At 39.5% G+C, this 288358-nt stretch overlaps 2 protein-coding genes across 2 annotated transcripts; both read right to left on the bottom strand.

The window, feature by feature from the left end:
- Nucleotides 1–12106: 12106 nt before the first annotated feature.
- GUCA1C (guanylate cyclase activator 1C) lies at nt 12107–57862 on the bottom strand. Its single transcript, XM_070357794.1, is given in 9 exon segments — nt 12107–12275; nt 21549–21596; nt 21598–21626; nt 26323–26436; nt 51216–51297; nt 51299–51356; nt 51359–51390; nt 51636–51657; nt 57748–57862. Coding segments are annotated over 9 exon segments (669 nt in total).
- Nucleotides 57863–58159: 297 nt separating this feature from the next.
- Nucleotides 58160–216810, bottom strand: MORC1 (MORC family CW-type zinc finger 1). Its single transcript, XM_070357835.1, is given in 28 exon segments — nt 58160–58231; nt 58233–58319; nt 60942–61136; nt 69955–70008; nt 71496–71583; nt 79789–79950; nt 82270–82336; nt 84415–84510; nt 105214–105262; nt 105456–105701; nt 106772–106837; nt 121465–121603; nt 126936–127041; nt 130244–130372; nt 150323–150477; nt 152698–152841; nt 156141–156205; nt 158351–158424; nt 161022–161101; nt 173538–173663; nt 192757–192862; nt 194628–194787; nt 201209–201317; nt 201966–202056; nt 205283–205351; nt 212490–212524; nt 216073–216126; nt 216767–216810. Coding segments are annotated over 28 exon segments (2868 nt in total).
- Between the last annotated feature and the right edge of the window lie 71548 nt (nt 216811–288358).

Raw genomic sequence — 288358 nt, forward strand, 5'->3', positions numbered from 1 at the left:
TGGGTTTCTTGAGGGTGAAGGAGGAGAGTGAAAGAGCCGGCTTAAAACTAAATATTAAAAAAACTTAGATCATCACATCCTGCCCCATTACTTCATGGCAAATAAAGGGGGAAAGGTGGAAGTAGTGGCAGGTTTCCTTTTCTTGGGCTCTAAAATCTCTGCGAATGGTGACTACAGCCATGAATCAGAAGACATTTGCTTCTTGGCAGGAAAGCTGTGATAAACCTAGACAGTGTGTTGAAAAGCAGATATATTACTCTGCCGATAAAGGTCTGTTATAGCCAAGGCTATGATTATCCCAGTGGTCACTAACAGTTGTGAGAGTTGGACTGTAAAGACGGTGGAGTGCTGAAAAATTGATTTCTTTGAAATGTGTTGCTGGAGAAGACTCCGGAGAGTTCTTTGACAGCAAGATCATCAAACAGTCAATCTTCAGGGAAATCAACCCTGAATACTCATTGCAAGGACTGATGCTGAAGCTGAAACTCCAGTATTTTGGTCATCTGATGTGAACAGCTGACTCACTGGAAAAAGTCCCTGATGCTGGGAAAGATTGAGGGTAGAAGGAGAAGAGGGCATCAGAGGATGCAATGGCTGGATGGCATCACTGATGCAATGGATATGAACTTGGGCAAACTTCGGGAGATGGTGAGGGTCAGAGAGGCCTGACCTGCTACAGTCCATGGGGTCACAAAGAGTTGGAGACAACTGGGCAACTGAAAAACAACAATAGAAAGGCCACTGTTGCAGGTTAGACTGTCTGGAAAGCAGACTCTGAGATGGGATAGTGTGCAGAATATTTATTATGGAGCACCTGTGAACAACACCAGTGGAAAGCGAAGGAAAAGTCAGCTGTGATGCAGGCTGAACAGCCTCATCTGACCCCACTGAGTCACTCTGGAGCAGAAGTGATCCTACAGTGCTTATTCTTGGTCTGAAATGGCTAAGGCTTTCTCCCCTGCCCTTTATCAGTTATTCTGTGTGGGCCATGCCCTCCTACCACCAAGGGTATGACCCTGAATGAGGCCACTCTCTACAGCTGGCACAATTTCAGAAGGAGCTGACAGCTGGAGGTTGTCTAATGATAATATGCTCAGTGACTGGATCAGTAAGTCTTTCCTTGAGGAGGAACCTGGGCAACATCATCATGTCCACCACACCCTGAATTTTAAATAAAACTAGAGACTCCCACTCCCTACACCCCCATAAGTATTGATTCTTTGGAATTTTGTCTTGGTGGCAAAGCATTGAGATCTGTGTCCACCTCTTTTACGGCTCTTTGATAGTCATGAAATTCTTGTTAAAGGCAAGATACCTCCAAGTACATCCATGCATACAAGGTGTTTCAACATTAGCATTTGGAGTTTAGGAAACCTTCAGGGCTTCCCAGGTGGCACTAGTGGTAAAGAACTCGCCTACCAATGCAAGAGATGTAAGAGATGCGGGTTCAATCCTTGGGTTGGGAAGATCCCCTGGAGGAAGGCATGGCAACCCACTCCAGTATTCTTGCCTGAAGAATCCCATGGACAGAGGAGCCTTGCAGGCCCCAGTTCATAGAGTTGCAAAGAGTCCAACATGACTGAAGTGACTTAGCACACACACATGAACATGTGCATTGATATATCTCTGTATATATGGAACCTAGCATATGTCTCAGAGAAGGCAATGGCACCCCACTCCAGTACTCTTGCCTGGAAAATCCCATGGACGGAGGAGCCTGGTAGGCTGTAGTCCAGGGGGTTGCAAAGAGTCGGACACGACTGAGAGACTTCCCTTTCACTTTTCACTTTCATGCCTTGGAGAAGGAAATGGCAACCCACTCCAGTGTTCTTGCCTGGAGAATCCCAGGGACGGGGGAGCCTGGTGGGCTGCCGTCTATGGCATTGCACAGAGTCGGACATGACTGAAGCGACTTAACAGCAGCAGCAGCATATCTCTATGACCTATAAAACACACCTTGTTACTGTGAGGCCTTTATTCCAGTGGGGAACCCAACTCTAGTGCGTTAGATTGTCTTATGTAAATAATTCCTTTTGCCCATGTTATATAGGGAGGACTTAGCATCTAGAAGCGGCCCTGAACTTAAATGCCCAGAAAGACAAAGCAGATCATTTTAACTTGTGAAGCTTTCTTTGGAATGGAGAGTTGTAAAAATAATTCAGGTTAGGTTCATTTGTGGCCTGAGGGGAGAATGAGGCCAAGTACAGAGACAATTGGACATGAGATCTAGAGAACTGATACATTCTTCGAGCCTTGTATTTAGCTGTCTGAATGTTTGTTGTGTGAGTAGATTCCCTTTTCTATTAAACACTTGAGCTATTTTGAGCTAGGTTTCTGCTGTTGACTACTGCTTTGGAATTAATCGGCATCCTCTACTCCTAAGGTGGTATAAGTAGGGTCATCTATTTACTCTAAACCATGATACACATATCTGCTAAAACAGGACTTAATTTAGAAAACAGAAAGAATATGCTTTATTTTCTATACCAGATTAAAATTTTATCAGAAGGGAATAATCCAAGTGGAAAAATATACCCATCAGACCAGCCAGTAAATCTGGAGAGATCTAAGCTCTGATCAGGCTTCCCCAGTGGCTCAGTGGTAAAGAATCTGCCAGCAATGCAGGAGATCTGGGTTCCATCTCTGGGTTGGGAAGATCCCCTGGAGGGGAAAATGGCAACCCACTCCAGTATTCTTACCTGGAGAGTAACATGGACTGAGGAGCCTGGCAGGGTATAGCCTGAAGGGTCACAAAGAGCTGGACATGACTGAAGCAACTGAGCAATGGATGCAAGCTCTGATCAGATTCAGTTTTATTCCACATGCAGGACCTGGGAGAGGAGCTCAAGGAGCATTGATAGAGGAAGACATACACATCTCCTATCTGTCAGTTCATTCTCCCCAAATTGACCTGTAAGTTCAATGCAATTCTAGTGGAAAATCCCAACAGTGATTTTACACTGACCAGCTGATTTGGCACCGTATATGGGAAAGGGTGAAGAATACTGAGACAACTGCAAAGAAGAAAGCAGATACCACATAAAGACTTATTACAACAGTGTAGTAACTGAGAGTAAATCATTGAAGGGATAGAGACAGAACAGAGCCATCTATTCTCTTTATAAACTTTGGGCTAATTTTAGATTTACAGTAAAGTTGTAAAATAGTACAAAAGGAATTATCTTATATCTAGTAGCCCACATCCCCAAATATTACCATTTCATGGTTGAATTTTAAAATAAACTTTAAGTTTGACATGTTAAATTGTTTTGTTCAAATCTGTGGTGTTTTTCCTATTATCTGTGACCTTAAAAGCTTTTCTTTGTGTTTGTTAATCAGTAATCAGTTGTATTTTCTCCTTTGCAGATTTTTTCTTGATAACTTTCAATCTTCAGAGTTTGTGTTTTACCTATAAATGTCTGAATTTTAATATTTTAAATACATTGTCACACTGGTACAAATATTTTAACTGTTTAACTTTTAATTTTTGATCTAATAGTTTACATTTTTAACTGTTTAAAAATCTGATCACATTTTGAGAGCCATTTTGCTCACAATGGTGACATATTCTACTCTTTGAGAATATATTTTTAATTCTAAAAAGAGCCAGAAACCATTCATAGCTAATTCAGGTAACCAGAGTATAGATACACAAATATCATTTTGGTAAGAAAATGAACAAATTGAAAAACAAAAGCATTAGCCACCTGTGATAATATGGTAACATTATGATTTTCTTGTGTGATCAAGAAACTGCTTAAAAGCCTACTTCAAAAGCATTTTTTAAATGGCAGCATCAGTTGGATTATATGAGCTCATATGGAAGTTAATTTGAAGGATGAAGGAAGAAGTTATTACCCATTTTGGCTTCCGTGACATAACGAAAGGGCACATGGAGTGGAAGAAAGGCTCTGCAGAGAGATTCCGAGGAGCTCTGTTAGCACCAGTCACCATTAACAGGCATAATCATTGGCAAGTTTCATATTCCTCTACTCATTCAACAAATACTTGTTGAGTGGTTACTATGTGTTGAGCTATGTCTTAAGTGCTGGAGATATGTTAATAAACCAAACAACTGACAATCTCTGGCTTGCAGAATTTGTTTTAATGGGGAGAGGGCAAGAAACGAAATAACCAATGAGATAGTGGGTTAGAAGATAAATTTATTCCATGTACTAGTTAAGTACAGAAGGGGTCTCGGGAGTGTGGGAGTGGAGAGAAAAGATATTTGCAATTTTAGGTAGGTGGTCAGAGAAGGCAATGGCACCCCACTCCAGTACTCTTGCCTGGAAAATCCCATGGGCGGAAGAGCCTGGTAGGCTGCAGTCCATGGGGTCTCGAAGAGTCGGACACGACTGAGCGACTTCACTTTCACTTTTCACTTTCATGCATTGGAGAAGGAAATGGCAACCCACTCCAGTGTTCTTGCCTGGAGAATCCCAGGGACGGGGGAGCCTGGTGGGCTGCCGTCTATGGGGTCGCACAGAGTCGGACACGACTGAAGCAACTTAGCAGCAGCAGCAGCAGTAGCAGCAGTAAGTAGGTGGTCAGGGAAGACCTTATGGAGAAGGTGACAGTCGAGCCTAAAGTTTGAAGCAGGTGACAGAAAAAGCCTGGTTGCTATCTGGAGAAAAGCATACCAGTCAGAGAGAAGAAGAATGTCCCTGGGGAGGGCTGGTGCCTGAGATGTGTTAGGAAGAGAAAGTGGCTACTGTGGCCGAGCAGAGGATGAAAGAGAGAAGAGCAGCAGCTGAGAAGCTGAGAAAGGTGACAGGAAAGAGGAGGGCAGATTACATAAAGGCCTGAAGGCCACTCTGAGAAGAGAATTTTGACTTTCATTTTAAGAGAAAGTAAAGAATCTGCCTGCAATGCAGGAGTCACAGGTTAGATCCCTGGGTCAGGAAAAGATCCCCTGGAGGAGGGCATAGCAACCTACTCCAGTATTCTTACCTGGAGAATCCCATGGACAGAGGAGGACATAAAATAAATTCTTAAATTGCTATTTATATTTCTTAAAATGTTCATAAAAGTATAGTGTTATAGAAATCTAAAGTGCATGATCAGAAGGAATGAACATATGTGCTGGAACAGGGACCAAGGGTACAGTCTAACTGTTAGACTCTTGTCTGAAAATGTATACGAAGGTTCACTGTTATCTGAAGAGCTTGGACAAAATATTAAAGGTTTGCAGCTGACAGATAGCCCATTCCATGTGGGTGTGTTAAAGGTTTTGCCTACCCAAATATTGAATAGTTCATAGACAATGATTTTCTCAAACTTCATTAGAAGGCCAATTAAATATAGCTAGAGAGAAAGCTTTCCTCATAGCTCAGTCAGTAAAGAATCCACCTGCAATGCAGGAGATGTGGGTTCGATTCCTGGGTCAGGAAGATCCCCTGGAGAAGGAAATGGCAACCCACTCCAGTATTGTTGCTTGGAAAATCCCATGGACAAAGGAGCCTGGTGGGCTGTCAGCTGCATACCTTTAATAACTAGAGAACCAAGGGATTAAAATGCCTGGGAAAAGCATATAGTGTCCCTTTAGGCCAGAATGGAATCTATTACCTAAAAAGTAGCCTGAACTCTATATATCTAAGGCCTTAAATATTCTAGAAGTTAGAGGAACAAGCACATACTAAGCATATAGTAGGCCAGGCACTTTGCTAGGTGCTTACATATGGCCTCTCATGTCATCTTCATAACTCAATGGAGTGTTTTTAACCTCATTTCATGTGTGTGTAAACAGACTCGCTGAGGGAAACTCACTGAGGGAAGCACCCTGTACTGACAAGGGTAAAATAATTAGTGATGGAGGCAGTAGGTTTAAATTAGTCTGCATGCATGCATACAAGACTGATCTTTTTTGCTATATGTATCATATAAATGAATTATGCAGGACTCCATGGCTCCAAAGGACTTAAAGGTCAATGCTGGGAGACAGTGTGGATGGATGACCCTGGGGGTGGATCTCTCAGATGTGAGCAGTTGTGGTGTCCATACCTGGTCATGCATTAGAATCACCAGGGATATCTGTTCAGTATAGTTGCTCAGTCGTGTCCGACTCTTTGCAACTCCATGAATCACAGCACGCCAGGCCTCCCTGTCCATCACCAAATCCCAGAGTCCACCCAAACCCATGTCCATTGAGTCAGTGATGCCATCCAACCATCTCATCCTCTGTCGTTCCCTTCTCCTCCTGCCCTCAATATTTCCCAGCGTCAGGGTCTTTCCCAATGAGTCAGCTCTTCACATGAGGTGGCCAAAGTATTGGAGTGTCAGCTTCAACATCAGTCCTTCCAATGAACACCCAGGACTGATCTCCTTTAGGATGGACTGGCTGGATCTCCTTGCAGTCCAAGGGACTCTCAAGAGTCTTCTCCAACACCACACTTCAAAAGCATCAATTCTTCTGCACACAGCTTTCTTTATAGTCCAACTCTCACATTCCATACATGACCACTGGAAAAATTATAGCCTTGACCAGATGTACCTTTGTTGGCCAAGTAATATCTCTGCTTTTTAACATGCTATCTAGTTTGGTCATAACTTTCCTTCCAAGAAGTACGTGTCTTTTAATTTCATGGCTGCAATCACCATCTGCAGTGATTTTGGAGCCCAGAAAAATAAAATCAGCCACTGTGTCCACTGTTTCCCCATCTATTTCCCATGAAGTGATGGGACCAGATGCCATGATCTTCGTTTTCTGAATGTTGAGCTTTAAGCCAACTTTTTCACTCTCCTCTTTCACTTTCATCAAGAGGCTCTTCAGTTCTTCTTCACTTTCTACCATAAGGGTGGTGTCATCTGCATATTTGAGGCAACTGATATTTCTCCTGGCAATCTTGATTCCGCTTGTGCTTCCTCCAACCCAGAGTTTCTCATGATGTACTCTGCATGTAAATTAAATAAGGAGGGTGACAATATACAGCCTTGACGTACTCCTTTTCCTATTTGGAACCAGTCTGTTGTTCCATGTCCAGTTCTAACTGTTGCTTCCTGACCTGCATATAAGTTTCTCAAGAGGCAGGTCAGGTGGTCTGGTAGTCCCATTTCTTTCAGAATTTTCCACAGTTTATTGTGATCCACACAGTCAAAGTCTTTGGCATAGTCAATAAAGCAGAAATAGATGTGTTTGTGGAGCGCAGGCGGCTGTGACAGCGCACCAGGAATATAAAAACATTTATTTTGGAAAAGGCATGCAGGTGACTTCTATGTAGGCAGCCTGTCACTGGCCCTCCCTTCCATTCATGGAGAGGATCTCAGAATGAGAGATAGGACAAAGCGTAATAACTGGAAATAGAGCCCAGGGGTAGCAACCTGAAACTCATTGGCCATTGAGCCTAAAATGATCTGGGCTTCCTGAGATTTGTGTCAAACAAGTCTTAAATTGTGTCTGTAAACAACTAATCATTTTGAAGGACTGAGGTGTGATTCCATGCATTATGAAAGTTTCATGGAATCATAGAAAACTAGAGGTGGGACTTCAGAGGTTTTCCCCCCACCCACACCCCTTTGTGAGCAGAGGGGACTGAGATGCTGAGGGATAAATGACTCGTCCAACGTCATGAGAAACCATGTCTGAGTCTGTCCAGCACTCTTCCTGCCAAGCAATTCAGCCTCCCAAAATATTTTTCTCCATGTTGTCAGTCATCCTACTGATAAACTTAGCATTCTCTGGGTTTCATATGAATGTCCAAGTTTTGCCTACCTACGACTGTCCTCACAGACTCTCAATATTGAGAAAGATATTCCCTGGCCACACTGTTTTAATGATTTAGGTTTTTGAAAGCATTAAGACCCTAGCTTGGTTTAAATGTCAGGACTTTCCTGTATTTCATTTTCATTTTTAAAGGTTATTTTAATATGAATTTGTTGGCGGGTGGGGAAGGGTGGGGGGCAGGAAGGGAGTAAAGAAAGCAGGCTCTTTCCTATTGGTTTCTTTAATGCAGCAAACCTTCCTCTAGGCCTCTTCATTTGCCTCTCAGACATAAATTTTAAACAAACCATATTTTCTCATTTACTCCCCCATTACATTTATTCCAAAACATTTTGGAAAGAAAAATGAAGGGAATATTTGCCGCACCTAAAGGAGCCTGGTGGGCTACAGTCTAAGGGGTCACCAAGGAGTTGGACACGATTTAGCAACTAAACAACAACCCATTCTCCTGAGCCCTCCACAGCCTACTCTTGTGCTTTACACCTCAGTTCCAGGTCGGTAGCTGCTCCTCTATGGAGAATATCCTCTCTCTACCAGAAATAACCAAAACAAGGAACAGTAGACACAAGCCACTGACAAGGAGAAAGTAATTGCACTAGAGCCTGTCGTCAGCCTGGACCAGCTGCCACTCAAATCTGTTTTCCCTTTTCACTTCCTTTCTTTGTTGATATTGAGCCAAAGAATTAGGCCATCTTCCTTCTGGTGAGTCTTCAACTATGTAGACAGATGTGAGTTATAGGATTTCAGCCTTCTTTAAGGGGAGGGCTCCTTTTAATAAGGTAAAAATTAGATCTTTTAATGCCTTTCATCTATCTTAAAATAGTGTTCCTCTCCTTCAAAATGCCAAGGAATTATTTTTTTAAGAGGAAAATATATTGGAATATCTAGGCTAGGATCTCGTTGTTGCTGCTGCTAAGTCGCTTCAGTCGTGTCCAACTCTGTGTGACCCCATAGACGGCAGCCCACCAGGCTCCCCCGACCCTGGGATTCTACAGGCATGATTACTGGAGTGGGTTGCCATTTCCTCCTCCAATGCATGAAAGTGAAAAGTGAAAGTGAAGTCGCTCAGTCGTATCCGACTCCTAGCGACCCCACAGACTGCAGCCCACCAGGCTCCTCTGTCCATGAATTTTCCAGGCAAGAGTACTGGAGTGGGGGTGCCATTGCCTTCTCCTCATTAGATGGCTGTAATTCTGGTTGGGCTACTGCCCTTTGACTATTTCTGAGGCTGTCACTCCCATTTAATTAAAAGTTATTGAGGCCCTACTTGTCATGGGATTCTTTGCTTGAAATTTTACTGTAAAAACCCCTGGGTGGGTGGGGAGCAGGAACTGAGGAATTCTGATAAATACAATAAAAATTCAAAATTTAAAAAAATCATTAGGCAGAAGTCTCTGATTAAAGCTTATCTAAAGGGTGAATTTAAATTTAATGAATGAGATATTTTAAAGTAAAGTAATATGACTTCATATTTCAGTTAGGACTATTTCCTTGGACTCAGCATCACAATGCTAAGTTGCAGAAGAAATGATGGAGCCTAGGACTTTGGAGGAATGTGGTATTAAGAGACAGAGTTCCAAAGGAAATAATATGGTTCTGTTTTTCCAGCCTCTTTTTCTACCTCAGCTGTACATGATTTAATCTAAATCCTTGTGTACCTAGATTTCATCTCATCTCCTTAGGACCACCCTCAGCAAACTTATGAAGTAGACCTTACTTTATGATGTGTTCTCTTACGACAAGCAACTAGCATTTTCACATCCTTCAACTGCACCCACAAACCCATTTTCCTAAGAATCTGACAAGCGTGTGCTCTGTCTGCTATTCTCACATATGAGCAAAGCTATACTTTGGAAAGAGAACAGAGTACTGCTCTCATCTTCTCCATAAACTGTGGGTCAACTTGAGAAGAGGTTGACCCAGAGTGAGTGTTGGGTATAGTGATGGAACAGAGCTTAGAAACCTACCAGGCAGCATCCAAGGAAAAAAACCAAAAGCAAGCCTGGTAAACGAGACAAAGCAGTCATGATTCCGAAGAGGGTGATGGGTGGAAGAGCGCCATCCAGGCAGGAGGCAACAGTGGAGCTGGAGCCTGGGAAGCCGCCTGAGAAATATAGGTTTCAAAACAAAGTGGGAGATGGGACCTGGGATAAAGCAGAGCGCAGATGTTCTTAGGGTCTCTATGGGTAGGGATGTGTCCTTAAGTGTCTACTTGGCTCGCCCTATCTATTACTTCTGTGTTGATAATTAAGCTATAAACCCTCAGCTCCAAAACCCGTCTTTCCATGTTTTACTCTGTGATGCCGGGCTGGGGTCCTACTGACTACATTGCTCTGTCGCCAGTTGTTTCCCTGTTATGCTCAGCCTGGATCATATGATTCTACCAGGCAGCTATCTGGGAAAATGATACCACTTCTTTGAGTCTCAGCTACCAGGCATAAAGCAGGGATAACAGCCACATCACGGGGCCATCACTATTAAATGAGCCCACTCAGCCAATTCCATAGTAAGGACTTAGTAATAGAGAGAAAAGGGCTTCCCAGGTGTCACAGTGATGAATCCACCTGGCAATGCAGGAGATGAAAGTTCGATTCCCTGGGTTGGGAAGATACCCTGGAGGAGGAAATGGCAACCCACTCCAGTATTCTTGCCTGGGAAATCCCATGGACAGAGGAGCCTGGCAAGCTGCAGTCCATGAGGTCACAAAGAGTTGGACATGACTGAGCATGCATACACACACACAAAATATTTTAAATCCCTGTTTAATACAAAGAATTGGTTAAGAGGACATTGGAGGACTGGAAAAGTCAAGCAAGACACTGAAGTAACACAGAAATGGCAAGGAGCAGCTCCCATCCTAGGCAAGGGAAATAAAAGGAAGAGGCTGAGGTTATTAGAACATAGAAGCTTGGAAGCAGGGAACTGGGACCCAGTTTTATGTGGAAAGGACATTGGGTGCCCCAGAGAAATGTGGTGCAAAAAATGAAATCAACTGCCACTGCTGGGATGGGGCTGCTGCTGGGTAAGAGTGAAATGATGTTTTCCTTTTCACTTCTACTGCTAGGAAGCTCAGTTTTTCTTTTTCTTTTGAAGATCCTAGAAAACCCACTCCAGTATTCTTGCCTAGAGAATTCCATGGACAGAGGAGCCTGATGGGCTACAGTCCCTGTGGTCACAAAGAGTCAGATACAACTGAGCAACTATCACTCACTTAGAATATTTCTACCTGCATCTATATGACCTTCAACTGCATCTTCATCAATTTGTTTACCTAAGTCTTCCTACCTCCATTTATACTTCATTTCTATTGCCGTGTGCGCCTCATCTATCCCTCTCTATACTTGATCCACATCTGTAACTACAGGGAGACAGGGACAGTTCACTCTTTGTGTGTTTTTAACCCAAATTTGAATATGAAAGAGTAATTAGGAAGTTTTTAATGTAAAGACAGCTCACATCTGCTCTTCAACCTCCACTGTTTGCATAGCCTGGCATTGACAGAGGTACTAATAGGCCTGTGATATAGAACCAAAACTTTAAAAGTTCTAACCCATCAAGAAATCTCATTCATCATTTCATTTTTGGGGAAAGGATATAAAAAATGAAATGTCAGAGCTATAATGTCAGGACCATTTAAAATGTCAAGTGCTTGTTGTTGCATAGCCTGGCTGTCTGCTGTTCTGATCAAGCCTCCAACTGGCATAATAATTACAGATGATGCATCAAATTTTCATGCACAACTGGACCCAGATTTATAACAAATCAGATGGAAACATTCTCATTGCCCAGTTGGAAATTTTCTCCTTTCACTACATAGTTTAAGACTTTTCCTTTGGAGCAGAACATTATTACTGATTCAAGACAGTGTTCAGGGTAAGGAAGAAGAAAGAAGGGCAGAAAAAAAAGTTTTTCAACAGACCAGAACTCAGTCATTTATAATATACGGATGAAACAAGAGCCAAGAGGCAGCAAATACATATGTCAAATGCGTGTTTAATCTAAGAATGTTAAATTGTTGAGACACTGTCTGAATAATCCAGTTCTATAAGATGCAGACTACTTTAGGTGGGCAAGAAAACATACATGCAAGCTCCAGTTTGCACTGATAGCCATGGAGGCAATCCTTCAGTTTAACCATGTTCTAACATGTGGACCGAGGACTGATGCATAAACAGAAGCAGCAGTGCTTCTTTTTAGAATCTTTATGAGAGTTCTCTGTGGAACTTAAGTGGGGTATTCATAAGTGGTTACCAATGATAATAAAAACATGTAATCAATAGCAGGTACATGCAGAAAATCACATTTCTTCTCCACTGAGAGTTTTCAATCCACCGAAAGCTGAGTGCTTTGCTTTGCATCCATTCCACAGCTTCTCAACTTTCGCTGTCCCTACACCATTCTTGTCAATTGGTTTAGAAGAAGCCTTTCTCCAGTGTCTGGCTATTTCCCACCACAGATTACTTTCAGTACATTGGAAAAGTCAAAGCTCTTGGAAACAATTTCCAGAAGGCCCTGATCTTTTTCCATGCCATTGATAAATCCTTCCAAAGTCATTTCTCTCAGAAAATAAGAACAATTAGCAAAATGCTTTGTCTACACCACTCACTAACATACAATATATTCACTGGCATTTTTATTGGTATTCTTAGATCCTTTCATCTCAGACTCTTAATTCCTTGAATACCCTTCCATAGAAAGCATTCAGTGCTAGGGTTGTTAGGTGAAAATACAGGTGACAATCTCTTTTCAAGTTGAGAACATCAGGTAGTATATAATACCTGTGTTCACACATACATTTTTAACATCTCTATACAGTATTGATTATTTGACCTTCAATCCGGAAGAATGGCAATGCCAAAGAATGTTCAAACTACTGCACTACCACACAATTGCACTCTCCTCACATGCTAGCAAAGTAATGCTCAAAATTCTCCAAGCCAGGCTTCAGCAATACACGAACCACGAACACCCAGATGTTCAAGCTGGTTTTAGAAAAGGCAGAGGAACCAGAGATTAAATTGCCAACGTCCGCTGGATCATCAAAAAAGCAAGAGAATTCCAGAAAAACATCTCTTTCTGCCTTATTGACTATGCCAAAGCCTTTGATTGTGTGGATCACAATAAACTGTGGAAAATTCTGAAAGAGATGGGAATATTAGACCATCTGACCTGCCTCTTGAGAAATCTGTATGCAGGTCAGGAAGCAACAGTTAGAACTGGACATGGAACAACAGACTGGTTCCAAATAGGAAAAGGAGTACATCAAGGCTGTATATTGTCACCCTGCTTATTTAACTTCTATGCAGAGTACATCACGAGAAATGCTGGGCTGGAAGAAGCACAAGCTGGAATCAAGATTGCCGGGAGAAATATCAATAACCTCAGATATGCAGATGACACCACCCTTATGGCAGACAGTGAAGAAGAACTGAAGAGCCTCTTGATGAAAGTGAGAGAGGAGAGTGAAAAAGTTGGCTTAAAGCTCAACATTCAGAAAACGAAGATCATGGCAATCCGGTCCCATCACTTCATGGCAAATAGATGGGGAAACAGTGGACACAGTGCCAGACTTTATTTTTGGGGCTCCAAAATCACTGCAGATGGTGACTGCATCCATGAAATTAAAAAACGCTTACTCCTTGGAAGGAAAGTTATGACCAACCTAAATAGCATGTTAAAAAGCAGAGACTTTACTTGGCCAACAAAGGTCCATCTAGTCAAGGCTATGGTTTTTCCAGTGGTCATGTATGGATATGAGAGTTTGACTGTAAAGAAAGCTGAGCACCAAAGAATTGATGCTTTTGAAGTGTGGTGTTGGAGAAGACTCTTGAGAGTCCCTTGGACTGCAAGGAGATACAATCAATCCATCCCAAAGGAGATCAGTCCTGGGTGTTCATTGGAAGGACTGATGTTGAGGCTGAGACTCCAATACTTTGGCCACCTGATGTGAAGGGTCATTGGAAAAGGCCCTGATGCTGGGAAAGATTGAGGGCAGGAGGAGAAGGGGACGACAGAAGATGAGATGGTTGGATGGTATCACCGACTCAATGGACATGAGTTTGGGTGGACTCCCGGAGTTGGTGATGGACAGGCAGGTCTGGCATGCTGCAGTCCATGGGGTCACAAAGAGTCAGACACGACTGAGCGACTAACGTGAACTGAACTGAATCTTGAACATATGGCCAAGTCATAGTGGCATGAAAACTGCTGATTTCTAAGATCAGAAGGAAATGACTGTTCGCAAGGCTGTTTTTAACATTCTTCTCCCTGAGGAAATGACTTCAAGGACTATCCAAAGCTGTACAGAAGGGTAAACATTTATTCATTCACCAGTTTTGTAGTTCTCTCCTTTTCTGATTTTATATTTCTCATTGTGTCACCTTGACTTAAGCCTTAGGTCTACACTGACCAGCTTTTCCAGTTAGCTACAAAACTATTGATTTATACCCATGTGTACCAGCTGCTGTGTTTTCCACCACCTTCAGCCCACAAGACAAACTTTTCAACGTTGGACGGTGGGGGATGGAGGAGGGGTTCTCTGTCGACTTAAGTCATTTGGATTATACTAATGGGTATATTCAGGTTGAAAAGCACAGATAAATTTCCAAATCTCAAGGAGATTGTACTTTAGAGTGTGTGTCTTGGTGGGAGGTCAGTCAAAGTTAAGTGAAGTTACATTGAGTAGCTTACTAGGGAATATGCACCTGAGGCAGAAAGTCAGCAGGAATCGAAAGCACGTGTTTAACTGTTCAGTTCAGTTGCTCAGTTGTGTCCGACTCTGTGCGACCCCATGGACCGCAGCATGCCAGGCCTCTCTGTCCATCACCAACTGTACCTGTCCTTTAATGGACGAAGACAAATATCTAATGACCACAATTGTGGCTCAAATACAAACAAGTATAAATCACATTTTTATAATATCCTTTCCTTTTGGTTTCCATGGCAAAATAAGATTTCTTTAAAGAGAGAAATCTAATCTTTGTTCCTTTATGTTTTCTTATGCCAAAGAAGTCTGTGCAAAATCCCAGTAACAGCAGGTAGGATCAGAATTCCCTATGTATCCCAGGAAAGTGCAACTGTGGAACAAAACCAAAGAAAAGGAAGGAAATCTGAAACTCCAAAGGAGAAGTAAGTGTGCAGTGGGGAAGTCACATGCTGTAGTGGTCGTAGGGCAGGGGGCCATAAATAAGAATGTCTCCTTTGCAAAGGGAAAACACAGCTGCTAGGTTTACAACCCAAAAGGCTTTTCAGATTTCTAGGGGCTCAGTATGACCACAAGAGAGGTGGGAGTGGAGATTGGGAGCTGAAATCTGTTTTGACCACTCAGCTGTAACAACACTTCTCCATTATCATGGTAGGCCATAGAAGAAGCCATGAAGTCACAAAGTCGAACAAGACTGAGCAACTAAACACAGGATATAGTAGCATATGTTCAAAAGCCATGCAAGTTGTGGAAATGAGAAAAAAGATGAAATACTTATGGAATTTTAAAAATTTGCAATGTAACTGACATATTACCTTAAGGGGTGCAATATAACTTGATGTAACAAAGTAAGTTTAGTCAATATCTATCACCTTACATAGTTACAATTTTTCTTGTCACAACTTATAAGATTTACTCTTAAGATGGAATTTTTCACTGCTGTTATGCTTTTCAAAATACCTATGAATTCTGCATATTTGCTTTTTTCATGTTATCTAACCCACTTACCAAAAACATTCTCCCTTCCAAATTAAGCCAACCTCTACCAAAAGAAACTTAAATAATATTTACTATTTCTAACATACTTATTTTGAAGTTTTCCTCACTCTTTTCCTCCTAAGACTGAGCATTCAAACATTCACCAAGCCTTACTACAGTTGCCATTTCCTCCACGGCATGGCTTCACCAGCATGGCCAACCAGGGCTGCAAAGATGGGAGGTGCTCAGAAAACCTCAGCTGATGAATTGCTTTCCTTTAATCTGATATTCTTAAACATTACTTCCTGGTCCTCTTTGATTTGTCTGTGGATTTATGCCCAAACAAAGTAAAAAGATGGATCTGTGTCTCCCTGGAAAGGATTGCCTGTGCAGGTCCAGAAATTTCCTATCAAAAGATCAACCAGTCATGAGTCTAAGTTGATGAGAAATGACCAAGCCAGAGCTCATGGGACCCAGGACCTAAATTAAAGCTTTGAGATTTTATTTTTTGTTTTCTATTTAGAAACACATTAATCTTTGTGGCATATGATTCAGAAATTGCACAATTTTATATATTGAAATATACATAATACACAGAATGTATAGCCACATTATATAGGGCTGTTTGGGACCCTGAAGGTGAGTTTTATGGGTGCTTTTCCATCATCACTCATGACCAGGTTCAGTGGTTTTATTGGCGATAGGACAGTGACCCATGAATATTTAATCTTGTTTCTGGAATCCCGTTGTTTTGCTGGTATTTCTGGATCATGTCTTTCTTCCCATTAATATCTTAAGTGTCTATAAGCCCAAAACTGCATCTTCCTTCCAAAATATCAAAATGTACTGAGTATGCCCCCATTAGCATTTTTTTTTTCCTCTAAAGAAGTCAGGTTGGTTAGAAAAGAAACCAACCAGTGTCAAGGAATTGCTTTTCAACTCTTTCTAATAAGAACATGAAATTTTGTGCTGGGGCTGGGAAATTAGCAAAGATGGAATTGCAGTCTCAGGAGGTGAGAAAAAGTGACACAAGTTCTGTATTCGTTAGCAAGGTGGCACTAGAAGCTTTTAGTAGTATTTTATAGCCGAGTGTTATAAAAAAGCTGCAATTTTTTGTCTCATATAAAGAAACTTGATTTCCCTATTATTTCCTGGTAGTTCCCAGTTTCCCAGTTTGCTTCCAGTGTTCCAGTCTAGAAACTGGTCTTTCTGGTTAGTCACTCAATAAAAGGTCTTCATGTCCCTGTTTTTGTTTACCCCAAATTACCTCCTTACTAACCACCCTCTCATTTTCTCTTTGGCTTCATTCTGTTTCTTTTCACTTTCACAGTTTATTATTAGCCACTTAAGTCTCCTTTATCCCTGGGCTATTTGGTACTTTGTTGTCTGGACAGTTTCTGCACTTGTGGTTGTGAACAAGTGTCTATAAATCTTCCTAAATCATGTCAAGAATGAGTCCTAAGAGGCACATGGTAACATGCCGATTGCTATTCTTCCCGAAGTAAGGGCTGCAGAATTCCATGCTTGATCATTTATCCTGGGACATCTTGCTGTCCCTTCTGTTTTCATTCTTCAGTGATATTGAATATTGAGCTTCGATTTTCCGTCTTTGTGATTCTCTTCAAAATCTCCTTTCCTAGATGCTTTTGTTCATAATATAAGAATAAGCTAACTTGTTGAGTAATAGCAATGATACATACTCATGGTAAAAAACAACAACAGCACTACAGAGAAGTGTAATGAAAGAAAGAATCCACCGTTAACCTCTCTCTGTGCCTCACATCTATTAATACTTTCCATTGGCAATTAAGTTCTAATAGATCTGTATTTGTATCTTATGACATTTGTAATGCATATTTGGGCTTCCCAGGTGGCTCAACTATAAAGAATCCGCCTGCCATGCAGGAGACTCTGGTTCAATCCCTGGGTTGGGAAGATCCCCTGGAGAAGAAAATGGCAACCCATTCCAATATTCTTGCCTAGAGAATTCCATGGACAGAGGAGCCTGACGGGCTACAGTTCATGGGTTGCAAAAGAGTTGGGTACAACTTAGTGACTAAACAAACCCATTTTCATATATGTTCATTTCCAAACTAGTCTCTTAGATGCCTTTCTTCCTACAGATAGCAATGCATACTGTGCTTACTTGTTCTTTATTTCTTCCTTTGTTTTCCATGACATCTTATCAGATTCTCATTATACAACTGTTTATGGAGAACCTATTATGTGCCAGAAAGTGTGAGAGCACAAGAAACACCAAAGTACATAAAAAACCAGAAATACTTCTTGCCCTCATGGAGCTGATAGCTCTTTGTTTCTTTATTTTCTTAGCACTAAACCTATACCTCTCTTTTGATATAACTTTGATTTGCTAACTACCATGATAATTATGTCTGGAATTAAAAGTATCTATTCTGCATTTTTCTGTTCCAGCAGAATTGATGTTGGTCATCCTTTTGCAATTTTCAGTCAAATTGGGATTTTTCATATAAATCCCTGAAGTTTTCTTTTTCTTTTTTTTTGGTTGCATCTGAGTGTGCTGGAGTCTTCTTATCTTTGGCCTCAATATACATTGGATCAGATACAAATTCTGTGTTTGTTGCTTTTTATTTTGAGAAATCAGAAAATGATATGTTGGGACATGGTTAACACTATTCTGCTACATTTAAACATCTCCATTTATATCAACACCAATGTTTTTATAACAATGATAACAATAAAAGTTTTATTTGAGGTATATATAACTTATAAAAATGTGAATAGATATTTTCATCTGTGACACTCATTTCCCCTTTAGGTCTGAGTGAAGCCCTGTATCCTCCTCTGTCAAATTCTGGCAAAATCCTTTTATACTTCAACAAATATCAACCATATATGTCTTCATTACTTTCTCTTCCTTGTCCTTTGGTGCACTGGGCTGTCGTTGTACAACAATTTTAACACTTTTATCTTGATGCATGGAATGGCCCAGCTCTCCCTTGAGATGATAAAACCACCTCCAATAATTTCCAAATAAAAGCAAATTCTATCAATTTTAATTCTGTATATGCATTTGCCAAGAAAGAGTGGTTCATTGTTATTATACAGTGTGACTAGTTTGGTATCTTCATTTTATAAAAGCCAATGATATTTAAGATATGAGTTTTTATATCAGAGTACATGATGTTATTAATTCTGTAAGCTGTTCCAGAAACCATAAAGTATCCCCTTTTTTCTGAGTTATTCAGTTCAGTTCAGTTTAGTCTCTCAGTCGTATCTGACTCTTTGCGACACCATGAATCGCAGCACGCCAGGCCTCCCTGTCCATCACCAACTCCCGGAGTTCACTGAGACTCACGTCCATTGAGTCAGTGATGCCATCCAGCCATCTCATCCTCTGTCGTCCCCTTCTCCTCCTGCCCTCAATCCCTCCCAGCATCAGAGTCTTTTCCAATGAGTCAACTCTTAGTGTCAGGTGGCCAATGTATTGGATTTTCAGCTTCAGCATCATTCCTTCCAATGAACACCCAGGACTGATCTCCTTTAGAATGGACTGGTTGGATCTCCTTGCAGTCCAAGGGACTCTCAAGAGTCTTCTCCAACACCGCAATTCAAAAGCATCAATTCTTCGGTGCTCAGCCTTCTTCACAGTCCAACTCTCACATCCATACATGACCACTGGAAAAACCATAGCCTTGACTAGATGGACCTTTGTTGGCAAAGTAATGTCTCTGCTTTTGAATATGCTCTCTAGGTTGGTCATAACTTTCCTTCCAAGGAGTAAGCGTCCTTTAATTTCATGGCTGCAGTCACCATCTGCAGTGATATTGGAGCCCCAAAAAATAAAGTCTGACTCTGTTTCCACTGTTTCCCCATCTATTTCCCATGAAGTGATCTGAGTTATCACTACAGGTCAAAAATCCCAGTTCCCTAATTGCAGGTGAACTCAGTTATTCCTGAGCCCAACATCTTCTCTCGTCTAGATTTACATTGTTTTTCAACTCAACTCTATTTCTAGGCCCTTTCCAACCACACTTCCCATTTTACCGTTTCTTTGTTCTTTAGGAGATTACATAAATGTAAATGACTCCTGCATAATTTTCTGTTTTCTGGAACATGTTATCTGTCTCTTCAAACGGAGCCTCTTCATAAGGATACCACCATCCTCTCGTACTTCTCTATGGGAAGTCACTTTTTCCTAGACCCCTTCCACCCCTCACCAGCACTACAAGCAGGAGTTGTGGATATTTTCAAACGTTCTTGATCTGTCCTTTTGAAATTTACTTATGATGCTAAGTCTTAAGTATTCATGATGGTCCATCTACTTTCAGAACACTCACCCTTTGATCAATGATTTTGACCCTGAGTTGAATGGTTTATCCTTCTCTACTCCAGTCCCTGCCACCCTGCAGCACCTCTCGGATTAAAGTCTAAAACAAAAAACAATCTCCAGCATTTCTCTTGCTTGATGATTACCATTTCAGGTACATATTTCAAATCAAGTTTTGCACTGGCCTCATCAGGTCCTCCACTTTCCATTTTTCTGGTTCTTTTCTAACTTCACTTAGCCTCCTCAGCAACTCTGGGCAATCTGAAATTGTTCCTTGCAGCTTTCACATGTACTGACTTACTTTATTCTCCATCTATGTAGACTTATATAAAGTGATGACACCAAGTGGCTTTGATCTTAGTAAACCAGTAAGTCAGCATACTCACTTGAGACTAAGAGGTAGATGCGGGACTGGGTCCTTAAGAGGAAGCTCTTTGCTCTTGATATATTTTCAAGTTGTTTTTCTGAGAATTATACTCTTGCCCAAATGTTTGGATTGCTCATGGCAGTGCTTTCATTTGAACTCTCTCCCAGCTTCCTCCTCATGTCCTGCAGAGTAGTAAGCAGCCACGTTTGACTAAGCAAACTGCTACGTTCAACATGAGCCTCTACTGCCCTCCAGTGTTCACTACAAGTGATCCGTGATGGGTAGGTTGATTCTGTGGAATGATGCCAAACATGGTTTTCAATCCCTTGTATCTGTTCCCTCCCTTGATCCCCTTTTAACATCTCTTACTAATTTTCCACAATTCCAAACTTACTTTTTCAAGATCATCCCTTGATTGAATCCATTTGGTGTAATCCCCCTCCCTTCTCTTGGAATGTCTGTGTTGTGTCTTCTTGTTCCTGCCTCTGAAGAAATGCAACATTTCTGAGATAAAGAGGAAACCAGGTTTTAGGGCAGAACGAACAGACGAACAAGTGAGCAGACAGTACAAATACGGAGAGAGCAGAAATGGAGGCAACTGTGGACAACTCTTTCCAGAAGTGTATCGTCAAGGAGAAGGAAAAATCTGATAGAAGATGGCATAATTGAAGTTAAGAGGGAAAACTTAAGTTTATTCATAATTTGATGAGAAGCTTCCAGTAAAAAAGAAATTCAGCCTTAAAACATACCCACAAACAAACAGCAGAGAGTCCTTCATCCCCTACTCTCCCACTTTTCCCCCTTTTTATTTCCCTTCACCCTTTATATATACAAAGTGTCAGTCACTGTGCATTGAATATAAGTATGGTCAATATGAGCCTCCTTGGTAGCTCAGATGGTAAAGAATCTTCCTGCAAAGTGGGAGACCTAGGTTCAATCCTTGGGTTGGGAAGATTCCCTGGAGAGGAGCATGGCAACTCACTCCAGTATTCTCGCCTGGAGAATCCCATGGACAGAGGAACCTGGCGAGCTACAGTCCATGGGGTCAGTATATATTCAGTCAAATTGTATCAGCTGCAGAACATTGCACTGGTCAAATTGTGAAACCCAAGTGTTGAAGCTGAAACTCCAATACTTTGGCCACCTGATGTGAAGAGCTGACTCATTTGAAAAGACCCAGATGCTGGGAAAGATTGAGGGCAGGAAAAGGGGATGGCAGAGGATGAGATGTTTGGATGGCATCACCGACTCCATGGACATGGGTTTGAGTAGACTCTGGCAGTTGGTGATGGACAGGGAGGCCTGGCGTGCTGTGGTTCATGAGGTTGCAAAGAGTCGGACACAACTGAGTGACTGAACTGAACTGAAGTGATATCACAAGTACATTTTCTTGAAAGGTTCATGGTTTTGTCTAAATCATCTATCTCCTACACAATAAGGAAAGTGAGCCTGAGGTGAAGGGCTATTTTATCACTGTTTACATCTCTTACAAAACACCAATGTGTTAAACTCTTCAGGACTCAGTTTGCTGGTGGTTGAAGGCTTGCACCTTCTGCAAACTAAATCTAAGCTCAACTTTTTTGGAAGCAAATTCATTTTGCAACATTTCTTACCTCAGTGTGACAGAATTGAGGGAATTGTTTATTTCAGGTTTGCTATCCAACCTGTTTTCAGTTCAAAAACAAATAAAAAGATTGTATGTCAGTTCTGGGTAATGAGACTTGGAACTTAAATGAACTGAGTTTAGTCTAAGGTATTATTTTACACAGAACAAAGGGATCCATTCAACATATTAAGTAACAAAAGATACTAACAGCCCACTGGAGAAAATATCACAGTGGTTTTGGACCCAGAAAAGACAGTTTTCTCAAGCTTTAGACTTATCTTTGATCTTATGATGAACATAAAAGGGTGTTCTATAAGCATCTAATGCTTTCTCTCTGGCTTCTGCCACTGGTGTGTTTGTTTTTTTGTGCCCTTTTGCAGAGCTATCAACTGGGAAGACAGACATACATGCCTTGGAAGGATCCTGAATTTCTCTCAGTCTGCCAGCAACTTTTCATCATAAAAGCTGTCAGGGGACATAAGGAAAAAGACATTTCCAGATTTCCTAGAGGGATGGTTTAACCACTCTCCCCGCCCCCACTCTTGCCCCAAGTGACTAAATTAAATGACCCATATTGGATGTAGAAATTAAGAAAATGAGAGAATGGATCAGTCATGTGGGAATTCGAACGTAACTATCTTGATTGAACAGGAGAATCTTTAGAAAAACTGTTGGCAACATTTCAGTTTGTCACATAGGACTCTCTCTTGTTGCTTCCCAAACATTACCAATCTTAAATCCTAGGAATAATCACAGTTAACGGTGGCAAAGCACCACTCTTGGCCTTAGCAAGCCGAAATCTCAGTTAAATAATACTTAGTGCAATGATTAAGATGCATGTAGTTAGTCTCCTATTAGATGAAAATTTAGGATTTCTCAGTTGTCTTGACAGAGACCCCAGAAGCCTCAAAACTTTGGCGAGACATCCAGTATTCCCACATCCTGAAGTGATATTCGACTGCATGTGTAAGTCACAGTGAGAGATGATGAGATTTTTAGAATTTGTCTATCACCCAACTCCAGGCAACATAAGTGGGGATGAAGGATTGACTGGAAGATTAAGGCCTAAGGGGATAATAATTTGGAGGGAGTTGTCGGGTGCCTCGTGTTTTCCCTCTTCTTTGAGGAGAAGCATGGCGGGGCGGGGAGGCAAAGAGGCATGGTTTGTTTTCTTTCCTTCCTCCTTTAGTACATCTGTTTCTCCCCCACCTTGCTAAGCCCTTTCTCTGACCTCTCCGAGTGTGAGCAGGAGGGAGGAGGAGATAAAGGGAGAGTAAGAGAGCCTTGATTTGGCAGATACCATCATGATCACGGTTGCAGAGCTCTCTGGATAGCAGACGTTTAAAGCCCATTCCTTCTCTGAAGCCTCCCACCCCCTGTTCATTACTGAGATTCTCCTGCAACTTCCTAGACGTGAAATCATGCACTTTGATTACAGCCTTTGAGGCTGTTTCTTTAGAAACCCAATTCTAAACATCTGCATCACTGACATTTTGGACTCGACAATTCTTTCTTGTCCTGTGCCATCCTATGCGTGGTAGAATGTCTAACAGCATCCCTGGGCTCTAACAATAGACAGCAGTTGCACCACACCCTCCCCCATTCTCCAGTTGAGAATCAATTGTCTCGACTTTGCCAGCTGTCCCCTGAGGGAGGAGAGTAAAATCGCTCCTGGCTGAGAACCACTCTCCACCTCTCTTCTCCTGAGGATTCCTCACTTCTCCAAGTGACTCAGCTGGACAAGATCCAAGAAAGCTCTCTACCAGCTTCCTCTCTCAGTGGCCCATATCTGATCCAAGGAAACACTCAAGCATTTTTGGTCCCAGCAGATTCCAGGAATGCAGACATATCCTGAACTTTACCCCAAGACTCTGTTGCCATGGTCTGCTTCTTTAGATTTCTCAGGTATGACTGGAACAATGTGTTCCCTAAACTCCAGGGCACATCCACACCTTAACTGGTGTCCTTAGAACCTCATGCAATTGACATGAGGGCTCTTACATGAGAAATCCTCTTCAGTAATCCTTCTCCCAAGCCCTCGTCTTGACCATTTTATACCCTTGAATTGTGATTAAGATGTAACTACTTCCTTTGTAACTGCTTCCTTAACTACTAGTAAATTCTGTCTATACTAGTACTTCCTTCAAATCTTAATGATACCTGGGCTGAATTTCATTTTAACATCTTACTATGTATTGACAAAAATTACACAGTATGTATTACTCCTTACCTTTGTGTTTTTCTTCACTTGTAATTATGTAGAATGTTTGTTTATAGACCACTGATTTTTTATAATTATATATTTCATTGCATTAAAAGTTTTCCTCCTTTAGATTTTTTTAATGTGTATTTGAACTGTAGTGTTGGAGAAGACTCTTGAGAGTCCCTTGGACTGCAAGGAGATCCAACCAGTCCATTCTGAAGGAGATCAGCCCCGGGATTTCTTTGGAAGGAATGATGCTAAAGCTGAAACTCCAGTACTTTGGCCACCTCATGTGAAGAGTTGACTCATTGAAAAAGACCCTGATGCTGGGAGGGATTGAGGGCAGGAGGAGAAGGGGCGACAGAGGATGAGATGGCTGGATGGCATCACTGACTCGATGGATGTGAGTCTGAGTGAACTCCGGGAGTTTGTGATGGACAGGGAGGCCTGGCGTGCTGCGATTCATGGGGTCGCAAAGAGTCGGACACGACTGAGTGACTGATCTGATCTGATCTGATCTGATTTTAAATGATTCTGTGATGTAAATCAGAACTTTTATCTTTGGCAAAATTGTTTTTCCTGACAAAAAGTAACTGACTCTAAAACTGAAGAAAAAAAAAAAAACTGAAGAGACATTTCAGTCTGTTATGCAGACCACATTTCCAGGAATGTTCTATCAATTTATGGTCCCTCCGCTGTGCCTTTACCAGAATTACATCTTACTGTTTTTAACACTGTATTAATCAGAGACAAATAGCATCTAATTATTAATTTCTACTCTGTGCTAATTATTTCAGTTTGCCTGTTTTCATTTTGTTCTTTCTAAACATTTTAGGGAAAAACTCAAATTAGCTATTTTTCTTTCCTTGGCTCACTAACTTAAGTTATACATTTCAACTAATGAAAATCTATGTAAACTTTCCTGTAAGATTTAGAACAACAACAAAAAGAGTTAATCCTTTAGCTCTTCCTAGTTCTTTTGCAAACCTGACCCCATACCTCCCCTGGGAAAAAAAGTGGATCATGTGCAAAATTTTGCACTTGATTCTAAGAGGGGCCAAGGATTCCTGAAGGCAATAGATCCATAGACCCCAGGGTACAAACCTCATGATTGGAGCACTGCTTTCAGGCACCCTAGTATTTGTATGCCGTATTATATACTTAGTGTTTTTTAAAATAGGTATATATTAAGATGTTATTTAAAAATTTATACTGGATTGGGCACTCTGTAGAACATTTTAGATTCCCAGTTTTGTATTGCAACATGTAATAAGTATGCAGAATTTCTGAATTTTAACATTACAAAGTTCAGTTACAAAACATCTTGGTACTCTTTTTGATGAGATTCAAGTAGAAGCAATATTAGTATTACCATACTCTTGAATTCTTCCCATGTGTTAATATTTACTAAATAGTGTAACAGCTTTGTTGAAATAGTCATTATAGTTCTACCCAATGATTTTTCCTCACAAGTTTCTCTTATACCACACATTATGTGACTCAGCTTCATCTATAAATGAGAGAATTTGGACCATATCATCTCTGTGACATCTGATCCTAGTTCTGACATTCACAAATTCAGCGTATAATATTCATAATGTTTATTTTGTTTCATATCTTTATTCAGGCACAGTGCCCCACTTAGTCACTTTTACTTGGGATACATTTCATCTCATACCATTATAATCACTATCCTCACTCCATTAGCAGAGAGTTGGGGGTTAAGACTTATAAAGGGAGTCCTCGAATTTCAGAGATGGAAAGGATCTGAGCTCCCTGAGCAATCTGTTAGAAAACACTTTAGTCAAGTTCCCAGAAAGATTCATTCCTTAGGACCTTTATTCTTCATCCATGTCTCTTGCTATATAAACCATCTTATATTTCAGCTGCTCCCCACGAGACTTTCTGCACCGAGGCAGAGAAAAAGATAAGTTGTTGTCATTCAGTCACTAAATTGTGTCTGACTCTCTGTGACCTCATGTACTGCAACACCCCAGGCTCCCTTGTCCTTCATTATCTCCCGGAGTTTGCTCAAATTCATGTTCATTGAGTCAGTGATACCATCTAACCATTTTATCCCTCTGCTGCCCCCTTCTATTGCCTTCAATCTTTCCCAGTGTCATTTCCCAATGACAAGTTGGCCCTTTGCATCAGGTGGCCAACCTATGTTTATTTTTCATTCTCAATACCGTTCTAAATGTGTAAACTTCAGAGTGGACTGCACCTAGAAGAAAATGCTGATATGCAGTCGCACATTCAGTAACCAACAGGATAGAGACTGACATTGCTTCAGCCATTCCAAATACACGTCCCAAGAATAGCCAACCACATAGGGAATTGTCACTGCCTCCACAGGAGGAAGATGGAGTTAAATATAGAATGTCCTGCAAAGGATGCCTCACTACTTCACTTACCACAAAGATGTTCCCTTTAGTCAACAGAACCATTTCCGATGACATCATATTGCTCAAAATACCACTTTAATTTTTGCTTCATTTTTCTTGTACTACTGGATTTACAGCAGCAATAAACTCTTAAGTCAATAAATCCATCCTATGGAAAGCAAGGTAGAAAGGGAAATAAATATTTAAGAAGGCCAATTATTTTTTATTTGTGAAGTCATCATTCATGAGCAGGACCTTCAGTACAATATAATACAACTCATGAGATTTTGGCATGAAACTATTCTCTGGAACTTTATTAAAAAGAACTGGTGTAAGGTGTATAGAGACAAATAATTATAAATAAGTGAGAACATTTTCAGAGAAAAGGTACACTTTTTCTTTTCTTTGGCCAAGTGCAGCACATGGGATCTTAGTTCCCTAACCAGAGATTGAATCTGTACCCCGCTGCAGTGGAAGTGTGGAGTCTTAACCACCTGAAACCAGGAAAGTTCTGAAAATGTTTACTTCCTATGACAAAAAAGAGTCTGAAATGCCATGATTGGAAGGCTGAGTTCTCACAGAGAACACCCTACAGTGGTTTCTTCTGAATACCTTCAGGTTTTTGCCTCCACTCAGGGAGAAGGCCAGGTGCCAATTTTCAATTACAGGGAAACATCCAGTATGTAGCTAAATTCCCTACTGTTTTAGAGAAACCGGTTGAAGTTTTTGGGCTGCTAATCTGCAGGATTCCTTTTAATCCCATCATTTTCAGTATGAATCAAAATTAATTTTTTAAAAAGATTTTGTTGTGTTAAATCTTAGAAAAGATTAAGGGGTGCAAGTTTAGGTAGTTCCCCTCATCCTGTTTTAAATTGGTAAAACATTCCCAGTTGAAAAGCATCCTGTGCCATTCTTAGAATCATATACTTCAAACCTTGCTCAGCCAAATGCTCGACTATTTTAAGAAAGGTGGCCAGCTCTAGGGGAGGTGTCAGGCCATTCTGTTTTTCCATGTGCTTTCAGCTGCTAATGGGCAGCATCTTCAGCCCAGGAAAAGATGCTATCAGCTGATTCTTTTTGGAATATTTGGGATGTCAAATTATATTTACAAAAACAGGATGTGACAAAGTATCCTTTTTCCTTGGAAATAAAGGACTTTAGGCTTACTGGTCTATAAAGTGATGTGCTTAAGTCTTTAAGACTTGAGACTTAATTCTACCAAGTCTAAGAAAAGTGAGAATCCACCAGTGTTTATGGATGTAAAGCAAAGCCTGTTTGGCTGGTTAATGGCTTTTTTGAGATTCCCACATTTTAAAATGTTTTCAAGTTAATTCAGTCATTTTTATTATTGATTTTACAATGTTGTTTTAGTTTCTGTTGTACAACAACTTGAATCAACCATCAGTTCAGTTCAGTCGCACAGTTGTGTCTGACTCTTTGCGACCCCATGAATTGCAGCATGCCAGGCCTCCCTGTCCATCACCAACTCCCAGAGTTCACTCAAACTCAGGTCCATCGAGTCAGTGATGCCATCCAGCCATCTCATCCTCTGTCATCCCCTTCTCCTCCTGCCCCCAATCCCTCCCAGGATCAGAGCCTTTTCCAATGAGTCAACTCTTCGATGAGGTGGCCAAGGTACTAGAGTTTCAGCTTTAGCATCATTCCTTTCAAAGAACACCCAGGACTGATCTCTTTAGAATGGACTGGTTGGATCTCCTTGCAGTCCAAGGGACTCTCAAGAGTCTTCTCCAACACCACAGTTCAAAAGCATCAATTCTTTGGTGCTCAGCTTTCTTTACAGTCTGACTCTCACATCCATACATGACTACTGGAAAAACCATAGCCTTGTCTAGACGAACCTTTGTTGGCAAAGTAATATCTCTGCTTTTGAATATGCTATCTAGGTTGGTCATAACTTTCCTTCCAAGGAGTAAGTGTTTTTTAATTTCATGGCTGCAATCACCATCTGCAGTGATTTTGGAGCCCAGAAAAATAAAGTCTGGCACTGTGTCCACTGTTTCCCCATCTATTTCCCATGAAGTGATGGGACCAGATGCCATGATCTTTGTTTTCTAAATGTTGAGCTTTAAGCCAACTTTTTTACTCTCCTCTTTCACTTTCATCAAGAGGCTTTTTACTTCCTCTTCACTTTCAGCCATAAGGGTGGTGTCATCTGCATATCTGAGGTTATTGATATTTCTCCCGGCAATCTTGATTCCAGCTTAAGCTTCTTCCAGCCCAGTGTTTCTCATGATGTACCCTGCATATAAGTTAAATAGGCAGGGTGACAATATACAGCCTTGACGTACTCCTTTTCCTATTTGGAACCAGTCTGTTGTTCCATGTCCAGTTCTAACTGTTTCTTCCTGACCTGCATATAGGTTTCTCAAGAGCAGAAGTGTCCTAAAAGAAGTCAGCTCAAATGTGCCCAAAACATTACATGGTTTTACCTTTCTTCCACCTGCTTTTCCTACTGCTCACTTCCACTTCACTTGTTAATCCCTAGCAGAGCTGTGGCTGGGACAAGGGAAGTTATTAGAGAGTTGAAATGTAAGGTGACATCAAGATATCATCTCCAGATTTGGTGGGACACAACCATTATTTTTCAGAAACAGGGCTGGCAGGTGTGGAGAATAGAAGGTGGGTAATACGGTGTCTAACCACAGGTGCATCTGCTTCTGGGTCTTGTTCCTGTGTCTCCAGGGTTGACCAATCAATACAGTCATTTCCTGGGTAGTTATTGTGTATATTTACCAAAAGGTCACAGAAGCATCTTCCCTGTGAAGACTGAGCTGGTTTGTTATAAGGTGGACACTCCAGTATTTCCATAAAACTTTATATTTTATGATATTTTGTGATGATTCATTTTACGAGTCTTGCTTCAGTGATCACAATTTTCAGTGTCACCTGGGCATGATGGATGACAACAAGGTAGATTGAACAATGTTGTCTTTAGAACATTTGGTATTTTATGATAAGGCACAGTGGGTGGGTGGTCCTAACACATTTTCTTATCCAGGCTTCTAAAGCTCTAGGCAACCTCTACCAGGAGACAAGCAAAAGTATTTTCATTGTGTGGTTTTAAAATGGGCAATTTGGCTCATCTACAGTCAAAGTCGATGGTTATGGGTGAGGAGACCTTTTTACTTAAACAAGTGCGGCCTCTTTCAAAGGCTCCTGCAAGCAAAACATTTCCTGTTTTCATTGGAGCATTCTGTTATGTGGTCTGGCAAATTAATCCTCACAATCTGCAGTCAGATATCCCTTTCCAATTTTCATCCCATTAAGATTTTGTATAAATTTGCATTGGTGAGACAATTCTGGTGAATGTAATTTAATAGTTTGTGTTAATCTTGGAGAGGGCGTTAACTAAAATGCTTCTTCTGTAAAAAAGAACAAATCTTGTCTTCATTTGATCTATAGATTTAGGATGGGTGAGAGGGGAAAAAGGAACTACAGAAAAGGCAAGATATTTCTCCAAATGTGACTAGGAGGCATGCAATAGGGAATGTCCAAACCAGCTTTTCTCTGGGGCAACCAAAAGGAAAACTTGTATTTCTGTGGTTGAACTATGGGAGCCCCCATGGCACATAGAACTGTATGAAGAAGTCTGACATTGGCCTTGAGCCAGAATGGGGTTCATAAATTCTATGTCAGAATCAAGTGTGGACATCAAAATACAGATTCCTAGACATAAACCTGAACAAGAACATCAAAACTACTTGGGATGGAGTCCAAGAAGCTGCAGTTTAAGATGTTCCTCAGGTAATGTCTTATATATCCTAAGATTTGGGAATCACGGACCTACGCTGTTTTTCTTATCCATGTCTATCATTGTAGACAATGTTAACATCTAACAACTTTCCAAGTGGCTCTGTAATTGTGGCTTACTCTCACATGAATTTATAAACCTTTATTCAAACTAATTAGAAAAATTATGACCCACAAGGTTCAGCCTCAGAATGAGTCATGAGTACAGTCTAGCCAAAAATTAATTTCAAAATAACAGCAAGTCTTTCGTTTCTGGAACGTGACTTGCAAGACATTTATAGGTTTCTGCACAACACCCCCTCCCTCTCCCATCTGCTCCTCCACATGAATCCTGATGTTCCATCTTCAGCAGTCTCCACTGCCCCATTCTTTCACATGCCTGCCCTACCATGAGAACATTTCGTTCTTTTATTCCAATTTCTCATAATTCTGAATCACAAAACTCTAAAAAGTGGGTTTGGTAAGGGAAGGATCTTCTTTTGAGGTTGAAGGGTGGGGTGGAAATTGGATGAAGACAAAGCCATCTGGTGAGCCTCAGGAGAGTTTGAGAGCCTATTCACAGTTTTACTCCCAAAACATTTATAGATTTATACATCATGTTCTTAGGATAGAGTAGATTACAGGGAAGAGTTAAATGGGGGTCAAGATATGGAAGCATAAATTTCTGTTTCCTAAGGGAGTTTGGTTCCATTACTGTGTTGTTTTGTAGAGGGTGTTCAAGTGAGGGGAAGAGAAATACGTGGAAACGAGCTTTCTCATGGTCTCTGTAAAATGTGTGTGCCTCAGAAACTAAGGCACACTTTTTACATCTATAAAGAAAGTTTAAGAAAAAGATTTTCCCCCAGGAGGTGAAATTCTAGAAGTATACGATAAAAACAAGGGAAACAAAGTCATGCAGTACAACTTCTGCTCAACAGAAAATATTCAGGTGGAATATGATCTCCAGGTGATATTCACGACCTGCCATAAATCAGTTGTTTTAAAAGTAGGATCAATTTGAAATGAAGGTAGAAAGTTAAAGCTGATATGCACATGAAAATAACTGATTTATTATTAAGTGAAAGAACAACCGTTAGTATATTTTAGGAAGCTGTATGGGGGAGGCCCACATCCCAAGCCCCGTGCTGGTCGCTCTCCATGCATTCTCTCTCATTCTAACAACAGCCTTACAGGTAGCATTATTCTTATTTTACATAAAAGAAAACTGATTTTCAGAGTTTAAATAAACCATCTAAAGCAGCAAAACTGGGATGTGGGTAGATCCAAGATTTAAGATCTAGTCAGCCTTACTTGGGTTTCCCCAGTGGCTCAGTGGTAAAGAATCCACCACAATGTAGGAAATGCAGGAGATCTGGGTTTGATCCCTGCCTTGGGAAGATCCCCTGGAGAAGGAAGTGGCAACCCACTCCAGTATTCTTGCCTGGAGAATGCCATGGACAGAGGAGCCTGGTGGGCTAGAGCTGTGGACTCACAGAGTCAGACACGACTGAAGCAACTGAGCACAAGCTTACTCTAAGACTTTCCTTCATATCATGCAATATTGCCCTCAATTTATTAAAACTGAATTCTCTTTCTGGAATAGATGGGACAGGTTCAATGCAGTGGGTGGTTGTGGACTTCTATGTGTGAACAACTTGGTAGTGCAAGTGTGTAAGGTAAGGTAACTCAGTGTCTGAAGATGCTGTGTTTCCTTCAGACCTGGTACTGCCCAAGGTAAAGCTGGCCATGTCCTCTAAGCCATTTAACCTCAGGGAGACTTGAGCCTCTATTGTTGGCTCTCCCTCACTCTGCCACTATAGCCACCTGGCTAAGCAGGACAGGAGGTGTTCATCCTCCAGCCCCTTCCTGCATCCAGATTTGATGAACACTTCTGTCCATTCTGGAATTCTTGGCCCCTCCCTCCTGGCCCACAGTTTAGCCTCCAGCACCCTACAGATAACAGGGCCTTCCCAGGTGGCTCAGTGTAAAGAATCTGCCTGCCAATGCAGGAGACACAGGTTCAATCCCTGGGTCAGGAAGATCCCTGGAGAAAAAAATGGCAACTCACTCCAGTATTCTTGCCTGGAGAATTCCATGGACAGAAGAGCCTGGCAGACTACAATCTATGGTGTCACAGAGAATCACACATGACTGAGTGAGCACGCACACTTTTGTACCCCTATAGACAACAGCCTCTCACTGCTTATGGCTTCCCCCAGGAATATTCTCCCTCCGGGAGGGCCAATGAGATGAATCAGTACATGCACCAGTTCTCTTCCAGCTGACCCTGTTTAGTCCTCACCCATGATCTTGGCTAGGAAACTAGAGCCTTCCTTTATGACTGTGGAGTTGGTCCTTGCTTTGGCTCATCATTTCCCCCTCTTTGGGGCCTCCCACCTGCATTAAAACTCTCACTCCTCCATTCTCCCCACCTTCTAAAGTGAAAGTGAAAGTAAAGTCACTCAGTTGTGTATGACTGTTTGTGACCCCGTGGACTGTAGCCTGCACCAGGCTTCTCCATCCATGGGGTTTTCCAGGCAAGAGTACCGGAGTGGATTGCCATTTCCTTCTCCAGGGTGTCTTCCTGACCCAGGGATCGAACCCAGGTCTTCCGCCTTGCAGGCGGATGCTTTACCCTCTAAGCCAGCAGGGAAACTTCTAAAGCTTTTGAGTAAAATCTCACTGTCGATATCATCTGAGAGGTTCAGTATGGTCCCGTCACTCTCTTTGCTTCAGTGATTTTGAGATACAGATATTGAAATTTATCTTAGTGTATTTCAGAGACATTCTCTTCAGGGTTTTGTCCCAATGACAGAACCATGAATTTATGAGCTGGATAATATTACAAAAATTTGGCTTCATTTCATTGATTCAAAATCATGAAATTTCAGCTCTGGAAACAGTCCTTCATTTCAGATGATAAATGAGCTGGACTAGTAATAATAACCATGACAGCAGTGACAGTTGTTGGTGTGATGTAACCCTTGTTATACATTTAGGACTAGGATTGTGCTTTACATGTATGGGCTCATTTAACCCTAACAAGGCCCTAACAGTATTAACCAAGAAGCACAGCATCTCAGTTCTAGTAACATTATCATGGAAATAGAAATGACTTATTATAACTAGCTATAAAGCCACATTTGTTCGTGCTGAGTGGGCTTCCCATGTGGCACCAGTGGTAAAGAACCTGTTTACCAAAGCACAAGATGCAAGAGATTCAGATTCAATCCCTGGGTCAGGAAGTTCTCCTGGAGAAGGGCATGGCAACCCACTCCAGTATTCTTGCCTGGAGAATCCCATGTAGCCTAGTGGGCTCCAGTCCATGGGGTTGCAAAGAGTCAGACCCAACTGAAGCAACTCAGCATACGCACACACACCCTCGTAGTCAGGAAAATAATCCAAATCCAGCAAAAATCCAAACTTTTAGCCCAGATTAAGACTTATTTCCTCCCACAGCTTGGACTTTCTATTATTTTTCACAGAATCACTATCTGAGAAATTCGTAAATCATCACGGTCTCTAACCTGGAGACGGTGAGATGCTTTCATTCTTTTACGTGTGACACTTCAGTGACATTTTGCCAGCTGTGGCAGGCCAGTAGCAACATATGAATTGAAATTTCTGCCTGAAAATGGTTCCTCAGATGGTCAGAAGAAAACCCAGAGAGCAAGTGATAAGCACATTATAAAGTGAATCAACAACTGCCAGTGATACTTAATTGGCATTTTAGGAACTGAAAAGAAAGTAGGTAATAAGCGCTATCTCTGTCACATCAAGTACCTGTGAATGCTTTAAAAAATACTTTTGTGAATTTTTTAAATCTGTAAAGGAAACTTGTTGTTCAGCATTTATGACCTAGCTCATTTTCACCTACTGACTTCTAACAGCAAACAAAACCTCTTTCAGCCAAGGAATTGCTGGAACATCCTGAGGAGGCTCGCTTCTCTAAAATGAAAATATGCTGGCCTGGGAAATGGATTCTATAATGTGATTGTTATGCAGATCAGACTCAATTGTTCTTGACTTGGTCACCACTGTACAAGATTTGAGGATTCTGGGACAAAGGTCTTCTCAAACTAGCTCCTGGTGTTTATAGGCTTCCTGGATATCCAGGAGCTGACCATCTGCCCCTAGAAAGCCGCCAGCTCAGCGTGCCCTACCCCATAACTTGAAAGCCGGTCTCATATGCACTTCACGGAAGGCAAGACCATTGTCCAGGTTTGATCACTTCTGGAGCTAAGTATGGAAGACTCATGCCAGATTATAATAGCTGCCTTTTGCAAGGAACTTCAAGTAGCTAATGTGGGTTTCTTATCAGCATCAGTCTCCTTAAACCAATATTACAATAGATAAAATCTAGGCTCACCCTCGGAGAAGGCAATGGCAACCCACTCCAGTACTGTTGCCTGGAAAATCCCATGGATGGAGGAGCATGGTAGGCTGTAGTCCCTGGGGTCACGAAGAGTCAGACACTTACTGAGTGACTTCACTTTCACTTTTCACTTTCATGCATTGGAGAAGGAAATGGCAACCCACTCCAGTGTTCTTGCCTGGAGAATCCCAGGGATGGCAGAGCCTGGTGGGCTGCTGTCTGTGGGATCGCAGAGTTGGACACAACTGAAGCAACTTAGCAGCAGGCTCACCCTAATTCAGTCAGCCTGTCTCTCAAGACTGCATTATTTCTCCTGGAAGAGTTGGATGCTTGCTCTTTAATGACTGCTAAGTGACATTGTACAGGAGACAGGGATCAAGACCATCCCCAAGAAAAAGAAATGCAAAAAAGCAAAATGGCTATCTGAGGAGGCCTTACAAATAGCTGTGAAAAGAAGAGAAGCAAAAAAGCAAAGGAGAAAAGGAAAGATATAAGCATCTGAATGCAGATTTCCAAAGAATAGCAAGGAGAGATAAGAAAGCCTTCCTCAGTGATCAATACAAAGTAATAGAGGAAAAAAACAGAATGGGAAAGACCAGAGAGCTCTTTAAGAAAATTAGAGATACCAAGGGAACATTATATGCAAAGATGGGCTCGATAAAGGGCAGAAATGGTATGGACCTAACAGAAACAGAAGATATTAAGAAGAGGTGGCAAGAATACACAGAAGAACTGTATAAAAAAGATCTTCACGACCCCGATAATCATGATCATGTGAGCACTCTCCTAGAGCCAGACATCCTGGAATGTGAAGTCAAGTGGGCCTTAGAAAACATCACTATGAACAAAGCTAGTGGAGGTGATAGAATCCCAGTTGAGCTATTTTAAATCCTAAAAGATGATGCTGTGAAAGTGCTGCACTCAATATGCCAGCAAATTTGGAAAACTCAGCAGTGGCCACAGGACTGGAAAAGATCAGTTTTCATTCTAATCCCAAAGAAAGGCAATGCCAAAGAATGCTCAAACTACTTCACAATTGCACTCATCTCACACGCTAGTAAAGTAATGCTCAAAATTCTCCAAGCCAGGCTTCAACAATATGTGAACCATGAACTTCCAGATGCTCAAGCTGGTTTTAGAAAAGGCAGAGGAACCAGAGATCAAATTGCCAACATTTGCTGGATCATGGAAAAAGCAAGAGAGTTCCAGAAAAAACATCTATTTCTGCTTTATTGACTATGCTAAAGCCTTTGACTGTGTGGATCACAATAAACTGTGGGAAATTCTGAAAGAGATGGGAATACCAGACCACCTGACCTGCCTCTTGAGAAACCTATATTCAGGTCAAGAAGAAACAGTTAGAACTGGACATAGAACAACAGACTGGTTCCAAATAGGAAAAGGAGTTTGTCACGGCTGTGTATTGTCACCCTGCCTATTTAACTTATATGCAGGGTACATCATGAGAAACACTGGGCTGGAAGAAGCTTAAGCTGGAATCAAGATTGCCGGGAAACATATCAATAACCTCAGATATGCAGATGACACCACCCTTATGGCAGAAAGTGAAGAGGAATTAAAAAGCCTCTTGATGAAAGTGAAAGAGGAGAGTGAAAAAGTTGGCTTAAAGTTCAACATTCAGAAAAGTAAAATCATGGCATCCGGTCCCATCACTTCATGGGAATTAGATGGGGAAACAGTGGAAACAGTGGCTGATTTTATTTCTGGGGGGCTCCAAAATCACTGCAGATGGTGATTGCAGCCATGAAATTAAAAGACGCTTACTCCTTGGAAGGAAAGTTATGACCAACCTAGATAGCATATTCAAAAGCAGAGACATTACTTTGCCAACAAAGTTCCGTCTAGTCAAGGCTATGGTTTTTCCAGTGGTCATGTATGGATGTGAGAGTTGGACTGTGAAGAAAGCTGAGTGTGAAAGAATTGATGCTTTTGAAGTGTTGTTTTGGAGAAGACTTTTGAGAGTCCCTTGGACTGCAAGGAGATCCAACCAGTCCATTCTAAAGGAGATCAGTCCTGGGTGTTCATTGTAAGGATTGACGCTAAAGCTGAAATTCCAATACTGTGGCCACCTCATTGAAGAGTTGAATCATTGGAAAAGACCCTGATGCTTGGAGGGATTGGGGGCAGGAGGAGAAGGGGATGACAGAGGATGAGATGGCTGGATGGCATCACTGATTCGATGGATGTGAGTCTGAGTGAACTCCGGGAGTTGGTGATGGACAGGGAGGCCTGGCGTGCTGTGATTCATGGGGTCACAAAGATTCAGACATGACTGTGCGACTGAACTGAAGTCACTTCAGTCGTGTCTGACTCTGTGCAACCCCACAGATGGCAGCCCACCAAGCTCCCCTGTCCCTGGGATCCTCCAAACAAGAATACTGGAGTGGGCTGCCATTTCCTTCTCCAATGCATGAAAGTGAAAAGTGAAAGTGAAGTCGCCCAGTCATGTCTGACTCTTAGCGACCCCATGGACTGCAGCCCACCAGGCTCCTCCATCCATGGGATTTTCCAGGCAAGAGTACTGGAGTGGGGTGCCATCGCCTTCTCCTCTTTAATGACTAGGAGAGGTAATAGGGGATGTGGACAATGGCAGACTAGATGGTGGAAAGTATGTAGTATATTCTGGACATTTTTTATTCTTACTATAATTGTAACTAAAAGGTCAGAGGACTTGCTTCTGAATTATTAGTTTGGTACCCAGAATCCCCCTTTTATATGTATCCATGGTACACAGTTCTTTGTTGGGGGCAGAAATTGGCCGAGAAACCAGTTTTCTGTCATTTTGTGGTTTTTCTGGTATAACAGTGCTGGCTACACATTTGAATCATCTGACAGCATAAACAATTTTGACTTAGTTGGGCTGAGGTGGAGACTCAGTCCCTGGTATTAATATACCCAGGTGCTTCTGTTCCGAATCAAACTTGTGTCTACTCACCTGTATACAGTAGAGCTGATCTACTGATGCCGGATTGTGGTGAAGGAAAGTGCAGCATTTGTTTGCAAGGCTGATCAGGGAGTATTAGCCTCTAATGCTCAAAAGACCCCCAACTCCCCAGTGGTTTCAGGGAAAGGTTTATTAAAGACAGGGTGAGCGAGAGGTTTGCAGGGTGAGTGATCAGCTCAAGGACAGTCTAATTAGCCGGGAGTTAACATCAACCTCCTGGTTCCAACCAATTTGGGATCTAAGTGCTTGTGGTCAGCATGCAGTTTAACTTCTTCCACCTGGTGAGGGTTTCAGTATCTGCAAACAGCTCAAGGGTATGGGGATAAGGCAATGGCACCCCACTTCAGTACTCTTGCCTGGAAAATCCCATGGATGGAGGAGCCTGGTAGGCTGCAGTCCGTGGGGTCGTTCAGAGTCGGACAGGACTGAGCGACTTCACTTTCACTTTTCACCTTCATGCATTGGAGAAGGAAATGGCAACCCACTCCAGTATTCTTGCCTGGAGAATCCCAGGGACAGGGGAGCCTAGTGGGCTGCCGTCTCTGGGGTCGCACAGAGTTGGACACGACTGAAGCGACTTAGCAGCAGCAGCAGCAAGGGTATGGAGACTCAGGAAGAACTAAAGGTCCTTGATTGTGTTTAATGGCTAAGTTATTGTTACTCTCTTGTTTGGTTGTTTTCCTTTGTTTCTGCATTTTCTCACTTTTCTGATTAAATTTGCTCTTCGGAACTTGGGGAAGGCCTCAGAAGCTAAGTTTTCTATAAGCAGAGGCCATAAGGTGGTCTTTCCTGGGAAGGCCCCATAGGGTCCTACTGAGTTGTACTTTAGTTATTTAGCCAGAATTGAGATCCAGCAGGTTTTGTTAAAATATGAGTTACAACAGCTTAAATCTACATTAGCAGGTATAGTTTAATGGGTGAAAGTCTGAGAGCCTCAGCCAAAATGTTGACAATTGGTGGTATATATGAAAATGCTTTGTAAATTATGAAGTGCTAAACAAGTGAGATTTTTTATTAATCTCCAGCAAATGCTTCCTAAGAATACCTGTGCTTGTAGTTCTGAAGTTAGTAGCCTTGGTCTTTTCACCCTTAAGAGATTGTGGCCTAATTGTTTACAATCTAATAAATGGTCATGTTTCAAGTAAGTATGTCTAATGAATAGTGGCAGTAATTGCGGTCACCTTATTATAGGCCAGACAACCAGATACAGTGTTATCGTCTGCAGGGCAGCCAGGGGAGTAATGATCAGCAGCAATTATGACACCAGTTAAAAGCAGGTTGCTTGCTGCAATTTTTAAGAGCTCTCACATGAAGAGAGACTAAGAACTCAGACAGCCAAAGGTCACTTCTGAATTTCAAGTAGAGCTAGGGCTTCCTTTCAGGTATCCTGGGTTAGACAAGACAGTAAAACCTCAGATGATTCCCATGTAATTAATTGCATTCTGTGACTGGCAATCATTGCATGGAGCCAGTATTGCCCCAAACAGCACAAATGAATGTCTGATGCACTCAGATCAATAAAAGACAAGAAATTGTAGGAAAGCAACCGCTGTACTTCTAGACATGTCTCATTTGGAAATATAATTTGAGCTCTATAACAAGGAGAGAATCTCTGTGGAGGCTGAGGTCAGTGTTAACTGCATTTTACAGGCTTCCCAGGTGGTGCTACTGGTAAAGAACCCACCTGCCAATGCAAGAGATGTAGGATACTCAGGTTTGATCCCTGGGTCAAGAAGATTCCCTGGAAGGGGACACGGTAACCCACACCAGTATTCTTGCCTGGAAAATCCCATGGACAGAGGAGCCTGGCAGACTACAGTCCATGGGGTCGCAAAGAGTAAGACATGACTGAAGTGACTTAGCATGCACACCTGCATTTTACAGATAAGCATACCCTCCTTTGTGGGCTGTATTACACATTTTTTCAAAGTTTTCTCCCACATTATCACATAAGCGCAGTGATAATATAGGCAGGATAGGTTTTGTCTGTTTGGGAATTTAATACTAACACAGGTCATGAGCCTAGTCCAAGATTCACACAGCAGTAAGGGTCAGAGTGGGGTCAGAGTCTGGCAATCCCACCCCCTCCCAGGTGCTGGCCCCACTGTTCCCATGGTGACCAGCTGGTGATGGAAGAGATTCACAGAAGGGCTCATTGAGAATAGTCAGGACATTTGATATTAAAGCAAAGATTTGAATTGTATACATATTATTGGTAAACTCTCACATTGTGCACAGCTTGCCCTTTTTCCTCAGTTTTCTTCCTGTAGACAGGTTAATCAGCCATGTTTCTCAGAATTCCTCACTATTCCCTCACTCTTGAGTCCCAGGATCTGTTTGAGGTTGCATAATCTGAGAACTTGTGTTGGCTGTTTTATCCTAGTGTTCTGACTATCTTTGCTGATGACTGTTTATCTGGCTCAAACCACCACTCTATAGTTTTGGAACAGAGACAAAACAGAATACACACCACATTGAAATGGTTTCCCTCATTCTTTAGCTTATGGATTTGACTACTTTAGCCCTGCATGTCAGGAGTTAGGCATTAGAGAAAAGATGTTTTCCTATGCCCAAATAGCTCATTAAATTCCCTTAAGAAAGTTCCCATCCCATGATCCTTACTTGTAAGATAGATTCACTGCTAGCCTAGAAAGCTTTCATGTAAACAGAGATGAGACGTAAAGTAAAAGTAACTGCTAACAACTTGAATTTTTGCTGGAGCTCTGTGATCCAGCTCTTCTGGGTAAGAGGAAGAAGGTGATGCTTTCCTTCGAGGAGGGAGTGGTGCTCCAAGAGGTCTGCAATCCCCTTCCTCCCTTTACTGGAAGCCCTTCCCACTCCCCCTTTTTCCTTAGAAGAGAAGCCTGAATTAGGATAGTTCTTTAGGATATTAGCCCACCCTTTTCTTCATCTGTTGGCTTTTTGAAAACTCACCATTCCTTGCCTCAACATCTTATCTCCTAACTTCTTGCAGTGGGAAAGGCCTACGAACTTTGACTTGGTAACAGTTTGAATTCCAAATTCAAAGAAACTCTTCTACCTCCCTTGTAAGACCTTGGTCTTACAGGAGACAAAGCTTCTAACAAGTCTTTTAGGCCCATTTCCCACTCCCCCATATTCCTTCTGTACCAGCAGTCAGGCTTCTGTTAGCTCACTTCCATTACCCTATTAGATAACAGCTCCATCACTGCCCTCAAGAAGGTATCTGACAAAAGATCACTTTCAGAGAAACTTAGACTCAGTTTGAGAGCTGAAAATGGCACTCTGCTTGGAAGGCACCACTATGGTTTATTTTGCCCTAAGCACAGCAAGCCAAGATGCCTAGATGTGAGGCAAACAGAATTATTTGCAGCAAGAGAGCAGAACAAAGAGACAGAAAAACAGAGCTCAAATCTTTCTTTCGAAGGCCAGAGGTGGGGGTATTTATGGGATGAGGACTAGAGAAGCACATCATCGGTCTGGGATGTGAGGAGCTTGGGGAAGTAGGGACAGGTGAGTGGGAAAAAGTGTGTCATCATCGTTCTGCACAGGCGTAATTAGGCTATGGGCCTCTACATCTTCAAAAGGTCACTGAGCAGATACTTACACATGCCTAGTTGGAGGGTCAGTGGTCCTAGCTAGTCTTAATGGGCTCAGCTTGAACCAGGCACATCTGACTCCAAGAACCTGGACAACAACTCAGGCAAACATCTTATTGTTGAAGCTACATGCACCTTGGAGAACATGCAAGTTTTAAAATGTTCTTGATTAGAGAAGGCAGGTGAAGTGGATTTGGCCCAAGGTTTCATACCCAGATGCCTAGGTGTGGCCCTGAGGGCTATGCATTGCCCTTCACAGTGTTACAGCAGCAGCAAGAATGTGGACCAGGAGCCACAGGGATTCAGGGCTGGCTTTCTGCTTTGAGATTTTCCAGGCAAATCACTCCTGGCATTTAGGTGCTTTGAGGGCCTCATTTCTCAGCCATGATTTTAGAATCAATGTAGTCCCAGAAATTGACTGGCTGTCTGCATGGAGCATAAGGTGGAGGTGAGGCGCCTGGAGGGTGTGCTCCCCAGTCATGCTCCTGCAGTAACCTTCTACTTTAGTGAGGACCTCATTGACCGGTCTCTCTTCTACCCCACACTTTAAGTTGAACTGTTTTCTTTGTTGACATACTCAACTATTTTGCAAAAGGTGGGAAATACCAGAGTAATTTAGAGTGCAACCTTTGGTGTCAGACTGTCAGCGTTCCAATTCTGCTATGTAGTTTTAGGCAAGTTACTTAGCCTCTCTGTGCTTCAGGGTCCTGATCTGTAAAATGGAAATGATAAAAATAGTACCTACTCTTGTGTTACTGTTGTGAGAATTCTATAAAATAATAAAGTGTTTTAAGACAGTAACTGGTACGGAAATGTTCATTAAGCGTTAGCTTTTATTAGCATAATTCAACCTCTTCATTTCTTTGAAGATCTCAAAATGCCTCCACAAAATCTTTCCTAACTAACTGTACGACTTGGTTTTCAATGCATTTTCTGATCTCAGTAAATGTACCTTGAATAGCACAGCCCTGCTATAGTTTGCTGTATTACATTGACTTATTTTCATCTTAAGGCATTTCATTTTGACATGACTTTTATCCACTAGATTATCAACTCTTTCAGGGCACAGAAACCATGTCTTCTACCTACTTACTCACCCCCACCTCCACAACCCTCCAAAACTTGAGTGTGATTTTTCTCCTGTTACCTGAACTGCTGAGATGGAATTGAAGAGCTCTCTGGCCCTCCCAGTCAGGTTGCCTAAGAATAGGCTGGACAGGTTTTAAAAGCAGCCCTATAGTCCCAAGACCCATCATGAACCATGAAGCTAGAGAGTAAGTATTATGCTTTTCTTTCAATCTTTGATTCTTTATTCACTTTTATTTTTATGAGGATGCATTTGTCATCTGGCTAGATTGTAAATGCCTTTGAGGACAGGGACCAATTACCATTCATCTTTGTGCCTACCTTCCTTACATCATGCCTCCCAGGAGCTCGATAAAATATTTGCAAATAGAGTGAGTTAATAATATGGTGTATTAAGGATGTGACTTTGCTCCGGGTAATCCCTTCCATCATTCAGCCCTCCCACGTTCAGTAAAGACATTCACTGCCTGAGAGATAAGACAGTGCAGCAGAAAAGCAGAAATCAAGAGGTCATTCTTAGCTCTTGAGTTTCAACTGTTTAAGCCATTTGGGATTCAAAGCATAAAATGTATGCCATAAACAAAAGATTTGGAAGAACACATAATTAGAGTGAGTTTCTCTAGTTTCTCCTGGCTACTCTCAAGTTAAATAAGCATTCCATAGGCGGGGGAAGTGACAAATAGGGAAGGAAAGGAGAAGTTGCAAGACAGTGGAAGAAAGGCACTGCTCTGTGAGGGTCCAAACTAGTTGGAAGGGTAGAGGAGAGACATATCAGGTGCAGTTGGCAGAGGTAAGGGTAGAAGCAATAGGAATAAAGGAACAAAGGAGGTGATTAAATGTTGGTGATTAAATAGTTAATCCCATTAGGGAATTGTAAATAGAAAATGTATGAGTTGCTGTTGTTCGGTCGCTAAGCTGTATCCAACTCTTTGCAATGCCATGGGCTGCAGCACGCCAGGCTTCCCTGTTCACTGTCTGAGTTTGCTCAAACTCATGTCTATTGAGTCAGTGATGCCATCTAACCATCTCATCCTCTGTCACTGCCTTCTCCTCTTGCCCTCAATATTCCTAGCATCAGTGTCTTTTCCAATGAGTTGGCTCTTTGCATCAGGGTGGCCAAAGCATTGGAGTTTCAGCTCTATCCCCAGTCTTTCCAATATCCAGTAATCAATATTCAGGTTGATTTCTTTTAGGACTGACTAGTTTGATCTCCTTGCTCTCCCAGGGACTCTCAAGAGTCTTCCCCAGCACCACAGTTAGAAAGCACCAATTCTTTGGTGCTTAGCCTTTTTTATGGTCCAACTCTCACATCCATAACTACTGGAAGGACCTTTGTTGGCAAAGTGATGTCTCTGTTTTTTAATACCTGTAAGTTAATGACCATTCAAGAAAGAAAGTTTGCTTAACCACAAAACCAAGCAGGCTTGCTCAGCAACAGAACCATGTAACCAAACTAAGAGACATGCCCCCAAGCAATAAAACAATTGTAGCATGAGCCCCACATCCTGCCCAGTGAGCTCAGTAAATCAGGACATACTCTCAGCATACATAAAAAACAATTTGTGAACCTAGCTTGACCATATAGGGACAAGAAAACTCCCCTGCTCAGGAGGAGAAGCTGACGATGAAAGCATAATGTCCACTCAAGAATGATGAAGAAGGTCTTCTCCCCTCCCCACTTTCTTTGATTACAAACATGTAAGTCACGAAGTACTCAAGACAGCACCCTCTCACTTTATTCTAATACATCACTTGTCCGTGACTTTTCTTCCAGCTAAATTCTTTCTGTGCTGAGACACAAATGACCAGAGCTATTCAGAGCCCTGAAATGCTACCTAATACTTTCAGAAGCACCTGTGATTTACTGGGTAGAACATATTGAGCTTGGGAGGAAAGGCTGTGAGGAGTGTTTGGCCAGACAATCCTGAGCCAGGCTAACAGGCCTCTGTGGCTAAGAGTAGAGACAAGCCAAGGGAGAGAATCCGACACAGCAGGCCTAGCCATGTGGAGACAGGGACCTTCTACGTGAAGTAGCGGATAAGGAGAGATTCTGTCTCAGCAAACACAAGGGTGGGACAGAGGCTCCTCTGCCCTCTGTTAATTCCTTGAGTTTTAGAGCCACCCCTTTGGGTTCATAGGCAACCCTGAAAAGTTGAGGGAGAAATCTAGGTAAAATGGGGACTGAAAATAGAACTTAATTATGGAAAACTAAATCAACATGTTTTAAATGCCTGAGTGTGTGAGCTGAAATTCTTACCAGCTGCACAAATAAAAAATACATTTAAAATTTGTGAGATAATTGAGATAATCACTCTAGTTGATCACTAGTTTAAAATTTGGAAGACACAGTATCCCTCCTTGCTGTAAATATGGGGAAAAGAGGGGAAGGTGAAGGAGAGAGAGAGGAATGGAAAGAGGTCCATGTATTAAAGGCTACTAGAGTTGTCACTTCCCTTGTTATTTTATTCAATGACTCAGTAAATGTTTGTTCAACATCCACTTTATGCCACTGGGCTTGGTGCCTCATCTTGGGAAATATCCCCTTAAAGGGGATGATTAATTTTTCATTTTTATTCTTCATATTTCTGCACTTCTGTTTCATTAGGATGAATACATGCATCACTTGCATTTAAAAAGAGAACAGTGAAATGAAGTAGAGCAAACTGAGCGTGTAGCATGAAGAAAGCAGTGCAGCTGGAATGAAAGGAGTACGGGATAATAGCAGCGCAAGCTCTCCTGCACTGCCAGCCTCTGACTGGACCTCAGCAGAGCAGAAGTATTAAGAAGTTCAGTATCACCCACGCTGGATGCTTAGATCCCAGGGTGCAGGTTCATGTCTAGTTTAGGAAGAAGTTTCCAGGGAACTGGGTGTTTTGCATTCATCTCCAGGTGAAGCATGTGGATACTCAGGTAAGAACAGTGCAGCTGTGTCCACTTTCACAGCCTCTTAGGAACTGATAGCCAGCAATAACATTTTTCATAATGTTTTTGGAATACTGGTGCTGGCCCAGACCCAGTTCAAATGCTCATCATCTTTCCATCATCTTTTGCTTTGGCAGGGAGTTGTTAGATAAAGACTCATTCTCCCTAGCAAATCAATGGTGTACATGTGGGGAAGAAGGTGGCCCTGGTCAGTCCTTGGAGCCCACTTATCTTCAAGTCCTGCTGTCTCACCCTATGTGGGTTTATTACATGATGTTACTGTGTTGTATGTTTTAATGGAGACTTCATGTTTTGATGAAGTTACTCACTACCAAGTTTGGGTCAGGCTGAAGCTAAAGCTCTGGTAGTTTGACCACCTGATGAGAAGAGCCAACTCATTGGAAAAGACCCTGATGCTGGAGAAAATTGAAGGCGAAAGGAGAAGGGGGTGGCAGAGGATAGATGGCTTGATAGTATCACTGACTCAAAGGACATCAATTTGAGCAAACTCCAGGAAATGGTGAAGGATAGAGGAGCCTGGTGTGCTGCAGTCCATGGGGTTGCAAACAGTCTGACATGACTTAGCAACTGAGCAACACAACCCTCAGCTTCAAATCCATAGGATTTCCATAATGGAAGGGACAATTCCTAGTGGTAGAAATGAAGACATCTACGTTGTGCCTTCCACAGAAACAGACCTTAGTTTGGAGGAGAGCAATTTCCATCACTGACCTCACCTACAAAGATTGGCTAATATAATAATACCTTTACTCCATTTGTTTTTGTTACAAAATTTTAAAAATCCATTTTTATTTTTATCATGTATATCATACCTGTACATATCTAAAATTAAAAGACTTATACTTTAAAACTTTGAACTTTTTGTTTTTTTTTCTAGCCTTTTATTTACATGTTTACAATTGAGATGCTTATTCTGCTTATGTCTTGATTTATCAATTTTAGACTTTATTTACTTCCTGTTATAGCAAATGACAAGGATTTAACTCTATGACTCCCATCCCATTGGTGTGCTGGAGTTTATTCTACCTGCTGGTAAGGGCTGACAGTTAAATTTTCAGAAAATTTGCAAGCCAAGTATTAAATGACTGTTGGCTTGAAATTGGCCAGGGTGGGCATATTTATACTATGGAAACCAGCAAGTGTTACCAGGGCTACTTCCCCTCAGAACACTAGTTGTTAACATTTCCTAGTATACCACTAGTCTTCCTCCTTATTCTCACAATTGTAGATTAATATAAAAGTCAGAAGTTTCATTTTAGTGACTCTGGTAAATTTTGTTCTCTGCATAGCCCATTGGTTTACTAAAATTCAATCCCTGGGTCGGGAAAATCCCCTGGAGGAGGAAATGGCAACCCACTCCAGTATTCTTGCTGGGAAATCCCATGGACAGAGAAGCCTGGAGGGCTACAGTTCATGGGCCTGCAGAGTCAGACATGACCTAGCGACTGAACAACAAAATGTTTACTGAGTGTCAAATATCAACCTACAAGGGAGTGTGATTAGCCAAAGGAATAAACTTGATACTCTATATTTTGGAATCTATTTACTCTAAGCACTATTCTTATAGGCTTGAGTACAAGCCAAAGCCAGTCAGAAATGGCAAGGGAGAAAAAGATTGGAAGCTTTTTGGTGTAACAATCAGAAAGCTGGGTATGGTATGTTTGACAGCAGGAAAAGGGACAGAAAAGCAAACACAACAAAAGCATGTACTTTCAGGATTTCTGACATTATGAAACTTAGCCACAGCAACTTCAGTAGGCATACGTACTTCTTGGTATTTCATAAGTGTAACAATCAATGTTCATAATAATGGCTAATATCAAGAAAATGTTTACCAGCACTTTGAGGAAATAGGAAAGTCTTCTAGAATGATTTCCATCCAGAATAGTAAAACTGCAGAGGAGCTCCATTGAAAGAGTAAATCCTCTGGGTTTCTGGACAGCTGATAGTTTTATTGATCTAATTAAATATATGGCTTTTTTTTTTTTGTTTTCCTGTGCATAACTGCATATCATTTCTTGCTATCACCTGATAATGAGCAATTCTTACTCTTCTCATTTTATGACTTGATTTTATGTTGAGATCCCCCACAACTTTTGTGGCATTAATCATCACTGTGTGGGTTTACTTGCTTCCTAAGCAAAATGGTATCTTATGATAAATCATAAAAAGAGACAGAAATCATAAATACCTTTATGATAAATCAATAAAGGACAGAAATGGTATGTATCTAACAGAAGTAGAAGATATTAAGAAGAGGTGGCAAGAATACACAGAAGAACTATACAAAAAAGATCTTCACGACCCAGATAATCACGATGGTGTGATCACTCATCTAGAGCCAAACATCCTGGAGTGTGAAGTCAAGTGAGCCTTAGGAAGCATCACTACAAACAAAGCTAGTGGAGGTGATGGAATCCCAGTTGAGCTATTTCAAATCCTAAAAGATGATGCTGTGAAAGTGCTGCACTGAATATGCCAGCAAATTTGGAAAACTCAGCAGTGGCCATAGGACTGGAAAAGATCAGTTTTCATTCCAATCCCAAAGAAAGGCAATGCCAAAGAATGCTCAAACTACTTCACAATTGCACTCATCTCACACACTAGTAAAGTAATGCTCAATATTTTCCAAGCCAGGCTTCAGCAGTACATGAACTGTGAACTTCTAGATGTACAAGCTGGTTTTAGAAAAGGCAGAGGAACCAGAGATCAAATTGCCATCATCCACTGGATCAAAGAAAGAGAAAGAGAGTTCCAGAATAACATCTATTTCTGCTTTATTGACTACACCAAAGCCTTTGGCTGTGTGGATCAAAACAAACTATGGGAAATTCTTCAAGAGATGGGAATACCAGACCACCTGACCTGCCTCCTGAGAAATCTGTATACAGGTCAAGAAGCCACAGTTAGAACCGGACATGGAACAACATGGTTCCAAATTGGGAAATGAGTACGTCAAGGCTTATTTAACTTGTCACCCTGCTTATTTAACTTATACACAAAGTACAACATGTGAAATGCCAGGCTGGATGAAGCACAAGCTGGAATCAAGATTGCCGGGAGAAATATCAATAACTTCAGATATGCAGATGGCACTATCCTTATGGCAGAAAGTGAAGAAGAACTAAAGAGCCTCTTGATGAAAGTGAAAGAGGAGAGTGAAAAAGTTGGCTTCAAACTCAAAATTCAGCAAACTAAGATCATGGCATCTGGTCCCATCACTTCATGGCAAATAGACGGGGAAACAATGGAAAGAGTAACAGATTTTATTTTCTTGGGCTCCAAAATCACTGCAGATGGTGACGGCAGCCACGAAATTAAAAGACACTTTCTCCTTGGAAGAAAAGCTATGACCAACCTAGACAGCATATTGAAAAGCAGAGACATTGCTTTGTCGACAGAGGTCCGTCTAGCCAAAGCTATGGTTTTCCAGTAGTCACGTATGAATGTGAGAGTTGGACTATAAAGAAAGCTGAGCACCAAAGAGTTGATGCTTTTGAACTGTGGTGTTGGAGAAGACTCTTGAGAGTCCCTTGGACTGCAGGGGTATTGAACCAGTCCATCCTAAAGGAAATCAGTTCTGAATATTCATCGGAAGAACTGATGCTGAAGCTGAAGCTCCAATACTTTGGCCACCTGATGTGAATAACTGACTCATTGGAAGAGATCCTGATGCTTGGAAAGACTGAAGTCAGGAGGAGAAGGGGATGGACAGAGGATGGAATGGTTGGATGGCATCACTGATTCGATAAACATGAGTTTGAGCAGGCTCTGGGAGTTGGTGATGGACAGGGAAGCCTGGCATGCTGCCATCCGTGGGGTCACAAAGAACTGGACACGACTGAGCAACTGAACTGAACTGATGATAAATCATGAAGAGCAGAACTTCCCAGCCATTTCAGTTGAGTTCTGATATGGCTGTCCCACACCTGTCACCGACAGGATTCTCAATCCAGTGGCACACACATCCCAGACACTCTGGCCACTGTCTGCCTCTGCTTCCTTGACGCCATGTGCCTGTTCTTGCATAGAAGCCTCTGATATGCAAAATTGCTGGCCTGGGACATAACATCAACACCTTTGAAAAATACCTAAAGTACTTGATACTTGATAGCTTATTTTCTAAACTCTCAGGAATACCATCGTCAGAGTCTGAAAAGCTAGTCTGTAGCAGCAGACTTCCATTGGGAAGCTCACAGCAGGCACAGGGAGTAGGTCAGCAACAGCCACACGAGTTAGACACAGAGAATGCTGGGGGGTGGGCGCGTGAAGAAGCAAGCAGAGAAAGGCACAGCACAGGCAGAGGCAAAGACACACAACAGGACAGTGAGCACAACAGGCTGTTACAACAAAAATACCAAAGACAGAAAGGTCTAAACAAAAATGTGTTCCTCACAGTTCTTAGGCTGGGAAGTCCAAGATCAAAGGGACAGGCAGATTCAGTGTCTGGTGAGGGCCCATTTCCTGATTCGTAGCCAACTGTCTTCTCACCATGTCCACCTATGGAGAAACGGGCTGAGAGCTCTCTGGGGCCTCTATATAAGGGATCCCACGCATGAAGCCTCAGCCCTCATGAAATAATCACCCCCAAGATCCCTCACCTCCAAATACCATCATATTGGGGTCTGGGGTTTCAATATAGGATTTGAGAAGGGATCATAAACATTCAGTCTATAGCATATCAAAATCCTTTTTCATAGTTAAGAACAAAAGCAGAATCTGCCTCATTTTCCTACTGACTTGTAAGCTCCTTGGGGGTAGAGCTGGGTTTGCTTGCATCTACACTAAGTTAAATTAATGAGGAAGAAAACACTGTCATGATAAGCACGCAGTCCTTAATGCATATTTGAAAACAAAGAACAAAGGACAATAATGTCCTAAAAAAAAACTCTGTTTCTGTCATTGCCACAAGGATTAAAATAGCTGTTAATTTTACTCAGGTTTAAAATTCCCAAATTCCTGGCTATTACATCTAAGTCATCTGTTTTTTGTGTTTTTTTTTTTTTTGGCTTAAAAGCTCTAAAAGCTGTATTTGATAACATACATCCTAATGGACAGACAGTAGCTTTAACTGTACTGAGTTAATTATCTCTTCTTTATCTTCTATTATCATGCACAGTCTTCTAAAGTCATCTATTTTTCTATGAGTAGTATTTTCCCTTGCCTTTTGTTCTAGATGGAATCAGTACATTTTGAAATATACAAATCTACAGACAAAACAACTGAAATGTACAAGGAAAAGCAGATAGGAAGAATTTAGCCCAGTATTTCAGATTGTTACTTTTTTATCTTATTTTTCCTATCCTATGCTTTTCTTTTGGAGAAGGCGATGGCACCCCACTCCAGTACTCTTGCCTGGAAAATCCCATGGACGGAAGAGCCTGGTAGGTGGCAGTGCATGGGGTCGCACAGAGTCGGACACGACTGAACAACTTCACTTTCACTCTTCACTTTCATGCATTGGAGAAGGAAATGGCAACCCACTCCAGTGTTATTGCCTGGAGAATCCCAGGGGCAGGGGAGCCTGGTGGGATTTCTTATGCCTCGCACAGAGTCGGACACAAATGAAGCGACTTAGCAGCATGCTTTTCTTTTCTCATTTTTCTATTTTTAAGACATATAATTAAATCTGCAGTATCTCTTCAGGAATGAGTAAATTTGAGACAATAGTTGAGTAACAATCTTTAGAAACTAACATTTATCTGAATTTAAAACTGTACTTTTTTTTTTTTTCTGGCTTTCCCCAAACTAAATTGGTCAGACATGAAAAAAAGGAAAGGATTTTGAAGCATTCTAACTTTTGATTTGAGTACGAACAACATGTTGGCTAATCTGTATTGATTTTATCTGCCAATCCAGATGCAATCACACTTTTAAAAGTAGGTTCCTGTAATTTGCTTTTCTATAAAATGTCACCAATGCATTAAATACTTTGAAAACAGTCTTTGTAAATCAATCTGCACTTATTAGATTTGTTTAAACGATAGCATTAGAATTCCATGCCGAGATTTAATTTGGTTTTAAAATAACTCCCTACATGCAGAACATTTCCAAGGGCGGAGAGGCTAGTTCCCAATTATTTTCATGCCGGCAGTGCTAAATGTGTTTAATGACTCACTTACCTACAAGCTGCGGGTTCTCTGAAGACCTCACAATTCGGTGGAACACACACATTTACCTCAAGCTATTTTATTTATTGAAAAAAGGAGGAAATGCAGAACCATACCCAAATGATAAGTAAAAGTTCTTACCTTGTTCTTGACCATGTTATTACAGACTTGATCAACATGTCGACTGACTTTTTGATTCAGACCTTGCAGACCCAAGCATGTCAAACTCAGGCAGTGTTTGCAGACTGGATGGGTATTCCATTGTAAGTTTTCTGTACCACAGGTCTCATTAGCAGGAACTGCTGTCTCACACCCACTACAGATTTGTCAGTCCCCATCCTGATTCACAGTCTATAGCTTTTTCTCTATTTTCATGTAAGGTCTTTCTGAATTTAGTCTCTCACGCTTCACTAAAACTTGAGGTTAACATATGCTCTTAGAAAACTCCTCTAAACCTCTTACAGCTATAGGCTAAATAAGAATAGAAAGCCAGTGAGATGAATATCTGTACAATTTTAAGACCAAGGTCATCGGTTAGTATCTGATGGGATTGTTGCTTACTACCATTCAGATAAATACTTTTCTGTAAAGGACAGAGACAATATTTTAGAGGGTAATCCTTGCCATATTGTTAGCCATAAATTACACCTATATTTGGAGAAAGAAATGGCAACCTACTCCAGTATTCTTGCATGGAAAATTCCATGGACAGAGGAACCTAGAGGGCACAGTCCATGGGGTCACAAAGAGTCAGACACGATTGAGCATGAACACACACACACACACACACACACACACACACACACCCCTACATTATTGAGTAGTACAGTGGGGCTTAATGGAAGGAATTTACAATCAGGAGGTGTGGGTTCTAGACTTTATTCACCACTTATTAACTACATAGAAATATTACTTCGGTAAGACTCAAGTTTCTCATCAGTAAAATAGTATCAAGAGTATTTTCCTTCTCAACTGTGAGAGAGCCTGCTGAGGGCCCGCCGAGGCCTGGCTCAGGCTGGGAAGTCACTTTCAGTTTCCCCGTGCTCAGGTGGCACTAGTGGTAAAAGAGCCCACCTGCCCACGCAGGAGATGTAAGAAACTTGGGTTTGATCCCTGGGTCCGGAAGATCCCTTGGAGGAGAAAATAGCATCTCACTCCAGTATTCTTGTCTGGAGAATCTCATGGACAGAGGAACCTGGTGGGTTACAGTTCACGGGGTGACAAAGAGTTGGACACAACTGAGCGACTTGGCACACAGCACGTTTTCCTTCTCACATCTGAATATTGTGAAGATAAATTTAGATGAAGAATGTGTTTTAAGCCATGGAAAAATGAAACATTCTGAGTGTTGTTAAAATGAAAGAAATTCTATGTTCAGGAGAGGGAAATAAGTAAATAATGAGTAGTAAGAAGAGTTGTAGATGTGATAGCGGTAAAGTGTGGTCTGCAGAAAAAGGAAGGTATTGAGCTGTGTCTTCCGGCATTGTACTTGCCACGGACCCTACCCGCTTTTCTGTTCTTGTCTCTTTTGTCTCTCAAACCTGCATCTACCATACTCTCTGCTGCTAGGTTTATCCCACTCTGGTCCCTGGGATTATCTGGTCCCTGAGCTTATCTGGTCCCAGCCAAGCCCAAATTGCCAGTGGACTTCAAAGCTGAGCCATTGGGCCTAAAAACTGTGCCCAGGGTCTAATAATGGAAATGAATTGTCTCTGTGGTCCCCAAGCCATCTTGCTACAATCCATATTTAAGAGTAACAGAATTACATTATTTCCTCCTAGAGTCATCTGGTACCAAGATGAATCTCCTCCCCTAAACTTACTCCACTTTATTTCCCCAATTCCCATGCTGACTCAGTTCATAAGTCTAGTCACTGCTTTAGTCCCTATTCTTCACTATAAAACCCCTCTGGAGCCTAAATGAACTGCCTTGACAGGAAGAGGGATGTTATGATTAATTTTCTTTCAAACACATCGATGTAGACTTTCAACAGAAAATTTCTAGTTTATAATTAGAGTTAGATAATAGGTGTTCAATAAAGTCATAGAAATTTAGGACTTATTTATTTGGAAGTATTACTTGAAACCATTAGGGTAGGTGAGATTTCTTATGCTGAGTAAAAAGAGAAGTTGAGATACTGAGGACTCGGCCCTGAGGATTATTCAGTTAGGAAATATGAGGAATACTCTGTTAAAATTTTCAAAAACAATTCTCTAAGAAAGTCCCACTTCAGACTCTTTCTAAATGTCTGCCAAAAAAATGCTCAGAGGCACTGACTTCTCACCATTAACATTTGTTAATCACCAGTTCTTAGATTAAGGGAAGAATGGACACTGATGATGGCAGAGGAAGATAATGAAAGTTTTTAAGGGGCCAAGAATATCCCTTATGGAAGGAAAACTTTGGATAGATCAAGAATGCAAGGACCTGAGATCCAGAAACTGTACTTAGTCATACCAATTATGCTTTAAAAAAATCTGTATAATGATTACTTGAGATAAAAAGAATTCTTACACTGGATATAACATTTATATCCAAAAATCAGAAATCTTGCTATATAAAACATTAACCAGTCAAAAGATAAAGGGGAAGAAACATTTCATTTATAATAGGCCATATAATAAATCTAATTAATTACAATAAATATAACTATAATATGCTAGATGTAGTTGAAGAAAAATGTTAAATTCTAATATAGGTTACTAGTGAAGAAGACTTGAATGTAACAGAAAAGCCTATTTGGTCTTGAGTAGAAATATATATATACACACACATATATATAAGCAATTCTCCCTGTATTAACCTATAATATTACTACAAACCCAACAAAATACCAATAAAATTTGAGGGGTAAGCAGTGAATGAAAACCTAATTCTCATTCTAAGTTTGAATGAGAATTGCACATGCAAGGATACAAAGAAATATTTCAAAAAATAAAATTATTAACTAGTCCTAGCAAAACAACATGGATCCAACAAGAAAATAAAAGATGAAATGATCAATAGAGAAAATAGAAAATTTTTGTTTTTTAGAACTCAGCACAAATACAAATAGAAAATTAACATGCAATAATATGGTATTGCAGATCACTGGGATTGATTATTCATTTGTTAATTCTGGTTCATTAATATGGCTATCTTGAAACATACACAACAAAGTCAGATTTCTAACTTACCCCTTACATCAAAATAAACTCTAGATTAATCAAAGATTTAGCAATATGATTATCAAAATTATTAGAGAAAGCAAGGTAAACTTTCCTATAATTTTAGCATTAAAAAGTACTCTCTAAATATGACTAAAAACCCAGAAGCCATAAATGAAATTAAACCAAAAATTTCACATGACTCACAACACCATAAAAAATGAAAATGAAAAACTGTGAGAAAATATTTGTGATACACATCATATAAAAAGATATAGAAATATAAAATGTTTAAATATAAAATATTTAATACAAATATAAAAATAGTTCCTATAAATTAGCAGGGAAATATAGCCAACTTGAAAAATGAACAAAGGCCAAATTCTAAAATTCAAATGAATTCTAACCATGAAAAAGCACTCAGTTTTACTTATAAGAAATGTGCATTAAAACTACAAGTATATATCATTTTCAGCTATTTGATTAACAACATAAGAGACTTTGATAATTCATGATTTTGGTGAAGGTGGGAGGAAATAGGCATTCATATATTGTTGTGGGTGTTTATTAATACAATTTTTATGAAATGCTATTAGGCAATATATAAAATGTACATACACTCTGACCAAACAATTCATCTTCTGAAATTTTATTTAACAAGTACAATTGCACACATGTGAAATGAACATATTTATAAGAATGTTCACTGTTGTGTACACATAAATCCAAAAGGATGAGAAAATATAAATGTGGAAAAAAGAATGAATAGTAACAATGAGATATCAGAAAGGGAATATAAAAAAAATCCCTTTTAAAATTGCATCAAAAATATTTAGGAATAAACTTGATCAAGGAGGTGAAAGATTTATATGCTAAGAATTCTAAAATATTAATAAGGGAAACTAAAGATGATTCAAAGAAATGGAAAGATATTCCATGCACTTGGATTGGAAGAATTAACATTGTTAAAATGGCCATACTACCCAAAGCAATCGGAGAAGGCGATGACACCCAACTCCAGTACTCTTGCCTGGAAAATCCCATGGACAGAGGAGCTTGGTGGGCTGTAGTCCATGGGGTCGCTAAGAGTCGGACACGACTGAGCGACTTCACTTTCACTTTCATGCATTGGAGAAGGCAATGGCAACCCACTCCAGTGTTCTTGCCTGGAGAATCCCAGGGATGGGGGAGCCTGGTGGGCTGCCATCTATGGGGTCGCACAGAGTCGGACATGATTGAAGTGACTTAGCAGCAGCAACCCAAAGCAATCCACAGATTTAACACAATCCCTATCAAATTACCCATTACATTTTTCACAGAACTAGAATAATCCTAAAAGTTATATGGAACCATAAAAGACCCAGAATTGGCAAAGCAATCCTAAAGAAAAAGAAGAAAGTAGGAGGCATAACCTCACAGATTTAGATAATACTACAAAGCTACAGTAATCAAAACAGTGTGGGACTGGCACAAAAACAGACATATGGATTAATGGAACAGAATAGATAGCCCAGAAATAAGCCCAAACATTTATAGTCAATTAACCTTTGACTAGTAAAGTAATGCTCAAAATTCTCCAAGCCAGGCTTCAGCAATACCTGAACCGTGAACTTCCAGATGTTCAAGTTGGTTTTAGAAAAGGCAGAGGAACCAGAGATCAAATTGCCAACATCTGCTGGATCAGTGAAAAAGCAAGAGAGTTCCAGAAAAAACATCTATTTCTGCTTTATTGACTATGCCAAAGCCTTTGTGTGGATCATAATAAACTGTGGAAAATTCTTCAAGAGATGGGAATACCAGACCACCTGACCGGCCTCTTGATAAACCTATATGGAGGTCAGGAAGCAATAGTTAGAACTGGACATGGAACAACAGACTGGTTGCAAATAGGAGAAGGAGTACGTCAAGGCTGTATATTGTCACCCTGCTTACTTAACTTCTATGCAGAATACATCATGAGAAACGCTGGGCTGGAAGAAGTACAAGCTGGAATCAAGATTGCGGGGAGAAATATCAATAACCTCAAATATGCAGATGACATCACCCTTATGTCAGAAAGTGAAGAGGAATTAAAAAGCCTCTTGATGAAAGTGAAAGAGGAGAGTGAAAAAGTTGGCTTAAAGCTCAACATTCAGAAAACTAAGATCATGGCATCTGGTCCCATCACTTCATGCGAAATAGATGGGGGAACAGTGGAAACAGTGTCAGACTTTGTTTTTTGGGGCTCGAAAATCACTGCAGATGGTGACTGCAGCCATGAAATTAAAAGACACTTACTCCTTGGAAGGAAAGCTATGACCAACCTAGATAGCATATTCAAAAGCAGAGACTACTTTGCCAAAAAAGGCCCATCTAGTCAAGGCCATGGTTTTTCCAATAGTCATGGATGGATGTGAGAGTTGGACTGTGAAGGCTGAGCACCGAAGAATTGATGCTTTTGAACTGTAGTGTTGGAGAAGACTCTTGAGAGTCTCTTGGACTGCAAGGAGATCCAACCAGTCCATTCTGAAGGAGATCAGCCCTGGGATTTCTTTGGAAGGAATGATGTTAAAGCTGAAACTCCAGGACTTTGGCCACCTCATGTGAAGAGCTGACTCATTGGAAAAGACTCTGATGCTGGGAGGGATTGAGGGCAGGAGGAGAAGGGGATGACAGAGGATGGATGGCATCACTGACTCGATGGACGTGAGTTTGCGTGAACTCCGGGAGTTGTTGATGGACAGGGAGGCCTGGCGTGCTGCGATTCATGGGGTCACAAAAAGTTGGACATGACTGAGCGACTCAACTGAACTGAACTGATAGAATGGAATAATAAGGAGGAGTTTAAAGATGAGATAGTCCTACATGTACTGATTCTGATATGGAATGATCTTGAAGATAAATTAAGTGGGAAAAAAACAACAGCATTTTTGGATGCCATTACATCCGTATTTATATCCATATAATAATTTATAAAGTTGTATATACATTGATTTTGGATGAATTCATAAGTAACTGTTAAAAGCATGCCTCTTAAGAAGAGTAATTAAGTAGCTAAAGACAAGAATGTGGTAAAAACTTTCACCATATTCCATTTCTCCTGTTTTCAGTTTTGTACTACATGGGCTTCCCTGGTGGCTCAGATGGTAAAGCGTCTGTCTGCAATGCAGGGGACCCAGGTTCGATCCCTGGGTTGGGAAGGTCTGCTGGAGAAGGAAATGGCAGCCCACTCCAGTATTCTTGCCTGGAAAATCCCATGGATGGTGGAGCCTGGTAGGCTACCGTCTGTGAGGTCGCAAAGAGTCGGACACGACTGAGTGATTGTACTACATACATGTACGTAAAAATAAAATTATACAATTACATGAACTATTAAATGTTTTATTGCTTTTATCCAAAGTTGCAAACATTTCTAAACAAAAGTTATCAAGGAAAATGTACAATTCTTACATGTGTAATATAATACAATTCTTATATGTGTAATATATATGTAATATATGTAAGATATATCAAATATATCTCAAAGTTGTTTTGGGAATGTATATTACCTGCTTTACTGAATGCTGGCTGTAGTGGAGAAGGGGTATAATGTCTTCCTTTTTCAACTGAAGTTTCATAAGGAGGTGATTCTGTAGTCCTTTGCGTATTGCTCTTAAGAACCATTTTTACAATCTTTTTAGTGAAAACAAAATATAAGCCTAAGCAACATTTCTTTCTTAGTAGCTCACATGAGAATTAGAGAACTCTGGAAATGGTTTCTGAAAGAACAGGAAGAGTTACAGAACAGAACTGGGAAATATGCAAATTATAACTCAGTCTCCATTTTTAAAATACAAAATTTTTGTACCATTAAACAAGATGAACTTTACAATAACAAGAACAGAAGAGATTTCTCTTTTAAAGAATCTACCTTTTTTTTTCTTATTAGCATTTTAAAAAAGGGAATGCCTTTTCTGACTTCTAATTTTGAGAAATACTTTCCTTTTTTTCTAAGAGGAGGCAATGCCCTGTATCTGTAGTCACTTTATTTACAAAAAGCCTTCTGAAAAAGAAGATTATCTTCTTTCAGCAAAGCTTCTAAGTAAGCATCAATCTGCTCCAGGTCTCCGGCTGGACCACCCTGGAAAAGAGAAGCAGCAGTCATAATTGGGGAAGAAGCTACGGGGTTGAGCCCGGTTGTCTGGGTGACCTTGGACCAGTCTTCCCCATAAATCATGTAGCAACAAAACCCAGTTTGCATCTGAATAATGCTTTTAACCTTTTGAAATGATTTTGCATTTAATCTCATTTTATGTTCACAAGTGGTTAGGACCTTGGATCTTTTTCTTTTTCCTCTTCTTCTGTAGTGGAGGTTGTTTAACTGTGGTCTTTTTTTTCCCCTTTGATTTAATTACTTGCCATATTCCTAAAGCCCCCACTCATCTCATTTTTATCTGTGTGTGTGTATTACAGGTTCTTCTCTTCCATCTTAAAATTCATGAATTTTGAGCCTTAGAGGCAAAACAGATGGGTAGGCAAATTCTGACTTCTCTGTTTCTCCTTATTTCTCTGCAGCATCTTTCCCCATAGCCTTGGGCTTGCTGCCCTGATTTGTCCCCCTTTCCCTTTCTCTGTCTCTTTCTCTCAGTAGTCTATTGGGATAATCTCAAGCTCTCCTTTCCTGAGTTTCTTGATCCATGAACAGTTGGACAAATGCTCCCTCTTTCCCTAAATCTCAGTCCCCCAGGCCCGACCACGGGATCAACTTGCTCTCCAACTGAGCTCATGGATAGGAGAATTTTTAGCGAGGACCTATCAGGAATAATCCCGATGTTATCACTGTTTCCAAGTATCTGGCACTACCACAGTTTCTCCATCCCTCATCTGGTTCCATTAAATGTGTTGTCTGCTTTGTTCCATTTGCCCTAGATTTGTTCAGTCCTCTAACAAGTCTGCACTATACCACATCCCAGCTTTGTAAATAGGACCCTGTTTCTGCAGATGGGTTTCCATGATGCTGATATTCATTAGGATTTCAAAATATTCACAGACCCTGAGGCAAGCCCTGTGTGACCCTTTCTGACACTAACAGCTTTCAACCTGTTCCGTCTGGTCTAATTCCCTGGCTCCTGCTTTCTACCCAGCAGGCCAGACTTCCTCCTAGGACTCCAGGTTGGTTCTTGTCCTCAGCTTCTTCACGATTTGCCCCAAAAGACTGCTCCAGGTCCATTTAACCTCTCGTCTCTGCTCTATTCCACGGTACTTGCTCAGGCAGAGGCAGGGAAAATGGCAATTTCAAGTAGGGAAAGCAGGAGCCCTTTGAGCACCTCTCCAATGACACTGGATAAAGCATTTCACATTATGCGGCTAAAGCCCTTCACCTCTTTACTAAACTTTGTGAATAAAACAAATTAAGTTAGTGCTGATATAATTACTTTGGTTACTTTGAGGAAACCTAGGGTCTGACACAGAAAGAAGAGTAAACTAGTATTCTTTCATTTATTTTTTCCTAGCTGAACAGATTTGCTATTATGAGACCCAATAGTTTTTATGAATTTTCTTGATAGAGAGAGGTATTCTATTACTGTGATGAAGACCTTTGGTCTCTATAGTTTTTCTTGTTAGTGAAACAACAGACATCACTGAAACCCTACTGTGTGTGGACCCAGTTCACCAGCAAGGCCATGCTCCAGGCTGAACTCTCTGTGGGAGACAGCTCCTGCCTTCTCACCCTGCATGGCCCAGGAAGGACCCGTCTCCTGTCCCAGACTCAGGGCCGATGTCTGAATTTTCTGTGCGGCCCAAGACAATTTTCTCCCCCTTCAGGCCCTGTTCCGTATATTTTTAAAGCAGGTTCTATGATATCTAAGGATCTTCCAGGTTACCATGACAATGAACTGAGCCAAAGGCTGGCTGTGAAGCAGCCCCGAGAGCGTGCCGGTGTCCACCCACAGTGCTGGGGAAGCAATGGAATGTGTGGTGCTGAGTGTACGATGCCAAGTTGCTCCAGACACAGACCTGCCCCGAGGGCCTCCACAAAGCTCTCTGAACCCCTCTTAGGGATCTTTCCTAGGGGTCCCACTCAACAACCTTTATTTATACCCCAAGAAAAGCTGAGCAACACAGACATAGTTCCTGGGCTCACTGCTGATTTCTCAATTTATTTTTTAGCATCTACAGAGAGACCTTTTCAACATTGGCTATATATATTTGAATTTTTGATATATTCTCCCCAGCATTTCTGTATACTGTAATCAAAGACAGACTGTTCCTTACTGACCCAATCTATCACAGAAGCCCAATTCTTCATGTATTTAAATATATAAAAAACAAACAAGAGGAACAGTAATTCATACTTACATGATATTTCCTGATTTCTCTAACCTCACTTCTAAGATTAGAAAAGTCTGTTTTTTAACCTATATGTTAGGATAAAAATTAAAACGTTTTGTTGTCTGAAAAATTTTTTTTTAAATTCCTACTAGAAATAAGCTATTGAGAAGGCAGAATAATTGAAATATATCAACAGCCCAAAGCTTCTAATTTTTTTTAAGGGAAAAAATAATAGGTCTTTTAACAATGTTCTAATTTATACTTTTAAAGCTCATTTATCTGTGATTTCCAGGTCTTAGGGAGAGTGAAGGCTACAATAAGTGACCTCAGTCCACTCAGTAAGTGGACAACGATGTCAGGAGAGGAAGCCACCCCACGGCTCTCTCCACAGCATGTGTTCCTACTACTCAAACAACACTTAACTACTTACCAGCTGAAGCTTCTGCAATAATACTGCCAGTTTTACACGAAGCTTATTCAGTTTATCTTCAGTAAGTTTTCTCTTTTTTTCACATTGTCCCAGAGATACTTCATTAACTACTGCTCTTTTGTTTGCGTCGCAGATAACAGACTGAATCCTTCTCTTTAGTTTTTTTTCATATTGGACCATGTAAACATCACAGATCTGGGAATGTTTTTAAAACAGTTTTAGCATATTTTAAAAATATTACTTTCCCCTTCATATCACAATTCTACACATCTGTCCCTATATGTATGTACTCTGGGTAGTCTACGTTTAAGATACACTGATCCCTTAAGGAACTGAAAATCTGATGGAAGAGGAAGAGGAAGAGAAAGGAGGAAAAATGTACAACAGTCTAGTAACTATGATATGAGCAGGCACACCAGGGTTGGCTCAGAAACCCTTGCTTTGAAATGAAGAAGAAACTGAATAATGGTTGGATTTGTTCTCCCAACAGGGCTACATATTCTTCAGGGCACAAAGGGACAGGCGCCTGTGCCCCCTCTCCATAGCACAAAGCCAGCAACTTGGGGTTTCTAGACAGATTAGGTATTGTCTATGACTCAAATCTGTAGCATCTGAAAAACACAGAAGCTACAATAAGAGGAATTCCTAGTTTGTCACTCTCCTTGGGTTGTTTAGTGTGATGTAAAGACTATGGTTATCTACTAACATGTATGACCTTTGCTGATTCAAGAGCCTTGGTTATTTTCCAGGAGCTCGTATTTATTATGCCTGAGGCACTTACAGAGCAGAGAGAAGGCATGGAGCAGCAAACGCTTCAATTTCAAAATGACATTAACTGCCTGTATCAACATTTTGAGGAGGCCAGGGGGTATTCTGAGAAAAGAGATATAGGGCAAATTCTGTTTTGACAAACATTTGAATGTTTCTGCAATAAGGAGGTTTCTGTGTTCTAACATGCTGGGTTGCCAGGAAAATTGTAAGGTAGCCGTGTCTGTTTTCCACCACACTCACTGCACACACAGGCTCTTGCCCAGCGCTGTCCATGTTATCTCCTTTCAGTACTCCTTGACCTCACACACAATTCTCCTTTTTCTATAAAATTCTTTAAACAAACAAGCATCCCTAAGCACACTGAATTCTGTTTAATAGTCACTGACTACTTCCTAAATTCAAGGCACTGAATTTTATAATAGGTGATGAAGAGATATACAAGGTTCAGTCTTTGCCCTCGACAACCTTCTAGTCTACAGAATAAGAGAATACAAGTATGTGAATATTGTATCTTACAGGAGAAAATGTACTGTGCCTCAAGTAAGGCACAGATATTACTAGAGTTGAGAGGAGGGTGCGGAGTCTCCATTAAACTGAAGAGCATTAAAGTCCTGACTTAAGGTACTTGAGTTAGGTTGACATCAGTAATTTACCCCCAAAGGTAAACTTCCATGTGCTATTAACTGAGGGAATATTTGGGAGTGGGGACCCAAATACCACTCCAAAGTGGCAAACATTGGCCATACATACACCTGTTTACACACATACATACACTCACATATATCATATGCGGTATTAAAGGCGAGACTTCATTGTGAGATCTATAGATTGCCATGTAAGGAAATCTTAGATGTTTTAGAGACTTACATTGCCTGGATGTTTGTATGAGGGCACGAGGAATTAGACTCTGAAATCCTAGACCTGGCTTTCCCTCTTCTTACCTTACTTCCTAAATTCTAGCCCTCGATCTTCCTGGTATACACCAAGCTCTCTCTTGTCACAGGCCCTCCTGCACTTGCTGCTTTCTTTGTTCAGTAAATTCAGCTCCAGGTCTGCACAAGGCTCCTTCCTGGCCTCAACCAGTATTAAAACACGGCTCAGATATTCCTTGCTCTCTGTATCTGAAATAGCCTCCCCTTCCCCAACACACCAAGACTGTCTATCCCCTGGGCTTACACAATTATTTTATAGCACATCACACTGTATATTTATTTATGTCTTAGTTAAGTGTGTATTATCTCTCTTTCCCTCTGGAATGTAACCTCAGTGTAAAAAAACCAAAAACTGGTTTCATGCACCTTTATTTCCAATGCCATAGGACACTAAACAGTAAAGAGCTGGGACAGCAGATGTTCAGCATTCACCAGCAAGGGGTTTTCACGCATGCGGGCCAATCCTGCCTTGAAAAACAGGCTACGTTTTGAGATCTTGGAGGGGAAGCCATTTTTGAAAATCCTTCCTTCAACCTACAAGAAGCTGATGGCTTACAACTAAGGCCACCACCACCTCCTCCAGGAAGCATCAGAGACACTTCCGGTGGAGGCTTCTGTCAAATCTAGGAAGTGAGATCTCCCACGGCCTGAAGGGAGAGCAGGGTAAGTAATTCAACACAGTGGGAATAATGACGGCAGAGTTATAGACAGTTCAGAAGTCAGCAGCCAACCACAGTTCTTAGTTTTCAGAACTTTAGAATTTACAGCTTTTGCTATCCTGAACAATAGCCAGGAAACACTTTCTTATAAAAGGCAACAACAATAATAAAACAAACTAAAATAGATAAAATTAAAAAGAAATACAGAATACGAAAAACAATTATTACTTAGAAACATAATAGTATTGCTCATCAGCAATAAAAAGAAATACGCAACTGTTATACTTAACGGATTTGAAGGGAATTTCATTGATGAATAAAGCCACTTGTAAAATGACACCTACTCTATGATTCCGTTTCACTAACATTCCTCAAATGACAAAACTATAGAGATGGATAACAGATTGGTGGTTGCCTGGGGTGAGGGGTGTTTGTGTGTGTGGCATGTGACTATAGCCGGCTAACACAGGGAGATCTTTGTGGTAATGGGAGTTTGTATCCTGACAGTGGTGCTGGTTACACAAATCCACACACATGACAAAATGAGACACACATTCTACCAATTTCAATTTCCTGGTTTTGATATTGCATTATAATTATATAATTATGAAAAATAAGCATTGGGAAAAATTGGATGAAGGGTACCTGGGACCTCTCTACTAGTCTATAATTTGCTGTGTATCTATAATTAATTTTAAGTTCAAAAGACAGCACTATTAATGCAGTATAGCTTTAAGAATGTTTATACAGCACACTATATTCAAAATCATATTCAGTCTCTCAAAGTTCACTATTTTGTAACCAGTGAACTATATTTCCTTCAAAGGCTACTGGCCAACTTAGCCAGTTTCTTGATTTATGCTTCTTTCTTTCTCAGGCTAACATCTCCACGAGGTTTCTATAAAAGGTGACAATTTTGACAACTTTTAAAGCTCAATGTAAAAGGACTTCTGGCTGTTTTAACATTTTAATTAAGGTGGGTATAGAATTGTAACAGGATGAGAGGCTTAGTTCTGCTGGTTAAACTCACTCTTGTAGAGGTATTTGTGGTGGATCAAAAATGGAATTCTTCCAAACCCTATTAATTTAGGATGGACTTAGGATTTGAAAGAAAGGATATTCAACTGAGATTTAATTTTCTGTCTTGAATTTAAAAAGTCAGAGCTCTGGCAGCTCTGGAGCTCCAGAATCCTAACAAGTTTGCACAAAGTAAGGCAGGCCTACAAGATCTATAGATTTTTGTCCTCTGTTTATAAGAATATGCATGTGTTTGTGCAGGCAGACATTGCAGCAGAAATAATCAACTTCGATTCAATGCATGTTAGTAAGGTCCAGATGCATCAAAGGTTCTTATTGATGCCTCTAGAATATGAGAGGATTGCTAATTTCAAGGATTCTATAATCTAATTGGGGATAAAATAAAATACAAGAAACTACTGTTATATAAGGCAGAAAATTTAATTAATGCTAAAATAGAGTTTTAAGGTTCTCTCAGAACACAGAAGTCAAGATTAGTTAGTTTAATATGGAGAGACTAAGGTAGGCTTGAGATAGAAGGCAGCATTGGCTAAGCGCTAGAGACACCTGTGGACTGGGGAAATGGGAAAGAGTATTTGGGGGGGATAGCATGGGCAAAGGCTCAGAGGCTTCCCAGTGTAGTAGGTTGGGGAAATTCCATTTTGGATGGAGCAGATGGCTTGCAAAACGAAAGAATGAAAGATGGTAGTTCAGGTTGGGTTACGCAGGACCACCAATGCTGTTATGAATCAGCTGCTGTTCTAGTAGTTATGGAAATTGCTGATGCAGTCAGGGCAAGGTGACCAAAGAAGTTTGTAACTACCAGGGGTCCTCTCTTCATTAAACATACATACCTTAGAGCAAGGTGCATAGTTATCCCCTAACAGATTTCAACAAATGATTTTAATATTAATAGTTTTTATAACCATGTACTTAAGGCTACCAGACATTAACAAATTCCCTAAGATCAGTTTCATGGGAGGAAAGTCATGATTTCAATTGTTCTGTATTTTGCTTGTGATCTCAGTTTCAAAAGGAACTCATGGTCTCCTGACCCTTTATTTGCTTTGCTTCTTTGAATCCCACTTGCCCTGAACATTAAGAGGATTCTGCTGCTGTTGCTGCTAATTCACTTCAGTCGTGTCTGACTCTGTGCGACCACATAGACGGCAGCCCACCAGGCTCCCCTGTCCCTGGGATTCTCCAAGCAAGAGCACTGGAGTGGGTTGCCATTTCCTTCTCCAATTCATGAAATTGAAAAGTGAAAGTGAAGTCACTCAGTCGTGTGTGACTCTTAGCAACCCCATGGACTGCAGCCCACCAGGCTCCTCTGTCCATGGGATTTTCCAGGCAAGAGTACTGGAGTGGGGTGCCATTGCCTATTCATCCTCTATTAATATCTTGAATAAACAGTTATTCAGTCTGGCCTCCAAGACCCAACAACTTGGCTCCACTATCAAGTGTAGACACTGAAAAAATATCATTTAGAACAGATATGAAGGACATGTATATACCTGGATATGCTGAGATGTATGACAAACTAATTCATAGAAAATTTCTAAGTTTTACAGTGTAAATATTTAAAACAGAGTTCCCTAACCAACAGATAAAGATCCGTTGAGAGATCCAGGAGCCTTACTGGCAATTTGTTAAGCTGGCTACCACAGACTTGGGACAATTCCTGGTGGGACACTGAGCAACCTGCCTACCACATGCCCTCCCCACACCATATCTTACTGTCAGTATCTCCCCATATAGTCGTCCTGTAATGTCAAGGTGGCTAGTAAGTAAACAAGAATCTTTTATACCAATAAGCTGAGAAGCTGTAGTATACCTGTTGTTGTTGCTGTTCAGTCATTAAGTCATGTCCAACTCTTTGGAACCACATGGACTGTATAGCCCACCAGGCTCCTCTGTCCATGGGATTTCCCAGGCAAGAATACTGGAGTGGGTTACCATTGCCTTCTCCAGGGGATCTTCCAGACTAGAGGTTGAACCCATGTCTCCTACATAGCAGGAGGGTTCTTAACCACTGAGTCACCTGAGAAGCCTGTAATATACCTACTACAAGTAATACTTGAAAATTCTCTAAGGATGAACTGTTACAGTCTGGATAAGAATGAGATGGAAGAAAGTGGGGTCGTGAAAAGAGCTCTGCAGTGGGACAAATCTGGGTTCCAACCCTGAATCTACTACTTACTTGCGTCATGACATTGGGATGTTATCTTTCTGATTCTCCATTTCCCTATTACTAACATGGAGACAGTGGCACCTACCTTCCAGGTGTTGTGAGAGTTAAATGAGGCAACATAAGTAAAAGCCTAGTTTAGTGCCTGGCACTAGTGACTCTTAGTCAATCACAGGGTTAGATTCACTGATGAAAATATTAGTACTGTGCTAGAATAAGATAAAAAATATGTTGGATAAAAAGGCTGTCTTTTATTTTAATTAGGAAACGCTGACAGCTAAGTCTTCATGCTGAAAGTGTTCAATTGCAGCTTTCTCAAAAAAACATTATCTAGAAAATAAATTCATTTTTCAGTTGAACAATGATGAGAAAATAAGAGTTACAATATTCCTTCATTTCCAGTTGCTTATCACAGGCCAGCAGACGCTCAGGGAGAGACATCAGAGGCAAATATATCAACAGGGGTATTACGTTTAGACACACCCTAAAATCCAAACACTTTGTGACATAGCCTTTTTAGAAGAAATCTAGATTAGGTTCGAATTTTCATTTCAAGTCTGCCTAGTTACATGCTTCGGGGAACTTACTTCCCAATTCTATTTCATTTATAAAACATGAATATTCAAATGTACTCCATTCCCTACAAAAGGGGTAAGGAGATGCCTCTGCTTATAGTTATACTGAACACAACTTCAGGGAGCATGATTCACCTCCCAATCTTTATAGATTTTCATGTTATTATGAGAGCTTTCCAGAAGACGGCTGTAAACATAAGCACTTGGAAGAAGATGCTAGTATGTGTGCTAGTGATGGAGCTGGGACACCTGTCGGAGCAAACACAGGTGAAGTGTCAGTGGGGTCCAAACATCTCAACGTTGATCCTGGTGCCATGGAAAGTTCTAGACTGTTGTGGCCTCCATGAAGTATCTGGGAACTTCCACGGTGGCACTGGCTCCAATGCTAATCCCTTGTATTGGCTGGGCCAAGTTCACACCTTGCAATCTCAGTTCCCTTGAGTGTGAATTAAGGAAGTTGAGGGCATATGATTTTGAGGTATTTCTCCAGTACAGCCAAAGGACTCTATGGACTCTCTTCCCCTCCCCCACCAAGGGAATCTTTAAGAACTAGATACAGAGTATTCTAAGAAAACTGTAAAAAAAAAAAAAAAAAAAAAAAGCATCTGCTGAGAGAAAGATGATAATGAAATACACCAAAAAATACCAGTGATCTCTGAATGGTTGGGACTAAGGATGAATTTCTTAAAATTCCTTTTAATTTCTTTTATTGCCATTAACTATTGAGCTACTTCAAATCCTAAAAGATGATGCTGTAAAAGTGCTGCACTCAATACGTCAGCAAATTTGGAAAACTCAGCAGTGGCCACAGGACTGGAAAAGGTCAGTTTTCATTCCAATCCCAAAGAAACGCAATGCCAAAGAGTGCTCAAACTACTGCACAATTGCACTCATCTCATATGCTAGGACGGAGAAGGCAATGGCACCCCACTCCAGTACTCTTTCTTGGAAAATCCCATGGACAGAGGACCCTGGTGGGCTGCAGTCCATGGGGTCGCGAAGAGTCGGACACGACTGAGTGACTTCACTTTCACGTTTCACTTTTATGCACTGGAGAAGGAAATGGCAACCTACTCCAGTGTTCTTGCCTGGAGAATCCCAGGGACGGAGGAGCCTGGTGGGCTGCCGTCTATGGGGTCGCACAGAGACTGAAGCGACTTAGCAGCAACAGCAGCAGCAGCATATGCTAGGAAAGTAATGCTCAAAATTCTCGAAGCCAGGCTTCAGCAATACGTGAACTGTGAACTTCCAGATGTTCAAGCTCATTTTAGAAGAGGCAGAGGAGCCAGAGATAAAATTGCCAACATCTGTTGGATCATCAAAAAAGCAAGAGAGTTCCAGAAAAAAACATCTATTTCTTCTTTATTGACTGTGCCAAAGCCTTTGACTGTGTGGATCACCACAAACTGTGGAAAATTCTGAAAGAGACTGGAATACCAAACCACCTGACCTGCCTCTTGAGAAACCTGTATGCAGGTCAGGAAGCAACAGTTAGAACTGGACATGGAACAACAGACTGGTTCCAAATAGGCAAAGGAGTACGTCAAGGCTGTATATTGTCACCCTGCTTATTTAACTTCTATGCAGAGTACATCATGAGAAACGCTGGGCTGGAGGAAGCACAAGCTGGAATCAAGATTGCCGGGAGAAATATCAATAACTTCAGATATGCAGATGGCACTATCCTTATGGCAGAAAGTGAAGAGGAACTAAAGAGCCTCTTGATGAAAGTGAAAGAGGAGAGTGAAAAAGTTGGCTTCAAGCTCAACATTCAGCAAACTAAGATCATGGCATCTGGTCTCATCACTTTATGGCAAATAGATGGGGAAACAGTGGAAATAGTGGCTGACTTTATTTTTGGGGGCTCCAAAATCACTGCAGATGGTGACTGCAGCCATGAAATTAGAAGACGCTTACTCCTTGGAAGGAAAGTTATGACCATCCTAGATAGCATATTAAAAAGCAGAGATATTACTTTGTCAACAAAGGTTCATCTAGTCAAGGCTATGGTTTTTCCAGTAGTCATGTATGGATGTGACAGTTGGACTATTAAAAAAGCTGAGCACTGAAGAATTGATGCTTTTAAACTGTGGTGTTGGAGAAGATTCTTGAGAGTCCCTTGGACTGCAAGGAGATCCAACCAGTCCATCCTAAAGGAGATCAGTCCTGGTTGTTCATTGGAAGGACTGATGTTGAAGCTGAAACTCCAATACTTTGGCCACCTGATGAGAAGGGCTGACTCATTTGAAAAGACCCTGATGCTGGGAAATATTGAGGGCAGGAGGAGAAGTGGACGACAGAGGATGAGATGGTTGGATGGCATCACCGACTCAATGGACATGAGTTTGGGTAAACTCCAGGAGCTGGTGACGGACAGGGAGGCCTGGCTTGCTGTGGTTCATGGGGTCGCAAAGAGTCAGACACAACTGAGCGACTGATCTGAAATGAACTAATAGCCACTTTTAAAATAGAAAGATCATAAACCCAAAAAAACTTGATAGAATTTTAAAAACCCAGAGAGATATCATATTGTCCAAAATAAGGACGTTAACACACAAATGATTTCTGATTTAACATAGTGTATCAAAGATTCAATGACTCTATTTCTTAAAGACTCCGAATGTCATATTTCCTGTTCAAAATATAGTCCAATTCCAAGTGTTTCATAAGCGGTTTGGAAACATTTACATCTTTAAAATTCAAAAAGATGTTGCTTTGTGACATCTGATATGCTACACATTAATCTAAGTCTTGATAAATGAACGCAAATTTGATTTTCTTTCAAATGTAACATTTGGAAATGTGTATTATTTCTCCTTTGGAATACAGGATCATTTAGAATATAAATGACTACACTGAAAGGAAGCTTACCTGGTTGAAACACATTTTCAGCTTTTTGTTTGTCTGTTCTGGGCACTGCTCCAGCTGTTTTCATAAATGATAACAGAACAGGATATTAACTTTTAGAGAATGAGCTGTCTACAGCTGAGTTACAGCGTGTAAGTATCTAGTAGTATAAACAAAGCATCAAAGCCTAGAACTTGCCAATATTGGTACTATGGGTTTTTTAAGTCCAAGTCGAATTAAATTAATTACCTACAGTAGACCTCACTTCATTCTAAAAATTATTAAGATAGCTTACATTATATAATATGGTTTAAAAAATTTGCAGGTGAAAAGAAAATCAAGGAGAGGGAAAAGTAAATGATTAACAATAAATAAAGAAGTTGGAGTTAGGATATCATGGATGGGGACACAACAGAAATAATCTGGGGAGAGACACTGACACATGGGTCAGTATTTAAAGTTAGAGACTAGTTGAGGTTAGAAACATTTAGTAGAATAAAGTGGTACAGGAACAAGCCCTCAGACATGCCAATGCCTAGCAAACAAATAGAGAAGAAGTTGCCAGCACAGAGGATGGGAGGGAGGGAAGCAGGAAAACGAAAATTTTGTGCTGTCATGGAAGTTACACAAAGAAAGTGCTCCAAGAAAGAAAGAGTGGTCAACTGCACTGATGTCTCCAAGAGGTCAGGTAAGAGAAGTGACTACTGCATTGGTCAGGAGAGTGGTCACTGGTAGCCTGACAAGACAGTCCCAGTGAAGTCGTGGAGTCAAGCTCCACGGGAGAGAATGAGGTGAGAGTAGATGGTGAAGAAGCAGAAACGATGATGCAGGACTTCATCCAGGATCAGATGAAGGCATGTGGCACCTCTGCAGATTATCATGTGGTGCTCTTTTCACGGATACGTTTTCACGTCCATCTATCTTTTCCACAAGCAACACCAGGCATGAGATTGGAGACGGAGCCCCCTAACCCCGTGTACCCAGTGGGCCTCCTCCAGCCCCGTGAGCAGCTCTGGTGGCCTCGGGCCCGCACCCCTCACTCAACTTCAGCTCAGCCTGCTGGGACTCAGCAGCTCGGGGACTGCCCCCTGTGAGCCAGTGCCATGCTCATCCTGTGTGCCCCAGGGAGCTGCTGGTCAAAGTTTTCCTTCTCATCATATATAGTATTACCACTGAGAGGAGACTGTGTAAATATGGATACAATGTTCCTCATCCTTCCCTGTGACTCTTACTGATTCTAACCCAATCTTCTACTTGGCTAAAAGGTGGCTGAGGGACAGTATCTAAGGAACAGGGACTATTTCTGGTGTAGGGAAGGAAGTCAAGGACTATGTCCTGTCTCTTTCAATCTCAGTGACCAACTACTCTCAGTCTGTACAATCTTCCCAGAGTTTAATTAAACTTTGGCCACATTAGTTTCCAATGCAGCTTTAATTCTCAGCCACCCACTTGGTATAAAGTTCCTAATTCACTAAATCTATTCTAGGTAACCCTTTACCTCTTCACTGAAGATTCAATTCAGGGTATTATGTTATCTCCTCAAAGTTTAAGAAAAGCCAGCTTACCTCAGAACATGCTGTAAGTTCCTCCAGAGATGCCTGGCCAAACTCTGATGGTAGCTGATACTCAGGAAAAAAATACAGAAGAATCTCCCTAGGAACATAAGCACAGTAGAGATGGGAATACACCAAGAAAAGAGACGCAGCACCCATCTGTCGGAAATAGATCTGTCTCCTGGGTTCTGTGAAATTATCTTGGCAAAGATAAACATTCATAACTGGCAAATAGTTTTTATCACTGGCGTCAAAGTGTTCTACAAAAGGCACTGACTTTTGTAGTGGGGACAGGGAAGTGGCTGTGCTGTAAAAGGGCAGCACGAGGAATCCTCTTAGGGATGGAAGTGTGTATCTTGGCTGTGTCAATGCCAAATATCCTAATTGTTATATTGTTCTATAGCTTTGCAAGATGTTACAAAACCAGATAAAAGGTACAGGGGACACCTCTGTATTATTTCTTACAACAGCACGTGAATCTGCATTTATCTTCAGATGTTGATTAAAGCAAGCGAGTATGAGCTCACAATACCCATCCCTAACCAAGCAGTCCAGAAGACCCTTGCACCTACTTGAATGTTCTCCCTGGCAGAGGTCCAAGCCAACACTGCAAATCTCCTGGAGGAAAAGAGGCTGACAATAGGCTGACTGATTTTTTTCCTAAAAAAATTCAAGGAATTTAACTCTCTGGAGTAATTTTTTCATCCAGGACTATTTCAAGAACTCATACATGGACCCAGCTTTTTCTAGACAGCAATGGTCATTGTTCTGACAGGTGTTTCATTTTGTCAAAAGGCAGCAGCACTCTGTCCTTCTAGTGTTATGACTTTTCTAGGATTAATCACATAAATGATACATATTTCATTCCTGGGAGAACAGGACATCTAGAAATTTACAGCTACATCTTAAAAGTGAATAATGTTTTATGTTGAAGTGTTCCAAGAACTTCCAAGGGATTTACAAATTTTTTTCAATTATAAAATAACTTGGCACACAAAGAAAAACATCTCTTATATAATTTACACTCCCAGTATTTTAAGTATATTATTGGTGGCAATATTCATTTGTAATTTTAAGGAGATTTAATCTAAAAAGTTAAAACTCCTCAGGAGTTTTACACACATACAACACCTCAGAATTATTTGCCTGGCTAGTAAGAAGCTGAGTGGATAGGAGGCAAGATGAAATGGAGTTTCTGGGTATTTGAGCTGAGCAGAAATCAGATGGCATAGAAATAAAAGCTTCAACTAGACTCCCTGGGAAAGGGGGCCTGTGGTCAAGTTTATGGTGGGTTTGGTGAAGCAGAAGTGGTGAAAGGTTTTTAAATACAAACCACCCCTTTCCTTCCCTAAATCTAGTCTCCTCCCCTCCAATACGAACACAGGGTTGAAACCTCATCTATGCACTGGTCCTTTTCATGGTGGGTATAAATTCTTTTGGCTTTAGATTTAGAGCTAATCAGTAATCTTCCAAGGAAGTATTTCTAGAAAAACAAATATGTGGAGGTGGTGGCATGTGGTGGGTAGTGGGAGAGGGTAAAGGGGCAGGTTGGGGAGAGACAAAGTTCTGAATCAGTTCTGGATTATTCTCAATCTGTAAAATCTCTGCATCAAAATTTACATGAAACCATTATAGTCTGAATAATGTCTCACACATGTGTACTGAAGACAGAGAGGTAAAGAGACAGACACACACACACAGAGGAAGATTATTTTAAAGTAAAACACTTTATATAAAGGTTTATGGAATCACTTGTTACAAATAGCTCTTGTCATGGTTGTATTTTCTCAGTATCCTCAAGCTCATTCATTCCACAGACATTTCCCAAACCTCTACTAAAACCCAGCCTGTATCTAGTGGCACTTTCCAGAGACTGGCATCATGCCCCCATGCTAGGAACCCAATACAATCTTATCACACTGAATTCAGCCTAGTAGAGAATGCAGACATTCTCTATGGAAGCAAACTATCCAATACAGTGTCACAGAGGCTAAAATGAGAATGCAGCCTCCTGGTTACCTAAAGGAGGGGCCCAACCTTGTGCTTGGGAAGCCCCAAGGAAGGAAGAGCTGGAATTAGCCAGCTGGAGGGGCAGGGGGTTCAGCCTGTGAAAAAAGAATTGCAGGAAAAGAAATGCTGGAGAACTGAGTATTTTTTGATGGCATTGAGAGCCCTGGTCAGATTCAACCACTCTTTCTAAAGTGCTAAAAATGTGTTTAATGTTGCTATAGGCTTTATATACAAAACTTCAGATAATACTTATGGAAGCTCTTTGATTGAGGATTTATTCCTACTTCAATCTCTCTGGTTCTCTAATTGTTAAGGACCCTCATCCCTACCCTGGGACTTCCCAGAGAGATCAGTGGTAAAGCATCTGTCTACCAACACAGGAGATGCAGGTGACATGGGTTCGATCCCCAGGTAGGGATGATCCCCTGGAAGCAGAAATGGAAACCCACTGCAGTATTCTTGCCAGGACAATCCCACGGACAGAGGAGCTTGGTGGGCTACAGTCCATGGGACCACTAAGAGTCAGACACAGCTGAGAAACTGAGCACATCCCCACCCCGACCTCCAGTCTCCTTCTCTGCCCCTCTCCCTCTGGGACCTCAGAATCTAGCTTTGTACCCTCTTATCCGCATGGCTTCTGCTAAATAGTTCTTCCCTTGGGGATTCTGTCCCATGAGACTGACAAAGAAAACAAATTATTAATATGCTGCTCCTGCGGTTTGCAAGTACAAACACACAGACCTTCACATTTTCCTTTTACTGAAAAATTAATTCAGGAAAACTGTTAGACACTACTGAACAGAGAGTAAGCTACCAACAATCACAAATGTAGGGTCTGAATGTAGATGCTTAAGAGCTCTTTAAAAATTCCTTTATTTATTGTCCTGAGTCCCTTTCTTCAATGATAATCTTCAATGACACCTTCTTTTGTTCCTGAGGATATATTTCATCAAACCTCTCTCCACCCTCAAACTTTAGGTTCCCTTTAAGACAGAGATAGTGATCCTCTAATCCACAGAAGGTCCCACAAGGAGGTGCTCAACATAAAACAACAGGAATAAAGTGGTGTCTGGAGTATCCAGGTGGATGCTGTGTATTTTGAGTGGGCTCATGAACTAAGTGGGCTTCCCTAGTAGTTCAGACAGTAAAGCATCCGCCTGCAATGCAGGAGACTCGGGTTCGATCCCTGGGTCGGGAAGATCCCCTGGAGAAAGAAATGGCAACCCACTCCAGTATCCCTGTCTGGAAATCCCATGGACAGAGGAGCCTGGCAGGCTAGAGTCCATGGGGTCACAAAGAGTTGGACACAACTGAGTGACTAACATACACACATATGAACCAAGTGCTGCCATTCTCAGGGAGTCTTTGCACCAGGAACACCCCTTCTTCCCTTGGAGCATTTACTCATAGTTCTACCCTGAAACTTGATAATAAAATCAGAATTTGTCTTTAATAACATTATCTCTCTTCTTGGAAGCTCAAGAAATAAGTATCCTAAAGATCCTTCAGAGCTTCTCATCTGTAAAATAGGGATAATGAAAGTATCTATTTATAGGGAGGTTGTAAAGTTTAAGTGAGTTAACATATGCAGAGCCCTTAGGACAGTGCCTGGCACATAGTAAGTGGGTAAAAAATATTACTGTTGTCGTTGAAAGTGATCTGAGATTTGATACTGCTTCAATATTTAGGATCTGACAAAATTCAGCAATCTGGATCTCAGTTTACCTTATTTACCTCTTACTAACTAACACAACTCAGGTGCACCCCATTATTTGAAAATACTTTAACATCCAGAAATATTATTCACTGCTTTTTACGTTAATCCCCTTCAATTTAATTAAAAGTGTTCTTTGAAAATCTACTAATATATGTTAGACACGATGTGAAAGACTCAATCTGTTTTCAAAGGAGTTACTATATTTGCAGATTAAACAAATTAATACACATAAAACAAAAAATAATGCAAGATAGGAAAATGCTAAACTGAGCATAATCAGGTGATAAAATGGACAATAAGAACTACCATTTTTAATGGACGAGGCCCATTTAGTAGTGTTGAAAGGGATAAAAAAGATGTCATATTCAAAGTGACCCAAGTGGAGGGAACACTCCACACCTTGCAAAGGAACTGACTGCTCTCTCATCTGTGACAAGCAAGACAAGTCTGGTGGACAATCATGATTATAAAGAATATGGTGCCCTCCACACTGTAGACTGGCCACCAAAACCTTCATGTCTGGAAGAATTTAAAGTCTAGTTAACACAAAGACTAACATATGGACCAAACAATAGAACAGTGCAGTATAAGGAGGAAAAAAAGAAACATAACACAGAAGACAAGAAATTTTTCTTCACTGGTGAAATTTAAGAAAACACACTACATCTTGCTAAAGGCAAAAGAGAAAATCGGTAAGTGAGGAGCTCCTTTTATTCCAGTTAAAACCTTGTGTTGTGTACAATTCTTTCCCCAGTGAATATTTTTATAAAATAATCACCCCCCAAAAAATTCAAGCCAGGATAGAAAGGAGCTTATTTATTAATTCATTTGGCTTTCAGAGAATTCAGTTGATAATAGTATGATGATTTTAAGTACTAAAGATTCTGCATGTTCATTAGGGAGATGGTTTCTGGAAAATTTTAATTTTCTACTGATGCCTAATTATAGAACTGGATGCACCTTACACTCTTAATACTCTCAATCAGATCATCTCCTTTTTGATCATATGTAACTCATTAAAATGAACAGTAGTGATACACTTAGATGCAGAACAAAAATTAGACAAGTAAAAAAATAAAGAAAATGATAATGTATAGTTGTACATCCAAACTCTGCTACAATACAACCAGGGAAGTCTCTCCAGGCTTACAGTGTAGAGATAGCAAAGCACGTGTGGTATCTGTATGTGTGTATGTATTACAAAAAGTGTGTGTGTATATGTGTAAGTCTGTACATCTGTATGTATGTGTGTGTGTATATATATGTGTGTGTGTGTGTGTGTGTATACACTGTGATTAAGAGGATGAAATTCCAAATCAGGGAGCCTGGACTCAAACACAGCCCTGTCCTTGGTAGCTGTGTAATTATATCTGTGACTTCAAGCATTACTTCGTTTCTATCTCCCTTTTTTTTTTTTTTTTTGCTATACCATGTAGCATGTGGGGCCTTGGCTGGATTGAGACCAGGCCCCCCTGTACTGGAAGCTCAGTGTCTTAACTACTGAACCACTAGAGAACTCCCTAGTTTCTCTTTTTCAGTTTAACTTTAAAAAAAAAAATAGTTAAAAATAATATCAGCTTTGTTAAGTTTGTGTAAGGAGCTAATGTATACAAAACACTTGAGTGAATGAATAAAATAAAATAATAATGATTTTTAAATGGTAGCTATTATTATCAAGAAGGCCTGGTTCACTTGAAGCAATGTTCCAGTTATTGGACATGTCATATACATTGTCCATACATTTTAAAATAATATGCACATATTTATTCAGATGTACACAGGCATATTCATATATAATTTATTGTATACTATACCATGTCTTAGGGACCAATTGACATGCCTGAATCTTATAACTAGTAAGAATCCAGGATTCAAATTTATGGCTACCCAACATCAAAGATGAAGGTCTTACATAAAACTTCTGATCAAGTACTGACAGAAGGCAAGAAAATGGTTGGAGAATCCCATTCTTTAGGGACTATACTGTAGGCCATGGCAATATGACACTGACATCCACCATATCATTGGGTGATACTGGTACTGTCCTGAGGTGTGGTTTCCTTCTGTTCTATTCCCATGCTAGTACAAGCTTGCCAACCCAGGCAACATGCAGAGTTGGTGGTCATGACTTAGTGTTCGGGGATGCAGCACTCTGACTTCATTCCTTGGTCAACACCTTGTCACTGGGTTCCTACTGTCATTAGTGAAAATGTGTCCTGATAGAAAGTCCAAAGTGGATCCACCTACAAATAACAAGAGCTTCCCTCTTTCACCTGGGGCAGGATAGGCATTAGATGTATGTTCCTGAAGGACAGCAGGTGGGCCTTAATGCTCATGTAGTATAGCCCCATGGCCCTGGATGCTGCCACAGAGACTTCCCTAAAGCCCAGGGCAACTACAGAATGGCATCCATGTCTTCCAGTGGTTTGCAGTCTACTTTCACACACAGGACCCTAGACCCTGTCCTGGGCCTGAGTAGGGGCCCTGGCTCCCTATATATATGTCCTACCTCACCTTTCTCTTCCTACCTGTTTGCATTCTTTGCCAACTCTCTTCTTCAGGAAGACTGTGTCAGTCTGTGATAAGAAAGTCAAAGTGTCCTAAGGGAAAATACTATTCCAGCTAGAGCACAGTATAGGTTTCCTTCTGCTAAAAATCTCTTACCTTATCCAGGCTGCTCACAGTCTGTGAAGCCCAACCAAACCAATTGGCTGTACTAACTTAGTGGTGGTTCTGCTCCTGACCCCCACCCTCTCATATGACACCTATCTGAGGGCATTCTTCTGTATAGTAACTTCTTTGGCTTGATTGTGAAGCCCCTTATCTTTGGTCCCTACTTGGAAAATCTCTGAACTTGAACTTTACGCTCATGTCTCCATCCTTGCCAGTAGTACAGATGTGAGACTTGGGCCATAAAGAAGGCTGAGCATCAAAAAATTGATGCTTTCATGGTGTAGAGCTGGAGACAACTCCTGAGAGTCCTTTGGATAGCATGGACATCAAACCAGTCAATGCTAAAGGAGATCAACCCTGAATATTCATTGGAAGGACTGATGCTTAAGCTGAAGTTCCAATTTTTGGCCACTGGATGTGAAGTGCTGACTGATTGGAAAAGACCCTGATGCTTAGAAAGACTGAGGGCAGGAGGAGAAGGGGGCAACAGAGGGTGAGATGATTGGATGGCATTACCAGCTCAATGGGCATGAATCTGAACAAACTCCAGGAGGAGGCCATGGCAACTCATTTCAGTATTCTTGCCTGGAGAATCCCACAGACAGAGAAGTCTGGTAGGCTACAGTCCATAGGGTCTCAAAGAGTTGGACACAACACAGTGACTGAACAACAACTCCATCCTTTGAGAACTGAGATCCAGACATTTAAATCCCTCATTAACCATGCCCACGAATAATAAGATTCTACACTGAAGCAAAAAGTAAAACTTAATTTCTTTCAATAAGTTCAGTATCTAAAGCTACAAAAAAGACTTCTTAGAAGGCCATAATGTCATTAGGGTCTTCAGTTCAGTTGTGTCCGACTCTTTGCGACCCCATGAATCGCAGCACACCAGGCCTCCATGTCCATCACCATCTCCCGGAGTTCACTCAGATTCATGTCTATCAAGTCAGTGATGCCATCCAGCCATCTCATCCTCTGTCATCCCCTTTTCCTTCTGCCCCCAGCCCTCCCAGCATCAGAGTCTTTTCCAATGAGGTAGCCAAAGTACTGGAGTTTCAGCTTTAGCATCATTCCTTCCTAAGAACACCCAGGGCTGATCTCCTTTAGAATGGACTGGTTGGATCTCCTTGCAGTCCAAGGGACTCTCAAGAGTCTTCTCCAACACCACAGTTCAAAAGCGTCAATTCTTCAGTGCTCAGCTTTCTTCACAGTCCAACTCTCATGTCCATACATGACCACAGGAAAAACCATAGCCTTGACTAGATGGACCTTTGTTGGCAAAGTAATGTCTCTGCTTTTGAATATGCTATCTAGGTTGGTCATAACTTTCCTTCCAAGGAGTAAGCGTCTTTTAATTTCATAACTGCAATAACCATCTGCAGTGATTTTGGAGCCCCCCAAAATAAAGTCTGACACTGTCTCCACTGTTTCCCTATCTATTTCCCATGAGGGTCTTAGTGAGGCAGAATAAAAAAAGAAGAAGAAGGGAAACAAGGGAGGGAGGGAGAGAAGGAGGGAAGGAGGGAGAGGGGAAGGAAGAAGGAAGGAGAAATTCAGTAAGAATTTTCTTTTTCCCCTTCATGATAAATGTCCCTCATTCCTTTGTTTTTAATAGCCCTTTCTGTCCTATCTTCTATCCTTACAAATTCTGATTTTTTATTACATTGGAGAGAAAACTAACATCCACTATATTGCTGTACCATGTAACAATAGGACAGTTAGTGACAATAATTTGATCTCAAAAGACATGTAACCCACACTATATCTAAATCAGTGCAGTTAGGAGACAAGTCATAAAGTCATTCTATTGAATTTTCTCAATAATATTACCACTCAATAGAGAAAGAAAATCAGGAGTTGTCACTGCTTAGAAAATTCAACAACACAGGTAAATATCTTTACCTTAAATTAGATGTCAGTTTTCTTACTGTTTCCTTGACAGACGTGCTTTGAGAAGATTCTGTCAGTGAAGAAGCAACTTTACAATCACCACTCACAGAAACTCTGGCTTTATATCCAGAACTTGGATTTAAATCTTCCACTGGCATACTGGGCAAAAACAAGCTGAGGTTTAGAATTTCCAAGTGGAAACCATACACAACAAATGAGGTGTTAATATACAACAAATCAATGCATGGACATAAATGTAATGCTGAAAACTGTCATTTACACAGCTATATAAAAGCAATTCTCAATTATATGAATACTGTTTATTCCTAAAAAATCTTGTTTCAAGGTTTTTGGGCAACCACAATTAAACAGAATTGGCAGTAATTTATTTTTAACAACAGCAGTCATCTACCACTTGCCTCTTATTTGTTGAAAGAAGTTTTTAAACCCAAGTTCTACTTTAGCCTGTGGGAGAGTGAAAATGTTAGTTGCTTCAGTCATGTCAGACTCTGTGCAGCCCCATGGACTTCAGCCTGCCAGGCTCCTCTGTCCATAGAATTCTCCAGGCAAGAATACTGGAGTGGGTTGCCATTTCCTTCTCCAGGGGATCTTCCTGATCCAGGGATCAAACCCGGGTCTCCTGCATTGCAGGCAGATTCTTTACAGTCTGAGCCACCAGCTTGTGGGAGGGTAGGTACTAAAGGTAGGTCCAGAAATAAGGCAAAGTCAGTTGAAAGAAGTATTTAGTCAAGACCTGATGGAGGAAGAGTGTTTCAGGTGAAGGGTAATGATACTAGGGTAGAAACAAAGTAGGGTCTTTGCGAGATACTTGAGAAGGCCAGGGCTGCAGGGGTGGGGCACACAGGAAGATGCAGAGAGCAGACCCGAGAGGTACTGGCTATGGCGTGGGGGCTGGGGCTTATTTTAAGCAGAGCAGGTGCTCCCACTCGAGGGTTTCTTACATGGAGGGAGGTAATCTGATTGACACATGTTTTAAAAGGATAACTGGCTGCAGCATGGAGGTTAACTAACAATGATGATTCATGAAGTAGCACATAGTGTGTTAATGAGGCCTACGGGTTTCAGTGTTATGAGAATAAAAATGCTTAAGAGGGCTAGGGGATACACAATATGGGAGGCAAACCCGGGTAGGCAGGTTGGGGCCAGATGATGCAGAGTCTTGTCCAGCAAGTGAAAAGGAGATTTTTGTAATCCTTTCGTGCTAACATCCATGAATTAAGACCACAGCTCTGGAGAGTTTCCTGTATTCACACTATCTGGGTCTTTTAAAAAAACTGGATAATAGCTTATAGCAAATGGAAAGTGCTTCTACTGTCAACAGTTCTTTGGCATTAATTATACTGTCTAACTTCAGCTGATACTTTATTTAAGATTAAGAACATTATAACTAATGCTTAATTGTCCATTAAAGAACATTCACACAGTGTCTGGCACTTATTAATTATAACCTCCTTTATGCTGAAATTTTATTAGAGAAGTCCTTAAAGTTGTTTTTTTTTTTTTTTTTTTACCATTTTGGGGATGCTGGAAACTCAGGCTGCTGTTGGCATGGAGGGTAAAATGCACTACACCAGAAGACACACATTCCTCCCTGAACCTTTGTTTCTTCTCCTGCCACATAATAACAGAGCCTACTTCACAGAGCTGTGCCAAAGATTATACAAGATATACACAGAATTTATGCCTCTGTTATTAAGTCCTCAGTAGATGGTACCTAGTTATCATTGTCATTATAATCATCTTTATTATTACTACCACTACTAAATGAATTTGATGATTCTTCCATTAAGATTTTCTTAATTGGATCATAGTTCTAACATGAACTGTGTAGTTATGATTCAAAGATTATTTGAAGAAAATCAAAAGTTCATAAAAACGTAAAAGTAATATATGAAATAATACACAAACACACATATACAACATGTGTATACACATACACACATACAGACACATTCGGAGCAGAGTGAGGTAAGAATTTGCTTCCTTGAAAACATTTTTTCCCTCTATTGGATAGCCAAAATATTTAGCTGATTACATTTAAATGTGACAAAAGGCTCATGTCAAGAATATCCTAGCATACAATGATTATTACACTTACATATATGTATGGAAATAAGATTATAAGCCATACAAAAAAAACTAGGTCATAATTTCATAGTCATACCTTACATATACATGACATTTTCATTCTTTGACTGTATTAGAATAATTTGAATTAGTTGCTTGCTACGGGTAGGAAGTTAAGCCTATTCCATTCCTGAATCCTCACAAAAGAAAATAAAAGGTTTGGGAAAAGAGTAAGAAATCTAGGGTATTCTATTCTTTCCTATCTCCTTTAAAATTCTGTTCCACTTTTAATTGCCTTTGCTTGTTGCTATTATTTTCTTTCTCCTTGTATTTAAACACTGGTAATTACTTTTCAACAGTATAATTGTACTCCCTTGGAATTTTGTATAATTGCAGTACACTCACCTTTCCCAGTTAGGTGATGAAGAATTTCTGTTTATTTCTGGAGTATCACTGCACAGCTCCTGTTTTTCTTCTAAAGAACATAGACAAAAATGAAGATAACCACATTTTGGCAATCACACGTAAGAGTGAACTAAAGGAAGTGTTAGCAGCTCATTAACAACTTGCATGTAATTTGGCTTTGTATTCAAACACTCTTGTAAAACTGCACCAATATCTTTTCAAGACAATTTACAATAACCTCTTAATAAAGTGTACACAGTGTACAAGAATCTGAGAGCCTCTGTAGCTTGTTTTTTTGTAATTTCTTTCTAATGATGCTTATTTTCTGTTATTGGTGTGCACAGGATGACTCACTGGACCTGTTTAGTGTCCCTTCTCTCAGCAGCCTCTGCACCCAGACAAGGACTTGTCTTTCCCTAGTGTCTTACTCTCTTCCTTTGGGTTCAGGTTCAAAGACATCCTGAAAGACCCCAATCAGAAATGTGCCCCTAGAAGAGAGTTGGATTTTAATGCAGTAAGAGACCTACAATCATTGAGTTCGTCTTCTCACTCAGGGAACCTCAGAATCAAGAGGTTCAGAGAGGTGAGTGCTTTGTTAACAGTCCATAGAAAAGCAGAAATGCTTTGATCCCCTTGGACTGGTTTCAAGAGGATCTTGGGGAGAGTCTAAGAAATAAGTCAAAGTGTTCTTCTTCCATCTAACTCTAGAATCCTTTGTGATAACTGTGATATTGTTCCACCAAGTAAACCCTTGCTACAAAGTCCAAGGCCATTGAAGGCCAAGTGGAACAGGAAAGCAACAAGAAATGTTTTAGATGGTTAGGACCTGCCCGACTACTCTAAGGAGACATAGAAGAGAATAGACAGAGAGGTTTTCCAAGCACACTGCAGGCACTGTTGGTTTTACTCATGATCTGCATACAAAGTGAAATTTCTTAACCTAATAGCCAACTAATTCATAATTACAGTCATTTGAAAATATTTCACAATTTGTTCCTTCCAAATCCAGGATGAGTATTTGAAATTAAATGTTAATTTTAGGATCAAAATTATACTAACAATTTTTCTATTACAATTTGGAAATCCAACTGGCACATACTTGAAGGCATGTTAATAGCTTGAAACTTCTATAAAAGACTGGCTTTAAAATTAAGAGATTCTTACAATAGAAATCTTGATTGTGTAATGGCAAATTATCCCAATTATGATGAAAAAGAAAAAGTGTGATTTCTTATGGCCTGCACTAATGGGTTCAAATATAAAGATGTGAATGAATGACTGATTAGGTTACCTAAGCAACAGAGTATAAAGGAAAGGAGTGCTTACATCTAAGAGTGAACACGAAATGATGGCATGGATCAATACAAAAATGACTGGGAGTGACTGAGTCAAAATGAACAGAGACCTATTTAGGAGACTAAGAAAGCCTTTAAAACTTATTTCAGATTAAGAAGATGACAATGAAAAAACAGTGGTTCTGCTGTTTAGGCCAATAGCATAATATTACAATAAAGGAGACAATGGTATAATAATATGAACATAATGAATTCTGGTAATAATAACGAATGAACACTAAAGAAAATAAAATTTTCTGAGTCTAGTTTGTTTCCAGCTCTCTGTCCTGGGAAATTGTCTTTAGATTGAAAACTATAACATGGGAACTTTATGTTTAAAAAAAGGTCAAATCTCTCATCTGAGACAAATTACACCCCATGGATAATAAATGTGCTTGTTGAACTACTCTTAGTGATCTCAGAGGAGTCATGCAAAATAGGGAAAGAACTAAATGACTGAAAACAGAGGAAGGTCATCATCATTTTCAAAAATAGTTTCTGAAAATGACAGACCTGATATCAATCCTCAGCAGATTTCTAAATAAAATTCAAGGAGGAGGGTGACATCTGTGCACTCTTGGGAATTCTAGGCAGTGAGGTCATGCAGGGGGCATTATTCTCAGGCAGGGAGTGCCCCTTCAAAACGTGTGAGGCTGGCAGCTCAGTCTCTATCACCTCTCCTCCCACTGCAGGAACAACAGATTTAACTTTTCAAAATCCAAACTGCTACCGTAAGATATGTCACATAAGTCAAACTGAAAACAACTCAAGACATTAAACTAATATAGGTAAACTGAATTCTTTTTTTTACCTTTTTTCATAAGAGAAACTTCCTTTTTTTCTTGTTTCAATGGAACATCAGTGTCACTTTCATCTAAAATCTGAAAAACAAGCTCTTTATTTAAAGCTGCACCAAAACAAAGGGTATATTGTAAGGTGAAAAAATGACCTTGAACATCAATGCCCATATCAGAGACCATAAAGTATACTTTAGGGACATGTTATGCAGGGACACAAACATACATGTTGTCAGAAATTATACTGGCACGCAGCTCAAGTATGGTTGCATTGTAAATGTCATATTTACATCTATCATTTCTTCAAAGGAATATTTACATTCCTACCAATACTGCGATAGATTTTTTTTTAAATCCAAATCTTAGGTGGATGTCATGTTGACTGTAACACATGGGCCAAGTATTTGATCACCAGGAGCAACCATGGAGCCTCTGTTGTTTGGGAAGGGCAGTCCCAGCTCTAGTTGCTACAGAGTAGACCCAGAGAATGAACTCGACATCAGTGCAATGAGAAGTCTGGGGAGGCTCAGGCCTCGGGCCCAAGAGTGTGCTGGGGAAGAACATGCGGCCCAGACTGGGGAGCACACCTGGGAAGGTGAGAGAAGGGACACCTGGTCTTCTGACAAAAGAGGAAGTCTGCTTAAAGTGGGATGCAGAGCCTTAATGTGTTGAATGCAGGAGACAGGAGGGTTGGCGGCACTGAGAGTGAGGGGAGGGGTGTGTGTGTGTGTGTGTGTGGTGGTGGGGATGGGGGCTAAGTGGAGTTGGGAGAATAAATTCATGTGCCAGGAAGTAAATAAAATGCATATACTTTCAAAAGTTCATCTTGCAAAATGACTTTAAAATGGGTATCTTATTTATTTCTGATGTAACAGAAAATTTAAAGTTATCTTCTGATGTGTTGACGTGTAAGGAAGATCTACATACTTTAAGTGTCTCTCCTTTGAATTGAATCTTTTTTGACTAGTTTATAAGCAGCATGGGCTTACCTGGTGGCTCAGATGGTAAAGAATTTACCCACAATGTGGGAGACCTGGGTTCCATCTTCAGTCAGGAAGATCCCCTGGAGGAGGGCATGGGTACCCACTCCAGTATTCTTGCCTGGAGAATTCCATGGACAGAGGAGCCTGGCAGGCTACAGTCCACGGGGTTGCAAAGAGTTGGACAGGACTGAGTGACTCACACTTTCACTTAAGCTTAGCACACACTATTTCCCATCACAGTTAACAGCAATCACAAGGGAAGCTCAGGAGAGGAATGAACTACTTAACGCCTTTAGCAATAACCACTTTATAATAATCTATGATGATCCTGCTCAGATGTGTTCATTTTCTTTGGTAACCTCTCCTTATGATGGAAATCAGACAAGATAAAAGAATCCAAGCTTAACAAAAATGGCAGGACTCTCAGCAAGAACTCTTGGGGGTGGTATTATTAACTCAGTCTCCTGAAATTACTTTTGCATTTTATTATTTAGCTCTCTGCTTTGAGCTTGCTATGTGTAGGGCTGTTTCCATGAAGATCAGCTATGTCCACTCACCCCTCTAGATGTTACTTAAACAAAGCGTTACCATCTCTATTGCAGGAGAGACTTCTTTTCTTTTCCTTTCTTATATTTCCTTTATTCTTTGGCATAGGAATGTTTAAAATATTTTGGATAAATAATTCACAGTCTACAGTATTTCTTTTTGAATGACACTGTGTAAATATCTGAGTTCAGAGGAAACTGTTTTTTGTTTGTTTACAATGTACTTGTAGTTTTGAAGGTCTGGATTTTTTCAAGCTGAGACAAGGAAACACGTAGTTGTTTTTTCAATGACACTATTTGTATACTCTGATACTTGCAGAGCTCTTTCACATACATCATTTCATTATAGGAATATTCTCCAGTCTCTTAGGCTTAACTGTGTCTCATACTCTGCAGTCTGGGGATATCGCTTTCCTAAGATTTTACCTCTAGTCATGAAATAGATAACACTTCCCACACAGTAAATGAGATTACAGTTAAGTCTTAACGAGAGGTTTTAGATACCTTAATTAAAATTATGTTAACAATGAGTAGAGTGGGATTTGTCAGTTCTCCAAGGGATGCAAAGGATCAGTATAATACCATATGCTCAGTTTTGTGAAGTATGTATTTAAGAGGATAAATAAATCATAAAAAAGTTGGAGAGGAGAAAGAACACACCGTAGTCAACTGTGTAACAATCTTCTCACTCAATTGTCTTTAAGGAAGCCTTAACTGTTATCACTTTGGTTTTTCTCTGTCTCTTTGCCCCTCCACACCCATCCCAAACATTTTATCAAGGACCCATGAAGGCTACCAGGCTAGTTTGTGCCCTCCTGCCAAGTTCCAAGACCCTTCCTGTTTTTACTCTCCCAGAGTTAATGCTATGTTCTAGGTACTTCCCTTTGGTTCATTAATGTATTCAATAAAATTGAGTTCCCTGTATGGGTCAGACACTGCTATGATGAAGACAACAAAGTCCTTCCTTTATGGAGCTTATTTTCTAGTGAGGCAGAGAGATACTAAATAAGTAAAATGACAGGTATATAACTCTGCAAGTTCTGTGAAAAAAATAACGCAGGTAAGAGAAGAATGAATCAAGTTACACGGCTCCTCTCTGGGCTCACTGTTCTCTTCCACACTCGCCTTTTCCAGGTCTTGGACTTGCTGTGGATTTGTTTATTCCCCCAACTTTTTTCTAGTCTCTTCTCAAACACCCTCCTTCAGCTTGGCCTTGCTTGCCCCCTCTATATCAAACTGCTCTCACTCTCACCATCCAACAATGACACTTCCTGCCCCTTCCTCTGCTGTATTTCTCACCTTAGCACTTACCACTGTCCACCATGAAACACAGTTTACTTATTTATCTTATCTGTTGTCAGATCCCCCCACTAGAATGGAAGGGCCATGAAGACAGGGAGTGGTGCCTAATTTTTACCTGCTGTATCGCCAATATCTAGGTCAGTAACTGATACTCCATATGTTCATAGAAAGAAAGTGAGTTAAAAGCAAGTCAAGAAAATCCATGTGTGTCGCTGAGGATGGGGAGTCGTGGAGTCCAGGCATTATGAACAAGGGAAAAGGCTGTGAAGGAAAAATAAACTTAGGGAGCTGGAGGCCAAGGAAGATGAGGGTGCCTAGAGTGAAGTGAGGGAAGGAATGAGTAGTAGGCAGTGAGGACAGAAAGGAGGTGAGGCCAGGTCACACAGGGCCTTGGAGGGCACTTCATTTCATTCTAAATGTGAGCAGAAGCCATCAGAGGGTTCACCTCCCATACTGTTGGTGGGAATGTAAACCGGTGTAGCCACTATGGAGGCTCCTTTAAAAACTAAAAATAGAGTTGCCATATGATCCAGCAATGCCACTCCTGGGCACGTATCCAGACACAACTCAAATTTAAAAAGATACATGAACCCCTATGTTCATGCAGCACTATTCACAGTAGCCAAGACATAGAGACAACCTAAATGTCCACTGAGAGATGAGTGGATTAAGAAGGTGTGGTGGAACAGTATTCATCCTTAAAAAAGAGTGAAATAATGCCATTTGCAGCAATGTGGATGGACCTAGAGATTATCATACTAAGTGAAGTAAGTTAGAAAGAGAAAGCAAGTACACATATGACATCACTTCCATGTGCAATCTAAAATAACCACACAAATGAACATATGTATGAAACAACAGACTCACAGACATAGAGAACAGACTTGTGGGTTAAGGGGCAGGGGAGCCGGGGCAGGAAGGACTGAGAGTTGGGAATTAGCAGAGGCAAACTATGATATGCTGCTGCTGCTATGATATGCTGCTAAGTCGCTTCAGTCGTGTCCGACTCTGTGCGACCCCAGAGATGGCAGCCCACCAGGCTCCCCCGTCCCTGGGATTCTCCAGGCAAGAACACTGGAGTGGGTTGCCGATTCCTTCTCCAATGCATGAAAGTGAAAAGTGAAAGGGAAGTCGCTCAATCGTGTCCGACTCTTCGAGACCCCATGGACTGTAGCCTACCAGGCTCCTCCATCCATGGGATTTTCCAGGCAAGAGCACTGGATTGGGGTGCCACCGCCTTCTCCAAACTACGATATATAGGATGGATAAACAACAAGGTCCTACCGTACAGCAGAGGGAACTACATTCAATATCCTGTGACAAACCACAATGGAAAAGAATATGACAAAGAATATATGTATGTGTGTATGTGTAACTGAGTCACTCTGCCGTACAGAAGAAATTAACACACATTCTAAATCAACTATACTTCAATAAGTTTTTCTAAAAAGGAAGCCAGCAGAAGGTTCTATCAGTAAGTAGGAGAAAAGCATTATCTGACATTGTTTGGATGAGATACTCAGATTTTCACACTGTGGAGTCAAAAATAAGCAGTGGAATCATTTATAGAGCTATTATTGTGGTCTTGGTGAGAGACATCAGTGAATTGGCCAGGTGGGTAGCTATGGAGGTGACAGAACAGAGTATATATTTGAAGGTTGAGTCAGTAAGATTGGTAGATGGGTTGAGTACAGGCTGTGAAAGATGGAGAGAAATTCAAGTTTTGGCCTGAGCAGCTGCGAATGATGGTGACATTTACTGATATGGGGAAGCATGCAGAAGTCCCTTGGAATTTTTTTCCCTCTTGATTTAGATAACCTCTGTGTCCCAACTCATCCTGGTAATTATTATTTTTCTGTCTATACTTAATCCCTCAAATAAAACTTCAGGGGGTTAAATCATAATAAACTGTGGAAAATTCTGAAAGAGATGGGAATACCAGACCACCTAACCAGCCTCCTGAGAAATCTGTATGCAGGTCACGAAGCAACAGTTAGAACTGGACATGGAACAACAGACTGGTTCCACATTGGGAAAGGAGTACGTCAAGGCTTATTTAACTTGTCACCCTGCTTATTTAACTTATATGCAGAGTACATCATGAGAAACACTGGGCTGGATGAAGCACAAGCTGGAATCAAGATTGCTGGGAGAAATATCAATAACCTCAGATATGCATATGGCACCACCCTTATGGCAGAAAGTGAAGAAGAACTAAAGAGCCTCTTGATGAAGATGAAAGAGGAGAGTGAAAAAGCTGACTTAAAGCTGAACATTCAAAAAACTAAGATCATGGCATCCGGTCCCATTGCTTCATGGCAAATAGATGGGGAAACAGTGGAAAAAGTGGCTGACTTTATTTTTGGAGGCTCCCAAATCACTGCAGATGGTGATTGCAGCTATGAAATTTAAAAGACGCTTGCTCCTTGGAAGAAAAGTTATGACCAACCTAGACAGCATATTAAAAAGCAGAGACATTACTTTACCAACAAAGGTCCATCTTGTCAAGGCTATGGTTTTTCCAGTAGTCATGTATGGATGTGAGAGTTGGACTACAAAGAAAGCTGAGCGCTGAAGAATGGGTGCTTTTGAACTGTGGTGTTGGGGAAGACTCTTGAGAGTCCCTTGGACTGCAAGGAGATCCAACCAGTCCACCCTAAAGGAGATCAGTCCTGATTATTCACTGGAAGGACTGATGTTGAAGCTGAAACTCCAATACTTTGGACACCTGATGCGAAGAGCTGACTCATTTGAAAAGACCCTGATGCTGGGAAAGATTGAGGGCAGGAGGAGAAGGGGACGACAGAGGATGAAATGGTTGGATGGCATCACCGACTCAATGGAGAAGAGTTTGAGTAGACTCTGGGAGTTGGTGATGGATAGGGAGGCCTGGTGTGCTGTGGTCCATGGGGTCACGAGGAGTTGGACACAACTGAGCAACTGAACTGACTGAACTGATGCAAACAATGGCTTCACTGCATCACCCACCCTAACACCTCATCTTTGCCCCAGTTATTTTCAGTGACTTAAGGACACTGACCCTGCTGAAATTTCAAATCCTCAGTGCCACCCTTGCCCACTTAGATTCCTCTGGTCAAGTCCTCTTTATAATGACATCATTGTTCCGGGTTTCCATCTCAAAACTGTCATCACTTTTTATGGTTTAATCTACCATACACTTTTCCAATCTGTGCTATCTTTCCTTCAAAATGTTTCAATATCCCTTGTCTTCTTGTACTAAAATCTCCAGGCAGCAGATTCCAATTTGTTTTTTTCATCCTTAGTTTCTCATCTTTGCAGAACTGTTTGACTATCACAACATTTTCATAACATAAAGAATTAATTCTTTAGAGAAAATCTCCACTATTCAACTTTCCTTCTCAAAACTGGGTTCCAGGTCCTGACTACTTTCTCCTTCAGGTACAAACCCTTAACTGGTTTTCAAAGCTCTTTTCAATGTGATTCTAAGATATCCGGAAATATTTTCAGTCTTTCTTAATAAGTCTTTCTTAATAATAATCATCCTCCGTAAGAACCAAAAAAGTTCTCTTCAGAATCCCCTGTGAGCATTAGGTAGCCTTCTGCCTCCATGTCTTGGCCCACACTGTCCTCTCTACCTGAAATACATTCTCTCCTCCTTTTCTTTAAGTCTCTCTCACATTTTAAGACAACTCCCACTCTTTCCAAAACGTCCTTTTTAATTTGCTCTAGCACATACTCTTTTCCCTAAAGAAGTATTATCAGTAAGTTACAAATAGTTTTAATTATTTTCATATCTATGGGACCCAGACAAGAATGGAATCCTGTAGCAGCCTTGATTCTTATCAAGACACTTCAAAACAGAATTCAACACCTGAGTCCATCTCCCAAAACCAAATCCAATAACCCTGTGTACGAGACAGCAGAAGAGACACTGATGTACAGAACAGTCTTTTGGACTCTGTAGGAGAGGGAGAGGGTGGGATGATTTGGGAGAATGGCATTGAAACATGTATAATATCATATATGAAACGAGTTGCCAGTCCAGGTTCGATGCACGATACTGGATGCTTGGGGCTGGTGCACTGGGACGACCCAGAGGGATGGTATGGGGAGGGAGGAGGGAGGAGGGTTCAGGATGGGGAATACATGTATACCTGTGGCAGATTCATTTTGATATATGGCAAAACCAATACAATATTGTAAAGTTAAATAAAATAAAATTTTAAAAAAAGCATTAATAAATATACAGGTTTTACTGAAAATTCTGTTGAGAAAAGGAGGAAACATTTAAACAAGGCAAAAATCAGTTTAAAATTACCATGAAAACACTCTAGCTTACTTCTTCAATTGCTAGCTGCCTCATCTCTCTCTACACACCTTCTCCTCCAGACTCTCCAGTTCCACAGCACCAGTGTTTTTCTGCTTGTGGGATTACCTCCTTTTCCCTCCCTCCCACCGCTTCCCACATACACAGAGTCACTCTCCAGCTCTGGCTTCTTTTCCACATAGCATTGTCACTCTCTCAATTTGCATTCTTTACTCCCACCTCCTGGGCCCCTGGAAGGCAACTGCCTTCTTTGGAATTACAAAAGGTGGTTTTTAAAAATGTTTTTCATAATCTAAAGAATTATTTTCATTCTGTTACAAATCATCCCATTAATTCTCATAATAACCCTAAGAGTAGGTAATATCATTATTCCCCTTTTATAGGTAAGAAAACAGAAGACCATGAGTTGATACAGCTGACATGCGGCATGCAGGGCTGAATGTGAACCTGGATCAATCTGTCAGAATTCATAGTCTGTCTCTTTTACATAAAACAATGCTAACTCGTGGTTTTGTAAAATTGTCTTCCAATTTTTCTGCTTCTTTAGGGTAGAGATAATGGTTTGTGTGTGTGTGTGTGTGTGTGTCCTTCCAAATCCCTAATGGAGATTCAATAAATGTGTCTTAAATTGGTGTATGGTTGCTGACAGTTCACAAACTCGCATTTGAATATTTAGATTCATTATAATTCACCCATGAGACTTTCCTCTAGGTCAAGGGCTGTATCACATATTGTCTTTGTGTCTGTCAATCTGTTGGTGAGTTGATGAATGATGCTGCAGAGGGTGAGTATAGACAATTTTTCTTCCAAAGCCCTTGGGGCAGCTCTGGTTTTTATCTTATAAAGGGGCTGCTATATCTGAAATTTCTGATACCATCAGCAACAATCACAGGACAATACAGGCTCCTACAGAGGCAATGGTAACATCATCAACCAGGAAAACTGACTAAGAAATGGCCTGCTTTTAAAGTAACACATCTTCAGTCATGAAATCATATGGCAATATCAATGCAGTTTCCTACTAAATTTTTTTCTGTTATAAGGCAGAAAAATTTATATATTTAATTTTTATATTTGAAGGGTGAATGAGGCTGATTTAGGGACTAGCTATGCAGGTTGTTTACTTTTTTTAAATCTTTTTTTGGGTTACTGAGTCATCTTTTCATTTTCACTGTCATACAATGCTGATGCTAAAACTTATTGTGGCCTTTTGTTTGTTTTTGGATTTGGGTTGCTTCTTGGGGGTACTACCATAGAGCATAAACCTAGACATGGGGAACTCACCAGCTCTTCCAGACCTTCCTCAGCTTCTGTGTTTCCCCATGGAGGCCCTGTCAATGACCCCAGGGATTCAGAGCTGGCTGATGCCTTTCCTGGACTGGCATCAGCATCTTTTTTAAGATGCCATAAAGAGCTAATTAGGTGCAACTGGTAAAGGATTTAATTTATGCTGAGACTGGAAGATGGTTCCACCCACTCATTCCTTTACTCATCAATCTTTCTTCAGCCCCAGAAAGTGCCACACTCTGAACTAAACGCTGGAGGTTACATCTTTCAGAGTAAACCCTGGAGACACCATAGCCAAATTCTTAAAATACATCTGTCAGTGGTGATCTGGCCACTGAGTTTTTTAAATGTCTGTGGTTTTGAAAAATGAAAGGAATCTATCTGTCTGTTCTAACCTAAGGCCAGGTACAAGGCAAAAAAGACCTAAATGACCACAGAGGACAAAAGGGCTAAGGCCAAAAAGGTAGTATGGTTCATGGTTATTAAACAGGCAGGTCCAACCTGACTTAAAAACAAGCATACCATAGATATTCTTTCATCACCTTAGCAAATGATATTCAGAGCAGTAACTGAAAGAAAGATTATTATAAAATATGGAAAAGCAACAAATACTGGTATAGGAAAAGTAAATGCTGTTTCATGGTAGAGTCAGAAAATTTGCATAATGTCAACTTGGAGTACATGTTGTGCCAAGATGAACAAGAGCATGTTTGTAACAAAAAGTACTTTCATCACCCTGACTTGAGTCTCAGAAAATTATTCTTGCTGAACTTTTACTGTTGGCATTGGTAATTTTATTCCCCTCAGGTTCCTGCATTGTGAAGCATTCTTCTAATTGATCATTTGCTTGCCTGACCATCTGTTGTGGTTTGGCAACCTAATTTTCCCCATCACCTTTCAGAATAGTTTCCCTAGAATGTCTATTCCATAGAGTCACTTCTTATATCTCAACTGGTGACTTAACTTGAGATTGCTTACCTCTTTGACAAGATGCTTGAGAATCTAGTCCTATTGCTTCCTTTTTATTTTTATCGCTTCTATTAAGCATGGTACAATGACAGTTGATCAGACCACGTCACTTTGAGGGGCACTGGGGTCCTATGGAGCTCATATGCCAAATTTTTGCCTGGAGTAAAGTTGAACTGCCAATTTATCACAGAACAGTGCACAAGGAACTTTTAATTGAACTCAGACAAACCCTTAATTACAACAGTACCACGGGGCATTGCTCCAGTAAAGCAGAACTGCCTAGCAAGCTTCACTCAGACTTGGATTCCTCAGACATCTGTGAGAGGTGCTGCAAAAGAATTTCTACTTCCTCCCCTTCTGGAGTTAACTGGGACATGTTTGAACTTTACACTTGGGTGTGTAAATGTCTGAGACAGAAACGGTTCAGAATAGCCAGTATTCATTAAAAGGGAGGGCAGGGTGTGTGTCTTGAGCATGGAAGATGGAAAATAATATTTTCTGGAGGCCAAGGGTCAGGAGACATCAGCTCATGGGAGGGGTTGACAGTACAGTTATGATCACAACTATAGTAGTAGACTTACAGTCTTAGGAGAGGAGAAAACTCTCCTTTCTAGGAATCAATCCTGAGACAATTATCCTGATGATTACTATGGAGACTGTAGGTTGACTGGGAAGAAAAGTGTCAGATCTTGCACACAAAAGGTCAAGTTTGGGGTGGATAAGGTAAGAAATGGGTAAAAGGTTAATGGGTTAAATGAAATGGGTTAAGCTAAAAATAGCTTAATTTGGGCAATGAATGGATGATGGCTGGATTTTAAAAAAAAATGAATTCAAGACTCTTGGCTGGAGAATGAAACTTTGTAAACCTATCTAAGCCACAATAGGCTGAATGTGAATCGATGCAGTATTTATCTGTGCCTTCAAATCCTGACCCCTGAGTAAGGAGTATTTGTGCACTCCAACCAATCTGTGTGGAATGGCCTGGCTGAACTGATGTGGGGTCAGCACACGGACATGAATGACAAAGGGAGAAGTCCTAATGAGGAGGGGTTAAGGAAGCGGGAGCTAGGGTTGAAGGTGACCACTTCCTGAGAGTATGATCCTCAACAAGTTTATTTTCCTCATCTGTAAAAATGGGGATGAAAAGAGAACATATCCCTTCAATTATTAAAATGATTAGATGAGATGATACATGTGAAGTATTGTAGCTGAATTTCATCATGGTCACACAGAAAAAGGAAAGGCTAACTCCACGAAAACACACGTAGTGCACACACACACAGAGTAGAATTTCAGAAAAAAAATACAGTTTTGCAGGGGCTGAGATTAAAAAAAACTGGATTGCACTAGTTACCTTGAAATGGGGGAGGGAACCATGGCAGTGCTAACAAGATTGTACAAAATAATGAAAGAAGTCTGCTGCAGCGCAGACTGGTGATCCCACAACTAACATCTCTGAAGTTCCAATTGAATGGCTATGTAGGGCATTCTGAAGAGGGTTAAGATGTCCTTAAAAAAAAAAAAAAACTCCTCATTATTTTCATGACAGTTTTTAATCTCTAAAATATGCCTGGAGTTTTAACTGAATCCCAGTTGGATATTTCCACAGCTCCAAATGACATGCAAGCAAGGTCTTACCAAGAACACTCATACTGCATGGATTCTGAAAATGAATGGCCCACAGTGGCTGAAAGGCCAAGCATAAATTAGTATCAAAAAGGAAAAAGTGAAGAGAAAGAAGGGAAACTGCCACAGAAGTGACACCTGCCAACTATGTGATCAGAAGGAACTGGTGATAAGCCAAATGAAGTCCAACACCCCAAGAAGGATTAGGGAGCATGTGAAATGTGATACACATGAGATGCAAACATTAAAAGTGACTCAAAAATAAGGATTACCCCACTGAGAAAGAGTATTTAAAAAAAAAATAGCCTCCAGAGACTGTAGGCCTTGGAGAAAAGAAATATAAAAAGCATTCAATCAAGGACTAAGGGGAGTAGGAGGAGGAAGAAGTTAGGAAACAGATGAAACTGCTGTAACCTTGAGCCCAGCAAATGAGGTGACTTTGGAGATTATGACAATATAACTGAAATAATCAGCAATGGTTGGATTCAATATAAATTTGAAAAACAATCAATGCTTTTATCATTTCACTTGAAATTGCATAACTGTTGGTACAAGAGCCAGAGTAACATATGTCTGAAACTTGGAAGAGAAGAAAATGAAGTACCCTAATATGAAAAAAAAAATTCTTTCCAAAGGCAGACTGACAGACATTAACAACACACAAAAGAAAGAATGTGCTGATCAGAATAAAGATGTTCACAGTATTATTTATAATAGCCAAGATACTGAAGCAACCTAAGTGTCCAATGACAGATAAATGGATAAAGAAGATGTGGTATATGTACAGTGGAATATTACTCAGCCATAAGGTAGAATGAAATCTTGCTATTTGTGACAACATGGTTGTACGTGAAGGTCATTACGCTTAGTGAAGTAAGTCAGATAAAGAAAAATGCTGTATACCTTCATTTATATGTAAGCATATACATGCATTCATGCTTAGGGAGCATGTGAAATGTGATACACACGATATGCAAACATCAAAAGTGACTCAAAAATAAGGATTATCCCACTGAGAAAGAATATTTTTTTAAATAGCCTCCAGAGACTGTAGGCCTTGGATAAAAGAAATATTAAAAGCATTCAATCAAGGATTAAGGGGAGTAGGAGGAGAAAGAAGTTAGGAAAACAGATCAAACTGCTGTAACCTTGAGCAGGTCATTCATTTGAACAAATATCACAAAACAGAAACAGATTCACAGATACAAGAACAAACCAGTGATTGCCAGAGGGAAGTAGGTGGGAGGAGTGGTGAAATAGGTGAAGGAGATTAAGAGATACAAATTACCAGTTATAAAGTCAATAAGTTACAAAACGTAACGTATAGCACAAGGGACGCATTCCATGTTTTATAGTAGCTTTGTACTCTACACGATCTATGAAACTAGTGAATGGCTATGTTATATACCTCAAACCAATGTCATGTTGTAAGTCAATACATATTTCAATACATAGTAAAAAAAGAGTGGATGTAAAGCCTACTGTTGGTTACTGGAAAAAAAAAAAAAAAGAAGAGAGATGTTCTCCATGTAATGTGAACCAAAACACACACACACACGGGAAGAGCACAGGATGAGGGTGCTGGGCCACTGCCCTTCCAGTGTTACAGTTACAACTGGTAACGTCATTCCAGTCATCCTGTGCAGGGCAGTGGACACAGCAGGCTGTCTTAGCTGGAAACCCTTTAAATATTCAGGCACATAGCTCACCAGCACTGTCAAACTGTACTGGCCAACCCATGCAGATTGGCATAAAGGGAGAAAACACACAGTGAAGGTCAGAATGTGTCTTCCAATTGGACTGAGGCTGGGTTTATCTCTCAAAAGACTAAACAGCTGCTATGATATTGTACAACAGTCTCATGAGTTTGGATAATGTGAAATCATTTCTGTGAGATAAGACTTTCTCTGAGCTGAAGACAAATTTTAGAGCCTATGACACCTGATGCTTTCAAACTGTGGTGCTGCAGAATCCCATGGACAGCAAGGATATCAAAACAGTTAATCCTAAAGGAAATCAACCCTGAATGGTCATTAGAAGGACTGATGCTGAAGCTCCAATACTCTGGCCACTTGATGCGAAGAACTGACTCACTGGAAAAGACCCTGATGCTGGGAAAGATGGAAGACAGGAGGAGAAAGGGATGACAGAGGATGAGATGGGCGGATGGCATTACTGACTCAATGGACATGAGTTTGAGCAAAGTCCAGGAGATGGTGGAGGACAGGGAAGCCTGGTGTGCTGCAGTCTATGGAATCACAAAGAGAAGGATACAACTTAGTGAGTGAACAACAGCATGACACCTGAAAATAAGACCCTGGGCTGCAGTAAATTCCCCAAAATAATAAAAACCACCTAACTGTGGCAAGTGGTCGGTAGCCAACCACTCTTCCTTAAGTGATAGCCCAGTGCACCCTGTGTGCCCTCTTTAAATTTGACAGGTGCAGGGTCAGAATTAAAGCACACACACATGCACGCACACACACACACACACACACACAAGCACCACAGTAAGAAGATAACTGGGGAGGAGCCCAGGGGTTAAGAACAATCTTTTTTTAATTTCCAAGTTTAAGAAAGTACAGGCAGACAAACATGCAGAAGCAATTATTTCCTACTTGAATTGCTGCAACCACAGCCAAACAGAAAAATTAATGGGCATCTCTGGATAATGTATAGTGTTTATCCAGATTAATTAGATACCATGAATTTGAAAACGGACTTCCTGCTAGGATCACAGGGACACAAATTAATCATACCACACACATTCATGCAAGTAACATAAGAACTTGAGAAATATTACATGAAAAGACAACAACAATTTTAACATAAATGTCATACTTAATTTGTGCAAAAGCACTTGCTAAAAGCTGCATGCAAAGGACAGAGAAGTGACAAAGCAATGGCTACATGAAAAACACACACAGACTTTGAAGATTCTGCAAAGCAGGTGGGGACGACTAATATGCAAAGGTACATTCTATCACATTTGGCTTCCAAGAGGTAGAGAGGCTGAGTTATTCACAACACTAGTTATATAGTCCTCTCTTCTTTTCTGCCCTCTGAATAAATGTTGACCCTTTTCCTTTTGAAAATATGTTGGTGCTCACTTCCTCCACATCCTATATTTAGTTGTTCCTTACTTCGATGTGAAGGGTTTTTTTTTTCTTTCCCATTCACAAATCACTTCTAGAGCTTTTCAACATCCTTTCAGATTCCTTCTTAAAACAATTATAATTATGGAGGAAATGATATGATGTTTGGGAATAAAGCTGGGGAGGGGGAGGATACAGATGAAACAAGATCAATCACGAATTGATAACTATTGGAACTAGGAAATGGGCACACAGGGGTTGACTCTGCTGTTTGAAATGTTCCATCTTGGAACCTTTTTAAAATAAACCTCCATTATTGTTATGTCATGTACCTTGTGACAATGTTTTTCTGCTGAAGGGCACATAAATTAGGCTAAAATCAGAAGACATTGTGCTTCTCATTGACTCATTTGTAATTAAAACTTAATCCATAATCTTAAATTGCATTTTGAGATAACTTACCTAAAGACACGAAAAATGAGGCAAGAATTTGTCTAATTACTCTCTCTTATATTATCATGTCAAAAAATTATAATCTAGGCAAAAATAGTTATTCTTATACAGATTAAAGTTTAGTTATAAGCTTCTTGGAAATCAAGGTACAAAGAGAACTATAATGAGTAAAAAAATTCATATTCTGATAAAAGAAAGTATCAAATAGATTTTTTTCATGATATTAAATTCTAATATTCAAATGAACCTTTTTATTATTAATATAACACAAGGGGTGCCCTATAACATAACAAAGTCTTTAACATGGCTTCATAGATAAAGTATTTCTCATAATCCTTGAGTCCATTCTTCCCACACATGCATGATTAGTTGCTCAATCATGTAGGACTCTGTGATCCCATGGACTGTAGCCTGCCAGGCTCCTCTATCCATGGGACTATCCCAGTAAGAATACTAGAGTGGGTGGCCGTTTCCTCCTCCAGAGGATCATCCTGACTCAGGGATCAAACCTGCATCTCTCTGCACTGGCAGGCAGATTCTTTACCACTGAGCCATCTGGGAAGCCCTCTTCCTACAAACCAAGGACTTTTACACTAGGTTCAGAGAGGAAAACTACCTCTGCTAGGGTCTATGGCAGAATAGTACGATATGCAGGTCTTTGATATTGACTACCAAGTTAGAATCAGGGACACACAATCTATAGAGAAGCACATGGGAAGCGTGTCTAGATTTCTTGAAGAGACTTCTCTTTGAAGGGTTTTTGTCAGTGTCCTAATTTAAGTCAGTTTAGAATTATACTTTCTAGTAAGAATCCACACTATGAATTACAGAAAGGTTCATATGCTTTGGATTTGGGCATGTAGGTAGGTTTTGAGATGAACTTCAAGTTTATGTATATATATACACACACACACACACACACACAGTTTATATATATATATAGAATGTTATACACATATATACATTAACCCAATAGAATGGGTTCACAAAGAGTTGGATACAACTGGGCAACTGAACAACAATATTAAAGCTTTCTCACCCTGACAACCAACATGAAAAACACTACAAGATTAGTGGTCAGGAGGCATAAATCTCAGCTGTGTTTTCACTAATTTGTGTAGTTTTGGGCAAGTAACAAACTTTTCTGAGTCCTGTTTCTTCACTTAAAAGCAATTATTCAATTAAATGTTTCAGTTACTTTGGGCACTAATGTGAAATACCTCTTGGGTTCCTCTAATCTTTACAAATGTGAATACATTTCAAGGTATCATTTAGTCAGCAAAGTTTGTCTCACCGGGATTATATCTGAATTGCTGTTGCTGGTTTCAACTTCAATTGAAGCAAGGTTTTGACTCCTCTTTCTCTTCATTTCCCAAGAGGCCTATAGCAAGGTATTAACAAAAAATATACAAGGATTAGTAGCAATCAATTGTACATATTAAACCACTGTCACTCTTTCCTTCCTTCAGCTTCTATTAAGTGCTGGCTTCTGTAGGATAAACAGAGGGCATTCAACAAAATAACATCATAATGCAAGTTAAGTATGAGACGAATGGTGTAGATTATGGCACTCAACAGTGAATCAAAGGCCTTATAGTATTTTGCAAAGAATTTGCATGAATTACTGTCTATATACTGAATATATAACATTTCATATGGATATATATATATGTATATATACATTGTTTTTAAAATTTATGTGGATGTTGCTGGGAGGAATAAGATATATATTCATTAAAAAATATCTATGATGGCTTTCTTTTACTATGTCATTCTTAATCAGTAGACGTTGAATATGCCTAGTATGTGAGATGTCTGCAGTCATTTAAAATTTTTTTTACAGTTTCAATGTACATTTTATAAAATATTGGCTATATTCCCAATGTTGTACAATATAGCCTTGTAGCTTTTTTATATATAATAGCTTGTATCTCTTAATTCCCTACACTTACATTGCCCCCTTCCCTTTCCTCACTGATAATGACTAGCTTGTTCTTTATATATCTGCTTCTTTATCCTTATATTCACTAGTTTGCTGTATTTTTTTACTCCATATATAAGTGATATCATATAGTGTTTGCTGCAAATGGCACATTTTCATTCTTTTTATGGCTGAGCAATACTCTATTGTATATACACGCCACCTCTTCTTTAGCCATTCATCTGCTGATGGACACTAAGGTTGCTTCCATATCTTGGCAATCATAAATAATGCTGCTGTGAACTGCTATGAACACTGGGGTGCTTGTATCTTGTTAAACTAGAGTTTGGGTTTTTTTTAATATATACCCAGGAGTGGAACTGTTGGATCATGGGATAGTTCTTTTGTTTTTTCAGTGTCTACAATCAATTTCATTTTAATATAATCTAAACACATACCATTTAGAAAATACCAAGAAAAATTTCTGTACAAAAGTTGATACTATTGCATTTGGACAAAGCTGGCAAGTTCCTGCTATGAGCATAGCCCAGGAGACACCACCGAGGAAACCTAATATATTGGAGTAGATGTTATGTGTTTGGTCCACAGTTTGATAACTCTCAGGGTTAACCTGAAGTTGTCAATGTTTGGTACTAGATGTAAAATTTCACTGATTACCCTGAAATCATTAAGATTTCTTAGACATATCTAAATTTTTGAGTAGACTTTCATCTAGAAGTCCAAGTCTTCTAGAATAGTCTTGAGTGCTAACCTTGCAAACCAAATATCAATCTCTATCCCATCAAAACACTATTTTTTGAGAAACCTGTATAGTGTTTTCCACAGTGACTGCACCAATTTACATTCCCACCAATAGTGTATGAGGATTCTCTTCTCACCAACATTTATTTGTGTTCTTTTTAATGACAGCCATTCTGACAGACATGAGGTAATATCTCAAAGGTTTTGATTTGTGTTTCCCTGATGATTAGTGATGTTGAGCATCCTCTCATGTGTCTTGTTGGCCTTCTGTATGTCTTCTTTGGAGAAATGCATATTTAGATCTTCTGCCCATTTTTTTACTAGGTTGTTTTATATACACACACACACACACACACACACACACACACACACAGCTGTATATATATAGCTGTATTAAGTTGTTTGTATATTTTGGAGCTTAATCCCTTGTGGTTACATCATTTGCAAATATTTTATCCCATTCTGTAAGTTGTCTTTTCATTTGGTTTCTGGCTCCCTTTGCTATGGAAAAGCTTTTAAGTTTAATTAGGTTCCATTTGTTTGTTTTTGCTTTTGTTTTCCATTACTCTAGGGGACAGATCCAAAAAAAAATCTTGCTGCGATTTATGTCAAAGAGTGTTCTGCCTATGTTTTCCTCTAGGAGTTGTATAGTATCCAGTCTTACATTTAGGTCTTTAATCCCTTTTGAGTTTATTTTATCATCAATTACAAGGAAAAAACTGCAAAGAAAAAAAAAAAAACACATGGAGGCTAAACAATACGCTACTAAACAACTAGTGGATCACGGAAGAGATAAAAAACACCCAAAAATAAATGAAAACAAAAACAAATTTTTCCAAAACAGAATATGCAGTTCTAAGAGGGAAGTTTATAGTGATACAAGCTTATCCCAAGAAACAAGAAAAATCTCAAACAACCTAAAAATTCTTCCTAAGAGTTGACGTACAACATGTCTTCATTTCTTCCCCTTCCACTTGCTAATCAATCCATTGTAACCTGGTTTCTATTCTCTCCAATTCAATAACAATGAAATTCCTCCTGTGATTATTCCTATCACTACTAAGTCATTAAGTTAGTGAACTTTTTTGGCCTTTGGCCTGGTTGAGTTGACCTTTCAACGGAATTCAGCCTCTCCGATCATCTACACCCCGTATCTCAGCAAACGGGTCAGTGTTCCCTCCTCAAGCCAAATACACAGGAACGAATATGCCCACTTCTCTCCCCTCCACATGATCACCTCACCCACACCACCATTATTTCCCCCCAAGGCCACTGCAATAGCCTTTTAACTGCTCTGCCCACATTCATTCTGCTTGCTGAGAATCCATTTTTCATACTAACCCAAAGCAATCTTTTCTAAAGGAAATTTTGATCATGCCACTTCCCTGTTTAAAATCCTTCAGTGTTTTTCTGTTGCTTTCAGGATAAATACAAAATCCCTTATCAAAGTATCAGCTTGAATGGTTCTGATGACTCCCTGCCCATCTCACACCACAGCCCCCTTTCCCTCACTGCCCCACCACAGCTTAGCTGTCTTCTTAGTGTCAGTGAAGTGTCAGTCAGTCAGTCATGTCCCACTCTTTGCAACCCCATGGCCTGTAGCCTGCCAGGCTCCTGTCCATGGAATTCTCCAGGTAAGAATACTGGAGTGGGTTGCCATTCCCTTCTCCAGGGAGCTGTCTTCTTAAGGTACTTTGTATTCCATGTTCTCTCATTAGCAAATAATGTTTGCACTGATTGGAAATGATCTTCCTCTCCATTTAGCCACTTAATTGGAATTCAAACCTAACAGTTATGTCATCACTTTTTCAAGGAAGACTTCCCTGTCCTCCCAGGGTCAAACCTCCTATTATAACGACTCACACTACTATGTCATAAAAGCTGCCTCAGTGTCCGTTCCCATTTATCTGTATAATCATTGGATTGTCTGTCTCTATCACTAGACTATAAGTTCAGCGGGGACTTGGGACTATAGGTGGTTTTGCTCACAGCTAAATCCCCTGTAGCTGGCTAACATACTGAATGGCACATAACAGATGATTTTACACATAATATATTCACACATACATATGTGAATCTCCATATTTACATTCTAAAATGTGCTATTCTAACACAACTTTGTGATCACTTGTATGTTGTCTTTGAAGCATGCAACCTCCCCATAAAATTAGTCTACAAATCCCAAATCTTGAAATTCCACAGTTAATGAAATCAGGAGTTAAATGAGATATAATTATAAAGTGATAGCAACTGCTTTTTCTATTATAAGCATGCAAAAGTTGAGTATCTGCTGAATAGATGAATTCCTACACTCAAATATAATGCATAATTCAAACTAAAATTCTGAAGAAGGTAGACAGATTCAAGATTCAGTTTGGCCTCAACAGCCTCAAGAAAAGACTTAGGGCCAAAACTTCAAAATTATAGGGATCCGTATTTCAAATAATCTAAGAGAATGAGCTACCCAAAAATGAAGTAAGAAAAGGCTGCCTTTAGGAGGTAATAAGCCTATATCACTAAAGATTTTCAAGAATCCAATACCATTTTTCAGAGATATTACAAAGGAATGTGTGAGATATTTCTGTAATGTAACTATTATTCAGAATAATTCTTTTTTAAGGAACCATGCCTGAAATCTTATCTTCCACCATGCTTAGTACACTATCTTACACAGGGCAGAAGCTCAGTGGATATTTGCCAATGAAATTAGTTCCCTGCTTTCAGATATGATGGCAACTCATTGGAATATTTTCCATGTGGCCCATATTCACCCTTTCAGGGTAAAGTAAATTTTTAGAAACAGTAAAAAAATATTAGTAATCAAGTTTTATCAACAAGGCAGATAAACTAAGCAATAAATTTTGGCTTATAGAAGATTTTTTAAAGGTAGTAAGATAACGAAGTGAAGTGAAGTGAAGTGAAAGTGTTAGTCGCTCAGTGGTGTTCAACTCTTTGTGACCCCATGGACTGTAGCCCTTTGGGACCTCATGGATTGTAGCCTGCCAGGCTTCTCTGTCCATGGAATTCTCCAGGTAATACTGGAGTGTGTAGCCATTCCCTTCCCCAGGGTATCTTCCCAATCCAGGGATCGAACCTTGGGTTCCCCACATTACAGGCAGATTCTTTACCGTCTGAGCCACCAGGGAAGCCAGTGAGAAAATACCTGTGGTCACTGAACACTGATCAGACACAGGGTAAATGCCCACTCAATTTTAAGTGTTGTTATTATTATACACTGAAACTAAGGGCAGATTCTCAAAGAGGAATTAAATAAGCATCAACACTGTAAGAATGAAAGTGTAATTTTTTTTTTAAAAGAAAGTCATTTAGATACATGGAAATCCTAGGGTGTACATTCATTATAATCAAGCTCAGCAGTTAGTTACATTATCAACATCACATTTTATTTTTCCAGAACTTGGACTATAGGGATAACTACCTATGTAAAATTTGACCAAGCATTTTTGCTATAAAGCACTGAATGCAAATTTCTCAAGATTACAGGTTTATCCTGTATGGATATTTCTCTCTTAAATACAGATTAAAATCTTTATCCCATACAGGTGTTCTTTAGGAGCCCTTCAGTGCTGATATTAGCAATCTGACTTTTCTTCCAAAAGAGACAATGTAGGGAAAAAATAGAAATTGGGACTTTGTCCAGGGAACTCAGATTACAATATGTATGCTATAATTAGAATGCTTTAAAAATGTGAAATGAAGCAAAATCTTTAAAAAATGTTATTTCTGGAAAAGTGAATGACTATACACTTTTGTGAAAAAGTAACAACAACAAAAAAAATCACCTGGTCTCTGCTAGCTAGTTTGACATTTTCCAGTGGAACTGCTGGATAAGTCTGCTGTTGAGGTTTCACTTTCTTCTGCCCAGACTTTTTCATAATTTTAGTCTCTGAAATATACTCTACATCAGAGTCCCCTCCTTCTGTGTTTTTTTCCCAGCCTCTGTGGTTGACCAAAAGCTCAAAGGATGAAAGAGACTCATGCTTCAAGTCATCACTGGAAGGTCTGATTCTCTGAATTTTCTTATTTCCCTTAAATAAGAAAGAACATGCTTTTAATTTGGGGTAGCTGGCTTATTTATAATTAATTACCATTCCCTTATAATCTTATAATATTAGGTGATATTTATTACTAACAACCGGAGAAGGCAATGGCACCCCACTCCAGTACTCTTGCCTGAAGAATCCCAGGGACGGGGGAGCCTGGTGGGCTGCCGTCTCTGGGGTCTCAGAGTCGGACACGACTGAAGCGACTTAGCAGCAGCAGCATTACTAACAACAGTTTTAAAAATCAGAAGCTTAGAAAATAAACTTTGGCAAAGGTATACTGCTATAATGGCTCATTCAGAATTTGATTCAGCAGAGCTGGGCTGAGTCAAGAAGTCTGATCTTAAAGATGCAAAAGACTCCAAATTGGTAATACACTGTGCTTCCTGACTTACTTCTGAGCACAGATTTTCTTGCTTTTGGATCCCTGGTGCATGTAGGTCAGCTATTTATTAACTTAAAATTTGGTTGAGGTTTACAATCTCACCATTTGCCTGCTAAGAAATCTGAATAACCAAAATTGTAAAGAGTTTTTCATAATTTTGTGTGTGTGACTGATATAACTGAAGGTTCAAAAATTTTTAAATTTTAGATAATAACAGACATTTGAGGAATAAAATGTAATATGACATTTAGCAAACATAAGAAACAACGTAGGAATTACATATAGAATGTATTTCTAGGTAAATATATACCTACAGACTCACATACACACTCTCTCTCTGATTTTATATGCATAATTTTATATAACACATATATATTATAAATAATATACTGGAAAGATATAATTATAAGTACATTAAGATATCTAAAATGGTCATCAACTCCATGCAGTAAGACAATGGGTGGTTTAAATTTTCTTATTTATACTTTACTTTCTGAGTTTTTCCTAATAAACATGAATTGTTATAATAAAAAATGATGATGGTGAAAAAATATCTATGAGTGCTTCACTTTCTGAACATATTAAACCATGATGACATTTGGCCCTTGGTAAGTCTTATCATTCCTATGGGAAATGTCACAAATGACTCAATCCCACTTAAATTACTCACCTTAGATGTTGAAGCTTGGAAGGGGCTAGTGAGCTCAGTGATCCTATTCACTGGTATAAACTGAGGCTATTACGGAAAAAAATCATTAGACAAATGTAAGTAAAAACAACTTTTAATTGGCATATTATAATAATTCAATGATCTTCATTTTTTAAAGAAGTGCCAAGCTCACACACTCTTGCCAATCCTTAAGGAGTCCCTTTCAGTTTAGACATACAGTAATGGTATATGATTGGTAGTGACTGGACAGTACAAGATAATGCAATGAAGTATTACAAGCAATACAAGCAAAATTACAAGCAATTACAAGCAAACATCTTATGAGCAATACAAGGGTGCCATGGTATCAGAAATTGTCTCCACAGCCCTCATCTCCCCTCTCTGGAGACCTTTTTTCTCCACGTGTAGTTTCCAGCACCTGGAACAAATCTTGACCATTAGCAATAGCTCTGCACAGGTCAGAGCCCTGGATCTGAGCTTCAAGGGACTGTTGAGGATACACTGCCCTTAACTGTGTCACTAATAACTGACATCCATATTTATATGGTGCTATATTCATATATTACTGGGATAGTCTTTTCTTTTTTTGTAGATATTTAGCTGCTATCATAGTATCTTAAACACACCATTATAAGAGTTTGGTTTTCCCAGACTATCTATCTGCCAGAGTTTTCTATAGGAAGGGTAGGTGGAGGATAAGAGTCTAGGCGAGTTTTTCTTTTTTGTTTCCATAAGCAAAATCTCTTTTCTCATCTCTCCCCAAGAAATTCTTTTTCTCATCTTCTGCAAACATGGCTTTTGAGTACTTTCATGTACACTCCACATCTTCTGTGAACCCAAGCAGGTCCAGTAAGGTTCCAAGGCTATAGATTTTCCATCTCCAGATGAACCCTTCTTTAGTAAGTGTATTTGTGTTGATTCTTTAGAAGTGCTATTGCTGGGTTCTTTCTTCCATTTCTCTCCGTTTCCTCCTGTGGGATTCTTGCATTATCTTGACTGCCTTGGGCAGCCCTGGGGTATTCTGGTATATATTTCCTAGCTCGACTGAAACTGGAGTTTGCATTTTTGTTCTCTATTTTCTGGTTGCTCTTACAAGACTCCCAGGAAAAGAACAGGAAGATGCTACATCTATATAGCCATATTTATAGCAGAAATCACGGTATGTATCACATTGTCTCATAGTCATGGTAACACTTGTATCTCTCTCTGAAAGTCATTTTTTATCTGTAGTACCCATCACAGTGTTTAGCGCTTTGAGTGAGTGAGTGAGTGAAGTCGCTCAGTCGTGTCCAACTCCTTGTGACCCCATAGACCAGCCCACCAGGCTCCTCCACCCGTGGGATTCTCCAGGCAAGAGTACTGGAGTGGGTTGCCATTTCCTTATCCATTAGCACTTTATAGGTACTCAATAAAATGTTGGTGATTAACAGGATAAACAGATGTTCCCAGAGACTATTGCTCATTTCTTTCTCTGTTGAAACACCGCCACAGTTCTATTCTGCACTCATAATGTGACTACTTCTTCATTACCTGTCAGATGTTATCACATATTTGAGATGCTTTATATTAAATGCCAGTATCTTATTCCTGATATAGAGAAATGGATTGAGTGTAGCCTAGTAACAAGGTATGACACACTTACATCATTTGGGTTTGTATCATTTTTGGTGCTAGCTTAAAGATAATTACTTTTTGATAAAAAGTTTTATTACAGTGAGTTTTAACCTGAACGACTAATCACATCACTGAAGTTGTAATAAAAATTTTTAATTCCATTCATTTTCCTCTTTTTATATTCATTTCAGAGTTGTGTTTCTACAAAAGAACTTCAGACATCATAGAAATACACAGCAAAAATGTCTCAACTACATTTTGAATAGAAAAGTACCACTAATGGCAGCACATCTTTGCGTTTTTTGTAAAACAGAAATCTAGGTAACATAGTTAATCCATTTCAAATTCTGTCTCAGTTACTCAATGAATGGTTGTTTGCTAGTAGTAATATCTTTATCATCACCATCACCTCTTCAGATTTCAGAGACTCATCATCACCTTAGAAAGCTTGCTAATATTGGTATTTATTTTTATATGATACTCATAAAGTCTCCCAGGAAGACTGTTACATTTCTTTCCATGTTTGGAAAGTCCTGAAAATCACAGATTCAATAGCAAAAGCTGCAGAACATGAAGTATCTCTGCCAGTAGGAAAAACAGAGGGTCCTTAAAGTCAGGAATAAAGGAGAAAAAGGCTGTGGTGCATAAGAATCATGTGGAGAGCTGGACAGAAAAGCAGATTCCAAGGCTTCTGTCTCAGAGACTCTTGTTGAGTCAGTCTGCTGTAGACCTCAGGAATTTGAATTTTTACAAACATGTGAAGTTCTTACACAAATGACCTGATCATCATAGACTCATGGCCCTGGAAGACAGAGGATTCTACCTTTTAATTTTAGATTCATGCTTAGTGGGACTGTAGAGACAATATTTTTATGTTTCTGTACTATGAAGGCTTTCTGATCAAATTTTACCAAAACTTTAGACCTAGCCTAGAAGAACAAATTTTAGAATTTAATTTATGACTAATTATTAGTGAGAGAGCATCTGAAGAGATTTACCCCCCTAGAGGTATGTATTTACATGTTAAGGAAGGAATGAGATCTGAGGACGTAGAAGCATAGCTAAAGAAGATAGTCTTATTTTTCCCCTAAGAGATTTACTTATATTCCATAGGGTAACAGTAAGAATCCAGGATCCTTCTCAAAGAGCAAAGAAGTATGTGTCTGACAGGCAATAAGGTGGAGTTAGGGAGGAGGCTGCCCCTCTCTTATATAAATAACCAGATTTTTTTTCCAACTTTCTCGCTGATGATACAAACTCCAGTATATATAGGATAACATATGATCTGCCTCATCTCATCCACTGCCCCAGGGGTACAAATTAGAACAAAAGGGAATCAGAGTAATTATTTGCTATAATTAAATAATAGATCTGCTCTGCTCCAGAAACCTCATGTTTGTATTCAAAGTAAAACAAATATATACAGGCATTACAAACTTAACACCCTGTAAATGAAGATGGGCAACTAATACTCATAGGCTCTAAAATTGGACAAAAGTGAAAGTAAAAAGTAAAGTGTCAGTTGCGCAGTGGTGTCCAACTCTTTGCGACCCCATGGACTGTAGCCCACCGGGTTCCTCTGTCCATGGAATTCTCCAGGCAAGAATACTGGAGTGGGTTGCCATGCCCTCCCTCCAGATGATCTTCCTGACCCAGGGATCGAACCCAGGTCTCCTGTATTGCAAACAGATAAAATTAAATGGATATTCACAAATACCTAGTTTAATCCCATTTTTACTGGGCTGAATCAGGGGGAGGGGTGTGCTAGGATCAAGGACTAGTGACATCAAACAGACCTGAGGTCAGCTTATAAACAACTCTTCCATAAAAAAGAACAAACTCTTGCCATCTGTGACAACATGGACGGACCTACAGGGTATAAAGCTAAGTGAAATAAGTCAGACAGAGAACAACAAATATCACATGATCTCACTTACATGTGGAATTTAAGAGGAAAAAAAAAAAGAACAAAGCAATTAAGAAACAGACTCATAGATATAAGTTAGCGGCTGTCAGAAGATAAAATGGTGAGGAAATGGGCAAAATAGGTGAAAGGGATTAGGAGATACAAACTTTCAATTATAAAATAAATAAGTCAAGAGGATGCAATGTACAGCACAAGAGATACAGTCAGTAATATTCTAACAACTCTCTATGGTGGCTAAACATCGTGGTGATCATTTTGTAACATATGAAAATATTGAGTCATTATGGTATACACTTGAAACTACTATAACACTGTATGTCAATTAAAATTCAAGAGAAAAGAAAAGAATGTGGACAAGCAAATCAAGCTAAGGAGTTGAAGAGCTACTGTTGGACATCTACTGTGCCCAATACTGAGCCAGATGTAGTGATGGGAGATACATGAGGAAGTGAACTCATGATATCTGCCCTCAAAGAATTTCCACACATGTTCCTCATGAGCAATAGTAGCTTGTTTGCTATACTGCGAACACAGGGCCCACAGATGTGACCGTATCATGCATTATCCCTTTTGGAATGACAGGTATCACCACAGAGAAATTAGATCTTTGTCACAAGAGTAATAAAGTAAAACATTTCAATTACAGTGAGCATCATCAGCCTCTTGTTAGACAGAGTGTCATAACAGCTTAGGTGTCATAAATTTTAGATCATGGAAGTTTATGTAAGGAGGCTGAAAAGCTTGATAAACAAATAGATTTTCTAAGGCATCAAGCTCCTTAGTATACAGATTAGAAATCTCAGCATCCTATACAACGATACATTAAAAAGATTATATTCTAAATGAGAAAATGTGTTCACAGTCTTCAGTATAAAGTTGTGCTCAGATATGCCATTTCATTTTGAAAACACAGCTAAAAGTTCAGCGAGCCTTCTCTGCCTTACATTTACTGCTAAACTGTACACTTACTGTGGGAACTGTCAGACCACACGGCCTCAGTTTTTGTGTCCATGCAAGCACCATGAAAGAACAGAAGGCTATTGAGTTTTCTCAACAGGCATGGAATTTTACAAAGGCTCTTCATGTGATGCAAAGACTATGAATGTGACAAATGAAATCCAAATATAGTCTCTATACTCCCACTCAAATGCCAACACTTCATTTTGACCAAGTGTGAGAACATTATGGTGTCCAAGAATAGATGTAGACAGTTTTAAGTCTAACCTATATAGCTTCAACCAATCCAATGAAAAATATTTATCTTTGTATCTAATTGTGAAGAATTCTGCATAAACCAAATTGTTCCTTCAACCCTTCACTCATTTGGCAAACATCTATTATATAAAAGGTCCAGGTCTAAGTGTTATTGGCAACACAAAGATGAATAAAAATGTTCCCTTATTTCAAAAATCTTACAGTCAAACACAGGAGACAGATAAAACACATGACTAACTATAATACCAGGTAGAAAGTGAAACACGGAGACTTCCCTGGTGGTCCAGTGGTTAAGAATCCATCTTCCAAGGCAGGGGATGCGGGTTTGATCCCTGGTTGGGGAACTAAGATCCCACGTGACAGGGGCAACTAAGCCAGTGCACCACAACTAGAGAGAAGCCCACGTGCCACAAATAAGACACAACCTAGTCAAATACACGGAGAAGGCAATGGCACCCCACCCTTTGGAAAATCCCAAAGACGGAGGAGCCTGGTAGGCTGCAGTCCATGGGGTCGCTAGGAATCGGACACGACTGAGCGACTTCACTTTCCCTTTTCACTTTCATGCATTGGAGACGGAAATGGCAACCCACTCCAGTGTTCTTGCCTGGAGAATTACAGGGACGGGGGAGCCTGGTCGGCTGCAGTCTCTGGGGTCGCACAGAGTCGGACATGACTGAAGCGACTTAGCAGCAGTCAAATATATAAATAAAAGTTTTTTAAAAAGTGAAATATGCCCTTAAGAAAGACACACATGAAGGGTAAGGGGAAGTGGAAGAAGGAGATATCTCTACAAGCAGGGAAATGGGAGAAGACTTCACACAGCAATGACATTCATTTTGGACCCTGAAGGACTAGGGAACAAAGGCACTCAGACAAAGTGTCAGGAATGGAGGCATGCGGCATCAAGGAAGTGGAGAACACAGAGGAACCTGCGGGAGCTCAGGGAGAGAATCCTGCAGAAGAGAAGAAACTTATACCAAGGGACTAGTGTCAGATTAGAGAGAGCCTAGACTGTGGCTCCAGATGGGAAATTAACATTAATCACAGAAGGTTAACCCAGAGGACCCAGAGAATACACAAGCAACACAGCACGTCTGCACAAATGAACCGATTATATAAATATACTATACTACCCACTGACTTTGAAAAAAGTTTAAGTATTAGTCAGTCAGTCATGTCCGACTATGTGAGACGCTATGGACTGTGCTTGCCAGGTCCCTCTGGCCGTGGAATTCTCCAGGCAGTGGATTGTTAATGGATTCTCCAATAGAGTGGGTTGCCAATCCCTTCTCCAGGGAATCATCCCAGTGGTACAAATGGGTAAACAGAGTAGGCTTCATCAAGGAATCAAGTTATCATTTGCCTTATAATGATCTGAAGGCATTAAGTGTATTTAAAGTGGTACCAAAATCCCTGAATGAAATGGACCTAAAACAATACTCCATAGTGTGATTATGACACAGCTGTCCTGTTGAACAATAGAAAGTAGAAAAGACTGTAAATTGTGATGTTAAAATTGACTGTGGCTCAGATCATGAACTCCTTATTATCAAATTCAGACTTAAATTGAAGAAAGTAGGGAAAACCACTAGACCATTCAGGTATGACCTAAATCAAATCCCTTATGATTATACAGTGGAAGTGACAAATAGATTTAAGGGCCTAGATCTGATAGATACAGTGCCTGATGAACTATGGACTGAGGTTCATGACATTGTACAGGAGACAGGGATCAAGACCATCCCCATGGAAAAGAAATGCAAAAAAGCAAAATGGCTATCTGGGGAGGTCTTACAAATAGCTGCGAAAAGAAGAGAAGTGAAAAACAAAGGAGAAAAGGAAAGATATAAGCATTGACTGCAGAGTTCCAAAGAATAGCAAGAAGAGATAAGAAAGCCTTCCTCAGCGATCAATGTAAAGAAATAGAGGAAAACAACAGAATGGGAAAGACTAGAGATCTCTTCAAGAAAATTAGAGATACCAAGGGAAGATTTCATGCAAAGATGGGCTTGATAAAGGACAGAAATGGTATGGACCTAACAGAAGCAGAAGATATTAAGAAGAGGTGGCAGGAATACACAGAAGAACTGTACAAAAAAGATCTTCACGACCCAGATAATCACGATGATGTGATCACTCATCTAGAGCCAGACATCCTAGAATGTGAAGTCAAGTGGGCCTTAGAGAGCATTACCACGAACAAAGCTAGTGGAGGTGGTGGAATTCCAATTGAGCTATTTGAAATCCTGAAAGATGATGCTGTGAAAGTGCTGCACTCAACATGCCAGCAAATTTGGAAAATTCAGCAGTGGCCACAGGACTGGAAAAGGTCAGTTTTCATTCCAATCCCAAAGAAAGGCAATGCCAAAGAATGCTCAAAGTACCGCACAACTGCACTATCTCACATGCTAGTAAAGTAATGCTCAAAATTCTCAAAGACAGGCTTCAGCAATACATGAACCGTGAACTTGCTGATGTTCAAGCTGGTTTTAGAAAAGGCAGAGGAACCAGAGATCAAATTGCCAACATCTGCTGGATCATGGAAAAAGCAAGAGAGTTCCAGAAAAACATCTATTTCTTCCTTATTGACTATGCCAAAGCCTTTGACTGTGTGGATCACCATAAACTGTAGAAAATTCTGAAAGAGATGGGAATACCAGAACACCTGATCTGCCTCTTGAGAAATGTGTATGCAGGTCAGGAAGCAACAGTTAGAACTGGACATGGAACAGCAGAATGGTTCCAAATAAGAAAAGGAGTATGTCAAGGCTGTATACTGTCACCCTGCTTATTTAACTTCTATGCAGAGTACATCATGAGAAACACTGGACTGGAAGAAACACAAGCTGGAATCAAGATTGCCGGGAGAAATATCAATAACCTCAGATATGCAGATGACACCACCCTTATGGCAGAAAGTGAAGAGGAACTCAAAAGCCTCTTGAAAGTGAAAGAGGAGAGTGAAAAAGTTGGCTGAAAGCTCAACATTCAGAAAACTAAGATCATGGCATCTGGTCCCATCACTTCATGGGAAATAGATGGGGAAACAGTGGAAACAGTGTCAGACTTTATTTTTTTGGGCTCCAAAATCACTGCAGATGGTGACTGCAGCCATGAAATTAAAAGATGCTTACTCCTTGGAAGGAAAGTTATGACCAACCTAGATAGCATATTCAAGAGCAGAGACATTACTTTGCCAACAAAGGTTCATCTAGTCAAGGCTATGGTTTTTCCTGTGGTCATGTATGGATGTGAGAGTTGGACTGTGAAGAAGGCTGAGCGCCGAAGAATTGATGCTTTTGAACTGTGGTGTTGGAGAAGACTCTTGAGAGTCCCTTGGACTGCAAGGAGATCCAACCAGTCCATTCTGAAGGAGATCAGCCCTGGGATTTCTTTGGAGGGAATGATGCTAAAGCTGAAACTCCAGTACTTTGGCCACCTCATGTGAAGAGTTGACTCACTGGAAAAGACTCTGATGCTGGGAGGGATTTGGGGCAGGAGGAGAAGGGGACGCCAGAGGATGAGATGGCTGGATGGCATCACTGACTCGATGGACGTGAGTCTGAGTGAACTCCGGGTGTTGGTGATGGACAGGGAGGCCTGGGGTGCTGTGATTCATGGGGTTGCAAAGAGTCGGACATGAATGAGTGAATGAACTGAACTGAACTGAACTGAAAACTAAGAAAAGGGCAAAATTGAGTACTGCCAAATACTCAAATGCAGAGGACTTGATTCTGTTACTCTGTCTTATGGTTTTAAAATTCTTGTCTAGGTTTACTGAAAAACAGAATGACAATTATCTAGCTGATGGGCCAATTAGTAGCTAAACAATCAAGAGTGATGATAAAAATGAAAATGCTTCATTACTTGGCCAGCAGGTGTCACTTGTCACTCGGTATAGAAAACAGCAGGTGATGAGGAATGAGCGCGGAAACGCACAGTGAGGAACACTCATACATCTCTTCAGAGAGGAGAAGGAGCAGAATGTGCTGCTTCAGAAGCACAATTTATAAAGTGGCTCTTGGCTTGCTGGCACAACTTATCAATTACATCTTGGATTTGAGCCCTCCTACTAGGTTTATGAACTTATACATTTCTCTTAACAAATATGATTTGCATTATATCAGCTTGTGGCCTTTGTGAATGTTTTCATATCCTTTTTGACTATATTTATCATATGAGATTGTGAGCAGATTGTGTTGGAATTAGGGAAAAAGGAAACCAAAGTTAACTTCACCATTTAAAGATGTATGACTGATTCAACTTACTGAATTGCTCTGAAATTCACTCTCTTTCTGATATTATAATTGTTATAACTGTAATGTGAGGATTAAATACAATACCACCTGTGGAAATGATAGTAGCTTTGAACCAACATGTTTAATTTTTCCCTAGAGGACAAGATCTAATCACTGAGGTACCTCTTCTACCAGCAGTTTTCTGACCCACTGTGAATTTTCTCTAAGTAGGGCATCCTGCAGTGGGGCACCTAGAATCTAGACTTTGTCACTCTGCATACCAGTAGTATGCATAAAGGGTGGAGAAGACACTGCAGCTGCTGATTTCTGATACTAATACCATCATACTACCCTTCCTACCATTATTCCATCCTCCCTGGTTGTCAGTGATACAAAACCAACAACCAAAGAATCGAAGATCCTGAAAGGCTTTTGATTTACCAAGTTAACTCTTTGTTTTCCAGATCAAGATGCCTTCTGCCATTAAAACGGAAATGCAAGAGTAAGAAATGAAGTATGCAGATTTGGGCCATTTTTATATTTGCTCCCCAGATTTAATCAACGAATAAGTGAACACTGGTATCCAGAGGCAGGAAGAGAGAACAGGAGGTGGGCAAACCATAATTTCATGGCATGCAACTCATTATTTCCTGATATTGAGAGAATGGGCACCACTGATAGATATAGTGGAATGATGGTAACACACTACCCATTACTTGATTTTCCAGTGATGTCTATCCTACACCTGAATAGTGTGTGCACTGAACCTGAATGGCACCAATGCCCTGTTTTTCTCACTTTGCCACCCTTCCTACGTCATAGTCTAACAGCACTTCTTCTAAAAAGCAGTCAGGAACAAAGTAAATTCTCATTGAATATTGGATGGTTTTGAGTCTTTTTTTCTGGCATCAAACAGCTATTACCAAATTAGTTTTTGAATACTTTCATAAATAATTTTTGTGAAAGGGGAACTGAGCTCACCTTTCAGAGGTCCTCTATTCAGTATTTACCATATCTTATAATGATTTATACAGTTTTTAAAAGACAAGCATGTCACAGAAATGCTGAGTTTATTTTTTAAAATACGTAAGTTTAGCATGTAATTTAAAAGACTGGTTCCATGAAGGAAAAAGCCCGTGCTCATCTCCAGGTCTTTGTTTATAATGCTCTTCGCACCTAGAATGCCCTGTTCTTTCCCTTTATTTACCCAAAATAGACTTTAAGATACAAATTGTGTCACTTCCTTTATGAAACTTTTTTGAATGAAGCCACCCTCCCTATTTTCTTGTAACTTCTGATTTAGTTTCAGCTATGGTGAAGAATCGGCAAAGGCAACGGCACCCCACTCCAGTACTCTTGCCTGGAAAATCCCATGGACGGAGGAGCCTGGTGGGCTGCAGTCCATGGGGTCACTAAGAGTTGGACACAACTGAGCGACTTCACTTTCACTTTTCACTTTCATGCACTGGAGAAGGAAATGGCAACCCACTCTAGTGTTCTTGCTTGGAGAATCCCAGGGACGGGGAAGCCTCGTAGGCTGCCATCTATGGAGTCACACAGAGTCGGACATGACTGAAGTGACTTAGCAGCAGCAGCAGCAGCAGCAGTATGGTAAAGAATCTGCCTGCAATTCAGGAGACCTGGGTTCGATCCCTGGGTTGGGAAGATCCCCTGGAGGAGGGCATGGCAACCCACTCCAGTATTCTTGTCTGGAGAATCCCCATGGACAGAGAAGCCTGATGGGCTACAGTCCATTGGGTCACAAAGAGTCAGACACAACTGAACGACTAAGCACAGCACATGATCAGACAAGTACTGAACTAGCACTGGTTTACAGTGGTTGCTAATTTTTAAATAGCTGTCAGACTTGGTCCTCAAAGGGACTGTATATTATCCAAGGTCATGTTTTATTTCATGATTCAACAACTATCTGTTGAATACATGCCAGGCAGTGTTTTTGGTAATAGACAGTGAACAAAACCAAAACTATCCTTACAATCATGGGGCTTACATTGTGGTATTAGAGTTATTTGGTGGCTCAGAGGTTAAAGCATCTGCCTGCAATGTGGGAGACCTGGGTTTGATCCCTGGGTCAGGAAGATCCCCTGGAGAAGGAAATGGTAACCCACTCCAGTAGTCTTGTCTGGGGAATACCATGGATGGAGGAGCCTGGTGGGCTACAGTCCACGGGGTTGCAAAGAGTTGGACACAACTGAGCGACTTCACTTTCACTTATTCCCCACCATGCCAAGCACAGAACAGCTCCAAGGGCAAGTATGCGTTTAATGACCACCTCAAAATTATGTCAACAACAGAGGAATGGATAAAGAAGATGTGGTACATATATACAATGGAATATTACTCAGCCATAAAAAATAAAAAAATAATGCCATTTGCAGCAACATGGATGGATCTAGAGATTGTCATACTGACTGAAGTAAGCCAGACACAAAAGGACAAATATATATGATTTTGCTTATGAATGGAATCTAAAAAAAAAAAGGTGTAAATGTTATTGACAAACCAGAAGTAGAGCCATGGATATAGGAAACAAACTTATGGTTACGAGAGGATAAGGGGCAGGGAGGATAAATTGGATGACTGGGATTGACGTATATACACTACTATATATAAAACAGACCAGTAATGAGAATCTACTGAACAGCATAGGAACCTCTACTCAATATTTGTAATGTCCTATGTGGAAATAGAATCTTACAAAGAGCAGATATGTGGATATATTCGATCGATTCACTTTGCTGTACAGCAGAAACTAACACAATATTGTAATTCAACTAACTCCAATTAAAAAAAATTAACTGGTTTCCTATGGTTAGGTGAACCCTAACCAAATTTTTCCTTGATTACCACAAAAACAGGGTCAGTTAAGGACCCTGAACCCTGGAAGCGTGTTAAAGATGTGAGGATTGTTTTCACAAAAGCAGGCGAGGGGAAGATGATGAGTTTTAACATCCTTTGAACTGTTTGGAGTAGGTTTCTATTTAAGTACTGCTAAACTTTTTTGTTTATATCTGAAACAGACTGAATCTATAAACCTGGCTCAAGTTTTTATGAAAAAACCGACTACCAAGAAAGAAAGAATAAGTAGAATGGATGGCTCAAATCTGTTATTTCATCAGCCTCCATCAAAATCTCTACCTTGATGATGAATAAAACATCCAATCCTAGACAGAAAAAGGTAATTAAGACTTCATGACATACACTCTCACTATCTAAGGGTCAGTGCTACCCTCTATAGGAAAAAAATATCCAGAGACTGCAATAAAGATAAAACCAGTTCAAGATGTGCTGAATGCCTTCATAAAAATAAAAGGGGTGTTAAGGAAAGTAAGAAATAAAACAAAAGGCAGAGGAACCAGAGATCAAATTGCCAACATCTGCTGGATCATGGAAAAAGCAAGAGAGTTCCAGAAAAACATCTATTTCTGCTTTATTGACTATGCCAAAGCCTTTGACTGTGTGGATCACCATAAACTGTGGAAAATTCTGAAAGAGATGGGAATACCAGAACACCTGACCTGCCTCTTGAGAAATGTGTATGCAGGTCAGGAAGCAACAGTTAGAACTGGACATGGAACAGCAGACTGGTTCCAAATAGGAAAAGGAGTACGTCAAGGCTGTATACTGTCACCCTGCTTATTTAATTTCTATGCAGAGTACATTATGAGAAACGCTGGACTGGAAGAAACACAAGCTGGAATCAAGATTGCCGGGAGAAATATCAATAACCTCAGATATGCAGATGACATCACCCTTATGGCAGAAAGTGAAGAGGAACTCAAAAGCCTCTTGATGAAAGTGAAAGTGGAGAGTGAAAAACTTGGCTTAAAGCTCAACATTCAGAAAACTAAGATCATGGCATCTGGTCCCATCACTTCATGGGAAATAGATGGGGAAACAGTGGAAACAGTGTCAGACTTTATTTTTCTGAGCTCCAAAATCACTGCAGATGGTGACTGCAGCCATGAAATTAAAAGACGCTTACTCCTTGGAAAGAAAGTTATGACCAACCTAGACAGCATACTCAAGAGCAGAGACATTACTTTGCCAACAAAGGTTCATCTAGTCAAGGCTATGGTTTTTCCTGTGGTCATGTATGGATGCAAGAGTTGGACTGTGAAGAAGGCTGAGCGCTGAAGAGTTGATGCTTTTGAACTGTGGTGTTGGAGAAGACTCTTGAGAGTCCCTTGGACTGCAAGGAGATCCAACCAGTCCTTTCTGAAGGAGATCAGCCCTGGGATTTCTTTGGAGGGAATGATGCTAAAGCTGAAACTCCAGTACTTTGGCCACCTCATGCAAAGAGTTGACTCATTGGAAAAGACTCTGATGCTGGGAGGGATTGGGGGCAAGAGGAGAAGGGGACGACAGAGGATGAGATGGCTGGATGGCATCACTGACTCGATGGACATGAGTCTCAGTGAACTCCGGGAGATGGTGATGGACAGGGAGGCCTGGGGTGCTGTGATTCATGGGGTCGCAAAGAGTCGGACACGACTGAGCAACTGATCTGATCTGATCTGATTAAAATAACAACCAGTGATGATATCTTTATGTCTGACCTGTTACAAAACTCAAAAGCAGACACTCTAGGATATGTAAAATGTTGAGCAACTTTGAAGAGTGAAGACTGGTTAGGTGAATATGTTTCCAAATGACTTTCACTCTCTTCCCCAAAGAAACTCTGAGACTTCAGGCTAAAAGGGGAGAGTCAGTGTTTGTTGTCTATGACCCCAGGTGGTGGCTGACCTGCACAGCAGATCCTCAGCAAAGGTAGAGAGGTAAGAAGATGAAGCTGGGGTAGAAAAGAAGGTTTATTTTCCATGAACCCAGGAACACACATAATAATCAGGTAGTAAGCCCGAGTGTCTTAACTCCCAATTCAGGAAGGGAATTTTCTACTCAAACGAGCATTTTATTTCCTGACATCCACACAGGAGTCAACACATTTGGACATATGCTGCTGACCTCCTCAATTTCTATTTGAGGAACTTGACAGGCAACACAATTAAAAAATGCTGAACTTGGGTGCTAAATCTACAGAAAGGGATGCAATTACTTTATTAGTTAAGAGATTAAAACCGTAATTCTGCACACCACTTTTTCTTTCACTTGCAATTGTCATGGTTATCTATATTTACTGATACTGTTTTATTTATTGAATTTTCTTAACAATTAAATAAGACGTTAAGTTCCTGTATTTATAGGCTAGTATTTTTTAAAAGAATAACTCTTTACCTCAAAACATCTACCCTCAGGGAAGAAGCCTAATGAGATAAAAAGAGCATAATCTTTGTAGTCATATACATCTGAGTCCCAAACTTGACTGTGTGACCTTTGACATACCGGCTGACCTCTACAAGGCTGTACTCACACCCTAGACTGGAAATATATTCCCTTATTTCTCACACACTATTGTGGAGATGGACTTTTATTATCACATATAAAAATATAGCATTATTTGAAGAAGTCCTTTCCCTTTCTGGATCCCTGGAGTACCTGTGATCACCTCTAGAACAGTCCTTAGATCCAAAATGAAAAGGAGGTGACAAAAAAAGAAGAAAAAAAGAGGCTACACATTTATTTGGGTAAACCATTTTAGTTAGTCTGTATGCACAAAATCTGTACTCACGCTCAAGAATCTGGGTAGCTTTTGGAAAGAATTACTAACAGCTCACCTGTTGACGTGGTTCTACCAGCTGATTTTGGTACCTCTGGACTGATTCTCGAAGCTGCCTGTCTTTCTCATTCTTTGACTGTGATACTGTGCTCATAGTGCCCAGGGGTATGGAAGGTAGATGTTCTGTCCGATGACAACTTTTTACAACCAAGTACAAGAGAGAACATCAGGAAGAAATATAAAACTATTTACTGTCTGCAAAAGATTATTTATTTCTACAGGAATTGTCTCTGGCTTACACCCAAAACTCAAATACAGCATTGCTCAAATACAGCATTATATTGAGAATTTAGGTAATACATTAAGTTTCCACTTTTCTTGGAAAAGAACTTAATGGAAAATGTGAAGGGTACTACGGATTTACAAGAAAGGGAGAATATTCATTATTTACTAACGTTTCATTTATCCTGAGTTATCACCAAATGAGAACTTCTGCAAAAATATTTTTTAGATAACTGAAGCTTAATTCATTACTACCATGCATTATTCTTTTCCCAAAATATCTGGGATAGAAATCTGTGGTGGTGGTTTAGTCACTCAGTCGTGTCCAACTCTTTGCAACCCCATAGACTGTAGCCCTCCAGGCTCCTCTGTCCATGGAATTCTCAAGAATAGTGGAGTGGGTTGTCATTTCCTTCTCCAATATGTCTCTGTAAAAATACACCAAAAATTCTGCTTCGGAAGCACATAGATCCTTTGTTTGAGGATTGAGACTCACTGTGAAGACCAGTGACTACTATGATGGGAGGCAGCACCTTGTGATCACCTCAGGGGTTATGGAGCCACATGGTGGAGCCCCATCGAGCAGCCCAGCACCCCATCTTCCTCTCCCTGCTGCTGGAGGCACACCAGCTGCTAGAGAACTCTCAGCTTCCTAGCCTTACTGATGGGCTGTCTCCAGTCACCAGTGGGTTAATACATGCATTACATAATCAAGCAGAATTGTCTATAAATTGCAATAAACAGGCTGTGCCTGAGGGCTTCTGTCTTTATGGTTGAAAAGAATACTAATGATTTTTGAGACATATGCATGGGAAGGTTTGAGGCCTTTTTTCCATCCTACTTCTGATTTCATGGCTATGTTCTGGGGCGCTGAGCTAGCCAAACTGCTGAAAAATTGAGATACCATCTTATTTCACTTTGGTATGGAGGCCTGGCAGGGACAAGAAGTTCCATTCCCATTGGACATGGCCTCAATCCAGGGCATAGCTGAGGACATGCAATGTGGGAAGGGGGTACAAAATGCTGAAGTTGATTCTCAGAGCCTTACACAAGAGTTTTTCTACCCCTGGTAGGTACCAAAAAGAGGGGGAAGTGCGTGTCATAAAATACATGGGTGCTAAGCTCGGAAAGGGAGGAGGAGGTTGAGAATAGAGACAAGGGCCTCTTCAATCTGAAACAGTGCAGGGAAAGCTAAGCATCTCACTCTCACTACATTTCTCTATTTCCCAGGGTTCACCATATATTTTTCTTGCCCCCACCAACAGAGAAGAGTGAGGACTACAATCAAATTCAAGTACTGCTGTGAAAAACACTTAATTCCACCCACATATGGTATTTGTTTTTATTGTTATTTTCAAAGAAAAGTGGTAGATAAATCAGAGGGACACCTACCTATATATATAAAACCTATATATATATAACCACATGCAGTGTTCATCTGAAGACATCTGTGGGATAGTACCCACACAGGTTTATATTTCATTTGAGAAAGGAACCTTGTGGTAACATTAAGTTTTTATTTAGAAAAGAAAAACCTCAATTAATTTATTAAAATGCAATCTGTTTGATTGTCCTCAAAGATTTTTATAAACAAATTAAATCTTAATATGCAATATAAGCCATATTTTAAATATTTTTAAATATCCTTTCCAAAACTCACTTTTGGGTCTAGTCAAATGATAGGCATCATTTTTACTCTGCTGGTGATCCCTGTTCTAATATATACAAATACACAGAATGAATGTAATGGAAGCACACTGATATTTATTTCTTGGGTACTGTGACCAAAATGTGTAGCCTCCCTCTGTGCTTAAGGTGGAAAACAAAACAAAACAAAAAGGTGTCTTGGGAAAGAATGACTCCATTTTAAGCTGCCTGAGTCACCAACGCAGAACACTATCATTTGTAAAAGGGTATGTTTTACCACCACAAAATATTTGTCTGGATTTGGCTTCCTGAGCTAAAGATCCCTACAGAGTGGGGAGAGTAGTAAGGCAGAAAGAGCACAGGTTTTGAATCAAAGTGCTTGGATTCAAGTTTCAGGCTTAGGGAGGAATGGTGGACAGGTCACTGAACCCCCCTTAGCTTCACTGTTTTCTCCTCTGAGATTTGGAGAAAGCTCACGTGGTTATTCGGAGAAGGCGATGGCACCCCATTCCAGTACTCTTGCCTGGAAAATCCCATGGATGGAGGAGCCTGGTGGGCTGCAGTCCATGGGGTCGCTAAGAGTCGGACATGACTGAGCAACTTCACTTTCACTTTTCACTTTCATGCATTGGAGAAGGAAATGGCAACCCACTCCAGTATTCTTGCCTGGAGAATCCCAGGGACAGAGGAGCCTGGTGGGCTGCCGTCTACGGGGTCGCACAGAGTCGGACATGACTGAAGTGACTTAGCAGTACGTGGTTATTGTAATGAAATGACATAACATGTAACTTCAATGTAAGAGGGAGATATTATTGTATTTCCTGTCCCAGTTCTGGTTACACAAACTTTGTTCATTCAAATGCTGTTCACTGGCTTTAACCCTGCTGACAATTGGCAGGTGACAATTAACTGGTGACAATAAACTGCATTTTCTGTAAATACATATGATGCCACTTTTCACCCCGTATTGCTATCCTTTCACTCATCCAGTATTGCCTAATAAATAACTATACTTCCTTTCTCATCATTTTAACACACATTTTATCCACATCTAACAGTGCATATATATCAGAGTTTTGCTATTTCACAGCATAGTCTCAAAGTATGCATGGTCCATTTAAACATACTGAATCAGAGAACTGAATGAGGTCATCAGATCAACTTCTCTTCCCATGGGAATCTTCATCTGCATTGCTGTTGATAATCTCCCTTAAAGGAAGTATCAACTTTCAAGTAACTGCCCTTATAATCAAGAGTTTTTCTCCATAGCTCCCATTTCTAAATCTCTTGCTCTCACTTTAAGCATTGTTTTTGTCTTCATCTTTTCAGTGGAAATGAAATGCAGATGGTCAAAATTATGTCAGTATATTTAAAGAATCAAGGACTTAAGAAATTATAAATATAGGACTTTTTGCATTTCAGGCTTTTAAGGGCCATCCGTTTTCTGTGAACATGGCAAATTTATCTTGCCTGTCATCAGAAATGGCAGTGTTTTGATGTATAAAAGAGACAGAATTAGTATGGCTTTGAAACTAATTTTATAACACTCAGTGATGGCATCACCACTTTTCAAGGAGAAGGGACAAGCATGTCAATTCAAGGATAATGATTAGCTGGAGAAAAGGGAATCTATAGAGGTCAGATCCCCAGTTCTGTGGATCTGAGATGGCCTAAGGCTGGAGTGAGAAGTCATAGATATATGGCTAAAATATAATGGGAAAAAAAGTGAAAGTGTTAGTTACTCAGTTGTGTCCGACTCTTTGCGATCCTGTGGACTGTAGCCTGCCAGGCTCCTCTTTCCATGGAATTCTTCAGGCAAGAATACTGGAGTGCGTTGCCATTTCCTTCTCCAGGGGATCTTTCCAACCCAGGTCTCTTGCACTGCAGGCAGATTCTTTACCATCTGAGCTACCAGAGGAATCTAAATCCTCATGGCTTATTACTAAGGGCCCCCCAGTGACCAGGGACTTAAGACTGTCCTTAAAAAGGGATTCAGCTGGACCTAGAAAAGGTGCAGAGGGTACTATTATTGCACTCTATTCTATGTGATGGGAAGATGAGTTATAGAGAGGTTTTATCATTTGTCCAAGGCTTCACAGGCTAAAGGAGCCATGAGTCAAACCTAGGTAGTCTGGCCCCAGAGTCTGAACTTTAAACACTATCCCACACTGCATGAAAGTTTTGAGCTCACAGAAAGTGATCAATATTATCACCTTTTTTTTTTTTTTGGACAGTTGAGGGATGGCACCAATTTTATTTACATTTCCAAGCACAAGTCTTTCCACAGAGAAATTTAAAAAACAAAACAAAAACAAAAAAAAACCAACTTATTTTAAACAACAAATGGGTGAAAATAATGACAGTAATAATTAAGACACTATCCATCAGACTATTCTTAATATCGAAACTGAGCCACTACTGTGTTCCTATTTGGGAGATAGTCAAGTTACAGGTTAGGACTAGAATCAGGTTGGCAGTCAGAAGATCAAGGCCAGCAGCTTCATAAATAGTCTTCTCAACCCCTGTTTGGGCTTCAATTTTCACTTCTCTTAAATGAAGAAGTGAGTCTAGATCAGTGTTTTATAATCATGCTCCCTGGGGCTGTAGGCTTTTTACAGAGAGCAGGAGACAGAAATGAGAAGTAGATACCTCTGGCCCCAAGATTCTCAGCCTCCAATTCAATCAGGACAGTTCTGTTTTTATCTGTTTTATATACCTGAGGTCAGAGACAAATTTTATTTGGGGATTAAAAAAAAAAAAGGTTCTGCTGCAATCCAAGAAAGGGAGACTGAAAAACCCCTTGGGCCATGTGAAATCTAAGAGCCCCATCACCTATGACATTTTTCATTAATCTCTAAATATGATTAACTTGAAGACTCCAGGTTGAAGAGGTTTTAGTAGCAGTTTCTAAATGTTTTATTCCTTCTTATTTTTTTTTCAGTTACTCTTTTTTTTCAGGGCTGGATAAAAATAAACACGAATTATTACCCTAATGTCTATATTAGCAATATCGATCCACTCATCCAGGTCAAAGAACTTAGAATAAACTCCATGGAAAAGTGATGCTTCACTTAAGGGTGCCTCTGTTAAAGGGGCATATTAACTCTTTAGCCCACAAGGAAAAGAAGTAAGTCAAAAAGGGTGTGCAATAATGTTGACAGCCATCAATATTTAATTGACCTTTTTCCTGTTTTAGTCTGAAGTTCTTCCTCCAAAAGCACAAAGCAATGAAATCAATATATGACTTAAGCAGAAAAAGCACATGGTCTAACACTTAAGTATCTAGATAAGACTCATGCACTATAAGATTGTACATTGCGTGAAAACGAACTGGAAGGCAGAACTCTTAAACACGGAGGTAAGGTTTCCCATCAGTGGAAGTGCAGAGCTGCACACCCAACATTAACAAAAACTTACACCCAAGTGTCTTTTAACTTGATGGAAAAGAGCACTAATGAAATATCCTTCCAGAAGTGGCAATAGGCTAGAAAGAGTTAGAAGGGATGACAGCTGCTAAGGGATAACATTTTTCAGCTTCATACATATAAATTATAGGAATTAAAAATGGATAAAGAATTTTAGAAAACTATCAAAAACTACCTGTTTTCCGAGAGATTAGGGTTATTAGCACAAATCCAGATGTCAAAGAATTCTTTTTCCTGATAATTAGTAGAAGGAGGCAAGACTCTCCACTTAAGGCAAAGATCTAAAATCATCAAAACAAAAACCACATACAAGAAAGACCACAATCAGAGGTGAATCTACCATAGTAAGATGTCAGGCTGCATATGAAGCTATCTTTCAGTCCAAAGACAAGTGAATTCTTGACCATATACCATTATATTTGATGGCACAAATAGTCCAGGATTCTGAGCTACCTAGAACACCATCAATAAGTTATTATCACTGCTGCCATTATTATTATTATTGCCATCATTGCTTAAGTTTTTTCCAGTTGGTTTCTGCTGGTTCCAGCCAAAAGAATATGAAGTAATAGGTCCCTCTTCACCTTTTTTTAAACCACAGGAAGGCATCAAGACTGACTCTCCCATTTTTTCTGACCCACTATTTATCTGCCAATACCACCGTCCATCTCCAACCACATGACTAAGATAAGAAGGAAAATCAAATTCTACCATTTACACAGTTCCTTGTTCTGCATTTCTTATAGCTCTTACTCTGCTCTCCAGTCTACAGTTCTTGACTTCTTTGTCTCTTTCCCCCTTTCAGTCTCTCCTCGTTTTCAGGCACTCCACTCTCTTCAGGCTACTCCTCACTTGAATCCTGAATCCCCTCTACACCCTTTGTTAGTAGCTCTTGGGTAAATACTTCTTTCTCTCTGTTTATCTAAAATGGAGGCAGTCTGCACAGTGGTTAAGAATATGAATTTCACTACCTACCAAAAGGGGTTCTTGAGGCTTATAAGATATAATAATAATGATTAAAAAGACAACATTAGTAGCCATTTGTGATGGTTAATTTTATGTGTCAATTTGACAGGGCCACTGGGTACCTGGATATTTGGTCAAACATTATTCTGACTGTGTCTGTGCTTTGGATTAGATTAACATTTGAGTTGGTAGAATGAATAAAGCAAATTATCTTTCCTAATATGATGGGCCTCAACAAATCAGTTGAAGGCCTGAATAGGGGGGAAAAAGTTGACCCTCTTGCAAATAAGAGACAGTTCTTTCTGTCTTGAACCAAGACATCAGTTTTTCCTGTCTCCAAACTAGAACAAAGCATCAGCTCTTCTTGGGTATCAAATCTGTCAATATTTAGATTGGAACTATGTTATCAGGGCTCCTGGTTCTCAGGCCTTAAAGCTCTGGAATTAAAACAATGGCTCCCCCAGGTTTTTACCTTGCTGACTAAGATCGTGGGACTTGTCAGCCTCCTCAAACATCTGAGCCAATTCCCTATGATTAATATCTATCTATCCATCCATCCATCCATCCATCCATCCATAAATCTATCTATCCTGTTGCTTCTCTTTCTCAGGAGAACCATAATACACTATCCTAAGCACTGAATAAAATTTACATGTGTTAATTAATTGTATTTTCACAAAACTGCATAATGTAACTACAAATACTAACTTCAATTTATAAAAAAGAAAATCGAAGCTTAGAGAAGTTAAGAAATTTGCCCAATTTCACATAGCTTTCAGGTACTAGAGATTGGATTCTGGCAATAAGTCGCACATATCAAATACACACAGTCATTTTTAACCAGTGATATTATCATCCAATAGGTTGTTGCATACAGTCATCAATTTTCTCAATTATACCTTCTAAGTGCCTGTAGTGTGTGTTCCTCTTAAATCTCACTGCCATATCTTTATTCAGATCTGTGTAATTCCTCACCTGGATCCTGGATTGTACCAGAAGTCTTGTCTGCAGAGGTATGACCCTAACCTTTGCTTTAGGCCTTCTCCAAATCATCTTGCACTGAGCTGCCAGAGCAACCTTACTACAAGTGACATCTATCCAGTCAGGTCCTGTTTGGAACACACCAGGCTCAAGGTTGGGGAGGTGTTCCCTTGCTGTTCTTCTGTCACTAACTCATGTCCGACTCTTTGAGATCCCATGAATTGCAGCATGCCAGGCTCCCTTGTCCTTCCTTTTCCCACACCTTGCTCAAATTCATGTCCAAGGGGTTCCCTTGGCCCTGTGTAAGGAACTACAGTGTGATTTTTTTTTTGTTTGCTTGACTGCTTCTCCCACTGGATGGCAGATTCCCTACAGACAGTGAAGACCCATAATAAGCGTTCAATGCTTCAGTGATATTCTCTCCTTTTGAAAAACTTCCAATGCTTCTCCATTGCTTATTAAAATTAAAACTCCTTATCCTGGCATTCAAGGCTACTGAACATGTTTACACAATCTAATAATTTTATCTATTATTATTTACTCATTATTGATTCACTTAGTAGTCAACTGCTAAGTATCTACTATTAATTTAACACAGTGTTAAGTATTAACAATAGGAAAATGACTGTTTCTATTATTCACCACAATAATATTAGCTGAATGGCACACTATATATGAACACATATTTCCAACTATACCTCTGCTTTCAAAAACTGACTTGAAAGACCAAGGCAAAGGCTACCTTGTCATGAAGCCTTGCTTCAATTTTCTCTCTTCCTTCTTTGAAACCTCAAAGAACTGTGGGTCTCTTTGACATCATTTACATTATTTTCACCTCTATTACAATTACTTTCATACTCATCTTAACCTTTCTCCTAGACCCTAATCTCTTAGAAAGCAAGAACTCTGTCTTACTTCATCTTTGTCTTCCTTATTTCTTTTTTAACACAGTGATAATATTAGGCTTGCAATATTAGGCTCTTACTAAAACCTAGATAGCATATTCAAAAGCAGAGACATTACTTTGCCAACAAAGGTTCGTCTAGTCAAGGCTATGGTTTTTCCAGTGGTCATGTATGGATGTGAGAGTTGGACTGTGAAGAAGGCTGAGCGCTGAAGAATTGATGCTTTTGAACTGTGGTGTTGGAGAAGACTCTTGAGAGTCCCTTGGACTGCAAGGAGATCCAACCAGTCCATTCTGAAGGAGATCAGCCCTGGGATTTCTTTGGAGGGAATGATGCTAAAGCTGAAACTCCAGTACTTTGGCCACCTCATGCGAAGAGTTGACTCATTGGAAAAGACTCTGATGCTGGGAGGGATTGGGGGCAGGAGGAGAAGGGGACAACAGAGGATGAGATGGCTGGATGGCATCACTGACTCGATGGACGTGAGTCTGAGTGAACTCCGGGAGTTGGTGATGGACAGGGAGGCCTGGCATGCTGCAATTCATGGGGTCGCAAAGAGTCGGACACGACTGAGCGACTGATCTGATCTGATCTGAAAAGTTTGCTAACTTGAATGGAATTTAACACTCACCACACTGAATCATGCATGGGATGGCCATGGCTTGTCTTCTTTGATACTGAACAGAATCTGAAGATTTTTCCATGTCCTTATTATCTGGGTATCCAAATTCATTCCAAAATAATGTTAGATTTCTATTACCTAGGAAAAAAGAAATTAAAAAAAAAAAGCAGGAAGAAAATAATGAAAGAAAGTAAAACCAATAAGATCAAGATGGTAAGTAAAGGGAAATTTGGATATAAACACATGTACATATAATATGATTTCAAATATGTAAAAACTAATAACATATAGAAACAAGTGATTACGGTTTAACACTGGTTTTCCTTGAGTATGGATGAAATTGGTTTTCTACTTTACACTTTCTTGCATTTTTCCAAACTATATACAATAGATACGTACTGTATTTATAATAAAACCACAATTATAGTTATAAAAATATATCTATACTTTTATTGTTATAATAAAATACACTGACATTTAAAACTTTTTTCTTAAATACTCCTAGGAGGGACTGTGCTGATTAAAAAGTCACCCTTAAGACTAGTGGTACAAATATTTATCATCTTGTTTCACAGCCAGTTTCTATTTTATCTCTGGCTCCCTTTTCTTTCAGGCTCTATTGTTTATGCCCTACCCTTGCCCCAGATTCTAAACTGCTTCCTTGTTTAGAAACAGCACTTGTCATGGAGGTCTTTCAGGCATCCTCCTTAAGAGGCTGTGTTCTTATCCATTGATCCAGCAATAGAACTGTTAGGAATCTTCCCTACAAAACTTAACAGCACAATAGCCGTATATATGAGAGCACTGTATGAATAGGAAAACAAAACAAAAACCCCCTGGAAACAAAGTAAAAGCCTAGAACTGTTGTTTAGTCACTAAGTTGTGCCCAACTCTTTTATGTAGCCCGCCAGGCTTCTCTGTCCATGGGATTTCCCAGGCAAGAATACTGCAGTGGGTTGCCATTTCCTTCTCCAGGGATCTTTTTGACCAGGGATCGAGCTCATGGCTCCTGCATTGGCAGGTGGTTTCTTAGGGAACTGATAAATCCCATTTTCAAACAAGGGGACACTAGGCAACCTTTAAATTAAAAAGTTAGAGCTAAATATATTATTGTGTCAACACCTCCAAGACAGAGTTTTAATAATTTTTTAAAAGAATGTAAAACAGCAAATCTAGTATAATCAACTTTTATAATGTAAAAAAAGAGTATACATATAAAATGCTGATAACCATGCTTTTCTTTTCCTAAAAGGATACAAAAGAAAGTTTTAATAGTGGATACCACTTGGAAAAGGATAGAGAGAGAGAGAGGAAGCAGGGAAAGGTACTTTGAATTTTCATTTTTTACTTTCTGAACACTTGAGTATTTTTACATGTGCATTTATTACTTTAAAAATACTTTTTTGAATAAGAATCCAAATTTAACATTCTGTCCAATATGGTAATCAACTGGCCACATGTAGCTACTGAGTACTTAAAATGTGGAAGACACAGAACATTTCATCAAAGTATAAGGTTCAAAAAGTAAGGTTCTAAAATATATACCTTAGAAATAAAATATATAAAATAGGGCCAGCCTTATATCAACCTTAATATATGACCAAGTAATCCAAGCAAAAACCAATAAATACCTTTACACTTTCCTATGCCTGTTAAGATTTAGGTTCAGAATGTTGTTATGTGCCTTTAAGACCAGCAGGGAAGGGACTCGGTCTTGAAAAGGTGCTTTGCAGTTGGATGGGTTGACAACTGCCCCGAAAATTCCCTGGTCTCCTACCTTGTCTCTTCACAAAATCTCTACTAGTTCTTGTCTAAATGTCCCTTTGTATTCTGCTTCCTTGGCCTTTCTCAACTCAGACTTTCAGTTTTCTGCTTTTTGCTCAGCGTGTGGTTTTGGCCCAGCCCAGACTTTACCCTTTCACTGTACACCAGAACCTGATTTAATCTTTGGTGTCTGGACAGGACTCGTGAGATCTTGTTCTCTGATTTCCACAAGAACTACTCAATTTTTGCTATGTTAAGGCACACAGAGCTATAGATTAACTTTGAGTGCTGTCTCTACCACACACTTATTGTATAATTGTGGGAAGCTAGTAAAGTTTCTTATCCATAAAATGAGTGTCTACTCTAACTTGCCTTACATGGTCATCACTAATAATAAATATTAAGGTGCATTAAAAAATATAGTGCTGTGCAGAAACTTATGTTGCTGCTGTATCGTATTTGTTCTTTCTTTAAATGTTACTTCCCCAAGAACACCTCACCTTCTCAAAAAAGGAACTGTGTTTATTAGGTACTGCACCCTGTACCTAATAAATCCACAAAAAGTTTTGCTGCCATTCTAACAAAATAGCTCTTTAATGTGTTCTTTAGGATAAAATCAAAGTGAAATAATGTCTTTCCCTGAAAATATTAACTAATCACAGCTAACCCAACCCAGCAAACTTATAAAACAAGTATCAACTGTTAAGCCCGATATAAACATCTTAAGAGCTGGAAAACTACTAGGATGTTAGAAACACAAGCACATGCCTCTTGAGGGTGGGTGATACCTGCTTTGTGATCATATCACTCTTACAATGCTTATTATTATACAACACTTATAACTGAACATTATATTTCAGTTCACTTTATGCCTATTTTCCCTCTAAAAAGTGAAATTCTTAAAGATAATGGATGTGTTTAGGATCTTGTTTTCACTAGCTGACATGCAGAGCTTAATATTTACTTATAATACTGAATAATTCTAAAGAATTACTGGCTATCAAAGGCACGAGAACATTCAGTAGCCCAACATCTAATGACCAGGACTGACAGAAGATATGCCATTTGAAGTCAGTATCAGGACAGAAGAAACAACCAGCTATATTCAATCTGGGAATCAGAAATGGTTTTCCCTAATGGTCAATGCAATCTTGACTTTTTTCCCCATCAGACAGAAGCTATGCCAATGTGCACAATTTCTAATGTGTCAATAAAACAAATTTCCATTGAATGAACCCTGAAGATTATGTAGATGCTTCAGCAAGGTAAGTTGGCTAAAGAAATGGCCATGGGAGGAAACATACCACACAAAAAAAATTTTTTTCATGTGTTACTCAGTCTACAGAGATTTATACAACTATCCTGAGGGGGAAAAATTTTTCTCCCATACAAAAAATAAACCATCAGTGGATTTTAAGCAGAAACCTTATAGATGAGGAGAGAGTGGTATGATATAATCAAAGCAGCAAAAGGAGAAACAATAACCTGCCAACCAAGAATACATTACCAATATTGAAGCTGTCTTTCAGAAATGAGGTAGAGATAAAGTATTTCCAAAACAAACAAAATTGAGGAGGTTCATTACTAGATCTGCCTTACAAGAAATGCTATAGGAAATTCTTCAAGCTGAAATGAAAGGAAACTAGTAACTTAAAAATTTGAAAATACAAAGCTCACTGGTAAGGGTAAGTATACAGTCAAATTCATAATATTCTAATTCTGTAATGATGGTACGTAAGTCACTTAACTCTAATATTAATAAGAAGGTTAAAAGACAAAGTTCAAAAAACAACCATAGCTACAATAATTTATAAATGAACACAATATTAAAATATGTAACCTGTGAAATCAGTAAGTCAGTTCAGTCACTCAGTCATGTCCAACTCCTTGTGACACCCTGGACTGCAGCATGCCAGGCTTCCCTATCTATCACCAACTCCCAAAGCTTACTCAAACTCATGTCTGTTGAGTCAGTGATGCCATCCAACCATCTCATCCTCTGTCGTCCCCTTCTCCTCCTGCCTTCAATCTTTCCCAGCATCAGGGTCTTTTCAAATGAGTCAGCTCTTCACATCAGGTGGCCAAAGTATTAAAGTTTCAGCTTCAACATGAGTCCTTCCAATGAACACCCAGGACTGATCTCCTTTAGGATGGACTGGTTGGATTTCCTTGCAGTCCAAGGGACTCTCAAAAGTCTTCTCCAACACCATAGTTCCAAGGCATCAATTCTTCGGCACTCGGCTTTCTTTATAGCTCAATTCTCACATCCATACATGACTACTGGAAAAACCATAGCTTTGACTAGACGGACCTTTGTTGGCAAAGTAGAGAACATAAAATGCTTGTAGGGGGAGGGAGTAAGAAGGTTTTTCTATGTGACTGAAGTTAAGTTGTTGTAAACTTAAAACAGACTGTTATAAGTATAACATGTTTTATACTTATAGTTTCATAACCACAAAGCAGAAATCTATAGCAGATGTACAAAAGAGAAAGAGAAAGGAGTCAAAGCATAGCACTACAGGAAATTATCATATCACAAAGGAAGAGACCAAGCGAAAAGAAACAAACTACAAAAAAGCCAGAAAACAACTGATAAGATGGCAATAGTAAGTCTTTATCAATAATTATCTTAAATATAAATGGATTACATTCTCTAACCAAAAGATGTAAAGTGACTGAATAGATAAATACCAAGACCCAACTATATGCTGTCTATAAAACACTCACATCAGTTTTAAGGATATACATAGGTTCAAAGTGAAAGGATGGAAAAAAACATACCATGTAAATGAAAATCAAGAGAGTGGGTAGCTATATCCAAAACACACTTTAAGTATGATGGAGGAGAAAAGAAGATTATTATTTAATGATAAAGAAGCTGATTCACCAAGAGGCTATTAACATCATGTAAATACATACACTCACTGTCAGAGCACCTAAATATATTAAGCAAATATTAACAGACGTAAAGGTAGAAATAGAGAGCAAAGCAATAATAGCAGGGGACTGAAATACCCTTCTTTTAACAATGGAAAGACCATCCAGAGAGAAAATTATAAGGAAAAATGGACATTAAATACATTAAATATAAAATGGACCCGAATTAGAAAATATAATATTTCATCCAAAAGCAATAAAATTCACATTCTTCTTAAATGCACCTGGAATATTTTCCAAGACAGATCATATATTAGGTCACAAAACAAGTCTTAACAAATTTACAAGGACTGAATTGTATCAAGTATCTTTTCTGACCATAATGGTATAACACTAAAATCAACAAGTGGAAGAAAGCTGGAAAATTCACAAATATGTGGAAATTAAACATCAGACTACTGAAAAACCAATGACTCAGAGAAGAAATCAAAAGGGCAATTTTAAATATATTGAAGTAAAACTAACAAAACAATCCCATTTACTACTGCATCAAAAAGAATGAAATACATAGGAATAAATCTACCAAAAAGGCAAAAGACCTATACCCTGGAAACTATAAGACACTGATGAAAGAAACCAAAAATGACACAAACAAATGGAAAGATATACTGTGTTCTTGGACTGGAAGAATAAACATTGTTAAAATAACCATTCTACCCAAGGTGATTTGTAGATTCAATGCAATCCCTATCAAATTACCAATGGCATTTTTCACAGAACTAGAACAAGTAATTTTAAACTATTTATGGAAATGCAAAAGAGCCTGGATAGCAGAAAGAATCTTGAGGAAAAAAAGAACAGAACTGGAGGAATCAGACTCCCTGACTTCAGGCTATACTACAAAGCTATATTCATCAAAACAGTATGGTACTGGCCCCAAAACAGAAATATAGATCAATGGAACAGGACAGAAAGCCCAGGAATAAATCCACACATAGTGATAAACACTTCCATTAAGAAATAAACAAGAATCATATAACCAATAACATTATATTAAATACCTCAATGAACTAGAAAAAGAAGAACTAAGTCCCAAGTTAGCAGAAGGAAAGAAATGGCAAAGATCAGAGAAGAAATAAATGAAATAGAGAACAGAAAAAACAATAGAAAAGATTAATCAAACTAAGAGCCTCATTTTTGAAAAGATAAACAAAATTGTAAAACCCTTAACAAGACTTGGATTTCCCTGGTGGCTCAGATGGTAAAGAATCTGCCTGCAATGCAGGAGATCTGGGTTTGATTCCTGGTCAGGAAGATCCCCTGGAGAAGGAAATGGTAACCCACTCCAGTATTCTTGCCTAGACAATCACATGTACAGGGGAGCCTGGCAGGCTACAACCCATGGGGTCACAAAGGGTTGGACATGACTAAGAGATTAGCACTTAATTAGACTAGATAAGAATAACAGTGAAAACTCAAATAAATAAGATCAGAAATTAAAAATGAGACATTACTGTGGATACCACAGAAATACAAAGGATCTTAAGACACTACAATGAAAAATTATATTCCAAGAAATTATATAACATAGAAGAAATGGGTAAATTCCTAGAAACATACAACCTACCAAGACTGAATCATGAGGAAATAGAAAATATGAACAGACCAAGAGTGAGTAAAGATACTGAATCAGTCATTAAAAATCTCCCAACAAAGAAAAACCCAGGACCAGATGGCATCAGTGGTGAGTTTTACCAAACATAATAATAATAATAAAAATAATAATGCCTATAAATCTTTTCCAAAAATATATTCCCCCAAATTTTTTCTTCTTTAAAGAAAGAAAATTTCCAAACTCTTTTTATGAGGTCCACATTACTCTGATTCCAAAACCAGATAAGGGCTTTATAAGGAAAGAAAAATACAGTCTAGAACCACTGGTGAACATAGATGCTAAAATCCTCAATAAATAGAGAAGGGAATGGCAACCCACTCCAGTATTCCTGCCTGGAGAATCTCATGGACAAAGGAGCCTGGCGGGCTACAGTCCATGCGGTCACAAAGAGTCAGACACAACTGAGCGACGAACACATACACATTCAGTCTGTTTAATAAATGGTGGGAAAATTGGATGTACAGACAAAAGAATGAAGCTGGACCCTATTTCACACCACTCATAAACATTAACCCAAAATGAATTGATGATTTAAAGGTAAGACCTGAAACCATAAAGTTCCTAGAAGAAAATATACAAAAAGCTCTTTAACATTGGTCTGGGCAATGAATTTTGTTGTCGTCATTTTTGATATAACACTAAAAGCATAGTGGAACAAAAAATAAACAAGAGGGCGTATATCAAACTACAAAGCTTTTGTATAGCAAAGGAAACACTCCAAAAAAAAAAAAGGAAAAGCAACATACAGAAAGGGAGAAAATATATGCAAATAATTTATATGATAAGGTATTAAAGTCTAAAATACATAAATAACTCAAATAATTGAATAGCAAAAAAAAAAAAAAACAACCCTCTTATTGAAAAATGGTCTGAAGACCCAAATAGACAGTTTTCCAAGAAAAAGACACACAAATGGCCAACAGGTACGTGAAAAGGTGCTTAACATCACTAATAATCAGGGAAAGCAAATCAAAATCACAGTACCTTATGACGTCACACCTATTAGGATGGCTATTGTCAAAAAGAGAAGTGATAGTGTTCTTGAGGATGTGGAGAAAAAGGAATCCTTGTACACTTTTGGTAGGAATGTAAACTGGTACAACCATTATTGAAAACAGTGTGGAGATTCCTCAAAAATTAAAAAATGTAGCTATTATATGATCCAGAAAACCACTTCTGGGTATATATCTGAAGAAAATGATAACAGTATGTTGAAGAGATATCTGCACTCCCATCTTCACTGCAACATCAGTCAGTACCGGCAAGATATGGAAATATGGAAGTGACCTAAGTGTCCAATGATGGATGAAAGGTTGAAGAAAGTATGCCTGGATGTGTGTGTATGTGAGAGAGGAGGAGGATAGAGTAGAATATTATTTAGCCATAAAAGAGTTGAATTCTCCATCTGTTATAAGAATGAAACTCTAGGGAATTATACTAAGTGAAATAAGCCAGACAGAGAAACATATAATATGATTTACATGTGGAATCCAATAATACTACTAATAAAGTTGAATTCATAAAAACAGAAAGTAGAATCATGGTTGCTGGCAACTGTGGGCCAGAGATAATGGGGAGATGTCAGTCAAAGGGTACAAACTTTCATTTATAAGCTCAATAAGTTCTGAGGATCTAATGTACAGCATGGTGACTATAGTAAATAATACTGTATTGTATACTTGAATGTGCTAAGAGAGTAAATCTGAAGCATTCTCACACCTACATAAGCAACATGGTAACTGAGTGAGATGATAAGATGTTTTAATTAACTTGACTGTGGTAAATATTTCACAATGTATATGTGTAGTGAATAGCCGTGTTGTTCACTTTAAGCATATGTAATTTTTTGTCAATGATACTCAAGAAACCTGGAAAAAAATTATTGTCTATCCTAGTCTGGCAAGAAAGAGTAAAATGATTAATAGAATTCATTAAATTAGGTAGGCCTTGAAATATGAAAGTGAAAGTATGAGTTGTTAGGTCATGTCCAACTCTTTGTGACCCATAGCCTGTAGCCCACCAGACTCCTCTGTCCATGGAATTCTCCAGGCAAGAATACTGGAGTGGGTTGCCATTCCCTTCTCCAGGGGGCCTTTCTAAGCCAGGGATTGAAGCTGAGATTGCAGGTAGATTCTTTATCATCTGAGCCACCAGGGAAGCTCAAAAGGTTTTAATAAACCATATTTTGTTAATGTGTATTAAAGAAGTTTTTTAAAATTTCTCTTTGATCCAGAAGTCAATTAAGAACAAAATATTGTGTCTCAAATATTTCCCCCCCACCTATAGAGAATGCTATTTCCCTTGTGGTTCAGGCGATAAAGAATCTGCCTGCAATGTAGGAGACCTAGGTTTGATCCATGGGTCAGGAAGATCCCTTGGAGTAGAGAATGGCAACCCACCCCAGCATTTCTGCCTGGAAAATCCCATGGACGGGGGAACCTGGCAAGCTACAGTCCATGGGGTCACAAAGAGTCGAACAGGACTGAGTGACTAACACTCATGGAGAATGCTTTGTAGATAACCCCAAAATTGTTAATTTCATAATTATATTAACATCCTCAAGGTATTCTGATTTTAAAATCCATTTTACTTTTGTGAACAGGAAGTAGAGGAGTATATATTTTGAGACTTTTGTTTGAATAATCAACAAGCTTGTTAAACTAATGGAATAATCAGGGTTTAATGCACATAGAGAATTAAATTACTTATTTCTAGAATAAGTATCTGAGACAAGCTGTGAAAACCTAATTTACTGCTAGCTAGGTATGGAGTATTGTATTCAGAAGATTCCCAAAGTTTAAATTAATCTGATTAATTTTTCAGGAAAAAATAATGGAAACTACTGCAATAACTTACTAAAAAATTGTCAAAAACCAGTAACTAAAAGAGCAGTTCACATAGATTTTGCCTCTTAAAGGGGGAAGAAATCTAATAGCCTCTTAGAGGTCCGTTTCATATGTATTCATAGAATGTACAATGATATCCAGGGAATCAATTGACCAAGTGAAAAAGTAATAAAATTCAGTAATAAACTACCAAAGCAACATTTGATGTTTCCAATCAAATAATAAAACCTAAAACAGTTTATGAAAATAAAGCACCAAGAAAATCTGAAGATGGCAATGGTATTTAAATGAGGTCCCTGCCTTCAGGTAGTTCTGCATCTAAATAGATATTTATGTTCTACTTTTAAAGATTTCATGATCTGAGCACAGTCAGGTCCCAGTCTAGTCAAGGCAATGGTTTTTCCAGTAGTCATATAGGGATGTGAGAGTTGGACTATAAAGAAAGCTGAGCGCCGAAGAATTGATGCTTTTGAACTGGGGTGTTGGAGAAGACTCTTGAGAGCCCCTTGGATTGCAAGGAGATCCAACCAGTCCATCCTAAAGGAGATAAGTCCTGGGTGTTCATTGGAAGGACTCATGTTGAAGCTGAAACTCCAATACTTTGGCCACCTGATACGAAGAGCTGACTCATTTGAAAAGGCCCTGATGCTGGGAAAGATTGAGGGCAGGAGGAGAAGGGGATGACAGAGAAGGAAATGGTTGGATGGCATCACTGACTCAATGGACATGAGTTTGGGTAAACTCCAGGTAAACTCTTGCCATCTCCTGTTTGACCACTTTCAATTTGCCTTGATTCATGGACCTAACATTCCAGGTTCCTATGAAATATTGCTCTTTACAGCATCAGACTTTACTTGCAAAACCAGTCCCATCCACAACTGGGTGTTGTTTTTGCTTTGGCTCTGTCTCTTCATTCTTTCTGGAGTTATTTCTCCACTCTTCTCCAGTAGCATATTGGGCACCTACCAACCTGGGGAGTGATGCTGAAGCTGAAACTCCAATACTTTGGCCACCTGATGCAAAGAACTGAGTCACTGGAAAAGATCCTGATGCTGATTAAAGGCGGGAGGAGAAGGGAACGACAGAGGATGAGATGGTTGGATGGCATCACCAACTCAACAGACATGAGTTTGGGTAAGCTCCTGGAGTCCACGACGGACAGGGAAGCCTGGGGTACTGCAGTTCATGGGGTTGCAAGAGTCGGACATGACTGAGCGACTGAACTGAACATTAAAGATCTCAAATAGAAATTACACATCCATTCTTGGAGGACTGTAGATCACACTTTCTCCTCTGGTGAATACTGTCCTGTTTGTCCTTATCTTTGTAATTCTTAGCCAAGCCAGATATGAGACCCTTGTTAAGCTGATCCCTTGTGTGATCATTTATCATTTATGGTCTTGATAGCATCTCTGGGTTAGGGATAGGAAACTGGTTTCAAGTAACATACCAACTCTGATCAGCTGGTAGGGATGCCCATAAAATCTCGAGGCCAATTACCACTTATCAGGAAGAACTGCCATGATGGCTTAGAAAGTGTGTGGTGTATGTGAGATGAGAGAGGCCCTATGTGATCACTTCCCAAAGGATTTGATTTGAATTGAAGGAAAATAAAGCGAGATGTCTTCAGCAGTGGTAAAGGTGTTTCCAGTGCCCTTCTTTCTCTTGGCTCCTGGATGTGGTTGAGGTGGTTGGGTCCATCTCCCAGTACAGTACAGTCGATGGTACAGTAGGCTCCATAGCAAAACTCCAGGAATCTGCAGAGTTGGTCCAACTTTGCTGTAACGTCATGACTTCACCTGACAATGGAGCATCATTTCCTTTCATTCCATATTAGCTGCTTCCCACGAAGATCTCCTTAAGCTGAAAAAAATGATTTTAGAACCACCACCATCCTGACTTGAGAAAATACATGATGACAAAATAAATAAATAAATCATGAATTCAATCATACTTTTATGTGATTTTATGTCTTACTACTCACAACTACATCGCTATATTTGAAAAAATGTAGCACATATATGTACAAGACATAACGCCGTCTTCGACAATCATCAGTAGCCAGGGATTCAAGGATTCCAAGCCACACTCTAAGGTCCCCTAGGCTTCGTGACTCCTCCCAGTTCAGAACCACACCATATGTGCAGGAAGATGGAGGGAAGCCTTATGAGGACATCTTCAAAAACAAACTTAAGGAAAGTTACGTTTCTACTGAGTTCTTCCTTATAAAGAAATAATTTAACTTTCATTTTTTTGGTTATATTTTTATTTAGTCACATTCATAGCTTTTCTATATATGCACTAATTTTTCCTGTTGTTTATAAAGAATGGAAATCAAAATTAGACATAATAATATAAATATATTCAAAAAACATTCTGTGTTATCACGGGTAAAAGCTTAGTCAGCTACCTAAGTCTCCTCAATACCTGCTGCTACTGCTGCTAAGTCACTTCAGTCATGTCTGACTCTGTGGGACCCCATAGACGGCAGCCCACCAGGCTCCCCCATCCCTGTGATTCTCCAGGCAAGAACACTGGAGTGGGTTTCCATTTCCTTCTCCAATGCATGAAAGTGAAAAGTGAAAGTGAAGTTGCTCAGTCGTGTCTGACTCTTAGCGACCCCATGGACTGCAGCCTACCACCCCAACACCTAGGTTAGCATAATTTTTCTTTCTACCAGGATTCTCTTTATCTTCACTTCAGTTCAGTTCAGTCACTCATTTGTGTCCGACTCTTTGTGACCCCATGAACCACAGCACGCCAGACCTCCCTGTCCATCACCAACTCCCGGAGCTTACTCAAACTCATCTCCATTGAGTTGGTGATGCCATCTAACAATCTCATCCTCTGTCGTCCCCTTCTCCTCCTGCCTTCAATCTTTCCCAGCATCAGAGCCTTTTCAAATGAGTCAGCTCTTCACATCAAGTGGCCAAAGTATTAGAGTTTCAGCTTCAACATCAGTCCTTCCAATGAACACCCAGGACTGATCTCCTTTAGAATGGACTGGTTGGATCTCCTTGCAGTCCAAGGGACTCTCAAGAGTCTTCTCCAACACCACAGTTCAAAAGCATCAATTCTTCAGCACTCAGCTTTCTTTATAGTCCAACTCTCACATCCATACATGACTACTGGAAAAACCATAGCCTTGACTAGATGGACCTTTGTTGACAAAGTAATGTCTCTGCTTTTTAATATGCTGTCCTGGTTGGTCATAACTTTCCTTCTAAGGAGTAAGTGCCTTTTAATTTTGTGGCTGCAATCACCATCTGCAGTGGTTTTGGAGGCCCAAAAACCAAAGTCAGCCACTGTTTCCCCATCTATTTGCCATGAAGTGATGGGACCGGATGCCACAATCTTAGTTTTCTTAGACATACACAAAGCACCGTGACTTAATGGTCTCAAAAGTCTAAAGATTCTTTGTTGTTAACACAACTTATGTTAAATTGTTTAATTCTGATTTCGCTGTCTTAAATTCAGTCATTAGATACAACTTATTCTTTTTTCTAAAGCACACACACGCAGAATAATGAAGAGTGTTGAAGCTTTGCTTCTTGTATGGCAGGGAAAAATCAAAATGTAAGACTCAAAGTGTATTTAATTCTAGACAAAAGAAGGGCTGGCTTTTTCATATTTTATTTGCAATATAGGTGAGATCTTCTGAGATGTTTTAGTAAGAAATTTCCTTGTAGATGTTAAAAATATCATTATCATGATAACAATACAAGTGCAGTCAGATAGAAAAAGAAGTGTTAAGTGCTGTCAATGGTGATAATTTCAATTATCAAGTGAAAGCAGTGTAATGGATAAAATCTAAGACTGTGATATTTTTTAAAAAACAGAAGTCAATGCTTTGAACTCCTGAACCATCCTGCTATTTTCTGGGAACTGGCACAAAGTAACAATTTTAAACATATATTTATGCAATAAAAATAAAGTAAAAATGTCTATAATGTTTTTTGATATTTTCTCTCCAATTCCTCTCACATAAAGCTTTTAGCCAACACAATTTTTTTAGTGGTATAGAATTCTACTGTTGCTGCTGTCAATAGTAAGGTCCCAACAAACATGGGTAATCAAATGGTTGATAAAAGAAGTTCTTTATAGAAGTATTAGTTAATAAGCAATGAAAATTGATTTAATTAGAATGCAAGATTTTGGGACTCTTAAGGGATATGAGTTTTGATCACTAATTGTTAATATTATTAAAAGAGAACAATTTATGGCTCCTGATAGAACACTCTTCAGCCTACGAAGTATCTTGATAAAACAGCCACAAAGAACACACCTGAATTTGGTCAAGCTGCTAGATTGTACCAATTTACAGAGAAATAAAATAAACAGAATGAAAGAATCTGTTAAACTATACACAGTAATGCAGTCAGAAAAATTTAAACTGTGAAAACAGTAAGACAACCAATTCTGCCTACAAATAAATTGCAAAAAAAAAAGAGAGAGAGAGAGAGAGGGAACAATAAAGAGAAATATGAGGATAGGATAGAGGACTATGAAATATAACAGAAAATTCAAAATGTAAACATGAGACAGGATATTTTTATGCTATTAAAAAAGTATTGACAATTTTTAGATGTCATATTTGTATTGTGGTCATGTTTTTAAACAGAGTTCTTTAAGAATACATGTTAAAATATATGCAGATATAAAGTATCTGGAATTTCCTTCACGTTCCAGTTGTGGGGGAGTAGGTGGAAGTATGGATAAAACCAGTTTGCTGAGGAGTTGATAATTGTTAGGGTTGGATGATGGGTTTATGTATTTCATAATCAGTTCAGTTCAGTCACTCAGTCGTGTCCCACTCTTTGCGACCCCATGAACTGCAGCACGCCAGGCCTCCTTGTCCATCACCAACTCCCAGAATCCACCCAAACCCATGTCCATCGAGCTGGTGATGCCATCCAGCCATCTCATCCTCTGTCGTCCCCTTCTCCTTCTGCCCTCAGTCTTTTCCAGCATCAGGGTCTTTTCAAATGAGTCAGCTCTTCACATCAGGTGGCCAAAGTACGGGAGTTTCAGCTTTAACATCAGTCCTTCCAATGAACACCCAGGACTGGTCTCCTTTAGGATGGACTGGATGGATCTCCTTGCAGTCCAAGAGACTCTCAAGAGTCTTCTCCAACACCACAGTTCAAAAGCACCAATTCTTCAGCGCTCAGCTTTCTTTATAGTCCAACTCTCACATCCATACATGACCACTAGAAAAACCATAGCCTTGACTAGATGGATCTTTGTTGGCAAAGTAATGTCTCTGCTTTTCAATATGCTATCCAGGTTGGTCATAACTTTCCTTCCAAGGAGTAAGCATCTTTTAATTTCCTGGCTGCAATCACCATCTGCAGTGATTTCAGAGTCCCTAGAAATAAAGTCAGCCGCTGTTTCCACTGTTTCCCCATCTATTTGCCAGGAAGTGATGGGACTGGATGCCATGATCTTAGTTTTCTGAATGTTGAGCTTTAAGCCAACTTTTTCACTCTCCTCTTTCACTTTCATCAAGAGGCTCTTTAGTTCTTCACTTTCTGCCATAAGGGTGGTGTCATCTGCATATCTGAGGTTATTGATATTTCTCCTGGCAATCTTGATTCCAGCTTGTGCTTGTTCCAGCCCAGCGTTTCTCATAATGTTCTCTGCATATAAGTTAAATAAGCAGGGTGACAATATAAGTTAAATAAGCATGGTGTTAGTCCTACTAAACTGTAAATTCCCAGAGAGGGTGGACCTCGTCTGATTTATCGGTCCTGTAACATTCTGTGCCTGGCATCGATGAATGAATGAATAAAAGAACACATGAGAAATAGATTTGACATTAATATAAAAATGTATTTTCTAATACAGTTGTGCAAAGATTCATAGCTGCCTCAAGAAGTAGCAATTTTTCTTTCATGAGAAAAATTTTACCCTGTTTAGGCATAAAATGGCTTCCACTTGCCTGGGACTTCCCAAGTGGCTCAGTGGTAAAGAACCTGCCTGCCAATGCAGGGGATGTGGGTCTGATCCCTGGGTCAGGAAGATCCCGTAGAGGAGGAAATGGCAACCCACTTCAGTATTCTTGCCTGGGAAATCCCATGGACAGAGGAGCCTGGTGGGTGATAGATAGTTCATGGCGTTTCAAAGAGGCGGACATGACTGATATGACTGAACAGATACATATACACAATGCCTGGGGCAGGGGTGGGTGAGGTAAAGGGGATTCATGCATGGTGGGGGTGGGTGACTGGATTAAACAACTTTTAACCTTATTGCCAACCCAGGCCCTATAATTTGAGTTCTGCTGGTAAAGGTTGTTTATTGCATCATAAATTTCATTTTAGCTGATCAGCTATAATCTGTTTTGAAAAATTTTAGTAATACATTTCTATGTAATTACTTCTGTTCAAATTCAGATTTCATTTGCTATTTCTCCCTATCTTTTCCTTCTCCTTCTCTCTCCATTCCAAAAAGCTGATGATTAATATTTCCATTTTACTGTAAGGATGCATAAAGTTTCAGAAAACACAGTAGCAGACAGTGACGTGAGGACAGACTCAGAGACAAGAATACTTCTGAGATTCTTAGCATCAACTGTGCCAAAAGTAAATGCAGATCTGACAAATGACACAAAATCGTTACCTCGCCATTTCTTTTTCTGCTGATTGGATTTTTAAATACAAGGGCCCAATTTTCCATAGAAACAGATCAGATTTACAGCAAATACAAAAATTGCATCTTTTATTTATAAGGTTAAAAATCTACCCAAATACTTTTCATTAAAATCGTGTGTCTATAATATTGACTTTCAGAGGGTTAGTCAAGCATTACATAACTTTGCTTCTTCCTGTGGGAATTAATAAGCAGAGACCTGAAGGTCAATCTCCTCAACACAATTCCTGAGACTACCAATTCTGACCTTGATTACTTGATTCAGTTTGATACTGAAGTAGTTGTGAGATATGTGAGGAAATACACATGCTCACTCTCCTTTCTCCACTCTCTGCTTTCTTTCTAGAGGAACATCTTTTGTGAGAGCAACCTCTAGCCCCAACTCCATTCATGGACAGTTATGGAACTAGGACATCAACACGTTTTTAACCATTAGTGATTAACATACAAATATAACTTCCTGATGTTCAAGCTGGTTTTAGAAAAGGCAGAGGAACCAGAGATCAAATTGCCAACATCTGCTGGATCATAGAAAAAGCAAGAGAGTTCCAGAAAAACATCTATTTCTGCTTTATTGACTATGCCAAAGCCTTTGACTGTGTGGATCCCAATAAACTGTGGAAAATTCTGAAAGAGATAGGAATACCAGAACACCTGATCTGCCTCTTGAGAAATCTGTATGCAGGTCAGGAAGCAACAGTTAGAACTGGACATGGAACAGTAGACTGGTTCCAAATAGGAAAAGGAGTTCGTCAAGGCTGTATATTGTCACCCTGTTTATTTAACTTATATGCAGAGTACATCATGAGAAACGCTGGACTGGAAGAAACACAAGCTGGAATCAAGATTGCTGGGGGAAATATCAATAACCTCAGATATGCAGATGACACCACCCTTATGGCAGAAAGTGAAGAGGAACTCAAAAGCCTCTTGATGAAAGTGAAAGTGGAGAGTGAAAAAGTTGGCTTAAAGCTCAACATTCAGAAAATGAAGATCATGGCATCTGGTCCCACCACTTCATGGGAAATAGATGGGGAAACAGTGGAGACAGTGTCAGACTTTATTTTTCTGGGCTCCAAAATCACTGCAGATGGTGAATGCAGCCATGAAATTAAAAGACGCTTACTCCTTGGAAGGAAAGTTATGACCAACCTAGATAGCATGTTCAAAAGCAGAGAAATTACTTCACCAACAAAGGTTCGTCTAGTCAAGGCTATGGTTTTTCCTGTGGTCATGTATGGATGTGAGAGTTGGACTGTGAAGAAGGCTGAGCACCAAAGAATTGATGCTTTTGAACTGTGATGTTGGAGAAGACTCTTGAGAGTCCCTTGGACTGCAAGGAGATCCAACCAGTCCATTCTGAAGGAGATCAGCCCTGGGATTTCTTTAGAAGGAATGATGCTAAAGCTGAAACTCCAGTACTTTGGCCACCTCATGCGAAGAGTTGACTCATTGGAAAAGACTCTGATGGGAAAGAGGGATTGGGGGCAGGAGGAGAAGGGGACGCCAGAGGATGAGATGGCTGGATGGCATCACTGACTCGATGGACGTGAGTCTGAGTGAACTCTGGGAGTTGGTGATGGACAGGGAGGCCTGGGGTGCTGTGATTCATGGGGTCGCAAAGAGTCGGACACGACTGAGTGACTGATCTGATCCGATAACTTACTTATTTTGAATCATACTATATCTTCTGTTGAGAAGACTTTGAAAAAGTTAGGTAGATAAAATAGGGATAGGAAATTACACAGAGGGGGAAAACCTGGCAAGTCACACTCTGTGGAGTTGACAGTACCATGTTGGGAGGGCACCCACACTCCAAAGGAACTTACAGAGACAACCCCTACAATCAGGACTGTGTAAGACTGTCTTGAGTAAATCTGGGCTGGATTGAAATCATTCCTATAAGCTTTAAACTGAATGCCTAATTCCTTCTGAGGACTCAGTTCTTTATTCTAAGGATAAGCTGAAGCTTCAGTACTTTGGCCAACTGATGTGAAAAGCCGACTCACTGAAAAAGACCCTAATGATGGGAAAGATTGAGGGCAGGAGGAGAAGTGGGTGACAGGATGAGATGGCTGGATGGCATCATAGACTTAATGGACATGTGTTTGAGCAAACCTTGGAAGTTAGTGAAGGACAGGGAACTCTGGTGTGCCACAGTTCACAGGGTTGTAGAGTCAGACACAACTTAGCGATTGAACAAAGATAAGCAAGGATAAAAAGATAAAGAAGGGATTATGGAGAAAATATGAAGATGGAGGAAGTTACATAATTTTCAAATGCTTAACATTTTCTTTCTGAACCATGTTATGCTAGCATTTAAAGACCAGTGAGTAGATCATTGATTTACACAACCTCACTCCGTACCTTCCAATGTTTTATACAGCTTCAAGCACACCCTGCCAAATAAGGTAGTCTTTCCTACATTCAATATAGCTTTAAACATGTCTCTGAGAACAAAACATACATGTGAAAAAGTATGCCTTTGCTAAGCATGAGTAACACGCACGTACTTTTCAGAGAAGTGTTTCTCAAACTTTATTGTGTGTTCACATCCCCTGAAGACTTTGCTAACATGCAGATTTTAATCCAGTAGGTCTTGGGTGGGGCCTCAGATTCTGCATGTACACCAAGCCCTCAGGTGATGCTGATGCTGCTAGTCCACAGACCACACTCTGAGGAGGCTTTAGACCATAACAGGAAAATCCAGCACTGGCAGGAAATTAACACCCTCAAGGTCATTCCCACCTTTATATTTGTTTCCCCTGAGTTCTTTCACTCTTTCCTGTTTCACCGGTATGAGACAATTTCAGGACTGAGCAGAGTGGGAACACACGCACAAAAATTCTAAAATTACAACTTCAAGTGAAACAATAATAAGAGTTTAAGTTGTCTCAAGGGTAGGATGTAATTTTTGATATGCATGAATTATACATACTTCATGCAATTCACTGAACAAATACACGGTAGCCTATGTATTTCCATAAATGAAGCCATATGTCTGCAAAATTTAAAGGAAGCTTAATTAATGCACAGCACACCACTTCATGTGGCTTCCCTCATAGCTCAGTCGGTAAAGAACCTGTCTCCACCTGGATTTGATTCCTGGGTCAGGAAGATTCCCTGGAGAAGGAAATGGCAACCCACTCCAGAATTCTTGCCTGGAGAATTCCAAGGACAGAGGAGCCTGGCAGGCTACAATCCATGGACTTGTAAGAGTCAGATACGACTTAGTGACTGAATCACTCATCATCATCACACCACTTAATTGTCAGGCGTCTCTGGAGAGTGAGGTGATCTGAATAAATCAGATTTTCTAGATAAGTTCTGCTGCTGCTACTGAGTCACTTCAGTCGTGTCGGACTCTGTGCGACCCCATAGACAGCAGCCCACCAGGATGCCCCGTCCCTGGGATTCTCCAGGCACGAATACTGGAGTGGGTTGCCATTTCCTTCTCCAGTGCATGAAAGTGAAAAGTGAAAGTGAAGTCGCTCAGTCATGTCCGACCCTCAGTGACCCCATGGACTACAGCCTTCCAGGCTCCTCCATCCATGGGATTTTCCAGGCAAGAGTACTGGAGTGGGGTGCTATTGACTTCTCCTTTTTACATTTCTAAGTGTATACAGTGATTTTTCTTCTAAATCTTTCTGTAATTAACATATTCAAGACTTGTCAGATATACAAAACAGGGTTTAACATATCTACAATTATTCAGGGTCAACAATGATTACACTATAGAAAGATTGAGGGGAAGAGAGGGAGGATGAGATGGTTGGATGGCATTACCGACTCAATGGATATGAGTTTGAGCAAACTCCAGGAGACAGTGAAGGACAGGGAAGCCTGGCGTGCTGTATTTCATGGAGATGCAAAGAGCTGGACACAACTTAGCTACTGAACAACAACAATAGGAGCTGCTTAGGTCTGTGTGGGACTCTGCATTCCTATACAGTAGAGTCCTAGAGTGTCCTTTGGGTGGTTCTCAGCTTATTCCCAGCAAACTTCTGCCCCCTTCCTACATGATCAGCTGCCATTGCATACTGCTCTCTGATCACCCTCCTCTTATAATTTTTAACCTGCTGCCTTCTTTTTCATGTAATACTCTAGGGAAGATTCTAACTTCTTTCCTATTTCCCCTTTGTTTTATTAATTCAGGTACTCTCTTTCAGGCTTTTGGGTTACTGTCTATCTGAATCAGTACAATCATTCCAGCGTGCAGACATCATCAATTTAATCCCCATTAAGCATCTCTTATCATGGCTACTGAATACTCACTGATCCCGGTGTCCTTACAGTACTGGACCAAGTATTGTCCCATAACTTTTAGAAGATGATTATACTCATGGACATTGAGAAATTCCTGCTTATTATGGGATGGTTCCATGATCTCCAAGGGTATATTAACAATTCCAACTACACCTTCACCGAGTCTGGAAGAATAAATACATATATAAATTACGTGAAATTAAGCTAAGAAAACAGAAAAGGCTAGTATTTATCTTTCAAAATCAATTAAAAAAATAAATTCAGTCATTTGGTCCAAAGCATGTCAAAGTTAACAAGTTATAACTGTACTTTTTAATGTAAGTCTATGGTCATTCCAGTTGTGTTTGGTCCCATAATATAAAATTTCTTAATATGTCATTACTGAATTAATATGACTTCTTTTTTAAACCTATAACCTGACATGGGGAGTCAGAGTGAGTAGGGAAATGAGGCCTTGAAGCAGTAAACACCCCTAACAATCCCTTGCAGAGATAAACTGACACAGTCGTCTTAACAATACAGGCCAGACAGTCGCTTTTTATCATCCTTGTTTCACCTGTCAGGTTGGATTTCTCCTCATCATTGCAGAGGTCCACGGGTGCTCAGTGAAATCTATTAAGGGAATATACACTGTACTATCTGAGAAAGGAATAGCCTGATGGATAAACTTGATTTTTTTTCACATTTCAGCAGCTCTTGATGTATGTGGCTGGGCTCTTCTGCTTAGTGCTGTAACCTGATTGGGGAAAAGGCATCCAGAAATCGGGCTTTTCAGGGGCTCCCAGGGCCTGTGCCTACGACTGGTGCACAAGCCATGCCTTCCCAATTTGGGGCTTTCCATCATGTTTTCCATCACTTGCCCTTTCCACCCTGCCCTTCCTTCAACTCTTCATTCTGTAAGCCTAAATTTGGGCATCATTTCTTCCAGGAGACCTAACTTAACTTTCCCAGGTTTGGTTTACTGCCCCTCCTAAGAGGCTCTTTTTGCACCTGGTCCTTGCCTATAACAGATATTTGTTTGTTCATTTATCAATTCATTCATGCTCAGCACCTGGTCCCATGCCAGAAACCAGGAATATGTTATGAATAAGGAAGATAAGGTCCCTGTTTATGAGTTTTCCCTTCTATTAAAGGCTGAAAGCCATTACGGGTGACAAGGTAATTTCAGATGGTATAAGCGGTGTAAGCAAAACACAGCAGGTGCCATAATACGTGAAGAGAGATAAGGTGGAAGGAGTGATGTCAGAGGCTAATTTTAATTAGATAGTCCAAGAGACCTTCCTGTGGAGCAGATTTCAGAGCTGATGCCTGAGTGACATGCTAGGACCCTCAGTAAGAAGATCTGAGGACAGAAGGTTCAATGCAGAGGGAAGAGCAAATGTCAAGGCCCAAAGGTAGAAACGAGTTTAGGATGTTTGAGAAACAAGATGCCTGCCAGCGTGCAGGGAATGCTGTCAGAGGGTGGTATCGAAACAGGTGCTCCAGAGCCAGGCAGAAGCCAGATCACTGACAGAATATGAAAACCAGTGCTATTCTACATGCACTGGGATTTTAAGCAAGACAGTAAACTAATTTATATTTTAAAAGATCATTCTCACTGTTTCCACACAATATAAAAAACATGTATTTATACACTTGTCCTTCTCACTGGATTATAAGTTCCTTAGCAAAAGGTAGTAGGTCTTCACCATTCTGTCTGCAGAGTTTGGTACAGTGCCTGGCACATGGTACTATAATACCAGTGCTTGCTGAATAAACAAATGAATGAATCATGATCTCCTTGAGAGTGAGGGGACAAGATGAAGAAATGTTCCCCTGAGCTATCCTATTGCTCATGGTTATCCTGTCTGATTCTGTAATTTTCTACAGTCTCTCTTCAGGGCTCTAAGTAATTCACGAGAGCAGCTTGTGGAGCTTCAGACCGACCACTGGGAAAGCACCAGAATGTATTCCTCTGGAATCCAGGCAGGCTGGCGAGTGCTAAGAATATATGCTCATGCAGGTAACTGGCAAGAACTCATTCATGCTGGGGCTACACAAAATGTTGAAAGGGTTGTGTTACAAGACTATGGATTTTTCTTTTCTAAAATTTCTTTACTCTGCTTGCATTATTTTTTAATTGGAGAAATATCAGCAACTTCACCTGAGTAGATGGCACAGAAATGGTAAAATTTCCAAAAGTGTGCTTTTTCCTTAGAGCAGGCATGCAATCCTACTGATACTATAAATTAGGCAGATGAATGCCTGCACGTTAATGGGAAGGGTGAATGGGAGACACGACACCTGCTCCCATTATGATTAATTACTCATCTAACTCCAAAGACAGGATCCTACCACACCTTCCCTCATCCTGCCTGTGCCTCTGAAAACAAAAACATACTTACAAGGACTTCAGTTTCAACTGTGGGCCGACTTTCTCATGCATTTTGATCAAGCGGTTACTGCTATAAATGAACATCCCAGCTTGGCTTCGGTTTTCTATGTTCACACCAAAGAACAGGGTGAGTGTCCTTGCTTTTTTTAATTCTCTAGCATTACATTTAGAAAGTTAAAAAAAAATCATTAAGTAAAAATATATATTTTACAAACTAATAATAATTAAATAACTCAGAAGGTAAACATAAAGGAACTATACACACACACACACACACACACACACATATATATATATATAAAAATATCCAGGTATTTTGCAAAACCTAGTTGGCGCATTCAGTATCTCTCTATAGCCAAGCATTTTGCATAAACACGATCAGCAATAACCATACCAGTAAAACATAAGCATTCCTTTATTCACAAATGAGTTTGCCAATTTAAATTTATAAGAACTAGAAAGTCAGCAGAATCATGAAACATTAACTGGCCTAAATGTACATTGCAGCATTTTTGAAAAATAATCATCTGACCATGTGAAAATGTAGGTATTTCTAACACTGAATGTGATTTCTAACGTTTAGCATGTTCTCAAACCTCTAAATATTCTACACAGATTCAGTTCAGTCGCTCAGTCGCATCTGACTCTTTGCGACCCCATGAACCACAGCACACCAGGCCTCCCTGTCCATTACCAACTCCCGGAGTTCACCCAAACCCATGTCCATTGAGTCGGTGATGCCATTTAACCATCTCATCCTCTGTTGTCCTCTTCTCCTCCTGCCTTCAATCTTTCCCAGCATCAGGGTCTTTTCAAATGAGTCAGCTCTTGGCATCAGGTGGCCAAAGTATTGGAGTTTCAGCTTCAACATCAGTCCTTCCAATGAACACCCAGGACTGATCTCCTTTAGGATGGACTGGTTGGATCTCCCTGCAGTCCAAGGGACTCTTAAGAGTCTTTTCCAACACCATAGTTCAAAAGCATCAATTCTTCGGCGCTCAGCTTTCTTTATAGTCCAACTCTAACAGCCATACATGACTACTGGAAAAACTATAGCCTTGACTAGAGGGACCTTTGTTGACAAAGTAATGTCTCTGCTTTATAATATGCTGTCTAGGTTGGTCATAACTTTCCTTCCAAGGAGTAAGCATCTTTTAATTTCATGGCTGCAATCACCATCTGCAGTGATTTTGGAGCCCAGAAATAAAGTCAGCCACTGTTTCCTCATCTATTTGCCATGAAGTGATGGGACCATGCCATGATCTTAGTTTTCTGAATGTTGAACTTTAAGCCAACTTTTTCACTCTCCTCTTTCAGTCTCATCAAGAGGCTCTTTAGTTCTCCTTCACTTTCTGCCATAAGGGTGGTGTCATCTGCATATCTGAGGTTATTGATATTTCTCCTGGCAATCTTGATTCCAGCTTGTGCTTCATCCAGCCCAGCATTTCTCATGATGTACTCTGCATATAAGTTAAATAAGCAGAGTGAAATATACAGCCTTGACGTACTCCTTTTCCTATTTGGAACCAGTGTGTTGTTCCATGCCCACTTCTAACTGTTGCTTCCTGACCTACACAGATTGGAATGTGCCAAAAGATATTCTTCAGTTTTCTTTTTCCATATTCAAAGTAAATCAGAGTTAATGAAGCATGTTTACAAGGACAACAGCTTCTGTTTTTCTGACTCTATCTGCTGTACTATGTTTTATGTGACATTTGCATTAAAAGTATAAAAGCAGAAATTAAGAGACAGCAGAATACACAAGAAACCATCATAGGAGCAGGAGGCTGAAAAGCACTTGCATGTAAGAACCAGAAAGAGGGGCATGACTTCAAGTACAAGCTCATCTTTGTAATAACCATATGACTATGGATGAGCCACTTCAACTTTTCGTCTGGTCTGAAAAATGGGAATTGTATCCGTCTAGCCACTTGGGATGCCATGAGGATTAAAAGAGATGATATTCAGCATGAATCTGGAAGACTTTAGGTGCGTGGCAAATGTCATTCTCCTTTTCCACCAAGAATGGTATCAAACATAGTTCTTTCCCTCCACTCATCCTGTAGCTCCCCTCATTCCACAGAAACAGCTTCTTTCTTTTCAAATTCATGATCATGGGCTATTAAAAGTAATATAATATACTTGCTGGACGGATTAAATATATCTATCATTAAAGGACAATAATAAAGCTTCAGCAGTCCTTCTATGTGGATGTAATGACAGAGATTAGACATTATGACATTAGATTTTTTGAGGGAGTTACTGACATGAATATATTATGTATTTTTAAATGCACAAACATGTAGGGTTAAATATATATGAATCAAACTTTTTCTCAAAAATGTCTACTCTATAATTAGATCCCTGCTGTTTAACTAAAAAGAATACTGATTTTGTAAAGAACCCCAAAACAGAGTATTAGAGGGTATGATGTAATCACTCTGTGATATGGCATACTGATTGTCTTCAAATATTAAAAAAAGCATTTTGCTATAAAAACAAGTCCACTCCAACTAGCATTATTATAAAATATAGGTTGCTCACCTTTTATGTCTATCATTGTGATAACAAAAAAGTCATCAACCAGCTCTTTCTTTCTGAAGACTTTAAAGTGGCCTTTGCTTTTCAGTAAAGAATCCTAAGGCAGTTATTTATTGTTTATTTTGATACATGCATACTTAACAGTTCAAATTTAAGTTGTGAGGAAAGTTATGGTTATATAGTGGGCTTCCCTGGTGGCTCAGACAATGAAGAATCTGCCTGCAATGCAGGAGACCCAGGTTCAATCCCTGGGTTAGGAAGGTCCCCTGGAGAAGGGAATGTCAACCCACTCCAGTGTTCTTGCCTAGAGAATCCCATGGACAGAGGAGCCTGGTGGGCTACAGTCCACGGGGTTACAAAGAGTTGGACTTGACTGAGCGACTCACACACACATGGTCATATAGCACATCACAATTCACATATACCAGAACATGCTGAAAACCAGTAACACGTCCCTAAAAATTTATTTGTAAAAGTTACCACAGTTTTCGAAGTCTGGCTTAACTTGGACAACAGCTATTATTTTCAGTTTAATTTGTTTGACACCCGAGCTGGACAGCAAGTCAACCTTACCAATGTAAACAATGGTTTTGTAATACAGGCTTACTATTTTTATTTTAATTGTATATAAGTGATACTTTTACCTGAAATATCATCCATCTTAAATTGAAAGCAGTACTGGAAGATGGAAGAAACTGGGACTAACCATTCAGAGTTCAAATAGCAGAAGACATAGAGAAAGTGAAGCTGCCAGCTGACCCCCTGAGCAGTTCACTTCTTCATCATAAAATGATGAATAGCATAAAATGTCACAGGCTAAGGAAGAGAAACTGTCATAATAATGACCAAATCTGTCGACAGTGAAATCAGAGTTTCAGGGGGTTCCAACAAACAGAAAATCTCCTGTCTTACCTCTGCTTCTCTTGAAGAACCTTCTGCTTTGCTTTAACATCTTCCAGAGCTTTTTGTAATACATCCTAGAAAAGTACATTTGGTTACGAGAGAACATAATGCCATTAAATTAATGAGAGCTGAGTTGATATTTATTATCCTATTATCCAGAGGTTTCACAAGGGTAACAGTGACAGGTCACACTGCCTAATGCAATTCTACCACAGTAAGTACTCAATAAATACTTGATAGATATGAAGTTCCAACAGCTAAGAAGACAAACCAAATCCAAGCCCACAGTTCTCTTTTTGCGCATATTCCAATGTCCTCTCTGTCTTTAGAGAAAGAGCCACTGCTCCCTTTAAAGTCACAATGGCTTTCACACAAACAATGTGAAAACCTGGGGAAAGTCATTCCATGTACCTGGCCTTTGTCTGTGAGAATGGACAATGCTTCATCATGTGATCTATCACTAAGGCTTTTTTCAGGAAAAAACAGAAATTGTGACTACAAAATTTTATCAAAGGCCAAAAGAAAATGTCTCCTCTCTATCAAGTGCCATACAGTCCTCACTAATACTCCCCAAACTTTCCCCTTATAGAATATCCCATCCCTGGATTTTCTCCCTTTCAGAGTGCCTCCATACTAGTGCCTGCCTGTCTTTCTTTTCTTCTAACTTGATATATCAGCTCATTCCTAACTCTATCTCTAGTATCTTCCCTCCAGTCAGGCAGAAAAGAAATAATGCATCATCACTATTTCACAAATAAGAACAAACTTTTAACATGCTCCATCCACCTGATATGAAAGATGGGCATCTGATTTGATGGGTAGACCACGGAGTGAACCTATTTTCACTGACTTGTAAAAGAAAATGGTAAATGCTTGGTAAGTATTGCACTTCAAATTCAACCACTCAACTGCCTAGAGGAATTTAAGAGGTCAAAAGCTGAGGTCATTCTGCTTAGCTCTCTTCTCTGAGTTAAAGAAGTCAGTGCACATCAGAGCAACAAAGCAAGTTGCTCAAAGACGTCCCCACCTTTTCTGTCAATGGACTTAAGAGCACAGAGCAGAGAGGTGGTGAGAGGTAATGGGCTCAGGCAGGAAGAAAGGGAGGTCCTGACCCATTAGAAAGCGTCTGTTTCTCTTGTCATGCAAATACATGAAGCTAAGGAAATTGATTTTTTTTTAAGAGACAAAATAAAGCTTAAACTTTTCTTTAAAAAATCTGTAACAATAAGATAGGTCTACATTTACCTTAAAAAAAGTGAAAAGAAATAGGTAAAAGAGTTTTGGGAAAACCATGGAGCACTTTGGGGAATTACCATGTGCTACTCTCTGACTTCATCCCGTATTCATGACAGTTAGATATGAGAGCTCTTCCTCACACACAGCCTTGGTCCTTGAAAGTTTAAGAGCAAATTACAGAAAGAATTCCTACACTGAGACTGTAGAAGAGGAAGAAGGAAGGGTGAAGTAAAGCATTTTTTTCTCCAAACACCTCCTTACCCCATGCAAGCAAAGAAATATGCCAAATGATAAATATGCACCACAGTAGAAAGTCTGGTACCGTATTTTTGGTAAAAGTTAGCAAACTTACATGTCCTGCAGCAACATTCTTTTTCTCTTAGTTGCTATGTATTGTAATTAATAATAACAGTTCTTTACAACCTATCTTACTCATGGGCATATTGCAAGGATTACAGAGAATGTTTATGAACTGTGTGGAATAACTCATAAGAAAAGAGTTTTGCAAGCTGGAAGCACTGTTATTAATATTCATAATTATAGTATATAACTCCTGGCAGTAGAAAGAAGGATTGCTTATTAGTGTTCTCTTTGCTCTCCCCATTCATTTAGGTCCATAGGGAGCTATAATTTGAAGAGATATTTTCAGGGAGACTTGATAGGCTAGTTTTTTCTTTTAGCTTTTCATTATTTTCTCCCTTTCTTTATACTTTTTCCTTCATTTTAAAGAAATGAGTTGTGATGTCCTTCCCCACTGTTTCCAATTCACCCCACATTTAGTTCATCTTTGCTCTCAATCTCAGCCTTTCCCCAACTTGCTGAGTCTCCTCCCCTTTCTCTGCTCTCATCTGTCTACCTTGTGTTAAAATGAACTTAATCTCCTCAGCTTGGTTAAAGGTTTAGGAAGTAAGTGATAAGAGACAACTATGTACAGGAAAAAGCAAATGGCCCTGTTTGCCCTTTAAGAAGACTATATGTCATACCTTGGCAGAGGAAGACAGAGGAGTTCTGTCAGAGTGGTTTACTTTGATTTGTGCTTCTTTCAGGATGAGTTCAGCTAGAAACAGAAGCAAGATAATTTAATAAAATGAAATTATTTCAAACATCTTTAAATGAATATTACATATACATAATACATACATGACCAATAAGAATGGCTTACAGATAATAATTTCAGAAAATTCTATATTCCTTCTACAGCCCTCACACATTCCAAGGTTAGGTAGCTATATAGTGTTTCCTCTAAGGCATGACAACTTACAGAGCATACACTTGTTGTCATTTAGTTGCCAACCCATGTCAGACTCTTTGCAACCCCACGGACTGGAGCCCACCAGGCTCTCTCTGTCCATGAGATTTCCCGAATACTAGAGTGGGTTACCATTTCCTCCTCCTGATCTAGCAATCAAACCTACAGCTCCTGCCACCATCTCCTGCATTGTGGGTAGGCTGTCTATGTCTGAGCCACCTATACATATACATACAAATTCAAAAGTCATGACTGAATGTTTGGTTGACTGAAACTCTCTAAAATCCATGAAATATGGATTCAGAGCTACTCCTCACTCTTGGATCACTGGGGAAGGATGACTTTGTCCTTTTGTGGGAGGACTGATTGTGTATAGCATTCTGTCTTAAAGTAGATGTAACATCAGTCTCTAAAATTATCTAACTCTGCAACGGAACAATGGGGGTTTCTTTTTTTTTTTTTTAATTTGGCTGTGCTGGGTGGTTGTGGCACATGGGATCTTTAGCTACGACATGTGAACTCAGTTGTGGCATGTGGGATCTAGTTCCCTGTCCGGGGATCGAACCCAAGTCCCCTGCAGTGGCAACACGGAGACTTAACCACTGGACCATCAGGGAAGTCCCTGGGGTTTTCTGATGCACATCAATCTAGTTTCAAGTGTGTCCTTAGAATTTAATTATTTTTGTAATAATAAGTAACATCATATTTAGACAAAACCAAAGATGGGAAATGTGTTATAAAGTTCCTGAGAGGGAGGAATTACATTTGACTAATTGTGGTTATTCCTGCAATGGTGAGAGCAGCGTTCAGTTCAGTTCAGTTGCTCAGTTGTATCTGACTCTTTGCCATCCTATGGACTGCAGCATGCTAGGCCTCCCTGTTCATCACCAATTCCTGGAATTTACTCAAACTCATCTCCATTGAGTCCATGATGCCATCCAATCATCTCATCCTCTGTCGTCCCCTTCTCCTCCCACCTTTAATCTTTCCCAGCATCAAGGTCTTTTCCAATGAATCAGTTCTTCACATCAGGTGGCCAAAGTACTGGAGTTTCAGCTTTAGCATCAGTCCCTCCAGTGAATATTCAGGACTGATTTCCTTTAGGATGGACTGGTTAGATCTCTTTGCAGTCCAGTAGACTCTCAAGAGTCTTCTCCAACACCACAGTTCAAAAGCATCAATTTTTCAGGGCTCAGCTTTCTTTACAGTCCAACTCTCACATTCATACATGACTACCAGAAAAACCATAGCTTTGACCAGACATACCTTTGTTGGCAAAGTCAAGTCTCTGCTTTTTAATATGCTGTCTAGGTTGGTCATAACTTTTTTTCCAAGGAGCAAGTGTCTTTTAATTTCAAGGCTGCAGTCACTACCTGCAGTGATTTTGGAGCCTCCCAAAATAAAGTCAGCCACTGTTTTTCCAGTGGTCATGTATGGATGTGAGAGATTGACTATAAAGAAAGCTGAGCACCGAAGAATTGATGCTTTTGAACTGTGGTGCTGGGGAAGATTCTTGAGAGTCCCTTGGACTGCAAGGAGATCCAATCAGTCCATTCTAAAGGAGATCAGTCCTGGGTGTTCACTGGAATTACTGATGTTGAAGCTGAAACTCCAATACTTTGGCCACCTGATGCCAAGAGCTGACTCATTTGAAAAGACCCTGATGCTGGGAAAGATTGAAGGCAGGAGGAAAAGGGGATGACAGAGGATGAGATTGTTGGATGGCATCACCGACTTGATGGGTTTGGGTGGACTCCTGGAGTTAGTGATGGACAGGGAGGCCTGGGGTGCTGTGGTTCATGGGGTCAAAAAGAGTCGGACACGACAGAGTGACTGAACTGAACTGTTTCCACTGTTTCCCCATCTATTTGTCATGAAGTGATGGGACCAGATGCCATGATCTTTGTTTTCTGAATGTTGAGCTTTAAGCCAACTTTTTCACTCTCCTCTTTCACTTTCATCAAGAGGCTCTTTAGCTCTTCTTAGCCGTCTGCCATAAGGGTGGTATCATCTGCATATCTGAGGTTTTTGATCTTTCTCCCGGCAATCTTGATTCCAGCTTGTGCTTCATCCAGCCCAGCGTTTCTCATGATGTACTCTGCATATAAGTTAAATAAGCAGGGTGACAATATACAGCCTTGACATATTCCTTTCTGGATTTGGAACCAGTCTGTTGTTCCATGTCCAGTTCTAACTGTTGCTTCCTGACCTGCATACAGATTTCTCAGGAGGCCGGTCAGGTGGTCTGGCTTTACCATCTCTTTAAGAATTTTCTAGTTTGTTGTGATCCACACAGTACAGCCTATGTCTCAGAATAATTGCTCAATGAATGTTTGCTGATTAAACGGACAATAATGATGTAGGCCATATAACAATAATGATACAGGCCACAAGTAATTACATACCTCTCTTTACTGCTTCTTCTGCCTTTTTAACTTCACATTTAAATGCTCCTTTAAAAGAAGATGTGACATACAGATACTTTCTGAAACAAAATAGGAAAGAACATAATCAAGTCAGATTATCATTTTAAAGTTCACAATGCAAAAATATTCCCTAAGAAGACTATATACTCCAGAGATATATTATTATTCAGAAAAATTCATCAAGTAAGTTACATTCAGCTGTTAAATCAGCAAAGTTTATAACTAAGAAAAATTCCTTGCTTTGTAATACTGAGCAATTTTGTTTCTGTAGGGAAACTTCAGGAGAGAGACAGGAAAATCTCTGCCCACACAAATATTCACTTAAACATGTAAAATGTGATACTTTTCTTAAAAAGAAAATTTTCTATTGAACTGCTTCATTATCAAAGTTTCTGGTTAATATACCCATCCTTCTTACCCAGACCATCATTGATACTGGGTAAACTGTTTCTCCCTCTCTGTAAACAATTATCTCTAACTGAAATGCTCAAAAACACACATTAATGTATCATTTTAAACTACTAAAACATTTTTCTAATTTATTGCTCAAGAAGCCTGTTTTCAAGGTTCAGGGTTTTACTGAAAGCAAAGATACTCCAGAACAATCACAGAGAAAGAAATGTATATATATCTTTTCCTCACTCAAAGTGAGCAAAATAGAGATGAGAAAGGCTCTGCAGAATCAGAGTTTCTCTGAAAGCAGTTGAAGCTATGTTTTTCTATAATAGAGGATTCCTGGAATAAGGATTTTAAATGCTGGTTTAAATCATCATAGAGAGAAAAACTCCAGATCAATATTTGGTCTGAGAATACTCAAAGCTCTGTATACTTCATTCTATAACTTTTGCCTCTCATATCCATGTAGACTTGGAAGCTTACCATTCTCTGATAAGGCAAGTTTTAGATAGGCAGTGAGAGGTAGAGGGAGAATTCTAGAACATCTTTTGAAGCCAAAACATTCTAGACATGTAAAAGAGAAATTTGTTCATGCAGAGGAGAGAGTCTAAATTTATTAATATATATACGCCCAATGAGTCTATGCCAGGGATAGGCAAAATATTGCTCATGGGCCAAATTAAGCCAGCAGCTTGTTTCTATTATAGCCTAAGATCTAAGATTTTTTTTTTTTTTCCATTTTAAAGGATTTTAAAAAAAGGAAAAAATTAGGTATCTGGATATGTCCAGATACCTACTCTCAGGCCCTTTATAGAAAAAGTTGACCAATCCTTAGAATCTAGGCTAATATTGATGGTTTTTGAATCACAGCTTGATCTAGAATTGCTTTTCTATGCTCTGGTTTTTAAACAGTGTAAGCAGTAGTGCAAATTCTTCACAATACAAACAGGTCACACATAATTTACATGGCTGTTAGCTGGAGTCTGTTTGTTTTAAAACTCTTCCATTATCTCAACAGAAGCTGTACAGATATACTCTGGACAGAACACCATCGTGATTAATCAAGATTTGGGCTACTTGGAGCCCCTTCTATCTGGGTTAAAAGCCTTTGTTTGTCCCTTACTAGGAGTACAAATTACAAAAGACTGGGCAAATGACTTCATTTTCTGTGATTCCATTTCCTTATCTGTAAATTGAGATAAAAACAGTGATGTCTGTCTCACAAGACTGCTAAGAGAATTAAAGATATCAGCATAGCTAAAGAACTTAGAATAATGCTGCTTCATAGTAAATTGACTTAGTAGAATGTGTTTTACCTAATAAATACCTTATAAGTTGTGTCTATTAGATATATGGTATAGAGGAAATATTAGTATGTATTTTAGAGATAATATGGAGAAGGAAATGGCAACCCATTCCAGTATTCTTGCCTGGAGAATCCCATGGACGGAGGAGCCTGGTGGGCTACAGTCCACAGGGTCGCAAAGAGTCAGACACGACTGAGCGACTTCACTCACTTAGAGATAATATACATCGGGAATATGAAATAAAATGAGTAGTGATCTTTTAAAAATCTGAAAAACTTGTGGAAGTGTGCCTAATTACCTACAAAAAGGCTTAATGCTAAAAAAATTAATAAAAACAAAAAACCTCACTAAATGACATTCTAAATTCATCTACTGCAATGGTTTAATGAATAATTCAAGTTATAATAACTATGTATCTTTACCTCTGACTTCAATGTTCATTTTCCAAGAAGATTTACACAGTCAGTACAAGAAAGGAACACTCATAAAAATCTAAGATAAAGCAATTCTCAATTTGTTCCCTTGATTTTCTTTTACAATAAACATGGTTCATTTAAATCATAACCAAGGTATATTTCAAATCAGTCTCTGTTACATTTAGGGAACAACAAAACCTAAGTTTTAAAGTAAGAAATCATTGACCACTATACACTGGAATTATCATTTGCTTTTAAAACAAAATCACATATTAATCACATAATTATTTTTATTTGAATCACTTAAATCAAATCTTTATTTAAAAAGTCAAAATGAAATTAAAGAGAAACTGAACAATGAGGTAATCCTTCAAAGATGATGTGAATTACACTACTCAAGCATTTTTAGAGACTACATGTTTACAGACAAGAAAACATAGGTGGCATAAAAGGTGCCAACTGTGCATTAGTACTTAATTTTAAACAACAAAAACAAAAAAATGCTCTCTCTTCATGGAGTGGGTCATTGAGATAACCTGGTCTCAGATAATGTGTACATCTCAGATGATGGTTTGAATTTTATTATTCCATGGACAGAGGAGCCTGGTAGGCTGCAATGCATGGGGTCACAAAGAGTCAGACATGACTGAGTGACCAACACACACACACACACACACACACACACACACACACACACTGCTCACAACAGTTAAAGAAAGCTACGAAATATATGTGATTTTGTAAATCTAGTGTAGTAAATCTGCCTGTTTTCATAAAAGAATGAATCTTTGTTCAAATCCCCATCCATAATCAGAAGCCCCCATCAGCCTCACACATTATTTTTTCCTACTCGTGGTCTCTTGAAGATAAAAATGCTTCTGAGAATCATGCTTCTGAGAATCAGAGTAATACTGGAGGAAAAAGAAGAGAATCCATCCAGTTCTACTCCTCAGCCTTGCAACATTCCCTGCAAGGGAATGGTGTCCCTTCTAGAACTGGGCTTCTAGTTTCTCAGTGGTTAGACTGGTTTCAACACCATCTCCCAAACTCTGAATGTACTTGACCTCTGCCCACACTGGATGTTGTGGTCTCTGTTTTCACTTTGTTTCTGCCTTCTCTCTTTGCCTAATTCTGCCTCATTTTAGGTTTCCACTCTTCCTCACACATTTCACCTTCTACATCCCTACTTTCTTCCATCAATGAAATTGCATTCAAATGTTTTGCTTCCACTTTTTATATAAATCAATTTATTGAATATTTTCTTTCTAATAGAGCTTAAAAACATAAGGTCAATGAAAAGTATTGAGGGACAATGGTTAAAAATTGAAAGCATTTCCTCTAAAGTCAGGAACAAGACAAGGGTGCCCACTTTCACCATTACTATTCAACATAGTTTTGGAAGTTTTGGCCACAGCAATCAGAGAAGAAAAAGAAATAAAAGGAATCCAAATTGGAAAAGAAGAAGTAAAACTCTCACTGTTTGCAGATGACATGATACTCTACCTAAAAAACCCTAAAGACTCCACCAGAAAATTACTAGAACTAATCAATGAATATAGTAAAGTTGTAGGATGTAAAATCAACACACAGAAATCCCTTGCATTCCTATACACTAATAATGAGAAAACAGAAAGAGAAATTAAGGAAACAATTCCATTCACCATTGCAACAAAACGAATAAAATACTTAGGAATATATCTACCTAAAGAAACTAAAGACCTATATATAGAAAACTATAAAACACTGGTGAAAGAAATCAAAGAGGACACTAATAGATGGAGAAATATACCATGTTCATAGATTGAAAGAATCAATATAGTGAAAATGAGTATACTACCCAAAGCAATTTATAGATTCAATGCAATCCCTATCAAGCTACCAACAGTATTCTTCACAGAGCTAGAACAAATAATTCCACAATTTGTATGGAAATACAAAAAACCTCAAATAGCCAAAGCTATCTTGAGAAAGAAGAATGGAACTGGAGAAATCATCCTGCCTGACTTCAGGCTCTCCTACAAAGCCACAGTCATCAAGACAGTATGGTACTGGCACAAAGACAGAAATATAGATCAATGGAACAAAATAGAAAGCCCAGAGATAAATCTACGCACCTATGGACACCTTATCTTTGACAAAGGAGGCAAGAATATACAATGGATTAAAGACAATCTCTTTAACAAGTGGTGCTGGGAAAACTGGTCAACCACTTGTAAAAGAATGAAACTAGAGCACTTTCTAACACCATACACAAAAATAAACTCAAAATGGATTAAAGATCTAAATGTAAGACCAGAAACTATAAAACTCCTAGAGGTGAACATAGGCAAAACACTCTCCGACATACATCACAGCAGGATCCTCTATGACCCACCTCCCAGAATATTGGAAATAAAAGCAAAAATAAACAAATGGGACGTAATTAAACTTAAAAGCTTCTGCACATCAAAGGAAACTATAAGCAAAGTGAAAAGACAGCATTCAGAATGGGAGAAAATAATAGCAAATGAAGCAACAGACAAACAACTAATCTCAAAAATATACAAGCAAGTCCTACAGCTCAATTCCAGAAAAAATAAATGACCCAATCAAAAAATGGGCCAAAGAACTAAATAGACATTTCTCCAAAGAAGACATACAGATGGCTAACAAACACATGAAAAGATGCTCAACATCACTCATTATCAGAGAAATGCAAATCAAAATCACAATGAGGTACCATTTCACGCCAGTCAGAATGGCTGCGATCCAAAAGTCTACAAATAATAAATGCTGGAGAGGGTGTGGAGAAAAGGGAACCCTCTTACACTGTTGGTGGGAATGCAAACTAGTACAGCCACTATGGAGAACAGTGTGAGATTCCTTAAAAACTGGAAATAGAACTGCCTTATGATCCAGCAATCCCACTGCTGGGCATACACACTGAGGAAACCAGAAGGGAAAGAGACACGTGTACCCCAATGTTCATCGCAGCACTGTTTATAATAGCAAGGACATGGAAGCAACCTAGATGTCCATCAGCAGATGAATGGATAAGAAAGCCTTGGTACATATACACAATGGAGTATTACTCAGCCATTAAAAAGAATACATCTGAATCAGTTCTAATGAGGTGGATGAAACTGGAGCCTATTATACAGAGTGAAGTAAGCCAGAAAGAAAAACACCAATACAGTATACTAACGCATATATCTGGAATTTAGAAAGATGGTAACAATAACCCTGTATACGAGACAGCAAAAGAGACAGTGATGTATAGAACAGTCTTTTGGACTCTGTGGGAGAGGGAGAGGGTGGGAAGATTTGGGAGAATGGCATTGAAATATGTATAATATCATATATGAAACGAGTCGCCAGTCCAGGTTCGATGCATGATACTGGATGTTTGGGGCTGGTGCACTGGGACGAGCCAGAGGGATGGTATGGGGAGGAGGAGGGAGGAGGGTTCAGGATGGGGAACACATGTATACCTGTGGCAGATTCATGTTGATATATGGCAAAACCAATACAATATTGTAAAGTTAAATAAAATAAAATTTTAAAAAATCTTAAAAAAAAAGTATTGAGGGAAAATGAAAGCTAACACAATAAAAAATAAATAATAAAAGTTTTGTTCCTTATAATGGCAAAAATAAAATAAGAAAATACTATTAATAACACATAGATTTGGAACCACACAAAAGGTCACTTACACAACTGTTGGTGTAAAAATAAATTGGTCTCTACTTCTTGGAGGGTAAATTAACAGGGCCCCTCAAAATTAACAGTGTATCTATCTTCTGACTCATAATTTACTTCTGTAATCCATTCTACAGAAATAATATTTGAGCATAAATATGCATATCTCAAATAATGACCAAGCATATCCAGTTTAGCACTGTAACAAGGAAAACAGTGTTTTACTGTCTGGTGGCTTAGATGGTAAAGAACCTGCCTGCAGTGCATGAGATCCAGGTTTGATCCACGGGTCGGGAAGATTCCCTGGAGAAGAGAATGGCAATCCACTCCAGTATTCTTGCCTGGAGAATCCCAGGCACAGAGGAGCCCGACAGGCTACAGTCCATGGGGTCACAAAGAGTCAGACACAACTGAGCAACTAACAAACACACACAATGAAAACCATAAAACCTAACTATACATCAAGAAGTAGTTAAACCACAGAGTACTATACCATGCATCTAACAGTGCCAAAGAAAGATTTCCAAGAGAACTTTTGTAAATTAAAAAAAAAAAAAGTTACATATAATTTTATGTTTAAAAATTGTGTGTGGGGTTTATGTGTATGTAAATATGCAGAAGACGATCTGGGAGGGTATTTATTAAACTCCAGGCAGAGATTCTCCTTTGGGGAGATTACAGATTGCTAGAGCACAGAGTGAATGACAAGTGGTAAAGGGAGCTTTTAGTTATTTGATCTTCTCCAGTATCAAACTCTGTACTGTTTGAGGGTTTTTTGTTTTTTTTTTTTAATTTAAATTTTTTGCTGTGGCGGGTCTTTGTTGCTATGCACGGGCTTTCTCTAGGTGCGGCAAGTGGTGTGTGGGCTCAGTAGTGTGACACATGGGCCTAGCTGCCTTGCGGCCTGTGTGATCTCCTCTGATCAGGAATCGAACACATGTCCCCTGCATTGACAGGTGAATTCTTACCCCAGGGAAGCCCCTGTTTGAGTTTTAATTAATAAATTTTACTATTTTAGGAGCAAAATGGAACCACATCCCCTAGAGAGAAATAAACCCCTAAAGAGAAATCAAAAAATGAAAAAATATTAAGTAATTTTTAAGACTTTATGTAGCAAAACTATAGACTGTAGCATAATACAGCACTTTGACTGTTTTAATCAGAATCACCTGCAAAATTTAAATTTTCATTGGTTTTTAATGCTCATACTTACAAAATTGGTCTAAAACATGTTGGCTAATATAAAACAAAGTATTTTTTAAATTTTAAGTTGAAAAAACAGACAACAAGAAAATTAAAGTTCTAAACTTCTAATTATGCAGAAAAAATCAGCCCACAGTTATGAATCACAACATTATAGTACTCACAACCATAGTTATTTTCTTTTTAAGTACAAGTTTGCCTGATTAGTCACACTATAAAATAGTTATAGTCCTACCTTATTTATCAAAACATCTAATGAGGCATGATCAAGAATTTTCTGGCTTGTATGATGTTGACAGCGAGACCTGGGTGTCAGATAGACTTTTCAAACTTAGTATGTCCAGTACAAGTGGAAAGAACCTCATCACCATTCTCCTTGACCCCCACACACGCACCTCCCATATCATTAGAAGGCTTTCATGGCTCCTTGTCTTCATGTCACATCCAATCTGTCAGGAGGTCTGTGCCCTCTTATCTTTACAATCTAAAGATAATCTAAACACGTGTAATCTAAACATGTTTCATTACTGCTACCATTACCACCTCAGCTCAAGCCACTGTAATTTCTCACCTAGAATACAGTAATGGTATTCTACTAATTTCCCTTCCTCCCTTCTTGCCCCATAAAATCAATTTTCCACTAAGCGGCCACAGTAATCCTCTAAAATAATAAATTAAGTAATGTCACTCTTCTCAAAAGCCTTTACATTCTCAAAACAAATTCCTCTTATTACCATTTTGGTCAAGCCCTACAGAACCTGTCACCATCTTCCTCGCCTCTTTTCAATCACCATGCTCTAGCTCTACTATCCTTTCCCCTCTGCCTCTACGAGCTGTTCTTCTTTCCCTCGAAACATCATCCCATAAAATTCTTAATACGATTCATAGTGGAATCCAACCTCCAAGATGTCCTCTAATGGTTCTTACTTCCTGGTGTTCATGCCTTTGTGTAGTCCCCTCCCACATTGAATCTATGTGACCAAAATATGGAAGAAGTGATGGTAGATGACTCTCGAGCCTAGCATTGAAACAACTGCAGTTTCTACTCTGTTCTCTTGAATTGCACACTCCAGTGAAAACCAATCCCTGTACAAATACTCAGGCAGTCCTGTGTAGTGGTCAAGATAAAGAGGAACCAAAGTGCCAGCCAGCCGAGGGAGTCAGCCAGTTGGAAGTGTGCTTTCTACTTCCCATCAAGCTCCAAAGCAGCCCTGCCCAAAATCTCTTGTCAACTTCATGGGAGATCCCAAAACAAAGCTACCCTACAAAACCACCATCAAATTACTGACTCACAGACAATGAGCAATAACAGATGGCTGCTTTATTATTAAGTCACTCAATCTGCAGGTGATTTGCTTATACAGGGTTAGATACATTCACTTTCTCAGTTTGTTCAGCTGTCTGCTCAAAAGTTCTTTATTTTAAAAAGTAACTTCCCTAATTTTCTGTCTAAAGTAGTCACCCAAAACCCCTCATTCCATGAATCTCTGTCTATTCACAAATGTGTGGGAACTATGCTGAGCATTATGTTTAAAATAAACATATTTTTATTTTAATCCTTTCAACCACCCTGAGGGAGAGGGGAATTTTCAATACACAGTGGAGAAGTGTCAGGTTTAAGCAATTGCTGAAGGTCCACAACTAGTAAAAGGCAAAATCAAAACTCAAAGTGTCACTGATCCACATTTTGCTTTCAACTACTTTCAGATATTGAAAGATTAAATGATTTAAGATAATACAAACTCATGAAGGAATACATAAGATGCACAATTTACAAAAGAGACATTTAAAACATTATTAGTCTGTCCCAGTGGGTGGGAGGTGAGCAGTTGGGTAATATCCCTAAAAAATGAAGACTGTCCCAGAAGCACAGCATTGCAGGATATTCAACAGCAGACCATAAACTCAATGTCCCTGAATATCTTTAAAAGGATCATGCTGCTCCTATGAAAATGGGGGACTCCAACTCTATACCATTTGGGCTCCTTTCAGTGCTATGAATCCACAGCAAAGCAGTGATAATGAGGAATGGAGATCTTCAAACAGATACTTTGGCTCTATTTCCCTTAAGGAGCTTTCAAGTGTCCGTCCTTAGTCCTAATGTGCAGAGATTTAACGCCTGCAAAAATCAGAGTTATTTCTCTACTAAACCTAAGAATCCAAAGCCAAAGGAAATCAGTAACGTCTGTTGCTGAAGATCAAATAATACAGCCATGTATTAGCCTGTCTGTATTATATAGATAAACAATATTTAAGATCCCAAGACTTCTAAAATCTTTACATTGAAAGATGTAAAGAAATCACCTGGCTGAAACTCTTACCTAAACAATAATTCTTTCTACAATCTAGGCTCTTTTAGGGACAAATTTGTCCTCATCTTGACTGAGAGTGCCTTTAACTGCTTCATTAATTTCATGGCACACTCACAACTCTGAGTTGGTATATTACACTTTATGTCATGTGTCTGGAGAAACTAAACTTCCTATCCTGGACATACTGGATTTAGTATTCTGGACATCAAACCTGCTAACTGGACCAGGGACTGGTTCAATCAAAGGAAGCTATGTGAGGGATCAAACCTTCCCAAACTCTTGTCTTGTCCCTAGACTCTGTCCAATAAGGAAGCTTTGAATTTGATGGTGGAAAATCCACCCTTCATGAAGCAAATACTAAATATACATGGCCAAGTCAGCTCAATAGAGCTCAGGTATAACCTGAGCAACACTGGGCTGTTGCTTCAGTTCTCAGAACACCCCAGCCACGGAGAAAACACTGAGACAAAAGTGACAGCGAGCATGCTGTATGGTGCCCTGCTCTGTGACTTCTCTGAGTACCCTTATCTTAAACATCAATGGGAAAAGATAATCTCTGTGTCTCTGCAAAAAAACAGCACAACACTCTCATGCTGAGCTAGTCTTCTAGTGCTATACAGCCATTCAAGTTCTGCCGTCTAGAATTCCAACCATCACATGGCAGCCTTTCAAGTTTTCACTCACTCTTCTCTCATTCACAACATGATGCTCAATTCCATTAGTTAGCCCCCACCGGATAGTTACCTTACTGTGAGCCAGGAAGTCCCCTTCCCTTCTAAAGCATCCTTGTCTGAACATCACCCTCCAGACATGGTGTCAGCAGGACACAGTTTATTAACATCTTGTTCTGTTCACTAAGTTCCATAAACATCTTCAGCAACCCCATCATCCTATCAGCTTGTATCAGGCTTGTGGTCAATGAAAATACCTAGTTTTTTCATGTAAATGAGTATCCAATCTAGTATTAATATATTAACACAAATAGATTTTAAAAATCTAAATTCAGGACTGTAAGTATTTATACTACATTTATCGTTTGTACTTCAATTCATATTGTGCCTGATATAAGATATTCCTCCTAGTTAAGGGTCAATTATAAACTCAAAATTGCTTTTTATCTAAATTATTGATAAACATACTGAACAGAATATGATTAAGGGATTAAAAATTCCCCTCAGTCCCTTTTCTAACTTGTTAGAGACACTGGGGTAAAGAAGCTCCAGTAATTATAAGTCAATTCACACAGCTAAAATCCAATGTTCTTTTTTGTGTTTGCGATAAAAGCACAGAGAAATGACTGATGTATAGGTATGTATTCTTACAAATAATATCCAGTGTTCATTTCTAGAAGTATACTGGAGCTTGGGTGGTCAAGTGGACAGAGTATTTAAACAATATATTTTAAACATTTCTATTCTGGTCACATAGGGTCATTCCCAGCTTTTAATTTGTTCTGATACGGCCATTAGAGATAGAGTGCCTTTCAGGGAAGAAATAAAGTAAGGGTGACCCCGCAAGTGGTGAGATAACAAGGATAGAACTTCACATATTCTTACATAAAACTTTTGCCACTAGAGAACCTGTGAGGAAAATAATATGCAAGTAAATAAGGCAAATGGAGAGAAAGTTAAGCCTAAGGGATAAAGCCATGGAAAATTAAATCTGTCCTTACTGTAGATACCAAATATCAGATTTAACAGTTTATCAGAGCCCTGTGTAACACATGGCAAAGGTTCAAGCCTCCTTAAGTATCTTTTAAGGAATAAAATAAATATTTATATTATATCTATTCCTGGTAAGATATATCTAAAAATAGTACATTGAAATGTTCATTTAAAAAATACACTAGGATGGGAAACAGCCATCACTTGATTTTAAGTAATTTAGGTAGACAAAATTCAATTTAATAAAATTCCCCCAGAAAATAGAGACAAACCCACATTTTCCATTGGCTTAAACCATTTTGTACCCAAACTCCCTAAGAGATAAATAATTTAATTTGAAAAGATCAACTATATTGATTGATCCAGGAGACTCTTGGTACTTTCCAGAACAATGAGGCTGATGAAAAGAAGTATCACTTTGATATGAATTAGGGAACGAATAGATTTATAGAGTAAGTCTCAGGCTTCGTATACTTCATTTTTCAAAATATGACCTGCAGTATAATCAGAAATCAAAAGTAAAGCTTTTGAGGAATCCATTGGTGTGTGGTCAGCTCATTCAATTCAGAGATCCACAATTTTTAATATCAGCATTGACATGAGTGATTGCAAGGCCTCAGGACAGCAACTACTTTTCCAGAAAATAAGACATCATAACAAATGTGGGTCTATTATATAGAATTAGTGTGCTGTTGGGGAAGGAGCATGGAATTTGAATTGATAAAGAATTCAGAGTAAGAAAATTTGAGTTCTTATCCAGTTCTGACATTTATTTATTTCTAAATAATGATAAAACATAACCCACAGTGTCACTGCAAAAGTCAACTAAAATAATGCATATCAAAGGGTATATATACATACACACACACAGTGTACAAGCATTAAATGTTCCTCTCAGTAGATAGTAAACTGAAAGCTAGAGCTAATCTTATCTTTCTAGCACAATCTCAAACTCACAGAAGGTTTTGATAAATGTTTAGTAAAGAAATGAATGACCACCCACATATCACACACTAAGAAAAGACTGTCTTGATCGCACACATAGTTGTACAAGGTAAGTTATACAATATGCAAATATATATAAAAATATTTTAAAAAAGCTTATGCTAAAATATAAATCAATTAGATACACATTTATACATATATTCTTTCTATATATAAAATATACATATACATATATGTATATGATTTAATAGTTCAAATACATTGTATAAAAAGAAAATGTAAGAGAACTGCATTTTCTTTAATAGCACTTATCACAATCAAAGCACCTAGGATTCAGTGCAGTAAATAACAAATTCCTACTTGAGGCGGACAATCTGAGTGACAGTGTTCACTACACCATACTGTGTTTATGGCCAAATATTTGTTTCATATGATTACTCTTCAGCAAACCTTCCAGAATGCAGTTCAAATTTTATTTGCCATTGTAAAACTCTTCCAATCAAATTAACAATTGGGGTCGGGGGTATTTTACAAATGAAAACTCTATGAACACAATTGAACGAAGGTGAATTACCTGGGTCTGTAGAGGCAATAGCATAGGTATTTTGTTCTAACTCTTTTGGCCTGAATAAATATTCTCATCCAAGGATCAAAATATAGAACAGATGTATAGGCTCTGAATGACCATCTCTCTGGAAAACTAGAAAAGAAAATAATTGAATATAATAATGACATTATGTGAGAAGAAAAAATTAAGACTACCAAGTCATAATGATTACTACTAGCAACTCCAGAAAGTTTTTTCCTAAACCTAATCACATGACAAATACCAGCAAATCTTATAACACTCACAGACCCCTAAATACAAGGGCTTACCTGAATAACCTACTTAGATTAGAACTTCCCACAATGCAGGAGACCTGGGTTGGGGTGAGCCCCTGGAGGAGGACATGCCAACCCACTGCAGCATTCTTGCCTAGAGAATACCCATGGACAAAGAAGCCTAGCAGGCTAAAGTCCATGGGGTCGCAAAAAGTCAGACACGACTGAGCGACTTCACTTTCACTTTTCACTTTCATGCATTGGAGAAGGAAATGGCAACCCACTCCAGTGTTCTTGCCTGGAGAATCCCAGGGATGAGGGAGCCTGGTGGGCTGCTGTCTATGGGGTCGCACAGATTCGGACACAACTGAAGCGACTCAGCAGCAGCAGCAGACTTACATCAGTGGAGAAGGAAATGGCAACCTACTCCAGTTCTCCTGCCTGGAGAATTCCTTGGACAGAGGAGCCTGGTGGACTACAGTTCATGGGGTCGCAGTCAGACACGACTGAGCAACTGACACACACACACAGCCCCAGACTTATATCAGCAATAGAAAAGATACTTTTCATTAAAACTATCAGCCCAGAAGGACAAAATCACATCAAATAAACAAAATAATTCCCTTGCTTAAGCATAACAAAAAGAATCTAGGTCCACATGAATGAAATGTCATTTCCATGAAGTTACTGTGCGGAGAGAAATACAATAAAATGTTTAATTTACTTTGAAAATTATGAACAAGAAACATAAAACTTCATTCTATAACTGAAATAAGTATTAACATAAGGATTAAAATAAATATTAATGGCCAGTTGAAGGGAGGAATCCAACAATGGAATTGAAAAATAAAAAGAGAAAAGTAAAGGATGGAAAGGCAATGAAATTGAAGCGGAACAAAGTAAACAGCCTACGAGGAAAACTGCTCTTGTAAAACCGCATGGTGTTGAGAAGTCTTTGTGTTGCCGAACACCAACAACTCCAGGGACCTTCAATATTAAAGTATATTTACAAATTGTAAATCCTCTCCAAATAGACAAGAAATAAAGATCAAAAAAGGCCAAGCCATGCTGAAGAAGTAGCACTCTCCATCTACTAGGCCCAAGAAAAGACTGCTGTGAAGGCTATAAGGCACAAACAGAAAGCAGGGAGTAGTAAACCTATCATTTTTACAATCCCACCTCAGTCCAGAGGGAGGCAAGCTGATGGAAAAGAAATATAAAGCCTGTCTGGGTGGAGGTGTTGCTGCTTAATGGGTCACAATGTTGGCAGTTACTCAGTGAGAAAGAACAGAACTCTAAGGAATTTATAAAAATGATGACAAAGCCCATAGGCTTGCAGTCTAAGGATTTCCTGGTTGGTTGTAAGTTCCTCCAGGTGGGATCTGAAGCTCATTATAAATCCATTAATTGTTTAAAAATAAATTCTTTTAAAGTAAGCCTTCAGTAGAATTTCCCAATATTAATTATATAAAAGTATCTAGTATGGCTGTTGTTTAGTCACTAAGTTGTGTCTGACTCTTTGCAACCACATGGACTGTAGCCCGCCAGGCTCCTCTGACCATGGTATTCTCCAGGCAAGAATACTGGAGTGGATTGCCATTTCCTTCTCCAGGGGATCTTCCTGACCCAGGGATCGAATGTGGGTCTCCTGCACTGCAGGCAGATTCTTTACCCTCTGAACCACCAGGGAAACCCAAGGTTAATGGCAGTGGTCTTTAAATGGCAAATATGAGTGTAGCTTTAATGTGACAAGAAAGGCTGTGTGCATGAAGATATAGCACTGCAATAATGAAGTTGATTATTAGTATATTAGAAGCTGTACAAGCAAGTTAAGACCTCACCTGTAAAGAAAAAAAAAAGTCACCCTAGGACACTATAAAAATTCTGAGTACTTCTCCCATTATTCAAATTCTTTCTGGATCTCCTTATTTGAAATTGCCCTTACAGCTAGAAGCGTTCTTTTAACTTTCCTCAAAGCTAACACTTCTCTGTCATTTGAAGGTAAAAGTCAAAAGTAATTCAGAGCCAAGTTTGAGAATTTGAGAAATAAGGTAAGAGATCAAACTGAGTTATACAAGTTTTGATTAAAAAAACATCACACAAATATAAAATAAGGACACAAATCCTTCTACCTCTTAATAGGTCATTTTCTACTCATTCAATACCTATTCAATGAACATTCACAGCACGTGTGTAAGGGATCCTCAAGCCCTTCCTTTGTGAGGAGGGGAATGCACTAGAAAGTCTCATGGGACTTAGCATATAACTACTCAGGGCTAAGATTTATCATGGAGATGTATAAGGATATACAGGAACTCTTACAGAAAAGATAACGGTGTCTGGAAGGATCTTTGCCTGGCTTTCTCACGTTCTGTGCCCCTCATGAAGGGTCACACAGACAATACTCTTCCGCAGCTATGAATATGCAGCAACATGTGTGTGATGCTTCTGCCTAGGGAAGCCCGTTAAGGGAGTGAGTGCTCAAGGTTTTTTTGTCTTTGTTGTTTCTGACTTTGTTTTTTCCCTGGGGCTGGTCATATAAGCACCCTCTGCCTAGCATGTATTAAAATTCCGGAGTCCCAGAAATAATGTAGATCCTCAGCGTAAATCAGGTTGTTTACACAGTCTGCACACAGTGAGCCACCTTTATCTGTTAAGAGAAAGTTCTGTATCAGTGATGGGGGGCTGTTTACCAGCTAAGTTCCCAGAAGCCAGCCAAGGGTCAATCTTGTAAACAAACCTTTTAATATTAACATCTCATTTACTTGTGACTAACAGAATGGCAATAATACTTATGCTATTATGATGTTTCAGTGATGGAAAAAGGCGGCTAAGTAGGAAATCTGTATATGAAATAGGCCAATCAATGTCATTTTCAAGTGCTTTTATATGATTCTTAAGGTCCTTCATGACCCTGACACCACTTAATTTTCCAGTCTGATCTCCTGCCAGCTTCAGTCTAGCCATTCAGGACTACCGACTTCTCCAGATATGGGATCAAGCTTTATAATCCTCAAGCCTTGGCACATTTCAATTCGTTGGCCATTTTCAGTTACCTCCTCTTCACGCTTCAGGAGATCTCATTTGCTGTCAAAGCCTTCCCTCACTCCCCAAGGTTGGGTGAATCACTCTCTTCCAGTGCTTCCCTCTTTCTGTGCCTCCTTTTCATCGCACCTGAGCTTCCCAGTGACTCAGCAGTAAAGAATCTGCCTGCAATGCAGGAGACCTGGGTCCAATCCTTGGGTGGAGAAGATCCCCTGGGAGGAGGGCATGGCAACCCACTGGAGTGGGAGAACTCCATGGACAGAGGAGCCTGGCGGGCTGCAGTCCATAGGGTCAGAAAGAGTCAGACACGACTGAAGTTACTGAGCGTGCATGCATAACACTTAGTCTTGTCACTGCCTGTTTACCGACTGTATCCCCATCAGGCTGTACCCTCTATGAGGCTATCATCCTCATCAATAAGTATTTGCCAAATAAGTGAAAAATTTTCAGGACTTCCTTGGTTTAATTTAGAATAAACAACAGAGGAGTCTCTGTTGTTTTTCAGTTGCTCAGTTGGATCTGACATTTTGCAGTCGTACAGATTGCAGCACACCAGTTTCCTCTGTCCTCCACTATCTCCCAGAGTTTGCTCAAATTCATGTCCATTGAGTTGGTGATGTTATCTACCCATTTCACCCTCAGCTGTCCCCTTCTCCTTTTTCCTTCAATCTTTTCCAGCATCAGGATCTTTTTCAATGAGTCAGCTCTTTGCATCTGGTGGCCAAAGTATTGGAGCTTCAGCTTCAGCATCAGTCCTTCCAGTGAATATTCAGGATTGATTGCCTTTAGGACTAACTGGTTTGACCTGATCTCCTTGCAGTCCAAGAGACTCTCCAGAGTCTTCAACACCACAATTCAAAAGTATCAATTCTTTGGGTTGTTGGAAAAGGGTGTTTGCTACAACCAGCATGTTCTCTTGCCAAAACTCGGTTAGCCTTTGCCTTGCTTCATTTTGTACTCCAGGGCCTAAACTTGTCTTTTACTCCATATATCCCTTGACCTCCCAACTTTTGTATTCCAACCCTCTTTGATGAAAAGGACAACATTTTCTGGTCTTAGTTCTAGAAGGTCTTCTGGTCTTCACAGCACCGTTCAGCTTCTTAGGCATCAGTGATTGGGGCCTGGACTTGGATTACTACGATGTTAAATGGTTTGCTTTGGAAATGGACTGAGATCATTCTATCGTTTTTGAGGCTGCACCCAAGTACTGCATTTCAGACTCTTTTGTTGACTATGAGGGCTACTCCATTTCTTCTAAGGGATTCTTGCCCACAGCAGTAGATATAATGGTCATCTGAATTAAATTCACCTGTTCCCATCCATTTTAATTCACTGATTCCTAATATGCCAATGTTCAATCTTGCCATCTCCTGCTTGGCCACTTCCAATTTACCTGGATTCATGGAACCAACGTTCCAGGTTCCTATGCAATATTGTTCCTTACAGCATCGGACTTTACTTTCACCACCAGACATGTCCACAACTGAGCATCATTTCTGCTTTGGCCCAGCTGCTTCATTCTTACTAGAGGATTAATAATCACCCTCCACTCTTCCCCAGTAGTATACTGGATACCTCCCATCCTGGCGGGGCTCATCTTTCAGCATCATATCTTTTTACCTCTTCATACTGTCCATGGGGTTCTCCAGGCAAGAATATTGGAGTGGGTATCCTTCCACAGTTCAGAAAATGACTCTTAAATCCAGGTACTGGACTAAATTAGATCCCTTCTGGAATATCTCAGAGGTGCCATATTTCTACTCATGAAAACATTGTATGTTATAATAACCAAGACACTTTTCTAAATTTACTGCCAAAGTCCCTAAAAAATCTATGAAGATTTTTTTGAAGTTGAAACTAACAAAGCCTAAATTATCTTGAATATACAGAAGTGCAAAAAGATTTTTAACTAGTTTAAGTTCTGAACTATAAAGGGGATAACCAAATTTAACCTTAAGGTAGATTATACCTAAGATAAATGTCAACTCAAAGAGGAAATTTAAAAGGCAAGTTATAAGCTTCGCAAAGTAATGAAAGTGCTTCTACCATAACCATAGTACAGTAAGAAGCACATTATAACAATTTGAAGCTGTAACTTTTGATGTGTTCCCAGGCAGCTCAGTTAAGACATAAACCAGAGACATTACAGAATGCTGTCCAATGACTGTCAATTTAGAAATACACTGACAATATGGCACCTAATTTCAAAACATTACTTGGTACAAAATTTCAACTCTGTGACCCTGTATTATATCATTGCTTTCAGAATTGCTTTGTCAGATGGGTTCCTCTAGTTGCTTGAGATCTGGAACTGTGATGGATTCCAGGGGTACGAAAGGCCCTTTTGATGGCAGTCAATTCCATGACATGCCTTTTTTCATCATGAATCTGTGACAAGAGTCCATGCTTTCTTCCATTTTATCATAAGGGTTGAATATGTTAAGAAGATGATAAGTAACTGAAAGCAACATGGGTACAAGGAAATCACATGCACAACAGACCAGAGGAAATGGTCATACAATCCTAGCCCCTACAAAAAGGGAAAAATGCTACAAGAGCGATTAAGCCTGAACAATTTGAAAACGTAATTCACAAAGACACATACACCCCCACGTTCACTGCAGCACTATTTACAATAGCCAGGACATGGAAACAACCTAAATGCCCAGCAACAAATGAACGGATTAAGAAGATGTGTTACACTTCTATACAATGCAATATTACTCAGCCATGAAAAGGAACAAATTTGAATTAGTTCTAGTGAGGTGGCAGAACCTAGAGTCTGTCATACAGAGTAAAGTCAGTCAGAAAGAGAAAAACAAATATCATATAATTACGCATATATATGGAATCTAGAAAAATGGTATTGGTGAACCTATTTGTGAGGCAAGAATAGAGACACAGATGATGAGACAGACTTGTGGACACAGGGCGGGAAGGAGCGGGTGGGACGAATTGAGAGAGTAACACTGACGTATATACACTACCGTATGTGGGAAGCTGCTGTACAGCACAGGAAGCTCAACTTGGTGCTCTGGGATGACTTAGCGGGGTGAGATTGGTGGGGGGTTGGGGGGGTGGGAGGAAGGCTCAAGAGGGAGAAGATACACATATACATATAACTGCTTCCCTTGTGGCTCTGCTGGTAACGAATCCATCTGCAACGCAGGAGACCTGAGTTCAATCCTGGGTTGGGAAAAACCCCTGGAGAAAAGAAAGGCTACCCACTTCAGTATTCTGGCCTGGAGAATTCCGTGGACTGGTATAGTCCCTGAGGTTGCAAAGAGTCGGACTCAACTGAGCAACTTTCATTCCATAACTGATTCACATTGTTGTACAGCAGAAACTAATACAACACTGTAAAGCAGTTGTATTTTAATTAAAAAAAAAAAGAATATTTTACATAAAACTCCATATCAACAAATTTGAAAATCTAAACAAAAGGAGTATTTTTAATAAGAAATTATAAATGATAAATTTGCCCTAAGAATTTTAAATTTTGAATAGATTAACAGTTATAACCCAACTGAAAAGTAAAAAAAAGTAGTAATAGGACCACAAAATTTTCAGGGAACTTCTATCCAACCTATAGGTAAATGACGGATTCATTTTATATAAACTCTTTTAAACTAACAAAAGAGGTGAAAAACTTTCCAGCTCATTCTACTATAGACTATACACCAATAGTAAGATAAGGATAATAAAAGCATAATTATAGCCAGTCTCATATGTAAACATAGAGACAAAGAAACATTAAATAAAATACTAGCAAAATTAACACAGTGAATAATACATCATAAACTAGTTGGGTTTATTTGAACAAAGCAAGGATGGTTCAACATTATAAACTCTAATATATTAATACATTGCTTTAACAGATTAAAGGAGAAAAACAAATCTAAATCACTTCAACAGATATCAGAAAGCACTGACTAAAATTTAATATCCACTTTCTGATGTAAAAAATAAAAGGAACTCAGTTATTGCCTTCCTGAAACTGAAAAGGCATTGATTCAAAGGAATAATATCTAGAATAATCATCACATCTAATAGTCAAATGTAAAAAAACTCTATTAAGATAAAAACAAGACAAAAAAGCATGTCTGCTACTACCACTTCTATTTAACTAGCTAATTAGTTAAAACAAGAAATAAAGAAATAATAAGTAGATGGTTGGAAGGCATCACTAACTCAACGGACATGAGTTTGAACAAACTCAGGGAGATAGTGAAGGTCAGGGAAGCCTGGAATTCTGCAGTTCATGGGGTCTCAAAGAGATACGACTTAGCAAATGAACAACAACAGAAATAAAGACATAAAACCATCATTGTTTAAAGATAAAAACTACATATAAAATTTAACTGAAAACTATTAGAATAAAATAGTTCAGTAAATGGTGAGATATAAAATCAACAGGCAAAAAGTCAATGCTTTGCCATCAGTAAACTAACAAATAAATAATTTGAAAAAGCAATGAAGAAAAAAATAAGTCTTATCTGAATGCTAAGAAGAGTCAGAAAATGCCCAAGAATAAACTTAACAAGAAATATACCAGAACTAAGTGAAGAAATAATAATAGCTAACAATTACTGGGTATGTACAATGTGCCAAAGAAGAATTTAAGCACTTTTTACATCATATATCATTTAATTTTCACTACAACCCTGTGATATAATACCATTACTATCATTACCATTTACAAATGACTACATTGAGGCTCTGTGAGGTTAACTACCTTCCCCATAAAAACACAGCAGGTAGAACTATAAATTGAACTCAGTCTAACTACCAAAGCTCTGTTCTTAATTAGTATGATATGCTATGCTGTTATAAAACTCAACTATATAAAAGTAGACGGGAATAAGGACCAAAACATAAATATGCTAGTTCTCCCCCAATTAATCCATGAATTCAATAGACTACCAGTAAAAAAGCCCAAGAATTTTTTTGTAATAAAACTTGGAAAGCTTGTTTTAAATATTCATATAAAAAAGAACATCTACAAGTGTAGGCAATTTTTTAGAAGTTTAGGGGTAGTCTTACCAAATAACAAAATGCATTATAAGGGCTATAGCAATTAAGAAATTCTAATGGAACAGGAATAAAAAATTCTATCAGTGAAAAGGGACAGACTGTCCAGAAATAAATCCATGAATGGTTGTAATCTAGTTTATATTAACAATACACTTCAAATAAGTAAAAAAGGCTGGATTATTTTTTAAATTCTATATCCTTTAGGAAAGCACGAAATTAATCTATCCTTCCCCATGCATATAAACTTCAAAAATAAATCCCAGATGGATTAAAAGGCTATATGGAAATAAATTACAAATATTAAAAGAAATGATGATAGGAAAACATATTTGGCTAAGGACGGACTTTCTGAGTTCAGAATGCAAAAGAAGCAGAGAAAAGAAAGTATTAGTATTAACAGATTTGACCTCAAAAATTAAAAAATGTCTGTAAGACAAAGGAAAATACTAACAATGTTAAAAGTCAAGGGGGGAGCTTCCCTGGTGGCTCAGAAGTAAAGAATCTGCCTACAAATGCAGGAGACATAGGTTCGATACCTGGTCCAGGAAGATCCAGGATGCCATGGAGCAACTAAACCCTCACACCACAGTTACTGAGCCTATGCTTTAGAGCCTAGGAGCCACAATTACTGAGCCCAGGTTCTGCAACTACTGAAGACCCCATGACCTGGAGGCAGTGCTCTGCAACAAGAGAAGCTACCACATGAGAAGACCATGCACTGCAACTAGAGAGCAGCCCCCGCTCGACACACTGGAGAAAGCCCGCACGCAGCAATGAAATCCCAGCACCGTCAAAAATAAAAAAATAAATACATTTTTAAAGAAAGTCAAGTGGGGAAAAAGGAAAGGAGGTGTGTGTTTATAAAAAGCAAAAGCAAGCGTCCTTGTGCTGATGAACTGGTGAATTTGCATCAAAGTTTGTTCATTATATTAATGTTGATATCCCTGTTATGATGTTACACTATAGTTTTGCAAAATGCCACCACTGGGAAAGGGTACACAGCCTCGCTGTATTGCTTCTTATTACTGCATGTGAGTCTGTAATTATCTCAATAAATGTTTCAATTTAAAAAAGGCCAAGTGTCAGTCTGTGTGTGTTCAGTCAACTCAGTAGTGTCTGACTCCCTGCAACCTCAAGGATTGTAGCCCACCAGGTTCTCTGTCCATGTGATTCTCCAGGCAAGAGTACTTAAGTGGGTTGCCATTTCCTCCTCCGGGGGATCTTCCTGACTTAGGGATTGAACCTGTGCCTCTTGCTTCTCTTGCACTGGTAGGCAGATTCTTTACCACTGTACCACCTGGGAAGAATGTCAGACTAGAGGAAAATGTTTTCTTCATATTTAATACCCAAAGCATTAATAGCTATACTACACTAAATATTCCTAAAAATCAACAAGAAAAACTATATAAAAGAAATATAAGCAAAACACACAAGCAAATTATGGAATTAAGTGTCCAAAAACATGAAAATATACTCAATTTTTTTAATATTTAGGAGGAAACTGGAGTGCAAAGAAATATTTAATCTACCTGCTAAATTTTTTTAAGTAACAAAAATTCATTATCTCACAGTTCTAGAAACTAGAACTGTGAGACAAAGATGTCAGCATAGTTGGTTTTTCTGTGTGAGCTGTGAAGAAAAATTTGTTTCATGAGTTTTGCCTAGGTTCTAAGAATTTGCTACTTGGCAACATTTTTAAAGATTGATTACATCAAATCATGGTGAGAATCAGGGCACTGAGAAAATTCAGACCATTGGTTAGATGTATAGAAATGTAAGTATTTTCACACAGCACTTTAGCACTATTTAAATTGAAAATTACTACTACTTAATCCGGCAATAATTTTTCTAAGAATGCCAAAGAAGTATTTGTACATGTGCCCTAAAATAAAACAATCAGCATTGTTGAAAGAGTGAAAAAATGAAGTTTAATCAATAGGGGAGCATTGATATATAACACCACATTATACATTATACTATAGTATATAGTAACTGAATATTATACAAAATTGTTATATACCAATATACAGTAACTGATCACTATACAGGCATTTCAAAAATAAGGTACAGCATTTTTAAAAGTCATCTTTTAGAATGAAGTGCAGCATTATCTTCTAAAGGGAACCAGGGTCTCTTGGAGAAATGACTGCAGTGCTATATCAGGGAAAAAAGGAAAGTAATATGAGCCCAGAACATCTTGTGGTTCCAGTAAGTACCAAAGTGTTTTAAAATGATGACATGAAAAGAACATAAGATTCAGCTTGAACAGGCTCCCACTAGCCAAAGCCAAATTTAGAACAACTCTAGCCAAATAATTTATATAGACAGTAACAGATTATGACCCTGAAAATAGAAAGAATGAAAAAGAACCCAAGGATCCAAACTACATATAAAAAGAGAAAGAGCAAGAGGTTGAAAGATAAAGCAAGTGTGGTAAAATACCACATTTGTGGAATCGTAGTGAAGTACATTGGAATTCTTGGTATTATCTTTGTAACCCATTCAAAAAGTTTAAATTATTTCAAAAAAAAAGGTAAAGAAGAAAAAATATCTGCATTAAATCTAATAAATTGACAATTATTAAGAAGAAAACTAGATGGTATATTTTAAAACTCAAGGTGCAGAATAATTTCTATAGAAGAAGAGAGATTAAAAGGAACTGGGGTGGAAAGTGAGGAAGCACTATTACACCAATTTGTATGTTTATGAAGTTCAATTTGTTTTCAATAATTTAATATATGTATACTACTTGAAGCCCTTCCCGTCATACACACTCCATCCTCTTCCCCAAAGATTAATGCCCCTGGAACAGGTGATGGACCACCACGTAAACAAGCAAGAGTGAGATGTAGTAAAGAGTAAAGAAAACGAACACACAGATCCAGGATTCACTGGCATATCTTACATGTAACTGCAAAGTCTTTATACAGTTCAGTTCAGTTCAGTTCAGTCGCTCAGTTGTGTCCAACTCTTTGCGACCCCATGAATTGCAGAATGCCAGGCCTCCCTGTCCATCACCAACTCCCAGAGTTCACTGAAACTCATGTCCATTGAGTCGGTGATGCCATGCAGCCATCTCATCCTCTGTCGACCCCTTCTCCTCCTGCCCCCAATCCCTCCCAGCATCAGAGTCTTTTCCAATGAGTCAACTCTTCGTATAAGGTGGCCAAAGTATTGGAATTTCAGCTTTAGCATCAGTCCTTCCAAAGAAATCCCAGGGCTGATCTTCAGAATGCACTGGTTGGATCTCCTTGCAGTCCAAGGGACTCTCAAGAGTCTTCTCCAAGACCACAGTTCAAAAGCATCAATTCTTCAGGGCTCAGCTTTCTTCACAGTCCAACTCTCACATCTATACATGACTACTGGAAAAACCATACCCTTGACTAGACGGACCTTTGTTGGCAGTAATGTTTCTGCTTTTGAATATGCTATCTAGGTTGGTCATAACTTTCCTTCCAAGAAGTAAGTGTCTTTTAATTTCATGGCTGCAGTCACCATCTGCAGTGATTTTGGAGCCCCAAAAAATAAAGTCTGACACTGTTTCCACTGTTTCCCCATCTATTTGCCATGAAGTGATGGGACCAGATGCCATGATCTTCGTTTTCTGAATGTTAAGCTTTAGGCCAACTTTTTCACTCTCCTCTTTCACCTTCATTAAGAGGTTTTTTAGTTCCTCTTCACTTTCTGCCATAAGGGTGGTATCATCTGTTTATCTGAGGTTGTTGATATTTCTCCTGGCAATCTTGATTCCAGCTTGTGTTTTTTCCAGCCCAGTGTTTCTCATGATGTACTCTGCATAGAAGTTAAATAAGCAGGGTGACAATATACAGCCTTGACGTACTCCTTTGCCTATTTGGAACCAGTCTGTTGTTCCATGTCCAGTTATAACTGTTGCTTCCTGACCTGCATACAGGTTTCTCAAGAGGCAGGTCAGGTGGTCTGGTATTCCCATCTCTTTCAGAATTTTCCACAGTTTATTGTGATCCACACAGTCAAAGGCTTTGGCATAGTCAATAAAGCAGAAATAGATGTTTTTCTGGAACTCTCTTGCTTTTTCCATGATCCAGCAGATGTTGGCAATTTGATCTCTGGTTCCTCTGCTTTTTCTAAAACCAGCTTGAACATCTGGAAGTTCACGATTCACGTATTGCTGAAGCCTGGCTTGGAGAATTTTGAGCATTACTTTACTAGTGTGTGAGATGAGTGCAATTGTGCGATAGTTTGAGCATTCTCTGGCATTGCCCTTCTTTGGGATTGTAATGAAAACTGACCTTTTCCAGTCCTGTGGCCACTGCTGAGTTCAAACAGGAGATGGCAAGAGTGAACGTCGACATTCTAGGAATCGGCAAACTAAAATGGACTGGAATGGGTGAATTTAACTCAGATGACCATTATATCTACTACTGTGGGCAGGAATCCCTTAGAAGAAGTGGAGTAGCCATCATGATCAACAAAAGAGTCCGAGATGCAGTAGTTGGATGCAATCTTAAAAATGACAGAATGATCTCTCTTTGTTTCCAAGGCAAACCATTCAATATCATAGTAATCCAAGTCTATGCCCCAACCAGTAACGCTGAAGAACCTGAAGCTGAACAGTTCTATGAAGACCTACAAGACCTTTTAGAACTAACACCCAAAAGAGATGTCCTTTTCATTATAGGGAACTGGAATGCAAAAGTAGGAAGTCAAGAAACACCTGGGGTAACAGGCAAATTTGGCCTTGGAATATGGAATGAAGCAGGGCAAAGGCAAATAGAGTTTTGCCAAGAGAACACACTGGTCATAGCAAACACCCTCTTCCAACAACACAAGAGACAACTCTACACATGGACATCACCAGATGGTCAACACCGAAATCAGATTGATTATATTCTTTGCAGCCAAAGATGGAGAAGCTCTATACAGTCAGCAAAAACAAGACTGGGAGCTGACTGTGGCTCAGAGCATGAACTCCTTATTGCCAAATTCAGACTTAAATTGAAGAAAGTAGGGAAAAGCACTAGACCATTCAGGTATTACCAAAAAAAAAAAAAATCCTTATGATTATACAGTGGAAGTGAGAAATAGATTTAAGGAACTAGATCTGATAGATAGAGTACCTGATGACCTATGGATGGAGGTTCATGACATTGTACAGGAGACAGGGATCAAGACCATCCCCATGGAAAAGAAATGCCAAAAAGCAAAATGCCTGTCTGGGGAGGCCTTACAAATAGCTGTGAAAAGAAGAGAAGTGAAAAGCAAAGGAGAAAAGGAAAGATATAAGCATCTGAATGCAGAGTTCCAAAGAATATCAAGGAGAGACAAGAAAGCCTTCTTCAGCGATCAATGCAAAGAAATAGAGGAAAACAACAGAATGGGAAAGACTTAGAGATCTCTTCAAGAAAATTAGACATAACAAGGGAACATTTCATGCAAAGATAGGCTCGATAAAGGACAAAAATGGTATGGACCTAACAGAAGCAGAAGATATTAAGAAGAGGGGACAAGAATACACAGAAGAACTGTACAAAAAAGATCTTCATGACCAAGATAATCACAATGGTGTGATCACTGACCTAGAGCCAGACATCCTGGAATGTGAAGTCAAGTGGGCCTTAGAAAGCATCACTATGAACAAAGCTAGTGGAGGTGATGGAATTCCAGTTGAGCTATTTGAAATCCTGAAAATGATGCTGTGACAGGGCTACCACTCAATATTCCAGTGAATTTGGAAAAGTCTTTATTATAAACTTATAATTTCATACCAGTATCCACACAATGGGCTTCCCTGGTGGCTCACATGGTAAATAATCTGTCTGCAATGCGGGAGACCTGGGTTCTATCCCTGGGTTAGGAAAATCACCTAGAGAAGGGGATGGCAACGCACTCCAGTATTATTGTTTGGAGATTTCCGTAGACAGAGGAGCCTGGAAGGTTACAATCCATGGGGTCACAAAGAGTCAGACACAACTGAACGACTGACACATCCACATAATAAGGTTGTATGTCTTATGAATGAAATTTAAAACATCCAAATTACAGAACTGCAATTCCACACCTGGCATCTACATAAACTCTCTGAGTAAGGAATGTCAAAGCAGAATGACAACGCTGTAGATTTTGTATATGCCAATTTACACTAACCACATATGAGGTTAATGATGGGCACTGACCCATTTTAAACCTTCCACCAGTCTGTCATCTTGCACTTTCTTAGTCCTACTACCCTCCATCAGTATATAACCTTAGAAAATGACTTTTAATTTTAATAATCTGTGTGACTGTGATTGAAGGTTACTAACAACCACCAGTGAGAAGGTAAAAATGGATTAACTTGATTCTACTTGATTCTATTCTGCACAAATAGACTACTTCAAGGAAAAAAAAAAGTTTGGTGGGAGAAAATGTTACAAAGGTTTGAGGTGTGGGACGTGGTTCAGAGTTCCAAAAACTACCAGAATATAAATTAATAAACAAAAATTGGGGTGTCCCTAGTGGCTCAGTGGTAAAGAATTCACCTGCCAATGCAGGAAATGTGGGTTAAATTCCTGATCCGGGAAGATCCCACATGCTGCAGAGCAACCACGCCCATGCACCACATCTATTAAGCCTGTGCTCTAGAGCCTGGGAACTGCAACTACCGAGACCACACGTCACAGCCACTGAAGCCCACGGGTCCTAAAGCCTGTGCTCTACAACACGAGAAGCCACAGCAAAGAGAAGCCCCCCACAACACAACCAGAGCATTGCCCCCTCTCACCTCAACTAGGGAAAAGCCCACACAAAGCAAAGACTCAGCACAGCTAAAAATAGATAACAAATTTTTAAAAATTTGTCTAAACAGGCCCCAAAGAGACATCTTGTTTTCCGTTATTAGTTCACTTTTATTTCTTTAACATTTAGTATTCTCAGCCCTCTCCGGCCCCTCCATTTTGTTCCACATTTTGATTTGTTACGAAGCTATATTTCATACCATCTTCTTCCCTTTCGAGAACTCTGCCTAAGCTTAACATGATATAATTCAACACTATTCTTTTTCTGTAGCTACAACTCTCTTTCTGCATGTTGCCCTGGAACCTCTGCACCCTTCTCTTGCACTCTCCACATACCACAATCACAGATCCAAACTCCAGTTTAATATATCACACATTAAATGCAAACTTATGCCTCATCTGCATGCTGAAATTGTGAGATGACTGTTATATACCTACACATAATTTTTCTTAAGTGAAAGCAGTTTATCTTTAGACTGATACTGCCAAAGCACAAGCCACCGCCCTGTGCTTGAACATCACACTTAATGAAATTTTCATGAGGCTATTGTCATCTTGAAACAAGGCCCTGACAATGGTCAGATAACTACTGTTAGAGCCTCAGCCCAAGGTACAATGATGAAGGATTTTGATTGCTAAGTTTAAAATAATAAAATACTGGTGATGCCAAATATTTGCAAGAACTGTATAAAAGTTCAGATCCTTTGACTCACTGGTTCCCTTCCTGGGAATCTGTCTTAAGAAAATAATTCAAAAAATAAAAAAAATACATGTTTACAAATATGTTTATTTCAACATTACCCACAAATAATGTGAAACACTGAGACTAATGTTACTATACAGAAATGCAGGAATTGTTATGTAACTTATGATGAATCAATGCAATGGCCACTTATCAAGAAATCATGAAATGAGGCTTATTAAGACTATACATATGTTTAGAAGCAAATCGTAAATGAAAAAAGAAAACTGAAAAATTGTCCTTAAAAACACTAGAATGGACAAATATAAATTAATAATTATGATATAGAAATTCTTTTCCTTAAAAAGTTTTAAAATATTGTTTTACTTTTGATTTTACAACAAGAAAAATTGGAAGAAAATAAATTATACCAGAAAATCAATTCTCTGAAGCCAAACAAAGCCTGTAAGCTTTGGTTTTCCTATTCCTACGTAGAAAATTAAGTTATTTTCAGAATTGGCAGGACCACATCATCTAAGACTAAAGGTGAAAATCAGACAGTTCAAAACCTTGAAATTTGTTTTTGGACAGATGTCAAATCATGCCCTGTGGCTTCAAAGAGATACAATAGCCAGAATAGAAAGAAATAGTAAAAAAAGTTGTTTTATTACAAACCACTTATTCTCAAAACCAAGATATATAAACTGCACTTGATTAGAAGTTCAAAGATCAGAAGTCATAAATGGAAGACGAGTCAAAGAAAGATCCATCTTGGACCAGATGCATTCTTTCAGCCTCAAGATTTAATGGTTTTACTAATCCCTTAGTGAAGAGGAATTAGAAGTTATTGTCAGAATCCACTAACTTTTTAGAAGAGAAACTGGCATTATTACTGCCTCCCCAGGAAGTAGTATTGCTCTCTCTACTTGGCACCAGCTGGTACTTACAAAAGAAACCATGAAATGTACTGCATCTTTGCTACAGAAATTATGTCACCTCTTTACAATAAATCCTTCCTCATAAAATCCCATCCTTGTCTTTAGAAAAATTTTCTTGTGATTGAAATGTGAAACATTTTGTTGAAAAATCAATCAAATAAAAAATTGCAGGGTGGTCAATGTTCCAAAGCAAAATTGTGTATTTCTTAGGTCTGATCCATTTTCTTTATTTTGTAATTAACTGCCTAAATGCCTTAAGAGGGCTTCCCTGGTGGCTCAGATGGTAAAGAATCTGCCTGTGATGTGGGAGACCTGGGTTCGATCCCTGGTCTTGGGAAGACCCCTCTGGAGGACACTATGGCAACCCACTCCAGTATTCTTGCCTGGAGAATCCCCACACAGAGAGGAGCCTGTGGGGCTATAGTCCATGGGGTCACAAAGAGTTGGACATGACTGAGCAACTAAGCACAGCACAACAAATGCCTTAAGAAGCTTCTAGCTTCATTAAACAATCTGGGAACAGTAGGAATTTTCCCCAAAGAATTAGCTGTCAAAGTATTCCTCTAATAATATATTATTTCCTAATGCTAGTGTTGAAAGGCTAAGGCATTCTGACAGATAACTGTTTGAAAATTTGAGCTCAAAGCTGTTAAGTAGTATGAAATATTGGTTTTGGAACCAGTCCTTAAGTAGAGGACAAGGCCAGCAAGAGAGGAGGAGACAGTAATGAAGGTGCCAGTAACAGTTCTGGGCACCCTTTCTGATATTGGCATATTAATGTTGGCAGAGGGGTTCCCAACACTTGTAGAATGGTAATTAGGTTGGATATTTAAAACAAAACAAAACAACCACCTTTATTTCTGTGTAAAATGAGAATTCCACATTTTAGAATGAGATGAGAAAAAAATATACATTAGAAAAATATAGAAAAGATAATTTAAAGTGGGTTATCATATGTTAAAGTCTCCAACTGGGAAAAGAACTTTCAAAATTTCACTTCCAAGGGAAAAGAAAAAGTTGTCTAAGCTGATGTGCTTACTTGGGTCTCAACGCTGCTGCTGCTAAGTTGCGTCAGTCATATCTAACTCTGTGCGACCCCATACACGGCAGCCCACTAGGCTCCTCTGTCCCTGGGATTCTCCAGGCAAGAACACTGGAGTGGGTTGCCATTTCCTTCTCCAATGCATGAAAGTGAAAAGTGAAAGTGAAGTCACTCAGTCGTGTCCGACTCTTAGCGACCCCATGGACTGTAGCCTACCAGGCTCCTCCGTCCATATCTTCGTCTAAAACGTCACTGTCCAATACCGTAGCTTCTGGCCATACATGGCTATTGAGCACTAGTCCAAGCTGATATGTGGTACACATGTAAACCACACTGGATTTCAAAGATTTGGAATGGAAAAAATTGAATGGAAAATGTCTTAATATTTTGCATACTGAAATTTCGAAATTATGTTATATATATTTGATGAAATAAAAACATTGTTAAATTAATAACAACCATTTCTTTTTACTTCTCCTAATGCAGCTACTCATAAATTTAAGATGACATATATTGTTCATATTTTTGGCTTTCACTATATTTCTACTGAACCACAATTGTTCATTAAATGAATCAGTCCAGATTAAATTCCTTTAAAATCCCTTCTAACTGTAGCATTCTGACACTAACAGAATAAAGGTTTAAGCTAATAAGCTTTTTTTTCCTTCTTCCTCTTTCATTAAAAGTTTTTTATTATTGGACTATAATTGCTGTACATGTTACATTCATTTCTGCTGTACAACAAAGTACATCAGTTATATGTTTACCCATATCTCCTCTCTCTTGAGCCTTCCTCCCATGCCAGCACTCGAGGTCTTCACACCAAGATTGGTGCTCAGTACCAAGCACCGACCCCAGCTCCCTGTGTAACACAGTACCTTCCCAGTAGCTGCTTATTTCACAGTTGGTAGTATATGCATGTCAATGCTACTCTCCCAATTTGTCTGCTAATAAGTTTTAAATACAGAGTGAAATACAAAGTTACTTTAGAGAAATCCAGGTTTAATCACTATTTCATATTTCTCCACACTTTTTCACCCATGCCCCTACTAATTTCTCATTCTGTTCCCTATGGATCCCCAATAGCCAAGAAAAATGAATATCCATTTATTTACTTATAAACTGCAAGTAAGCAGTTCATAGGACCATTCTGAACTGTCATTCAGCGATATTCCTCTGAATCACCTCTGAAACATATGAAAAATATTGATTCTTAGGCTTGATATCCAGAGATTCTGACTCAGTAGATGTGGGATAAGACAGGATCTTGTACTTCTCAAGAAGCTGTCTCACAGGCTCAGCCAGATTTGGGAATCAGAGGTCCAGCCTAACATACTTTATCTGTAATTGGGGTAAAATGAATGGCTCTAGTGCTGAGGCCAAGTGGCCTCCGACCTGGAACCAGGATGCAGGTTTCCTAACTCCAGTTCACTGGCATCGTTGACACATGTTCTGACAAACACTCATATACTCACTCTCCAAGAGCTCCAGCCATCAGTATATCTTCTCTGTCAGTTTTAACATCCAACTCAGGTTCTCCACTAAGCAGAAGCTTCAAGTTATAAACAACCAGCAAAGTACCTAGTGGAAAAATAGATGTTTGACTTTTGTCAATATTTAACTACACTAAGCATTAGTCATGGTGCTATTATCTCACCTAGGGAATTAAGCCCGCTATAGACTAAATTTTCTTTTGTACTTCAGTAAATAAAATGCCTTGGTAAGTTTCAATATATATGTCTTATAGTAAATTCCACTTTCTGCCAAAGAGCATTGAGTTTCTATAGCACCATGCTTCTTTTTAACTATTCAACTTATTATGTCTTTCAGTGTGGATTCTTCTCATAATTTGCATTATAAAAACTGTTAGAAGCCTGAGCCAAATTTGTATTATAGGTAAAACTCTCATTGTCAGAACTGAAATCAATGCACATAAGAACAAAGATAAATTTTTACCATTTGTATAAATATGAAGTATTGCTTTGTATAAATGTGTATAAATATGAAGTAGACACTAACAGAGGTGTTGGTAAACTTTTTCTGTAAAGGGCCAAAAAACAAATATTTCAGACTTTGCAGGTTTCTTACAACTACTCACAACTCAGCTCTACACTGTAGCATGAAAGCTGCTGCAGGGAATACACAGATGAATGATGTAGCTACGTTCCAGTAAATGGTAACTAAGAAAAACAGCCATGGGGCCAATTTGACCTGCAGGCCCTAGCTTGCTGATCCCTGCTCTAAAGCACAGTAAACAAAAACAACCCAAATTGTTTATAAACTTGATTATAATATAAAGACAAACAGCACTGTCAGAGAAATTTGAAGAACAACCAAGTACACTTTTCTTTTTGGTAATACTAAAATGGAGGGGAGAACAGCAGAGTGACTAAGAATCTGGACTTGGACTTGGGAGCCTAAATACATGTGTCAATACCCTGGACCAACCATTTACTATCACAGTGACTTCAGGTAAGTTTCCTAATCTAGATGATAGAGCTCATGAGGCACTTAAAACACAAGGGTTGTTTTGAGGATTAAATGAGTTAATTTTTATAAGGCATTTAGAAAAGTGTTCAGGAAATAGTATATCTTTCAGTAGTATATACATCAGTATTTCACAATTATAAGGCAACTAAAGAGACTATACATTAACCATCCTTAAAGTACACCATATATCTTAATGAAATGAATATTTAAGTGCCATTATTTTTCTTCTATGAGAAAGGGAAAAGGATGACACAAAACATTACTTTTAAACAAACTACCACAAGTTAGAGGAGAAATTTGCTATAAACATAACATAAAACAGAATTTTAATACAAACAGAATAGAATTTTGCACATTAACATTAGAAAAAGCAGAATGCAAATAGCTTTCTCTAGAGCAGGAATCTTTTTGCTTCTAGATATGAAAAGTGGTACAAGTCTGGAGAAAGACTGCCACAGAAGCCTGGACTTGTTACTTTATAAACTGCTAACCCTCTTACATGCCCTGCGGTCATCTAGTCTTGGATGCTGTAGTAGAGAGTCTCCTGACACAGAGAGATGAGGAGAGAGATTATCTCTGGCAGAGACTGTGATTCCCTATGATCATAGCCTGTGTCAACCTCTCCTTACCCGGTTTCACCAGGCTGTTACAAGTACAAACATTTCTCCCAGTGCCAGTGACTTAAGAGTTATTCCTGTTTGGATTCTCTAAGACAAAATTTATAAAAATAAAATGAATAACTGCCTCATATGAGATTCCACATGGCATTTTAAATAGAAATCATATTTACAGTCTTTTGTATGACGCTGAAAACAAACACTTCCACATTAAAATTTCAGGGTTGTGATGATCTTACCACATTTGCCGTAGATCACATTAAACTGCTGCATCAATTCAGCTTCAGTTTTAAATGGAGAATATTTATAAATTATAGACAATTCTGTTGAGAATTTTTGAGGATCATCTGTGACAGATTCTCTGGTTCTTGTTAACCATGAAGGTATTGGAACCACAACCTATTAAAAAAAACACATCAATTTACTATGAAATACACAGATAAAAACCATCATTTTTTTTTGGTCTGACCCTAATTCACTCCAAATTATACAACGCTAAGTTAAGAGTGTACTTGCCCCAGGTATTCTAGTTTGATAAGGAAGAGGCACAAAACAAAAATTTATACTTAAGAGTTTTATTCTAAAATGTTCCACTACAGAACATGGTGACTGATGGACTCTACCTCAGCCCCTACAGAATTATGGGTCAGATGGCAGAGGAAACAACAGTATCAGCATTTCAGAAGTTGAAAAGTATGACAGCATATCCAAGTAACCAATCCAAAGCCCATACCAGAAATGAGAAGTACCAGACTGATTTACAATTCAGAGCTCCCTCAAAGTCTCAGAGATTGATGGCATGAATTAGCTCTCGAGGTGGGGGTAAAAGAGAGCTACAAGCAGTCCAGCTCCCCATCTGGCATTAGCTCCTCCCCCTCCTCCATAGGGAATGGATGTTTACTCTGTGGAAAGAGTGGAACAAAGCATGTCTGGATTAGAGGATATGTCAGGCACAGTTGGCAGGTGACCTTACTGAGGCTGTGTGCTTAGCCACTCTGTCGTGTCTGACCTTTTGGGACTCAATGGACTGTAGCCCACCAGGCTCCTGTGTCCCTTGCCTGGGGATTGTCCAGGCAAGAATACTGGAGTGAGTTGTCATGGCCCTCCTCCAGGGGATCTTCTCAACCCAGGGATAGAACCTAGGTCTCCCGCATTGTGGGCAGATTCTTTACTTTCTGAGCCACCAGGGAAGCCTATGAATACTGGAGTGGGTAGCCTATTCCTCCTCCCAGGAATCAAGCCAGGGTCTCCATGGCATTGCAGGCGGATTCTTTACCAGCTGAGCTACCAGGGAAACCCTTACTGAGATTAGAGGGATTCAATGAAAGTACACATATTGGATGCTGAGAACTGCACATCTCTTCTCTCATTTGGCTCCCAGGTTCTGCCAGCTAGGCCTTCAGGTAGAAGACTGTAGGAGTCTTCTTTAAGATACCTGACCAGCCCAGAGGGAAAGACATAAAGAAAATTACACTGAAGATTACTCAATAAAACAGCCTGGTATGTATTATTGTGACCTGCATGGCTGCCAAGCCCCACCCACACTCTCAGAGCTTTCAATTGGCATTTTATTGGACTAACCTTAAAATCTGGAAAACTCAGCAGTGGCCACAGAACTGGAAAAGATCCCAGTCCCAAAGAAAGGCAATGCCAAAGAATACTTAAACTACTGCATGCTGCTGCTGCTGCTAAATTGCTTCAGTCGTGTCCGACTCTGTGCGACCCGACAGACGGCCTCCCACAAGGCTCCCCCGTCCCTGGGATTCTCCAGGCAAGAGCACTGGAGTGGGTTGCCATTTCCTTCTCCAATGCATGAAAGTGAAAAGTGAAAGTGAAGTCTCTTAGTCGTGTCCGACTCTTAGCGACTTCGTGGACTACAGCTTACCAGGCTCCTCCGTCCATGGGATTTTCCAGGCAAGAGTACTGGAGTGGGGTGCCATTGCCTTCTCCAAAACTACTGCACAATTGCATTCATCTCACATGCTAGCAAAGTAATGCTCAAAATTTCAAGCCAGGCTTCAGCAATATGTGAACCATGAACTTCCAGATGTTCAAGCTGGTTTTAGAAAAGGCAGAGGAACCACAGATCAAATTGCCAACATTTGCTGGATCATCGAAAAAGCAAGACAGCTCCAGAAAAACATCTATTTCTGATTTATTGACTATTCCAAAGCCTTTGACTATGTGGATCATAATAAACTGTGGGAAATTCTGAAAGAGATGGGAATACCAGACCACCTGACCTGCCTCTTGAGAAACCTGTATGAACGTCAGGAAGCAACAGTTAGAACTGGACATGGAACAACAGACTGGTTCCAAATAGGAAAAGGAATACATCAAGACTGTATATTGTCACCCTGCTTATTTAACTTATATGCAGAGTACGTCATGAGAAATGCTGGGCTGGAGGAAGCACAAGCTGGAATCAAGATTGCCAGGAGAAATATCAATAACCTCAGATATGCAGATGACACCACCATTACGGTAGAAAGTGAAGAAGAACTAAAGAGCCTCTTGATGAAAGTGAAAGAGGAGAGTGAAAAAGTTGGCTTAAAGCTCAACATTCAGAAAATAAAGATCATGGCATCTGGTCCCATCACTTCATGGCAAATAGATGGGGAAACAGTGGCTGACTTTATTTTTCTGAGCTCCAAAATCACTGCAGATGGTACTTGCAGCCATGAAATTAAAAGACCCTTACTCCTTGGAAATAAAGTTATGACCAACCTACACAGCATATTAAAAAGAAGAGACATTACTTTGTCAACAAAGGTCCATCTAGTCAAGGCTATGCTTTTTCCAGTGGTCATGTATGGATGTGAGAGTTGGGCTATAAAGAAAGCTGAGCACCGAAGAGTTGATGCTTTTGAACTGTGGTGTTGGAGAAGACTCTTGAGAGTCCCTTGGACTGTAAGGAGATCCAACCAGTCCATCCTAAAGGAGATCAGTCCTGGGTGTTCATTGGAAGGACTGATGTTAAAGCTGAAACTCCAATACTTTGGCTGCGAAGAGCTGACTCATTTGAAAAGACCCTGATGCTGGGAAACATTGAAGGTAGGAAGAGAAGGGGATGACAGAAGATGAGATGATTGGATGGCATCACTGACTGAATGGACATGGGTTTGGGTAAACTCTGGGAGTTGGTGATGGACAGGGAGGCCTGGTGTGTTGCAGTTCATGGGGTCGCAAAGAGTCAGACACGACTGAGAAACTGAACTATATTCTATATTAAAGTAGTGAAGAATAACAGTGATCTAAGAAAAGTCTCTAATGTGACAGACAGAGACCAAATAAACAAGCACAAACAAAGCAACTCAGTGGTAACAAAAACTATAAGAGGAAAATAAAAATTTCAGAGGAAAAAATTAATCATAGTTAATATCTTCAGAGCTCTAAGCAGAAATATTGTATCTATGAAATAAGAACTATGTATCTTTCAAAAGGAATATTGAGAGACTAAAAAGACTCTTTAGAAATAAAGAACATGATTACAAAAAATGTCTGTAAGAGGGTTGGAAGATAAATGTTAGAGAATCTCACAGAAAACAAAACAATAATTTAAGGATGGAAGACAGGAGAAAAAGGATAAGAAAGTAAAACCATCTTTGGACATCCACAAGCTAAGAACAAATGTTGTAAAATGAGAGAAAAGATAATATAGATGGAAGAAAATCATCAACTACTACAGGAGAATAGCACAGAATTAAAGGACATGAGTTTTCAGACTGAAACATTCAATAAACGCCCAACACAATGGGTATAAATAAACCCACCTAAAGGCAAAACACTGAACTCAGAACACTGGGGAGAAAGACCCTCAGAAAACAGAGCGGAGGGGAGAAGAACGGGTCACGCAGAAGACCGAGGAATTAAGACGGCTTCAGACTTCTCACAAACAACACTAGAAATCATATGATAATGGAGCAATGCCTTCAAAATCATGAAAGAAAAATCATTTAAAGAAAAAAACATCAAGACAAACTATCATTAAGTGCTTGGGTAGGAGAAAAACATTTTCATGCATGTGAAGTCTCAACATGTTTTACCTCTTATACACCCTTGCTGAGAAAGCTAATGGAGGATGTGTTACACCAAGAAGAGGCAGAAAGCTAGGGAAGATGATCTGAAACTAGAGAGATGAAGAGAACCGCCAAGACGACGGCAGGGGCAGATCCCAGGATGGCAGCTGAACACCAACCATGGATCGCAGGAGTGTGAGGGGCCGCATTTAAGAAGACTGCAGAGCAGAGGCCTTCAGGAAAGTGGAACTGACAAAACAGCAGGTGAAATTGTCTGGCAGGAGACTAGCTTGCCCACTGGGATTAACACAGTGACAAAGACACATAAAACCAAGCAAATATTCAGTGACAGTGACAAGTACACAGACCACTAAGCAAACAATTAACTGTCAATTAAAATAAAAAGTTCTGCAGGAAAAGGAAAAATAGCTTATGATATGGTATAATTGTGTACAGTATAGTGCTTATATAGTCTCATAATAAAAATACTGAATATTTGACACAACCAAAATTAAAATCAAGTCATATTCAAGGTGGAGAATTGGAAGGATGTAGATGTGTGATAGGAGCAAAGAGAAAGTAATAGATAAATCCTCATCTTTTATAGTGGGAGCTTAACAGATAATGCTGAAATCAAATCAAGAAGTAACAATACAAGCATGTTACACAGAAATCTGCAGGAAAATATCAAAATAATCAGCTAACATTGTTAGCTGCTGTATATTGTCACCCTGTTTATCTAACTTATATGCACAGTACATCAAGGGAAATGCCAGGCTGGATGAAATACAAGCTGGAATCAAGATTGCCGGGAGAAATATCAATAACCTCAGATATGCAGATGACACCACCTTTGTGGAAGAAAGCTAAGAAGAACTAAAGAGGCTCTTAATGAAAGTGAAAGAGGAGAGTGAAAAAGTTGGCTTAAAACTCAACATTCAGAAAACTAAGATCATGGCATCTTGTCCCATCACTTCATGGCAAATAGATGGGGAAACAGTGGAAACAGTGACAGACTTTTCAAAATCACTGCAAATGGTGAGTGCAGCCATGGAATTAAAAGATGCTTGCTCCTTGGAAGAAAAGTTATGACCAACCTAGACAGCATATTAAAAAGCAGAGACATTTCTTTGCCAACAAAGGTCTGTCTAGTCAAAGCTACAGTTGTTCCAGTGGTCATGTATGGATGTGAGAGTTGGACTATGAAGAAAGCTGAGCACCAAAGAATTGATGCTTTTGAACTGTGGTGTTGGAGAAGACTCTTGAGAGTCCCTTGGACTGCAAGGAGATCCAACCAGTCCATCCTAAAGGAAATCAGTCCAAATATTCATTGGAGGGACTGATGCTGAAGCTGAAACTCCAATACTTTGACCACCTGATGTGAATAACTGACTCACTGGAAAAGAAATGAGATTCCCAGCATCTTTCCATGATGCTGGGAGAGATGGAAGGCGGGAGGAGAAGGGGAACGAAGAGGATGGGATGGTTGGATGGTATCACTGACTCTATGGACGTGAGTCTGAGCAGGATCCAAGAGTTGGTGATGGACAGGGAAGCCTGGCGTGCTGCAGTCCATGGGGTGGCAAAGAGTCGGACACGACTGAACAACTTAACCGAACCTTGTCGAAAGTCATTGCCACTATATAAGTGGAAATGAGAAGGTCACTGGTTTTACTTTTTAAAAAAAGAAAAAAGGAAATGGGTCATTTTAGGAAAGCTATAATCGCAGCTTTGGCCCAATTTCCCATGTCCTTTACACACATAAAGTACAACACAAATGCTTAAAGTATTGCTTTTCCTCATGTCAGAATCCCACTCAGCTACTCTCTGTTGCTTCTAGACTACTCCTATTAACTAGCCAGACTCCAGCACTGCCAGCAGCCATGCTGGGCTCCTGCTGGACAATCCTACATCTCCATACTGTCCTCCAAACCCACAGTCATCTCAGGTCTGAGACTTGCCACGCGCCATTTCTCACCACTCCAGCCTTTCCAGATGCAAGTGGTCTTTTCCCCATAAACTCTCACTCAAGGCTGTCTAGTCTCTTCATCCATATCCTGCTTTTGACAATTTACTAATACCAGGAATACACACTCATGGAACAGCATGCTTTTAAAATACCTTCATTTTGTTATTTATCCAATTCATACATGTCTGCTTTATTTTGTGACCAAACTGAAAACACTCTGATGGTCAGGTGGTCTTCTTGTTTTCTACCTTCCACAGGGTATATCCAGCACTGCGCAGACAGCAGTTACTCAACATATATTTGTTATCCTGAATTATAACTGATGTTCATAATACTAAAACTCAAATGCTGCAGATTAATAAAATGTCTCTGGGTCAGAAAAGGGAGCTAAAATTATGGTCAAGAGAGTAATATTTTTAAATCTGTTTTGCTTTCAGTTTCTTCAGATGTTGTTTTCCAAGTCTTCTGAATTTAATATTCTATTTACTTTAAAAGTGATAACCTATTTATGGATAGGTGGTGGAAATGTTTTGCAGGCTTCCAAAAATCTCACAGTGCCAAAGGGAGCCTCTTATTCTGGAAGATATGCGTACATGGATAATAAATAATGTTCTGAAAACAGGCTAGGATTAGAAAAAATATTCAAAAAAAGATCAATAGGACAGGCCTCCAATGACCCCAAAATGGCCAGCCACCTTCTATCTATTTCCCAGATGTATTCCTAAATTTCTAAATCATAATAGGAAAGCACCCATGATAGACTTTACCTCCTGAATGGTAAATTAAAATAACTTTATTACCATGGAAACCAAAGGAAACTCTCAACCCTTACCTCACTCAGACCTTCTCTTTCACAGAATGTCTGAGAAAAAAATACACAGGTCATCGTTTCTTCCTTCTTTGTAAAAAGAATAAAGTCTTTTCCAATCCTCATGGATCCGCTATATTAAAAATCAAGAATATAATGGTTTATATCTCAAACATTAGCGAGAAGGGACAGAGGAGCACAATATTGTTCTTTTCACTGAAATGACTCCACTGTTTTGCTGACTCTTAACCAAGGGAGTGTAAAAATATTTTTTTGTTGTTTGTTTTCTCAAAACAGAGCAGAGTTTGAACTAATCCAGCCCCACATTCTCACTTAAGATATGACTGCTGAGATAAGGTGCTGTCTAGGGCTGCAGCAAAGAAGGATCATCTGGTAGGTGCCACACAGGTAGCCGTGGCCTCATGTCCTCACTTTTCATTGAGCAGACTAATCACATAAGCTCTGGACACATATAACGCAAGTGCAAAGACATGCGTTAAGAAACAAACACAGAAGCTCTACGGTACACGGGTGTTACTTCCTAATCTCTGAAAAGGAGATTCATCCTCTATTTGTGAATTAAATTTTAAACTCTATTTATAAAGTAAAGATTTAAGTCAGTTTGGGCATGGAAATTATAAAACAAGGTAGGACTCTTGGGTTTATATTCTTTTTTAAGTTTTTCAAACTTGGATCATTCTCAGTAAGACTTTCTTTAACCAAATATCATTCCTGATAACCAACAGCAATAATACTTACATTATAAGAAAGAAGTCCTCACCTTTTAAGGCCATTGCCATATTGCCCGATAAACTTCAAGGTTGATAATCGTTTCTTGGATGTTCCAAAGTAAATGATATCTGACGCTTCCTCTACAATTGACAAAGACAATATAAGTGGTTAGGACATAGGAGTCTTCACATTGGCCAGAGGTCCAGTTGTCAGGATGTCACACATATATTAGGGCAGACCCATACTTCTTGCATGAGTGCAGAGAAAATGATCTTTGTCAGGCTTCATAATCTCTGACCAGGATCTTAAGAGCAATGTACTGACAAGAGGTCAGAGAGACCTAGCTGTGTCACCCTGGGAAGTACAGCCTTAATTTCCTTGACCCTAAATGGGAGCTATTAACACATCCAATACTTTGGCCACCTCATGCGAAGAGTTGACTCATTGGAAAAGACTCTGATGCTGGGAGGGATTGGGGGCAGGAGAAGAAGGGGACGACAGAGGATGAGATGGCTGGATGGCATCACCAACTCAATGGACATGGGTTTGGGTGAACTCCGGGAGTTGGTGATGGACAGGGAGGCCTGGCGTGCTGCAATTCATGGGGTCACAAAGAGTTGGACACGACTGAGTGACTGAACTGAACTGAACTGAACGCATCACAGAGTTGTTGACAAAGATAAAAGGAATAAATGAGATGATGTATCAACCTTGAAAACAATACGTGCCATTTGATAAATGCTAATAAATTAAAGATGCTATAATTATTTGTACCACTGGTAATTTTTCCATGGTTTTGGCCCTTATCCAGCCCCATGTGAGGTTGCTAACTGGGGAAGAAGGGCTATCTATTTCTGACTTTGAGAGTTATTCTCCTGATCTCTCCAGGCATTCTGGAATTCTGGAAAAGAATCCTCTTAACTTCAAAACATACATACCTCCAAGAAACAGGCATGCTCCCAGGGAAAGGAAAGACAGAAATGGGTCTCCCAATTGGGCTACATGCCCTGCATACACACCCCTGATCTGTCCTAAGGACCCTGTGTGAGGCTGGGTGCAGACATGCTATAGTGCAGTGGCATGGTTGTGTAAAGCCACTCCACTTGTCTGAAGCTACCTGGACATTTTATCACATGCTCTTACTAAGGGTTGACGATTAGATGAGGGTATCAATAATGATAGTATTAGCTACCCTTATTGATCATTCAGTATATGCCAGGGACTACAGCATATACTTTATTTGCACCACCTATTTAATATTTACAGCAAGCCTACAAGGAAGATATTATCTGCATGTTACAGATGAGGAAATTTAAGTTTCTGAGGTTTATGTAACCTTCCCAAGGTCACACTAATAAATGGTACCCCCAGAACTATAACCCAGAGTTGTAGACCAAATCCTATGGTTTTTATCACATGCTGAACAGACTCTCATGTACGGTGGCCAGAGTTCTGAGCACATGGACAGAACACTGAATAAGACAGACAGGATCCCTGTCCTCAATAACTTTATGTCATGGAATGAGAAAAAAGCAGACAAACAAGATCCTTTCGGAGAGTATTAAGTGAGGGAAACAAAACCAGGAGAATGTTATGGGAATTAACAAAAATGTAGTTTGCAGACAGAATGCTCAGGAAAGGCCTCCTTCATAAGGTGTCCTCTGACTTGAGAGTCAAATGATGGAGGGCCAGCCAGGTGTGGCTGGGGTGCTATAAGCAAGGGAGTGCAAGGTACGAGAAAAGGTCAAAGAGGTGGACAGAGGCCAAGTAATGCAAGAAACTGAAAGTGTTGGGAGTATGAATTTTATTCAAAAGTAATGAGAAACGACTAAGGGCTTTAATCAAGGGCATCACTATGATCTATTAAAAGAAAAAAGTCCACTCAGGATTGCTGTGTGAGGAATGCACTAGAAAGGGGCAAGGCTGGAAATGCAAAGAGTTTGGACATCACCTCTTCCAAAAGGTTGAGCCTGAACCAACTCAGCTTGGACAACTGATAGATGATTTTATTTTCAGTTAACACTTGAGTTCCAATGTTAATAAAGAATTGCTCTCAACACTAGTGACCCTTCTTAAAATACAACTGTATCTGTCAACTGAAGTGTGGATTACTTCACACTTGTCACTTGTGCGTGTTTTGATTATTTTGTTTTTGGACCCATGTAAAAGAGTTGCTTCTTTTTTAAAGAATTGCCTTAGAATATATCACACATAGTCTTTGACTATTTAGACCAAGGGGGTCTTCTGAGACTTGAATATAATTGCTTTAGTTTTTATTCTGAGTTTCTATTAGCCCTGACGATCATTCTTTCCTCTGGTGTGGAACTGACCGGAACACTTCATATTATTTGAACTCCCTCACCGTTCGTTAGATCTGGCTTGTGGGATATACGCAACTGTTATAAGAATTCTAGGAGGACTTCTCTGGTGGTCTAGTGGTTAAGAATCTTCCTCCCAAATCAGGGAACATGGATTCAATCCCTAGCCCAGGAAGATTCCACATGCTTCGGGGCAACAAAGCCCAGGTGCCGTAACGACTGAGCCTGCACACCCTAGAGCCTGGCCTTGCAGCAGGAAAACCACCGCAATGAGTGAGCCCGCACACTACAATCCCCTCTTACCACAACTAGAAGAAGCCTGCACGCAGCAACAGAGACCCAGCACAGCCAAAAATAAAAGAAATAAAACAAAATGAGGAACTCAAGGATAAGGTATCTCAATTCATGAAAATCCTTTCCCTAAAGGAATAGTATCTCAATTCCACAGCAAACAGTAATCTGTACCTACTATGTACTGCCTTTTACTAGCCTTGAAGATACAAAGATAAATCATGCAATGCATGGCAGATGCTTTCACAATAATAAGAACATTCAATTGAAGCAGCTAAACCTTTGAATACGCAGGGAAGAAACACAAACCACTAAAAACAAGAAAAGGTGACCCCTACACCTGAAGGTTAAGCAGAAAATTTTAAACAGTGTAAAGCCACTTGAAACTGCCTCGGGTCTCTTGCAAGTAGTACCTGCAGGGTGTGCTATAGATCATCTCAGAGTCCATCCAATTACCGTTTGGTTCATTCATTCCCAGATGCTTTTCCTTATAAGAAATCTGTACCTTACATCTGTCATTTTTCCAGCAATACTGATTTATGTTCACTTTTGGTCTTGCTTCAGATGGTTACAATGAATTTATTCTGTCAGAGGGAACACTTAAGCCTAAAAAGCTCAACAATAAGTCTGGGGGTTATTTTCCCTAATAGCTCCATACCAGATTTTATATACATAGCTCAATTTATTCTTATTTATTTTATGGGTTTTCAGACTGTTTGTTCTAACAGGCAGGTAGGAATCTAAATAATTAACTTACCAGGGCTCATACCACATCCATCATCCAGGAAGCATAACATGAATCCACCCTGCAGTTCTTCATTATCCACTGTAAGGGAAAGCAGTTATTACTAATAAATAGTGGGCTTAATTTGTTCATCAGAAAGGCATGCTGCTCACATAATTATTTGTCCTCCCCAAATGCAGCCACTGAGTGACAGAATTATGGCACAAGGAAGAAGCTCAGAAAGTCATCTTGGCTATAGTTTCATGAGAAACTGCAGCAGGAAAACAGGCAACAAAAGGGCTTTAAACTGACTTAAAACATGTTAATAAACTACATATACAGCATGAATGCTGCAGTCCATGGGGTTGCAAACAGTTGGATATAACTGTGCAACTGACCTGGACTGACCGTATGACATACCCTGTTTTGGAATCAGACTGGTCCTTTAAACTTCAGGTGTTTTCTCCCTGGAGGAGGGAATAAAAGGAGCCAGGGATGTGACTCCAGGATCTCTCTATCAAATTGATCAATGCTGATACCCTTCCACCAAAGCACTAATTTCAAAGTCAATCCAGGTCATTCTCATTAAACTCATCAGGCTCTCTTCCAAGTAGCTAATTTCCGTAAGAGCCATTTGTGGCTGCTTCTTAGTGGCAGCAAATATTTACCTCTTGAAAATGTAAATATTTTTGAAAATACCTAAGTTATTTGGAATCAATTTTGATGACGAAGAGATATCAATTACATAATATAATCTCTTATTTAAAAATTGTGAAGTTTTAACTAAAAGTAATGAAGACTAATTTCAATGCACAGTTCGTAATCTGGCTCTCAAAGTAATTTCAACATTTAGATATATCAATTCTAAGAAGCCTCTCTCTTTCGGTAACAACTTTATTGAGAAATAGATCACACATAAAAAAGCTCCACATATTTAACATGTACAATCTGACACAGGTAAATGTCTGTGGAACCATCACATCAAGGTAGTGAACATAACCGTTATCCCAGGTGCCTCCTCCTGCCCTCTGAGGTCTCTCCCTTCCGACCCTTCCATGCTCTATCTATCACCCCCAGCCCATCACCGGGCAGCCATCTATTTACTAATTCCATCCTTACAGATTCATTTCTAGCATACCAGTGAAGTCAACTCTGTGTTCAATGGTTACCTCTAATCCACAATTTTTAAATGTTCAAGATAATCTATAAATAAGTACCTAAAAAATCTTACCTGAGCTTTCTGTGTTCATAATGTTCTGGTCATGTGTTCACTTGTAATCCCCCCTCCTCCAATTCACTTCCTGTTTACAAACCCTTTGGATCTCCCCAACCATCTCATTTCTCCAGCTCTTCTCTCTACCTGATTTCTGGTCTGCTTACCTCAACTTCTGTGTCAGAATATTCCTACCCTCTTTACGAGGGTTCAGCCCTCCCCTGACCAAGGCTGATACTTCTCTACTCAACTCCAGTTGAGTTCTCTGCGCAATGCAGTAGTTCTTAACCTTGGTTGCATATGTGGATCATCGGGAGATAATTTAACTGGTCTCGGATGGAGTTTAGGAATAGCAGCTCCTCCTGATTACCCTAAGGTTTATCAGAACTTGGAACCACCTGACACAAGTCTCAGGCTATGCAGTTGCAACAACTGATTTTGCAGCTCTTGGTACATAGTTCTCATCTAAGAAAGCAGGGCATTTTTTTTGGTGAATGGGAGAAAAGACTCAAAATTCCCAAGAGTTACATACACATGCTCAGTCGCTCAGTGATTTCTGACTCTTTGCAACCCCAGAGGAGCCTGCCAGGTTTCTCTATCCATGGGATTTCCCAGGCATGAATACTGGAGTGGGTTTCCATTTCCTTCTCTGGGGGATATTCCTGATCCAGGGATCCAACCTGCATCACCTGCTCTGGCAGGTGGTGTCTTTACCACTGAGCCACCTTGGAAGCCCATACAATGTTTAACTGTTCTATAAATTCCAGTGAGGGCTTATAGACAATCAGCACCTCAAAGTGTAATATTCCCTCCCCTAGTACTGAGGCTTGGCCTTGTTTACTTCAGTCCCTTAAAACTATGGATCTCAGATTGATTTCTATTTGTTAAGTGTGTGTGTGTGTGTGTGTGTACGCGCACATGTCTAGTCACTCAGTCATGTCCGACTCTTTGCGACCCCATGGACTGCAGCCTGCCAGGCTCCTCTGCCCATGGGATTCCCTAGGCAAGAATTCTAAGTGGGTTGTCATACCCTCCTCCAGGGGATTTTCTTCCTGACCCAGGGATCGAACCTAGGTCTCCTGCATTACAGGCAGATTCTTCACCATCTGAGCCATCAGATAAGTGTGCATGTCCAAAGCAAACCACAGCACCTTCTCCCTCGTCAGACTACCTCCTCCTTCTGGTGCTTCCTGCTCAATAAATGGCATCACTCTGCCATTAGGCTTTGGCTGCCTAAGTCAAAGTCTCAGGATCAAGTTCTCCACTTCCTTACCTGATGTAGAAACATGCCTTCTCAATTCCACCTCCTCATGTTTCTCAAATTTTACCACTTTCTCCATCCCCACAATACTGCCTTGGTTCAGGAAACTACCCTCTCTCTTCTGGACTCCAGCAGCAGTCCCTACCCCTGTACTCCTTGCCCCCACAAATGAGAGAGTGCAGCCAGTCTACAGCCAATCATGTGTTTCACTGCTCTCCTGCTAATAAGCCCCTTGGACTGCAAGGAGATCCAACCAGTCCATCCTAAAGGAGACCAGTCCTGGGTGCTCAGCAGCAGGACTAATGTGGAAGCTGAAACTCCAATACTTTGGCCACCTGATGCAAAGAGCTGATTCATCTGAAAAGACCCTGATGCTGGGAAAGATTGAGGGCAGGAGGAGAAGAGGACGACAGAGGATGAGATGGTTGGATGGCATCACCAACTCAATGGACAAGAGTTTGGGTGAATTCTGGGAGTTGGTTATGGACAGGGAGGCCTGGCATGCTGCAGTTCATGGGGTCGCAAAGAGTCGGATACAACTGAGCTACTGAACTGAACTGAACTGCTTATAACCCTTGCACACCTTCCCACTGCCCACAGGATGAAAGCCAAACCAGTTAACAAATCTAGCTGTCTTTCATAAACTGACCCTCCTACCTCTCTAAGATGGTTAATTTTATGTGTCAACCTGGTTAAGCTACGGTGTCAGTTGTTTGGTCAACTAGATGTTGCTATGAAAGCATCTGAATATAATTAACATTTATAATCAGCTAATTGTAAGTAAAGCAGATACCCTCTATAATGTGGGTTGGCCTCATCCAATTGGTTACAGGTTGTAAAAGCAAAGACTGAGGTTTCCCAAAGAAGCATCAATTTTCTGCCTCAAGACTGTAGCACAGAAACCCTGCTTGAGCGTACAGGCTGCTGACCTGCCTAAAGATTTATAACTCAAGACTACAACATCAACTCTCACCTGGATTTCCAACCTGCCAGTTGCCCTGCAAATTTCACAGCTGCCAGCCCCCATCATTAAGTCAATCAACTCCTTAAAATAATGCTCCTCCTCCTCTTCCTCTCTGTCTACTATATGTCTATCAGATAGAATGAGAGAGACTGAGACAGACAGACAGACAGATAGATAGATATAGAGGGCAGAGAGAGAACGAGGTTGGCAGAGATCTCTGTCTACCTACCAATGGTTCTGTTTCTCTGAAGAACCCTAATGCACCCTCCATGCTCATCCCTTGCTATCTTCTCCCCTGCCCATATTGCACTCTTTCTGCTGCTGCTGCTGCTGCTGCTAAGTCACTTCAGTCGTGTCTGACTCTGTGCGACCCCATGGAATGCAGCCTACCAGGCTTCTCCGTCCATGGGATTCTCCAGGCAAGAACACTGGAGTGGGTTGCCATTTCCTCCTCCAATGCATGAAAGTGGAAAGTGAAAGTGAAGTCGCTCAGTCGTGTCTGACTCTTAGCGACCCCATGGACTGCAGCCCACCAGGCTCCTCCATCCATGGGATTTTCCGGGCAACAGTAATGGAGTGGGGTGCCATTGCCTTCTCCCTGCACTCTTCCACTTCCATACAAATAATCACCCTGGGCTTAATCTCAAACATCTCAAACATTCTTCAACACTATCAGTGTCCTATGTTCTCTCCAGATTCAAGCAACTATATATTTTGCTCCTTCCCACTTTCCATGCTTGATTCTCCAGACTCAGGCCTATTTTCCTTTCAGTCTCTAGTTCATAGACTGTTTCTCCTAGGAAGACTTCCTAATTCTTCCACATCATCACGTGGCCATAATGAACGTTTTCCTTGTAACTTGTGTTTCCTACTTTTCAAAGTATATTCAAACACCTGCTGATGCATCCATTTCTCTTCCAGACAAGTGGTTCTTCTACTTTTTGAAACTCAGATAACTCAGAGATATGATGAAAGCTAAGGGCCTTCTACTCATAAAAGTGAAACTGCATACTATATTTTCCACAGATCCTTTACTAGGATGGTGATTTCTTAAAAGGAGGCACTGTGTATATTCATCGCTTAGCCCAGAGCCTGCCACTTGGCAAGCACTAAAAAATGTATGGAATGAGTATCCATGTTTACTAGAACTAGTACACACAGACAGATAAAACAGCCATGTCTGAATATATTCACTTTGGATTTTATAGCCCTAAAGGAAACTTAAGATTGGAAAATAACTCACATGTCTCAGTAAATAATTTAAAAACTAGTCCAGTGCTTAACTTTGTACCCCGATACCAATTCTATCTATTGGTACATAAGCCTTTGCCCTAGTTTATCTTTTTCATTTTTTCAAGAAAAATCAATTTGCTGGGTTGATAGCCATATTATGGTTTGCAGCAATAAAAAATTTTATAACATGAATAGGTAATTTAAAATTAAAAAAACCATAGGTTCAGTTTTTCACAAAACACATAAAACCTAAATACAGAAAAAGTGCCCCTTTCAATGCAAACTACAAAGATGCTTGTTTATTTTTTGTAATAATGCCAAGTGCTAGAGAAAGTGGGGTGAAGTGAATACTGCCATGCCCCGCTGGTGTCCTGTACTCCCCCAAAAGAACATACTGTGTGAATTCTGATCATTTGATCACATGTGTTGAACTCTGTGATTCCAGATAATTCTTCTCAACCCTTCAACCCCTTATCAATCATATGTGTGCTCTGAATGAAATTCAGCTTGAATGTTTCCTCCCTTCTCCACTGTGAGGACCACTGCCTTTGTTTGAATCCTCATGAAATCTTGTGTAGATCATTCCACAGACCCCCTTGTTTGGTATCCTTTCATACTTCTGCAAACCATCTACAAACCATTCTGTAATCACTTGCTGGAGTAACTTTCTTTAAAAAGAAAAGAGTACATTTCTAATTTGTCAAATGACATTGCTCTAGACTATTGAATGGTTCACTGGCTACAGAAAGAAAATAACCTTAGTATGATATTCAAGGTGCTCATCCATTTGGCTCTAAGTCTTAGCTCTAGTCAACCTAGCCTAGTCATTGTCTCTCGGATGCTTTTTCTCCAAATATATATATGGCTCACTCCCTCATTGTCATTTAGGTCTTGGCTGGCTTATTACCTATTTACAGTAACTTTCCCTAATCACCCCATTAAAAACAGAATATCTTTCCCATCACTCTCTGTTCTCTTATCGCCCTGTCTTCTTTTTCCCTTTTAGCACTTATTATGGCCTGGTATATTATTTACTTGTCCACTTCTTTATTTGCCTAGCTATCCTCATTAGGATGCATGTTCCATGAGTGAACAGGCTTCATCAAACATGGTGCTCCTTGCTCTGTCCCTAACACCCAGAAAAACTGCTTGGCTCATTCATAATAGATACTCAATAAGTTGTTATTGAATAAATGAATGAGTCTCCGAACTAGTCTACCTCCATTCTTTTTCTCACAATTATTCCTCAGATGGGAAAATTCTTCTCTTCCTACACTACTTAACACAAATCATATCCATATTTCAACCCCTGGCTCTTTAATAAGAGGTCTTCTTTCTTTGTGTTCCTACCATGCTTTGAGCATCTCCTAGGCAAGAGACATTTTATTCCATTTTCACTTATATAATTGGATATGGATGGAAGGTCACTTTTTCTCCACTGCTGACATTTCCTCCTATGGGGAATGGAGTTCAATCAGCAGTGGTAAGGGGCCCACCCTTTTCTGTCTCTTGATCACCTTCTCCTGGAGCAATGAGCACATTCATCTGACTAGTAATCTGGGGAAGAATAACCTATGAGAAGGTGCAGCTCAAATCTCTCCTGTTCCCTCTGAGAGCGAGCTGCCTGCAGAGAGCACAGTGCCGCTATAAGGGCGAGTGCCTGACGCTCTCCCACACCGAGCTCCACACTCCACCTAGACTTTGTCAGCAATGAAGACCAATGCTCTTATTTTATTTCTCAAACTCCTAAGAACCCGGGGAATAGAAAGGGAAGAAGAGTGGCATTTACTTTGTTTCCTCAAATCTTTCAAGATGTCCATGAACCAGAACCAAAACCTCTTCCTCATGGGCCAGAGGCACCCACCTAGCACAAATCTTAAACACTTAGAAAACTGAATTGAACTGAGTCGCTTTTTAAATACTGATAAGGATTTACATCATGAACCACATCCCCTGGCCTGTGACCACCAGCCAATATTTACAGGAAAGCTGACAGGATCTGGATTGGGGATCAGCTTTAACACAACAGCTGTTTCTCCAGGTTGTGTTAACTACAGGACTGGATCACAAACCTAACTTCCTCTGTGTTCTAATGAAAAAAAACCAGTAAGTGAAATAAATATTTGGTGACTAAAATTAAGTCAATAAAGACAACAAGCTTGGTTTGAATGTTATGGCCGTCCAACATTCACACTGCACATTCACTTAGGCACTTTAAAACTGTGATGTTGGGAATGACATACAGTTAATAATGAATACCCATCAAGTTAATATTCATTTTAAAATAAAACAGTTTTTCCGTGGCAGACAAACTGCTCCAAATCACTCTGCTGCTTTCACAAAACCCTGGAAGATCTAATTTTGTAAATGAGTCCCCTAACAAGTGAACAATTTCACTCAGAGTGTACTGTTCTCAACCTGGCTCCCCACAGGGTCCCTGAACTCATGAAGCACTTAGATTGCATTAATAATCTATAGAATGTGGTTTGATTTTCATGAAATAAAAGGAAATCAAAATAACTACAGGGTTTTCCATTAGAATAAAAAATAAAAAAGCAAATGTGCTCACCTGAAAACACATCAAGTCTCGCAGCCCCTGCATCTCTGAAAACAATATAAAAATATTATTGCTTCAGTTTGATATTGTGTTTTTGAAAATTACATTAATCTGAATTTCTCATGTGACAATAGATGATCTATTGTCAGGTAACAAACAATGGAGAAACCCACTTAAGTTTCTTTAAAAACAATTACTAAAATATTCTTCCCTGCATTTGTAGACTAAGATTTATGATCACTCATAATTTGAGAATGCTACAAAGCCTAAAATTCAGAAATTTAAAAGAGATAGAATTTAGTGGTAGTTACACAAGAAGCTCAAGAAAATGAATATAAACATTAAAAAAGTTGGTTGGAAAATAATCCAGAAATCATAAAAAGATTTTTGTATACTTTAGAACAAAAAAATTGCTTATGTGTACCATATAATCACATTTCAAAGGAACATATATGATATACATGTGTTTATCTACAAGGAAAAAGATCAAATGTTAACAGGGGTTTTCTCTAGGTCAGAGGCTGACAATCTATGGTCTATGGGCTAAATCTTGACCATAACTACTTTTTGTGAATAAAGTTAATGGAACACAATCATGACCACTTATTTACATATTGTCATTTACTTATTTGTTTCCATGTTGCCTACAGTCTGCCTTCACACTGTAATGGTATATTTGAGTGGCTTCAACAGAGGACATGTGGCCTTCAAAGGTGAAAATACTTAATACCTGGCTTTTTACAGAGAAGTAAGTTGTATACACCCCCCCCCCATGATGAGGTCACTAGTGCCTTAGTTTTTTTCTTAGTTGTCTACAATTCACAGATACTATTTGTGTATTTTCTTAAATTAACTTTTAAAGTGAAAACTTTAAAGGCAAGGAAAAAGAGCCAGAAGATCCAGGTTTCCACATGAAAGCTGTGAGAGAAAGGAGGAAGACAATGAGGTCTTAACTGATGGGGAAGTAAGGATGTTGAGGGGAATCTAGAAGGAAGCTCAGAATAGTAACAACCAGTGGGACTCAGACGGGGAAAACCTGTGTCTCCCAAAATTTCTGTAAGTCTCAACCCAAAACTAGCCTAGGTCAATCAGGTAGGTACACTGTCCTTGTTATACAAAGTTGGCCCCTTAGCTCCTTTCTCTACCCAACTGCTTCGTCTAATGCTTCCTCCACAGAAATTCTGGAGTTACCATGGCCATTTCTTGAGCATTTTCTATGTGACAAATTCTGAATGAGGTATTCTTAAACCTTTCCATCTAATCCCTACCACAACGCATGACACACAGGTATCATAATTTCCATTATATAAGCATACATTATACAAGATATCAGGTATACAATAATCGCTCAATAAATGCCACTATACTAAAATTATTTTCATAGAAACAATTTCTTCATAGAGAAATTTCATGGGGTAAGACAAAGAAAAGTCATTCACCTTTATAGCATGTTAAGACATTCATAATAAGCTTTATACTTAAACGCAGGTACTTTCTCTCTGAACACCTGTTGTACTAGGAGGAGTCCCCTAAGGATTTTCTTCCTGTCCCATCATAGTTTTTCCTACTCTTTCCACAACATTCTTTTAATACCATCCAGTTCTAATTTAGACAAGTATAGGAAACCATCAAAATCTTGAATACAAGGGTATGAAATAACATCTCAGAGTAACACTGGGACTTTAAGAAGACCTTCATAAGAGCGACAGAGTATCTTGAGTAGGTCTGTTAAATAGCTTTATTTGTTGTCAATTACTGGCGTCTAAGCAGTGGTGACAAACTCCAGTATCCCCTGAAGACAGACAAGTTGAGGAGTTCAGGCTGGCCACGGAGAACCCTGGGAATGGCAAAGCTGAAGACACAGGCTGGTCCCAAGAGAGCACCTGCTACACGGCTGATCCTATTGAGCTGGTCTCAAAGTTGCTACATATAATCTTGGGGGGAAAAAAAGCACGGGATCCAGTTTTTTGTTTTTTTACATGGCACTTCATCTTCTCAAACTTTATAAACGCTTCGTTCCTCTTATTCTTTACGAATACTGTACAAAGTTTCACTATGAGTCAAACATGAGGCAAGCTAGACTTGGTCAAGGTGCTGCCAGATTACAAGCGCTGCTCAAAGAATTGCTCAATTGATCATATTTCTACCACTCCCCTGAGTCTGCAGTCAATCTTTCTTTGCCAGTCACTCTCTATAAACTAGTCCCATTGTTCGATTTCTTCTATACTCTGGTATTACTTGCCCTCCTTTGTTAAAATGAATAAGTGAAACAACTTTATAGGAGAAAAGACAGTGGCAAAATGGACCAGTACATTCTTTCACAGTTACAGTTATCAAGTTGCTGAAAACAGAACTTTAGTAGGACAGAGGGTTAGTGGATACAGGACTATTGCTTCAGAGCTTGAGCAGACGCAAACAGTAGAAACCCTGTCCTGCTCTAGAGAGACTAACCACAAACATTCATGTGCAGTGGCTGGATCCCTGTTAGCTCTATCTAAGTTGAGTTCACAGCTCTTCTGACCAACGAACTTTATTTTTTTCTTCTTTTCCCTCCTTTTTTTGATGACTATGATTCCATTTGTTCTGCAGAGTTTCACAAAAAGAGGTGCTAGTGACTTTTTACTTAGTGTTGAGCTTTGCTGAACAGGAAGGAGGTCTTGATGGCTGGTTAAATGGCTACACAGTCACCTCCCTTCTAAAGCTAAAAATGAGGGGGAAATGTAAAACACTGAAATATAGTCATCAATCAGTGGCAGGGAATATACTTATCAATATAAATAATATATAATATATTCTGTGCTGTTGTTTTTAGTTGTTAAGTCATCTCCAACTCTTTACAACCTCATGGGCTATAGCCCACCAGGCTCCTCTGTCCATGGGATTCTCCAGGCAAGAATACTGGAGTGGGTTGCTATTTCCTCCTCCAAGGGATCTCCCTAACCCAGGGATCAAACCCACCTCTCTTGCACCGGCAGTGGATTCTTTACCACTGAGCCACCAGGGAAGCCCTGTGCTGTGCTGTTCTTAATCGCTCCGTACTGTGCGACTCTTTGTGACCCCATGGACTGTAGCCCACCAGGATCCTCTATCCATGGGGATTCTCCAGGAAAGAATACTGGAGTGGGTTGCCTTATCCTCCTCCAAGGGATCTTCCCAATCCAGGGATCAAACCAAGGTCTCCCACATTGCAGGAGGATTCTTTACTGTCTGAGCCACCAGGGAAGCCCAAGAATACTGGAGTGGGTAGCCTATCTCTTTTTCAGATCTTCCTGACCCAGGAATCGAACCAGGGTCTCCTGAATTGCAGGTGGATTCCCAGCTGAGCTACCAGGGAAGCCCCATTACATGGTTATTAACACAAAAACAGATGTCCAATTTACCAGCACTTCAAGTCTAATCATAAATACAAACTGAATAAAAATGAATAATTTCTCCCTTGAACTGTTCTTTTTCCTATCATACCTTGATTTTACAGAAAATTAACTCATGAAGCATTCCAAGTGGAGACAATGAAATCATATTTTCATCTAATATGGCTAACTTTATTAACGTCACAAAATTCCTTTGAATAACCTTTGTTTACAATAAGCCTTACCTCGCATTGTCCAGCAATTCAGCTAGTGCTCCAAAAAGGAAACTGTGAGTGGTGCTAATGAAGAAACAGAGGGAAAATAAAAGTTAAACCAACTCTGTAATCAATGTAAAAGGTTCAAGACACATGCAATGTTCTCTAGTTTGAGGCAGATAATCAATTAAGAAGTTATTCTAGAAATTTCTCAGCACAGTCAAGATTCTGAAGTACATGTACTCCATGACAAAGCCAGGGCTAAGAACCCTATCGCCAAAATATCTTATTTACTCCTAATAAAACAAAGACTTCAAGGGCCTGACTGTACTTAGAGCAAATTTTGACATTTTAATATTGCTTTATAAGCATTTAAGTTTTTCAGAGAATGTTTCATTAAAACTATATTATTTAAGGCCAAATAATTTCTGAAAAACCTTGACCAAAATCCAGACTCACTGAAAGACCTTAAGATTTTATCTGCGGACACAGGTATTGGCAGGTTACCCCAGTCTGCACCACTAACCTACATTTTTCTGTGGAATCTTTTCACCTCGGAAAAGACCATACCTATAAATAATTTCACAGATGACCAGCATTCACTCTCCCCTGTACCCCTCCTGACAAGTCCTGGGCACAGAAAGCACTAGATAGCCATCACTGTTTCTACTTGGAAGGCTGAATGTTTCTCTGTGGGTGGAATCAAACCCCCTTCAGGTTCTACCTTTGTTTTCCATTTCCTGATGTGGATATTTCAATCGGCAACATTATGGAGGGAAGAGTCAGTCAGCAATTTTCTTTTTATATATAGTAAACAGGTAGCAGAAGCAAAAGAAACACACTTATCAACAAACATCTGCTCATTTGTCTAATATTATATCCTTCTCCTTCTCTGTTTTACTCTAATCTGTGAGTAGTTCAGAAGGGCCACTCACTGGCCTTTTTATGCCACTCCTGCATTATTAGAGAGAAATTAAGTCTGGCCCTATTTGCCAGATTTGGGATAGTTAGGAGGACGGACAAAGGAATCCTCAGGTTCCTGCTTCAATTTTATAAAACTCTGCAGTTTTGTTTGAGTAACTAAATTGGAATTTAAAATGGAATTAATTTTTATTTTAATTTAATCCTTTAAAAAACCTTAAATTCGCTAGTATTCAAAGACTTTGTTGACCCCCTCTAGTTTGAAAATATTATCTTCTTATAAGAGTGAAAAGCTTGGGTACAAGCTTTAAAAAAACAAACTGCATGGATTGCACTTTTTGCTTTAATGACACAAAAATTAATAGACTGTCTTATATACAGCTATCATAGAGTGTTCCGTGATTTTTTTTTTCCCTGCAGAGTTGTTATGCATGCTGACTGATTTCAGTGTTTGACTTACAAGTATCTACCTTTGCTTTCAAAATGTTAGTATTTTAACATTTTGATATGTTAAAATATGGTTATATTAGTACTAACCATCTGTAATTTCCTTCATTTCTCAATAAAGAAATAGCATAGGATGGTCAACAATTAAAAAAAAAACCCTGCTCATTTGTACAGGAAAAAGGATCATTTGCAATGTCTCAACAACTCCAAATACCCCCAGACCACAGGACAACACTGTTGCCAAAAATTTATTTTTAAAAAATGCATACATATATCTATTTTGGGAATTTTAAACTATAAACCCATGCTGATGACAGCGGGATCTCTTGACTCTAGTCAGCTTTCAAATTTTTCATTAAAATAAACCCACTAATACAATTGTTGCAAAAAGGTGTCCTTCAATCAAAAGAAATTTAGTACTTAAAAATATAAAATACAGCAAAAGAAAAGTGCCAGTGATATGCTTTACAAAGCAGTACTTCAAACCATATGCCTTTCTAAACAATTCTTCAGAAAAGTAACTTCAATCATTCTGACCAAAAAAAAAAAAAAAAAAAGAAAGCCATATAAGCTTCTGTACTATTTCACTCAAGACTTTTACTGACTTCCTGCCACATACCAATGTGGGCAGACATGGTCTCTACAACTTTAGGGGCTCAAGCTAGTGCGGGATATGAAAAATTCACAAGTAAAACATATAAAGATGATAACACAGCTTGTGATTCGGTGCCATAGAGGAACAGGGATGCGGAAGAGCCTTCCGAGGAAGGCAGAGCCTCTCTTCACGGAAGACATGGACTGAACCCTGGAAGGTGAGAATTCAGTCCCTTGCAGAGCTAGAGTGGAAACCCTCTGGCAAGAACAGGAAGTGCACAGTCCTTGAAGCAGAAAAGAGCAAAGGAGGCCAGTCTGCTCTCGCTGCAGTAAATCTAGGCGATCACATTGAGAAGTGGGATGGTCAGGTCATGTAGTCCCTCCTTCTCCACAGTTAGGAGCTCATACTTAGTCCATACGCAACTGGAAACCATCATTGTGCTTTAATAAAGTGACATATCTGGTGGTTTTTAAAAGCTCACTCTGGCAGCTTTCAGAAAAACTGATCATAGGGGAGCAAGAACAGGAAGCAAAGAATCCAGTTTAGAGCCTATGTGATATCCAGAAAGGAGATGGCACTAAATATGAAGAGAAACAGATGAATTTGAGACACAAGAGTTAGCATGAAGAGGACTTGAGGATGGATTGGATGCGGGGGTGATATAAAGGAGGAATAAAAATATCATTGCTGTTTTACTGACGCAAGTCTCAGTAAAGGCAAGTCTCAATCAAAAATCTTAACTTGAATTACTGTATGATGACCCTTATATGTAGAATCTAAAAAGAAACGATACAAATGAACTTATTTACAAAACAGAAACAGAGACTTACAGACTTAGAAAACAAACTTATGGTTGCCTGGGAGTAAAGGATAGTTAGGGAGTTTGGGATGGACATATACACATTGCTACATTTAAAATGGATAACCAACAAGAACATACTGCATAGCACACAGAACTCTGCTCAGTGTTAATGTGGCAGCCTGGACTGGAGGGGAGTTTGACGGAGAACGGACACATGTATATGTATAGCTAAACCCCTTCACTGTTCACCTGAAACTATCACAACATTATTACTCCGCTATACCCCAATACAAAATAAAACGTAAAAAAAAAATCTCATCCCAGGGACCTGAGAGTTGGCCAAGTTGTGGCTGATTTTGTTGCTGCGGCTTCATGCTGCTGTCACTTCAACAGACCACCAACTGATAATGGGGTGGTTTGAGGGAGGTAGTTTGGGGAGGAGGAGGAGGCTAGGGAGCAAAATAGCCACAGAAACTATACAAAAATGAGGCTAAAAAACTTCCTAAGATAAAATTCAGCCTTTCTAGCACTCGTAATTTTTCTTCCACTTACTCAAAATTACTAGCTCTTCATTTGTCTTCTGCCTCAGCTAACGTTTAACATTTTGTACCATCCTTTCCAGCTTAAACCATTCTCCCTGATAACAAGTTAGAACTAAGTACCTGCTGAATATTGCCTGGGTGTTTTCTTTTGTGGTCTGTAAGAAGGACACTGTTTGTCCCAAGCAGCAAGGCCTGGCTTCACACTTCCATTTCCGTTGCTTCAGTTTTGCCATATTCTTTCTATCAATCAGAACTCGGTAAACCCAAATTACTAAAAAGGTTCCCCCAAATCAATCTAGCACTCACTGCTAGGCTTTGCAGTACTGAAAATAACAGATAAGAAAAACGCTGGCATTTGCCTCTGCCATGTGAATATTCGAAATAACACCTAAAGAGTATTCAAAAAGGATACTGGCCTGACAGAAGAAAATGTCCTAGTAAGAACTAGAATGTGAGATTCCTGTCTTCAAGGAGGTTGCTGCTGCTGCTGCTAAGTCGCATCAATTGTGTCCAACTCTGTGTGACCCCATAGATGGCAGCCCACCAGGCTCCCCCGTCCCTGGGATTCTCCAGGCAAGAGCACTGGAGTGGGTTGCCATTTCCTTCTCCAATGCATGAAAGTGAAAAGTGAAAGGGAAGTCACTCAGTTTGTCCAACCCTCAGCGACCCCATGGACTGCAGCCTTCCAGGCTCCTCTGTCCATGGGATTTTCCAGGCAAGAGTACTGGAGTGGGGTGCCATTGCCTTCTCCAAGAGGTTACACTTTCACAAAGACTCAGGAGGCAACAGAAGCTGGAATCAATAAACACAAATTGTTCTCTGGCTTTAGTCGCTCAGTCCTGTAGGACTCTTTGCGACCCCATGGACTGTGGTCCGCCAGGCTCCTCTGCCCATGGAATTCTCCAGGCAAGAATACTTAAGTGGGTTGCCATTGCTCTCTGGAGGGCAACTTTAATCTTTAAAATGTCAGCATGTTCGGTAGAGAAATGACTATAGATAGGCCAAGTTAGAATGAGGCTTCTGCTGACCTACAATTAAATAGTTTTGTTTAGTGATTAACGTGGGCCTTCCTACCACTTGGTATTCATTGAAGGGCACCAGAGGCTTTCAGCCTGGTTTAGAACATACATCTTCATCACTTTTTCGTTGCCTTTTTAAAAAAAAAAAAAAGCATATACATTTTAAATAAATAAATCCATGAATCAATGATACCAAGTTCCTTTTTTTTAAAGGGCACTTGGCGAGGAGATGGGCTTCTCCGTTTTGTGGAAAACTTCCCCACCGTTCCAGCTACAAGGGGGCACTCACGAGTTGGCGTGGATGAAATCCAGATGCAGCTGGGCCCGGAGCAGAGTAGCATACTTGTCACCCATGTTCTGGAACGCGACCCGCGCGGCCCTCGAAGCATAAGCCTAGGGGCCCAGCAGCGTTCCCGCTCAGCTCCACGCCCACGTCCAGGCCCACGCCCACGCGCGGACTCCCTGTGCTGCGAGCACGTGCTCCCCCTGGCGGCCGGACCGCGAAGCTCACCCTGCACTGGGTGTGTCCCAGACTTTAGGCAGCATCTGATAAGCCAAGCCTGTTGCCGATCTTGGATCCACCTGGTGAGGCTAAGGAGACTGAGCTAGACTCCTCTTCCCGAACTGAGGTTTAGGTAACCTTACTAAACACTTGTTCTCTGTTATTCTTCAACTGGAAAATAGAGCCCAAGGCTGGGGCTATAATTCGATCAGGAATGATCACACACAGAGACACACAAACCCACACAGGACGGGAAGAATGTGTGGCGAGGTGGGTAAAGGAGCAGGAAAGGCAGGGTGAGAACAAGGGTCGTTTTCCTTGTGTGGCTGTCACACCGCAGAGGTAAAGGCGCTTGTGTTCTCACTCAGCACTTAACCTATGTCACTTAGGCTGTGTTTTCTTCACTTGAAGGAAAGAAAGAAGAAAAGAGATCCGCCAGAGAGAGAATGGAAAGAACTAAAAACCATCGGAACAGAATGCTGAGGCGTGTGTCCCGAGTAAACCGTTTTCACCTGTCAGCTGACATTCAACGCAACTATTTGACATGCTGGCCAGGCTTGAAGAACAGACATTCTGTATTGCTCCAAAAGATAGAACTGGGAAAGTGGAAGGTGGAAAGAGAGAGGTTGGGGATAAATATAAGGAAGGGCTGTGTATGCCAGCTGTCCAAAAGGGGACACAAAGCAGAGTTACCAATACCCAAGCTGAAACAGGATTTCTCAGTGATGTGTTATGGAAAGGTCCTGCTGCAATGAGAAATTAATAGAATTGGTTGGCGTCTAATTGCTCAAATTCATTTATTCTAAGGCAAATGACTTGCAAATAAGGTAGTTCAATAGTACTGCTGCTGCTGCTGCTAAGTCGCTTCAGTCGTGTCCGACTCTGTGCGACCCCATAGACGGAAGCCCACCAGGCTCCCCCGTCCCTGGGATTCTCCAGGCAAGAACACTGGAGTGGGTTGCCATTTCCTTCTCCAATGCGTGAAAGTGAAAGGGAAGTTGCTCAGTCGTGTCCGACTCCTAGCGACCCCATGGACTGCAGCCTACCAGGCTCCTCCGTCCATGGGATTTTCCAGGCAAGAGTACTGGAGTGGGGTGCCATTGCCTTCTCCGGTTCAATAGTACTAGTGTTTTATGATTTAAAATCAGCAAACATACAATAAGCAATGAGGCTCACAAAAAAGAAAAAAACAATATCAGCTTTGGGGTGCTCATTCTACTTCTAGAGAAAGAAGTTTATCAGTTACTGCATTTATAAGACTCAATAGAGGAAGAAAGAATTTGAATGGCAACCCAAGGACACATGATGCTCCACTTTAATTTGAAAACTGGAATTAAATATAAACATTTCAAGTAATCTTCCTGATTGCATTTTTGTTTTAACAGTGGCTATGATGGTGTTTTGATAGCAAAATTCTCTTTACTAAGCAATGTGAGCTATCTTTCCAATTTTTCCTTTCATAGAACTTCAGTGAAATATGACATTTTATTTTCATTTTATGGGTAAGAAAAGCTTGACGAGCCTCTTCTGGGTTTATTTTACTACCCCAATTTCCAGCTCCTACCTCAAAGCAATTTACTATTGGGAGGGCACCAGAACCACAAGCCTGTAATTAGTAAAGGGCTGTGATACCTAATTTCTATCAGGGAAGGGTGTGATTATCACAGAAGCACTCCTAATAATCTGAGCAGAGCCCTCCTACAGGGAGTGGGCAGTCCTAAAGCACTGGACAGTACGGTTGGCCCGGATGACAGGAACATCTGTTAGATGGTGCTAAAAGAGTCCTGAGATCACTGTACGTGCTTGCTCAGTCAGTCAGTCATGTCTGACTGTCTGCGACCCCATGGACTGTAGCCCTCCAGGCTCCTCTGTCAAGGAGATTTGGACATCTGTCCTGGCAAGAATACTGGAGTGGGTTGCCATTTCCTCCTCCAGGAGATCTTCCTGACTGTACACAATCCACCGAAAGTCTTTTCCCCATTTCAACTCCGCTTCACCACACTGCTACCATAGAGGAAATTGCTGTTCCTCTTTAAGGTATACTTTTGGAATTGCCTCTCTTAGTCACGTCCCTCAGCCCTGCCACAAGATTCATTTTAACATTATTTCATGATAAAATAAATACCAGGGGAACAGCAGAGAGGGAAGATCTTAAATGAGAACATCATCTGCTCATCTTATGGTTGATCCTGATGTTAAGGACAGTCAATCTGGGATAACTAAACATTTCAACTTTGCAACATTCATGTACTAGTCACAAATGATGGATCAAGTCTTTCAGATTCCACTTTCTCCCTATCACTTAAGTAGTTGTGTATGAACCAGCATTTAATTACACAAACATGTTTAAACTTAAGACAAAGTTTATAAACATTAAAAAAAAATGCTTGTACCTATCAACCATGCACACTGTTATGCCATCTCCAAAGAACTGTAAGAAATAAGTTCAGCATATGACGATAAACACGGAAAGCAAATGGTATTTAGGTCATACTATTTAAAGAGGTTAATGACCCTCAAATGATAATAGTGAAATGTTTCTGGAAGCAATTCACACCCTTCTTGCTCATTTTCTTGCTTTTCGGTGAACCTAGTCAGTGCATTTTCATCTCTTCCTGTCTACTCCATGTTAGACAGTGGTGGGGTTTTCATTTCAGAAATTCTGTTACCCATATAATTGACCACCTTTATATTCCAGATATTCAGCTCTGTGATAAGTACCCCTGGAGATGGTGGCAAATATGAGGCCCAAAGCGTGCCCAAAGAATAATGATGGTATTAAATGAGTTAGAAAATACGGTATTCACTCTGGGTTGGCTAACCCACTAGCCATTTTCCCAATTTTCCTCTTTCTATTCTCAAAGCTGAAAATATGCTTTTCTAAACTCCCCTGTAGCAAGGGTACTCATAAATAAGATAAAAGCAGACCATGTGCTGAGTGGTTTCTAAAAAACCAATAGATAAAAGGCATAGGCGGGGCTGGTTCTACTTTTCTTTCCTGTTTCTGCCTTAAGTACAGGCACAACACCAGAATTTGTGTTGTCATTTGCATCCATGAGGGGAAGTTCAGAACTGTATGAAGCAGCCCAAGCATTCTTGAATTACTAAACCAAAGCCAGAAGTCACTCACCTCCAGTTTTTTCATTATGAAATAAAACTTAATCTTTATTAAGTAATTATAATTGGATTTTCTTTTAGTTGTAGCCAAAACTATTTCTAACCAACAGAAAGTGAGACAAAAATTAATGCTAGGAAGCACCAGAAGCATAACTTCTTTCCATAATTGGGCAGATTATTTATTATGATCTGTTATTTATGTCTTTTGGTGCCAGAAGTGGTAAATGTGAGATGAGAAGACACTTGCAGGAGCCATTAGAACAAAGAGATTGAAAGGGGGGAGATGTGTGTGTGTGTGTGTGTGTGTGTGTAGGTATGTATACAGAATATTGTAACTAGAACTGTTAGATTGAATCACAGGAAGAGACAGGTTGGCCAGACAAGTAAGGAGAGCATTAAAGAGAAGTTGGAGTGTCAGCATGAGATTTATGTTTAGTGTGATGTATAATTTGGAGCTGCTATTAGCTCATGTAATGAATCACTTATTTGGTGAGAGCCAAATCCATGGTAGGCTCCAAGAATATAAGTAAAAATACCTTGTTTCTTCCTTTGAGGTGTTACAGTTTAATACAGGTAGAGTGTATCTGATTTCAGTGTAGGAAAAAGAAACCATTCCAGGTATACCAGACACCAAGGAATATAGATATTGACAGGGGAATAGATACTGACAGAACCTATGGAGCGGCTAGAAGGGCTCGAATTAGGGGTCCACCACAGGATAGGCAAGTGCAACCTCACACCATGAAGCAGAACGGAGGGCAGAAGTCTCCTGATGCCTCTGCTACAAGTGTCTCCAGCTACCCACAAGGATGGTTTCCACATACAGGAATACTAAGGCTGGCCACTGCCTCTGTGCACTCGCATCTCATGTGCTACAGGATAGCAGCAAGACAAAACAATATTTTTCACATCCAGAACCTAAGAATATTTTCTAGTTTTTTAATCTCTCTAACTGGAGATATTAGAGAGAAGATACATGGTGACTAGGGGAGACAATGCACAGTTTCCACCACATTGATGAACCTTTAGTGCATTAAGGTGTTACAGGTCCTTTGATAGAAGTTGGGACTGCAGGTAGGGAGGTAGGTTAGGAAAGATTTCAAAGAAGTGATGGGACTTGAACAGTACTTTGAAAGATGATCTTACATCTGCTAGATGAACAGAATCAGGATTGCCGTGCTAGGTAGAGTGCTCAGTTGAAAAAAGGAAAAGCATGAGGCTATGCAGACATTCAATAAACAGCTCATCATGTCTGGAGTGTGGGGTGCAGCTATAAGAAGACTGGGGAGGAAGTGGGAGTCAGATCATGGTGGACTCTGAATCTGCACTGAAGAATTTGGAATGGCTCCTGTCGGGGTGGGAACCAGAGTCAGGCCTTCAGCAATGGAGTGGTATGAGTGAATTTGTGGTTCATAAGATCACTCTGGATGCATGTGAATACCAGGTTGGAGGAGTTCAAGCCTAGAAGAAGGAAGGCCAGTTAGCAGAGTATTGCAATAGCCAGTGAGGAATAACATCTTGAGCTGGGGAGAATTTGATGTTATGGGGGAAAGAAATGGACTGGATGCCCTGGTAGCTTAGATAGCTATAAAGGTCATCTCTAGAAGATTTGCAATAAAGTGGAGAAGAAACCATGGAGATGAGGACTAGTGAGAAAGAGATGAATATGAAAGGTCTTGATTAGGAAAATGTGGAAATTGAATTTCTAAGTAAGATCACGAGATACTAGCAAATCCAGGGAGAAAATACAAATTTGGTTGGCTTAACTTAGTTCTTCAGAGGTCTGAGTGAACCAGGGGAAAAAAAAGGGGGGGGGGGCAAGTTACTCCATGGTTTTAAGGTTGAAGTCCTGGGGAGATGGTCTTGCTCCTGCCAGTATTAGGTAAGTCACCCAAAATTACCCGTTTGAAAGGTAGAAGAGAATAAGTTCATGTTTGTGATGTTAGGATTTCGCATTACACAGCATATCCAAGTAGAGGATTGTCTGAGCATTTTAGACAAATATGTGGTTTTTCTGTCTTAAATGGATTTAGCTAACAACAGGTTATCATTTTTCAATAAAATATAATTTTGTTTTATGAAGGATATTAGTGAAATTATTAAGCTTTGTGTGCCTCTGAAGTCAGAGGCCGAAGAGCTCATAGGACTGGAAGAAACTGGTTAAAGGCACCGGAAAAAAAGGAAACACACTTAGGGAAATGTACAGAGAAATGTGACTTTTTTTGAACGTGAGTTAATAGTGTCAACTCTGATCCAAAAAAATCTGCAAATAAATTTTCTGTATTGAACCTCCATTTAAACGTGGATGTCTAATTTCTGAATTGATACTGTGTATCAACTCAATAGGTTGCCAAGAATTACACACTAGCCTCACCCTGAAAAAACAAGACAGTGTTTTCTAGAATACTATTTCCTGGGATTTGTTCATAGAAAATGAAGGGGAAATAATGTATCCAGATCCCTCTCAAACTTGTTCTGCCTTCTTTCAACAAAACTGGTTTTAGCTACAAAACAAAAATAGTTACAGATGCGGAAAACACACCAACAGTTACCAGGGGAAAAGTAAGGGGGAGAGGTAAATTAGCAGACTGGGACTGACATATACACACTAATATATAAAAAATAGATAGTTAATAAGAACCTGCCACATAGCACAGAGAACTCTACTCAATACTCTGTAATGGCCTATGAAAAAGGATCTAAAAAAAGTGGATACATGTATGTGTACAACTGATTCACTTTGCTGTACAAAACAAACACAGCATTGTAAATCAACTATACCCCAACAAAAATTAAAGAGAGAAAAAAAACCACTGCAAATAGCCAAATTTAGTGCATTGTTCGAATGCAAAGTGATGAAACAACACACATTGATCTTTGAGACACTGTAATAAAAGTCTTTAAAAGTTCAAAGGTAGGAAAAACTTCACATATGTAAGTAAGGTTTGTACCCTGACCTTTGGGTGCACCACAGTTACAGATGTGCAATGAATCACTGACAATTCAGAAGTAGGCACACGTTTCCTGCTGTGGCAAAAAAGAACCAACTCTTAAAATTTCTTATCTAACTCAAACTGCAGACCTTTGAAGTGAAACAAATTATCCTCTATGGTTCCCGGCAGACAATTTTCAGTCTAGGGACCTTCCTTACCCGTAATTGTATTATCTTCTCCTCATATCATACCACAGTAACATCCAGAAAATGCCTGGCATATTTCAGGTACTTAAACTTTTGTTTCTAATGTAAAATGTGCTATTTTTACTATTGTTATATCTCTCCCATATCAAACTGCCAGGCTTCTGGTATTTGAGGTAAGCTCAAAGAATATCCTAATAATAATAAAAAAGTTTTTAGAGCAGGGACAAATTTGTCTATAATCAAAGCTGCACAACAGTTTTAAAATAGTTTTTGGTTTTATTTCTTTTACTGTTGAACTTCAGTTATCTTTGTTCCACCATATATGCAAAAACAAAGTAATGAAAAAAAAAATCCAACATGTAAAAGAAATGAGCCTGTGATGTGTTATCAGGGATCTTCTATCACCAGCCTAACACTCCACCATCTTGTTATTTGTGGCCTGAAATTTCCTCAACAAGGTGTGAAACCTTTCATTTCACAGATACTGCTGGGGAAAATAATAGGGTGTGGTGGAGAGGAATTACTGAATGTGGGCTGAATACAGAAGTAGCTAGTCTCAGGGTTCCCTGTTCAAACACTGATGGCATCCTGCTCTTCTGGCTCAGAGGTACTCGCCAGATACCCCTCCCTTGGATGGGGACTGGAGCATTGTCCAAAAGGGGCAACTTGCTCTCTTCATCCCAGTAACATGGTTTAATGATGGAGCAACTTCCTGGGTGTGGTGACTGATAACACATAATGCTATTGGAAAATTATCTATCAACAGAAAATGCCAACAGGCTTTGATATGAAGTGTGCACATGGGGATTGAGAATGGACAACATCTCTCAAGTTTCCAAATTCCATACAATTTCACCCCAAATCATTCAGTCTGGGTGTGGCACAAAGGTTGGGGGTGGGAAGTGAGTTATTTGTTCAGAGCCTGCATCCTTTTCACAGTGGCTTTCTGACTTTGTGTCAGTTTCTGTAACATGCTTCTCTCAGTCTCTCTTTCTTTAGGGGTTATCTCTTTCTTATTGATTTTCTCACTTGTTCCTCCCCATTTCCAGAAGAAGCACCCTTACCCTCTGATCACTAACCACCAAATTGGCCAACTGAATTGTTGTCTCTATTCAAAACATCACTTCCTGCCAAAGCTAATCACCCCATCTTTTAAGGGACTCCTATCACAAGGTAGTCTCTCATCAATGAAAAGTCATATTTGCATAGATATCACCACTCCAAAAGTGGTATTTCCTTTTTTCTTGTTGATGTTGTTCAGTTACTAAGTAATGTCTGACTCTGTGTGACCCCTTGGACTGCCGCACTCCAGGCTTCCCTGTCCTTCACTATCACCCAGAGTTTGCTAAAAATTCGTGTCCGTTGAGTCAGTGATGCTATCTATATCTAACTCTTATAGATAAAAATACCCATAATACCAGAGGTGATGAGTAATTATTATTATCATCTTTCTACTGGTAGGATCTTCTCCCACAAAGAGGCATGCCTTCAAATGCTGAGGAGTTCAAGGGAGTGGGTGCATTAAACTTGGCTGGATTTATTGAATATTGCCTCACTCTATTTAATAACTTAGAGACTCAAAATTTCCTTCAAGAGCTAGGTGCGTGATATAATAGTATATAGTTGGACATTTACCTACCCCTTCTCTGTCTTTCCGTTTCTCCCAGAGCACAAACATATCCCAATCTCTGTCATAGTCTTGTCTTTATAATGTATCAGGCAGACCATAAAATATCTGTAATAATGTTAGTCTGAGTCCTAATGCTTATTCTTTCTAGGTTCGGAGTTTCTCCCTTTTTCTCATCCTTCTTTGCAAAACCACCTCACTGTTCTTATCCTCACTTAAAGTTCTCTTCTTTCTGGCATCATAATCCTCATCTAGAGTAACCAGGGGATTATTAATCCTGAGCAGAGTCTGATGATGCCAGTGGAGAATAAGACAACTCTCTAACCTAAAGGGTGCTGGGGCATTGAAAGAGGCTGAGATTCTATAGCCATTATCCTTCTGTTAAAAGTTAAACCTCTGTTTCTTATAGCAACCCTCTGTAAGGGGATAATCACAATTTCAAGAGCCTTGAAACCTAAAGTAAAATTTTATTTTCTTAGTTCCAAAAGATAATATTCTCAAGATTTCTTGAGAATATTACAGTGAATAACAACAACAACAAAATGAGTATAATAATGTACTTAATGCCTATTATATGACCAGGAATAAACCAAATAATCTGGTTTTAGTGCTTATAATAAATTTGTGAATTCTATCTGCATTACTTCCTAAAAATGAGACCAATACTTCCATGGTGTGAAGGCCTCTTCCCAAGCTCCCTAACTCTTTCCCATTTATACCTGACCTGATACACTTTGTTTCCATGGAAAAGAAATGTACCCATCAACCTGGCTGGTGGTCAACCTTTGTGGGAATGGGAACTAAAATTTCACAATAGCCTCAACATGTTGATTCAGAGATATAAGTCACTCAACAATTTAAAAATTCCTGGGATGGAAACTGAGTCAGGTAGGACAGTGGGGGAAACCTGTGAGAGAGGTTTTATTTCACTCTTCTCTTCTACTGAAGCGTGAAAAACAATTTCACCATGCCGGATATCATCAGCTGATAGAGCCTTATGGGACTCTTCTTCCATCTACTATTTTCCATTGACTTTCCAAATACTCTTTCCTATTCCTTATGGACAAGCAAGAGTTGGGAGAAGCAAAACTACCCAAGTTTGAAGGTTTTTTTTCTTTGCTAACATTATGGAGTGAACTGCAAACCGCCCTCCCATTCATATGTATTCATAAGAATACATACCTAAGAATATGACTGTATTTGGAAATAAGGCCTTTGAAGGGGTGATTAAATTAAAATGAGAATACCAGGGAGTGCTCTAATTCTATCTGACTGGTGTCCTTGTAAGAAGAGAAGATTAAGACAGAGACACCAGGGATGTGTGCGTGCACAGAGGCAAAATTATGTGAAGAGGCAGCAAGAGGGAGGCCGGAGAAGAGCTGAAAGGAGGGGCCTCAGAGGAACCGAATCTGTCAACACCTTGATCTTGGATTTACAACCTCCAGTAGATTGAGAAATAAATTTCTATTGCTTGTGCCACCCATTCTGAGGTATTTGCTATGGCAACTCTAGCAAATTAATACCCCCTTGTTCTTGTTTAGTCGCTCAGTTGTGACCAATTCTTTCACAATTCTATGGACTGCAGCCTGCCAGACCTCTCTGTCCATGGGATTTCCCAGGCAGGAAGACTGGAGTGAGTTGCAGTTTCCATTTCCATGGGGTCTCCTCAACTCAGGGATCGAACCCACATCTCTTGCGTTGGCAGGCGGATTCTTTACCGTTGAGAGACCAGGGAAAGTAAAAGTATTAGTCGCTCAGTCGTGTCTGACTCTTTGCAACTCCGTGGACTGTAGCTTGCCAGGCTCCTCCATCCATGGGGTTCTCCAGGCAAGAATACTGGAGTGGGTTGTCATTCCCTTCTCCAACAACAATTAACGGGAAGCTGCTTCTGCCACTCTTATCCAGCCACTGCACCAACCAATGTTCTTCTTTTAAACTCTTGTCCCTCCAGCCCAGGACTCAAGATTCTCTGTTTAATGCTCCCCACCTATGGTGTTTTCAAATGCCCTCACCCATAACCTTCTCCAATATCTTAACTCCCCCATCTTTTCCTCAAGGAACAAGGTATTACAAGCAATAAGTTAAATCCTTTAAAGCTACTCCTTTCCTAAAGAATCCATCTCGTTGTTTTTATACAGTAAACTGAAGCACATGCACTTACACTCTGAGTAAGTCACACGGTCAGGGCTCCGTTATAGGCAGCAGCAGAAAAACAGCATCATAAAGCGACAGAACAGCCTTTACGTCAAATCTGCACTAGATTATTGAGTTTATCTTCTGAGATTACCAGAACCACGGGAACAGATTGCTTCCCTATGGAACTAATACTAACGCCCACAGAGCCCCCTGCAGAGAAAAATCTGGCCCGGTTCACTACTGCAGTGATTCTTGAAAAATGCTTTCTTTGCTTTTGGTTTAGTGGAGCATGGAAGACTTAGCAAATGACAGACTGTGTTTTGATAGTGAGCCAACTGGCCAAGATCCCTTGATAATTTTGTGCTCTGTAAGCTAGCTAGCACATTGCTGATGCTCAATAAATGTCACATATTATCAACTATCAATTATTCAGTGTATAATGAGGAAGATGCTTTGGCATGCATTACCTCAAAGCTTAATCAAAAAGTGTGTGATTCCAACACCATATCATAAAACAGATTGGCATTTTTACTTAAACTGCTAGACTATCTACATTTGTATTAGTGACACATCTTTAAATTATTCCAAGTATTTGTTTATAGTGACAGTCGACAGAAATCACTGAAATTACTGAACATCAATAACAGAGAATTTCTGTAGTAGGTCAGTACAATATTCCTAAATGTTTTGTGATAGCCTCAAATGTGTTGTCTCCATTCCAGCACCTTGATCTGTACCCATTTTCTTTCCTTTCCTGGAATTTTCTTCCTCCATCATCTGGATTCGTCCTCATGAAAAAATCCAACTGGCCTCACTGGGAAATTTTCCCTGAAATGATCTTCTCCCACACAAGAAACAATGTTTGATACATCTTTGTAACTCTAGCACTTGGAACAATGTATATGGAATGTGTTCAAAACAGACTGATTCTGAAAAGTGCCTGGATCATAGGAAAGGCTCAGTAAATAGCTGAGTGAAGGAATACCTGAAGGATAAATCTGTAAATTCCCCACTGTCTTCACACCACTCTGTGGCCAGTTTCCAGATTTAGGGAAAGAAGGAGAAGAAACCCTTGCACAATAGGGGCAGCCTAGCTCTCAAGAGGACAGTGAGCCCCGATTATGGGGCTCTCTCCCCTCCTCTCCAAACCAGGATCAGTTCAGTCTTTCAAAGACCCTGAAACACCCACATTTGGTAAAAGAGAAGTCTATTAGGCAACTACTTAATTTTACTAAACCACATTAAACCTAAGGCATCTCAAGCTGTAGCAAGTTTTAAAATCTGTAGCAGTCACATTGAAAATGAATACAAAAACAGAATACTTTTCTCCAACATTTTGGCTAATTTCTCCAAGTGAACCCAACTCCTACAATTAATATATGGTGGGAGGGGCATGTATGCCTTCATGTCTTGACAACAGCTTTGAAAAGTCAACAGTTAAGATGATAAGAGGAATATGCTGTACTTAAGTGAAGGGGTAAGATTAAAGGAAAACTATACTTTTTATTTGCCTTCAATAGGGCTTCATTTTATTCACATACTGAGAAAAATAAAATAAAAACAAAGGTTCCAGCTTCCAAGGCAAAACAATATTCTACCTAAGTAATTAAAAAATGGTTTCTGCATTCTACCAACTGAATCTGAATCTGACATCTTGTGCCTCCCTAAACCACTTAATGCCTGCAGGACAGACTACAGAAGCTCTCATTCATTCTTGGCATACAGATGCTCGGCCATTCTCTGCCTAAATGTAAAATAAAACTGTAAACTGTGATGGACTATTCCCTCAGTCCTAGAAGGGAAACAGTACCTCTAAGAGGTTTGACCTGATAATAATGACATATTATTATGACATATACTCTATCTTATAATATAAGCCATACCAAACCCATTAGCAGTCCAATCAGTGTAAAACTGACTCCTTTACCAGTTACTATGGTAAGATTTTGTTCTCAGGTAGTAACTCTTTGAGAATCTCAAATAACTTCACAAAACCAAATGCTATTACCAACTTATTTTCAATAGGTTGAATGCCACCAAAGGCTTAGTACAGTGGTTATAAGGAATATAGTATTCTCTCCTCCTTCAACACGTGGGCTAACCCTCCACCTTTTCTTGATGCTGATGATGTCATTGAATCATATAGGCTGCACTATGCCCTTCCTTTGAGCACTGTGTTTTCCAAAGCTTTGCAGTTTGTTGTATCTGATTGCATTGGCAGCATGACTCAAGCAGAAATTAAAGTTAGCTTGCTCCTTGGTAGAATAAAGTTTTATTTCTTTTCTTTTTTTTATTAAAAAAATACTTTTATAGTATTAGATCTGATTTCACACTTTTCCCTTCTAACATCTATATTACACTGATATGAAAGAGACCAAGGGAGATTACCAGGTCTATCAGACCGCGTTAAAGTAATAATTTCTAAAAATAAAGCATCAAAGTTGTAAACAGACTCCATTGATGAGTTTCATTAATTCATGTCACTTGATATTTCTATTTTTCAAATACAGATATTCAAATTTCATTTCAAAGAAAGTTTCATGTCTTTATAATTAAAATTACCAATTTTTATGGATCTGACTTTTTTTTATAGATCATAAGAAGAGAAAAGTTATAGGGAACACTGTTTAAGCTTAACATAAAAACAGAACTGCTATATTTTAGTTGTGTTTTTTTGTTTGCTTTTGTTTTGTTTTACTGCCAGTAGGATAAGTCTGTATATTGATAGACTAGTGCAGGAAAATGCTGACTCAGTTTAATGCAGTTAAGTTTAATTTGAATTGGTTGATTCAATTAAGTTCAATAATGTTTATTGGGGGCTATTATATGAGGCTGTTGTATGAAAGGTCCTGTGCCTGGTGGGTGCTGAAGACATACAAATAGGAGCAAGATGCAGCACTGGCTGCTTCAGGCAGCATGTAATGTACTCTGGAACACTGAAATGTACACACAGAACATAATACAGGGAAGCATGACCTAGGTACTGCTCCCACCCTCCTCATTTTAGGTCCTAGAAGTTGAGTGATGAAAGGAAGAGAAGAGAGGAAGATGAATCTCTCCTTTGGTTCTGTAAACTTTAAATAAACAAGAAAGTACATAGTTTGCTGTTAAGAATAAATTGCATAATAATGAATTTATTCATTTAACTGTTAATCATACCACTGAAGAAGGGAACTGTTTGTTTGAAAAATAAAAATGAAAAAAGTGTTTGGATTTTATCATTGTATTAAATGATATACAGTTTGTTTGCTTTGTTGGAAACAAACAAATTTACCATGCAGTTAAACACTCCTTTTTCTTTAATTAAAATTTTTACTTTTAGATCTGTAGAATTATTTGTACTTGTAAGAGTGCAATACAGAGAGATACTGGGTGCCCTTCACTGATCTTTCCCCAAAGGTAACATTTTGCAAAACTACAATGCAGTGCAATATCACAACCAGGATACTGACACTGATACATCTACTAATGCTACTCAGATTTCTCCAGTCTCATATGTATTCATTTGTGTGTATATGCATGTGTGTGTGTGTGTGTGTGTGTGTGTACAAGAGAGAGAGAGAGATTTAGTTCTGTGGTATTTTATCACGTTTATGTTCATATATCCACCACCACAGCCAAGACACAGAATAGTTCCATCACCACAGGTGTCTCTTGAATTGCCCTTTTATAACCACACACACCTACCCTATTCTATTCCTAAGCCCTGCTGCTGCTGCTGCTAAGTCGCTTCAGTCGTGTCCGACTCTGCAACCCCATACACGGCAGCCCACCATACTCCCCCGTCCCTGGGATTCTCCAGGCAAGAACACTGGAGTGGGTTGCCATTTCCTTCTCCAATGCATGAAAGTGAAAAGCCAAAGTGAAGTCACTCAGTCGTGTCCGACTCTTTAGCGACCTCATGGACTGCAGCCCACCAGGCTCCTCTGTCCATGGGATTTTCCAGGCAAGAGTACTGGAGTGGGGTGCCATTGCCTTCTCCTCCCTAAGCCCTAGCAACTAATAAAATGTTCTTAATCTATAATCTTGTCATCTCAAGAAGCTTATATAAATGGAATCATACAGGTAAGTAACCAGTCGAGATTGGCTATTTTTACTCATCATAACTCCTCTGAGATTCATCCAAGTTGCTGTGTCTATCAATAATTTTTATTAAATTATTATTGAGTAGAAATGCATGGTGTAGATGTACCTCAATGCATTTAACTTTGAGCTGTTGAAGACATCTGGGTTGTTTCCACTTGTTTTCCAGTTTTTGCCGATTATTAATAAAGCTGCTAGGAACATCCTTATACAGGTTTTTGTGTGAACATAAGTTTTCATTTCCCTGAGATGAATGTCCAGTAGTGCAATTGCTGGGTTGTATGGGAATTAACTGTATACTACTCAGATTTATAAGAAACTGCCAAACTGTTTTCCAACATGACTGTACCATTTTATATCCCCCAGCAAAGTTTGGGTGATCCAGTTTTTCTACCTTCTTTGTTTTGTTTTGGTATGGTTTTTAGATTACATTAGGCTGTGTGGATGGTAAAATTAGTAGATAAATACATGGCCCATATAAGAACAGCCTGTAAAAAGTCAGTCCAAAGAGTCCAAAGGGTAAAAAGGCAGGAGTCGTATTAAAAAAGTCATCTCAAATCAAGCAACAGGCTCTCAGACTGAGGTCATAGGGCTTCCAGGTATGCAGGAAATGCTTCATATTCTTGGAAAGTAACCAGTATGCCCTAAAGCTCTGCTCAGTCTAAATTAAAATAAATAAATCTTTTGTTTCCAAAACAGGATCATGGCCTGTAAAATGCTTCAAGCTGCCCTGTGTTCAACATTGCTTATAGGTAAGAACCTATTTCTTTTTTTTCTTTATCATGTCTTTTACAACTGTTAGATTGATAGATAACCTCTTTTGACTTTTTAAAGAAATGGACAAGCATGTTTTATTCATAGGCCGACTTAAAGCATTAGGGAAGCTAAGCTATTGTGTTATGCTGTGGTTTTGAACATGTCAGTGTTAATTGTATGTGTGATCATTTTATTCCTAATTATGTATTAACATGTTACTATTGCCAGTCTATTTAACTGCTGCCTCTAAAGAAGTGCTCTGGTGTCCTTGAACAAAGAAAAATTTTAAATGTCTTTTAGAAAATGTAATATGTACATGATACAGTTATGTGGAAACCTCAAGGTACTTTGAGAGTGTGAATTCATTAACCTTTTAGGAAAACTGTAGCTCAGAGAGGTGCTGAAGGCACCAAAGGCCAGATGATTTGCTGCCAGATTGACCCAGTAACTCAGTGGCTTATATCTGAATTGAACTGAGAGGTCATTTCGTATACAAAACTGCAAATACTTAGAAAGGTGTAAATTATTTTCATGCTTAAATCTTTATAATTTATAAACACTTCTGATGAAGATGTTTAAATCAGAATTTCTATGTTTATAAACTTGAGACCTAACCAAAAGAAATGTGTATTTCTCTTGAGATACACAGAGATGAATAGTTATAGATACATATCTATATCTAGAGTATGAATCTAGATATGTGTGTTTACATATATATGTGTGCATAATTAACCCTTTATTCCTAAGTATATAAATAATTTTGACGAAGAGTTTTAATAATCTATATTGAACTTTGCATTTAGGACATGTTTAAACAAATGATTAAGCAAATTTTAGTAAAGTTCTTATTAAACCATTATCCGCAAGGCATATACAGCCATACCCAGTTACAGCCCCCACCTCCAGATGAAGAAAGTGAGGTTGGTTCCATTTAAGAGGTTGATTATAATCCAGTGGTACAATGCTTTGCCTGGGCTGCTCATGCATACAGTTGACTTCAGAGTGGGTGATAGCGGATGACTGCAAGGCTGAAAGAACTACTATTGGTCCACATTCCCTCTGTGAACACAGCAGGGTCAAAAATACCAGCCAAGAAGGGAAATGGTCTGTAAATGGACTTTTATAGACTTTCTTTAAAAACAAGTTGGAATTAACTTTAAGTCCAGCTGAAAAGAAAGTATGTTTACCTATAAAGACAATTGGTTTGACTAACTATACTTGATAGATAAATAAGTAAAATTAAGTAGTCAAAGTTCATGAAAGAACAAATTGAGGATCAGAATCCAAGGATGAAGGGACGCTGACACTGCTGGATTAACCCTTCAGATCTCAGGAAAGAAGCCTTTACTGCTTGCAAGTGGAGGAGACTGCAGTCATTAGAACCAGATTCATTTGTTCCACTAAAAACTAGTTCAACTGACATTTTTTAAATCATATAGCTCTAAAGTAGGAAATAATAGCTTGATTCAACTTTCTTTATTTTTTCCCCACCCACCCATGCCCCCTTTTTCATTTAAGAATATAGCCTATTCATCTGCACTTCCCTGGAGCCCTTTTTCTTGCCGTAAGAAAACAACGATTTTTTAAAGTTTGTTTTTATTATTTAAAAAAGTTTTCTCTGTTACAGATTAGTTGTCTAATAAATTACTTTTGTCTAGAACTTAATTTGAAGTAAGTAGGGAAGAGATCTCATTATCTTTTTCCCTAGTGGGAATGCTGAAGAGCCTACTAAGTAATTAAATTTATGAGCAGAGTCCCCAAATTGTTTTACTGATTTTCTCAAAATAGTAACTTATACACCTTGGGGCTGATTCCCTGGTCAGAGAATTAGAAGTCCAACTGTCACAATTTCATTAAAAACAAAACAAAATCGTCTCTTTAGCATTTAGGTTAAGAATTGCTTTCTTCTATAATAAGACAGCAAGTATTAACACTACTATTTAAAATATTTATTGTGTGTCAGGGGCTTTCCATATGTTGCTGCTGCTGCTAAGTCGCTTCAGTTGTGTCGGACTCTGTGGGACCCCATGTGTTACCTTAGTTCAACTCTCATAATCACTCTGAAAATAGATGTTATGAGTCTTGTCGTACAAAGAGGAAACTGAGGCTTAGAGAAGTTAAATGACCAAGATACACAGTCAGTCAATGGTCAATGCCAGATTCATAGGGGCATCATATAGGCAGCACAGCACAACTCCTCCCAAAAACGTGATAGAGCCAAAATCATAGCCACTGGTTCCACAAGAAAAGGTCAGAAGTTAGGGAGCTGGGGGATTTTATCTGAGAAAATAGAGCCAAACAAGGACACAACTAAGAACTGTTCCTAGTTGTACCGATTTAAAGAAAAATCCCAAAGTCAACATGTTCCTCCTCAACAGGGCACACTACAATGTGAATCAGCCATAAGTATACATATATTCCTCCCTCTTAAGATTCCACAAAGAAAGTGATGTCATATGATATTTATCTTTCTCTATCTTATTTACTTAGTATGATAATCTGTAAGTCCAACCATGTTGTTCCAAATGGCATTATTTCACTCTTTGTTGTGGCTGAGTAATACTCCATTGCATACGTGTATATGTATGTACCACCTCTTCTTTGTTCATTCGTTTATTGATGGAAACAGGCTGCTTCCATGTCTCAGCTATCGTAAATAGTGCTGCTATAACACTGGGGTGTATGTATCTTTTTGAATTAGAGTTTTCTGTGGAAGTCCAGGAGTGGAATTGCTGAATCATATGGTAATTCTATTGTTTTTTAAGAGACTGTTCTCCATAGTGGCTACACCAAGTTACACTCCTGCCAATGGTCTAGGAGGGTTCCCTTTCTCCACACCTTCTCTGCTGCTGCTGCTGCTGCTAAGTCACTTCAGTCGTGTCCGACTCTGTGCGACCCCATAGATGGCAGCCCAAAAGGCTCCCCTGTCCCTGGGATTCTCCAGGCAAGAACACTGGAGTGGGTTGCCATTTCCTTCTCCAATGCATGAAAGTGAAAAGTGAAAGTGAAGTCGCTCAGTTGTATCTGACTCTTAGCGACCCCATGGACTGCAGCCTACTAGGCTCCTCCGCCCATGGGATTTTCCAGGCAAGAGTACTGGAGTGGGGTGCCATTGCCTTCTCCGACACCTTCTCTAGTGTTGGTTATTTGTAGACTTCCTGATCATGGCTCTTCTAACTGGTGTGAGGTGATTTGGATTTGCATTTCTCTAATAATTAGCAATGCTGAGCACCTTTCCATGTGCCTATTGGCCATCTGTATATCTTCTTCAGAGAAATATCTAAGTAGGTCTTCTGCCCATTTTTTGACTGTGTTTTTTTTTTTTTTTTATTGAGTTGTATGAATTTGTATATTTGGGAAATTAAGCCCTTGTTAGTCACACTGTTTGCAAATGTTTTTCTCCCAATCCATAGCTTGACTTTTCTTCTGGTTTATGGCTTCCTTTGCTGTGCAAAAGTTTTCAAGTTTCATTAGGTCTCTTTTGTTTGTTTCTGCTTTTATTTCTTTTGCCTTGGGAGACTGACCAAGAAATCGCTGCTACAATTTATGTCAGAATGTTTTGCCTAGGTTCCCTTCTAGGAGTTTATGGTGTCATGTCTTATATTTAAATCTTTAAAACATTTTGGGTTTTATTTTTGTATATGGTGTGAGGGAGTGTTCTCACTTCACCGATTTACACGTGGCAGTCCAGCTCTCCCGACACGACTTGCTAAAGAGACTGTACTGTTTTCCCACTGTATGCGCTTACCTCTTTTGTCAAAGATTAATTGACTGTAAGTGGGTGGGTTTATTTCTGGGTTCTTTATTCTGTTCCATTGATCCATATGTCTGTTTTTGTGCTAATAATATGCTGTTTTGATTATTATAGCTTTGCAGTATTGTAACAGGGCACTTTAAAAACTGAAACAGAAAAAAAAAAAAAAAAATGAAACAGCCCCACTCACATTAAGAGGAAATATGGAAAGAGCACATATTTGGAAAGTGCTTCACTAAGTAAACCAATCCTTGGGGCCGACCCATCCATTAAAGAATTTGGGGGTCCGTGCCCATATTGTTGGCTATGGTCAGATCTATCCATAAAGTGCAAGCATGCCTTCTGGTTTTAGACAGTGTAAAAAATAAATGGCCTATGATCTGTTTCTCTAGCATAGTTCCAGCTCCTGTTTTTCAATCCAGAGTTAGTAACCAAGGGCAATTTGTCTTGAAAGGTTTTTTGTTTGCTTTTGTTTTGACAGGAGCCTTTAAGCTCACAGTTCTTCCTCCTAACCCTGTCAGTATCTCCAATCCTCACCTTTGCCTTCTCAGCGTAGAAGGAATGGACCTTCTCCGTCATCACTGCAAGTGCTCCACTTCCTCGGAAAGCCTATATTCCCTGATATAGTTTTAGTTTATTATATAAGATTTTGTTCTTAATTTTACCTACTCACTTTGGCTTAAGATTGACTGGTGCTCTCAAGAAAGTGAGCAGTGAGAATAAACTCACCGCCTATGACTAGATTCAATCAGCACTCTGTGTGTTGTAGAAATTTGTTAACCTGCCCACATGCCAACATCAGTTATGGCTCTAGGATTGGGAATCCCATCCACGTATGTAGGCAGTGACCGTGGAGTCGTTACTGATTGAATCACATAAAAAGGTGCCTTTTGTGAGTCACAGATGTCTCTGTCCACAAGATTAAAAACTAACAAAAGACCTGCCAGCTTCAGAAATACTCCCCAGGAAATTACATAGTCATGCGTGGGAACACGTATATGGGTATATGTTACTGTGTTGAGAGCGGGTTAAAACAGATTGAAGTTAAACTCAAGTAATACCAGTTTCTGTTTGCTTTTCAAAGTACTCGATACATCAGCAATAGTAATGTCAATAAAGCCAAAGTTCCTGAGTTAAAAGTTCAGTTTCGAAAGCGTTTTATTAACAGACAGGTTAATCATGAGGACCTGTAAGCTGGTCCTAGAGTTTAGCACCTCTTTCTTTTCTCCAGTTCACTCCCATTGGCCCTCTTTGCTTTCCTGCCTTTACTTCCCTATTTGCCTTGCCCCTTGCCCCATGACTTTTCACCTTTTGTAACCTTTGTAACTCCCCTTCTTCTGTCTCTCCTTCCTTTGATTTCCTTTCTTGATTTCTCTCTTCTCCTTCTTCCTTCTTTTCTCTCCTTCACCATTTTCCCCTCACAATCCAAATTTCTCATCTCTTTCTCTCTTCCCCTTCCCTTCTCTTTCTCAATTTTATGTGAACTGCAGCAAAGTGAGAGAATACATTATACTAAAATACAACTCTTCAATCTTCTATCATGAAGTTTTGGGTTAGTGACCAAAGTTTAGAGTGGGAAAGAAAAAATAACAATTTCACTATTTGTAAAGAAAATTCTTTACTTACAGAATTTTCAAATCCAAAAATATGAATGTAAACTTGGGTATTTTAATCTCTCACAAAATTATAAAGTTTGTCCTACAGTTAGAGAGCTCTTTGAAAATTTTATCATATTGCCAAGACATCTGTGTATTCTTTTCTCCTCATCTTCTTTGGTACTTAATTCTTAATGATCATTTATACTTTATTTTAGTACTTTATTTACAAGTGCACATAATGGCCTGGGCACCTATTTCATCTTTTTTTTTTTGAAGACATAAACATTTAAAGGACAAGAGCTGAGACTCAGTCTAAGAAAATAGTAAATAATAAATATTCTTAATACTGGGGTCAGTTGCCATTCCCTTTTCCAGGGAATCTTTGCAACCCAGGGATCAAACCTAGGTCTCCCACACTGCAGGCAGATTCTTTACCATCTAAGCCACCACGGAAACCCTTAATTCCTCATACTGAGTTCTAAGTGCTCTACTTCCAGAATCCTGTTCCTAAGTATTTTTGAGCTTGTGGAAGGACTGTAGTGCTTATCTCCATGTTCAGCATGAACATCAGTATCCCCTACACCTGAGGGAAATAGCTCGCTGAGGGCTTATCCTATGAATCTGGCAGTCTTTCTGTCCCCACTGAATCCCTTCACGTTTACTTAATAGACAGTAAATCAGGAATGATAAGCTACCACTGGTTGGAGTGCCCTTGTCTGTGCTCCTTTTTTTGTTTCCTGTTTCTTAGTGAGGCTCTGAGACAACTCACCTGTTGGGTTCTCTGACACCTTCTAACACATAGCATTCCACTTCTTGGTCCTGGTTTTGATCAAGTTGAGAAATAAATCAGAGTTGATTATGGAAGGCAGCCCATTTATTACTGAGAAAGGCTAATGAGGCAAATGGAATATGGTTGGATCACAGAGTTTGAAAAATTTAATATACAGTTTCAGCTTGTAGAACCAGAACAAAAAGTGTGCCCTCTGAGGGTGGCTCACTCTCAAGAGGAAAAAGGATGAATGAGCTGGACATGCCAAGTTATGCCTCTTGGATGTACCAAGAGGGAGCTCTCAGTGAGCCCCCTCTGCACAAAAAGAAAGGGAGTCTGCCATCAGACTCTGCCCTTCCATTCTGCATCTTACATTTCACATCAGGCTTTCTGATCTTTTTAGTGTATGTGCTGTGCTTAGTTGTTCAGTCATGTCCAACTCTTTGTGACCCCATGGACTGTAGCCTGCCAGCGTCCTCTGTCCATGGGGATTCTCCAGGCAAGAATACTGGAGTGGGTTGCCATGCCCTCCTTCAGCGGATCTTCCCAACCCAGAGATTGAACCCAGGTCTCCCGCATTGCAGGCAGATTCTTTACCATCTGAGCCACCAAGGAAACCCTTCTTATTACAAGTACCATTTTTCATAATCATAAGCATATTATATAGACTATTTAGTAATTTCCCCATTATCAAATTTAAAGACTCTTTTTCAACCTCTCCTGGGTAATGGCAATATGGGCAGTCTTTCCACTTCTGACTATACAGCTTCCCTGTTTAATATTTATTTTATTTATTATTTATTTATTTGGATGCACCACATCTTAGTTGCAACTCATGGGATCTTTAGTTGAGACATGCGAACTGTTGGCTGCAGTACATAGAATCTATTTCCCTGATCAGGGATGGAACCTGGGCCCCAAGCATTGGGAGCAGGGAATCTAGTCACTGGACCACCAGGGAGGTACTGTATTAGTTCAGTTCAGTTCAGTTCAATCGCTCAGTTGTGTCCGACTCTTTGCAACCCCATGAACTGCAGCATGCCAGGCCTCCCTGTCCATCACCAACTCCCGGAGTTCACTCAAACTCACGTCCTTCGAGTTGGTGATGACATCCAGCTATCTCATCCTCTGCCATCCCCTTCTCCTCCTGCCCTCAATCCCTCCCAGCATCAGAGTCTTTTCCAATGAGTCAACTCTTCGCATCAGGTGGCCAAAGTACTGGAGTTTCAGCTTTAGCATCATTCCTTCCAAAGAACACCCAGGGCTGATCTCCTTTAGAATGGACTAGTTGGATCTCCTTGCAGTCCAAGGGACTCTCAAGAGTCTTCTCCAACACCACAGTTCAAAAGCATCAATTCTTTGGCTCTCAGCTTTCTTCATAGTCCAACTCTCACATCCATACAAGACTACTGAAAAACCATAGCCTTGACTAGACTGACCTTTGTTGGTGAAGTAATTTCTCTGCTTTCGAATATGCTATCTAGGTTGGACATAACTGTCCTTCCAAGGAATAAGTGTCTTTCAATTTCATGGCTGCAGTCACCATCTGCAGTGATTTTGGAGCCCAAAAAAATAACGTTTGACACTGTTTCCACTGTTTCCCCATCTATTTCACATGAAGTGATGGGACCAGATGCCATGATCTTCGTTTTCTGAATGTTGAGCTTTAAGCCAACTTTTTCACTCTCCTCTTTCACTTTCATCAAGAGGCTTTTTAGTTCCTCTTCACTTTCTACCATAAGGGTGGTGTCATCTGCATAACTGAGGTTGTTGATATTTCTCCCAGCAATCTTGATTCCAGCTTGTGCTTCTTCCAGCCCAGCGTTTCTCATGATGTATTTTGCATAGAAGATAAATTAGCAGGGTGACAATATACAGCCTTGATGTACCCCTTTTCCTATTTGGAACCAGTCTGTTGTTCCACGTCCAGTTGTAACTGTTGCTTCCTGACCTGCATATAGGTTTCTCAAGAGGCAGGTCAGGTGGTCTGGTATTCCCATCTCTTTCAGAATTTTCCACAGTTTATTGTGATCCACACAGTCAAAGGCTTTGGCATAGTCAATAAAGCAGAAATAGATGTTTTTCTGGAACTCTCTTGCTTTTTCCATGATCCAGCAGATGTTGGCAATTTTCCCTTACTTCCACACTGCCTATCAAGCCATGATGGGCACTCATCTGTTGTGTGCATAATGTGAATATATTTTTATTTGTATTGCTTTAACTGGCCAGGTCTATTTTGATTTCCCTTTCACTTATTTCCATCTGTCTCAGTTTGAACAGAACTAAGTCTCAGTAAATTCCTTGACAATAGTAGGGGCTGTGCCCACTTAGTATATTCTATACACTTTCAATATAATACCATAGAGAGGAAGTAATTTTCAGTTAATGACCTATTTGTTATGAACGTATTCCAGTTCAGAATGTTAGAACTGAAAAAGACCTTAGAGACCATATGATTCAGGCTTGTTTTGCAGAGCAGAAAATGGAGACACAGGAGAAAGAAGTGGCTTAGCGATCTAAGTTATTGCAGGGCCAGAGTAAGATTCCAGGTCTCTGACCCTTCTTGGCCTGCGTGGGGAAAGCTGTGATCTCAAATATCTCCACATTCTGTAGTGTCTGCCTTATTTCTACCATACAGGCTTTTCTGCATAAGATATTCCACAAATGTTTAGATGATAGGTTGAGCTTGACAGGTCCTATTAAAACTGACTATAATACAGGATGAAAGCAAGGAGGGTATGTCGGGAGTTGGAAAGAAAGAGAGGAAGATTTTTTTTCATAGCTTATGATTATAAAGTTTAAAACCAACCTGGTTGATACTGCCTACATTAAAACACACACACACACACACACACACACACACACACACACACATATTTTAAAACCAAAAGAGTAATAGAACTCAGGGTTCAGTTTTCAATCCCCAGCAGTATTCTATAGGTTTGCAAACACAAAAAAGTCTGATCTTGCTCTCACTAACTTTCAAGGTTGATCAGACAGAATGAAAAAGGGAGGGGAAACTTCTCAAGCAGAGAAGATAATAGCATGCCCTTCTACATTACTTGCATTTTATTTCCAGCCCTGCCACTGACTTACTATGTGACCTTGAGTGAGTCATTTCATCTCCAGATGTCAATTTTCTCATTTGTAAAGTAGGATAATAAATACTGCTTTCTGTCTTTCTCATGGGTGATGTTATTATCACCACCAATTAATATTTATTGGGTGCCTGTTGGGTGCATACTACTGAGGTAGGAGTTTTGTTCTGGAAGGTGGGAAGAAGAGGAGATGAAACATTTTCCATAAGCATAGAGATTTACAAAAGACAGAATTATTAGAGCTTAAAATAGTTATGGCTTATATTTTAAAGCATGCCTCTCTGCCAAGGTTTATGTAACAGCATTTTTTCTTATTGTACAATACACCAGGATAATTATGGTACAGAATATTGGTTTTACTTTTGGATGTTATGTTCCATATAACATTATTTTAAACAATTACTATACTTTCTTATGTAGCTGTAATTTTATTCTAAACATAATTTATTTCAAAATATTTATTAGATATGGATGTCATTAGATCTATTTGCCTAGCCACTACCTCTGTTTCTCTTTTTTTTTTTTTTAAGAAAAAATCTACATTAAACATGTAACACTATAATTAACACCTTTTCAAAGAGAATGAAGAGAAATCTGAAAAGTCACTTGTTAACACATCCCAGCTAAAACCAAAGTTTTAATGCTGGTTCATCCACAGAAATCATTCCGAATGACTGATTGTCCTGTTCTCTACAAATCAATCCTGTCTTTTCATTCCTGCTGTCACTTACCTGAATCAAGTCCTACTAATCTCTCATCTGGACTATTTGATGAGCTGCCTACTTTGTGCCTCTCACTCTGCTCTCTTCCTTTTACCACCTGTTCTCCACACCCCGACAAAGGAATTTTCCAAGGTTAATCTGTGAATAAACAAAATGTTGGCATATACATATACAGTATTATTCAGCCTTAAAAAGGAATGAAATGCTGACATATGCTACAACATGGATAAAGCCTGAACACTAAGTGAAGTCCGTCAGATACAAAAGGACAAATTTTGCACGGCTCCTCTTAAGGTACCCAGAATAAGCAAATTCATAAAGACAGAAGGTAAATGGTGGTTACCAGGGGTTGGGGGAGAGGGTAATGGGAGTTATTGCTCAAAGAGTAAAGAATCTATTGGGAATGATGAAAAAGTCTGGAGATGGGGTGGTTGCATGACATTGCAAATATATTTGATGCCACTGTATCATACAATAAAAGATGATTCAAATGATATCACAATAAAAAGATTTCAAAAGTACATCTAGTCTTATCATTTTCCCCGTTCAGAAAAGATAATTATTTACAGAGTAAAGTCCAAATTCCTTGGTATGATGGTAGGATCTTCCTGATTGTAGCTCCAGCTTATCTTTCCAACATTAACTCTGACACATCTATACCACAAACAACCCTACCTTTCAATCACATTGGCAAAGTGAGGGTCACTGAGTCACATAACATCAAGCAGAGCAGTTCCCTGTGCCTTACTCTGCTCCTCTGATCCTGGGCTCTCCAAGTTTCTTCAGCCTGGAATGTGTGTTCTTTGCTTCCCCTCCCTTCCTCCTAACTGTGGAAACCTCATCCTTTGAAGCTTAATTCAGAATCAACTTCTCTGTGAGACCTTCCTTCCAGTATCGGAATTAATCACTACCCCTTCAGATAATCTAGTCAAAATATGCTGCTGTTGCTGCTAAGTCGCTTCAGTCGTGTCCAACTCTGTGCGACCCCATAGATGGCAGCCCACCAGGCTCCCCCGTCCCTGGGATTCTCCAGGCAAGAACACTGGAGTGGGTTGCCATTTCCTTCTCCAACGCATGAAAGTGAAAAGGGAAAGTGAAGTTGTGTCCGACTCCTAGCGACCCCATGGACTGCAGCCTACCAGGCTCCTCTGTCCATGGGATTTTCCAGGCAAGAGTCCAGAGTGGGGTGCCATTGCCTTCTCCAGTCAAAATATATCTTCTTATAATTATTTTTCAATTCTGAATATAATATGTGTTTCCTAGTGGCAAGACTTATTTACTGATTATCTTCCATGCAGTAGGAATTAGGGTGAGGCAAGTAGAGGTCTTATGGCACAAAATTTGTATAACCCTAAGAGACAATTCCTTCTTTTTTTGTACTTTTTAAATTGAGGTATAGTTCATTTACAATGCTGTATTAGTTTCAAATGGGGCTTCCTTGGTGGCTCAGATGATAAAGAATCTGCCTGCAATATGGGAGACCCAGGTCCAATCCCTGGGTCTAGAAGATCCCCTGGAGAAGAGAATGGCAACCCACTTCAGTATTCTTGCCTGGAGAATTCCATGGACAGAGGAGCCTGGTGGGTTCCCATCCATTGGGTTGCAACTTATCAAATAACACAAAAATGGATTCATTTTGATATTTGGCAAAAGTAATACAATTACATAAAGTTTAAAAATAAAATAAAATTTAAAAAAATGAATTCTTTACTTTTTTGAATATTTTAAATTGAGATATAGTTCATTTACAAGGTTGTGTTAGTTTCAAGCATACAACAAAATGATTCATTTACACATATATATCAGAGAAGGCAATGGCATCCCACTCCAGTACTCTTGCCTGGAAAATCCCATGGGCGGAGGAGCCTGGTAGGCTGCAGTCCATGGGGTCGCTAAGAGTCGGACACGACTGAGCGACTTCACTTTCACTTTTCACTTTCATTTTCATGCACTGGAGAAGGAAATGGCAACCCACTCCAGTGTTCTTGCCTTGAAAATCCCTGGGACAGAGGAGCCCGGTTGACTGCCGTCTATGTGGTCGTACAGAGTCGGACACGACGGAAGCGACTTAGCAGCAGCAGCATACATACATATGTATATATATACACATTTTTTCAGATTCTTTCCATTATATGTTTTTATAAAATATTGAATATAGTTCCCTGGGCTATACAGTCGGTCCTTGTTTTATCTCTCTGCCCCTCACTCTCGCACTATCCTCTTTGGTAATGGTAAGTTTGTTTTCTATGTCAGTTAATTCCTTCTTATATTTTATGCCCTACTGACTTCACTTGCCTCATCTAATCTCAACTCTGGTATTAAGCAGTTTATATTGATAATAGTTAGTGCTTATCATGCATTGTTTTAGTTATCTACTATAGCATAACTAATTTCCCCAAACTTTAGCAGCTTAAAACATTAAATACTTATTATTTCATGATTTCTAAGTGTCAGCAATTTGGGAGTGTCTCGGGTTCTGACTGAGGATCTCTTGTGAGGTTGCAGTAAAGATACTAATGGGAGCTGTGGTCCTCTTAAGGTTTGACTGGAGCAAAGGCATCAGGTTCACAGGTGGTTCACTTACATGACTGTTGGTGGAACACTTCAGTTTCTTGATGTGCTGGCCTCTCCTTTAGGGCTGCTTGAGTGTCCTTCCAACACGGCAGGTGACTGGCCTTAGTGTAAGCCATCCGAGAGCAGGGCACAGCAGGACCTGTAATGTCTTTTATGTCATAGCCACAGGAATCACACACTGTCATTGCCTCAGGAGTCTGTGATTACACAGGTCAGCCCTACTAAGAGAAAGAGGGGACCACATGAATACTAGCAGGTAGGGAATCTTTGGGGATCATCTTAGAGGATGGCTTCCATAGACATGTTACTTTGATTGTACTGATTAGATTACCTAGCAGCAGGTTAGTAACTATTATCTTCTGAAGTCAACATTTGCTTTTTACTTTTAAATCATTGAATAAATAAAACTGCTAATTTTTTATAAATAGAGAATATGTCTGAGTCATTTTTCGATCCTCTGTTAGTAGTACTGAGTTTTGCACCCAGAGGCATCTTGACTGATGTTTAATATCCAGAGAGGCTGTTGTTTTCTTTTTTTAAAACTATTATATTGAAGTATTGCTGACTAGCAATGTTGTGATAGTTTCAGGTGGACAGCAAATGGACTCAACCATATATATACATGTATCCATTCTCCCCTAAACATCCCTCCCATTCAGGCTGTACATAACATCAAGCAGAGTTTCCTGTGCTATACAGTAGGCCCTTGCTGGTTATCCATTTCAAACAAAGCAGTGTGTGCATGTTGATCCCAAACTCCCTAACTATACCATCCTCCCACTCTTCCCCACTGGTAACCATAGTTTGTTCTCTAAGTCTCTCAGTCTTTTTGTTTTCTAAATAAGTTCATTTGTATCATTTCTTTTTAGTTTCCTCACATAAGGGATATCATATAATGCTTAAGGGATATTATATGATACTTGAGGGATATCATATGATACTTCTCTTTCTTTTTGACTTACTTCACTCCCTATGACAATCTCTAGTTCCATCCATGTTGCTGCACATGGCATTATTTCACTCTTTTTAATGACTGAGTAGTATTCTCTTGTGTATATGTACCACATCCTCCTTATCCATTCAACAGACTATCATTTTCAATACCTGTTTGGAACTAGAGCTTACTAGATTGACAAACTAAACTAGAAATAATAGAGCTGATAACTAGAATCCTGCTTAGAACTCAAGGCCAATCTTGGGAAAGCATGAGATCATAAGGAATATGTAAATAATGGTTATTTCCTTTTTTTTCATAAACATAAAATATTTTTATAATCTGACCCCAAGCAACCCTCCCTCTTAGTAATAATATAGTGCAATGGCTCTGAAGGGAGAATTCTATTTCCCTCTCCCACTAGCTCTGTGGCCTTAGACCTATTATTTAACTTTTTTTGTGCTTTAGTTCCCTTGTATACAAAATAAAGTGATTAACAGTACCATTTCTTAGGTTTGTTGTGAGTATTAAATAAGGGATTCCCTGATAGCTCAGTTGGTAAAGAATCTGCTTAGACCCCAGTTCAATTCCTGGGTCAGGAAGATCTGCTGGAGAAGGGAAAGGCTCAGTAAATAAGGTAATTCAGGTATAATATTTAGCACAATGCTCAATAATTGTTAACTAAATTTATATAAAACTCTAATCCAGCCACCTCTAACCACTGTTTTCAGACATTGGTCTTGTAGATTTCCTAATGTCATACCTTTGTTCACATCACTTTTTAAGTTTCAAATTAAAAGACTTTTCCCTTCTTTCATTATGCTAGACATAATCTTTCCTTATGCTAGACAAATCTTCCCTTCACAGAATAGGTTAAGCAGTTTCCCTGACCATGAAAATATCTGCTTGTGCTCTGATACTCCAATCTTTCCCAAGCTACCTTGAAAGTAAGTGAAAGTAGTGAAAGTTTTCATTGCTCAGTCGTGTCCGACTCTTTGCAACCTAATAGACCATAGCCTGCCAGGTTCCTCTGTTCATGGGATTCTCCAGGAAAGAATACTGGAGTGGGTTGCCAGGGGATCTTCCCAACCCAGGGAATCTTCCCAACCCAGGGATCAAACCTGGGTCTCCTGCATTACAGGCAGATTCTTTACCATCTGAGTCACCAGGGAAGCTCCCTTAGCACAGTCAAATCCTGTGTATCCTTATTTTGTTTTTTATCTTGACCCTTTATCCCCTCTCCTATAGAAGGGAGGTTTCATATTTATAGATCACTGTAACCCTAACCTATACAGATTATTGGACAATGAAGGCTTGTTAATGATGAAGATATAAAGTGTCTAATGTAACATTACTTACAGTTTGATTCATAATAAATGCTTCTTTATCACAAGCAATGAACAGATTTATATTGTTACCATGAATAAGTCAGGAGTATGTTCTTCCTTTATAACATGGTTGTGTTTTATTCAAGAATGAAAGCATAATATAGACTGTTAAAATTTCAAGATCCTAAAGAAGTATGGGTTTTTTAAATTACTTTTTTCTTAATTCTAGAGTGAGAAGAAGATAGAAAATGCAAGCCTGCTTGCATTTAAAGAAGGCTCTCTCAATGTTAACAATGTTAACTACAGTTTTAGATTTGGGATCAGTCTACTTCAAAATGAAAGATATGTTCTATTTTAACAGGCTGAGAAAGCAAAAATAAGATTGTAGACTTACAGGTTTGAACCAAGTGATTTACATCTGTTAATTTATCCAATCTTTATAGTAAGCCTGTTATTGTCTGTGTTATTATTGTTTTTATTATTGTTATATCTCTTTACAGACAGGAAAACTAGAGCTCAGAGAAACTAAGCAACTTGCCTAAAAAAGGGATAGAGCTGAAATTTGAATTTCAGTCTGCAGTCTCCCATACATGAACAGAAACTCTGAAACTCTTCTCCATCCACCACACAGCGTTGGCTGCATGCTGTGTGATACGCAGGTCACATAGGGTGATGAGAGGACAAAGATGCCAAAGGACTGAGGAGCAGCCATTGGCCCCAGGGCATAGATTTTCCAGAGTTTCCTTCTTAGGTGCCCTTCCTCTCAAACACTATGGCTGCTTTAAGAGGACACAATTTCTTTAAGAGGAAACACTCAGATGTAAACTATTGCCTTAAAAGATGCTGTGCTGTTGGACTCAATTACAGGAGTACTGGGAGCACCATTTTTATTGGAGGACCCAGCAAACCAGTTCCTACGTCTCAAAAGACACATATATTTGCAGGATTACTGGAACCCAGATCACAGCCCGAATACGTGGGGAAACACACTGGTTGATCAGGTATTTGCATTACGAGCAAAAGGCCCTTCACTATCTCCCTTTTTAATAAAAATGAAATTTTTATTTTATATTGGCATACAGTTGATTAACAATGTTGTGTTCATTTCAGGTGTACAACAAAGTGATTCAGTTATACATATGCACAATCTCTATTTTTAAATAAGCATGGTAGCAACTGGCATTACACACCACCAGCCCAATTCCTATTTTCCTCTCTCTAGCTGTCCTGAGCTATACCTGCTCTTTCCTCCCCATGAAGAGGCTTTCATCTAGTAAATCCACCTCCTCCTTCAAGACTAAGATCAAATGTTCCCTTCTTTCTGAAGCCTTTTCTTTCTTTCCAGGAAGGCATCTGTCCTTCCTTCTTCTCTCATCTTTGCAAGCTGTTCACATGTGAATAGTTCTCAAATGTCACCCTGGAATTATTTGTTGCATGCACCTGATCTCCCTACCTAGACTAAAAATGTAAGGTGCTTGTCTTATCCATCAAGGTCATTATTCTCAAGTTTCAGTGAATTAATTATTATATGGTTGGGCAGATGGATGGAGGTATCATGGTCATATTTTAGTTCCCTCTTAGCAGTTGACTAGCTAGTTTTTCTCTGTGATAATTATCCAAGCCTTTACTGTCATTCCTTCATTTGCTTGCTTTTTGTTCATTATCCTATTTATTTGTATTCTTACCCCAAGAGAAATGAAGAAATTTTCATTACCCAGTTTTATTTCATTCTTACTTTTTTGATGGAAGACAACATTGAAACTCCAGGCCAAATGAAATTGCTGGATTATTTGAGGATCTCAATTATTCATGACTTTCCACTATAATTTTGCAATTTAGGAAAAAATGTACAATTAATTGATTAATTAATTAATTCCTTCAATTATTTATTCTTTCTTTTCACTGTATCAGGCTCTGATTAGCACCAGTCATAAGGGTATATAAATAATATATTTATATAACATAAAGTCAGAAAGAAATGAATGTCCTTGTTTTGCTGGGGCCTGGGTCTCATCCGTACTCTGCTTGGCTGGATTTTAACTTGTCAACTAGGATCAGCTTTTTTTTGCTTAGCATTTGTTCCTGAAAAACACCAGCTTGAATAATGCATTTCATTTTATGCCTGTTTTTATCCAACAGGCATCATTTAGAAGTATTAAAACAAGACATTTGTTTATATGGCAAATGAAATAATTACATAAGCTGGTAGACTGGGTCTTCATTATGGAATATTGAAATTTTCAAGCACATTCTTGCCTATAATTGTAGACTATTGCTATAATGAACTGACAGTTACCATAATGTAACAAGACTCTACTGCATTGGTTCACCCTATGGCCCCATATGTACTGCAAAATATTTGAGCATTTAAGTAAACAGATCACTGAGAGTGTGAATACCAAACCTTACTCTTCCATAGTATTTCTCTCAGTCTTTCAGGAATATCTGCATGATAATCAGAATAATTGATGAGACATGTTCTAAATACTGAGAGATCATGACTTAAGTTTATTTTGTTGCAGGCTCATGAAACATGGACTGCTTTGAAAACGACAGCACAGTATTATCTGAATCTGAATACTTTCACCCTTGACACGTATACTGCCCAGTAAATGTACCTTGCTGGTTAAACCAGGATAACAAGAATAGTGGGACCCAAAAAGTGGCGATGTACCCCAACCACCAGCTTTGGGGACCTGAGGGCAAATCCACACCACTTACTATATTATTTATGTCTGCCTCATGGAGCCATTGAAAGGAGTAAATATGGAAATCCACACTGATACCTCGAATTAGAAGTTCTCAATAAATGGTAGCTCTTAAAATGATAACTGAAATAAAGACTGCAGTAATAACATTTATCAAAAAGGAGCTTTTATGGGAACAGAAAATATAAAGCAAAACGTAGTGTCATTAAAACTCTCTGTCCAGGGACTTCCTTGGTGGTCCAGTGGTTAAGAATCTGCCTTCCAGTGCAGGGGAGGAGAGGTCAGTCCCTGGTCGGAGAACTAATATCTCACATGCCGCGGGGAAGTCTGGGCACCACAACTACAGAGCCTGAGTGCTATAGAGCCCAAGAGCTGCAACTGGAGAAAAGCCTGTGCACCTTAATGAAAGATGCCACATTCCACGGTAAAGATCCTGCGTGCTGCAACTAAGTCTAGATGCAGCCAAATTTTTAAAAAATAATTAAAATTAAAAAAAAATGTCCAAAAAGGAAACAAAACAAAACAAACCTCCTGTTGGTAACTCCTGCTTTCTACTGCCTTTTCTTTGAAAGAGTTAGTTCACTCCATTCAAGGAAGGAAATGGAATCTCTCAAGTGGAGCTGGTCCTCACCTCTTTTCTTCAATATTTGTCACTTCCTGAACAACAACAAAGCCAGTCTATTCCAAGACCATACTTCTGTTAAATCACAGCTGTACTGCTGTGGGCAATAGAGAACAAAATCTTAACTCATTTTGGGAAATAGATGATGACTAGGAGTCCAGTGGAACCCATAAATCTGTAAGCTTTCCTTAGAAATTTTGTAAAATTTGTGCAATTTTTGTATTCTGGTTTATAATATATTTATGATTATTTCAATATGAAACAATTTTAAAGAAGACTCACATCCATTATCAGTCACTCCCCATCCCCACCACACCCCAGCCCCTAATAACCACTAATAAATTTTCTGAAGCTATTTTTTTAAAAAAAGGAAGAAATAATATTTTAAACTTACCAGTCATGTGCTTTTATTCATCTTTCCAATAAAGCTTAAAAATTGACTCTACAGAAAAGTGGGCTACATTTATCCTATAGTTTTCCGTATATCCATGGAATACTTCAGTAGTCTAGTTTAAGAAGTACTGAGAGATGATATAACCAATCATCAAGACACTCCCCCAAATCACAGATAAGTGGATTTGCCTTCGAAAGTCCATTTCTTTGTACACCTGCATCAATTGTTCTCTGCAGGGATTTCTTTTGGTAAACAAAAGCATCCCCTGCAAGACCATAGTTGATCTAATGGTCTTAAAACAGTCTTGAACACTTTTTCAGCAGCAAAAATCAGATGCCAAGAGCTGCACTGTAAAGACGCTGCCCAGCACTTTATTCTCCAAAAGGGCACTGGTGGCTACTCAGTATTCCATATTTCTTATCCCATCCCTTACAGATATTTTCAGTGAGAAATTTGAAGCTAATGCATAATTTATTATGTTAACTGTTACCCTTTTCTAATACAGATAAACAGATTTTTCAATCAAAGCACAACCAAATGAAAGAAAAGAAATCATTTAGTTTTATACTAAGAAATAAATTTAACAACAATAACATACATTTTGATACCACAAAGTTCTACGCTTTCATTGTTTAATAAAAAAAGTAGGGAATGTCTATGTATTGCTCAGGGATCCTCTGAGTCAGAATCAATAGAATGTGTATATAAATAGAAAGAGATTAAGGAATCCACTCATGTTTACAAATGCTGCAGAGTCTAAAACTACAGGATAGGTTGGCAGACTGGGGACCAGACAAGAATCAATGTTACAATTCAAATCTAAAGAACACTGGGCTAGAAAACCAGGGAAGAGCTAATCTTAAAGTCCTAGTCCTAAGGCCATCTGCTGGCAGAATTCCCTCTTGCTCAGGAGAGGTCAGCCTGTTGTCAGGCCTTTAACTGATTGGATGAGTTACAGAGGGCAATCTGCTTTACTCAAAGTCAGCTAATTTAAGTGTTAATCTCATCCAAAAGCACCCTCACTGAAACACGCAGAATAGTTTGAAGACATATCTGAGCAGAGTGACCCAGTCAAGTTGACACATAAAATTAATCATTACAACCTATTTTAAGTGATTAAATTGTCTACACACACACACACACACTCAGCTGTGACTGGAGCAATATATGGTAGGGAAAAAAGAAAAAGACTTTGATTGATTTTATTCAGTATACTATCAGAAAGAATCTTGGTGGATTGTGAGGCACTAATAATGGGAAGTTATAAGTTAGCTACCATGTTGGTTTTGAAGTAGGTTAACATTAAGAAGGCCATGGCAACCCACTCCAGTACTCTTGCCTGGCGAATCCCATTGATGGAGGAGCCTGGTAGGCTGCAGTCCACGGGGACGCTAGGAGTCCGACACGACTGAGCGACTTCACTTTCACTTTCCACTTTCATGCTTTGGAGAAGGAAATGGCAACCCACTCCAGTGTTCTTGCCTGGAGAATCCCAGGGACGGGGGACCCTGGTGGGCTGCCGTCTCTAGGGTTGCACAGAGTCGGACACGATTGAAGCGACTTAGTAGCAGCAGCAGCAACATTAAGAAACAATTCTACAATTAGATTGCTATCTGATCAAACAAGCATGGAAAGAAGGTTTCTTATTTAAAGATAACTTTATGAAAATCATTGCAAATTAATATATCAGAAAATGAACAACAAAGAAAACCTAGGTCTACCTAAAATAACTCATCTAGAAATCTAGTGGTTAACTTCCACATAACTGAACAGGAAGTGAGTAGTCAGTTGTATAGACAGGTTTTAAGAAAACCCAGACACCACATATTTAGCATCCACATACAAAATTGGCTTAGAATACAACTATGAATTCAGTGTTTAAAGAAATTGCTTATATTGAGATACCAATTATCTGGTTGACTCCATTTAACTGATTATTTTCCCAATGGTATGTGAATTGACATAGTGATTTTTTTTTTTTTTGGTGGGGGAAAGGGGATATTTTTTAAGTCTGTATCTAATTTATAAACCTTAAGTAAAAGTCTGCCTATTTAAAGACTGAAGATTTTATAAACGTTTTTAAGAGTCCAGAACAACCTAAAGCAATCTGGACAATATTAGGAAAAATAGAGAGGATCAGAGACTACCCTTCTGCTCCCTTACTTCCTGAGACTCTACACTCTTCCTGAGACCTCTGTGGCTGGGGTGTTCACATGTTCTATTGCAGCATAAAGAACTCACTTCCCTTAATAAAAGATGTTCCACAAAGTTAAAAAAAAGAAAGAAAAAAAAGAACATACATGCTGTGGTGACTCTGAATTCTTTTAACTAGAAAATTTTCATTTTAGGGCTTAAAGGGAACCATGTTGATTTACTCTCTTTGTCTAATTGATTAAAAAGGCCAGTATTTAAGTGGAAGTGATTGGTAATTATATTACCACTAAATTCAGACTCCATTGAGAGTTTGGTGCAAATTTGAGGCTCACCAACTTCACTTTCATTACATAAACATTATCTGCTAGGTTTTCAGCATTTTTTAAATAGAACCAGTTAACCAATATGCTCAAAATCAGATTGATCCTTTTGGTGGTCTCTTGGATACTCTGCCCTCTAGAATTCCTAAAATACTGTTTCATATGGTTTCCCATTAGATGTTCCAGTGCTAAACTAGTCCAAGGAAACAATTCTAAGTCTTCCTCAATGCAATTAAGAAGCATGGCTCTAATATTGTTATATATCAAAAAAACCTGCCATTGTTTTAAAACTTTTGGCTAATTAAGAGAGGAGAAAATAATTTTTTTACTGACATAGTCTTTCTTGTGTACTATACTGGACAGTTTATATACTTTATTGTATTAAATTAAGATAGCATTCTGATAAGGAAGGTCCTGCAGATCTTACCTTAAAGAAAAAATTTAAGGCTTAGATATATTCTGCTGATACAGCTAACTTAGAGGTAGCTCTAAAATGGTAGAATGTCTACACTTAAATACTGGCTTCACCATTGCTAGCTATGCCATCTTGTGCAAGTAACTTACTTCTCTGGGCCTCAGTTTTCTCTTCTGTAATGTGGGAATAACTGAACATACTTAATGTGAGGAATACTTAAAATGGTATGCATAAAGCTCTTAGAACTCTGCCTGGCATGTATACAAACACTCAATAAAAACTAGCTATTACCCTTAAGAAAAAAAGTGAGCTATTCTTACCTTGCCAAAGGTTACATAAAAGTTCATGCTCTTTTCACTTACCACAATTTTGCTCTAGAATTCTGTTGCCCAGAACTCAAAGTTCCCCATGGTCTGTCTGGCCTCTCTCCTATTTATTTCTACTCTCCTGAAATACTCTTGCTACTTTGCATCATTTATTGATTCATTTATTTACTTATCTAACAAACACTATGACCATCTCTCTCTGGCCTAGTCAAGGCAGAAATACAAAGAGGACTGAGACGTAGTCCCTTCTCCATAGAGCGTTACATTCAGGAAAAGTGATAAATATCCACTGTATTTATTCAAATGAATTGTGCTGTGCTCAGTCACTCAGTCATGGCTGACTCTGCGACCCCATGGACTGCAGTCTGCCAGGCTGTCTGTCCATGGAATTCTCCAGGCAAGAATACTAGAGTGGGTTGCCATTTCCTCCTCTAGGGGATCTTCCTGACCCAGAGATCAAACCCGAGTCTCCTGTGTCTCCTGCATTGGCAGGCAGATTCTTTACCACGGAGCCACCTGGGAAGCCTCATACAGAAGCCCCATGAGGCTAAGTCACTTCAGTCATGTCCGACTCTGTGCAACCCCATAGCCGGCAGCCCACCAGGCTTCCCCATCCCTGGGATTCTCCAGACAAGAACACTGGAGTGGGTTGCTATTTCCTTTTCCAATGCATGAAAGTGAAAGTGAAGTCGCTCAGTCATGTCTGACTCTTAGTGACCCCATGGACTGCAGCCTTCCAGGTTCCTCCGTCCATGGGATTTTCCAGGCAAGAGTACTGGAGTGGGGTGCCATTGCCTTCCCCTACAGAAGCCCCAACGTAAGCTCAAATGAAAAACCATATGTACACAAAGGACAGAGAGCTTACTCAGCCTAGGGGAATCAAGCAAATGTTCACTGAGGAGACAGCATTAGATTCAGGTTTTAAAGGATGCATAAAAATAGTATGTTTATGCCATCTCTATAAGAACAGCTTTTCTATGATACTGTATTTTATACTTACAGTATATACTTATACTATTATAGTATAAATTTATACTATTACGCTATTGTAGTATAAGCTTTTTAAGATCAAGATTTACAAGAGATTTATATTTGTAATTCCACCAATATCCAGGATGGTGATGTCCATGCAGTGAGAATTTGATGAGTAAATTGGTACTATCTAGGAAGATGCTTATCAAGGAGGTAAGTGGTATACACAAGATTTTCCTGCTACCCTTTACTATAGACAAAATGTTTGTAACTCCCCCAAAATACATATATTGCACTCTAATCTCCAGTGTAATGGGTTTGGAAGGAGGCACTTTGGGGTGATTAGGTCAGAGAGTGGAACTTTCATGAATGGGATTAGTGCCTTTATAAAAAAGACCCTAGAGGGCTCCTTTGCCCTTTCTGCCATGTGAGGACATAGCAAGAAGATATTCCTAGAGGACACATCTAGGAACCAGGAGGCAGGCCCTCACCAGACACCAAAGCTACTGGCATCTTGATTTTGAACTTCCCAGCCTCCAGAATTACGGGAAATAAATCTCTATTCTTTATGATATTCTGTTATAGCAGCACAAACGGATTAAGGCACATTCTTATATCAGTGGTCAGACAAACTAATAAGATGCAGTATAATTTATCCACATGCTGTCCAGTGAATCAATAAAAGAACTAAGAACTCAATAATATTTTTTTTTCATTTCTGGCCTTTATTTTCATCTACACAGCAGATCCAATCTCAAAAGACATCCATCCTCCTGTGCCAATTCATCACAATTTAAATAGACTAACTAATGGATGGGAGTACTATACATATAGAACAAATTAAAAATGAAGTTATTTATTTTCATGTGTTGATTTTACTTATTCCATTTATTTTCTTCAAATCGATCTAAAACATCTTAAGCAACAGAACCAGCAGAAAAAAAAAATATATATATATATATATCACAGTATTATCTTCAATGATAGAGACAGCCTGAATGAATTTTATTTAAAGTAATTTAACATTGACTGGTTAAACATATACACTACCCATCTGAATCAAAGATACTGCCAGACTCCTTCAAATTAGAGACAAAAAATAAATGTCTGGAGATTACATCACAAATTGGAACTGTCTTAGATGGCAGTTCATATGTAAAAATAAAATAAATTGTATAAATTCAAAATATTTTATATCATCCATCACAGTGACAAAAGCAGCTGCATTTTCTCCTTCTGATCATAATGTTTTTTTAACAGACAATTTCAGGAAAGGTGTGTCTTCTTAGCTCTACCCTCTTTTACTCCATCAAAAGTACATTTTTAAAAGAAATTCCTTGATGATCTTTAATCCAGGCAATAACTACAGAGAAAAAAAATGACTTGTGGTATCACTGAAATTTTAAAAATCTTTAAGTTTACCATACACAGACTCTCTGACATTTTTCTTGAGAGGCCTAAAGTTTAAATCCCAGTTCTGCCCCTTTGTTGGAGGATGAGGAGGATGCAGTCTGGTATTGAAGAATGTGGGCTTCCCTGGTGGCTCAGATAGTAAAGAAACTTCCTGCAATGCAGGAGACCTGGGTTCAATCCCTGGGTCGGGAAGATCCCTTGGAGAAGGGAATGACTTCCCACTCCAATATTCTTGCGTAGAGAATTCCATGGACAGAGGAGCCTGGTGGGCTACAGTCCATGAGGTTGCAAAGGGTCAGACACAAGTGAGCGACTAACACACACACACACACACACACACACACACACACACACACTGAAGAATGCAGTTTCTGGAGCCAGAGGCCTAGGCCGTAGTTCCCTTCCTAGCATTTTCTCCTTGGTTGCATTACTTGGCTCCACTGTGGCTAAGTTTGCCATTGTGAAACAGCAATGATAAGTGCCCGGACTTCAGTGGGGTGGAGTGGGGCTTGCAGGAGATAAGCTTCTGGCACGTAATAGGCTCTACAAATACATGCTTGCAATATTCGAATGCACATATCTCCACTTCGGTTTCCAAAACAGGTTTAACTATAAGGAAAATTCTTCATCTTATAAGCACACAAGGGTACCTTTTTAAAGATAGAAATATACCTGATTATGATAACAGTGTTGAAGAAACATCCCCTAGGGGCCCCAGTCAACAATTTTGTTTTATCACCAGAATTTCTGCTTTTTAGTTCACATACCAGCACAAATCATTTTCCCTTAGTGTACCATAAAATGGTTACCCAAATGATGACTAGCAGGAAGAAATTAAACTTAGGGAGCTCCCAAGTGTGGATATTTCCAAAACAACAGAGATGAATCTTACTAATGCTCTGTTTTTCTGAAGAATCTCAAACACTGACCCCACAGTCATAAATTTGTGACTTGTTATGTTTGAGCCCACTCCAGGACTCCTGCCTGGAAAATTCCAAGGACAGATAAGCCTGGTGGGCTACAGTCCATGGGGTTGCAAAGAGTTGGACATGACTGAGCAACTTCACTTCATGTTTGAGCCACCACGATACTTTGTGCTGAGGGTCAAAGATGAATGGGAGCAGTCCCTGCTCTAAAGGATCTTGAGGGCCTCAAGTGTAGTGAGGGGGTTTCCTTGTGTGTCCATTATGCTAATGAAAGTACCACATTGGAAGTTACAGCGGCAAAAGGCATCTGTTGGCCTGCACCTGCCTTTAGCTCAGACCTCATCCTGGGCTCCCTCCTATGACATGTTCCAGTCACATTGGCTTTCACCATGACTTAAAACATGCCAAGTCTGCCCCATCCTCAGGGACTTACATTTCCCCCTACCTGAACTCTTCTTCCCAGGAGGTTCACAATGTTGATTTCTTCTTCCCACTTAGATCTCAGTTCAAGTGTTCCTCCTCAGTGAAAGCATCCCAGGCCAATGGGTGTTAAGTAGCTTACTGCATTATTTTACTCCTGCCATTGTCACAAATTACCATAAACAGAGAGGATTCAACAATATGAATTTATAACCTTACAGCTCAGCAGGTCAGAAGTCCAATACCCATCTCACAGGCATCAAATGTCAGCAGGGTTGTGTTTCTTTCACAATCACAGAGAATCTGTTGCCTTGTCTTTCCCAGATTCAGGAAATCCTTGGTTCATAGTCTCTTTCCTCCATCGTCAAAACCAGCAATGTTGCATCTTTTGCCCCTTTAGCTATCACCATTCATTCTCTTTCCCTCTTTCTCTTTCTCTCTCTCTTCCTGCCCCCCATCACTTCTCTCTCTTTCCTACCCCCCCCCCCGTCCCCGCCATCACTTCTCTCTCTCCCTCTGTCTGACCAGAGCTAGGAAAGGTTCTCCTTTCGTAAGGACTTGTGATTAGATTCAACCCACCTGACTAACCCAGCATTGTCGTTGATGCTGTTCAGTTACTCAGTCATGTCTGACTCTTTGTGACCCCATGGACTGCAGCATGCCAGACTTCCCTGTCCTTCACCATCTCCTGGAGCTTGCTCAAACTCAAATCCATTGAGTCAGTGATGCCATCCAACCAACTCATTCCCTATCGTCCCCTTCTCCTCCTGCCTTCAATCTTTCCTAACATCAGAGTCTTTTCTAAGGAGTCAGTTCTTCGCATCAGGTGGCCAAAGTATTGGAGCTTCAGCATCAGTCCTTCCAATGAATACTCAGGACTGATTTCCTTTAGGATTGACTGGTTTGATCTTGCAGTCCAAGGGACTCTCAAGAGTCTTCTCCAACACCACAGTTCAGAAGCATCAATTCTTCAGCATTCAGCTTTCTTTATGTTCCAAATCTCACATGCATACATGACCACTGGAAAAACCACAGCTTTGACTAGATGAACCTTTGTTGGCAAAGTAATGTTTCTGCTTTTTATATGTCTAGGTTGGTCATACCTTTTCTTCCAAGGAGGAAGCATCTTTTAATTTCATGGCTGCAGTCACTATCTGCAGTGATTTTGGAGCCCAAGAAAATAAAGTCTGTCACTGTTTCCATTGTTTTCCCATCTATTTGCCATGAAGTGATGGGACCAGATGCCATAATCTTAGTTTTTTGAATGATGAGTTTTAAGCCAGCCAGTATAATCTCCCCATATCAAGGTTCTTAATCTTAACACACCTGCAACATCCCTTTTGCCGTGGAAGATAATATACTCACAGATCTCAAGGATTACCATGGGAACATCTTAGTGTCTCATAGTTCTGCTTACCACAGTACTACACTTTACTTTCTCTTAATCCCTTGCCTTTTTAAAATATTTTTTGTAGCACCATATGAAATCCTCTTAATTATTTATTTACTTAAATTTATTCATTTTTATATGTTTCTTTATCATATGAAAATCCTTCCACCCATTTCCCTGACACTATTCTGTAATACTGAGAAAAGAATTTGATCTACCTGATGACAGCACCAACCCCAACCCCAAAGCAGCATAACAGAGGCACTGAATGAATTATTTTTAAATGAATAAATTCAGCTTTGGTAATTGAGGTAAGTTTTAGAGAAAAATGCTTCCTAGATTAAGTCTTGAAGATATTGTAAGGAGATTAGGAGGTGAAAATCAGGGGTTGGACTTTCTGACCTGTGCAAGAGACAGCAGAGTTACTGCAGAGTCACTGCAGAAAGACAACAGTGCTCTTGGAGAACTGGCCAAGGATGAGAGAGGCTGGAAAAAAATGAGTCATCGACAAATCACCAGAAACTTTTCAGATTTCATCTTGCGTGTAATGAGAGCCATTGAAGGGTTTTATATGGAGGCTAACTTGATTAGCTCTGCATTCAGGAAGACACTGCCACTGGTGTCATTGTCAAAGGAGATTATTTGCAGGAGGGCCAAATGGGAGGCTGAGAAGTGAGTTTTGTCCTTTCTTCCAAGGTTTTAGCTGATTAATCTGATAAATGAAAGAATGCAAAAGTGTTAGTAGGAAATCTCTTTATTCCACCAAGTAAGGCATATTATAATAATTGACCATTGGAGATAATTTTCTTCTTTCCCTGAGCAACTGTGAAAGATTTCGAAAGCATACTGGACTGCCTTCTTAATGTTTTCTTGAAATCTTAAAGAAGATAGGTTATGTAAACGCTAACTGCTATAATAATTTTTTAAAAACCTTTAAAGATGCAGTTTTGTATGTTCCAGTCTATCAGCGTCATGTAAAGTTACACGTGGTGTGGTAGTCCAGCTGTCTTTTTCTCATTTGCTCCAAGTGTACAATGGTAGAAACAAAACAAAACACTGCTAAGTGATGATGGCTTACAACTAAGTGGTGAGAAACAGGAAAGAGCCAAGGATGACTCCCAAGTTTCAAATGTGGGTGACATGGGTAATGAAGCCTTCAGAAAAGGTTGATGACAGGAGGAAAATCTCATAGGTTCATGAGGTCAGGAGATGCCATGTGTGATTTTAAAAACATTTAATTTCATGGTCCATCCTCATTTCATTTTCCTTTATATTCAGATAATATTATGGACAAACACAGCTGTTATATTTGGGAAGTTATGGACTCATTTCTTAATTAAGATTTTTATGTGAAAAAGATAGTGCTACTCTGGAAAAAAAGCAAAACAGACATCAAATAAGTAAATAGTCAAAAAACCCATGGTATTTGCTAAATTGCAAAATGCTTCCCTCACCTCTCATTTTGTCTCTCATTTCTTCACTGATTGCTTTTGAATACAAGGCAATTTAAATATTAATAGTCATAGATTATATTACTTTCCACTTTAAAAAAATTTTTAAATAATAGTTTAATAGAAAATGCTTTTATGTAAATTCTTTATCTGACCCAAAATAATCATGACCTTCTTCCTTATTGTTGATGGTTAAGACTGTCTCTTTAGATTAATCATATTTGATGCATTTTAGGGGACCAAAATTGGAAAAAATGATTCAATTACTTTAACATATGCACAAAATAACTTACATAATTAAGGAAATTCTGTTTATATATGGAGGCCTACATGAATTACTGATGAGTCGAGAGAAGCAAAAAGAATTTCAAAACTGCCCATATCTAATGTGGCAATAATGCAGAGCAATGGAAAGTCATTCATTGCTGGTAATACAAAATGGTACAACCACTTTGAAGAAAGTTGGACAGTTTCTTACAAAGCTTACACGCAGTCTTAGCATAGGATCCAGTAATCACATTCCTAGGCATTTACCAATTAGGTTGAGAACTTAAATTCACACAAAAGCCTGCATATAAACATTTATAGCATCATTATTCATAATGGCCCCAAATAGGAAGCAACCAAGATAACCTTCAACAGGTGAATAAATAAACTGTGGTACATCCATACAGTGCAATATTATTTAGCAATAAAAAGATATAAGCTGTCTAGCCATGAAAAGACATGGATAAACCTTACAGGGATACAACTAAGTTAAAGAAGCCAGTGTGAAAACAGTACATATTGTATGATTCAACTATACCATCTTTCAGAAAATGCAAAACTAGTGAGAATAAATAGATTGATGGTTGCCAAAGGATTGGCGTGATAAACAGGGAGGGATAAATGGGTAAAGTACAGGGGATTTTTAGAAGGTGAAACAATCCGGTACGTGAGAGTGATGGTAGATTCACGACACTGTCAAAACTCATAGAATACTCACTATAGATTAAACTTTAGTGTAAACCATGTACTTTAATTAATCAGATCAGATCAGATCGGTTGCTCAGTCATGTCCGATTCTTTGCGACCCCATGAATCCCAGCAACCCAGGCCTCCCTGTCCATCACCAACTCTCGGAGTTCACTGAGACTCACGTCCATTGAGTCAGTGATGCTATCCAGCCATCTCATCCTCTGTCGTCCCCTTCTCCTCCTGCCCCGAATCCTCCCCAGCATCAGAGTCTTTTCCAATGAGTCAACTCTACGCATCAGGTGGCCAAAGTACTGGAGTTTCAGCTTTAGTATCATTCCTTCCAAAGAAATCCCAGGGCTGATCTCCTTCAGAATGGACTGGTTGGATCTCCTTGCAGTCCAAGGGACTCTCAAGAGTCTTCTCCAACACCACAGTTCAAAAGCATCAATTCTTTGTGCTCAGCCTTCTTCACAGTCCAACTCTCACATCCATACATGACCACAGGAAAAACCATAGCCTTGACTAGACGAACCTTTGTTGGCAAAGTAATGTCTCTGCTTTTGAATATGCTATCTAGGTTGGTCATAACTTTCCTTCCAAGGAGTAAGCGTCTTTTAATTTCATGGCTGCAATCACCATCTGTAGTGATTTTGGAGCCCAGAAAAAATAAAGTCTGACACTGTTTCCACTGTTTCCCCATCTATTTCCCATGAAGTGGTGGGACCGGATGCCATGATCTTCATTTTCTGAATGTTGAGCTTTAAGCCAACTTTTTCCCTCTCCTCTTTCACTTTCATCAAGAGGCTTTTTAATTCCTCTTCACTTTCTGCCATAAGGGTGGTGTCATCTGCATATCTGAGGTTATTGATATTTCTCCCAGCAATCTTGATGCCAGCTTGTGTTTCTTCCAGTCCAGCGTTTCTCATGATGTACTCTGCATAGAAGTTAAATAAACACGGTGACAATATACAGCCTTGATGTACTCCTTTTCCTATTTGGAACCAGTCTGTTGTTCCATGTTCAGTTCTAACTGTTGCTTCCTGACCTGCATACAGATTTCTCAAGAGGCAGGTCAGGTGGTCTGGTATTCCCATCTCTTTCAGAATTTTCCACAGTTTATTGTGATCCACACAGTCAAAGGCTTTGGCATAGTCAATAAAGCAGAAACAGTTTTTCTGGAACTCTCTTGCTTTTTCCATGATCCAGTGGATGCTGGCAATTTGATCTCTGGTTCCTCTGCCTTTTCTAAAACCAGCTTGAACATCTGGAAGTTCACGGTTCATGTATTGCTGAAGCCTGGCTTGGAGAATTTTGAGCATTACTTTACTAGAGTGTGAGATGAGTGCAATCAATGAAAAAGTTCAGTTTTCATTCCAATCCCAAAGAAAGGCAATGCCAAAGAATGCTCAGACTACCGCACAATTGCACCATACTAATGCCAGTATGCGTAGGGGTGCAGTACATGGAAACTCTATATACTTCTCCTCAATTTTCTGTAAATCTAAAACTATACTAAAATAAAGCTTATTAATGAAGAAGAAAAAAGCACTATACTGACATCTTATAAACTATTTAAGTGCCAACAAGCACACCTACCTTCCAGAAGATTTTACTTGGAGGAAGAGTGATCATGCACCTGATTTGCCTGGGATAGTCCCAGTTTATGTCAGTTATTCAGTTATAATTATTAACTGAGCCTGTCTTTGTTCCCAAAAGTGCTTCATTTGGGATGATAAATTACATGATCACTGTACTTAGGAAAAAGGCAAGTAACATCTGTCTTTGAATGCAAAGAACTGGACCATGCCTTTTCCTTAGTGTCTCATTCAAGACTCACAATGTTCCTATGAGGATGACTTTGTCCTCTGCAATTTGCAGATGGAAAAATTGGAGCTTAGAAACTCACTTACTTAACCATACACATAGTCACTGGAAAATCCTGCAGTTAAACCTTCATCTCTAGGACTCCAAAGATTTTACTCTTTCTATTGCACTATCTGAATGTTGAAGAAAAGCCAGGTCATCTTTGGACTTCTTTCCAGACCGTGTAATTCTTTATGTATTTATTTTTTTTAATTAATTTTATTTTATTTTTAAACTTTACATAATTGTATTAGTTTTGCCAAATATCAAAATGAATCCGCCACAGGTATACATGTGTTCAGTATTCTTGCCTGGAGAATCCCAGGGACGGGGGAGCCTATTGGGCTGCCGTCTGTGGGGTAGCACAGCGTCGGACACGACTGAAGTGACTTAGCAGTTAGCAGTATAGTAGTTATACCTAAGAAGCTCATATGCATACTACTGAGCTAGTATAAAGTAGAGATTTTTAGAGTTTCATTTATAAAACTCTTTAGGAGTTTTTTCAATAAATGATGATGACGTTACATGTTATTTCTGTTTATTCCTGGGTATCTGACAATGACTCATAAGTACAATGCTAGGTTGCACCCAGATATACTGTCTGATCTGAGTAGAGAAAAGCTATGGGCCTGTGCCACCATATGTCTGCAGCAGGAATGAATTTTGGGGGAAGCAGAGAATCCTGTGGATTACGGCAGCTCACTCTTCTGACTGGCTGGAAAGAACAAACCAACCTTTCTTTTTTTTACTCTCAGTACATCTGGGCTCAGTTCAAAGACTGCAGTTTCTTGGTAGGTCTTCCAGACAGATTCTTCTCTGTCACTTCCATATTCTTCTCAGAGTATATCAGCCATCTTGGGCACTTGCTATCTTTCCAAAAAAGAAAGGCCTGCCTTGGGATATCATTTTCAGTTGTGATAGAATACACTGGAGTGGAAGCTGTTTCATAAAGGATCTCTTCAAAAGATGATTAAACTTTCCTACCTAGGTGAAACTTTTGAAAAGTGGGTAAGAACTTCACTCTGTGTCATGCTTTAGGAAGCAGGTTGTGTAGTAGATACGAGTATCAGCTCTAGATGGGGTATGAGGTCTGCCGTTTGGAGTCCTGCCAGTAGTACCTCTTCTCTGGTCCTCAGTTTTCTCGGGTGAAACATGGAAGCAATAAAGCAGACGTTTCATAGGGATGAGCTTGTTATGAGCTTAAACAGGCGTATAAGAGACGTAGCCTTGCAATATAAGTTCTGTGAGGGTAGGAGAGGTTTGACTCCATTCTTACAGTTCCAGAAGTTTTTAAAGTATGATCTAAGGACTCGGGAAGGGGGCAGTCCTGAGGTCAAAACTATTTTATTAAAAACACGAAGACATAGACTTATGGACATGGGGAGAGGGGAAGAGAGGGTTAGATGAAAACAAAAATACTAAGACATTATTTGCCTTTTTAACTCTCATTCTCAAATGAGTGCAGAATTGAATTTTCCAGAATCTACATGGTGAGAGATATTGTAATAGATAGAATGCAGAAGCAGATATGAGAAAATCCAGCTGCCTTTTACTGAAGAGATTTGCAAAATTACAAAACAATAAACTCTTCTCACTAACATTTTTTCCCTTGTAAAAATAGTTGTTCACATAAAAACATGTTTTATGTTAATATATAATGGATTTATATTATTATTGGTAAGAGAATAAATAAATACAAATTTTTAAATATTCCAGTTTAACTTTCTAATATAGTAAATATCAATGGCTATACCTCACATAATCAAAGTTTCTTTGAGGCCTAAAACAATTTCTAAGAGTGTGAGGGGGTCGGGAGACCAAGAAAACCAACAGCCACTAATTTAGCATAAGCATGGCACATGGTAACCACTTAATAAAACAATGATCAAATCACTAGGGCCTGGCTTAGTGTAACTGCTCAATAAATGAGATTGCTATTGCTGCTGCTGATGTGTTGATGGTGGTGATGAAAATCATGATGTGAAGTTTGTTGGGAGCCTTCTATATGACTGGAGTAAATATAACAGTAATTTTTAATGGAAATTTTATGTTGCCTTAGGCATAGCAGATGTTAAAGTTTAAAGTAATACAAAATTATTTTCAGTGTTTAGACTCCTTTTTTTGCTCATTCTCTTCCTAATGGGGTTGCTCATTCTCATTCTACCAGAAGCATTTTGGAATTGAGCCAAGGTCTGAAAAAATCAAAATACTATGTTTGGCACCAGACTGAATGATATGAAGGTCAGGATCTTTGTGTTTCACAAATTAAGGAGTCATGGGCATGTACTTAATACATACTGTGAAAACTAGAGGGAGAACAATGCCTCTAAAATTTCTCAACAAACAGGGTGATGGAGGGTTCCATGCCCCCAATCCTCCTCTCAATTTCCCCTTCCTAGGATAAATTGTCTAGTCCAGCTACTAGAACACACACTTATATTTTGTCTAGATACACTGCTACACTGGTTCACCAGGAAGAAAAACATTTCTGGGTAGTGTTTGCTGATTTCCATGGTATAAATATGGGGCCTCCCAGGTGGCTCAGTGGTAAAGAATCTGTCTGCCAATGCTAGGAGTCATTGAGTCGTGCTCTAGAGCCCGGGAGCCACAACTACCGAGCCCACGTGTCACAACTGCTGAAGCCTTCATACCCTCGAACTCCACAAGAGAAGTCACAGCAATGAGAAGCCAGTGCATTGCAACTGGAGAGTAGTCCCCACTCATCACAACTAAAGAAAAGTCCAAGAAGTGATGAAGAACAAGCACAGCCAAAAATATATAAAATTATTTTTTAAAAAGTTTGTGACTCTTAAATATTTTTAACATACTGCAAATTAAATATTTTGTATATGATCTCAAGGTCTAAAAGGAACCATTAGGAAAAAATGATTTGGGAAAATATTTTTTTCACATGTAGCTTCATGGGAATTATATGATGATGCAGTCTCAAAATTCAGAAAACTAAGATCATGGCATCTGGTCCCATCACTTCATGGCAAATAGATAGAGAAACAGTGGAAACAGTGGCTGACTTTATATTTTTGGGCTCCAAAATCACTGCAGATGGAGATTGCAGCCATGAAATTAAAAGATGCTTGCTCCTTGAAAGAAAAGTTATGACCAACCTATACAGCATATCAAAAAGCAGAGATATTACTTTGCCAAAAAAGGTCCATCTAGTCAAGGCTATGGTTTTTCCAGTAGTCATGTATAGATGTGAGAGTTGGACTATAAAGAAAGCTGAGTGCTGAAAAATTGATGCTTTTGAACTGTGGTGTTGGAGAAGACTCTTGAGAGTCCCTTGGACTGCAAGGAGATCCAATCAGTCCATCCTAAGGGAGATCAGTCCTAAATATTCATTGGAAGGACTGGTGCTGAAGCTGAAACTCTAATACTTTATTTATTTATTTATTTTGGTATGGGGAGGGAGGAGGGAGGAGGGTTCAGGATGGGGAACACGTGTATAATTTTTTTTAAATTAAAATTGAATAAAAAAAAAATGAAACTCTAAAACTTTAGCCACCTGATGTGAAGAACTGTCTCATTTGAAAAGACCCTGATGCTAGGAAAGATTGAAGGTGGGAGGGGAAGGGAATGGCAGAGCATGAAATGGTCGTATGGCATCACCGACTCAGTGGACATAAGTTTGAGTAGACTCCGGGAGCTGGTGATGAACAGGGAGTCCTGGTGTGCTGCAGTCCATGGGGTCGCAAAGAGTAGGACGTGACTGAGTGACTGAACTGAACTGAACTGAACAGTGGGATTAATTTTCATATTGACTGGTAATACTAAATGATTCATTTTTAAATTTCAGCTTTATTGAGGTATAACTGACATACAAACTGCATGATTTTTAAAGTGTACATGCATGCCACAACTACAGAGCCCACATGCCACGACTTCTGAGTGCACATGCCCTAGAGCCCGTGCTCCCCAACAAGAGAAGCCTGCCAGCCACAACTTGAGAACATTCATGCATCGCAACCAAGAGCCCTCACACCACTGCGGAGACCCAGAACAACCAAATAAAAATAAAACAAATAAGTGTACGTTGTGGTGATCTGATATAGGTATACATTGTGAAAGAATCCCCCCATTCAGTTAATAAACATATCCATCACTTCACACAGTTTGGTTTTGTGTGTGTGAACATTTAAGTTCTACCCTCTTAGCAAGTACCGATTGTGCAAAACAGTTTTACCAACTATAGCCATCACTTTATACATTAGATGCTTAGAACTTATTTATCCTATAGCTATATAATAAAAGTTCGTACCTGCTTATCACCCTTTCCCTGTTTCCCCATCCTCCAGCCCCTGGTAACCATTTTTTCTGCGCTCTGTTTTTATGTTTGGTTTTTGTTTTAGATTCCACATAGCTAAACTATATGCTTTTTTTTTTTAAACTGTATTCTTAAACAAAACAAAACTAATCTAGGATTAAATCCCACGGTTCTTTCTTTCCTATCTTTTATCACTAAACTCAAGTCTAGCTCCAATCTTTTCAGAATCGTATGCTTATTTTCTCCTTGCTCTTGTTAACTCACAGTGTGTGGTGAGGTAATTGGAAGGCAAGGAGCTGTGTTTAATCCTTTTTTGCATGGTTTGACTTGGCATTCCAGAATGCACAATTTCATGAAGAGAGACAAGCAGAATGACTCAAGCTAATATCGAATGCAAATTTCCAGCCTGTTTCTCAGCATGCTAGGTAGTAAAATCGAGGAACTATAGGTTGTAAATGAATTTAGAGGTCATTCATTTCCTTGCAACTTACAATATAGTTAGGAACCAGCAGCATCAGCAGCATCACTTTGTTCAAAATGTAGAACCTCAGATCTCATCTCAGACCTGCTGAATCAGACTCTATTTTAACAAGACCCCAGGTAATTTGCTTACCTGCAATATACCAATTCTGAAGTGGCAAATCAGCCTCTCCTTGAATGTGTGCAGTCACAGGAACTCATTCCAATTTCTTTTCCTCCAAAGCATTTTAGCCAGTACTTAAGATTAATTTGGAACTATTGTTTTTTTTAATTTATTTTCAATTAAAGGATAATTGCTTTACAAAATTTTGTTTTCTGTCAAACCTCAGCATGAATCAGCCTTAGGTATACATATATCTCCTCCCTTTTGAAACTCCCTCCCATCTTCCTCCCCATCAGACCCTTCTAGGTTGATACAGAGACCCTCTTTGGGTTTCCTGAGACATACAGAAAATTCCCATTGGCTATCTATTTTACATATGGTAATGTAAGTTTCCATGCTACTGTCTCCATACACCTCATACTCTCCTCTCCTCTCCCCATGTCCATAAGTCTATTCTTTGTGTCTGTTTCTCCTTTGCTTCCCTGCAAATAAATTCTTTAGTACCATTGTTCTAGATTTCATATATATGCATTAGTATACAATATTTATCTTTCTCTTTCTGACTTATTTCACTCTGTATAATAGGCTCTAGGTTCATCCATCTCATTAGAACTGACTCAAATGTGTTCCTTTTTATGGCTGAGTAATATTCCATTGCACATATGTACCACGGCTTCTTTATCCATTCATCTGTCGATGAACATCTAGGTTGCTTCCACGTTCTAGCTATTGTAAATAGTGCTGCAATGAATAATGGGATACGTATCTTTTTCTATTTTTGTTTCCTCAGGGTATATGCCTAGAAGTGGGATTGCTGGGTCATATGGTGGTTTTATTCCTAGTTTTTTAAAGAATCTCCATACCATCTTCCATAGTGGCTGGATCAATTTACATTCCCACCAACAGTGCAAGAGTGTTCCCTCTTCTCCACACCCTCTCCAGCATTTATTGTTTGTAGACTTTTTGATGATGGCCATTCTGACCAGTGTGAGGTGATATCTCATTGTAGTTTTGATTTGCATTTCTCTAATAATGAGAGATGTTGAGCATCTTTTCTTGTGTTTGTTTGTCACCTGTATGTCTTCTTTGGAGAAATGTCTGTTTAGGTCTTTTCCCCACATTTTGATTGGGTTGTTTGTTTTTCTGGTATGGAGTTGTATGAGCTGCTTGTATATTTTGGAAATTAATCCTTTGTCAGTTGTTTCATTTGCTATTATTTTCTCCCATTCTAAGGGTTGTCTTTTCACCTTGCTAGAGTTTCCTTTGCTGTGCAAAAGCTTTTAAGTTTAATCAGGTCCCCCTTGTTTACTTTTGTTTTTATTTCCATTAGTCTAGGAGGTGGGTCATAGAGGATCTTGCTTTGATTTATGTCATCGTGTGTTCTGCCTATGTTTTCCTCTAAGAGTTTTATAGTTTCTGGTCTTACATTTAGGTCTTTAATCCATTTTGAGTTTATCTTTGTGTATGGTGTTAGGAAGTGTTCTCTAACTTCATTCTTTTACATGTAGCTGTCCAGTTTTCCCCACATCATTTATTGAAGAGGCTGTCTTTGCCCCATTGTGTATTCTTGCCACCTTTGTCAAAAATAAGGTACCAATAGTTTCGTGGGTTTATTTGTGGACTTTCTATCTTATAATTTGGAACTACTGTTTTAGTGGTAGCTTTCACTTGCTCAAATGAATCACTTGATGTCCACAAGTATTACTCCAGAATTTGTAGCCAAACACAATCTAGACCTTTCCATTCTTATTTTCCAGTTTAGTTTATATGGTGCTTCTACTCCAGCAAGATTGACTATCTTAAAAGTACCCTGAAAAATTGATCTACCTGTGTCACATAATAAACCTAGCAGTCAGTTCTGTAGGTACGATGTTCTGTATCACTCTTCTTCTCTGGAACTCTCTGGAACCATCTTTCCTCATTGATTTGCTTGCGTAGATTCTATTCACCCACGAAAGCCCACCTCAGGGCTCTCCAGAGGACAATCCGACTCACCTGTACTTCCAAAGACATTCACTGGAGCAGGGCCGAAGGCCCAGTGCCTTATCATTGTATGTATCCCTTAACCCGTATGGGGGCTTTAGAAAATTAGAATTTCAGTGCCTTTAAACAGGACATGCACTGTCTGGTTTGACCACAGTTCTCACTTTCTGTATCATCCTTGAACAGATTTGTACATTTAAAATACCAACTTTTTATTTAGCATACTCTGACCTGGTAATTCTTCCCTAAACAGAGGGCTCCTCCAATACTCCGAGCCAATTCTCAAATTATACACAATTTTTCTTTCTGCATTTAATCTCTTGACCATGCTCTTTCATCTGTGTTAGTCTGCATAGGCAACAATAACAAAATACTACAGACTGGCTGGCTTAAATAACATACATTTATTTTCTCACATTTCTGAAAACTAGAAGTCCAAGATGAGGTGCTGTCAGGGTTGGTATCTGGTAAGACCCCTCTTCTCAGCTTACAGGCAGTCATGTCCTCATTGTGACCTCAGGGGCTCTTCTCTGTGCATGCTCATAGAGATCTCTGGTGTCTCTCTCCATAAGGACATCAGTTCTATCAAATTAGGATCCCACCTTTATGACCTCATTTACTTTAGTTACCTCCTTAAAGATGCTATTTCCTACTACAGTCACATTGGCAGGGGTTAGAGTGTCAACATATAAATTTGGTGGTTGTGGGGTGCATAATTCAGTTCATAACATTATCAAAACACATTTTTATCCTGAAGAACCACACATGATATTGTACAAATTTCCTATGTCTTTATCATCTAAGGACTTTATAATCAAAGACATTCACCCAGACTTGCCAGCTGAACTGAATGCAGTATCAGAACTGCTTTCTGCTCCAGCAGCAATTCACAGGAAACAGAACCCAGCTGATTTCAGCTTAGTTGCCACTGACATAGAGGCAGCAACATAACACTTGCTCACAGGGAGCTTGCTATGTACTAGACACTGGTGTAAGCATTTTCACGTATACGTGTAGACTTTTGGACTCATGACACTGTATGATAAAAATATTGCTTATATTGTTCCCATTTTCCTGATGAGAAAGCCAACACACACTAAGTAAATGGCTTGCCAAAGGTTACACATTAGAATGTGCTCAGCTGGGATTCAAGACCAGGCTGTTTGGTTCCTATGGCTGTGCTCTCGGCCACTGTACCATACTCTGCTTCTTGACGATGAAGACAAAGGGATGAGGTGGATCTTACTAGAAAGGATTATAGCACAGCCCCAGTATAATTGTATGTTCATTCATAAATATGTATTCATTCACATATATTGAGTAGTAGTAGTCAGTAGTAAAAGTTTAAAAATACATTCATTGATAGGACTATTTACTGTCCAAACTTGGAACACTGGGTAAAAGTTGGGGGGTGCTGTTAATAATTGTGTTAGAACAATAGGAGTAAGCAGAGTATCCCAGGCAAAGCAAGATGTAGAATCATACTACTTATTTGGCATCTCCCATTATGCCAGTACTATGCTAAGAACTTTACATATGTGATCCTTATAAAATCCCTCAAAGACAGGTATTATTCTCCCTATTTTACAGGTGAAGAAACTGAGGATCAAAAAAGTCAAGGAACTTGCCCAAAGATACAACTAACTTAAGTAGTATAAATAGTATTTAAAGTAGGTCTGTCTGAATGCAAAACAGAGCTCCTAAATAGCACCCAGTGTCATTTTCCTCTTCCTACAGATGACAAGCAAGTTATGGATGCTTAAGACAATCAAATGGGATGATAAGTTCAGGGAAATAGTTAGGTATTTATTAGGCTTAGAAATTTATTTGTCAGAAGAAAACACTTAGCAATTTTGTAACTGGGGCTCATCATATAAAGTTACCTGCAACAAGAAAGCTCAGAAAGGACAAAAAAAAGTAAGATCTTTGTGAGTTTAGGATCAAGTTTAACAAGTTACATCTGTGCACTCATTTATTAAATCATCAGTTATTGTTGAAGATGCTAAGAATTATATATACTCTGAGGAAATTTATATTTCAGTTGGAAGAACAAGATATACACATTAAATTTAAAAGACATACACTATCAGGAAGGAACATGTTTAACTGTCTAATGAGAGTCATAGGTGATAATGCTGGATGTTCATAGGAGAGTAAGTTCATTTTAAGTTGATAAGGTCAGGGAAAGTCTCATGGAAGAACTATACCTCAGGGATGGCCTCTTGAGATTTGCCACTCAGTATACCATGCTTTCCATGTTTTAGTTGTTTTATTATTATTGATGTATGGGAAGGCCAACAGACCAGGAGACTACTGACACTGAAATGATAGTTTGTTACTCACAGGTTATTACAGGGAAAAGCACGAGGGTCAGTCAAAAGACACAGGGCTAACATGCACCAGTCTGTATTCTGGTTTCTGTGGGGAGAAATGAGAGAGACAGAGTGAGCAGGTTTAGGACTGGCTAGATTAAATAATTTCAGTGGGTTCTGGGGCAGAGGGGCTGTCCCCAGTTGTAGAACCTGATAAAGGAGGTGACCAGGAATATGAGCCCTGGATTGATTGGTTTCTATTTGAAAGGTATCCTAATGGGTGAGTTGTTTACCATGTCTTAGAATTGGCTAGTCCTGAAAGGATCAGCAAGACCTCAAATGTCAAAGCATCAAAATACAGAAAATTAAAGAAACTCAGAAGTGGTTTTGTCTTAGTCTTCAGCAGAAACATTTGTCTTTGTACTTTCCGTAGGAGGTTAAGAGAAGGAAATTTGAACAATTCCATCATCCTGCAATAGTACCTTCAGTTTACACTCTTAAAGATAACAGTGCATAAAGGCATCGTGGGCACAAAGGAAGATTAATGAGAAAGCCAAAGATGCTGATAAGAAAGTCCTTCCCCAAACATTTGTCTCTCTTTCCACCCACCTCTCTCTCCCTGCCCACTTCCTATAGGGAAGCTAGAGGCACTCTGTAGAGATTGTATACAGGTTTTAATTCATCAACCAAGATGCTCACTGGTGACAAAACTGGTTGATTTCTGCTGAACGGTCACATGGATGGCTCTGAGTTCAGCAAGAAGAGTATCTCCTCTGGGGTTCTGACTGCTTTGCTAAATTCTTGATTTCTCAAGAAGAAAAGTCAAAGCGTACCAGTAGTCTGGTGCATTTCCTGTCAGGAAGCTTGACAAACACTGGTTTGCAGTGGAGCCTGAGTAATAAGTGCATGCATAAAAGAACGTAGGTACACACGTGCATACACATGCACACAAGCATGTACACTTAACACATTTGTACACCCATGGCTGATTCATGTCAATGTATGTGAAAAACCACTACAATATTGTAAAGTAATTAGCCTCCAATTAAGAAAAAAAAAAAAAAAACAGCAGATAACAGAATACTCTGATTTAGATCCCAGTCAATATGTATCTGAACCAAAAGCAATTTTCTCCTCTTTCAGTCTGACTAGAAGCCTCAGATTATTACAGGAGGTCAGGAAATGCAGCAAAGATTTACATAGGTCCTTGTTCATTTAAGGATCATAGGCAAAACTGTAATCAAGGGAAAAAACAAGGGTGTGGATAATTTAAAACAGGAAATAATTCAGAATCCATTTTATAATGCAAAATTACTATTCAAAACTGATTTTTGGTTTCAGGTTATCTTCGACTGCCCATGCAGTCAAAAGAATGAGCTGCCAAGAAGTTAACTGAAAGTTCTGTGTTTCTCAATAAAGCTGGCTTGCTTACTAGAGGTGGAGGGAAGGATTTGCACCATTTAACTGAGAGATCCCCAGTTACAGAGGAAGTCTTCTCTCTTGGTGTGTCAGATTGTCCAGTGTCCTAACTGGAGAGGTAGACATAGTATAAACCGAGCTCCTGGGGTTCTGGGGTGAAAGAGGGAAAGATGAGCTGCTGCTGCTGCTAAGTTGCTTCAGTCGTGTCCGACTCTGTGTGACCCCATAGACAGCAGCCCACAAGGCTCCCCCATCCTTGGGATTCTCCAGGCAAGAACACTGGAGTGGGTTGCCATTGCCTTCTCCAATGCAGGAAAGTGAAAAGTGAAAGTGAAGTTGCTGAGTCTTGTCCGACTCTTAGCGACCCCATGGACTGCAGCCCACCAGGCTCCTCCATCCATGGGATTTTCCAGGCAAGAGTGCTGGAGTGGGGTGCCATTGCCTTCTCCGAAAGATGAGCTGAAGAGACACAATTCAGTATAGATTAGCTTTATTTATTCTCCAGTTTTCAGATGGGTTTCCTTCTACTCCAACCATGTAATCAATCAATCATTCTCCACTCTAGAAAGCAAACTTCTCAGCTTCCTTGACAGTGAGGAGGGGAAGTGACCTGGCTGCTTAGATTGGAGGAAGGGACCCAGGGTATTATCAGTAACTGTTCCTTGAGCAGAATTTCAATCAATCCCATTTCTGATTGCATTTGCACCCCTACCTCCATATATACCTGGTTATCTCCTGCTGCTAAGTCTTTTGAACCTCTGTAGCAAGAATCAGCTTGCTTCTTGTTAGCTCCTCCCACTGCAAGCACTGATATCTGTTAAGACACATTGATACATTACTGTCCCAGCTGTAAAATTTTCTTGTCCTCCCTTGAATGTTGTCATAACCTCTCTTGTTTTCTAGGTTCATGATGTTTTGGAGAAGGAGGGAGAGCAATATCTATTAAAGAAAGAAAAGTTAATCACACTTCTCAGTTCATTACACGTCGTTATTTTCCAATACAAGGGTCTTCTGCAATGGAGGAGACCCCAGTTCGATCCCTGGGTCGGGAAGATCCCCTGGAGAAGGAAATGGCAACCCACTCCAGTATTCTTGCCTGGAGAATCCCATGGATGGAGGAGCTTGGTAGGCTACAGTCCACGGGGTCGCAAAGAGTCAGACACAACTGAGTGACTTCACTTTCTGTATTTTTAAATGTATATTTATTCTCATCTATCCTCCCACTCCCATCTCTTTCCTTCTTCAAAGGCAGTCATATCTTGTAGGTTTAATGCATATGTTTTAAAGTCTTTACTGAATTTGTTAAAATATTGCTTCTGTTTGATGTTTTGGTTTTTTTTTTTTTTTTACTTGAGGGGCATCTGGGATCTTAGTTCCCTGATCAGGGATCAAACCCTCACCCCCTGCACTGGAAGGAGGATTCTTAACCACTGGACCACCAGGGGAATCCCCATGCATATGTTTTTATCTGACTTCTTAGAAATGTATATTTTTGTTTCATGTATATGGATTTAAGACCAGGAGATGACTGTGGCTCAGATCATGAGCTCTTTATTGCCAAATTCAGACTTAAATTGAAGAAAGTAGGGAAAACCACTAGACCATTCAGGTATGACCTAAATCAAATCCCTTATGATTATACAGTGGAAGTGAGAAATAGATTTAAGGGACTAGATCTGATAGATAAGAGTGCCTGATCAACTATGGACTGAGGTTTGTGACATTGTACAGGAGACAGGGATCAAGACCATCCCCAAGAAAAAGAAATACAAAAAAGCAAAATGGCTGTCTGAGGAGGCATTACAAATAGCTGTGAAAAGAAAAGAAGTGAAAAGCAAAGGAGAAAAGGAAAGATATAAGCATTTGAATGCAGAGTTCCAAAGAATAGTAAGGAGAGATAAGAAAGCCTTCCTTAGCAATCAATGCAAAGAAATAGAGGGAAAAAATAGAATAAGAAAGGGATCTCTTCAAGAAAATTAGAGACACCAAGGGAACATTTCATGCAAAGATGGGCTCAATAAAGCACAGAAATGGTATGGACCTAACAGAAGCAGAAGATATTAAGAGGTGGCAAGAATACACAGAAGAACTGTACAAAAAAGAGCTTCACAACCCAGATAATCACGATGGTGTGATCACTGACCTAGAGCCAGATATCCTGGACTGTGAAGTCAAGTGGACCTTAGGAAGCATCACTACGAACAAAGCTAGTGGAGGTGATGGAATTCCAGTTGAGCTATTTCAAATCCTCAAAGATGATGCTGTGAAAGTGCTGCACTCAATATGTCAGCAAATTTGGAAAACCCAGCAGTGGCCACAGGACTGGAAAAGGTCAGTTTTCATTCCAATCCCAAAGAAAGGCAATGCCAAAGACTGCTCAAACTACCGCACAATTGCACTCATCTCACACGCTAGTAAAGTAATGCTCAAAATTCTCCAAGCCAGGCTTCAGCAGTACATGAAACACGAACTTGCTGATGTTCAAGCTGGTTTTAGAAAAGGCAGAGAACTCAGAGATCAAATTGACAACATCTGCCAAATCATGGAAAAAGCATGAGAGTTCCAGAAAAACATCTATTTCTGCTTTATTGACTATGCCAAAGCCTTTGACTGTGTGGATCACAATAAACTGTGGAAAATTCTGAAAGAGATGGGAATACCAGACCACCTGACCTGCCTCTTGAGAAACCTGTATGCAGGTCAGGAAGCAGAAGTTAGAACTGGACATGGAACAACAGACTGGTTCCAAATAGGAAAAGGAGTACGTCAAGGCTGTATATTGTCACCCTGCTTATTTAACTTAAATATTGAGTACATCATGAGAAACTCCGGGCTGGAAGAAGCACAAGCTGGAATCAAGATTGCTGGGAGAAATATCAATAACCTCAGATATGCAGATGACACCACCCTTATGGCAGAAAGTGAAGAAGAACTAAAGAGCCTCTTGATGAAAGAGGAGGGTGAGTAAATTGGCTTCAAGCTTAACTTTCACAAAACTAAGATCATGGCATCTGGTCCCATCACTTCATGGCAAATAGATGGGGTAACAGTGGAAACGGTGGCTGACTTTATTTTGGGGGGCTCCAAAATTACTGCAGATGGTGATTACAGTCATGAAATTAAAAGATGCTTACTCCTTGGAGGAAAAGATATGACCAGTCTAGACAGCATATTGAAAAGCAGAGACATTACTTTGCCAACAAAGATCTGTCTAGTCAAGGCTATGGTTTTTCCAGTAGTCATGTATGGCTGTGAGAGTTGGACTATAAAGAAAGCTGAGCTCCGAAGAATTGATGCTTCTGAACTGTGGTGTTGGAGAAGACTCTTGAGAGTCCCTTGGACTGCAAGGAGATCCAACCAGTCCATCCTAAAGGAGATCAGTCCTGGGTGTTCATTGGAAGGACTGATGTTGAAGCTGAAACTCCAATACTTTGGCCACCTGATGTGAAGAACTGACTCATTTGAAAAGACCCTGAAGCTGGGAAAGATTGAAGGCAGGAGGAGAAGGGTACAACAGAGGATGAGATGGTTGGATGGCATCACCAATTCAATGGACATGAGTTTGGGTGAACTGCAGGAGTTGGTGATGAACATAGAGGCCTGGCATGCTGCAGTTCATGGGGCCACAAAGAGCTGGACGTGACTGAGCAACTGCACTGAACTGATTTGAATTTAAACTCATACATATGGTATTGTCCTATAGTTCTTATTCAATTTCTTGCCTTTTTTCCTGCATAATGCTTTTAAGATCCAACCATTACTGTGTTTATATCTAATGATTTATACCTCTTCTTATTTATTTTTTGGTAATTCCTTTAATCATAGTTCTACCAATTAGAGTCCATATTATTCTTATTTCTTAAAACATCTATATTTCACTCTACAATTTCCAATTTTAGTCTTTTTCTTAATGGAACAAGAACTTGAAAATATTTTTCAAACAATTCAAGTGAGAGATTATCTGATTTTCTCACTTGCTCACATCTAATCCAAGACTAATTATTTTTGAGATTCCTTTTAAAAATTACTTTCCTGAATAGTCTTAGTTCTTATTGAGAAAATAATTTTCTTTCAAATTCATATTTTATTAAGTATTGGCAAAATGTAATCAAATTAGATCATTGAAGTATTGAACACAACTAGCCTAAACCAGTTTGAGTATAAACACACAGAATCTTGATAAATATACTACTCAGCTGAAGGGATCTGTATGTCATCATAGTAGACAACATGGAGTATTCATTCAACAGGCTGCTGGCATCAGGTGGGATATTTTACAGTGAACATAAACACTCATTAACAGAGAGTGGTCTAAGAAAACTTCTAATACTATAGGTCCTGTTGGTCTGCTTGTTTTTGAAAACACCATATATTTAATTCCTTATTGTTTTGTTTATTTAGGTTCTATTGTGCTTAAGTAAGAGTAGCTTCGTAACAGGACAAAATGCAAACAACTTAAACGTAGATGTCTCAAAAGCTGAAAGATAGCTATGGGTACTGTTGTGAGATTATTTATTTCAAATAAGCAGTATCAAAGTCCCAACAAATCAAATCTCATCTTTTACCCAGGATTTAAAATGGGATCATGGGTGACTTCCTTGGCAGTCCATTGGTGAAGTCTCTGCACAGTTCCATTACAGGGGGTACAGGTTTGATCCCTGGTTGGGAAACTTTAAGATCCTATATGCCATATATGCAGCCGAAAACAAAACAAAAAATAAATAAATAAATAAAATGAGAGCATGGTTGAAGACCAACCGAAGAGATGTCTGAGCTGAAAAGCAATACAAGGCTTTGGGTTATTTCTGATCATCAGCCACCCAGGCATATTCATTTCCCCAGCCTGTTCGCAGTGTCAGTCCCAATATTACCTCAGTTGTTGTTGTTCAGTGCCCAGTTATGTCCAATTCAATACCCCAGAGACTGCAGCACTCTAGGCCTCCTTGTCCCTCACCATCACCTGGAGTTTCCCCAAGTTCACGTCTACTGCATCAGTGATGCCATCCAGCCATCTCACCCTCTGATGCCCTCTTCTCCTTCTGCCCTCAAGCTTTCCCAGCCTCAGGGACTTTTTTCCAATGAGTCAGCTTCTTGCTTCAGATGACAAAATACTGGAGATTCAGCTTCAGCATCAGTTATCTCAGGTGAATATTGATGTTCTTCCAGAAAACTTGTCCTTAAAATGCTACAGAGAATCTCTCCTGTAAGAAATATAAAAGATTCTATGGACATTATCTTATTCTCTCTTCCAATGTCTTCCGCAAGGGATAGATACATGACAAACTGATGCTCTGTTTTACTTTAGAGGAAACTGAGGCTCAGGTAATGTATTCAGAGATCCCACCCCAAAGGTGACAGCAGTTGGCTGACAATAGCCCAGGGCCACTTTTTGTGGAAACTCCTCTGCTCATTCCAAGTAACAAAAAGCAAAGGAAAACAGACACACGGATAAAGGCAACCATGTTTGTGACACTGGCATTATAATCCTTATTGTTTTAATCTAACATGACTGATCTAAGTAGTTTTTATTGAATTAATATTGAAACCTCTTTTTCTCCTAAACTAAAAGACATCACTTTGGTGCTGTTTTTAATTGACACTTGGGAAACAGAAATAGAGTGATGAAGTGAAAATGAGTAAATAAACCAGTAGCACATGGCCAATGGCAAGGTTTTTATTTTGCTTATGTTTGAGCACCCTAGGATATTTCTTGGCACATGGAGCCTTTATTAACCAATGACAAGGTAGCAAACAACCAGCCAGAAAGGACACAGGAATTTAAATTTCAAAGGCAGAGGAAATAGAAATGAAAAATAATCATCCTGCCATTTCTAAGATGTTTTTATTAAATTTTACACTTAGGTCAGGTCTTGAAGGAAATCTGCAGCAAGGAGGAAGCAAATATTTATACTTGTGGTCTATTCAAAACCAAATTGAGATAAAATTAAACAGAAATCAAATCTATTTTCATGTGTAGCAGGAGCCTCAGCATGAATCTAAATTGTATCTGTCTTCAGATTCACTTCTCTTGGCAGAACTGAAGACTGGTTCAAGAATCCCAAGAGTCTCCCCACAGACAAGCCTGAAGACCTCTGTCCTGGGAGGAAGGGGCTTCTTATCTTAAGGAAGGGCCCATGTAAAGTTCTTCCTTTTGAGTCAAGAATAATGGGACAGGATGTGAGAGGATGGTGTCTCCCTCCAACGGCAAGTCAGGCACTAAGACCAGAGGCAGCACAGGGTCACAATGGCTAGAAGCAGAGCCACCATCAGCTGTGGCAGTGATGAATCACCACCCGATGAAACACATTTCTCTATGCTTTTGGTTCCCATCATGATGAAAAATGCAAGATTTTAATAAGGTTGCAGAACAAATGGAATTGATTTATAGTTTACAATTACATAGTTCATACTGCATATTGCTTTATTTCCCATTTCTAATTGGTACATTTTGTTTTCCCTCCAGGACAAGAGTACACAAAACTTTTTCTGTAAAGGGACAGGCAGTAAATATTTCAGGCTTTCTGTGTCACATGTGTCTGTAGCACATGCTGCTTGGTTTTTTGCGTTTACAATCTTTTAAAAGAATTGAAATCGTTCTTAGCTCACTGATCAAATAAGAACAGGCCATGGACTGGCCCTTGCTCTAGGAAAGTGGACACTTGTGGAGCATGTTGTGATAGCCTGGGCATTTGGTGTGCCTGTGTTCCACCTTACCCCCTCCCTCTTCCACAATTAGGACTCCTGGTCAAGTCATTCAGGTGCATTTCACCAATCCCGCAGAGCCATATCTGAAACACTGAGCTGTGGATAAGGACTAAACAGATAATTCTGCTTTACTGGAGACTTAGGAGGCGATGCCCTGCTCTCCAAGGTCCAGAACGTGGTGCTAAATTTGAGGAGGTGCAGGAGATTCTCTCCATTTCAGGGGAATATGGACACATGGACACCACACAGGGGCTCTTAACAGTGAGCTGACTGACAACCAGAATCCTGCAGAAGAAAGGAAGAGATGGCTGGGGTTCGGCAGGTGTGCCAAGCCTGTAGACATGCACCTGGCAAGCCCTGGCTATAGATCTCATGCTAGTAATTAAAATAAGAAAGCAATGCAAAGACGGGTGTCACGTGGGAGCTGGCAAAACTGTGTCTGCAATCACATACAAGACACCACCTGGCAACATCCAGGAAAAATGGCAGCAGGAACTTCATAGGAGGGTGGAGTCAAACCTAAAGAAACACTCTTTCCTATGGTTAGTGTTAACCAATTTTATATTTTAATTGGCCTGGAGAAACACGAGTTTGTCAGAATGGTCCTGGTATTGTTTCCTCTCACAGAAATGGAAGCAGTCATTTTTAAATAGGAATAGTGTTGTGTGCGGAGAAGCCAATGGCACCCCACTCCAGTACTCTTGCCTGGAAAATCCCAGGGACAGAGGAGCCTGGTGGGTTGCTGTCTATGGGGTCGCACAGAGTCAGACACGACTGAAGCGACTTAGCATAGCAGCAGCAGCAGCAGCAGTGTTGTGTGAGCGATAAACCAATGTGCTAATCCAGTCGTGCTACTCAATAGCTACATAACTTTGGGAAAAGCCCTTTACTTCTCTTGGCCCTGTGTTTGTTCCTCCATATAGTAAGAGGTTAAAACAAAAATGTCTAAGGAATCTTCTCATTTTCAGTGTGTTATGTAATAGCTTAATATTAAGTTGTTAGTATTAATTAAGGGCTTCCCAGGTGGCGCTAATGGTAAAGAACCTGCCTGCCAATTCAGGAGACACAAGAGACGTGGGTTAGATTCCTAGGTTGGGAAGATGCCCTTGAGAAGGAAATGGCAACCCACTCTAGTATTCTTGCTTGGAGAATCCCGTGGACAGAAGAGCCTGGTGGGTGACAGTCCATAGAGTCGCAGAGAGTTGGACATGACTGATGCAACTTAGCACAGCACAAGCCATTAATTAATTAGCCATTGTTTATCAAATCACCCACCATGTTCTAAACATGATGCTAAGTAATGAAGCTGCCGAAAGACAGTCTCTTAAGAATCTCTCTAAAAGTAAACTAATAATTATGACACAGCTTATTTAAAGTTAGGATAGAGATTGCCACAGGATTTTGGAGGACAGATCCTTCCATAGACATCAGAACCTAGGCCAGAGTTCCTGAGCTAGCATTTTATTGAGGAGCAAGAAGGAGAAAAGAAAGGAAAACAAAGGTTTGAAGAAACAGCTAAAATCTTGATCACACTAGAATTCTCCAAGGCTGTATGGATACTTCTGTGCTTTGGAACTGAATGGGGTTAGGGCACAGGGAGGAAGAGACAGGAATAAGCCTGTCTCTCATTGTTTGAAGTTCATACTATAAAAGGAATGCCCTTCTTTGCATTTCTGGATTATATGACCTCACCTCAGGGCTGGTCAGAACTCAGACCCCATTGCAAGGTGTTTCATTTGGCCCTGAAGTGGTTGGGGTAGATGAAATAAACGGGGCACAGTGGGTCAGCCTCAGGAACCAGGGTCTCTGCAGTGCCACTGTGGCGGGTACGATGGAGCCATGCCACAGCCAGTCCTCACCTGAGAAAGCCTGAGAAAGGAGAGGAGGTAGGTGATGTTTGAATTGCTGCTGGAAAGAAAGAAGGAATTTCCTGTATACAAGTTAGAGGTGAGTCAGAGGTGGAGGGGCTTGGCAACAAGCAATTTTCAGACTGAGACAATCGTATCTGCAAAAACATTAGGTGTAATAGAAGATTGTAACGAGCTACAAGCATCACCTGGTTGGGGAATGGTGGTGCATAAACAAACAGAAGCTTCTTCAACCTGAAGAGCTAGTCTACCATCACTAATTACCAACCAGAAACTGAACCTACATGGGGCTGGTGAAATAGGAAAGATTTTATCACACACAAATGTTGTGTTCGAGAAATGACTCCTCGTTATTTGTTTATTTAGTCAATACATTTAACAAATATTTGTTTTATGCATACTGTGTAGAAATCATTTTATTGTACTCAGGATTTAGACAACAGAAGGAAAGTCTGCATTCCACGTAAGCTGCCTTCTTTAGGTGTTCTGACACAAGGATATTTCCAGTGACTACTTTTCAGTCTTTTAAATTTCCTCTATGGTTTTAATTATAATGTGAGATATATATATATATATATATATATATATATATATATTTAACGTCCATATTTACCTGACAGGAATTCATTAATTCTTTATTGTATAACTAATACTCTCATATTGTACCATCTGTGAAATGAGCACAACAATTTATTAATTAAATATTGACTCTTGGAATATTTTTAAACACCAACACATTCAGTCATGAACAGACTATTGCTTTTTTCTTGCCTCTGTGCAATGATAATACACATTCAATTGTTGTTCCCTCTAAGAAAATGAATAAAGGGATTTTTATTCACAACTTTGTATATCGTCACCTGAATTCACATGAAGAATATTTCAGTGAGCCTTGAGCTCTTAGTAGGCCACTTGTGCTGCTGGTTTCAGATGTCTGGGGATGAAGCAAAGTTAGTGTGCCTTCTGCTCAGGTCCTTCCCTTCTTTACTGGGCTTAAAGGTCATGGCTCATTATTGTAACATTTTTGTATATACCCATCACTCTTTACATATTTTCCTGGTCTATTCATCTAGAAAAAAAAAAAAATCCAAACCTGATTAATCCAACTTTGCTTACTCAATACCTGTTCTTATTTTGTAGGTAAAAAAAAAAAGTGCACAGAACTGTGGTGACATATCTCACTTTAAAATTTGTAACCAGTAATCTCTCACGTGGGACTTGGGCTTTGCCAAGGTCAACTATATTTCTCTAATCCTTTCCTTCCATCACTCTTCTAGAGAGGCATTTAGTGCTCTCCCCTTTCACAAACCTCACATAGCTCCTACTCTGTCCTCACTCTTGGTCTGGCTTGGTTTCTATTTCTCTAAGACAACAGAATTGGTGAGGAGAAAACTACATACTCCTAACCACATCTACCAGCCTACTTGCACCTGTGCCCTGTACATCCGCACTCCTCCTGTTAAACAAGGTATACATTGTCTGGACTCCTACTTAAGGATAATCCTCCACTTGTCACTAGACTCCATCCTCCTCATGTCCATTCAAGGATATCACTACAACCATTCTCTTTTCTTTTCCCTGAATTATCAATTTTTGCTCCTTCTGTGGTTATTTGCCATCAGCCTATAAACCTGACTTATTTCTCCCACTTTATTTTCATTCTTCTAGGCAAAAAAGAAAATGCTACAACTAGAAACAAGAAAATTATGAAATGAAAAAGTTCACTAATAAAGGCAAACATACAGTAAAAGTAGGAAATCATCCACACATAAAGATAGGGAAGTTAGAAAACAAAAGTAGTGAGATCATTTATAGTCGATATAAGCTACTAATGGGTACACAAAATAATTAGATATAAAATATGATATAGAAAACAGTTATCATGAAGGAAGGAGAATACAAAGACAGGGTATCAGAAATGCATTTGAAATTAAGAGATCAGCAACTTGAAATAATATATATATACTAATATATACATATATATATACATATACAGACACATATACATATATATATATACTAAAACCTCATGGAAACTGCAAACCAAAAATCTATAATACATCTACACACAAAAAAAGAAAAAGGAATCCAAACATAACACTAAAGATAGTCATCAGATCACAATAGAAGAGTAAAAGAAAAAGAGTAAAAAGACCTATAAAAACAAATCCAAAACAATAAAATGGCAACAAGAACATATATATTGATAATTAGCTTACATGTAATTACCTCTCACCTTTTCCTATCACAATGCTGAGACTAGAAATCAACTTCAAGAAAAAAGAGAGAGAAAAAAAAAAAAACTGCAGGGACTTTCTTGGCACTCCACTGATTAAAAGTCCATGCTTTCACTGCAGGGGACACAAGTTC

Source organism: Bos mutus, chromosome 1 (assembly GCF_027580195.1).
Source record: "Bos mutus isolate GX-2022 chromosome 1, NWIPB_WYAK_1.1, whole genome shotgun sequence".
NCBI classification, from domain to species: Eukaryota; Metazoa; Chordata; class Mammalia; order Artiodactyla; family Bovidae; genus Bos; species Bos mutus.